Source organism: Rattus norvegicus, chromosome X (assembly GCF_021556685.1).
Source record: "Rattus norvegicus strain SHRSP/BbbUtx chromosome X, alternate assembly SHRSP_T2T, whole genome shotgun sequence".
Lineage (NCBI taxonomy): Eukaryota > Metazoa > Chordata > Mammalia > Rodentia > Muridae > Rattus > Rattus norvegicus.
This window is the reverse complement of record NC_141554.1, coordinates 120,072,396-120,360,753: the sequence shown is the minus strand read 5'-3', so window position 1 is coordinate 120,360,753 and position 288,358 is coordinate 120,072,396. Positions and strand designations below refer to the sequence as shown.

The window sequence follows — 288,358 nt, the reverse complement described above, 5'->3', positions numbered from 1 at the left end:
AAATTTGGTCTTACCTGTGGTCCCGAGGCTCAGGTTCGCTCGTGGGGTGCTGCCCACGGGCTCTCTGCAGCGGCAGCAACCAGGAAGACCTGTGCCGCCCCTTCCGGGAACTTCAGTGCACCAGGGTTCCAGATGGTCTTTGGCTTTTTCCTCTGGCGTCCGAGATGTGTGTGCAGGGAGCAGTCACTTCTGGTTTCCCAGGCTTGTCTGCCTCTCTGAAGGTTTAGCTCTCCCTCCCACGGGATTTGGGTGCAGAGAACTGTTTATCCGGTCTGTTTCCTTCAGGTTCCAGCAGTGTCTCAGGCGCAGCGGTCCTGCTGCTCCTGGGCCCTCCCCCACGGGAGCCCAGAGGCCTTATACAGTTTCCTCTTGGGCCAGGGATGTGGGCAGGGGTGAGCAGAGTTGGTGGTCTCTTCCGCTCTGCAGCCTCAGGAGTGCCCACCTGACCAGGCGGTTGGGTCTCTCTCTCACCGGGTCTGGGAGCAGAGAGCTGCTGCGGGCCGGGATCCGCGGGTGTGGGACTTCCGGTAAACACAGAACGTGCCCGGTCCTAGAGAAATTCTGCTTTCCTGTGTCCCAAGCTCACCAGGCAGCTTTCTTGCAGCAGAAAATTTGGTCTTACCTGTGGTCCCGAGGCTCAGGTTCGCTCGTGGGGTGCTCCCCACGGGCTCTCTGCAGCGGCAGCAACCAGGAAGCTACAATACTTTAATTGAAAGAATTTTGTCAACTTTTTCTTGTAACTTTTCTTTACTTGTATCATCTTGTTCTTCAATACTGTACCCTAAAATGAGAAATACATTTTTGACAGAGGCTTAATGTTTTAAAAAAAATCTTATTTTCAGAACTACAATACTTGACTCTTGTGGAAAACACAAGCTGTGTGTAAATCATTTATTATTTTAATCAGACGTTAGAGAATGGGATAGCAGAAGAGACGAGTCTTCCAAATACAAAGCCTCTTCCGCCTCCTGCCAGTGCATAGTTAGAAGCAGTGAATGAGCCAGAAATGGGTTCCAGAATGTTGGCAGCTTTAACGAGCAAAGAAAGCGCTACCACCGCGCCTGCTGATTGCAATTTTAGTTTCCAGTTAAAACTGCTTTTGATCTGGGCCTGCTTCTTAGATGCTCATATGATTAAACTGTTATGTTCATATCAAATTCAGAATGGAAAAGTTCACCATTAAACGTGGTTTTAGATTTTGGTGAATCGCGTTACGGGTAGGATGGATTCTGGTGAAACCAGCATGTACTCCCTCCTTTTTCCAACAGGTCAGGTCACTGTCACTACTTCAGGAATGTACTGCTATGTTTCAGTTCTGTCTTTTTAAACCGGAGACTGGAAATAAAATCAGCATGAAATGCTTTGAAAATAATTACACACTGTTTTGTGCCTTGTAAGGACTTTACCAGCTGGGAGGTTTTGTAAAATTAATTGTTAGCTGATGCCATTTTCTGGCTCTCTCTGACTTCTTAATGACATTGAAATTGTTCCCTTCCAGTCCTAAGAAAGGCCCCTTGTGATTGGCTGATACGAGCGCCAAAATGCCACAATGTAAACAGGATTGGCATCTATTGAGAAAATACAGGGAGGGAGCCAAGTAGAACTGATGAAAGGACGGTGACACAATGATACACAATATCTCCCCCCACCACCTCATTTTTATTTTTATGGCTTGGTTTCTCTGTGTAGCCCCTGGCTGTCCTGGGTCTCTCTCTGTAGATCAGGCTGGCCTCACAGGGATCCAAATGCCTCTGCCTCCCTAGTGTTGGCATTAAAGTTGTGCACCACCATTGCCTGGCTAGATGATACACAGTCTAAACACGAAAATTATGAAGGATAAATGTCCTCAGGAATTCCAAAGTTGTACAAAAATTCGCAAGCCATTGGTTCAAGTGAGAACCAAGGGTTCTGACTGATTATTGTCTTCTTTTATTTGGGTTCAGCTTCGTGTCTTTGACAGATGGCTATGGTCACTTAGAAAACCAAATTACAGATCAGATGGTTGCTGTGTGGGGACAGGATTAGAACAACAGGAGTGAGATTAAATGTTATCTGAGAGATATTTCCATCCCGTTTTAGTTTCATGATGAACTGGCAATTTGTCTTTTTGGGGTACTTGTTCTGTAATTTTTGGTCTTGGCTATTTAGTTCTGTTTTGAAAAAGCTCATCTAGGATTAGAGCATTCTTCCTCCAGTTAGTGTCCAAGAATTAGTCTGTACAGTATTTTAGAGCATTTGACTCTAGAGCTTGGGGTGGAGTAATGGAGTTTGTATTTAGCATGCATAAAGCCCTGGTTAAATTCTTACCAAAGCAAAGACCAGAAAGAATGTAAAGATATACCATATAATGCCAGGATCCTGATCCTGTCACACACACACACACACACACACACACACACACACACACACACACCACCCAACACACACACACACACACCACCCAACACAAACACACACACACACACACCACCCAACACACACACACACACACACACACACACCTACCCCTTCATATAATTGGTAAATTGGTCAGAGATAATTCATATTTTTGCAGGGTGTGGTGTCATGTGCCTATAATCTCAGCATTTGGGGAGGCAGAAGCGCAAGGATCTCTGTAGGTTACAAGGCCAGCCAGAACTATAAGAGTAAGACCCTGTCTCAAGCTCAAACTGCCAAATAAAAGTGCAGACACAACACAGTCAATATTTTAGAGGTTGTCCCAAAGTTAACTGCTGTAAGTCACACTTAGTTCACGTCATAAAAATATCCAACGTCTGTACTGTAACCCAGAAGAATGTGCAGGAGCCATGAAAAATGGCCTCTTTCCCCTTTGTTCACTGTGCTGAAGGATGCTAGACCTCTGCTGTTCCAGGAGCACAGGGCATGCACATCCGCATCACATATGGTGAGAGCTCTTTCCCCTACTTGAAATCGCTCAATCCTGGTGTCTGCCTTTGTCTCACACAAGTCTATATTCAAATGGAAGCTCTCGCACAATGGCTGTCCTTGACTATTCTGTCTGCATAATGGCCGTCCTTGACTTTTCTGTCTGAACAGTAGCCCCCACAATGTCATTATAACCCAGAGTTACTCAACCTCAGGGCCGCTTATATGTTGAGCTGCACCAGTCTGTGCTGCCTAGTGGCCAACAGTGTGTCATATGTGATGTGTTGCTGGAGATTTCGTGGGGTCCTTGCTCTCGACCCACTGGATGCCAGGAGCATCTTCTCCCCATTCAGATATGGCAATCAGAGACATCCTCAGCCAGAGCTGGTTGTTGGGTGCACGGCTGTCATCCCAACACATACAAGGCTGAGACAGAGATATCAGCACAAGTCACTGTGAGTTCTAGAGTAACCCGGGCAGCATAGTGCTACTCAGTCTCAGGAACACATGCAGAATCGTGCAGATGCTCCTCAGTTCCCTGCCTGGGTGCAGAGGAATGGCTGCTGCTCCAACCTTCTCCACTTCAGTTTTCATCGAAGGTTCATTTGCATTGTCATATGGTGTATTGTCATATGGTGCACTGTCATATGGTGCATTGTCCTATGGTGCATTGTCATATAGTACATTGTCCTATGGTGCATTGTCATATGGTGCACTGTCATATGGTGCATTATCCTATGGTGCACTGTCATGGTGCACTGTCCTATGGTGCACTGTCGTATGGTGCACTGTCGTATGGTGCATTGTCCTATGGTGCATTCTGCTATGGTGCATTGTCATATGGTGCATTGTCCTATGGTGCACTGTCCTATAGTGCACTGTCCTATGGTGCATTGTCCTATGGTGCATTGTCATATGGTGCATTGTCCTATGGTGCACTGTCCTATGGTGCACTGTCCTATGGTGCACTGTCCTATGGTGCACTGTCCTATGGTGCATTGTCATATGGTGCATTGTCATATGGTGCTGTGCCTCAAAGTCGCACGGGCTCAGTTTGCACTGAGGTTAGAATGTGGGATCCATAAGGCCAGACATTCTGGGGCACTTTGGGTTCTAAGAAGAGTTCTCGGTGAGGCTTTTGGTTAATCCTGTTCATTTTGAGACAGAGTCTCTCTATGTAGCCCTGGCTGTCTTAGGTTCCACTTTTTAGACCAAGCTGGCCTCGAACTCACAGAAACCCGCCTGCCTCTGCTTCCAGGGTGGGGGACTAAAGGTCTGCGCCACCTATCTGCCTTGGCAGAACTTTTAAGTAAATTCCCTGATCAAAACATTTCCAACATGGTCATCATGGGTCATTTGTTCATTTCTAGATTATTTCGTCCTTTACATTCTAATATACCTGCACTTCAAGATGCTAAACACAAAGAGATCATTTATAGAATCACTTTTTTTTTTATGAAGTAAAACATTTAATTGAGCCTGGCTTACAGTTTTAGGAGCTCAGTCCATATCATCATGGCAGGAAGCATGGCAGTGTCCAGGCAGACATGGTGCTGGAGGAGCTGAGAGTTCTATATCTTGTTCTGAAGGCAGCCAGGAAGAGCATTTCATTTGCACTAGGCAGAGCAATAAGACCTCAAAGCCCACTCTCACAGGGATGCACTTCTTCCAACAAGGCCACAGCTCCTAATAGTGCCACTTCCCATGGGCCAAGCACTCTCAAAACACCACAGTAGGAAATGAGCAGGAAAATTTGACCTTTGGTTGGAGTAAGCAGTCTTCAGTTGCAATCCTCCATCACTAAGTGCTTATAGAATCACTTTTTTTTGTTTTGTCTTTTTTTTGTTTTGTCTTTTTTTTTTTTGTTGTTTTTTTTTTTTTTTTTTTTTTTTTTTTTGGAGCTGAGGACTGAATCCAGGGCCTTGAGCTTGCTAGGCAAGCGCTCTACCATTGAGCTAAATCCCCAACCCTATAGAATCACTTTTCACGCCTGCTTTACACAGTGCTCCCTTATTCTGTTGAACTATCTATTTGTCTGAGATTAAAGTTTGTTCACATTAACTCAAAAAATTGACCCTCGAAGCTGTTACTCCTGCTCAGACATGCTTTAAGATAAAATCACTGCGAAACCATAAAACCCATTTTGCAAAAAGAAAAGAATACAGATCAAATCCTACATCCTGCATAGAGACAGTAGAAATTAGGTTACACCGTGACAGTTTGTTGTTGTATAAAACATTATTTCTAAGACTCTCCTTGTTTCTATGATTTAATAATACCTTAGAAACTATAGTTTCTTATAATCAGGGATGTTTTTAAATAAAGATTTGTACACATTTTAAAATGCAAGATACATGATATAAATAAAACATTACCCTTCAGTTAAAATATACATTCCTCTTCCACACATACTTAGATTTCAAAGGATAAAAAAGATTTTAATTAGGCAGGCCTGAAAGTGATGATATTCTTACAATTTGATTTGTAGTCTTTTTTCTCTTTTCTTTGGCTGTTTTTTCCTTCCTCTTTTGCTGAAGACCTCAACTGCAATGGATTCATTTGCCACTATGAACTTCATGAGCTTTTCAAGGAATCTAATATGCCATTGTCTGGATGATGACAGAAATAAATATGGGAAGATAGGCTTTAATGGATTTATGTAAGTATGTGAAAGATCTGATTATAAAAAGTCATTGTTGTTCCACTGTTGAAGTGGAAGATTAAGGGTTCTTTGGAAAGTAAGTTGTGCTGGATGGTGTTCTGATGAGGCAAGTACAAGAATGAAGGTTTCACTTTAGTAGACACAGGCAAAAGGCAAAATCAGATTCGTGAAGGAGAGTACTGCTGAGGCAAGACATGGTGAGACAAGTCCTGTGGAGGACACGCGACATTTGGAGGGAGTAGAAGTAGGACTCGGGGTACTATGAGAAGGGCTTGGCTTGCTTGCATAGTCAAATGCTTCTTGGTTTCCCATCTTCACTTCCATAAGAGAGGAACAGCTGAGAATGTCTCCCGATAATCCTGAAAGTTCAATGATGATTAGTGCCTTCAGCTGAGGCCTGGTTGTCTCTGCTAGGCCGTGCCACCGCTGCAATCCCGACTCTACTGAACTGGACTGCTGGTGTACCCATGAAGTGTTTGTGAGTGGATCAAGCTGCTGCTGCCCACTTGTGAAGTGAATTGCTCATTTCCTGACAAAGGCGAAAAGATGTGCTCCAAAGCACCATTTTCTAAACAGGAAAACTTACTCCGTATACTTTCTGTTCCAATACAGCTGGTGAGTGGTGGGCTAGAAGGGAAGTTAAAGCATTTAAGAACCGTCATAAAAAGTGGGCTTTCAAAAATAAAGTTGTACACTATCTAGTGGGAATCTTAAAACGTAAATATTACTGTATTGAAGGATTAAAAATATCATGGTAATACACTGGTCCTAATAACATTTTTATCATTTTGACCGTTAAAGGTAATTGCTTCAGCCATTAGAATATTTAAGAACACATCTAAAGAAAAAAGTACACTGACTAAAAAAGGCTATAGCATAATGTTCACAATGGGCAAAAGCAATCGCTTTAGGGACACCATTAGAGGACAACGATCAAGGTGCTACATAAATGTATTGAGCATTTTTCTCATCCAGATATAAAGGAACATGCTGCACAAGTTTAATAATAACATAAGACTGAGAAGGAAGCCTTTTGAGCCGAACTTTCTGATGAAAACAATGTAATCTAATCCCTGCACTAGTGATAAGGGACTAGTGAAATACCCTGTATTATACAAGGATATCATCTTGATAATTACAAGGTATAATGATATTATTGAATCAATTGGAAGACAAAATTACACTTTTGTTTTCTTTTCTAGTATCATCAAATGTTCCTCAAGGTTCGTGGCTGATTCGATGCAACATGTCCTCTGTAAGGATTTATAGTTCAGTGCTAGCAATACCTGTGACAGGCATGTGTTTCTTAAAAAGATCAAACTAACTTAGCTGACAGAAACCACGATCCAGAGTACACTGATGACCAGGAGCTGACACTGCCCACTGGGACCCTGATCGCCACCTGCTGAAGAGCCCAAAGAGAGAGCCTTTTCCAAAAGAAAGGAAGGGAAAATCAGAGATGACACTGGCCAGTGACAGGAAGGGGTTGAGGTGGGGTCATCTTGGGCCGACAGTGAGTTATTTGGATTAAAGACATGTGATCCCCAAAGGCTACCTGGCCCAGAGATTTGGAGACAGCCAGGAGAAGCTGTGTAGCCTGTCCTCTCGCCCTGTGTCTCTGGGTCTAACATGGGGTGCTGGGGGGCGTCAGGAGTTGACTTCCCGGAAGGCAGGTGCTGGGGAGACTCAAATGAAAACCAGGGGACCCTGGATCTATCTGGTGAACAGGGACGGGCAGGACAAGTTGCCCGCAAACACCCAGTTGCAGGCCTGGGTGCAGATTCCCGTGTACAGTGATCCAGGGCACCCTGTCGAGCCTAAGATGTCTGCCAGCCCTAGCTCAGGACCTGGGAGGCTGGGCTCGCAGAGTCCATCTAGCCAAAGCCTGTGTCGCCCGTGCTGTCCTCTGGACAGCTGCATCATGGAGGCTCACAGGCCTCTCCTCGGCCACCAAATCCTCGGAAAGCCCTGCTCCTTCCCGTTTAACCAGGAAACTTTCTAGACACTAGCAGGACTGCCGCCATGTTGAGAGAGGCGAAGTAGCCTGCAGGAGGAATACTCGAAACAATTCCGCTTGATGGCAGTAGTGCACTGCGAATGCTAACCATGGGTCGGCACTGGCGCTCTCCCTCCGCCCTTTCCGTGTCAAAAAACACCAAAATGCCACAGCCGCAAGCCACCAACATGGCCAACCAGCACCAGGACTTCTGCTACACTCAGATGGGTCTCTCTGCAGGACACTGGGGTTATCTAAGACATAGTTTTATAGGTTCTGCTCTGTGGCCTGTGTGTCCATGTGTATCCCCCGGTGCGTGCGGGCGGGAGTGGGTCTGTGTGTGTGTGTGTGTGTGTGTGTGTGTGTGTGTGTGTGTGTGCGCGCGTGTGTGTGTGTTTGTGCAAACCCCCACTCGAGTGTGCTGGGTGGAGCTTGTCTAGAAGATTCGGGACTTTTGAGGGTGTTTAAGTGCCACGGGAAAGTAGGAGCACAGGTCAGAGAAGACAGTAAGGGTTGCCAATCTCAGGCAATCCTCAGCTGTAGGGCATCTCCCAGCAACTGAAGCATCTGGCAGAGGAAGGAAATCACAAAGGGGCGTGACCATTTTCTCACAGTGGACCCTCAGAGAGCCCCACACAAGGTCAGTGACAATGGGGATCACAGGGGCTGATCCTCAGAAAGAGAGAAATGCCTCGACTTGATGACCAGGAGCTGACACTGCCCACTAAGTGCCCAGAAAGGCCACTGGTCTGAGGTGGGCGGGCCCAGGGAAGCAGCAGCTGCCTGCCTGACTCCGCCCACATGGGTGTCTAATACTGTAGGCAGCACCTTCTCTTCCCTCTTCAGGGTGCAAACTCCATGCTCCCAGGGCACACTCAACTTTCTAATCGAGGCAGCCAGCCAAGAAGGCCCTCACAGGATGGCCCGAGAGGAGACTAGGGCGGGTGGAGGGCCACCAAACTGCTCCATGGGGCACTAGGCACAGCACTGCCTTCCCACCAGGCAGGAGGAGGCTCTCCACCGGACCCTAGTCACAGCACTGCCTTCCCACCAGGCAGGAGGAGGCTCTCCAGTCGACCGGGTGCCATGGGTGGGCAGTTGCGTGTGCCTGACAGGCCTTCAGTTTCCCTGGCCTGGGCCCCTGCTCCGATGGGAGGTGACAAGAAGAGGCCAGGAAACCTCGTCCTACTTACTCGTGCACACAGCTTGTTATCTCTTGCATCCCTTCAATGGGACTTTTGGCTGATGCTGGGCCAAAGAGTCATCCAGCCGCCATCTGTCCACGACCGAGGCCTCAGAAGGTCCGGGAAGATCAAGTCCGCAATCTCAACTCCAGGCCGCCCGGCACCCTGAGCAGAAGACGAGGACATATCCAAAGAAAGAATGAATATACCACCCCAGGCCAGGCATGCGGGCTTAAGGCTTCCCCTCACAATCCAACCTGTCCTTCTCACACAACGCTGACCTCAGCCCAGAAAGGACTGCTACAACGTGGACTCTCACTGGACCTGCTTCACAACAAACACTCTCGGGCCTTGGATCCAGAACTGGGCTCACACAACCCATCGATTCATAGTCACAAAAGCACAAAGAGACAGAGACAGAGACACGGAAGGGGGGCGAGGGAGAAGGAAAGGGAGAGGGAGAGGGAGAGAGACCTAGAGGTACAAACAGACACAGAAACACTGGTTCCCAGACTTTTAAGAATCTAGACGGTGCATCTGCTCTTTCCAGAACCATCTCTCTCCTTCCACAAAATCCCTGGACAAGGCAGAAACGGCCAGGTGTCTTTTGATACTTCTTTCTGGCTCATCTGCCTGGATGTTAGGGAAGGTGAACCAAGAGTAATGCTTCCTGCTTGGGAGTGAGGCACCACAGCCACGAGGCTTTCCAAAGACCCTGTCCAGATGTCACCCTACCAGCCAGCCCTGAGTAGAACCCCCTTGGCAGCACAGCATCCTCTGGCTGTTTGTGTTCACATTTCCCCTGAGCCCCAATGCTGCCCCTGGCCTCTTAGTCCGCTTGGTACACACAGGGCGGTTGCTTGTTCTGGGCATCCAGGGCTTTTCCTGACAAGTCTGGGACAATTCCGGGACAGCATCATCTAGACAGCCAGATGGAGAACGACAATGAGAGAGGAGGCAGAACTTTACTCCACAGCTACCAAGAGCCCTAACAATGGCCAGTGCCAATCCGGGCCACAGGGGTGCAGTCTGTGAAAGAACCAAAGGCCTGGATTTGAGGACCAGGAGCTGACACTGCCCACTGGGACCCTGCTCGCCACCTGCTGAAGAGCCCAAAGAGAGAGCCTTTTCCAAAAGAAAGGAAGGGAAAATCAGAGATGACACTGGCCAGTGACAGGAAGGGGTTGAGGTGGGGTCATCTTGGGCCGACGGTGAGTTATTTGGATTAAAGACATGTGACCCCCAAAGGCTACCTGGCCCAGAGATTTGGAGACAGCCAGGAGAAGCTGTGTAGCCTGTCCTCTCGCCCTGTGTCTCTGGGTCTAACATGGGGTGCTGGGGGGCGTCAGGAGTTGACTTCCCGGAAGGCAGGTGCTGGGGAGACTCAAATGAAAACCAGGGGACCCTGGATCTATCTGGTGAACAGGGACGGGCAGGACAAGTTGCCCGCAAACACCCAGTTGCAGGCCTGGGTGCAGATTCCCGTGTACAGTGATCCAGGGCACCCTGTCGAGCCTAAGATGTCTGCCAGCCCTAGCTCAGGACCTGGGAGGCTGGGCTCGCAGAGTCCATCTAGCCAAAGCCTGTGTCGCCCGTGCTGTCCTCTGGACAGCTGCATCATGGAGGCTCACAGGCCTCTCCTCGGCCACCAAATCCTCGGAAAGCCCTGCTCCTTCCCGTTTAACCAGGAAACTTTCTAGACACTAGCAGGACTGCCGCCATGTTGAGAGAGGCGAAGTAGCCTGCAGGAGGAATACTCGAAACAATTCCGCTTGATGGCAGTAGTGCACTGCGAATGCTAACCATGGGTCGGCACTGGCGCTCTCCCTCCGCCCTTTCCGTGTCAAAAAACACCAAAATGCCACAGCCGCAAGCCACCAACATGGCCGACCAGCACTAGGACTTCTGCTACACTCAGATGGGTCTCTCTGCAGGACACTGGGGTTATCTAAGACATAGTTTTATAGGTTCTGCTCTGTGGCCTGTGTGTCCATGTGTATCCCCCGGTGCGTGCGGGCGGGAGTGGGTCTGTGTGTGTGTGTGTGTGTGTGTGTGTGTGTGTGTGTGTGTGTGCGCGCGTGTGTGTGTGTTTGTGCAAACCCCCACTCGAGTGTGCTGGGTGGAGCTTGTCTAGAAGATTCGGGACTTTTGAGGGTGTTTAAGTGCCACGGGAAAGTAGGAGCACAGGTCAGAGAAGACAGTAAGGGTTGCCAATCTCAGGCAATCCTCAGCTGTAGGGCATCTCCCAGCAACTGAAGCATCTGGCAGAGGAAGGAAATCACAAAGGGGCGTGACCATTTTCTCACAGTGGACCCTCAGAGAGCCCCACACAAGGTCAGTGACAATGGGGATCACAGGGGCTGATCCTCAGAAAGAGAGAAATGCCTCGACTTGATGACCAGGAGCTGACACTGCCCACTAAGTGCCCAGAAAGGCCACTGGTCTGAGGTGGGCGGGCCCAGGGAAGCAGCAGCTGCCTGCCTGACTCCGCCCACATGGGTGTCTAATACTGTAGGCAGCACCTTCTCTTCCCTCTTCAGGGTGCAAACTCCATGCTCCCAGGGCACACTCAACTTTCTAATCGAGGCAGCCAGCCAAGAAGGCCCTCACAGGATGGCCCGAGAGGAGACTAGGGCGGGTGGAGGGCCACCAAACTGCTCCATGGGGCACTAGGCACAGCACTGCCTTCCCACCAGGCAGGAGGAGGCTCTCCACCGGACCCTAGTCACAGCACTGCCTTCCCACCAGGCAGGAGGAGGCTCTCCAGTCGACCGGGTGCCATGGGTGGGCAGTTGCGTGTGCCTGACAGGCCTTCAGTTTCCCTGGCCTGGGCCCCTGCTCCGATGGGAGGTGACAAGAAGAGGCCAGGAAACCTCGTCCTACTTACTCGTGCACACAGCTTGTTATCTCTTGCATCCCTTCAATGGGACTTTTGGCTGATGCTGGGCCAAAGAGTCATCCAGCCGCCATCTGTCCACGACCGAGGCCTCAGAAGGTCCGGGAAGATCAAGTCCGCAATCTCAACTCCAGGCCGCCCGGCACCCTGAGCAGAAGACGAGGACATATCCAAAGAAAGAATGAATATACCACCCCAGGCCAGGCATGCGGGCTTAAGGCTTCCCCTCACAATCCAACCTGTCCTTCTCACACAACGCTGACCTCAGCCCAGAAAGGACTGCTACAACGTGGACTCTCACTGGACCTGCTTCACAACAAACACTCTCGGGCCTTGGATCCAGAACTGGGCTCACACAACCCATCGATTCATAGTCACAAAAGCACAAAGAGACAGAGACAGAGACACGGAAGGGGGGCGAGGGAGAAGGAAAGGGAGAGGGAGAGGGAGAGAGACCTAGAGGTACAAACAGACACAGAAACACTGGTTCCCAGACTTTTAAGAATCTAGACGGTGCATCTGCTCTTTCCAGAACCATCTCTCTCCTTCCACAAAATCCCTGGACAAGGCAGAAACGGCCAGGTGTCTTTTGATACTTCTTTCTGGCTCATCTGCCTGGATGTTAGGGAAGGTGAACCAAGAGTAATGCTTCCTGCTTGGGAGTGAGGCACCACAGCCACGAGGCTTTCCAAAGACCCTGTCCAGATGTCACCCTACCAGCCAGCCCTGAGTAGAACCCCCTTGGCAGCACAGCATCCTCTGGCTGTTTGTGTTCACATTTCCCCTGAGCCCCAATGCTGCCCCTGGCCTCTTAGTCCGCTTGGTACACACAGGGCGGTTGCTTGTTCTGGGCATCCAGGGCTTTTCCTGACAAGTCTGGGACAATTCCGGGACAGCATCATCTAGACAGCCAGATGGAGAACGACAATGAGAGAGGAGGCAGAACTTTACTCCACAGCTACCAAGAGCCCTAACAAAGGCCAGTGCCAATCCGGGCCACAGGGGTGCAGTCTGTGAAAGAACCAAAGGCCTGGATTTGAGGACCAGGAGCTGACACTGCCCACTGGGACCCTGCTCGCCACCTGCTGAAGAGCCCAAAGAGAGAGCCTTTTCCAAAAGAAAGGAAGGGAAAATCAGAGATGACACTGGCCAGTGACAGGAAGGGGTTGAGGTGGGGTCATCTTGGGCCGACAGTGAGTTATTTGGATTAAAGACATGTGACCCCCAAAGGCTACCTGGCCCAGAGATTTGGAGACAGCCAGGAGAAGCTGTGTAGCCTGTCCTCTCGCCCTGTGTCTCTGGGTCTAACATGGGGTGCTGGGGGGCGTCAGGAGTTGACTTCCCGGAAGGCAGGTGCTGGGGAGACTCAAATGAAAACCAGGGGACCCTGGATCTATCTGGTGAACAGGGACGGGCAGGACAAGTTGCCCGCAAACACCCAGTTGCAGGCCTGGGTGCAGATTCCCGTGTACAGTGATCCAGGGCACCCTGTCGAGCCTAAGATGTCTGCCAGCCCTAGCTCAGGACCTGGGAGGCTGGGCTCGCAGAGTCCATCTAGCCAAAGCCTGTGTCGCCCGTGCTGTCCTCTGGACAGCTGCATCATGGAGGCTCACAGGCCTCTCCTCGGCCACCAAATCCTCGGAAAGCCCTGCTCCTTCCCGTTTAACCAGGAAACTTTCTAGACACTAGCAGGACTGCCGCCATGTTGAGAGAGGCGAAGTAGCCTGCAGGAGGAATACTCGAAACAATTCCGCTTGATGGCAGTAGTGCACTGCGAATGCTAACCATGGGTCGGCACTGGCGCTCTCCCTCCGCCCTTTCCGTGTCAAAAAACACCAAAATGCCACAGCCGCAAGCCACCAACATGGCCGACCAGCACTAGGACTTCTGCTACACTCAGATGGGTCTCTCTGCAGGACACTGGGGTTATCTAAGACATAGTTTTATAGGTTCTGCTCTGTGGCCTGTGTGTCCATGTGTATCCCCCGGTGCGTGCGGGCGGGAGTGGGTCTGTGTGTGTGTGTGTGTGTGTGTGTGTGTGTGTGTGTGTGTGTGTGCGCGCGTGTGTGTGTGTTTGTGCAAACCCCCACTCGAGTGTGCTGGGTGGAGCTTGTCTAGAAGATTCGGGACTTTTGAGGGTGTTTAAGTGCCACGGGAAAGTAGGAGCACAGGTCAGAGAAGACAGTAAGGGTTGCCAATCTCAGGCAATCCTCAGCTGTAGGGCATCTCCCAGCAACTGAAGCATCTGGCAGAGGAAGGAAATCACAAAGGGGCGTGACCATTTTCTCACAGTGGACCCTCAGAGAGCCCCACACAAGGTCAGTGACAATGGGGATCACAGGGGCTGATCCTCAGAAAGAGAGAAATGCCTCGACTTGATGACCAGGAGCTGACACTGCCCACTAAGTGCCCAGAAAGGCCACTGGTCTGAGGTGGGCGGGCCCAGGGAAGCAGCAGCTGCCTGCCTGACTCCGCCCACATGGGTGTCTAATACTGTAGGCAGCACCTTCTCTTCCCTCTTCAGGGTGCAAACTCCATGCTCCCAGGGCACACTCAACTTTCTAATCGAGGCAGCCAGCCAAGAAGGCCCTCACAGGATGGCCCGAGAGGAGACTAGGGCGGGTGGAGGGCCACCAAACTGCTCCATGGGGCACTAGGCACAGCACTGCCTTCCCACCAGGCAGGAGGAGGCTCTCCACCGGACCCTAGTCACAGCACTGCCTTCCCACCAGGCAGGAGGAGGCTCTCCAGTCGACCGGGTGCCATGGGTGGGCAGTTGCGTGTGCCTGACAGGCCTTCAGTTTCCCTGGCCTGGGCCCCTGCTCCGATGGGAGGTGACAAGAAGAGGCCAGGAAACCTCGTCCTACTTACTCGTGCACACAGCTTGTTATCTCTTGCATCCCTTCAATGGGACTTTTGGCTGATGCTGGGCCAAAGAGTCATCCAGCCGCCATCTGTCCACGACCGAGGCCTCAGAAGGTCCGGGAAGATCAAGTCCGCAATCTCAACTCCAGGCCGCCCGGCACCCTGAGCAGAAGACGAGGACATATCCAAAGAAAGAATGAATATACCACCCCAGGCCAGGCATGCGGGCTTAAGGCTTCCCCTCACAATCCAACCTGTCCTTCTCACACAACGCTGACCTCAGCCCAGAAAGGACTGCTACAACGTGGACTCTCACTGGACCTGCTTCACAACAAACACTCTCGGGCCTTGGATCCAGAACTGGGCTCACACAACCCATCGATTCATAGTCACAAAAGCACAAAGAGACAGAGACAGAGACACGGAAGGGGGGCGAGGGAGAAGGAAAGGGAGAGGGAGAGGGAGAGAGACCTAGAGGTACAAACAGACACAGAAACACTGGTTCCCAGACTTTTAAGAATCTAGACGGTGCATCTGCTCTTTCCAGAACCATCTCTCTCCTTCCACAAAATCCCTGGACAAGGCAGAAACGGCCAGGTGTCTTTTGATACTTCTTTCTGGCTCATCTGCCTGGATGTTAGGGAAGGTGAACCAAGAGTAATGCTTCCTGCTTGGGAGTGAGGCACCACAGCCACGAGGCTTTCCAAAGACCCTGTCCAGATGTCACCCTACCAGCCAGCCCTGAGTAGAACCCCCTTGGCAGCACAGCATCCTCTGGCTGTTTGTGTTCACATTTCCCCTGAGCCCCAATGCTGCCCCTGGCCTCTTAGTCCGCTTGGTACACACAGGGCGGTTGCTTGTTCTGGGCATCCAGGGCTTTTCCTGACAAGTCTGGGACAATTCCGGGACAGCATCATCTAGACAGCCAGATGGAGAACGACAATGAGAGAGGAGGCAGAACTTTACTCCACAGCTACCAAGAGCCCTAACAAAGGCCAGTGCCAATCCGGGCCACAGGGGTGCAGTCTGTGAAAGAACCAAAGGCCTGGATTTGAGGACCAGGAGCTGACACTGCCCACTGGGACCCTGCTCGCCACCTGCTGAAGAGCCCAAAGAGAGAGCCTTTTCCAAAAGAAAGGAAGGGAAAATCAGAGATGACACTGGCCAGTGACAGGAAGGGGTTGAGGTGGGGTCATCTTGGGCCGACAGTGAGTTATTTGGATTAAAGACATGTGACCCCCAAAGGCTACCTGGCCCAGAGATTTGGAGACAGCCAGGAGAAGCTGTGTAGCCTGTCCTCTCGCCCTGTGTCTCTGGGTCTAACATGGGGTGCTGGGGGGCGTCAGGAGTTGACTTCCCGGAAGGCAGGTGCTGGGGAGACTCAAATGAAAACCAGGGGACCCTGGATCTATCTGGTGAACAGGGACGGGCAGGACAAGTTGCCCGCAAACACCCAGTTGCAGGCCTGGGTGCAGATTCCCGTGTACAGTGATCCAGGGCACCCTGTCGAGCCTAAGATGTCTGCCAGCCCTAGCTCAGGACCTGGGAGGCTGGGCTCGCAGAGTCCATCTAGCCAAAGCCTGTGTCGCCCGTGCTGTCCTCTGGACAGCTGCATCATGGAGGCTCACAGGCCTCTCCTCGGCCACCAAATCCTCGGAAAGCCCTGCTCCTTCCCGTTTAACCAGGAAACTTTCTAGACACTAGCAGGACTGCCGCCATGTTGAGAGAGGCGAAGTAGCCTGCAGGAGGAATACTCGAAACAATTCCGCTTGATGGCAGTAGTGCACTGCGAATGCTAACCATGGGTCGGCACTGGCGCTCTCCCTCCGCCCTTTCCGTGTCAAAAAACACCAAAATGCCACAGCCGCAAGCCACCAACATGGCCGACCAGCACTAGGACTTCTGCTACACTCAGATGGGTCTCTCTGCAGGACACTGGGGTTATCTAAGACATAGTTTTATAGGTTCTGCTCTGTGGCCTGTGTGTCCATGTGTATCCCCCGGTGCGTGCGGGCGGGAGTGGGTCTGTGTGTGTGTGTGTGTGTGTGTGTGTGTGTGTGTGTGTGTGTGCGCGCGTGTGTGTGTGTTTGTGCAAACCCCCACTCGAGTGTGCTGGGTGGAGCTTGTCTAGAAGATTCGGGACTTTTGAGGGTGTTTAAGTGCCACGGGAAAGTAGGAGCACAGGTCAGAGAAGACAGTAAGGGTTGCCAATCTCAGGCAATCCTCAGCTGTAGGGCATCTCCCAGCAACTGAAGCATCTGGCAGAGGAAGGAAATCACAAAGGGGCGTGACCATTTTCTCACAGTGGACCCTCAGAGAGCCCCACACAAGGTCAGTGACAATGGGGATCACAGGGGCTGATCCTCAGAAAGAGAGAAATGCCTCGACTTGATGACCAGGAGCTGACACTGCCCACTAAGTGCCCAGAAAGGCCACTGGTCTGAGGTGGGCGGGCCCAGGGAAGCAGCAGCTGCCTGCCTGACTCCGCCCACATGGGTGTCTAATACTGTAGGCAGCACCTTCTCTTCCCTCTTCAGGGTGCAAACTCCATGCTCCCAGGGCACACTCAACTTTCTAATCGAGGCAGCCAGCCAAGAAGGCCCTCACAGGATGGCCCGAGAGGAGACTAGGGCGGGTGGAGGGCCACCAAACTGCTCCATGGGGCACTAGGCACAGCACTGCCTTCCCACCAGGCAGGAGGAGGCTCTCCACCGGACCCTAGTCACAGCACTGCCTTCCCACCAGGCAGGAGGAGGCTCTCCAGTCGACCGGGTGCCATGGGTGGGCAGTTGCGTGTGCCTGACAGGCCTTCAGTTTCCCTGGCCTGGGCCCCTGCTCCGATGGGAGGTGACAAGAAGAGGCCAGGAAACCTCGTCCTACTTACTCGTGCACACAGCTTGTTATCTCTTGCATCCCTTCAATGGGACTTTTGGCTGATGCTGGGCCAAAGAGTCATCCAGCCGCCATCTGTCCACGACCGAGGCCTCAGAAGGTCCGGGAAGATCAAGTCCGCAATCTCAACTCCAGGCCGCCCGGCACCCTGAGCAGAAGACGAGGACATATCCAAAGAAAGAATGAATATACCACCCCAGGCCAGGCATGCGGGCTTAAGGCTTCCCCTCACAATCCAACCTGTCCTTCTCACACAACGCTGACCTCAGCCCAGAAAGGACTGCTACAACGTGGACTCTCACTGGACCTGCTTCACAACAAACACTCTCGGGCCTTGGATCCAGAACTGGGCTCACACAACCCATCGATTCATAGTCACAAAAGCACAAAGAGACAGAGACAGAGACACGGAAGGGGGGCGAGGGAGAAGGAAAGGGAGAGGGAGAGGGAGAGAGACCTAGAGGTACAAACAGACACAGAAACACTGGTTCCCAGACTTTTAAGAATCTAGACGGTGCATCTGCTCTTTCCAGAACCATCTCTCTCCTTCCACAAAATCCCTGGACAAGGCAGAAACGGCCAGGTGTCTTTTGATACTTCTTTCTGGCTCATCTGCCTGGATGTTAGGGAAGGTGAACCAAGAGTAATGCTTCCTGCTTGGGAGTGAGGCACCACAGCCACGAGGCTTTCCAAAGACCCTGTCCAGATGTCACCCTACCAGCCAGCCCTGAGTAGAACCCCCTTGGCAGCACAGCATCCTCTGGCTGTTTGTGTTCACATTTCCCCTGAGCCCCAATGCTGCCCCTGGCCTCTTAGTCCGCTTGGTACACACAGGGCGGTTGCTTGTTCTGGGCATCCAGGGCTTTTCCTGACAAGTCTGGGACAATTCCGGGACAGCATCATCTAGACAGCCAGATGGAGAACGACAATGAGAGAGGAGGCAGAACTTTACTCCACAGCTACCAAGAGCCCTAACAAAGGCCAGTGCCAATCCGGGCCACAGGGGTGCAGTCTGTGAAAGAACCAAAGGCCTGGATTTGAGGACCAGGAGCTGACACTGCCCACTGGGACCCTGCTCGCCACCTGCTGAAGAGCCCAAAGAGAGAGCCTTTTCCAAAAGAAAGGAAGGGAAAATCAGAGATGACACTGGCCAGTGACAGGAAGGGGTTGAGGTGGGGTCATCTTGGGCCGACAGTGAGTTATTTGGATTAAAGACATGTGACCCCCAAAGGCTACCTGGCCCAGAGATTTGGAGACAGCCAGGAGAAGCTGTGTAGCCTGTCCTCTCGCCCTGTGTCTCTGGGTCTAACATGGGGTGCTGGGGGGCGTCAGGAGTTGACTTCCCGGAAGGCAGGTGCTGGGGAGACTCAAATGAAAACCAGGGGACCCTGGATCTATCTGGTGAACAGGGACGGGCAGGACAAGTTGCCCGCAAACACCCAGTTGCAGGCCTGGGTGCAGATTCCCGTGTACAGTGATCCAGGGCACCCTGTCGAGCCTAAGATGTCTGCCAGCCCTAGCTCAGGACCTGGGAGGCTGGGCTCGCAGAGTCCATCTAGCCAAAGCCTGTGTCGCCCGTGCTGTCCTCTGGACAGCTGCATCATGGAGGCTCACAGGCCTCTCCTCGGCCACCAAATCCTCGGAAAGCCCTGCTCCTTCCCGTTTAACCAGGAAACTTTCTAGACACTAGCAGGACTGCCGCCATGTTGAGAGAGGCGAAGTAGCCTGCAGGAGGAATACTCGAAACAATTCCGCTTGATGGCAGTAGTGCACTGCGAATGCTAACCATGGGTCGGCACTGGCGCTCTCCCTCCGCCCTTTCCGTGTCAAAAAACACCAAAATGCCACAGCCGCAAGCCACCAACATGGCCGACCAGCACTAGGACTTCTGCTACACTCAGATGGGTCTCTCTGCAGGACACTGGGGTTATCTAAGACATAGTTTTATAGGTTCTGCTCTGTGGCCTGTGTGTCCATGTGTATCCCCCGGTGCGTGCGGGCGGGAGTGGGTCTGTGTGTGTGTGTGTGTGTGTGTGTGTGTGTGTGTGTGTGTGTGCGCGCGTGTGTGTGTGTTTGTGCAAACCCCCACTCGAGTGTGCTGGGTGGAGCTTGTCTAGAAGATTCGGGACTTTTGAGGGTGTTTAAGTGCCACGGGAAAGTAGGAGCACAGGTCAGAGAAGACAGTAAGGGTTGCCAATCTCAGGCAATCCTCAGCTGTAGGGCATCTCCCAGCAACTGAAGCATCTGGCAGAGGAAGGAAATCACAAAGGGGCGTGACCATTTTCTCACAGTGGACCCTCAGAGAGCCCCACACAAGGTCAGTGACAATGGGGATCACAGGGGCTGATCCTCAGAAAGAGAGAAATGCCTCGACTTGATGACCAGGAGCTGACACTGCCCACTAAGTGCCCAGAAAGGCCACTGGTCTGAGGTGGGCGGGCCCAGGGAAGCAGCAGCTGCCTGCCTGACTCCGCCCACATGGGTGTCTAATACTGTAGGCAGCACCTTCTCTTCCCTCTTCAGGGTGCAAACTCCATGCTCCCAGGGCACACTCAACTTTCTAATCGAGGCAGCCAGCCAAGAAGGCCCTCACAGGATGGCCCGAGAGGAGACTAGGGCGGGTGGAGGGCCACCAAACTGCTCCATGGGGCACTAGGCACAGCACTGCCTTCCCACCAGGCAGGAGGAGGCTCTCCACCGGACCCTAGTCACAGCACTGCCTTCCCACCAGGCAGGAGGAGGCTCTCCAGTCGACCGGGTGCCATGGGTGGGCAGTTGCGTGTGCCTGACAGGCCTTCAGTTTCCCTGGCCTGGGCCCCTGCTCCGATGGGAGGTGACAAGAAGAGGCCAGGAAACCTCGTCCTACTTACTCGTGCACACAGCTTGTTATCTCTTGCATCCCTTCAATGGGACTTTTGGCTGATGCTGGGCCAAAGAGTCATCCAGCCGCCATCTGTCCACGACCGAGGCCTCAGAAGGTCCGGGAAGATCAAGTCCGCAATCTCAACTCCAGGCCGCCCGGCACCCTGAGCAGAAGACGAGGACATATCCAAAGAAAGAATGAATATACCACCCCAGGCCAGGCATGCGGGCTTAAGGCTTCCCCTCACAATCCAACCTGTCCTTCTCACACAACGCTGACCTCAGCCCAGAAAGGACTGCTACAACGTGGACTCTCACTGGACCTGCTTCACAACAAACACTCTCGGGCCTTGGATCCAGAACTGGGCTCACACAACCCATCGATTCATAGTCACAAAAGCACAAAGAGACAGAGACAGAGACACGGAAGGGGGGCGAGGGAGAAGGAAAGGGAGAGGGAGAGGGAGAGAGACCTAGAGGTACAAACAGACACAGAAACACTGGTTCCCAGACTTTTAAGAATCTAGACGGTGCATCTGCTCTTTCCAGAACCATCTCTCTCCTTCCACAAAATCCCTGGACAAGGCAGAAACGGCCAGGTGTCTTTTGATACTTCTTTCTGGCTCATCTGCCTGGATGTTAGGGAAGGTGAACCAAGAGTAATGCTTCCTGCTTGGGAGTGAGGCACCACAGCCACGAGGCTTTCCAAAGACCCTGTCCAGATGTCACCCTACCAGCCAGCCCTGAGTAGAACCCCCTTGGCAGCACAGCATCCTCTGGCTGTTTGTGTTCACATTTCCCCTGAGCCCCAATGCTGCCCCTGGCCTCTTAGTCCGCTTGGTACACACAGGGCGGTTGCTTGTTCTGGGCATCCAGGGCTTTTCCTGACAAGTCTGGGACAATTCCGGGACAGCATCATCTAGACAGCCAGATGGAGAACGACAATGAGAGAGGAGGCAGAACTTTACTCCACAGCTACCAAGAGCCCTAACAATGGCCAGTGCCAATCCGGGCCACAGGGGTGCAGTCTGTGAAAGAACCAAAGGCCTGGATTTGAGGACCAGGAGCTGACACTGCCCACTGGGACCCTGCTCGCCACCTGCTGAAGAGCCCAAAGAGAGAGCCTTTTCCAAAAGAAAGGAAGGGAAAATCAGAGATGACACTGGCCAGTGACAGGAAGGGGTTGAGGTGGGGTCATCTTGGGCCGACAGTGAGTTATTTGGATTAAAGACATGTGACCCCCAAAGGCTACCTGGCCCAGAGATTTGGAGACAGCCAGGAGAAGCTGTGTAGCCTGTCCTCTCGCCCTGTGTCTCTGGGTCTAACATGGGGTGCTGGGGGGCGTCAGGAGTTGACTTCCCGGAAGGCAGGTGCTGGGGAGACTCAAATGAAAACCAGGGGACCCTGGATCTATCTGGTGAACAGGGACGGGCAGGACAAGTTGCCCGCAAACACCCAGTTGCAGGCCTGGGTGCAGATTCCCGTGTACAGTGATCCAGGGCACCCTGTCGAGCCTAAGATGTCTGCCAGCCCTAGCTCAGGACCTGGGAGGCTGGGCTCGCAGAGTCCATCTAGCCAAAGCCTGTGTCGCCCGTGCTGTCCTCTGGACAGCTGCATCATGGAGGCTCACAGGCCTCTCCTCGGCCACCAAATCCTCGGAAAGCCCTGCTCCTTCCCGTTTAACCAGGAAACTTTCTAGACACTAGCAGGACTGCCGCCATGTTGAGAGAGGCGAAGTAGCCTGCAGGAGGAATACTCGAAACAATTCCGCTTGATGGCAGTAGTGCACTGCGAATGCTAACCATGGGTCGGCACTGGCGCTCTCCCTCCGCCCTTTCCGTGTCAAAAAACACCAAAATGCCACAGCCGCAAGCCACCAACATGGCCGACCAGCACTAGGACTTCTGCTACACTCAGATGGGTCTCTCTGCAGGACACTGGGGTTATCTAAGACATAGTTTTATAGGTTCTGCTCTGTGGCCTGTGTGTCCATGTGTATCCCCCGGTGCGTGCGGGCGGGAGTGGGTCTGTGTGTGTGTGTGTGTGTGTGTGTGTGTGTGTGTGTGTGTGTGTGCGCGCGTGTGTGTGTGTGTTTGTGCAAACCCCCACTCGAGTGTGCTGGGTGGAGCTTGTCTAGAAGATTCGGGACTTTTGAGGGTGTTTAAGTGCCACGGGAAAGTAGGAGCACAGGTCAGAGAAGACAGTAAGGGTTGCCAATCTCAGGCAATCCTCAGCTGTAGGGCATCTCCCAGCAACTGAAGCATCTGGCAGAGGAAGGAAATCACAAAGGGGCGTGACCATTTTCTCACAGTGGACCCTCAGAGAGCCCCACACAAGGTCAGTGACAATGGGGATCACAGGGGCTGATCCTCAGAAAGAGAGAAATGCCTCGACTTGATGACCAGGAGCTGACACTGCCCACTAAGTGCCCAGAAAGGCCACTGGTCTGAGGTGGGCGGGCCCAGGGAAGCAGCAGCTGCCTGCCTGACTCCGCCCACATGGGTGTCTAATACTGTAGGCAGCACCTTCTCTTCCCTCTTCAGGGTGCAAACTCCATGCTCCCAGGGCACACTCAACTTTCTAATCGAGGCAGCCAGCCAAGAAGGCCCTCACAGGATGGCCCGAGAGGAGACTAGGGCGGGTGGAGGGCCACCAAACTGCTCCATGGGGCACTAGGCACAGCACTGCCTTCCCACCAGGCAGGAGGAGGCTCTCCACCGGACCCTAGTCACAGCACTGCCTTCCCACCAGGCAGGAGGAGGCTCTCCAGTCGACCGGGTGCCATGGGTGGGCAGTTGCGTGTGCCTGACAGGCCTTCAGTTTCCCTGGCCTGGGCCCCTGCTCCGATGGGAGGTGACAAGAAGAGGCCAGGAAACCTCGTCCTACTTACTCGTGCACACAGCTTGTTATCTCTTGCATCCCTTCAATGGGACTTTTGGCTGATGCTGGGCCAAAGAGTCATCCAGCCGCCATCTGTCCACGACCGAGGCCTCAGAAGGTCCGGGAAGATCAAGTCCGCAATCTCAACTCCAGGCCGCCCGGCACCCTGAGCAGAAGACGAGGACATATCCAAAGAAAGAATGAATATACCACCCCAGGCCAGGCATGCGGGCTTAAGGCTTCCCCTCACAATCCAACCTGTCCTTCTCACACAACGCTGACCTCAGCCCAGAAAGGACTGCTACAACGTGGACTCTCACTGGACCTGCTTCACAACAAACACTCTCGGGCCTTGGATCCAGAACTGGGCTCACACAACCCATCGATTCATAGTCACAAAAGCACAAAGAGACAGAGACAGAGACACGGAAGGGGGGCGAGGGAGAAGGAAAGGGAGAGGGAGAGGGAGAGAGACCTAGAGGTACAAACAGACACAGAAACACTGGTTCCCAGACTTTTAAGAATCTAGACGGTGCATCTGCTCTTTCCAGAACCATCTCTCTCCTTCCACAAAATCCCTGGACAAGGCAGAAACGGCCAGGTGTCTTTTGATACTTCTTTCTGGCTCATCTGCCTGGATGTTAGGGAAGGTGAACCAAGAGTAATGCTTCCTGCTTGGGAGTGAGGCACCACAGCCACGAGGCTTTCCAAAGACCCTGTCCAGATGTCACCCTACCAGCCAGCCCTGAGTAGAACCCCCTTGGCAGCACAGCATCCTCTGGCTGTTTGTGTTCACATTTCCCCTGAGCCCCAATGCTGCCCCTGGCCTCTTAGTCCGCTTGGTACACACAGGGCGGTTGCTTGTTCTGGGCATCCAGGGCTTTTCCTGACAAGTCTGGGACAATTCCGGGACAGCATCATCTAGACAGCCAGATGGAGAACGACAATGAGAGAGGAGGCAGAACTTTACTCCACAGCTACCAAGAGCCCTAACAATGGCCAGTGCCAATCCGGGCCACAGGGGTGCAGTCTGTGAAAGAACCAAAGGCCTGGATTTGAGGACCAGGAGCTGACACTGCCCACTGGGACCCTGCTCGCCACCTGCTGAAGAGCCCAAAGAGAGAGCCTTTTCCAAAAGAAAGGAAGGGAAAATCAGAGATGACACTGGCCAGTGACAGGAAGGGGTTGAGGTGGGGTCATCTTGGGCCGACGGTGAGTTATTTGGATTAAAGACATGTGACCCCCAAAGGCTACCTGGCCCAGAGATTTGGAGACAGCCAGGAGAAGCTGTGTAGCCTGTCCTCTCGCCCTGTGTCTCTGGGTCTAACATGGGGTGCTGGGGGGCGTCAGGAGTTGACTTCCCGGAAGGCAGGTGCTGGGGAGACTCAAATGAAAACCAGGGGACCCTGGATCTATCTGGTGAACAGGGACGGGCAGGACAAGTTGCCCGCAAACACCCAGTTGCAGGCCTGGGTGCAGATTCCCGTGTACAGTGATCCAGGGCACCCTGTCGAGCCTAAGATGTCTGCCAGCCCTAGCTCAGGACCTGGGAGGCTGGGCTCGCAGAGTCCATCTAGCCAAAGCCTGTGTCGCCCGTGCTGTCCTCTGGACAGCTGCATCATGGAGGCTCACAGGCCTCTCCTCGGCCACCAAATCCTCGGAAAGCCCTGCTCCTTCCCGTTTAACCAGGAAACTTTCTAGACACTAGCAGGACTGCCGCCATGTTGAGAGAGGCGAAGTAGCCTGCAGGAGGAATACTCGAAACAATTCCGCTTGATGGCAGTAGTGCACTGCGAATGCTAACCATGGGTCGGCACTGGCGCTCTCCCTCCGCCCTTTCCGTGTCAAAAAACACCAAAATGCCACAGCCGCAAGCCACCAACATGGCCGACCAGCACTAGGACTTCTGCTACACTCAGATGGGTCTCTCTGCAGGACACTGGGGTTATCTAAGACATAGTTTTATAGGTTCTGCTCTGTGGCCTGTGTGTCCATGTGTATCCCCCGGTGCGTGCGGGCGGGAGTGGGTCTGTGTGTGTGTGTGTGTGTGTGTGTGTGTGTGTGTGTGTGTGCGCGCGTGTGTGTGTGTTTGTGCAAACCCCCACTCGAGTGTGCTGGGTGGAGCTTGTCTAGAAGATTCGGGACTTTTGAGGGTGTTTAAGTGCCACGGGAAAGTAGGAGCACAGGTCAGAGAAGACAGTAAGGGTTGCCAATCTCAGGCAATCCTCAGCTGTAGGGCATCTCCCAGCAACTGAAGCATCTGGCAGAGGAAGGAAATCACAAAGGGGCGTGACCATTTTCTCACAGTGGACCCTCAGAGAGCCCCACACAAGGTCAGTGACAATGGGGATCACAGGGGCTGATCCTCAGAAAGAGAGAAATGCCTCGACTTGATGACCAGGAGCTGACACTGCCCACTAAGTGCCCAGAAAGGCCACTGGTCTGAGGTGGGCGGGCCCAGGGAAGCAGCAGCTGCCTGCCTGACTCCGCCCACATGGGTGTCTAATACTGTAGGCAGCACCTTCTCTTCCCTCTTCAGGGTGCAAACTCCATGCTCCCAGGGCACACTCAACTTTCTAATCGAGGCAGCCAGCCAAGAAGGCCCTCACAGGATGGCCCGAGAGGAGACTAGGGCGGGTGGAGGGCCACCAAACTGCTCCATGGGGCACTAGGCACAGCACTGCCTTCCCACCAGGCAGGAGGAGGCTCTCCACCGGACCCTAGTCACAGCACTGCCTTCCCACCAGGCAGGAGGAGGCTCTCCAGTCGACCGGGTGCCATGGGTGGGCAGTTGCGTGTGCCTGACAGGCCTTCAGTTTCCCTGGCCTGGGCCCCTGCTCCGATGGGAGGTGACAAGAAGAGGCCAGGAAACCTCGTCCTACTTACTCGTGCACACAGCTTGTTATCTCTTGCATCCCTTCAATGGGACTTTTGGCTGATGCTGGGCCAAAGAGTCATCCAGCCGCCATCTGTCCACGACCGAGGCCTCAGAAGGTCCGGGAAGATCAAGTCCGCAATCTCAACTCCAGGCCGCCCGGCACCCTGAGCAGAAGACGAGGACATATCCAAAGAAAGAATGAATATACCACCCCAGGCCAGGCATGCGGGCTTAAGGCTTCCCCTCACAATCCAACCTGTCCTTCTCACACAACGCTGACCTCAGCCCAGAAAGGACTGCTACAACGTGGACTCTCACTGGACCTGCTTCACAACAAACACTCTCGGGCCTTGGATCCAGAACTGGGCTCACACAACCCATCGATTCATAGTCACAAAAGCACAAAGAGACAGAGACAGAGACACGGAAGGGGGGCGAGGGAGAAGGAAAGGGAGAGGGAGAGGGAGAGAGACCTAGAGGTACAAACAGACACAGAAACACTGGTTCCCAGACTTTTAAGAATCTAGACGGTGCATCTGCTCTTTCCAGAACCATCTCTCTCCTTCCACAAAATCCCTGGACAAGGCAGAAACGGCCAGGTGTCTTTTGATACTTCTTTCTGGCTCATCTGCCTGGATGTTAGGGAAGGTGAACCAAGAGTAATGCTTCCTGCTTGGGAGTGAGGCACCACAGCCACGAGGCTTTCCAAAGACCCTGTCCAGATGTCACCCTACCAGCCAGCCCTGAGTAGAACCCCCTTGGCAGCACAGCATCCTCTGGCTGTTTGTGTTCACATTTCCCCTGAGCCCCAATGCTGCCCCTGGCCTCTTAGTCCGCTTGGTACACACAGGGCGGTTGCTTGTTCTGGGCATCCAGGGCTTTTCCTGACAAGTCTGGGACAATTCCGGGACAGCATCATCTAGACAGCCAGATGGAGAACGACAATGAGAGAGGAGGCAGAACTTTACTCCACAGCTACCAAGAGCCCTAACAAAGGCCAGTGCCAATCCGGGCCACAGGGGTGCAGTCTGTGAAAGAACCAAAGGCCTGGATTTGAGGACCAGGAGCTGACACTGCCCACTGGGACCCTGCTCGCCACCTGCTGAAGAGCCCAAAGAGAGAGCCTTTTCCAAAAGAAAGGAAGGGAAAATCAGAGATGATACTGGCCAGTGACAGGAAGGGGTTGAGGTGGGGTCATCTTGGGCCGACAGTGAGTTATTTGGATTAAAGACATGTGACCCCAAAGGCTACCTGGGCTTGAGATATTGAGACAATGCAGAGAAGCTGGGAGTCTCTTACCCCACCTTGTTCTTCATTGTGGAAAAGTATAATGTTCTACCCCTGGATGCAGATTCTTTTTTTGAGATTTCCTGTCTTTCTGCAGATCAAGAATCAAATACACACAGGTACTTTTTCTCTGCATTTACCCTGTACCCAATTCCATATTTCTAGTTCTCTCTAGCTTTAATTTTATGTTCTCTTCTTTTGTCCAGAATAAGGTGCCTATTTTATAGCTTGTTGGATTCCATTTTGCTAGTATCTCAATATCCTTGTGTCATCAACAGGTGCAAGGGAAATTTAACAATATAAAAACTTTTGTGTGTATATGTAAATACATATATATACACATACATATATATACATACATATACATACATATACATATATATGGAGACAGAGAGAAATAGAGAGGGAGAGAGGGAGAGAGAGAGCGCACATCAATTAGTTTTTAGTGATTGAAGTCAAATTACTTTGATAGGACTTTTGCACCCTTCAGAATTTAATCATTCATAAGGAATATAATCACACACTGATATCCATTTAGACGAGATAAGAGACAGCATGTGCTTGGTTTAAGAGTTTTCATTACATGTAAAAACGTGTATCATATGGACTGGAGATTTGGCTCAGCGGTGAGAGCGCTCATTGCTCATTCAGAGGTCCTGGGTTCAATTCCCCAGCCACCACTTGGTGCCTACAACCATTTGTATTGGGATCCAATTATCTCTTCCAATGTGTTTGAGGACACCTAGAGTGTACTCATATACATACAATTATATATCTAGGATTCTGGAGGTGTCTCAGCAGATAAGTGTTTTTAGCTTTGTGAGCCTGACAACTTTAGCTCAGCTCCCTCGAAAGCATAAACATAGCCAGGACCAATAGTGTACATGCCATCCCTACCTTTGTATAGGCAGAGAGAAATCAAAGAGAGCACAATAAACTCAGAGTGTAGGCCATTTAGCCTTGTGCTGGCAGTACAGTGTCTACTCAGACAAGGTTACAATGTCCTCTGATGAACATGTACACTTTGCGTTTCATACTGCACTCTCAAATGCTTCCTAAACACACACACACACACACACACACACACACACACACACACTCATCTACATATATATACACACAAGGTTAAATCATAAAATACAGCTCTCCAGTGCTGGATGTGTTAGCGTAGGCCTGTAATCTCAGCATTCTGGAGCTGAATGGTGGAGAGCACTGGGTATAAGGTACTGACTTTGGGAGACCCGACAACAACAAACAAACAAACAAACAAAAGAGATAGCATGGTCCTAATGTCTTGTGGGGATCAAATCAGCTCCATGTACCCATAGGAATGGCTACGCACACAGAGTTCATGGATCCATGCCTGGTTCACTGAATAATAAACCTTTATAAACTGTGTTGCTATGAAAAAAGCCAAGGAAGAGGGAACCTGATTTTTGCTGTTTTTTTGTTTGGGGTACTAGGTCATTCCTTTAGCATTCTAGGCTCTCTAGGAAGCTTATGTTTTCCTACATAAGATTTTATACTTAGCAAAAGAGTACTGTATTTGAACATAATATTCACTGTGGCAAATAGGAACTTTAATATCCTACACTCCTGAATTTCTCCTTCAGTATGAATAACAAGGAATACAAGGACACAGAAATACACAAATGCAGACATTTCCGGAAGTAAATAACATCTGACCTACTTTAAGATAGTACTTGCTCGACTTAAACACATTTTGAATTATTATTGACCTTGGTAACTCATATCATTTCTTTTTATAAATTTAAAAGTTTGATTATTCCTTTACTATTCCAGGGAGCATGCGATCCTGTGGGAAAGTGACTTTACTTGAATGTGCCAGGCTTTGGTATCCACAATCAGTGCTGTAATAATAATAATAACAATAATTTCATATCTCCCAGGTTCACAAGTCTGGAGTCTTGAGCTATGAAAATGGACGTGGGCACCAGGCAACGATGGCCCACACCTTTAGTTCCAGTACTCGGGAGGCAGAGTGTAATGGAATCTCAGTGAGTTTGAGGCCAGCTTGGCCTACAGAATGTTCCAGGGCAGCCAGGTCTACAGGTCTACACACATAGACCATGGCTCAAAAAAAAAAAAAAAAGTAAAAGAAAAAGAAAACCAGAACAAAAACGGAAAAAGAAAACAGAGAGAGAGAAAGAGAGAGAGAGGGAGAGAGAAAGAGAGAGATCCTGAATTTTTGTGAGAACTTGCCAATGCACGCTCAAAAATGCAGCTGTTTTGCTATTGTTTGTATGTCTGTCTGTCTGAAACATCTATAATACTAAAAGTTCTTACTGGTTAAGTTTGAGGCTCCGAGTTAGCCATTCACAGGGCAAACCACCACAGCACCTGCACCTCCCTAGCCGAGGGTAGGTGAGCCCTGCTTAGGGTGAAAGTCCCTGAAACTTCTCTGCCTTTGCTGCGTCCTGTCCCAGAGAAGTGCTTCTGAATGCCCCATGGGATTCTTCCACCAAGGCTCTCCAGATGCTGGCCAGAGCAGAAAAGTCAGTGCCCCTAAACTCAAGAAAAAGGCCAAGCCACGTGGTGTTCCCTCCTCAGTCCAGAGGGTTCCCGGTGCGCTCCAAAGCCCAAGGCTCCCAGCTGAGATTTTCACACTCAGAGGGGAGAGGAGAAGATGCACAAAGACCGCACTAGACACCAATTCCTCCCGCACCTCAGAAGGAGTCAGAGGGTGGGGAGGTAGGGATAAACTTACTTGGTCCAGGCCAGGCTGTCCTGCGGGCGAATTTCAGACCTGTGGAGGGCTGCAATGGCCAGCAGCAATCGCTCTGCGCCATCTCTAGGACTCCGGATTCTTGGGAGCCAAGAAGAAAAGGAAGGGGAGCAATCCTTTCCCACCTAGTGCTGGCTCCGCCCTGCGGATGTGAGACAACTTAGATCCGCCCCCGTGTCTCAAAGCGGCTGAGAGCGATTGGCCTGGGAAAACCACACGGTTTTGGAAGAGCTCGTTTTGCTAGTCGCTGAGAGGCTATTTGGCCCCATTAAGTTACCGAAGGAACACTATTAACAGGAAAGTAGCCATCCAAAATTCTCAAAAGTATTTACAGGAAAAAAACACCTTAAATAAGGTTTAATAAGGATTAGCGTTCTGGCCACCACACCATTAGGATTGATTTGCCTACATGTCTGTGTACAGCATGCATTCCTAGTGCCCACAATGTCCGAAATAGGGCCAGAGAGGGCCCTTGAACAGGAGTTATAGAAACAGACGGGGATGAACTACTATGCAAGTGCTGGGAATTGTATCTGGGTCCTCTGGAAGAGCAGTGGGACCTCTTAACTGCTGAATCATTTCTCGAGCCCTGTACTAGGGTCATATCCTCAAGTTCTGGCAAAAAAAACAAAAAAAAAAACAAAAAAAAAAAACAAAAAAAAAAAACCGCACCAGAATTGTTTGGGGGAATCTCTTGGACCAGGAAAGCACAGACCTCCAAGAGAGATTTCTACACTTGGCACCAGGTTTTTTGTTCTAAAGCCTTTGAGGGAAGAACATTATTCCCCAAGGTGGAGTAATTGTGATTCAACTATGTTTGTTTGTTTGTGTTTGTTTGTTTGTTTGTTTGTTTGTTTTGGGACGTTTCGCTGGGCCACTTTGGCTATCCTCAAACTTCCTCTGTACACCAGGATGGCCTCGAGCTCACAGAGATCCCATGTGCCTTTGCCTCCCGAGTCCCAAGATTAAAGGAGTGTGTCACCATCAGTGGATATAGATAGGTAGGTAGATAGGAAGATGGATGGATGGATGGATGGATGGATGGATGGATGGATGGATGGATGGATGGACGGGTAGACAGGTAGGTAGGCAGACAGACACACAAACACACACAGACAGATAATAGATTTAAGAAATCTTACAAATAATAGGTGTGCTTATGGATTTTCCAAACATCCATCGTATTTTTTATCCCTTTTGGTTTTCCTGCCCTACACCTTAACCTCCCATAAACTTCCCCCGTTAAGTCTATCCCCCCCCATTGTCCCTCCCATCATCATAGCATCTGTATTCTACTTTGCCACCAAGAAAATCAAAACAGATATCCTTGTGTGTGAGTGTGTGTGTGTGTGTGTGTGTGTGTGTGTGTGTGCTGTTCTTGTTAATTTTTTAAAGAGAACAGACAGTAACGGCCTCCATGACAATATTTTCACAGATATGCGCCATTTTACTTTTTCACCCCGTCCTCTTCTCTACTCTCAAACCTCTGACTGCCACTTTCAATTTTGTTGGTCTCCTACCTCCACACAAATAGTCCCTCTCCTACGTGGTTGAAAGCAGCCCATTCTACTAAAAACTCCTTCCACAAACGTTCTTGAAATCATTCTTCACACAAACTGAACTGTGAAACAGCCTCAATGTCCTTTGCCTGATGAGTGTTTATACAAAATGCTTAGCCTATACCATGTCTCCATTTTGTTGTTTGGGATACAAATCCTCACAATGTAGCCTAAGCTGACTGAACTTAAAAATCCTTCTCCCTCAAGCCTGGCCTTGTAAGCATCTGCCATCCTGCCCAGACTTATGGGAAATATTTGTAGGAAATTTTACAATGCGCTTGCCAAAGAACAACTATTGCAAAGCACAGATCAATTTGGGAAGCCTAGGAAGGACAGTGGACTGATGATGCACTGGGAGTAAAACCCTCAGCTGCAAAGTGTTCACATCGAAACAATGCAGCCTGATATTTCAAATGATCTTTTAAGGCATCAGGGTCTCATTGCATTAACTCAGGAAACTCACAAGAGCCTGTTTCCCAAGTGCTCAGACATTGAGCCTTGAAGGCATATGCCACCACACCATACCCAGCTCTCCATTTCTATGAATTATTTTCTCCCCATGAATGAGATGGCATTATTTATATTTGATTAGGGGCACTTTTTTCATACCTCTACCACATTCATCGCTACCACATTAACCCACCCCAAACACATGCTTTCTGGCTACATAGTTCAAGAAGGAAAGAGTGATTTATTAGTTCCATATATAGTATTATTTAAGGATTTACTGAAACTATATAAATGTATACTTTTTAGTATAAATATCATGGCATTCAGTGCTGGAAAATGAAATAATCAAAGCCCACTCCTAAGCTCAAGGCCAGATGTGGAAAACCAAAAGGAACAAAAGTGCACAGAACTTGGAGCCAACCTCAGATACTGCTACAAGACACAACTGGTATCTATCTGGTCACACTGAACCCCTTGTCAGTCAGTAGAGGGGGAAAATATAGACCCACCAGGCATCCTTTTCTACAAACTCGCATTTTAGCTTAAATAAAAATGTTTGTCTCATCTGCCAATGCACCCAATTATTTTCCTTTGTGGAAATGAGCCAGGAGTTAGTTTCTCAAATTGTGTGTTTTGAGCACACAAGCAAAATTGCTTGGAAGGGACCATTTTTATGATTGTGATAATAATTAAATCAATAATTTCTTTCCAAGCAGAAGTTATCCTATGTGTTGATCCCTTGGGTTTGGTGCCTAACATAACTAGGAAATAATTATAACGACTAATCAATAATCTGTACATTTACGTAAATCTCATAAATCTCAACTAATATTTGTTCTGAGCAATGGTGGTCAATGCCTTTAATCCAAGTACTAAAGAGACAGAGACAGCCTGGTCTAAAAAACCTATTCCAGGACAGGCAGAGTCACCCAGAGAAACCTTGTCCCTTGTTTTGAAAAATCATATATACATATATATATATATATATATTCTATTACATTCAGAAAACATATATTGGGCTGGAGAGATGGCTCAGTGGTTAAGAGAACTGACTGCTCTTCCAGAGGTCCTGAGTTCAAATCCCAGCAACCACATGGTGACTCAGTCATCTGTAATGAGATCTGATGCCCTCTTCTGGTGTGTCTGAAGACAGTTACAGTGTACTTACATATAAAAAATAAATAAATCTTAAAAAAAAGAAAAAGGAAAAAATATATTGTTTTATATTTCCTTGTTCTCAGGGGCTGAAAGAGGAGATTTATGTTAATTAGCCTTGCCTAAAATATGCAGGGCCCTGTTTTTAATCCTCCCGCATGTAAAGAAACAAGACAACTAAATATTTTAAAGGAGCTGGGAAGATGGATCGGTGGTTGAGAACAAGTATTACACTTTCAGAGGACCTGAGTTGAGTTCTCAAAACCCACGTGGTGCCTTACAACCATCTGTAGTTCTACTTTCAGGGGATCCAGTGAGATTTTCTGACCTCCAAGGGCACCAGAAACATGGTCGGCCCATATTCCTAACTGCAGGCACTCATTGCACATAAGACAAACAAACTAACAAACAAACCAAGTAAAATGTAGTTCCTGGGACTAGAGAGATGGCTGAGCAGTTAAAAGTGCTTGCGCCTTGTAAATGGTCCCTCCTAGTTTGGGTACCAACAGCTTCAGTGGGCGCTCAGAACCATCTATAACTGCAGCTCCACAGACTCTAGTTACTCTGTTGGTAATCTCTGTGGGAATCCCATTTGCCCACCCATCCCCCAATCCTTCCCTCAACTCCTCCATAAGACTCCCCAAGCTCCATCCACTGTCTGGCTGTGGGTATCTGTATCTGTCTGAGTCAGCTGCTGGATGGAGCCTCCAACATATTCCTGTCTGCAAGCATAATAGAGCATTAGTAGTAGTGTTAGAGATTGGTGGTTGCCCATGGGATGGGTCTCAAGTTGGGCCAGTTATTGGTTGGCCATTCCCTCAGTCCTTGAATTTCTTTTAGACCTGACCAATTTTGTGTAGAAAGTTTTGTGGGTGGATTGGTGTCCTTATTCCTCTACTGGGGGGGAGGTCTTGATTGGCTACAGGAGGTGGCCTCTTCAGGTTCCATATCCCCAATGTAGTTAGTCACAGCTTAGGTCACCCCCATTGATTTGTGGGTATCTTCCTTATCCCAGGTCTCTGTCCAGTCCTAGAGATGCTACCTCCCCCATCTCCTCACCCCAGTCAGTTCCAGATTTCCATTCCTTCTCATGACCATCTGTCCATATCTCCTGTTCTTTGCACACCTGATCCTCAACCCCCCATTCCCCTCCACATCCCCTCTCCCTCCCACTTCCCTTCCTTCATCTGAGTCCTATGACTGTTTTATTCCCACTTCTGAGTGAGATTCAAGCATCTTTGCTTGTGCCTCCAGTGGAGTGTAGCTTGGTACTGTATGGTTAATATGCAGTTATAAGCAAGTACAGACCATGCATGTCCTTTTGGGACTGGGTTACCTCACTTAGAATGATATTCTCAAGTTCTATCCATGTGCATGTAAAACTCATAATATCTTTGTTTTTAATTGTTCAATAGCATTTCATTGTGTAGATTACTAAATTTTCTTTATCCTATTCTTCCATTTAGGTACATCCATATTGTTTCCAGTTTCTGGCTGTTATGAGTAAAGTTGCTGTGAACATAGCTGAGAAACTGTCTCTGTGATATAGTAGGGCATCTTTTGGGGTGTATGCCCATGTTGGTCTTGAGGTAGACTTATTCCCAGTTTTCTAAGAAGCTGCCAAATTGATTTCCAAAGTAGTTGTACAGGTTTGCACTCCCACCAGCTGTGGAGGAGTGTTCCCCTTGCTCCACATCCTCCCCAGCATGTGCTATTATTTGAGTTTTTGATCTTACCCATTCTGATGGGTATAAGGTGGAATCTCAGAGTAATTTTTGATTTGCCTGTCCTTTTGAGACAGGGTTTCATGGTGTAGACCTGGCCATCCCAGACCTTGCTCTTTATACTGGGATGGCCTGGAATTCAGAGGTTTATCTGCCTGTGCCTTCCTCCCAAATACTGATCTTAAAGGCCCATATGTTTTCTCTCTGTGTCTGCCCCTCTCTCTGTCCCCTCCCTCTCTCTGTCTCCTTTTCCCTGTCCTGCTCCTTCTCCCTCTCCCCTCTTTCCCCTGACTTCTGGTAAAATTTATTGCAGGCTCAGTTGTCATTTAATGACCTTCTTGGCCTTTGCCTTGGTGGAGGTTAAGTTAGGTCTGTCTAATAGGATTTCACATGTGACTACAAGGATGTTAGTTCCCACTGAGAGGTGGGTAATTGGTGGTTTTTCATGGGGTAAAGAAAGCCCAAGACAATTTATCTCAGGGCCTACAATATTCCTGTTCACCACAACCACCAGAGAAGTCAGAGAAATTAATCAGCTAATTAGCTTCATGGAATTTTTAATATAGGAGAGCGTGCATGCGTATGCACATGTGCGCAGGCGCGCGCGCGCGCGCGCGCGCGCACACACACACACACACACACACACACACGCACACACTACACAGTGTTTGGAATTTCAGCTCATGTTAAACTTTGTAGTAATAAGACAGGAGTTCAATAGTCCCTCTGCATGGAGGACAGGCATCTTGATTTAACACAAGGATTTCTGGTATATAGCCAACCAATTTGTACAGCTTTGTTTATAAATGAACTAATTAGCTTCCAGAAAGTGTGATATAGGACCCTCACTCATGCAAATATGACAGCAGTAATTGTATTCCCAACTTGTCTCTATATGAAAATATTTGGTGCATGATGAGAGCTCCTTACTCACCTGTATCCAGGAGACTGCTGTTGGTCTGTGCCCTGTGCTCCTGCCTTGGATTTTGTGTTGTTTGAAGGGGACCTTAGTTCAGTTACTCCATTGGTATTTGGTTTGAATGTCCTCACATTCCTACTTTATTTGTCAGATAAGTAACTGACTAGGTGTTTGAACTCAATTATGTCCTTATAGAAAATCTGATATGTTTTCTTATGTGGTGGCATGATGATGGGGGAGGGTGGTCTTAGCAGGCCTATGCCGAGGCAGCCTTCCCTCCACCCTTCCCCACTCTGCCCCCGGGTACCGGAATAAATGAAGTTTATTTGAGGTATGGGAAGGGAGTGAGAAGGGAATGCAGGCAGAGAAAGAAAGGACAGAAAGAAAGAGAAGATAGAAAGAAGGGAAGAGTCTGTTTGGGAACATGTGGAGAGAGGTGCAAGAACAGAGAGGGAGGAATAGAAGTCAGAGAGAGAGAGAGAGAGAGAGAGAGAGAGAGAGAGAGAGAGAGAGAGAGAGAGACTGGACTTTTTCAGGTAACTTTTTTGGTAACTGTTGGGCAGAGCCTAGAAGAAATGCTAACACCATCTGCGACCCTGCTTTCAGAAGGCAGAGGCAGCCAAAGCCTACCAATGCTATAAATCCAGATGTCATCTCAAAACAAAAGGAAACAAACAAAAATTTCTCCAGGGACACAAGGGGTAAGATGTGTAGCTAGAGTACTTGCTTAGCATGCAGGAGGCTCTGGGTTCAATCCCAACACTGCCAATCAAAACTAAACAAATGATACCAGGATTTCTCTCCTAGCACTGCATGCATGATTTTAAGGAATGATCATGAGGTGAGAAACATTCAAACTTCCTGCTGGACAATCTGACAGAAGTATGAGGTCTTTACTTTTGTCCTGCTTTTGCCTCATGATTTTTTGAATTAAATATAACCAGGAAAGGTAGAAAGAATTCTTAGCATGTGCAAAGCCTTGGGTTCTAGTACTAGCCCATTGACCCTAGACAAAGACGTTTTTGTTTGTTTGTTTGTGGTTTGCTCCCTGAGAAAGGGTCTCCTGTATTTCACAATGGTCTAGAACGCACTGTCACGCCTAGATTGACTTTAAAACCTTCATCTTCCTGCCTCCACCTTTAAACTGCTGGAATTAGAGGTAGTCTGTTCTCTTGGTGGTATAGTAGGACCAATAGGTCAGGGAATGGCAACTTTTGAGAATAAAGTTTGTGTTTCACAGGTCCTAAGAAAGAAGCTGCCACACTAGGAAGAGCTGGGGTAGGGGGCTGGGTATGAAAAAGGAGTAGGATAGGGGGTTGTAGAAAAAAATTTTTGTGTGATCTCCATAGGTAGTGGAGGGGCAAGGCCTTGTAAGCAGGTTGAATATTAGTTAATTTGAATGATTTCTAGGAGTGAGGCATGATTCATCTAGTAACTGGCCCAGGAGAGATTAAGGCTGGAAAGCACTGGCGAAAGGGTGAGGGAGGGTCAGGTGAGTTGGATACTAGTCAGTTTTCAGGTGAAAGATAATAGCCCAAGCAGCTGTTTACTATCTCTAGGTCTTAGACAGGGCATTCTCTCTGGGATCAGAGAAACCACATGAGGTCAAAGTATCAGAATTACAACAGAGAAAAAGCCCTGATTAATATAAGGTTCTGTAAAAGTGTTTCCTGAATTCATTTTCCTTTCTGATTTCTGATTCAGGAGTATCTTGAAACCAGATGCACCCTAGAAAATAAAAGGATAATGGAATTTAAATCCCAAGGCAGGAATGGTTTAAAAATGGCTTTTTTTTTTACCCAGAGCTGAGGAGGGAACCCAGGGTCTCAGACTTGCCTAACACGAAGTGCTTTATTTATCCTGGCCAAGCAGGAGTCTTTGCATTTCAGGACCTCTCATAAAATCTCCATTACATTCTCCCAGTGAAGAACCCTTGCAGGAGAGGAAAAGGCTAGGACATCAGTTTCACCTCTTTGTAAGTGTAAGGAGGACTCCCAGGTGATCATGGAGTCCCATGGAGACCTCTGGACTGGGATTGCAGATCTCCCCAACTCCTTAGAAGCAGTTTCCTGATTCTGGTTTCTTTTCCTTCTCTTTCACTGTGGGGTGTAATGGGCATTCAAAATCAAAAGCCTAGTTTCTTTTGGGGGGTTGGGGTGGGAAAGTTTGTTGAAAGAAGCCCTCAATGTTTCTCATTCTCAACTATGAGCCTGCAGTGGTCAATACCTCTAGACAAGATGCCATCTTAGAGAATCATTAAAAATTGTGATAAAGATGCTGAAGTGTGTAGCTCTTCAGAGTTGATGGCTTCTGGTGGGGCTGGGCATAGGAGCTGTTGAAAATCCTGGTTGTCTTTAAGGGGCTGGTCACTGGGAGTTTGACCATGAGCAGTGAGTATATGGGCAACACAAATTAGATTTGGTTTATTTAAAAAAAGATTTTTGGAGAGGGAGAGCACAAGTGTGGAAGCTGGACTTTAGGGGAACAGGAAGTGAGCATGATTGGGGTGCTTTGTGTGAAATTCCCAATTAATGGGGATTATGTTGGAAAAAAACCCCTTTACTCTGCAGGTTTCCTGGACTGACATAAACTAAATGATTTTGCCAAAGCGAGGCTCTTGTAGCCCAAATCCTGTGCTCTCTCCTTTGTTGGGAGCATTTATCTATAACACTGACATCTAGTGGTCGCTTGTATTACTACCACCTTTAGCTTTCTTCTGACATCTTTACTAGGTCATAGTTGATAAGCATGTTAATAAGATGTCTTTACTCCACCAATCCCCCGAGGACAAGTCCTTAGCCATGCTGTCTGTTTTGTACTTAAGGCAAGTGCCTTTGTTCCCCGGGGTCCCCGTATCATCAACTAGGTGTTCCTACAATAAAGGCTGATTGAGAAGGATCCAACGGTGTTGCGTCTTCCTTGCCGGTCGAGGTGGGCGCGGCAACTGGTGGCCCGTACGGGGACCCGAGAAAATTATCTTTTCTCGTCTGGATCCAGAACTTTTTCAGCCTCAGGACGGTCGGCGCCGGTAAGTTCCCAGTAGGGGCAATTAGTTGCCGGAATTGGGACAATAGAGTTCCTAGAAGTGGAACGGTAAAGTTCCTAGAATTGGGACTGTAAAGCTCCGGGATAAGGGATTGTAAAACTTCCCTGGTAGGACAATAAAGTTCTCTGGAAAAGCAGGGACAATGATAGCCTTGGTTTAGAGGCAAAAAGGGGTTTGTGGAGCATGGTAATGTTGTCTTTTCCATTTGATCCTTTGTGGGTTGGACTAGCACTTTTGCCTTATACTCTTTTTGTGTTGTGGTGTTGCTTCTGTCTGAATTGCCACCGTCCAGGGCATGAATGCATTTGTTGGGAAGAGTCCACTGATGAGCCACAAGATCGTGTGTAAATAAACACGCCAGCTCGCCAGCTCGCCTTGCTCGTAAATCGATCGTAAATAAGGTCGTAAAAGCATGGGAAGCTCACACTCCACCCCGCTCCTGTCAGCTCTTCAGGAGCTTCTTGGTCAGCGTAAGCTTAAAATTGAAAAGAAAATCCTGCTGAGTTTTCTTGATGAGTGTAACCGTTGTGCCCCGTGGTTTATAGTGTCAGGGTCACTCACTTTGAGAGCATGGGAGAAGCTGGGAAAAGATCTGGATAAGGAGACTACAGTGGGCAAGCTTAAACCAGGGACAAAGCCGCTTTGGCGTATAATCCGTGCCTGCTTGGAAGATAAAAGATGTGAAGAAGCTGTTAGGACAGGTCAGAGAATCCTTACAGAACAACAGGAGAGTATGTCAGAAGGAGAAAAAGTTTTGAAGGAAGGAAAGAAAAGAAAAGGAGGAAAAGAGGTAAAAGAAAAGACAGAAAAGATCAAGGAGAGGATAGACAAAGGCGAGAATAGTAATCAAGATCAAGGAATAAAGAAAATTTATCCCTCATTAAAGGCATTGACCTTGGAGATGTCTAGTGATTCAGAATTTAGTGATAGTGACCTAGCTGACCTTGAGGAGGAGGTAGCTCATTATGAGAAAGAGATTTATCATTCTGACTGGCCAAACACTTATGCTGTGCAGAAACAAGCCAAGGACTTAGATAAGAAGGCAATTATGCCAACAGCACCTCCTGCACCATCGTATAACTTTCAAAGGAAAACAATGGTGAAGTCTGCAAGAGGTACTTCTTTTTGCCCAGAAGTGTGGAAAGAGTTAGGACTGAGTTTTCCAGTTTTTCTGGATACAAACGGGCAGCGACATCATGAACCTGTTGACTTTAAGACAATAAAACAATTAGCAGAGTCAGTCAAAACCTATGGAGTCAGCGCAGCCTTTGTTATGGCTCAAATTGAGACTCTTGACAGATACTGTCTCACCCCTGGAGACTGGGGGACTTTAGCCAGAGCTTGTCTCTCTCCGGGTCAATACCTGGACTGGAAATCTTTTCTTTATGAAAATGCTAACGCTCAGGCTACAATCAACTTGGCTTCAGGAGCCGACCCTCAGAGACATTGGGACGCTGACATGCTATTGGGAATAGGCAGATTTGCTTTGGACCAGACTGGTTATCCAGATCAGGTCTATACTCAAATTAATGACATAGCAATTAAAGCCTGGAAAGCATTGCCTAATAGAGGCGCAGTCTCTGGGAACCTTACCAAGGTTCTACAAGGACCCACTGAGCCATTTTCAGACTTTGTAGCCCGCATGGTGGAGTCCGCCACTAAGATTTTCGGAGACCCTGATACAGCTATGCCTCTTATCAAACAACTAGTGTATGAACAGTGTACTAAGGAGTGTAGGTCTGCTATAACGCCGTACAAACATAAAGGTTTAGAAGTTTGGATGAAGGTCTGCAGGGAGATAGGCGGGCCATTAACTAATGTTGGACTAGCAGCGACAATGATACAATTAAAAGGAAAGGGTTCTACAGATACCTGCTACAAATGTGGCCACAAAGGGCATTACAGAAGGCAATGCCCTAAAAATAATAAGGAACAGAGTATTAAAAAACATCAAAGACCTAACTTGTGCCCTCGCTGTAAAAAGGGGAACCATTGGGCAAGTGAATGTCGATCTGTAAAGGACTTAAATGGCCGACCTCTGGTGACAGGACATGATAGTGCATGGCCAAAAAACGGACGACGGGGCCCACGTCCCCAGGGCCCTCAAATATATGGGGCTCTACAGAACGACAGGCAGGGACAGAGCAGACGGAGGTCCTGGCCTTCTCTTCACCACCCGAAGGACCTAAGAGAGCCACTAAGGGCTCCGCAGGACTGGACCTCCACTCCACCACCAGACTCGTATTAACCCCCCAAATGGGAGTACAGCCTATAGACACAGATTTTAAGGGACCTCTCCCTAAAGATACAGTTGGGCTGTTGTTGGGGCGCTCCTCTTCTGCCCTGAAAGGCTTACACATTGTACCTGGAATAATTGATCCTGATTATTTGGGCACAGTAAAAGTCCTGGTAGCCTCTCCCCAGGGAATTTCTGCTATTTCCCCTGGAGACAGAATTGCCCAGCTGCTGCTTCTGCCCAGCCTGCATAAACATTTTCCTGCTGATAATAGAATTAGAGGAGATAGGGGCTTGGGATCTACAGGCTCCCGATTTGCTTTCATCTCATTAGAGCTTGGCAATCGTCCAATGTTAACCTTGACTGTGGAAGGACGCTCTTTTCTTGGCTTATTAGACACTGGAACAGATAGTAGCATTATCTCTGTGCATGACTGGCCATCCAGGTGGCCTGCACAAAAATCTTCTCGGGCCCTACGCGGCCTTGGGTACGAAATGGCTCCTCTAATTAGCTCAAAGGAATTGACATGGGAGGATTCAGAAGGAAGGTCAGGAAGGTTTACTCCCTATATCATAGACATTCCAGTGACACTGTGGGGCAGAGATGTCTTAATAAATCTGGACTTGAGGCTGACTAATGAGTACTCTCCACAGGCCAAGGACATGATGATTAAAATGGGCTACATGCCCAAAAAAGGTTTGGGAAAAAATTTACAAGGACGAGTTGACCCAGTGCTACTGGAATCAAAAAGAGACAGAACAGGTCTGGGTTTTTCCTAGGGGCCATTGAGGGAAGCATACCCATTACATGGATTTCAGAGGAACATGTGTGGATTCCTCAATGGCCTTTATCCTCTGAGAAATTAACTGCTGCTACTGAATTAGTGTCTGAACAGCTAAAATTGGGACATATACAGCCATCCACGTCGCCCTGGAATACACCTATATTTGTCATTAAGAAAAAATCAGAAAAGTGGCGATTGTTGCATGATTTAAGAGCTATCAATTCTCAGATGCAAATAATGGGCCCCATACAGAGGGGTTTACCTTTGCTCTCCAGTATTCCTGATAATTGGCCTATTATTATTATTGACATAAAGGATTGCTTTTTTTCCATCCCTCTTGCCCCGCAAGATAGCGTGCGATTTGCATTTACCTTACCCTCTATGAACAATGAAGAGCCCGATAAGCGCTATCAGTGGGTAGTCTTACCTCAAGGTATGGCTAATAGCCCTACTATGTGTCAGCTGTATGTGGGAAAAGCCTTACAGCCTATACGTGATCAATTCCCAAAATTGAGAATAATACATTTTATGGATGATATATTGCTTTCTGCTAAAGACTGTAGTACCCTAGAAACGGCCTATGCTGAAGTGATAAAGACGCTTGAAAGTAATCAATTGTTTATAGCACTAGAGAAGGTTCAAATGGACAAAAAGGGAGAATATTTAGGAGCAAAGATTACTCCTCATAATGTTTCCCCTCAGAAAATTGAATTACGAAAGGATCATTTAAAAACATTAAATGATTTTCAAAAGTTGCTGGGAAGTATTAATTGGATTCGACCCTATATAAACAGGCCTAATGCAGATTTACAACCACTCTATGAGATCCTTAAAGGGGATTCTCAGGTTACTTCACCCCGTGCTTTAACTGAGGAAGCACGAATGTCTCTAAAGAAAGTGGAGAGAGGACTAGAAAAGGCAATGCTGAGAAGATACAAGGAAAATGAGGATCTTTTTTTGTGTATACTGAGAACTTTTCGTCAGCCTACAGGGGTGCTATGGCAACAGGGACCACTTCTGTGGATTTATCCTCATATTTCTCCTAATAAGACTCTTGAATACTATCCTTCTGCTGTTGCGCAGCTTGCTATGTTAGGTGTTAAATCTTGCATTCAACATTTTGACATCTTACCAAAGAGGATTATTGTACCATATACTGCAACTCAGGTAGAAACATTGTGTGCCTTGATAGATGATTGGGCTATATTACGCTGTAGTTTTGACGGAGAGTTTGATAATCATTATCCTAAGGATCCTTTGTTACAATTTTTTACTGAGCATCCAGTAATTTTTCCAAAGGTCACTGCCTCAGAGCCTTTGTCTGGAGCATTAGATATTTATACAGATGGCTCCAAAACAGGTGTAGGTGCCTATATGGTTAATTCTCAAGAACCAGTCTTAATTCAATTCAATCCAGGCACCCCCCAAATTACAGAATGCAAAATTGTATTGGAGGTTTTCAAAAGATTTCATGATCCTTTTAATTTAATTTCTGATTCTGCTTATGTAGTTAACGCTGTGCGCTCTCTTGAAATAGCAGGGCCAATTAGGTCGACCAGTACAGTATGTCAAATTCTTTTAGAATTACAAAGATTAATTTGGGCCAGAAAAAATAAGTTTTTCATACAACATATTCGAGCTCATACTAATTTGCCTGGTCCCATGGCCAGTAATAATGCTTTGGTGGATGCTAGTACTCGCAGAGAATTTATTTTTCATACAGCTCCAGTTGATCTTGCTAGAGAATTTCATCAAAAGTTTCATGTTCCTGCTTTCACTCTTCAACAAAAATTTAAAATCTCTAGAGCTACAGCTCGTGATGTAGTATTACGTTGCCAGAATTGTGTTCAATTTCACCACCCTCCTCAGGTGGGAATTAACCCTCGTGGCCTGATTCCATTAAAGCTCTGGCAGATGGATGTTACACATATATCTCAGTTTGGAAACTTAAAATATGCACATGTTTCTGTTGATACCTGCTCTGGCATTATACATGCCACTCTAATGACTGGTGAGAAGGCTCGTAATGTCATTAGTCATTGCTTAGAGGCGTGGGCAGCCTGGGGAAAGCCTGACAGCCTCAAGACAGACAACGGACCTGCCTACACCGCAAAGTCTTTTCAGACATTTTGCCAAACAATGCAGGTCAAACATACTACAGGATTGCCATACAATCCCCAAGGTCAAGTAATTGTGGAAAGAGCACATCGTACTTTAAAAGAGCTCTTACAAAAACAAAAAGGGGGAATTGCCTATGGCAGGACACCAAAAGAACAGTTGTCTTTAGCTCTCTTTACTCTAAATTTTTTAATTTTGGATGCGCATGGCCGCTCTGCTGCAGATCGCCATGCAGCCACGAAACCCATGACTTATGCAGATGTAAAGTGGAAGGATGTCTTAACTGGTGAATGGTGTGGCCCAGATCCCGTAATTTCGAGATCTAGGGGAGCTGTTTGTGTTTTTCCACAGAATCAAGACAATCCAATCTGGGTGCCTAAACGTTTGACTCGCAAACTGCCTCCTGCTATTCGTGAAGATGAGACTACGAATACTACTACTACTACTGGAAATGATGATCCAGGTTGATTCACTCACACTGTGGGCTATCGCCAGATCCTGGCCAGTACTTATGCCAGTTCATAGCAATTCTACTGTTTTGCCAACCTTTTTCTCCACATCCTGTTTGCGTGATGTTCCTTGTATAGTGCCTAGTGGAGAATTGCCTCAACGATATACTGCCACTAATCTTTCACTGTTACATACTTTATGTTTCACTCTTAGAAATTCCTCCCAGCCTTGTATATGGCTGCAAAGGACCACTTTGGCAAACTGGTTAGATCCTGTGAGCAACCGTGCTATGGGCACTGGAGCCATCCAGGCTGCTCTGAGTAAAATTACACAAGGGGCCTCTTCAGGCAATGGAGATACATCAATTGATAACTCTGCTAATTCGTACATTACAACTTTGATTATGATGCATAATGGTAGCTTTCCATCACTCCCGGGGCAAGGCATTCGCAAACTGGTTAACTCTACCTGTCGTAGAGTCCTACCTACTTGCCCCCCATATAAAGCCTTTCCACCTAAATTTACCCCATGTCAGAGTCCGTTCCATAGACCTAAACAATTCCTACCGGGATTTGAATTTTCCCCTCCTCTTAGCAATGCCCAATATGATAGGAAGAGAAATAAGACTGGCAAACGTAATTTTTGGCCCTGGTATCAATGGGTATTATCTAATGAGCAGGGAGCATACACATCTCTAACTCCTTTTGCTCGATTATTAGGTGAAAAATTTACATTATATAACATTTCAGCCATTAGAACCAATAACAATACAAGTTTAGTAGGTGTTAAGATTAATAGCCTAATAGCTAATGATGCTGCTGTTGGCGCTCCAGTATGTGTTAGACCACCTTTCTTTTTTCTGATAAGCGCTAATGCAAGTGATTATGCTTTAAATTGCAATAGCTCTGACGTAGTTTGTTATTTAGCTGAATGCTGGGATGGCACCAATGATACCGCAGTGATTGTAAAGATTCCCTCCTTTGTGCCTATCCCTGTAGTAGCAAATCCAGATGATTTTCCCATACTTCATTTATTAAGAACTAAAAGGGATTTTGGTATTACGGCAGCTATAATTTCAGCCATTGTATTATCAGCCGCTACAGCTACAACAGCCGCGATTGCTATGACTAATCAAATACAGACGGCTGAGTCTATCAATAAGATTGTAGAAAGAACCACAGTAACATTGGAGATACAAGAAGAATTCAATACCCACTTGGCATCTGGCTTTCTATTAGCTAACCAACGAATAGATCTGCTTCAAGAACAAATTGAGGCATTATATCATATGACGCAGCTGTCCTGCGTTTCCTCCTTTAGAGGCTTATGTGTTACTCCATTGAAAGCTAACTTTTCTCAGTATTCTCAACAGAGCAAAGAAATCTCTAATTATTTGAAAGGAAACTGGTCCATGGAAGCGGAACAATTATCAAGACAATTGCTGATGCAGATTGCTGTCCTTAACAACACCAGAATGGAACCCATCTCGATTGGGGATTTCACCTCGTGGATCACCAATGCTTTCTCGTTTTTCAAAGAATGGGCTGGCATGTTTGCCTGGGGGGCCATTGTCCTCTTGGGATGTGGAGTATGCCTATGGCTTTTTTGCCGTTTAAAACGAGAACATGCTAGACACAAAGCGATTGTTTACCAGGCTATGGCGGCCATTGAGAGTGGTGCTTCTCCCAGTGTGTGGCTGGCCTCTCTAAAAGATTGAGAGTTCGCCCTAGATCGTATTTTGTCACTGTCATGTGAGGTCATTGTGTCCAGAGACGGGCAACTTTCCTCAAGCTCGGACCAACCTAAGCCAGGAGCCCGGTGGCGATAGGGTTAATTTCCAGTGACGGGTAAGGCCGAGTTTTGAGAGGAACGACCTAAGACAGGAACAATGACGTGTATTGACGTGACACCCAGATCTAGACCAGTCATAAACAGAGGTGGCCCTGCCCTGTTTGTACATTCGGGCTGGTCTCATGCCCCTCTGCTCTGTCTCTCCCCTATTATTAGCACACCAATAGCCCAGAACGGTGTGTTGTACATTTCAGTCATCTCTAGCCATTGGGGTGCAGTCCTAACTGCAGGAGTGGCTCGTCATGGCCGAGCTGGGCACTCTGTGAGGCATGTCTGATCTCTCTCAGACCACTACCTCCACCTAATGGACTCATCTTTTAATAAAACAAAAAAGAGGGAGATGTTGGGAGCATTTATCTATAACACTGACATCTAGTGGTCGCTTGTATTACTACCACCTTTAGCTTTCTTCTGACATCTTTACTAGGTCATAGTTGATAAGCATGTTAATAAGATGTCTTTACTCCACCAATCCCCCGAGGACAAGTCCTTAGCCATGCTGTCTGTTTTGTACTTAAGGCAAGTGCCTTTGTTCCCCGGGGTCCCCGTATCATCAACTAGGTGTTCCTACAATAAAGGCTGATTGAGAAAGATCCAACGGTGTTGCGTCTTCCTTGCCGGTCGAGGTGGGCGCGGCACTCCTTGCCATAAAAGAATGCATAGGAGGGCTAGAGAAATGGGTTAGCAATAAAGAACATTGACCGCTCTTCCAGAGGATCAGGGTTCAATTCCTAGCAACCACAAAGTGGCCCCACACCATCTGGTTTTCCTGGGCACCTGACACACTTTTTAGCCTTGACCGTGCCAGGCTATAGGTGTATATGAGGCTACAACACCAATATGCATTAAGGGTGTGTGTGGGGGGGTGCACTTTGAGAATGCTTAGGGATGGGAAGATTGTGGAATTGCTACAAAGCATGAGTACACAGCCTTGAATTTGGTTCCCAGACAGAGGCAGGGAAGAAGAGAAATTCAAATGATGCCCAGTGAGTTAGCCATCAGCCTGGGATATAAGAAACCTTGGGTAATAAATTGATTATAAATAATTATGGGGCCAGGGTCTGGAGAGATGGCTTAGTGGTTAAGAGCTCTGGCTGCTCATACAGAGGACTGAGGTTTTGTATCCAACACCCACAATGTGACTCACAGCTCTCTGTAACTCCAGTCCTAGGAGATCTGACCTTTGTCTTCTGGATGATGCAGATGCCAGGCACATACACCACCTGCAGATATAAATGCAAGAAAAACACACAAGCACATAAAAAGAGTGTGTGTGTGTGTGTGTGTGTGTGTGTGTGTGTGTAATTTTTAAAAGTTTTTTCATGTTTTAAATTGATTTATTTTATGAGTTTGAATATTTTGACTGCATGTATGTAAGGACACCACAAGCATGCAGTTACCACAGAGGCCAGAAGAAGGCATCATATCCACCAGGCCTGGAGGTTTAGGCCCTTAGAGCTGCCATTTGTGTGCTAGTAAAGGAACTTTGGTTCTCTGTAAAAGAGGCAAAGGCTTTTAACTGCTGAGCCCTCTATCCAGCGGATAAAGCAGCTTGTCTCTACCTTAAGCTTGAACCCTTCATTAAAGGGGAAGCAGCCTTTGTACACGAAACAAAAAGCTTTCATTAATTAATTGCTTGCTCTAATTAATTTGGCCATGATAATTTGAGTCTGTGGCCTTTTCCCTCAAATCTTTTGGATTGACTCGGCCCCTCAGTTTTCAGAATGTTTGAAAAAATTCCACTGTGTTATTAGTGTGACCCTATCTCAACAAAACTAGAAAACAAACAGTCAAAACAAAACTAAACTAAAACGTTTAGTTTTTCTCTACAAATGCATCCAACCAGGTGGAAGAATTCCCACTGAAGGCTGCCAAATTCTTTTTAACTACAAGTTTCAAATTTGAAAAAAGCAAAAAACTGAAGCAGCTGCCTGACGACAGTGGGAGGCAAATGCACAGAGGATTTCATAATACTGAAACTATTCTGTCCTACACAGTAATATTGGTTATGTGTCACTGTGTCATTATGGGTTTGTCTAAACCCATAGACTGTACTTTTATGAGTGAGGCCTGAGGGCGGAACTCAGTGGTGAAGATTTGACCAGCATGCCTTGTAGTCTGGTTTCCATCTCAGGAATAGCAAAAAGGAAAAAGCAAACAAGCCATCTCTAATGTAAATGATGCCATCTTGTGACAATGGTTTTGTTACAAGCTATTTGATTATTGTACACAGGAAACCTAATTGTTAGCAAAATATATAAGCTTAAATAGATGTTGTGATTGTCAGGTGCAGTTATGTGTGTCCTGTAGAGATGCACGCTGTGTGTGCCTCTTGAAAACTCCTTAGATAAGAATGATAAAGAATGGAAAGATCCTGCCTATTTTAAGGGAAAGTGCTTGGGAGAGGTCTTGTGGTCCTTGCTTTATGTCCCAAGGGAAAGTCAGATTGGCAGCCTTGACTTACCCTACCATAGAACGAAAGAGATCAGCCTCTACTGACTTAACCTGGAGCACACTAACCATGTGGCATCATACCACCAGGTCTGGAGGTTTAGGCCATTATGAGCTGCCATTTGTGTGCTAGTAAAGGAATTAAGGTTATAGGAGTGGAGCTAGATTGTGGGAGCTGTATTGGATTTGGGCCTGGTTGCTTTGTCACTGTGTGGCACAAGAAGTTAACATTCACAGAATGTTGTCAGCCTGAACAAGACCCTTCTGGGTCTCCAGCAAGGTTTGACCCCTGCTGAGCCCTGCCCTTGCATGTGGAAGCCTTTTGTCCCCAACTGGGAACAGTCTGGCCAGGTACTTCTCACCTGAGTCAGAATTAGGCTGGCCTTCCTGGTTATTTCCCTAATTTATTCAGGCCACATAGTCGGTCCTTTGTTACCGAAGTCTCAGCCAGGGTTCCCCACTGTGCTTGACAGATACCTGCTAAGTGGTGTTCTTTGGATATATAGTTTGGTCAATAAAGAAAACAGAAGCTTTTTCCTCTTCTGGCTTGACACGAATAACCTGTGTGTGTGTGCTTCTTTCATCCCGCAGGCTTTCGCCCGATTCTCGGTACCGTGTCGGTGCTGGCGCCGACACTAGATGCTTCTTTTTATAAGCAATTTGATTTTTGTTACTCTGTTCCTTTTGGCTTGGAAGAGCCTTTATGGAAGGAGCTCTGGGTTTTTTCTTTGGGCTTGCAGGAATAACAGAGAAGTAGCTGGCAGGAAGTAGATATTCTAGGAAAAAGAGCAAAGGAGCCTTCTTGGGTGTGGAGGAGCTCAAGAGAAAGGTAGAATAGATCAGTAAGATAACACAGATAGAGATTCCTAAAGATCTAGCAGTTTAGTTGTAGGATGAGGCTTGGAAATAGATATTTTGTATATACTTATGAAAATACAGTTACCTTTCTGAGCTATCAGGTTTTTATCTCATTTTCTGCCTTCCCTGTCTTTATTAGTATAAGTTATTTAAATGGCTTCATATTACACATTTTAGCATGTGTTTATTGACCATAAGAAGCATACTCTTCTAGTGTTGTAAGGGTCTGAAAATCACTGAAGAAAAACCCCAGACTCAAATAGTGTGCAAAGCCAATGAGCCCTCATTCTGCAGAAACAACCAGCATTGGGGGGTGTTCAACCACTCATTAATATGTCTAACCCAGAGGAGCTTGCAGACCCCTTATTATGCAGGAATATGGGGATTTCCCAAAAAGGATTGGGTAATATCTAATGTAATTGGTAGGGGTCAAAGCAATGACATTAATACAATTTTCATAGGCTACTATGCTAATTTTCTTATATTTGCTAGTTTTCCTATATTTGGTGGGTGCTGGGGACGCCCCATGCATCGGGTTCTGATTGGCTTGTGCTAGGTGGTCAGTGGTCTGCATTCCTATGTTTTGAACATTTAACCACAGGATGAGATAACCAAACAATATAAGATTGGTCATCACAAATGGTCATCCTGAGATAAGATATTTTCCTGTCCCTATGGTTATCTCCAGGCTGATGGGGAATTTTATGGTCTAATTTCCTGGGACTACTGGCTTAGAGGGACAGGATATGACCGGCTAGTTCCTGGAATGGATGACTTTTCTTTTGATGTCAGGCCTGGTCCTGAAATAGAATTTATTGTAGTCTTCCCTGTATCCTGTAGCTTTTGCTACCCTGCTTTAAGCTCCGGACAGACTGCACTACCAGTCCCCTGCCCAGAGAATATTGGGTCCTCAGATGAAAGACACACACACACACACACACACACACACACACACACACACACACACACACACACTTATTTTATATTGCTTTATCTCAATGGAATGGCTGGGCTCTTCTAAGTCTTCCCAGCTAGCGTTCCCTTCTTTTTGCTCCCAGCTCAGTACCCTAAATCTGCCCTCAACTTTCGTTGCTCGGTTACTTTTAGCCCTAGAAAAGCACCTTAAATCTGTCCACAGCTTAGTTATGTTTCTAACCTCCCACTTGAAGAGGTGACCTACAGCCACTCCACCTGAGATATCATTTAGCTGGTCACCTTTTCTTCTTCAAACATGGAGAAATCTCCATGCTACTTTGCATCTGCTTGCCTGCCTACGGGAAAACTGGAAGTCCTACCTATTCTTCCCCGGTCATTAGCAGCTAGCATCTTTATTGATGGATCAAGAACCAATTGGGGAACATGACCTTCAAGGGTTCATAAGCAGATTCCCGATCAAAATATCAGAAATACCCCACTCTCAGTGTGCAATATTGATAAGAGGAAGGTTGTATGTCTGGGGTAAGGAATATATGGAAAATTTTGTCCTAGCTATATTTCCTTTGCTGTGATAAACATCATGACCAAAACATCTTGGAGAGAAAGGGGTTTATTTCAGCTTATAATTCTATGATTAGACTTTATCACTGAAGGAAGTCAGGTTAGGAAATCAAGGCTTGAACCCAGATGCAAAAGCTGATGCCCAGGCCATGGAGGAGTGCTGCTTACTATCTTAGTCCTCCTGGCTTATTTCTTACTGCACCCAGGACCACCTGCCCAAGGGTGATCCACCCCCCAAAGTGGGTGATCCAATCCAGTCAATCACCAGTCATGAAAATATACTACAGGATTACCCACAGGCCCATCTGATTGGGTTATTTTCTTAAATGATGTGCTCTTTCCAAATGACTTTAAGTTGTGTCACATGGCCTAAAATTATCTAACAGAATTCTGTTTATGTTTTTTTTCCCCTTGAGTCAGATTCTCATTTCAGGCAAGCTGGCATAGTGAACATTGACCTTAAACTCTTGGTCTTCTGTTTTTATCTCCTCAGCCTAAGAATAGTTAGATGCCATCATACCTGGCTGTTATTATTATTTAATGAATTTTGTTTCCATTTACTTGTTTTTCAAATGATTTTTTTGCAATTTGGCATATACATATATAATATATTTCTGGTTCCACTCATCATCCCACCTTTGCTAAAGTTTCCGCTATTTCTTTTCTGAGATAGGGTTTAGGGTCTTATGTATCCCAGGTCCCTAATTTGCTATATAGCAGACAGCAATCTTCCAGTTTTCTTTTTTGTTTTCTATTTGTTTGTTTGTATGATTTTTGAGACAGGGTTCATCTGTGTATCCCTGGGTGTCTCAAACTCACTTTGTATATCAAGCTGGCCTTGAACTCCAAGATCTGCCTACTTCTACGTGCAGAGTGCTGGGATTAAAGGCGTGCACAACCATATCTGGCTTGAGCATTTTAACCTTCTTTGATTCATGTGTGTGTATTGTATATGCAAGTGTTTCTGTAGGATGTGCACTCATTTGTGTGAGTGTTCAGAGGCCAAAGTTCCACACAAGGTGATTTCTTCAGTTACTCCCCACCTTAGTTTTTGAGGCAGGATCTCCCATTGAGCCATCTCCTTGGTCCTACCTTAAACTTCTGGCCCTCTTGTCTCTGTCTCTACTTGATGAAATTACAAACTTAGGCCACATGCTGTTAGTTTTTGAGATGGAATCTCACCACATAGCCCAGTCTGGCCTTCAATGTGATATGTAGCTCAGGATCATTTCAAATTTGCAGCCTTCCTCCTTCCTGAGCCTATAGGAACTAACCACTATATACATTTATTTTAAAAGCAGGGGGTCTTATGCAGTCCTCTGGCCTCAAAGCTATATAGATGACTATGGCTCAACTTCTGACCACCCTGTCTCCATCTCCCCAGTGCTAGAATTGCAGGTCTATACCCCCATGCCCAGTTTATGAGGTTGTAGGGATAGAATCCAGGTTTGCTTGCACACTATGCAAACAATATCAGCTGTGTTGCTTCTGCACTTGGGTATCTTGTGTTACTAAGCTTTGCCCTTTTGTCATCTTTAGTTTTATATCTTTTGTCTGTATATGTATAAGGATGCATGTGTGTGCATGTACACATGGGTGCTGACACCTCACCTTCTTTCTCATTGGCAGGGAACTCACAGACTAAGCTAAAATGACTGCCCCACCATGCCCAGGGACCCAACAATCTCTACATCCTCAGCACTTGGAATTGTAAGGGTCTAATTTGCAGAGGAATGATACCCATGACCCAGATAGTATGTAAAAGCAAAGAGCATTTAACCTGCAGAAATCCAGCATACAGGCATCCACCATTCACCAGAATGGAGACAGAAATGTTCGCTTCACAGGCTCAATTTAAAGATGATTAAGGCAATTCCAGGGAAGAATAGGTAAACTATCCTGATTGGTTGGCTCTATCTCCAGGGTATGGGTGTCTCTGGGATTGGCTAGGGCTCTAGGAACTTACCCTAGAGCCTAAAAACTGCTGCTGACTCATCCTGACTGTTTTTGCCTCAGGCCATATGATGAGGCGGCTCCTGATTGGCTACCTTGATAGATAAATCTCATCAGACTCCTTGTTAACAACCTTGAAAGATGGGTGGTAGTGGCACACATCTTTAATTCCAGCATTCCGTACACAGAGGCAGGTGGACCTCTAGGTTCGAGACCAGCCTGGACTATAGAGCCCTTAAAGAGATGTATTTGTTCCATTGTTTCTAATGCCTTTAGTGATTGTGTTGTATTTTAGAAAGTCCCCTTTCAAACTTTCAGACAGTATTATAAACTTTCATTTTCCTTCCTTTCTTTCCTTCTTTCTTTCTTTCTTTCTTTCTTCTTTCTGTCTCAGTGATGATTTCAATATTTTGCTGAGGCAGTCTTAGAAATAATCATCTTCTGGTTTAGCCTCCCAAGTGTTCTAACAACAGGTGTGTGTAACCATGACTATTTAAACTATTTTAAGATATTGTCATGTAACAATACTCTAAAATGACTAGACTTCATGTTATTGATCATACAAAACTTTTTTTTCCTCTTTTTTATTAACTTGAGTGTTTCTTATTTACATTTCGAGTGTTATTCCCTTTCCCGGTTTCTGGGCAAACATCCCCCTAATCCCTCCCCCTCCCCTTCTTTATGGGTGTTCCCCTCCCCATCCTCCCCCCATTGCCGCCCTCCCCCCAACAATCACGTTCACTGGGGGTTCAGTCTTAGCAGGACCAAGGGCTTCCCCTTCCACTGGTGCTCTTACTAGAATATTCATTGCTACCTATGAGGTTGGAGCCCAGGGTCAGTCCATGTATAGTCTTTAGGTAGTGGCTTAGTCCCTGGAAGCTCTGGTTGCTTGGCATTGTTGTTCATAAGGAGTCTCGAGCTCCTTCAAGCTCTTCGAGTTCTTTGTCTGATTCCTTCAACGGGGGTCCCGTTCTCAGTTCAGTGGTTTGCTGCTGGCATTCGCCTCTGTATTTGCTGTATTCTGGCCATACAAAACTTTTAAAGGGTACTGTAACCCACTGCACTTGTCCACTAGGGTTCATTTTGTATTCTATGGGACAAGAGGCCGTGGCTGGAGATACTTTGCATGAATACCATTAGAGACATGGCCTGGGCATCCAGTAGACAGAGGCTACATGGTGCTTCTGTACCCCCTAAAGTACTCAGAGAGAATTATCTAGTCCTAATGACAATTGTAAGGCTATGTTCTCTCTTACTGAGCTACCCTCACTTAAGGAGATCTGGTGAATTAGAGGAAATAATTACACCTAACATTTATTTGTACTTGAGTTTGTCTCATACCTCCAATTCAGCCCTCAAAGCTCAAATCTAATACAAATGATTTTATAGAACATAACAGAAACTGGAGGAAATGCAGGTCACCATTGGCAAATCACTATTGAGGAGAAGCACTGAGAGGAGAGACTTGGGGAAGGCATGGGGAAGCTGAAGTGGAAAGATTTAAGTTCAAGACCATCCTGAGTTACAGAGGGAGACTTGTCTCAAAAACAAAACAATGTGCTGGAGAAATGGCTCAACCATTAAGAGTGTTTGCTGCTCTTTTCAAGTTTGATGCCCAGCATCCTCATCAAGCAGATTCCAACCTTCTGTAACTCCAGACCCAGGGGAACCAATGCTTTCTGTTGGCCATAGGCATCCCCTTCAATGACACAACCCCACCCCACACCTCCCCTACATATACACACTAAGAAAAACAAATCATTAAAACAAAACCAAAAAGATTTGAGAACGATTATTATGCAAATGCCTTTATTTGGACTACTATGTTGCTACCAGATTACATCACTTTTCAGAGTTAGAGTAACATAATGATCTTGAAAACTATAGCAAATAGCTTGACAGAGCAAGAGGACATCAAGTCCGACATACTTTCTCATTTTTGTGACCACATCTCCTTGTTACAGGTGTGAAACTTAAACATCTATTGTACACTTTAGCATTCTTTGCTTATCAAATTCCCATCTAAATTCTGAGCCCACTCTCCCCTCAAAGTGTCATATTCAACAGCATTGTAGACCAAAAAGAGTTTTGTGATAAAGATTTCCAAACAAAGAAGTATGTATCAGACTGACTTATTGAAGACAAAATATTTCATTCCATTTGAGCCTGGGTATGAGGGGGAAATGCAACCTTCGGGTCCACTTTCCTCCACCTATAATTTATGCCTTTGTATGTTTTACTTACATGAAGACCCCTTTTAAAAAAGTAGCAAATCAGCAGACGTGTTGGATGTAATCAAAATATTCTTAAATGTACAAAAAAATAATCATGTAGAAAGAATACTGTAAAAAGATACTGATTTTAAGAATAAAAGAATGAGAAAAGCTTCTAGTACATTCTGCACAGCCAGTTACTTCAGCAGATTTTCAGCACTACAAGGTAAGCAAAGAACACTCATCTCCATATAGCCTCAGAGCACAGTTCTTCAGAAAGAATCGCTAGCACTTGGAAAGCAAAATGACGAGCTAATAATATTCCTATCTACACATCTATGCAAGTCTCAAGAGATGGATATCCCAGGAGGGAAAAGATACATAGATAATACAAAGCAAGCCGGAATGTCAAGGGCAGCATTCTAGGAGGAGAGAGCAAAAAGGTTGGCTGTGAGCTTGTTCAGGTGTGCTGAACAGATCCAGGTCTACAGGAAAGAGGAACTGCTTGTTTATTAAAATGCTTTCTCTGAAGGCCGTCATGATTAACTAGTCTTGCTAATCAAAACTAAAAGTCCTTTAAATGACCAAGACTTCTGAAGCCATGTGCACTTCACCTGAGACTAGCTGACTTGCTAATCATGCACCTGCGAGTAAGGTTGGTAATGTTCTAATTAGCTATTTCACACTCTCTTCATCCCTCTGCCCATCAAACAGGCAAACACGGTCATGACCATCTTCGGTTTTACTTCCACAAGGTCTTCAGGGAGAGCATACACTCTGGCTCCTATTCTTCTAGCCATCGACACTGCATACCTAGTTTTTGAGGAAACAAAAATCAAGATGAGTTTTTTTTCCATCAAGAAGTTCTTTGCACTCTTTTAATAAAAGATTAATTTTATTTTATGTGCTTTGGTGTTGTGCATTCATGTATGTCTGTGTGAGGGTGTTGGATCCCCTAAAATTGAAGTTATGGCAGTTGTGAGCTGCCCTGTGGGTACTAGAACTTAAGCCCAGGTCCTCAAGAAGAGCAGCCAATGCTCTTAACCAAACACTGAGCCATCTCTCCAGCCCAAGGACACCCTTTTTTTTTTTCCGGAGCTGGGGATCGAACCCATGGCCTTGCGCTTGCTAGGCAAGCGCTCTCCCACTGAACTAAATCCCCAACCCCTCCAAGGACACCTTTTTAAGAAAGGTACTTCCTCTTATAGAATTTGATGGCTGGGATGCAACATTTCTGAGATGAATGTATAACTCAGAGATCGGGGCCTGGTGACACATACTCATAGTCCTATAATCATAGTGCTCTTGGGGCAGAAGGTGAAGCCAAAGAGTCCCTGTAAGTTTGAAAGCAGTCGGAAGTACACAGTGACACTTTACCTCAGAAAACACAAAGTGCAAATTAATAATTTCAGACTTGTTTTCTGCTTAATTTTTGTTTTGAATTGATTTTTAACTTATACTATCAAAGCATGAGATTTATTTTATGGATTTAAGTGTTTTGCCTACATGCATGTGTGAACTACATGTGTTCCTGATGACTGAAGAGGTCAGAAGTGGATTTTAGTTTTCCTGAAAGTGGAGGTACCACCATTCGGTGCTGGGACCAAACCCAGCTTGTCTGTAAGTGCAACAAGTGCTTCTAACAGTTGAGTCCCCATCTCTCCAGGTCCAAGTTAGACTACATTTTTACAATTTATTATTTTGGATTGTATTTACTCATTTCTTCCAAATATGAAAAGAAAAGGAAACCTTGATGCACTGAGTTCATATAAAAATGAAATTGTTGGCCAGGCATGGTGGCACATGCCTTTAATTCCAGCACTCTCGAGGCAGAGGCAAGAACATTTCTGAGTCTGAGGCCAGACTGGTCTACAGAGAGATCCAAAACAGCCAGCGATAAACAGAGAAACTCTATTTTGAAAAATCAAACAGATAAACAGCCTACCCCCACAACAAAAAGAAATATTTGTGGGGTGTGTGTGTGTGTGTGTGTGTGTGTGTGTGTGTGTGTGTGTGTGTCTGTGTGTGTGTAATTAGCCGGACTGACTGCATAATCAATTATGAAATCCTCTGTGCAGTGTAATGAGATAACAGATTCTTAAAATATTTGTAAACATTTGAACCTTTTAAGGTAAAAATTAGATTTATTTTTGTATGATAAATTTGTGGTTTAAAGATATTTGCCTTATATGGGTTGCTGGTTGCTCTTCCAGAGGACTCAGGTTCAATTCCACGTACCTACATGGTAGCTTACAACAGTCTAGAACTACAGTTTCAGAGGATATGACACACTTTTCTGGCCTATTCACGCACACACTAGGCACACATACAAGTTTTACACCAACATACCTGCAGACAAAACACCCCTACACATACAATAACAATATAGGTTTATAATGATATTTCTTGTGAACACCTTTAATTCTAGCACTTGTGAGGAAGACACAGGCAGATCTCTTGAGTTTGAGTCAGAGGTCTGCCTGATCTACTGAGGGAGTTCCAGGACAGCCATACGTACACAGAGAAACCTTGTATCAAAACAAACAAACAAACAAATGCAACTAAACCAAAACAAACAAAGGATGCTTCCCCTCACAGATCTAATATCAAACCATACTGCTATTTCTGTGTCTGAAATTTAACATCATCTTCATATTCACCCTTGTTGTTACAACTGAGAACATTGCATTCTTACTAGAGGTCCCATTGTGTTTCATTGTCCCATATGGGCTCTCTCCAAAGCTATTCTCACAAAAGGACAGAGATGCGAGCTGTAATGTCAAGGTTTACGGGGGAGATGTTGGTGAAGTGGCTATATAATTGATATTAAAGAGCAGAGAGACAAAATAGAGTTAAGGGTAGGCAGTTATAAACTAGAACATAGGTTTGCTGGGTACTCAGGAAGGTTCTGTTTTATCTGATAACAGTGTTCTAAAATCGATTGTGTTGATGGTCATATATCAGTGTGAGCAAGGTCAAAAACATTAGATTGTATATACATAAATGAGTGAATTGTTTATCTGTGAGTTGGATCTCAGTAAAGCCATTAAAATCGTGGTTTGAATACACTTGGCCCATAAGGAGTGGTAACTATTAGGAGGTGTACATTGTTAGAAGTGTGTCACTGTAGGGGTGGGCTTTGGCGATCTCCTCCTACACTCAGGCTTCACCCATTGCAGGAGAGACTTTCCTCCTAGCTGCCAGAGGATGCCAGTTTTCTCCTGGATGCGTTTGGATCAAGATGTATACTCTTACTCCTCCAGTGTCATGCCTGCCTGGATGCTGCCATGCTCCTGCCTTGATGATAATGGACTGAACCTCTGAACATGTAAGGCAGTGCCAATTAAATGTTATCCTTTATAAGAGTTGCTTTGGTCTGGATGGAGAGATGGCTCAGTGGTTAAGAGTACTGACTGTTCTTCCAGAGGTCCTGAGGTCAATTCCCAGCAACCACATGGTGCCTCACAACCATTTCAATGCCCTCTTCTGGTGTATTTGAAGACAACTGCAGTGTACTCATATAAATAAGAATAAATAAATCTTTCATTGAGGTTGGAGTAGGTGGGTAGGAATGGGAGCATCCTCATAGAAGCAGGGAGAGGGGGAAAAGGGGAATATTTGAAATGTAAATACATAAAATATACAAGAAAAATAAAATTAAAAAAAGAGTTGCTTTGGTCATGGTGTTTCTTCTTAGCAATGGAAACCCTAACTAAGACAAAAAGTAAAGTTAAACCCTTAAAAGAGAAGACATCTTTCCCCTAACGTCCTCACTAACAAGTGGGAGAGCTTGACTTAGAGTAGAACTGCCTGGCTGGAACACCAGTGTTCTTGAGTGACCCTGAGAGACCACACATGGTCGCCCTTACTTGGCGTTATTGTGCTTGTCTTCTTCTGTTAGATTTCCAGTCTTCACAAGGTCATAGTTAATGCAGCCTGGCTGGATGGCATCAATTAAATCCACAACTGCCAAACTGGAGCTGATCGTCTTGTCCTATTATGAAAAAGGGAACAAGCCTAAGAATTCCAATATTTACAAATGATCACGTGCTTCTTTTTGTTAGCCTGACCTTGGAAAGGAAAATGCTGCCCCGAGCTCAACAATGATAACTCTTACAAAGAAACTCAAGGTTGTCCGTAAAATAGCCGATATTATCTAGCAAACATAATGTATAATAATCAGTATTCTGACCTTAAAACTCTGAATAGAAGTTGACTTTCCAGCTTCACTCAATGTTCCATTGACCCAGTTTACAATGATGTCATCAGTTGCTTTCTGACCCTCTCCAAGATCTTCCATAACATTAAGGGTATATCTAAGAGAAGCAGCAGAACAAAGTCACCATGCATTCTATCAAGAAAAATGCAAACATTAGAAATATACCTTATGTACATATGTATCACATAGATTTTATAGGGGTCAGCAAGATGGCTCAGTGGGTAAAACAGCCTAATACATTGTGTGAAAATTGAATCTGATTCCTACATAGTAGATAGTGAAAAATTATTACCCAAACTTATACTCTGACGTCTATCTGAGGCAGTAGTATGAGCCTTACTATACTTAGTCATTCTCACACCTACAGTTTATACACATGCATAGAAATTATATACTTAAACCAAATTAGTATACACACACAGAATAAAAGTAACTTCATGCAAAGAGCCATGTTTGTGTGTGTGTGTGTGTGTGTGTGTGTGTGTGTGTGTGTGAGTGTGTGTGTATGTGTATCAAGGAGGAGTTGGGAAATAGCTCAATCGGTAAAGTGCTTGAGTTACAAACACAAACATGAAGACCTGGATTCAAACACGAGCACCTATATAAAGAAATGCCAGGCATGCAGGAATGTATTTGTAATTGTAGTGCTGGGCAGGTGGAGACAGTAGATTCCCGGGTTCACTGGCCAACCAACCTAGCCAAAGAGCTACGCCCAAGTCCCTTTGAAAGGCTCTACCTTTATCTTAGATAGTAGGCAGATCTCAAGGCAGGTGAATGGTATTTCTGAACATGACACCTGAGGTCAAATCTAATCAAAGAGCTATGCCCAATTCCCTATGAAAGGCTCTAACTTTATCTCGGGATAGTAGGCAGATCTCAAAGCAGGTGGATCGTGTTCCTGAACATGACACCTGAGGTCATCCTCTATTCTCTACTCTCTTTCTCTCTCTTTCTGTGCTGGCTAGTCTTGTGTCAACTTGACACACAAAATACAGTTATCTGAAAGGAAGAAGCCTTAATTGAGAAACTGTCTCCATACGACCTGGTGTAGTCACTTTCTTAGTCAGTTATTGATGGGGGAAGGTCCGTCCCTTGTGGGTGGTTCTAGAGCTGGTAATGCTACGTTATATAAGAATGCAGGCTGAACAAGCAGTGATGAGAAAGCCAGGAAGCAGCATGCCCCACCCCCTGCGACCCATGGCCTCTGCACCAGCTTCTGCTTCCAGATTCAGGACAGGTCTGTTTGCCCACATCAATTCACAATGGCTGCCACTGCCTGAATAAGACCCACTCAAGATCAAGACACAGCATTACAGCATGGATAGAGAAAGGACCCATGATGCCTCACTCTTAGTGTTGACAGTGGATACGACTGGGTGACAGAGTAAGTTTTTTATCATGGAATGTGGCTTTTAATTGGTCCCTATGCTTCACATGTAACATTCCACACTGTACATATGGGAGACATTAATGGGATTCAGTAGGTTATAACAAAAGTAGGAAAGAAAAGTGGGGGAATCCAGCGCGGTTGGAGGGGCTGGAAGTGGGATTGGGTATTATTAGAGCTCATTGTATGAAATTCTCAAAGAATTATTAAAAACGGATCAAGATAAAGGAATCTTCAATTTTTTAAAGAATTATAACAACTATAATTATTTATATGTATTTGAACACATGTATGTTATGGTACCCCTATGGAAATCAAGGAACAACTTATGGGACTTGGTTTTGTTCCTTTACCACATGGGTTCCTGGAACAGAACTCAGGCCATCAAGCTGGGCACAGGATCCTTAACACTGAGCTATCCTGCTGGCCCTGTTCGTCATTTCAAAATGGATACATACAGATGTTCATATTTCTTCTGATACTGTTTTTGGTTTGTTGTTTTGAGGCAAGGTTCCACGTTATACTTCAAGATACCCCAGAATTCACTATGTAGCCCAAACTGGCCTCAAACTAGCCATTTCTCCCCCCTCAGACTCCTAGGTGCTGACATTTCAAGTATGAGCCACCATTTTGGGTTTCTGTCAATTCCTTATATTCATCTGGGGGCTCTGAGGTTAGCCTCCATGCATGCTAAGTATATCGTAGACTACTAAGCTAGAGCTGCACACCCTCTGACAATTTTAGTCAGTGAACTACATTAGATTGTCTGTTAATGTTATTCAGTGACATTGCATCAGGCTTAAATCTACACATGTAGACTTCTGTGACAGACTGGCAATAGCTACGATTCTACCTAACTCACAAGGAGTTATCTCCCAGTGAAGATCCAACATACACTCATTTCAGAGTCTAAGTACAATGAGCTCTGAATTGTATTCATTGAACTAAATGATTAATTTAATCAGTGAAAATATACTAAGGGTGAATTCATATAGGCATATAACTGTGAAGCTTTAATAGTCAACACTGTGTACAATACCTTCTCATCAGCTGCCAGACTACAGCCAAGGTCAAGGTTGGGTTCCCATCATTCAAGTCTTGTCCTCCAATGCCAACCAAGGAGAATTTAGCTTGATTCTTCCCTAATTCAACTGCATAGTTGCAGTTTTCTAACTGCAAATCGACAAAAGCAAAGTAATGGTTAAATATTGTCATTTGTTCAATCTGCATAATCCCACCATGCATGCGTGTGTGTGTGTGTGTGTGTGTGTGTGTGTGTGCGCACGCTCACGCATGTATTGTATAATAGTAAGTATCTGCTCAAAGCCAAGATCTAGTTCTTGTCCTTGTCCTCCAGAAGCAACTTAGGCTCAAGAGGTTTTTTATGTATATATGAATATATGTATGTATGTATGTATGTATGTATGTATGTATGTTGTATGTATCTATCTATATATCATTTTTATTTTTATTTGATTTGCATTTGTGTATGTCTGTGTGGTTTCAGAGGCCTGAAACTGGAGTTACAGACAATTGTGAGCTGCCATGGAGTTGCCGGGTATTGAACCTTGGTCCTCTGGAAGAGCAGCCAGTGCTATTAACCACTGAGCTGTCTCTCCAGCCCGGGTCTAGAGGTTTTAAAGGAAAAGAAAGTAATCAAGAAGATTCAAGGTTCTCTACCTTTTTCATGTTGGCACCCAGCTTTGGGTATGGAGGCTTGTTAACTTTACTCCAGTCCACAGGAACTTTAATTCTCTCATACAGCTGTAAGATCACCAGGGCATCCTGCAGGTCACTAACAATTTGAAACATAACTTCATCAGTGTTTGTAAGCAGTGATACAAATCACACAGGATCTATAAAGTCACAGTTCCTATAACTCATATACCTGTGCTGAAAATAGAGCCAAGACCATTCAGTTTACTTAATAGTGTGTGAGAACAGCTGGGCAAGGTGGCACACACCTTTGGTCCCAGTCTTGGGAGGGAGTGGCAGGGTGATCTTTGTGAGTGAGTTAAAACTGGTCTGTATAGCCAGTTCCAGGACAGCCAGGGCCACAAAGTTGCTGTCCTGTCTTAAAAATAAGGGCCAGGCAGTAGTGGCACATGTCTTTAATTACAGCACTTGGGAAGCAGAGCCAAGCAGATCTCTTTGAGTCTGAGGCCAGCTTGGTCAACAGAGAGTGTTCCAGGACAGCCAGGACTACACAGAGAAAGCCTGTCTTGAAAAACCAAAATGATGACGATGATGTAAGGATGTGCACTTATTGCAAGCAAAAAATATTATAAAGGTGGAGAACACAAGATGAAAACCCAAGGCCCTACTCGAGAGTCAAAAAGATGTGTAGATAAGCAAATAGTATGATTTTGACATATATGTAAATGCAATGAGTAGACTTCATAGGTAGTGAATGGCAGATGGTAGGAAAATAATGAAGCTAGGGAATATTGTTAGGATATAAACCACTGTATGTCAGCAAAGAACAGTCCGACCAGGAAGCCAAAGACTGTAGGGAATCATGGGTAGTCTGTTATGAATATTCCTGGACTATTTAAGAAACTTAAAGTACCTTTTCCCTGAAGTACCATCAAGACACTTATATTCTATCACATACAGCCAATAGGTAGGCAAAGAAAGAATTTGGGTTCGTGTGTATTTGGAAAACGATAATAGAAATCAGTAACGCTTCATAATAGGAATAGTTGCTATAAACGAACATGTAGAAAAATTTTATAGTTGTCATTATTTATGCTACATATATTCATGATATTCATAACTTCCTAAGAGCAGTAAGGCAGCTTACACATAGAGATGGTTGACATGGGGATTCACACCAAGAGAGTTCATCCAGTTACGAAAGGTTCTTTCTTCACGAGTTTCTCCTATTAAAACATTCACAAAATATATTCATTAATTCATTGTCTCGTACATACAACACCACTGCATCTATCCATTTATTTGATATGCTTTATTCTGAGCTAATAATCATTGCATGCTAGGATGTCTCTATGGATAAATGAAATATGTTTACAAAAGCTTATACGTTAAATTCTGTATGTATTTATACCTTTCTGTGGTCTAGTCAGGCATGGTGGCTCATATCTTTAATCTCAGCCCTCATTTGGCTGAAGAAAGAAGATCACCAAGAGCTTGAGGCCAGTCTTGGGCTACATAGTTTGTTTCAGGCCAGCTTACCGCTACAGGGTGAGACCCTGTCTCACAACTATCTCAGAGGCTCTGGGGAATGAAGCTCAGTTTATAGAGTCCTTGCCTAGAGTGCATGAAGTTCCAGGTTTACTCCCTAACACCCTCAAAACCACAAATGATGCCTGTAATCCCAGCACTTGGAGACAGGAGCATCAAAATCTTACGTTCATTCCTTACTGTGTAGTAAGTTTGAGGTCAACTGGAGACACATTAAATGCTTGTCCCAAAATAGATGACTAGGTTAAAAAGATCTCAAAGAAGCAATACATGAGACTCTTCGCTCAAAATCAATAAGGAGGTTTAAAACAAACAAAAAAGAGAGAAAGATATGGCACTAAACATTGGAGCCAAACATTTGTTTACTAAGTGTTCTCATATCAGGTGACTCTGGATGTTCTAGTTTCTTTTTTTTTTTTTTTAAGATTCATTCATTTATTATATATAAGTACACTGTAGCTGTCTTCAGACGCACCAGAAGAGGGCATCAGATCTCTTTACAGATGGTTGTGAACCACCATGTGGTTGCTGGGAATTGAACTCAGGACCTCTGGAACACCAGTCGGGTGCTCTTAACCACTTAGCCATCTCTCCAGCCCTCTAGTTTCTTTTGTAGCAGTGGCCGTGCTAGGTAAGAGCTCTGGCACCGAGCCACATTCCCCCACTCCATTATTTTATTTGCATACTTTGCTTCCATCACTCCCTCCATCCAGCCATTTCCAGTTCTCACTCAGCACGGCATCTGCTTCTAACAGATTCTTTCAAAAGCCAAATGGATAAAGCAACTCACTGGGTTGGAATGACATCATTGCGGCCTCTGGGGTTTTATGCTACAGACTGCACATGCGAATTCGAGGACCTTTGAGTTACCTTCTAGAAGAGTCCAATCAATATCCTGGTTCTCAGGTTTAGTTAGTGCTGGATATTTATTAAAGAGGTTGGCTACAAAGGCCAAGTTCAGTTTGGGGTTTCCGCTCACAACATCAGCCGGGGTAACGAACTGTCTGCAGCCTAATTTATCTGCTTGCTGAAGCATACTTTCGGCTCTCTTTAAATCATCTGTTTCCTGTTGAAGAAAATGAAGACATATTTTAAAGGCCATCATCTATGTATGTATGTACTTATGTATGTATGTATGTATGTATATATACACACACATTTCATCTATAATCTAATCATAGGTTGGGTAAAGCATAGCTCTTTCAGCTAACACACGGTACTTATAAAATTGGTTTTGAATGTTAAAACGAGGCATGCAATATGTAGTACTTTTAAATTCCCCAAGATGGCGCCAGAATACATCTAAGGACTGAATAAAGCATTCCATTGAGATTAAGGCTCATGGCAACGTGCAGAGGGAATGAAGCCATTACCCAACCTTTGAAGACTTGTCTTCAAATATGGATAGTTTCAGAAAAACATTTTATTTTCAAAACAGCTTTTTTTAAATCTCTCTCATTCCCAAATGCCTGAATAGAAGATGAAGGCATTTGGATCTCCTAGATCTGGAGTTAAAGGTTGGAAGCCTAAAAAGAGCACTCTGCTAGAGCAGCAAGTACTTGGCTGAGCCATCTCTCCAGACCCTTAATTTTTTACTTAAAGAACATATCTGAAAAAACTTGCAAGCATGGGCTTGGACTTAAAAGGGATGTTTGGGCTGGGTGGTTGTGGCACACGCTTTTAATCCTAGCACACAAGAGGTAGAGGCAGGTAGAGGCAGGCAGATCTCTGAGTTTAAGGCCAGCTTGGTCTACATATTGAGTTTCAGGACAACCAGGGCTATGCAAAGAAACCCTGTCTTAAAAAACTGAAAGGGGAGGAATGTTTGGTAAAGTCTAAGACAGCTATATGCAGGTGAAAAGAGGTTTTTGGGGCAGACTGAAAGTGATGAGTAATATTTTGTAGGAATTTAAATGCTAAGCAGAGAGACCAAATTCTAGAGCCAGTAGGGGAAGCCTGGATGGATTTTGGGGGATGAATCAAACATCATTCAGGGAGGATTTGCTGTTGGGATGGATCATCTTAGCTGTCAACTCACCTTGATTTCAAATGAACTTGGAGACGCACCTCTGAGCATGACTGTAATTTTATTTCAAGAGGACAAGCTACCACAGATAGTTCCCTTAATGCATAGACTAGCCCTTTACCCCTACCGTGGGGAATAAGCTTCTTCCCCCATACTCTCTTTGAATGTTTATGTCATTCATAAAATCTACTACCATCAAAATTATGGACCTCACAAGTTATCAAAATAAATCAGGATACTTTCTCTTCTAAGAGTCACATGTATCAAATCCTCTTTAAAAAAACCTTAAAAGTGTCAACACCACACACCACTACATGAAGTTACATAAACATTTTGATAGAATTTATGCAAAATTATTTGGGTATGGGAGCACAAAGCTTTAGACCCAATACATAGAAAACAGAGGCAGGTGGACTCTCTATGAGTCTAATACAAGCAGGTTACAGCATTACGTAGCAAGAGTTTGCCTCATCGAAACCAAAGGGAAAAAAAAGAAACAATGGGAAAAGACTAGAATTTGAAAAGGCACCTATACTTACGTTGAAACCTGACATGTTAATATCTATCCGTGGTTCCCCTTCCTTCTGTCCTTTCGGTGCAATTTGATTGAGTAGATGGAAATAGGCTTTGGAATCCTACAAAAGAATCAAACATACCAGTGTGAGCACATTTACAAAGAGTAACTGCATCGTATTGTCCCTTGTTGACGAGGACGTTTGGATCAGCTTTGGCGATAATATATGGCATTCTTCTCTGTCTTCTTATTTGAGATATTTCTCCCAGGAAAAGTCCATCTGTCTGGCTTTCCACCTCTCTTTGAGCTTGATTTTGTTCTGACTTTACAGTTTATTGATGCCATCAACCCAATAAAGCTATTAAGCATTTCTGTACCTTCACTGAATTACTGAAGTCAAGGAGCTTGACAAATAAACAACCATGAAATAGAAGAGCAGAAATCCAGGAAGCATAGGGAAAGAGAAAATGGACACATTACAAAGCAAGATGGGTATCGACCTAAGGAAACAACACTTGTTATGTTAATTATATATTTAATTATATAAAAAGTTGAAATTTAGAAAAGCTTAAATGAGAAACACATATAGTTGGCAAGATAAAATTTAACCTTTTAAGGTCAGAACTCACTTAACAAAACATGCTCGTCTCTCCCCCGTCTCCCACAGTGATGGGGATTGAGGTTAAGGCTTCACATGGTCAATAAATGCAAGCATTCTTTGATTTTCAAAAGTATTCAAAGCAGAATTCCTAATAAAGATTTCCACTGACTAGGCATTTCAGCATATGCCTGTATATAGTTTTTAGCCAGAGGCAGGAAGATTGCAGTTTTGAAGCCAGCCTGGTTGACACAAGCCGACCTGGGCTACAGAGTCAAATCACATTTGAAAAAACCATAATGGCCACAGTTAGTAGTGTGCTTGCCTTGAATGGAGGAAACCCTGGATTTAATCCTGAACATCCCACAAAATGTGACTACAGCATCTCACATCATCTTTAACTACATGGCAGACTTGAGGCCATCTTGGAACATAGGAGACATTCTTTAGTAAACAAAAACAAAAGCAAACGACAACATCAGTGTATGGAAAGATAATCATCCAGCTATGGTGGTATCTCTCTGTATACCAGTGTTCAAGAGGCAGAAGAAGAATCACAGTAAGTTTGAGGCTAGCATTGTCTACAAAAGTCATGTCTAGTATAGCCTGAGCTACATAGCAAGACCTTATCTCAAAACATGAGAGACTTTTGTCTCTCATGGGCCTGGTGATAGCCTATAATTTTTGTCTCTGTTAAAATGGGATAAAAAAAATCTCTGAAGCCATCACATCTCCCTGAATGCTCTGGCCCTTTGCATAGTTACCTTGATGTCAGCACTGAAGTTGTTGATCTTTTGCCAGCCTGAGTTTTCCAGATGGAAGTTGGCCCATCTCAGCAGAAGCTCTTCTGGAGACAATTTCATAAGCTCCTCCAGAGTCTCACCATCTCGAAGCAAAGCCGCCAGTGCTTGTAGACAGAAATGCCTCAGTCAGTATATTGTGTGCTAGTGGTCATGCCAAGTACTTGAGCACGCTCTTTCTCCCTTTCTCCTACCATTTTACTTTGAAACATTCCCATGCTTCCCCTAATCTCATGATCTCCCTGCCTCAACCTCCCAAATGCTGGGATCACAGGCATGAGGCATCATACGTCATTTCAGTCTTTTGATACTTTGGTAATAGAGACCTAACTTCCAGGTCCTCAAACTCTGGGCTAAAGACATGGCTCAGTCAGTAAAGGGCTTGCTGTGAAACCATGAGGACCCAGGTTCAACTGCTAGCACCCATGTGAAAAGCCAGACGTGGTAGCACAAGTCTCTACCCTTTAGAGCTGCAGAGGTGAAAGCAGGGTTGGGGTGGGGTGGAGCGTGTGCCAGTATCTGGGGTTTGCTGTCTGGCAATCTAGCCAAATTTGCAAGCTCCAGATTTAGTGCTAGATCTTGTCTCAAGAGTAGGCCTGGGGCTGGAGAGAAGAGCTTGGTAAATTGCTTGCAGTTTAAGTATGAAGACCAGGGGCTGGAGAGATGGCTCAGCAATTAAGAGCACTGACTGCTCTTGCAGAGGTCCTGAGTTCAATTCCCAGCAACCACATGGTGGCTCACAGCCATCTGAAACGGGATCTGATGCCCTCTTCTGGTGTGTCTGAAGACAGCTACAGTGTACTTATATAAATATAATAAGTAAATTAAAAAAATACATGCACACACACAATTCTAAAGTGGAGAGAGACTAAGGAAGGCACTTAATATCAACTTCTCTGTGTATTTTTGTCTTTAGAGAAAAATCCAATGTGAACTGTCATATTAGCTACAAATAAAGAACAGAGGTGTATGTACAGGTTGTTTTTCTGAATAGCTCTGGATTTATTCTAGTTTCCATCTGCTCAACTCAATTAAGTGCAAGCATGACAGTTTTCATGAAGAGAAAGTAAAAATCAACAATATACATCTTTCAAAAAACAACTGTGTTCCATTACCTTCATTCCTGCTTAATTCAATGTCAGCAAATAAGCCAATCTTAATAATCTGCCAGAGCAGTCCCAAGACCAGATGAGGTTTCCCGGCACGCAGATCTTCGGCACCAATGTTCACAACGTGACATCCAATGGCAGAAGCAGAATTCAGGGCCAAGTTCAAGTTTTCCTGGAAGACAGACCAAATTATGCACTTCTTGACCTTTTTTTTTTCCACACCCAGTCCACCTCAGCCTTCACTGAAAATACCGCTCAGTTGAGAAATTAGCAAGAGGTATTAATTTCATCCACCCACATTTACAGAAAACAAATGGCAGAGTTGGGCAATAAGCAGCAAAGCGACAACAATCCTCAGCCTCACTCGTAATCTTTGTGCAGAATTCTACAGGGAATGGACTTTTTCTTTTGACCTGGTTGCTTTGGAATTATGCCAATTCTAAAGTAAAAACGTCAAGTCACCAAAGTCAATATATCCATGGTGTTATTTTTTCCAAAACTGCCTAAATTTGGAGTCCAACAGTATATGGCATAAATCCAGGTTCTAGAAATGACCAATCTATCTATCTCAAGGTCACTCCTGCCTGATGGCACTTCGCTGTACTAATCTACTACTTATTCAGTGGAAAACCAAAAACGCTCCACCCTTTAAGCACACCAGCTAAGAAAGAGCTTGATCATTTTGTTCATTTTGGTGATATCTTAACTCAATAGGTAATGAAAGGAACACAGGGCTTTGAGTTCAAAAGTGCCAGTGTTAATTTCCAGCAAGCCCCGCAATCCTTTCTGAGTTCCAGCTCACTGAAACATCAATGATCATTCCACACGCGGAGCTGCTCTAAAGATTAAAGGCCAGCAAACAGAATACACAGTGTATGGTCTCTGTTTCAAATCACAGTTCATGGAAGAGAGAATAGAGAACTCCTCACACCTGAATGATGAAGGGTGTAAGCTTCTTCTTATTGATTGCTCTCTCATCAATTGTATCGGGAACAGAAAGGTTGATCATTTTGCTGAAACAAACAAAAGTTGGTTTACTTTGAAAGAGTCCACAAAGTTCGGTGTTAATATCTCACTTTGTAGAGTGCTTACCTAGCATGTATGAGGTCATGGGTTCAGTGACCAGCACCACATAACTAGGACATGGAGAAATATATATTCCTAGCACAAGAGCATGGAGGCAAAAGAATCAGGAGTTCGAGGCCATCCTGGACTACATATCAAGTTGAGGCTAGCTTGAGACATACGAAATCCTGTCTCTAACAACAACACTTTGATAAATCTTCATGAATGTTAAAGCTTATTATAAACTATCTTTCATGCAATATAAAAAATGCACTCGATCTGGGGCTGAAGAGATAGCCCAGGAGTTAAGAACATTACTGCTCTTGTAGAGGACCCAGGTTTGGCTCCTAGCACCTATACTGAACAGCTCACAACTGCCTGTTAACTCCAGTTTCAGGGGATTCTAGGCATTCTTTTGGCCTTCACAGGTACGTGCACAAGGTGGTATACATAAACCCATGAAGCTACACATAAAATAAAAACAAAATGTCACAGATGATGTTTATCACGTTGACCACAAAATATATATGTCCAAACTGCAGATTAGATAAAATATGATGACATTTTGGGGTGCCCAGGTCTGAAAAAATTATTCATATTCCATATACATATATATACACATATATACATATGTACATGTATGTATGTATACACACAAACACATGCATACATACATAACCCAAATCTAAGTTTTACTTTTTGGGTTTTTTTTGTGATGCTAAGGTTGTGAGGGTTTTTAATTTTGTTTTGTTTTGCTTTGTTGTTTTTTTTTCTTCCTTTTTTTTTTTTTTTTTTCGGAGCTGGGGACTGAGCCCAGGGCCTTGCGCTTGCTAGGCAAGCGCTCTACCACTGAGCTAAATCCCCAACCCCTGTTGTTTTGTTTTAAGATAGGGTTTCTATGTGTAGTCCTGGCTATCCACTTTGTGGACAAGGCTGGCCTTGAACTTATAGAGATCTGCCTGCCTCTGCCATCCAAGTGCTGGAATTAAAGGTGTGTGTCATCACTGCCTGGCAGGTTAGCTCTGTTGTTGCTTTTTCTTCTATCTTTTGTTTTTCTGTTCTTTCCTTCCTTCCTTCTTTTTTATTTTGGGACAGGATCTCCCTGTCTCCTTGGCTGTCCTTGAACTCACAGATATTTGTCTGACCCCATTCCATGAGTGCTGGGATTACAGGCATTTGCTCTCATGTGCTGAGTTTGGAAACCAAGGCCATGAACATGTAAAAGGTTCTGACTATCTGGACCCCATCCACACAGCTACTGTGTGGGAAGCCTTACATAGGAACCCAGACTTCAATAATGAGCTTATTTTAGAACAGTGTGGCAAAACCATCTCTGAGAACAAGAGCAGCAACAGACAAGTGATAATCTTACATCACTCCTGCCAAGATACTGCTGGTTCAGATGTAGCTAAAGTGAGGAAAGCAGTTTTCAGAATCAGATCACTGGAGAGTTAGAACTGAAGGCTAGCCTCTTATTCTCCCTTGAGAAGTCAAGGTATTTCAGAATAGATAGTGACATACTTACATTTTTTTTTAAAAAATGTAATGTTCTGCTTTCTCAGTAATGAGAAATTGGAAGCCAAAAATTCTACCCTATAAAAGAGGTCCCCACTCTGTGACTGACTTTTACTTTTACACATAGATTTAGATATTAAATGAAAAAGACAAACCTGAGCAATTGATGCCCCCCTTCTAGATATCAAACAGCCAAATAACCACATAACCAAGTACAGTTATTCTGTGGAGATTATCTTTGGAGATTGGGATACAAAACAAAACTAGTCTCTTACCAGAGCACAATTCCATCACCAACTGCTTTGAATAGGTCATCAGTATTTGGGTTCATGGGTATGACATGTCTGCAATCGGGATCATTTTCCAAAGCTTTATTTATCCAATTAACGAAAGCATATTTTTCTTCCTCTAAAATTATATTAAGTAAGCAAGAAATCAGTTCATACTCTCTGTTAATTATTTGGCCCCAACCCTACACTTGTTGTGTAGTGCTGTTAAGAGATAATGCTTCACAATTATGTGGCCATCTTCTTTGAATACTCAGAGACGTGAAGGCAATCCAGTGGCCATTAGGGATTAATTAATATGCTAGTAGAAACAAAAGAACTGATCTTTAGGGAAGTTATAAAATATATAAAAATTGTATTTATATTATTGCACACCTCCACTGTAATGAAGATTATCATCACAGAACTTTCTGACAAATATGTGACCCAAGACCCAACTAGGTCACTAAGACTCCTTAGTACATTTACTTAGAGAAACGTGCTTTTTAGGGCTTCAGTCTGTATCTGCCCAGTGCACTGTACTGACCCAAGTACACCCATGCCATGATTACCTGAGTAGGAATGCTGGGTTCCTTCACTGGACAACTCTGAAGTTCCTCCCAGAGCACAAATCCCTTCTTTCCTGTTGATGGCTTTGCGGAAGGTTTTAGCAATGTCACTGCTCTTTACCTCTTGGAAAATCTATCAATGAAAACAAGGCTGCAGATTCACACTTTTCAAGAGGACACAAGAACAAGCACATTGAACTCCGTTTTACCTGTCTGTCACCTACAGTGTTTTCCACAGGCAGTGAATGTTAAGGGGAAAACTGGCTTGGGTTTCTGCAATGCTACAGTACTGTTACTAAAGATGAAGCGTCAAGTTCACACACTCGCCAAAAGCATTCAGGGCTGCATGCATTGAATGCACTTTTAAGTGAAAAAACTTGCAGTTCCAAGGCACAGGTAAAACTGTTCATTCCTCATAGTGAAGCATAGCTTTGTTCTTTTCTTAGAGAGAAGAGGCTGATGGACAGCCCCTTCTTGAACCACGATTCTTAGCACACAGACAAAAATTTATGACTCGACCAAAAAACTATTTTGTGGTATGATGTGGTAGCTAAAAGTTTACTCAATCAAAGCAACAGAGTAACAAAGGAAAAATGTGTTATCCTGGTGGCAGAGATGATTCCCAAGGAGAGTAAGTATGATGTAGGCAATATTATTAATACTGTATAGTCTACTGCTCGATGCAGCGTACTCAACAAACTAGTCGAAAAAGGAAGAAAGAATGTAGACAACAAAGGCAAAGCATGGTGGGCACATTTGTATAGAGGCAAGAGGATCTATACAAGTTTGAGCCCCGCTACAAAAGGGGTTCCTGGTTGCTAGGGCTGCATAGAAAATTTTTACCTCAAGAAAGAGCCGGCAGGAAACAGAACGATTGCATGTTCGTGGCCACCTTGAACAAGACAGTGAGAACTTGTCTAAAAATAAAAATTAAAACTGGGAAATTTCACTAGGCGGTGAGCATGCACACCTTTAGTCCCAGCACTCTGGAGGCAGAGACAGACTGATCTCCAAAGTCTAGGCCAGCCTGGTCTACCATGTGAGGTCTAAGACATCTGGGACTATTACACAGAGAAACCCTGTCTTAAACAAACAAAACAAAAAAAGTGAAACTAGCGCTGTGTCCACGCAAGTGCCAGGGTTTTGTCCTCAGTTATGTGAAGGAGATAGAAGAGGAAGCAAACTCAGAAAGGGCTTTTTAATGATTGTCCTATTTGGGCTTCACCGCCCTTCGCAGAACCTGGATAATATGTTAATGTTTTCAAAAATAATATTTCCCCTTTTAGAAAAGATTTATTTTTATTTCTTATGCGTTGATGTTCTGTGTCCATATATGTCTGCGAAGGTGCCAGATCTCCTGGAACTGGAGCTACAGACAGTTGTAAGCTGCCATGTGGATGCCATGTGGAATCGAACCTGGGTCTTCTGGAAGAACAGACAGTGCTATTAACCACTGAGCCATCTCTCCAGCCCAAATGTAAGCTTTCTATACTGGTTTAATAATGTGAATGAATGAGCGTCCTTAAAATCTGTCTCTATACTTCTGTTATTCTCAAATTTGTCTCCTTCCAAAATCTCCCCTGCTTACAATGTTCATGCTTCAATTTTTCACTGGCAACTAGGAATAAGTCTGGCAACCTGCTAAATATTCTTTAAAACAAATTGAATCACTGTTGTTACGGCAGGGGCACACAAATGGAGGTTAGAGAACAATTTCGAGGAGTTGGTTCTCTCCATCCATGTTTACATGCACTCTGGAGATCAAATTCAACTCAGCAGGCTTGCTACGCAATGCTTTACCTACTGAGCCATCGTTCAGGGTCCTGAAACTTTTGCTAAATGCCTTTTGAACCTCCCTTTAAATAGAAGCATAAACCAAAGAATGGCTAAAGAGAACATAGCCCATGTCAAAGTCTTTTAGTGCTGCTGACTCATAGACACTGTCACTCTCCTCCCTGGAAGAGGTCACCTTTAGTTGAAGTTCACAATGTACAGCCGTGCAGACTGGAAGAGTCTAGCCTATGCAGGCTTCGGGCAAAGCCCTTTTGTAATCAATCCACTAAGAGAAAGGATCGTTTTTGTTGTTGATTTGTTAGATCTACCGGCCTCTGCCTTCTCAAGGGCTGGGATTACATATGTGCCACCAAGCACAGCAAAACAGGGACTTTCTGTAATGGATAATTGTTATTCATTATCATAGTCATATCAACCCATCACCAACTTTGGTTCTCTAAACATACTATTGTTTAGGAAAATGCTGTGCAATTAACTTTTAAAAATCAAGTTCCCTCTAGTTTTTTGCAGGTGTGTGTGTGTGTGTGTGTGTGTGTGTGTGTGTGTGTGTGTGTGTGTGTTTGTGTGTGTGTATGTGGGTGTAGTTTGAGACCAGGTTTCTCTGTGTAGCCCTGGCTATTCTGAAGTTATTTTGTAGACCAGGCTGGCCTTGAACTCAGAGATGTCCTGTCTCTGCCTCGTAAGTGTTGGGCTTCAATGTATGCGCCACCATGCACAGCACTTCCTCTAGTTTTAATGCTGTGCCCTCAAAAGTTGAAATTTCATGCTATACCCATAATGAGCCCCTGTCTCAAAAACAAAAGAAAAATAGTCCGGCCTGGTGACTCACTCAGGAGATTAAAGCAAGAGGATTGCCAGGAGTTCAAAGCCTGCTTGGTTTACAGATTGTGACCCTTGCTTAGACAAAACAAAATGAAGAAAAAAAAAGAGTATCTGCTCAGACAAAAGTTAGTCTTCCTAATTGTGAACCACTCCGATTTGTAAAAAAAACAAAACAAAAAATGTGGAATTAGGTGTGCATTTCCTCATACCAAGCATACCAGTCACCACTGCCAGACCCGAACCTGTTTCAGCTTCAGAGGAAGACAGGAAGAGCTGTTTTTCTTGTTCTGTGTGCGTCTGCTTCGCACACCATGGTCTTCTAACAAATTAAGTTGTTTCAATGATCATGATTCTTGCTGAATGATAAATCCACTATATATATATATATATATATGAAGAGTGGAATACTGCAGTAAGAATATCGTGGGGGTAAAATATCCTACCTCTTTCATAATTATAAGAAACAGTGCTTGTGAATGATGCAGAAAGTCTAATTAAATTTTTATGCCTTTTTATGTGGTGCTGATGACTGAATCTATATTTACCACTGAGCTATGTTACAAATTCTCCATACCAAATATCTCTAAACACATTTCAGCCAACCTCAAATTTTGTTCCATAACATTTTGCTCTGTCTCTTAGTTTAAATCCTTTTTCTTTCCTTTTGTGAAACAAGATCGATTTATTATGCAGTGTTTTGCCTGCATGTATGCCTGCAAGCCAGAAGAGGGCACCAGATCTCATCATAACTATTCTCTCTCTCTCTCTCTCTCTCTTTTTTTTAAGATTTATTTATTATATACAAGTACACTGTAGCTGCCTTCAGGCACACCAGAAGAGGGCATCAGATCTCATTACAGATGGTTGTGAGCCACCATGTGGTTGCTGGGATTTGAACTCAGGACCTCTGGAAGAGCAGTCAGTGCTCTTAACCACTGAGCCATCATCTCTCCAGCCCAACTATTCTCTTTTATTGTATATTTTATTTATTTACATTTCAGATGTTATCCACTTTTCCGGTTTCCCCTCTGGAAACCCCCTATCTCATCCTCCCTCTCCCTGCTTCTATGAGGGTGCTGCTCCACCCATCCACTCCTACCTCTCAGCCCTGGCATTCCCCTATACTGGGGGTATCCAGCCTTCCCAGGACCAAGGGCCTCTTTTCCTATTGATAAGGTTACATATGCGGAGTCACGTGTTCCCCCCATCCCATGTATACTCTTTAGTTGGTGTTTTAGTCCCTGGGAGGTCGGGGGGGGTGTTAGTTGATAGAACTCTTTTCTTACGAAAATTAAGAGCATTGAAAATTTATACATCAGAGTCAACTAAAGTGGACCCTCAGATGCTCCCAGAGACTGAGTCACCAACCAAAGAGCAAGCATGCTTTATACCTACACACCCTGCACATATGTAGTAGATGAGCCACTTGGTTTTCATGGAGTTCCCCTAAGGACTGAAACAAAGGCTGTCCAAGAGCTTGTTGCATGCCTGTCTATCTTTGGATTCTCCGCCCCTAAAGTATATATAGCCTTGTCTGGCCTCAGTGGTAGAGGATGCCCCAAGTCCTGCAGCAACTTGATATATGGGGGAGAGGGTGGAGAGTGGGTAGGTAGGTAGGTGGTGGGGAGAGCGTGTGTGGGTGGTATTTGATACAGAGTCGGGGGCTTCGAGAAGTTCAGATGGGGGAGGACTTGCTTGAGGGGTTCTGGGAGGAGAGGAAGGATTGATATTGGTTCGTAAAGTGAATAAATAAATTTAATGATATTAAAAAAAGAAAATTCCTATATCAGATTGGTTCACTACATGAATGTCTGCATTTTTCTTTCTACTCAGGGAAGACATTCCTGGATTGGATGACAAAACCGTTGGGGTATATATATATATATATATATATATATATATATATATATATATATAGTCAGTCTTTGGCTTAACAGGCAACTCAGAAATCAGAGCCAGCACAAGACTGCGCTCGGCTGCCCAGTGAATTTTTTCAAGGTTCACTTGTGATCCTAATGAGCTCTCTGTGCTACGCTGTTTTCCCTCCTCGAGGACAAAGTTGTTTTATCACCTGGAGACAAATTCCTTGCGTACACTACTCAGAAGGCAATAGCCACTCTCATCCTATGCATCATTTTTAGTTTCTTTGGTGGCATCCTTTCCAAAGCCACACCAACTTTCTCTCAAAATCTTCAGCAGACACTTAAGATCTTTTTCACCCCAAAGTGAGTCCTGCAAAGGCCAAGCAGCCAGCCCAGAGCAATGCAGAGGCATATGACTTAAGAAGGAAAGATTTCAGAAAGAATTTGCAGAAAATATCGATTGCTTCTAGTATGGGGCTTGTTTCCAACATAGCTGGTTTGAATTTTTCCTTCTTGTGGAAATTGTTGCCGGCCTAACGTTGGAAAAGAGCATGACGACATTTATTTTAAATAGGAGAAAATCAGAGAGGGGGGGAAGGGAGAGGGGGAGGGGGAGAGAGAGGGAAGGGGAGAGAGAGAGGGAAGGGGAGAGAGAGGGGGAGGGAGAGAGGGGAGGGGAGAGGGAGAAGTACTAGTAAGGGGTTGGGAGTCCCACATTTGCCACAGAGGCTGAGAGCAAGAAAATCCATTGAATTATTAAGTTTGTCCAGTTGAGGTAACTTGGTGAGACGCTGGCTCAAAGGAATCAATCAATAAAAATAGAAATAATTATTTAAACTACCAAGAGCTGTGGAGCATTTACTCTGTGCCGGACATCATTCTAAGTACTTTGCTATTTTTAAATGATTAATCCTGTGGACCGATCTTATTAGCAAAAGGTTAAAGACTTATCACCACGATGTGAAAGCAAGTCTATCATTGTGAAAACAAGAAATCAACATGTAATCATCTCTGTTTAAAAATACATTGCCCCATTAGGCTTTCACAATCAAAGAAAGCAACTGTGTTAGTTTATAAGTATAAAACCCAGTGTTCTGTGTATATGGTTCAGTAGTAGAGCATGTGCAAATACAGCATGTTACCTAGCATGTGCACAGCCACCGTGTTTAAGTCATTGAACACAATAAGTCAAAATAGGAAAAAAAATCAACATTTAAAAAGCCCAATAGCACAGCATGACAGCAGATGCCTTTAATCCTAGCACATAGGAGGCAGAGGCAGGCAGATCTCTGTGAGTGTGAGGCCAGCCTGGTCTACAGAGAGAGAGAGTTCCAGTAGGGTCTGAGTTCTTACACAGAGGAAATCTGCTTCAATAAACTAAAAAATATGTAAGTAAACAAGACTAGTAACTTCAATTCGTGATACTCAAAACAAAAACAATTATTAATTACAGTCCTAGCTTTGAAGTTTGTTTACAATATCTGGAGCCTCTTTTGTCCTTTATCTGTCCTTGAAAATTAATAGTGACTGGTATTCTTTGTAGCTTAGTTTACACTGAATACTGTTTTAAACTCTAATTTACATAAAAATACTAAACCTAGCATGTAAGAACATGTGTCCTTTCTCTTCCCTCATACCAACAGCCAACAAGAGTTGCAGTCTCTGGTTCTTGTATACTTAAGCTTTGGTTCAATTTTCTTTGACACCTTGCAAAGTGTTAAATGAGCAGCAAAGCACATAAAGAGTGGACAGCCATTTCAATGTCCCCCCTTTTTCTAACAGTCATGTCCATAGTAATATGATGGTATATATGGGTCACTTTAACATCATTGGGATGTCCTTGGAGACCAGAAGAGGGCAATGGGTTTCCTGGTTGTTTGGGAGCTGGGAATGAAGTCTGGGATTTCTGGAGGAGTAGTTAGTGCTGCTGAGCCATTTCTCCAGGTCCCAGTCCAAGTGTCTTGATGAGCAGAGGACCGACTAGAAAAGACTTCTCACCCTCTAGACAATGCTGGCCAACTCACTTTCTCTTTCATACATGCTTGTTTCATGTTGAAGCAAGGCATCGAGGTCACCTTTTTAATTGCAGCAGGCGAGGCAGAGGTAGGTCCACTTCTGTTAGTTTGAGGACAGCCTGGTCAACATAGTTCCAGGACAGACAGGGCTACAGAGACGGATTCTCCTCAAACAAGAGAGAGTGGAAATCCTTCTAAATATTACTTTGATCTTAGATGTCCTCCTCAATTTTTAAAAAGTAGATTCTTCTCTTGTGGTTTTTATTTATTGATGTATATGAGTGCTGTATTCCTGTATGCCTTGCACAACAGAAGAGGGTATCAGATCCCATCAGATGGTTCTGGGCCACCATATGTGTACTGGGACCACTGTGCCCACTCTTCAGCCCCTCCTTCCTCTTTTACTCTAGAAAATCCCTGCTTTCCCCTAAATTATTATGCCTCTACTTTTAAAGTACATACTAAGTCAATGTTACTTTGTGACTTGAAAGCCACTAAATGATGTGTGGAAACTGCAGTGTTTAAAATATACAAAATTGAATGTTTTATCATGATTGTTCGTCGTAGACATGTTTATATATAATTTTGACCTCAACAGTACTAGTTAGACTACAGATTCTAATGACTTTGGCTGCCTCTTTCTGGTGGTTAAAGACTCCCGGCTGTAAGTTATAGGAAAAGCAACTGGCCATGGTTCCCAACCGCTCCGGCCTGCTTTAAATTCACAGTGACACATGCAAAGTACACACAGAGACATGCAAGTGCTGATATCACGAGTCACTTGTAACTTACTATCGAACACAGAATTCAAAGCAAACGCTTTAGCCATAACTGGAGACAGAAATGATGAGAGGAAATCAGTTTATCACCCAAAATAGCAAGAACTGTGTAAGTATAATAGTACACATCTGTAGTTTTTAGTACTGACCACCCCCCCCATATCTGACAAGTCTATTTGGTTTTAAGAAATCATATATATATATATATATATATATATATATATATATGTGTGTGTGTGTGTGTGTGTGTGTGTGTGTGTGTGTGTGTGTATTTGGTGTTTCACCTGCATGTATGTCTGCATGAGGGTTGTATCCTGGAGTTACAGACAGTTGCGAGCTGCCATGTGGGTGGTGGTACTTGAACTTGGGTCCTCTGGAAGAGCAATCTATGCTCTCCACCACTGTGCCATCTCTCCAGCCCTATGTAGTCTATTTGTTTCCTAACCATATGGTGTGTACTTCACGTTAGCTCTGCTCAGAGGGAACATATCTGAATTTCAGTTGTCATATTGAGTCATGGTAACTGATGAGAGCATTCACTATAACAGCAGATATGTTGGTGCCAAGATGAAGTATGAAAAAGGAAGACAGGCATGCTGGGAAGTTGGTGACAAATATGAAACACTGATTCCTAGTTTGCAGTATACTGAAAGCAAGGCCTAACAAGATCTACTGAAATTCAGGCTTAAAATAATCACGAATAGTCAGGCAGTGTAGTATGCTCCTGCAATCCTAGCACTCGGGATGCTGAGGCAGAAAGACATCATAAACAGGAGGCCAGTCGGAGCTACACGGCCAAAGATAGTCTTAAAAACCAAGGCAATCAATAAATAGTAACACCCACAAGATCTTAAAGTAGGCTAAGTAAGGCAGTACACGCCTTTCTCCCTCGGCTCTCAGGAGGTCAAAGCAAGATGATCATGATTTTAAAGTTAGACTGTCTCAAAAAACAAACTAAACTAAACAAACCCTAACACAAGCAAAAACAAAACCCCAAACATGTATGTATCTTATCCGAGGCAGGGTCTCTCTTTGCAGCAGTGGGTGGCCTGGAACTTGCTCTGTAGACCAATCTGGCCTTGAACTCAATCACAAGAGTTCAGTGAATGCCTCTGACTTGATGAAAGGTATGTACCACCATGTCTGCCTTTAGGGTGCTTTTTCCAATTATTCTTTCTCCCCTGTGAGACAGGGCTACCGTGTCTGGCTTTTGCTGTTGTACAATTAGCTCTGTAGAACAGGCTGGCCTTGAACTCACAGAGCTCTGCTTACCTCTTTCTCCTAAATCCTGGGATTCAAATCATAAGCCACCAGTGTTCTGGTTTACAGGATGTGTCCTACTTATGTGCAGTGCCTAGGGATTCCAGAAGTGGGTGCCATATCCTGTGCCACTGGAATCACAGTTCTAAACCTCCATTTCAATTGAACCAAGGTACTCTGGAAGAGCAGCTAGTACTCTTAAATGTTAAGCTCTCTTTGCAACCCCTTAAGGGTGTTCTTAACTGAAAGAAATAGTAACAGCTATTTAAAACGTCATCATGCAATAATTTAACAAATCTAGACTGAACATCTATAATTCACAAAAACCTTGGCTATAATTCTGGCAGCTAAAATAGTTATATCTTGATAAAGAACCACATGTCTGTCAGCCATGCTATAGGAACCGAACTAAACGCTTATAGGGGAGAAGTATTATGAAATCAGCCATGAACCTTGAGGAATAATTGATGACACTAGACAAGAAACAAAGTTGTAAATGCCTCTCCAGACAAACTGAAAAAATATCCTTCTACCTTTTAATCATCAATACGTTCGCCCTGGGGGAAAAGGGACAGTTAAATAACAGTATAGTGTATGGGGGTGAGAAAACATTCAAAAGTTCAGCTCAGGAAACTTCTAAAACTGAGTCATATGGTATCAGTAAACTCATGTAGCCCAATCTTATACAGAAAAAAAGAAAGAGTGCCTCAAAGCTGTTATTGAGTATCGTGAGAAGTACCCTCTAAAGATGCCCCAAAGGAGATTGTTTCTGCATACTGTGAACATTGTGCTATACCTTGTTTTTTCAATGTACCTTTTTTGACATCTTTAAGTATTCTAATAGCTGAAGCATTTAAATTTTATAGTCAGAATGACAAAAATGTTACAAGGTACCAGAGCATTAACATATTGTTAACCATTCAATGCAACAGTATTTTAAGATTGCCAGTATATAGTGGAACAACAATGACTTTAAACAATCAGACTTTTCGCATACTTACATAAACAAATTCATTAAAGCTTATCTTCCCATCTTTATTTCTGTCGCCATCCAGCATGAGTTTTTGAATAATTTCTCTCACTTTATATCCGGGCAATGGCATATTCGCTTCCTTGAAAAGCTCATGAAGTTCATAGTCGCAAATGAATCCATTGCTGTTGAGATCTTCATAAAATTATGAACAGAAAACCACCAAAAAACAAACAAAAATATAAAACAGAAAAGATTAGAAATCCACTTGTAAGAATATCATCACTTTACAGGCCTGCCTAATTACAGTATTATTTTTTACTCTTTGAAATCTAAGGATGTGTGGAAGAGGAATGTATATTTTTCCTGAAAGGGTAAGGTTTTATTTATATCATGTATCTGATACTTTTAAAAATGTCTACAAATCTTTATTTAAAAACAACATCCCTAAATATAAGAAACTATAATTTCTAAGTTATTATTAAATCATAGAAACAAGGAGAGTCTTAGAAACAATACTTTATACAACAACAAACTGTCACGGTGTAACCTAATTTCTACTGTCTCTATGCAGGATGTAGGATTTGATCTGTATTCTTTTCTTTTTGCAAAATGGGTTTTATGGTTTCGCAGTGATTTTATCTCAAAGCATGTCTGAGCAGGAGTAACAGCTTCGAGGGTCAATTTTTTGAGTTAAGGTGAACAAACTTTAATCTCAGACAAATAGATAGTTCAACAGAATAAGGGAGCACTGTGTAAAGCAGGCACGAAAAGTGATTCTATAGGGTTGGGGATTTAGCTCAGTGGTAGAGCACTTGCCTAGCAAGCTCAAGGTCCTGGGTTCAGTCTTCAGCTCCGGAAAAAAAAAAGACAAAACAAAAAAAAAGTGATTCTATAAATGATCTCTTTATGTTTAGTGTATTGAAGTACAGGTATGTTAAAATGTAAAGGACAAAATAATCTAGAAATGAACAAATGACCCATGATGACCATGTTGGAAATGTTTTGATCAGGGAATTTACTTAAAAGTTCTGCCAAAGCAGATAGGTGGTGCAGACCTTTAGTCCCCCACCCTGGAGGCAGAGGCAGGCGGGTTTCTGTGAGTTCAAGGCCAGCTTGGTCTAAAAAGTGGTCCCTAAGACAGCCAGGGCTACATAGAGAGACTCTGTCTCAAAATGAACAGGATTAACCAAAAGCCTCACCGGGAACTCTTCTTAGAACCCAAAGTACCCGAAAATGTCTGGCCTTACGGATCCCACATTCTAACCTCAGTGCAAACTGAGCCCGTGCGACTTTGAGGCACAGCACCATATGACAATGCACCATATGACAATGCACCATAGGACAGTGCACCATAGGACAGTGCACCATAGGAGAGTGCACCATAGGATAATGCACCATATGACAGTGCACCATAGGACAATGCACCATAGGACAATGCACCATAGGACAGTGCACCATAGGATAATGCACCATATGACAGTGCACCATAGGATAATGCACCATATGACAGTGCACCATATGACAATGCACCATAGGACAATGCACTATATGACAATGCACCATAGGACAGTGCACCATAGGACAATGCACCATATGACAGTGCACCATATGACAATGCACCATATGACAATGCAAATGGACCTTCGATGAAAACTGAAGTGGAGAAGAAGGTTGGAGCAGCAGCCATTCCTCTGCACCCAGGCAGGGAATTGAGGAGCATCTGCATGATTCTGCATGTGTTCCTGAGACTGAGTAGCACTATGCTGCCTGGGTTACTCTAGAACTCGCAGTGACTTGTGCTGATATCTGTCTCAGCCTTGTATGTGTTGGGATGACAGCCGTGCACCCAACAACCAGCTCTAGCTGAGGATGTCTCTGATTGCCATATCTGAATGGGGAGAAGATGCTCCTTGGCATCCAGTGGGTCGAGAGCAAGGACCCCACGAAATCTCCAGCAACACATCACATATGACACACTGTTGGCCACTAGGCAGCACAGACTGGTGCAGCTCAACATATAAGCGGCCCTGAGGTTGAGTAACTCTGGGTTATAATGACATTGTGGGGGCTACTGTTCAAACAGAATAGTCAAGGACCGCCATTATGCAGACAGAATAGTCAAGGACGGCCATTGTGCGAGAGCTTCCATTTGAATATAGACTTGTGTGAGACAAAGGCAGACACCAGGATTGAGCGATTTCAAGTAGGGGAAAGAGCTCTCACCATATGTGATGCGGATGTGCATGCCCTGTGCTCCTGGAACAGCAGAGGTCTAGCATCCTTCAGCACAGTGAACAAAGGGGAAAGAGGCCATTTTTCATGGCTCCTGCACATTCTTCTGGGTTGCAGTACAGACTTTGGATGTTTTTATGACATGAACTAAGTGTGACTTACAGCAGTTAACTTTGGGACAACCTCTAAAATATTGACTGTGTTGTGTCTGCACTTTTATTTGGCAGTTTGAGCTTGAGACAGGGTCTTACTCTTATAGTTCTGGCTGGCCTTGTAACCTACAGAGATCCTTGTGCTTCTGCCTCCCCAAATGCTGAGATTATAGGCACATGGCACCACGCCCTGCAAAATTATGAATTATCTCTGACCAATTTACCAGTTATATGAAGGTGTGTGTGTGTGTGTGTGTGTGTGTGTGTGTGTGTGTGTGTGTGTGTGTGTGTGTGACAGGATCAGGATCCTGGCATTACATGGTATATCTTTACATTCTTTTTTTTTTTTTTTTTTTTGGTTCTTTTTTTCAGAGCTGGGGACCGAACCCAGGGCCTTGCGCTTCCTAGGTAAGCGCTCTACCACTGAGCTAAATCCCCAGCCCCATATCTTTACATTCTTTCTGGTCTTTGCTTTGGTAAGAATTTAACCAGGGCTTTATGCATGCTAAATACAAGCTCCATTACTCCACCCCAAGCTCTAGAGTCAAATGCTCTAAAATACTGTACAGACTAATTCTTGGACACTAACTGGAGGAAGAATGCTCTAATCCTAGATGAGCTTTTTCAAAACAGAACTAAATAGCCAAGACCAAAAATTACAGAACAAGTACCCCAAAAAGACTAATTGCCAGTTCATCATGAAACTAAAACGGGATGGAAATATCTCTCAGATAACATTTAATCTCACTCCTGTTGTTCTAATCCTGTCCCCACACAGCAACCATCTGATCTGTAATTTGGTTTTCTAAATGACCATAGCCATCTGTCAAAGACACTAAGCTGAACCCAAATAAGACAATAATCAGTCAGAACCCTTGGTTCTCACTTGAACCAATGGCTTGCGAATTTTTGTACAACTTTGGAATTCCTGAGGACATTTATCCTTCATAATTTTCATGTTTAGACTGTATATCATCTATCCAGGGAATGGTGGTGCACAACTTTAATGCCAACATTAGGGAGGCAGAGGCATTTGGATCCCCGTGAGGCCAGCCTGATCTACAGAGAGAGACGCAGGACAGCCAGGGGCTACACAGAGAAACCAAGCCATAAAAATAAAAATGAGGTGGTGGGGGGAGATATTGTGTATCATTGTGTCACCGTCCTTTCATCAGTTCTACTTGGCTCCCTCCCTGTATTTTCTCAATAGATGCCAATCCTGTTTACATTGTGGCATTTTGGTGCTCGTATCAGCCAATCACAACGGGCCTTTCTTAGGACTGGACTGGAAGGGAACAATTTCAATGTCATTAAGAAGTCAGAGAGAGCCAGAAAATGGCATCAGCTAACAATTAATTTTACAAAACCTCCCAGCTGGTAAAGTCCTTACAAAGCACAAAACAGTGTGTAATTATTTTCAAAGCATTTCATGCTGATTTTATTTCCAGTCTCCGGTTTAAAAAGACAGAACTGAAACACAGCACTACATTCCTGAAGTAGTGACAGTGACCTGACCTGTTGGAAAAAGGAGGGAGTACATGCTGGTTTCACCAGAATCCATCCTACCCGTAACGCGATTCACCAAAATCTAAAACCACGTTTAATGGTGAACTTTTCCATTCTGAATTTGATATGAACGTAACAGTTTAATCATATGAGCATCTAAGAAGCAGGCCCAGATCAAAAGCAGTTTTAACTGGAAACTAAAAGTGCAATCAGCAGGCGCGGTGGTAGCGCTTTCTTTGCTCGTTAAAGCTGCCAACATTCTGGAACCCATTTCTGGCTCATTCACTGCTTCTAACTATGCACTGGCAGGAGGGGGAAGAGGCTTTGTATTTGGAAGACTCGTCTCTTCTGCTATCCCATTCTCTAACGTCTGATTAAAATAATAAATGATTTACACACAGCTTGTGTTTTCCACAACAGTCAAGCATTGTAGTTCTGAAAATAAGATTATTATGAGTAGAGTAACATGCCATAGGCGGAAAAAAAAGGAATGCTATCTGGCTGCCAAACCATGTGCTTGCATGAAGTAATGAGCTAACATTTAACAAATACACCAAATTTATTTAAAAAAAAAAACAAACACTGAAAAATATTATACTTGAAAAGAATCACTAGGAGGCACTCAAGATTGTACTAGACAGAATCATCTTTCAGTCCAGTTGCTGAATTCATCAGAAACGAACCAACTGTTGGTTACAAAGAATTCACTCTCCATCTGTCTCTCTGTGCTTCAGATGACACATGTAGAGTCCCATCTGCACTTTGTTTTAAAGGAAATCTTATTATTCTCTTTTTTTTAACCAAGTATTAGTTTAAATGCCAGTTACCTCCTTCCACACCCTCCCCCAAGTAACCTCAAAGTAAATAAACTTATGTTCCTGCAGAAGTTTGAATCACACCAAGAATGCATATCCTTAAAAGGAAATGTTTTCCCTCCCCTTGCATCCTGTTATTTAAGCTATTTTAAGTCCTTGTCTGGAGAAGGCTGAGCCAGAATTTCAAGTGGTTTTTATGTTGGCCGCTGTTTTACACTGCCCTTGCCTAGGTGGTATGCATTGTAACCCATGCCTTCCAAAGCATCTTTTAAGGTGTTACTTTGTGTTCTAAATCTAACAGTAAGAAAAAAGGAGGATTTCCTTTGACGGTCAGGGAGTGTGTGTGTGTGTGTGTGTGTGTGTGTGTGTGTGTGTGTGTGTGTGTGTGTGTCTTTTACTCTTCTTGAGACTGTCTAAATATGGTGTTTTTCTAGAAAAGAAGTTGCAACTGTGTGCCTTCATATAAGGCATCTACATTAACCCATTGTGGACAGTGCTCATTACAATTTAAAGAAGACAATGAATCCACAAGAGATATACAGTTTTTTTTAAAAAGGCTGGAATTGAAAAAGTCTAGGTTACCTTAACTAATATATTCTCAAAACTTTTTATTTTTATTTTTTTTTTCGGTTCTTTTTTTTCGGAGTTGGGGACCGAACCCAGGGCCTTGCGCTTCCTAGGCAAGCGCTCTACCACTGAGCTAAATCCCCAACCCCTCTCAAAACTTTTTAAATAAAAGAAATTGATAGAGAAGTTAAGTGCATAACAATGGTCTTATAGAAACATGCACGATGTTGAGTACATATAAAATCATTGATTTAAAGGCTTGCCCACAGGCTGGAGAGATGGTTCAGTATCTAAGAGTACTGGATGCTCTTGCAGAGAACTCAGTTTTACCTCCCAGCACCCCACTGGGAGGTCGAAATCATTCAGGACTTTTGTTCCAAGGAATCTGACACCCCTTTCTGACCTCTGAAGGTACCAGACACACATGTGGCACACAGACACACATGCAGGGAAAACACAGAAAATAAAATTAACAAATCTAACAATAATTTTTCTAACACCACTGGTCAAAAGACTTTTACAGGAGCCTACATACATGTATTTTATTTATTACCCCCTAAGATCTAAGTAGTAAAGCCGAGCTTTCATTAGCTATTAAAGTGTGAAAACTTAGCTGGACATTGCTTGTGGGCACTTTCAATCCTAGCACTTAGGAGGCAGAGGCAGGCCAATCTCTGAGTTCTGGGCTGTTCTGATCTACAGAGCAAGTTCCAGGATGGTCATGACTACGCAGAGAATCCCCATCTTGAAAAAAAAAAAACAAGGAATGGCTGCTACTAATTATCTTCAGATGTGTATCTAACCCTGTGGCTCAGTATCTACTTCCTGAGGTAACCTAGTTCAACGAACATGAGGTGGATATTTAATGAGTTCCATTTAAGGATATTCTAGAACTTGCTAATTAGTACTCTATATTGGACATTCAGGAGTGGACCCCCAAAAGTGGTGTAGAAGGTCAGGACTGGCTATTCAGAAATGTTTATAATCAATCTCTCTCTCTCTCTCTCTCTCTCTCTCTCTCTCTCTCTCTCTCTCTGTCTCTCTCTCTCTGTCTCTCTCTCTCTGTGTGTGTGTGTGTGTGTGTGTGTGTGTGTGTGTGTTTGGTGAATGCCCAGTTGCTTCTATATACTAACCAACCCCTCCACAACTTCCTGACAAAACTAGCCTGCTAGTTTTTATATTTTTCTATTTTTAGGTAGAATTAAACAAATCTGCAATGGTGCAGTTTCTTTCAACACTGAAAGGAAACTGGACAAAACTGCCATTTTTTTGTGGCATTGTGATGTGCTTTCTATACTACAGAATATCAAGTAATTGGAAACAGTTCCATGTTCTGGACTAAGAGAAATCTGGTACAGTTAAAATCACCATAACCAAAGTGTTTTGGCTTCTTTTGGTGGGAACCTCAAAGAATGCACCCATACTATTCCTGGTCATTTAAGTAACCCCAGTATTCTTGTGTTTTAAAAATCCTGACTTTCATGTTTACAAAAGTTTACTAGAATATGCTTCATGGAAGAAGAAAAAGTCATATTTTATGACTATTCTTTATAGATATGCCCTGGTTATAATTATGTGTGTACCTGTTGTGGGGGAATGCATACATGTGATTGCAGCTGTCCACAGAGTTCAGAAGAGCGTGTTTGATCTGGACTTGGAGTTGTAGAGGTTTTAAGCCCCCTATGTGAGTTCTTAGAATTGAACCAAGTTCTATTGCAAGAGTAGCCATAAACACTGAGACAGCTTTCCTGCTCTCCGAAGTCCTATTTTTAAGGAAGTGGTTGCAGGACCAATGTCAAACTGAGAGTATTTTAAGTCACCCAAAATTCATTAATGGAGGGAAGTAACAATACAAAATTAAAGTCTTAGAATAAAAAAGACATCTTGCGGGGTTGGGGATTTAGCTCAGTGGTAGAGCGCTTGCCTAGGGGGGGGGGGAAAGACATCTTGTATCTGGTAAACATTCTCTTTGTAAATGAATAAATAAAATGAAAACAAAATTACATACACCCATATTGGGCTTTCAAGACTGGGTTTCTCTGTGTGTACCTCTGGCTGTTCTGAGACTCCTTAGGTATACAAGGATAGCCTCAAACAGAGATTTACCTGCTTCTGACTTTCCAGTACTAGGCTTAAACCATGTACTGCCACCACCCAAAAAAGGAAAACTATATCGCCTCCGAACCCACCCGCTCTCTCCTAGTTTTTTGGTATTTTTTTTTATTTTTTTTTTAACTCAGGGTTGGCCTTGAACTGTCAAAGATGTGCCCAAGTAGTGGGATTAGAAGTACGTGTCACCATTTCTGTCTTAAAAAAATATAGAGTCAGGGTTTCCCTATGCAGCCTTGGCTAGCCCTGTTCTGTTGAGATCTTCTTCATTCAGCAACCCTAGTGCAAGGATTATAGACTTCAAGAATCCTTGGCAGGCCCCAACATACTAAGCTGCATTCTCTTTAGAAGAGAATCATGCAGGATGTCAGTATTTAAATTAAAACAGAAACATTTTGTGTTGGGGGAAGGGTGGCACTAAGATTTCCACTAACCCTGAGACAATTGTTGGTATAATTAAAATAATTGCATATGATTAGAGCTGAACCATAAGCAGGTGCAAGGAGCTAGTGAAAGAACTTTAAATCCTAATACTCAATTTATTGCTGGTAAAGAGAGTTTCAAAGCACTATTAATTGACTGAACAAACCCTGTGATTAGTCGTGATTACAGAGATTTTCTCTGCCCACTGTGATTTTGCTGAATTTCTAAGTAGATAATCAAGGCTATTACTGTTAATAGATGAGGAAAATGATTTCCATATTTTGTCACAAATGAAGTGAGACCAAGTAGCTCTCTCTGCTCTCCCTTACCACACAGAGTAGGGAAGAATCATCATCGCCAGGGAAATAACGTTCTAGAGCTTTGTTTAATAAATAAGGGACACTTAAATTAAAAAAAATAGTTCCATAACACCTTGGACACCTGCCTGAGGGCTTCGTATCCAATGCCATGTAAAAACTACGAAGGTTTGTAGGAAAATCCAAGGAGTCGGGTGAGCTTTTCAGTGAGTTTCTGAGTGGTAGAGTCTGCACATGCATTTCCCACACATAGTATCCCACCCCCACAGACACATACACATTCACCCACACAGACACCCCACCCCTGCTTTTATGTGCTTCAGTGGAATGGCCAAAAAACTTTAATAATAAATTCTTTGTAGCAAAGACCCTTTGAGTGTACAATTGAAAATGGTAAAATCTCAGTACATCAAAGACTGTGTTTCCTTGATATTCAAGTAATTAAATATTCATCGAGAACCTAACACGTGGGCCATCTGCACTAGGTATTTAGAGGAGAAATACAAATGAAAGAGTATTAATAAGAACCGGCAGAAATACCAGCCTCCCTATTTTTGAGGGACAGGTTGTTTATTTAGGGGTTGTATAGTGAAACCTGTGTCTGGGAAGGGTTTCAGTAGCTCTTACGGTCCTATCTCCTGCCTATGCAATGCAAAGACTCACACAGTGATGCGGTTTTGTTTTTGTTGATGTTCTGAATTTTTTCAGTAAAAACTGTAACCTAATGGTTCTCAACCTGTGGGTGGTGACCTCTTTGGGGTATCTGACCCTTTCACAGGGGGTGCATATCAGATATCCTGCATATCATCTATTTATATTACAACTCATAAGGGTAGCAAAATTCTATTTATGAAGTAGCAATGAAATGATTTTATGGTTGAGGTTGTCACTAGGCCATGAGGAAATGTATTACAGAGTCAAGCATTGGGAAGAATAAGAACCACTGTTCTAATTGATCCTTCCCTTGTTAAGTATAATTTAACCCTGTTCTCGCTACGGCAATAATTGGTCAATTCTGTATCCTTATGTCTTAGCAAAGCAGTTATGCTGTTAAGTCATAAAAAGTACTCCAAGTTCCATTTAGTAAGTCACATATCATTCAACGTTAATTTAAAAGAAACAGTGAACATAAATATGTCCAAGAGGCAATACATGAAGTCAAGGCCTTCCTTCAGGAGGCCCTGCATCGTGAAGAAGCAATGCAGCATTAGTAAGTCATGGTCCCTGCACAGAAACTAACTCCACTGTTCCTACCACTGACAGATGAATGGAAACAAAAGACAAGGGTGAGAGAAAACACGCTTCTAAAACAATTATGGAAAGAACAGTTCTAAAGGGACAAAAGGGAAAAAATAACACCACCGCTTATGACCAAAGACTCATTTTCTCTTTTTCATCAATTGACTATTTCACCTATGTACTTCCCTTCTCCCAGTGAGTCATATGTGCAGCAAGTTATTATACTGCTTTGCAAAATATACACACATAAAATGATGATTCAGAACAATTTAACCTTTTCTATCTAGACATGATGGGATATGAATAGCCACTCTAGCTGGGGCATTATTATTCTCTTCAGGGTATGAGGTTTCTATTAATATAAATGCTGTTATAGAAATTAGGTTCATACGTAGGTATGTAGCTCAGTTGGCGAAGCATTTGCCTAGCACGCACGAAGGCTTGGTCCTTGAATAAGAATGCCCCCCCTAGACTCATGTGTAGTATTTTTGACCATAGGCAGTGACACTAAGGGTATATGGCCCTGTTGAAGTAGGTGTGGCCTTGTTGGAGGGCAGGCTTCAAGGTATTAGATGCTCAGGGTATGCTCAGTATGATACACAGTCTCCTTCTGGTGCCTGTAGATCAGGATGTAGAACTCACAACTGCATCTCCAGCACAATGTCTGTCTGCATGCCATCCACCCTGTCATAACAGTAATGGACTAAACCTTTGGACTATAAGCCGCCGCCAACTCAATGTCTGTTTGTTTTTTTAGTAAGAGTTGTTGAGGTCATGGTGTTTCTTCATAGGAATAAAACCCTAAGACAGGTGCTAATGTCTTTAATCTTAGCCCTACGGAGGTGGACAAAGGGGAAGAAGAGTTCAAAGTCATCTTGGGCTATTTGGAGTCAATCTGAAGACCAACCTGGTGTAAAAGAGACTGTCCCAAAAATGACAGAGTGACTGACTGACTGACTGAATGACTGAATGAATGAATCAAAAGAGAACATAGATAGGTATCTTTTTAAATTTTATATTAATAGGAATTTTAACATCAGTTTCAGAGTAGTTCTGATTTAATAATAAACCATTATACTCTAACTTTACTCCCTGTAGTTTGGGTTTACCTTAAGCCAGGGGTTTTCAACCTTTCTAATAGAGAAATGCTTTTAATGCAGTTCCTCATATTGGGTGACCACCAACTATCAAATTGTTTTCGTTGCTATTTCATTATTGTAACTTTGCTACTGTAATGAATTGTAATGTAGATATTTTTGGAGATAGGGGTCTGTGTTTATAAGCACAGGTTGAGAGCCAAAGCTTAAGCACATGCTCTGTCTTATGAGTATTCATATCAGCAGTTAGTTCTTACTCCATTTCACTTTATCCTTTACAGACTTGATCTTTGCATAGAATGAAAACAATATGCATTGCTTCCATAGCTACGAATTGGAAGGCGTGTGATATGATGTTAAAAGTTTCAAAACAAAACAAAACTGGGCCCGGTGGTCCAGGCTTGCATTGCCAGCTACTGGGGGAAGGCCAGGAAATAGGACAGATAGTAGATTCAAGACCTCGATGGGCTATAGAGTCATTTCAAGGTCAGTCTGGGCAATCTGGGCAGACCTTGTCTCAAAATAAAAAGTGAAAGGAAAAGATGGTAATGTTACTTATTGGTAGATAGTTGGTCTAGCATGTATGTATACAAACAAATATACAACAAAGAAAACAAGCCATGTATGTTGGCATGTGTCTATAATTCCAATTCCTGTGTTAGGTGACAAGATCACAAGTTGGTATCAGCCAGAACAGCTCAGGGAGACTGTCTCAAAACATAAATGGCTGAGGGTGCCGCTCAACTGTAGAGGACTTGCTTGTCATGAGATTTTGGGTTCAATACTCTGTTCTAGGGGAAAATCATGACATTCTGATATGCCTTTCCCTTTTTGATGCTTGTTAGCAGGATGAACAGTACACATAGTGAAGTCAAGACTAGACTGGATATAGAATGAGACTCTTTTCTCAACAAATAAATACCACAGGAACAGGGAACTCTAACTAATGCTTCAGCATTCACCTAAACACTAACCTCAGAAAAACATGATATGAAAAATATTCTAATTATACAACATATATCACCAAATTTTCATGTGCCACATCACCCTAGATTTAATGACTAGGACTTTAGGATAAAAATGATTGACCACATTAAATACTAGATACTATTAAAATATCTTTCAAATTTAAAAATTCACACACACATATATACAGGTATATACAAATATACATATATATACATACACACATATACATATATATATACATATACACATGCATATATACATATATAATACTTATATATTATTATACACATATATACTATATATACATATATACATACACACATACATATACATACACATATATACATATATAGTACTTATATATTATACCCATATATATACATATATACATCTATAATATTATATATATATGTATATATATATGAAGATAAGTTCGTGAATTAGAGAGGGAGTATTGGGGACATGGACATTGAAGGAAAAAGAGGGGAGACTGCAAATGATATAAATACAGTACTTGTAAAGAAATCGTAATAAAATTTATGACTTTTATGTCTTCATTTGTGTGTTTGTGTGTGTGTGTGTAGTTTCCTCCTTCCACCAAGTGGATCCCCAGGATTGAATTCAAGTAAGCAATGTCTGCCCAAATTAATACAGTTTTCCCTATAATATCTAAAACTTTACACATCTAGTTCTGGTTTGATATTTAGAGTCAGTCTCACTGTATTGCTCAGGCAAAGTCTGATCTATGGTAATTTCTAGCAATCTCACTTTAAGACCCAATAAATGCGCCTTTCCTCTGGCTGTGGCAGAATGCACTCACCAACTTTTGCAAAGGCCTCTTTGAGTTCATCAAGCTCATCTTTGGAAATCTGAGTGGTTGCCATCTCGTCCATGTGAAGATCTAAAGGGAAGGAAGCAAAAGGCTCTTTCTTCAAAACAGTTCATGAAGAATATGTAACAGCAGCGTTTGCTAAATTACAAACACAGTAAGTAAGTCTGCAAACTACGAAAACACTGAATAGGTAACCATGTATCTACACCCAAAATAAAGAAAACCAACCAACGACAAGCGCTCTCTCTCTCTCTCTCTCTCTCTCTCTCTCTCTCTCTCTCTCTCTCTCTCTCTTTCTCTCTCTCTCGTGTGTGTGTGTGTGTGTGTGTGTGTGGTGCACATCTGTCACAGCATGCATTTAGAAGTCAGAGGGCAACTGTTGGCATAGATTCTCTCTTCAGTATGTGGATTCCTGAAGTTGAACTCAGAAGGTCTCACTTGGTGGCAACTTCCCAATGATAAAATCTTAAGCTACACTAAACGGATTTGAAAGCACCAAGGTATAGCACAAAAGCACTGCATGACAGGATCTTGTTTGTGTGTGTGTTCCAGCTGCGCCATAGTGAAAGTCCAAATCACTTGGCTAATAATTCCTGTAAAAGAAGATACTGATTTCAAATGTCAATCATACTGAGACCTATCAAACACTCTTATTAAAAGGGAGAGAAAGAAACCAGTCAAAACAAATATATTTGGTTTTGATATAGATTCCACAACTATATGTTAACAAACACATACTATGTTAAATTGTTATTATATACTAGATATGATTTAAAATTTATAATTTAAATATATACGTATATACACAACAATAATAAAGAAGAGGAGAAAAAAGAAGAGGTTGTGAATTTGAGAGTGTGGGGAACATGGGAAGGATTGGAGGGAGGAAAGGGAAGGGAGAAATGTAATTAAATTACGATATCAAATATTAAAAATGTTTTTAAAAGAAACAAGTATCTCCAGTTAGACATACATTTTATCATTGTACATTTTCACCAGTTTTTGAGGGTCTTAAGTAGCCCAGGCTGGCCTCGAACTTGTTATCACCAAGTCACGGTCATCCATTCTTCTCCTTTTTTAAATGCTGGGATTATAGCCATGCATTGCCTGATATATTCAGTACTAGGAATAGAACCTATGGTTCCAGGAATACTAAGTAAGCATAGCATTAACTGAGGTCTACCCAGAGCCCAGAGGTAGCTATTTTAAATAAGAACCAAACAAAAAAAAGAAGTCATGAGGGAGGGGGAATGGGATGGGGGTTTGAGGAGGAGAAACCTGGAAAGAGGATGACATTTGAATTGGAAATAAAATATCCAATAAAAAGAGACGCCATGATTTGAGAGAGAGGCCTACATGCGTGAAGTTGTAAGGAGGAAAGGGGAAAATTATGTCATTATATTTTAATTTCCCAAACTAAAATACATTGTGAAAAAATGCGGAGTCAGGAGTGGTGGCCCATGCCTTCAATCTCAGCACCTGGGAGGCAAAGGCAGGCTGATCTCTGAGTTCAGGGCCATTTGGTTTCACATAGCAAGTCCTAGGCCAATAAGGGTATTTGGTGACACCCTATCTGCAACAAATAACCACACAAACAGGCAAAGAAACAATCTTGACTCAAAATCAAGTAGCCACTTGGTTTAAAAATAATAAAATGATTTTTAAAAAAAATTAAGATGTAGCTGAAGCTGTTAAGTTTTATTTGCTTTGAAGTAATTATTGTGTCTGTAGCCTACTCCCTCAGTCTTCTAACCTAGGCCTAGTCCTAGAAGCATCTCACCTACGTCCAATGTATAATTTTATCTAGGCCTAGAATGTTTTTAGCCTCTGAGACATTGCTAAATAAGCTCACCCTTTCTCTCCCTTTCTGAACTCTCGTCAGCTAATTCAATTTAGCTGTTCTGGTTCAAACCCCTCTCCACACTAACGGATTCAATCTGGCTTCTCTTCCCTTCTCCCAAATCGCTCTGCTTGCCCCATACTCACGTTGACAGTATGTTCTAATCTTCTGGCTCCTTCGGTCTTCTGTAAAACTCTCCCAGCAAAAATGCCTGCCTCCTTCTCTCTGCATTGCCCCTTAGGTAGTAGCTTCCCTTTCCTCTCTCTTCTCCTGAAAGTTGGAGCATATCCTATTCTGTCAAATCTTATTAGTCATCTGCCACTCAATTAGACATGACTTACAAACACGGGTGCTTCTTTCTACACATTAACTTTACCTTTACTGTTTTTAATTAAAGGCATGTGCCTCCCAAGTGCTGCGATTAAAGATGCGTGCTAAGGCTGAGTTACACCACAACTAGAAACAGGCTATTTTAGTAAATACCAGAATCTCTGGGTTCATAATATGGTCAAACATCCTACAACATTAAGCTTTAACCCTGTGGTGATAATTCCAAGTTTGTTTTACGTATCGTACGATGTTTAACAGTGCCAATCACAAAAATACTAAATAGGATTAATTATACTTCTGTTTACATACATTTTAAGTGATCATTTTGGTTTGCTTTAAATTGGGGTGTGATTTTGTAGTCCTGGCTGGACAGGCACTCCCTATGTAGCTCCAGCCTGACCTCAAACTACTGGCAACCTCCCACCTCTACCATTCATCAAGCTGCAATGAAAGAGTTATGCCACCATGCCCAGTCATCATGTTTTTAATGAAAAATTAGCCATTTCCACGAATTATATATAGTGAACAGCGGCACAAAAGCCATTGGAGTGAGAAAATCTAAAACATTTGGTTTGACCTCTATTTCTAAAGGCCCTTTCTAGTTTGGTTAGTTTGAATCCATAATAACTTAGGGTAGGTCAAGCAAAAATAAAACTATACAACTTACTTCATTCACATACTACATATCACTTCTGTTTTTTTTTAATCAGTAAGAAAATGAAAAGATTTAAGCCACAATGTAAACCACCCCTGCTTGTCACCCTTATTGCAGGTGACAGGAATGTGCACCCTTCCGTTAAACTTCCTCCCTTTCAAATCCCTCCTCAACGGGCCTTTTGGCTCCCCCTTTATCCTCACCCCTAACTTTAAAAATATTTTATTATTCTTTTTGAGTGTGTGTGTGTGTGTGTGTGTGTGTGTGTGTGTGTGCACGCGATGTGCACACGTGCATGTGTGTTGGGTGTACATGTTTTGAGTGCAGTGCCTGTAGAGGCCAGAAGAGAACATCAGTCCACTGCATCTTTAGGTATAAACGGTTGTGACCTGCACCCCTTGCCCCTGCCCACCCTACTCTATGGGTGCTGGGAATAGAACTATGTGGTCTTTCTATAGCATTAGGAAATGCTTAGATCTTACCAAAATTATCTCAATTTCTGTTCTTTTCTTTTTTCTTTATTTTCATACATGTTCTCCCAAAGTATCCTAGACGGGCTCTCATGTGAAACAGACAATTTGTTATCATCGCTGCCTCTGGATACTTCCTGAATGCTTGCCATGCCTGGCAATTGCTTTTCTCCCACGGACATAGTGGATTCCTCTTGGGCATGCAATGAGAGGCCATCATCAATCAGTACCCTGGTCTAGCTACTTCCTAACTGTCAGTCCGTGAGGATGTTTATTTCATCTCTCTGAGCCTCGGCTTCTCATTTGCAAATAGCACTAATAATGCCTGTTTCCCTCAGTCCTCGTAAAGATTAAAGATGACGTATGTGAAGGCAAATTATAAGCTACAAACCATTATATAGCAACTTCAAATCCTCGGAGAAAGAAAACGGGGAATAAATAACTCCATAAGTAATTGTGAGAGACAATAAATATCAGGCATAAGTTCTACTGAGAGTCTTTTAAATGGGATACCTGAAGAGCTGTCTCATCTCCCCTATAATTATTGACTACAGAGTATAACAAGCCTCCCTCATATATAAAAATTACAAGCCTTCAGTCAACGCAGTTGAAGAAAGCATTAGAAAAAAAAACCTGTCAGTCACTTTTTACATATGACTCAATTTGGCTCTTTCACAAGGCCAAAGATCTTGAGGTGTAGGCAAGTGATTAATTTGAAAAAATAAAAGTAATTTTAGTATCAATACTTCGAAGTCATCAGCTTGTTGATATTGTCACATTCCTCTCCATCTGAACATTTTCTCATGAGCAATAATGCTGAATAAAAGATAAAGAAGTAAGGTTACGATTCACGTTTAAAGCCAATTTAATAATGAATGACAGACAAGGGAAAGGCCCTTTGAAATGTTTTTTTTACCCCTCCCCCTGCAGCCTGTCCTACCACAAAACTGAACTTTGTTTATGTAAGAGTACTAATACGCAGTGAGCAGAACTATTTATGTTTCCCTCCATTTCATTTAGGCAAATGAAATAGTGGCCAAGGAATAATGCTCCCAGGCTCTCCAGTCTGCAAAACTTTTCACTCTGCCTTTGTTCTCATTTGTCTGCCTGACAGTTCTGAACACAGAAAGCAGCAGGAGTTGGGGGAGCTCTCTTTCTGAAACATCTGAGAGATAGGAAAACAGATTTTCAACTCTGGGTATAAAACAAACCTTGTTTGTTTGTTTTTCTCATAAAAGGATACGGTGTACAACAGGGTACAGATTCAGGGCGTCACCCATAGAACAATCTTATGCTTATGAAGTCATCCCTAATTCCAGTGTTTGACTAACAATACAGCAGTTATGAAACCACTCCACTCATGTAACTATACAGAAACCTTGGACACACATCCTTTTTGAGAATGGTTTACTTAAAACCACCTGAAACTATTACTCAAAAATTGAAGGCTGTTCGAGGTTTGGGGGGGGGAGTGGAGGGAGTCCTCATCCGGTTTCTTCAGGTACTCACATTTGGAATATAGTTTATTGAACAGTGGATTTACTAGTGCGTGTCATTCTGTACCATGGCAGCATCAGGAGGAAGGGTGGCACATTCAGGAACTCCTTCATGGGTAATCAGTTTGGATTAGGAATTCTGTACTTTTTTCCCCCCTCCTGGAACTGAACTGGGCAAATAAAGAATAGAACAGGGACCCAGCTGTGCTTGTAGCTCGGCGTTAACGAGCCTGTCTAGTGCCAAGAGTTTCATTTCCAGCCCAGCAGAAAGCAAGGAAGCTGATCAACTACCCTAGTAACCTACAGGATATTCACCATAGACTTCATTGACAGCCGCTAGTAAATGTGGTAAAAACGGAATTGGAAAAATGTTGATTAAAGATTGCCGGGTCTATGACTTAAAATTCCCTAAGCAGAAAGCAATCAAGAGGAGATGAAAACATGGAAGAATGTATTATTTTGTTAGAAAAGAGGAGGAAATCACAAAGATGTAGCCACCATTGTGGGCAAGCAATTCTAGAGCAGGCAAAAACAACAACAACAACAACAACAACAAAGGAGATATTATTTGTCACCTTTTTCCATTCAAAGCATGCAGCGCCTTGGAACACCCACACTTCACATTCCTACCTGTACCAACAGAAACTGCCACCCTGCCTCCTCCTCAAATTAGGTAAGTCAACAGTGCCAGTCTCTAGGCTGGATGGGTGTGTGCCACTCTGGGCTAAGGCTCACCATCTCTTCCTGTGATTACTCAAACTTCAGTGCCATTATTTCCTAATGCCTTTGGCAGATTTCAACCTGAGTGTCTAACACATTCACTCATGACTCATCGACACTCACCAAGCCTTCACTGAAGGCTTAATACATATTAGGCAGTGAGTCCAGTGCCACGAATATAAACCATTAGGACCCCAAAGCCTCTTTTCTCTAGAAGAGTTTATTGTCCAGTGGGGGGAAACAGCACATCATACCAGGGCTATCATGGTCATACATGTTGAATGGTAGGTGTCGGCGACCATTTCCATGGATGTGGTAAGACCTTTGTCTTAAAGACTGGAGACCTATATATATATGCTAGGCTTAGGAGTCAGAAAGAGAAGGTGCTATCTGGAGCTGCAGTAATACAGGAAGGCTTGGGCTTTTATTTTGCCTAGGGTTACTGACAGGCATGATTACAGAAGGTCAGAGTCTAGCTGAGACCTGAAAAAAGGAGGTGAAGTTCAACAAGAGTTATTCAAGTCAACCTCACTGCCATCTCCTCCCCTCCTTTTCTCAGTACTATAACTCAAAGCCCGGACCTGGAGCATGCTAGGCAGATGCTCTCTTCAGTGAGTCCCATTCCTGGCCTCGTCCCTTTCCCTCACCAACTCTAGTTCCTTATATACCAGGCTTCATATCCAACGTCTCCATTTTTCATAGTCTCCAGGCAAATACGTTTGAGACACTTGTTGCCCACAAAATTTGTTCCCTTTGGGTGAGTCCGTCATTAAACTCCTTGGATTCTTTCTTACAAACTTTGAGATTTTCTTTCATCATGTCCCTTTATGGTCTCACATTTGATCAATTCTAGAAGTTTCAGTAGTCTCTCCATAGGATCTTGCTATATAACCCAGGCTAGCTTTGAATTTGCTATCTTCCTATCTCTGTCTCCAAGGTGCTTTAATTACCAACATGCACCACCATGCCCAATTAACATTTATTTATAGAAAATATAGTTATCCCAAAATAGCATTTAATACTCCTATCTCATTGATCAGTATCACGTCTCATTGGCATCCACCTAACCTGTATCACAGCGCCTGAAGTATAGGTAATAACAACTTCTGTGAAGTATCAGCACGTCTTTCTGTGTTTCTATTTTAGCCTCTCGTAATCGCAGAGGACATATTCACTGCGGGGTAAGCTACTTGCTCCACAGGTAAAATGGAAGCTACTTCTTAGAAAACTAGAGTCTTAGAAATATTATTATTGAAATTAAAAATTATTTCATGTGTGTGTGTGTGAGTGTGATATTAACACTTAACAGAGCAACTGGCTTTAGAGAAATCACTTCAAACTCACATAGCTAGAAATAGATGAACCAAGTCTCAAACCACAGACCTATCTGAAACAGTCAATATTCCCAACCACTCTGTGATGAAAGTTCAACAACTTACTGAATATTCACTACTGTGTGCCTTGGACACAGTCCATTCAGATTTTCTTTCAAATGAAAAATGAGCCATAACTAGCATACACAACCAGTCGATTATGTCCCATCCCCAAATTCAGCAAGCTATAACTGCTTGTACCTACATTGTGCACCACCTGCTTGCTATTTCAGGAGTCCCACTACTTACACCAACTTCCTGCATCAACTTTGACTTCTGTATTTTTGAGACAAGGTGTACAGCCCTCTCCGGTCTGGAAGTGGTAATCTTCCCTCCTTAACTTCCCTCTTGCTGAGATTGCAGGTATCTGTCACCCTGGCCCAGCTTTGAAAGAGCCTTTTGATTTGAGCTTTTCTTCCGACCGTACCCTGTTAACTTCCACAGCACCACACTGGATTAAGACTTCTCTCCACATCTCCTGTTCTCAGTCTCTCTTTCTGCTTTCCCTTTCCTCCCTTCCTACTACATCACTGTCAACCTCCAAGATTCTACTGAAGTCTCTCTCTTTTTAAATTTAATTTAATGTTTTATTTATTCACTTTACATCCTGCTCACTGCCCCCATCCCAGCCCCCATCCCCAACCCTCCTCCCCTTCTTCTCTGAGCAGGTGGGGGGCCCCTAGATACTCCCCCATCCTGGCACTTCAAGTCTCGGTGAGGCTAGGTGCCTCCTCTCCCATTGAGAGGTTTCTTCTTGAGAAGCCTGATGCCCAGTGCTGTGCTTCCTTCTGACCTTTTTCTTCAGCTGAGCACAGATTTTAGAAGACTGCCACAAAGCTTAGCAAGAACTTTGTGTTAATGTAAACATAGCCAAACACTCATCATACAGTCAATTTTCTTTCTCTTTCAGAACTTTTCTCCTTGAAGCAAATTTTCGTGTAATCTTGGTAAAGCAGTTGTTTTAATAGCTTAAGAATCTATACATCATTTCTTTCTTTGTTCTCTCTCTATATTTTTTTAGGGGGGGCTGTTTGTCTGTTTGGTTTTTGGTTTGTCTGTTGTCGTTTTGTTTTGTTTTTGAGACAGATTTTTTTTTTCTGTTTAACTCTAGCTGTCCTGGAACTAACTCTGTAGACCAGGCTGGCCTTGAACTCAGAGATCTGCCTGGCTCTGCCTGGTGAGGACTCCTCCATGTCTGGCCCTACATTACATTTTCATTCAATGCTTTGTACAAGTCAAAAGAGGTCTGGAGAGATGGCTCAGCAGTTAAGAGCACTGACTGCTCTTCCAGAGGTCTTGAGTTCGATTCCCAGCAACCACATGGTGGCTCACAACCATCTGTAGTGGGATCCAATGCACTCTTCTGGTGTCTCTGAAGACAGCTACAGTGTACTCATATAAATAAAAATAAATTAATCTTAAAAAAGAAAGTCAAAAGAAAGTAGTCAAATCACAAATGGCCTCACACTTCTTTTAGGCTCCTAGTTCTGAAATGCATTAAGGCATGATGACTTTTTTAATTTTTTTGACAATTCCCTAACCATAGCACATCAGTATTTGTGATACTTGCATATTTCCGGATGAGAAGCCGGCTCAGTGGGTATAGGCATAGAGCTTGCGCGTAAGCCCAAGGCCAAGAGAACCTACGTAAAGCTGGGCACAATAGCATACGTCTAAAATACCAGTGTTCCTACAGCATGAGGCTGGACACAGAAGAATCCCCAGAAGCTCTGAGGCCAGCTTGTCTGCTGTATTTAGTGGCAAACAATGAAGTAACCCTGCCTTCCAGGAAGTAGACAGTAAGAACTGACAGCAGCAGTTGTCCTGAAATCATGACCCAGTGCGTCTGTGCACTTACGCCTATAAACACAAAAAGATCGTTTTGGTCTTCTGGGTCTTTTTTTCCTTTTGTTTTCTATTGATTTATACTAGGTTTCATTCTGACATTTTAGCATTTTTTAAATCATGTTTGATTATTGTTTTTAGGCAGGGTCTCATGTAGTCCAAGCTGGCTTGGACTTTACCATGTAATCAAGTATCAATTTAAACTTCTGGCTCACCTGTCTCTAGATCCTGAATGCTGGGATTACAGGTTTGTACCTAGATACTTGTTTTATGTGGTGCTGAGAATGCTACCAACTGAGCTACCTCTCTATTTCATGGCCCTTGCCCATTACTTCTTTGTTTTTTTTTTTTTGTTTGCTTGTTTTTTTTTTGTTTTTTTTTTTTTTTTGTTTTTTTTTTACCATAAGCTAAGATGTCACTATCTAGACCAGGCTGGTCTGGAAGTCACAAATATTCACCTGCCTCAGCTTCTAAGTGTTGGGATTAAAGGTCTTTACCACCATACCTGGTCTTGCCAATTGTTTTTTATAGTAAATATCCAGGTTTTTTCATACTCAATGTGAACAACAACAGCAACAACAACAACAACAACAACAAACTATGAAAGGAATGTTCAATTATACAACAGACTTTGCTTAGCACAGTTATTTTTCAGGCTTACAACTTCTGGGAATTATGTTTGACATTTCAGCGACACACTGTAAAACAAAAGCAGAGAACGTCTTTAGATGTTCTTCACAAAACCAACAGCATTTGAGCTTTAGGCATAGCTACATCGGTTATTTCGGTTGTACAGAATTACAACGTGGGGAATGAAACCACTGCTTGAAAGACTCTGGATCTATGTAGCAAGTACTCTTGGTTCGTTCTTTTTGAAAATATTCATCTATTCGTGTACATGCACACGCATGGAAGGCAGAGGACATGGGCTCCCCTTGCAGGTGGAGTTACAGGTGCTTGGGAGCTGCCTAATGTGGGCGCTGGAAATAGAACTCATCATGTCCTCTGCAAGAGCGGTATGAACTCTTAACTACAGAAGCATCTTTCCAGCTCCGCTTCTTGGTTCACTCTGGTTAAGGAGCATAGGTTTGGCCTGGTGGAACAGCATTATAATCCTACATACTGGGCAAGCTGAAGCTAAGGGATTCCAAATTCAACAGCAATCAGCACAACTTAGCCAGATTACGCTTCCAAATTATACATGAAGAGGAGGCTGGGGATGCAGTCCAGTGGTAGAGTGTTGCCTAGCATTCACGAGACGCTCGATTCAATCAGTTGTATTACCAAACAACACGTGAATGACAATATTAAAAAAAAGTCAGATAACGAGTTCAAAGATACTTGTAATTTGAAAAGTCTTATTACTTGGTACTGGAGATATGACTCAGCAGTTTAAAAAAAGCTGGCTGCTTTGGTAAAGGATTTCAGCTCAGTCCCCAGCACCCTGTGGTAGATGAAATATGTCTGTAACTCCAGTTCCAGGGAATCTGAAATCCTCTTCTGGCTTCCAAGGGCACTACATGTGTGGTGCACACCCATCAAGTAGCAAGCAAAACATGCACACACACATTATAAATAAATATATATTTCTAAAATGATTTACTTTTTATTTTGAGTGTTTTTTTACCATGCATGTATGTCTGTGTGCTCACAGAGGCCAACGTGGACATCAGTTTGGATGGTTAGAGTAGTCACATGACTGCTGGCAATTGAACCAAGGTCCTCAGAAGAGCAGCAAGCACTCTTAACCATGGAGTCATCTCTGTCTCTCCAGCTTTAAATAATTAAATCTTAACAAGGGCCAGCATATACTTCCTTGACAAAATATGCTTTCAATTCCCAATAAGTTGCTATATTCTGGACAACTGTTGCTGAAGGCTTCCTTTACCCTTTGCTCTGTCCCATGAACTTCCTTCCTTTAAGTCTAATTTTAACTTGGATGTATTCAAAACCTTTAAGGGGACTTAAACGCCTCTCTCCGTGGAAATGTAAAGATATTGCTTTCCTTTGCATGCCTTGTCTCATGATCCCTACAGAGCCTTTAAAGATTCCTGAGAAGAATAAAGGGGCAGAGACTTGTTTGTTTGAAAACTCGTATATCGATTTAACCTATGCTATTTTTGCCCACTTTCTACTTCTTTAATACTGGCAACTAACTATACCATCCTAAAATTTTGTGGATTTGCTTGTTTTTGTTTTGAGATAATAAGGATTCATGTACCTTAGGCTGGCCTTAAACTCCTGATTCTCTTGTCCCTGCTTCCCAAATTCTGTGATTACAGCCATAGACTACCATGCCCAAACCTCAAATTTTCTGTTTGGATAACTTTAAAGGAGATGCAACACATGATCATAGGTGTGAGTCAGTAAACATTTCCTAAATTCCACAGTGAGCTGATTGCCTTCTGCCTTTTCTGTCTCTTACACTTATTTCTTCCTGGCTTCTTGAAAAGAGAGAAGATTATGCCATGGTTTTGTATCTTGGCTCACAACAAGTACACACCAAAAATTGTCTAAAGGAATAAGCATTGATGGGAGCGAGCAAACCTACCTTTCAGGAAGTTAGTCTATCTAGTCATCTCAAGTGGGTTTGCAAAATGCATATTCGTGAGCTGAGCATGGAGATACCTATAATTACAGAACTTGGGAGTGTGAGGCAGGAGGATTGTGAATCCCTGGGCTACACAAAAGTTCGAAGACAGGATAGGCTACATAAGGAAACCCTGTCTAAAAAAGTAAACAAATGCAGCCTAAACAAACAATGCTAAACTAAGGAGATTCAGAGTACAGGTTAGTGGCAGAGTATTTCTCTAGCATTAACAATATGTGAGGCTCAGACCTCACAGTCCTTAGTGCCAACAGATGAATGAATGAATGAATGAATGAATGAATGAATAAAGTTGCAAGCATTATTAACAAAACACTTTGGAAAAAAACTGAGAACACAACAAAGTCACATTCTTTACATGCAATTAGCCTGTGATCATGTTTTACTTATTTACTCAGGTTTCACACTTGAAGATACCACAGAACTCTTCAAGAGCTTTGCAGGCTACGATGTGAATGTGACTGAAAGTCAAACAGCAAGAAGTTTAGAAACAGTCCTTGCTGCCTTTTGGCACACATGCAGCACATTTCGCCTTTACAATCCGACATGGGCATGGATCATGTTTTGACAGGCTTGCCGTTCCCAGGTAAAACTGGATGTTTACAAACAGACATAGCTAGTTATACAATTAGCTAATTATATGTCAAGTTTTGTGCTATTAGCATTTTCAATGTATAAAACTGTGAGAAAATAATATACAATCACCATCCGCACAACCAGCAGGTACTCCATTTCTCCTAGTTTCCCCACAGACACTTCCCCTGTTTCTGCACTCCTTCCTGTTCCTCTTTGCCCTACCTCTCTAACTGGAATTGTTTTCAATCTAACACCAGACATCCCATGATTTCACTACTACATATCAAGAAACAAATTCATCTTCTGAAAATATTTGCGATCTCTTCTAGACTAGTATAAGCTAGATTCTAATTGATCCTTTTCAGTACCAGTATGTATGAGTCACTCAAATCCCAAAGGGTGCCCGACTCTGTGTCACTTCCTGAAGGAACATGAAATACTTCCATTTTAAGTCAAAGTTTCCTTTCCCTTCCCCTTGGCTCTTAATAAACACAGATACGATCTAAAAGCTATTTAAAAATAAGTCACTAACTCTGCCAATAATAGCAATGTTTGACTTAACTTACATTGAAGACATTCTTTAAATGCTTGATGCCCAAAAGTTGTATAGATTTTTAATGCAAGTCATAATAGTGATTTAAATATGTCAAACTCAAAAAAAAAGACTCAACCAAGATGGAGGAAAGGGACAGGGGAATGATGTTATATTATAATCTCAAAAATTAAAAAAAATTACCAGAAGACTTACCTCGTATTACCCTTTTCGTTCCTCAATTTGTTTGCCAAGCTAATGGGCACTGATTTTTTGGAATGAAATACCTCTTTTGAAAGCTTTCATCTCTGTTTGTTTTCCCAAACTCGTAGAGCATACATCGCTTACCCATAGTCTGTATCTCTTTGTCACCAAAGTGACTTCTTCAGTATCATATAGTTTGCCAATTCAAATATTCTCCCTGTACTGAAAACACTAGACCTAATGTTCCAGACCACATAGATGAGACTTACTTAGCTCGGATTTAAGATCATTCTATAACTAGCTATGCTTCCTTTTGTCAGGAACTCAGGAAGTTAAGACTTTTAAGTTCCTCAGCTGTGTATGATTGAAAACCCTGCTGGCAAGATGAACACTTCTTTGGGACAGGAACACCATCTAAATCATGTGTGTTGTGAACTAGAAATGCTGGGACAACTGTTTGACATAGGCCACTTTGTAAGAGCAGAGATCCTCATCTAATCGTGACATGTTCTAGCATGACAAACTTTGTTACAGAATTTAAAAAAAAAATCCTTTAGCAAGAAGCAAAGGCATTTGAAATCCTGTCTCTTCTCCCTTCCATTCAAAATGCCACAGATACAATTTCTATCAATTAAGCTGTGAGGTATCCAACTTGACATGTTAAGATTACATAAGTTGGACTTCAAACACATTTTTTAAAAAAGAGAACAAAACCCCTAGAACATTCCCAACATTGAAGAAGAGAAAAACAGCAGAATATAGAACAAAGTAGAGGTTAAATTCTTATTCTCAAAAATGTTTTACAACAAATCTGACTTATCCTTAATCAAGATTTTAAAAGTGATTACAAAGGTTTACCTAAACAGAAAATAAAAACGTCATGTTTTAAACAGTCAAGCTCGGCTTAAATATTCAGTAACCTAAAAAGTTAGCACCGACAAAAACAATATTAAAATAGTTACCCTTCTGACTGGAGCGAACCTGCTTCTTTTCTTGAAGTACTAAGAGGACTGTCTCCCACGCCCAGAACTTGAAATCTGGAAACCCAACATTCTTCTTACAATTGCATCTTTAAAGAACAAGTCACAACACTTCCTGCTAGCAAATGAACACCCTGACAAAGAAATGATACAATACTTACGAATCTCCTTCCTGGCTGCCTTTGCAGTCCTTTGCCAGAGGTGGAATAAATTCGAACTGAAGCACAACCTTGAGAGCAAACTTGATGCTTTTATGCTTTCGTTTTGGTTCCACTTTTAAAACCAGACAGGGAACCAAGGGAACTTCAAGTTGCTTCAGGTCAAATAGCTACAACCCATATACCTATTTAGAGTTTGAGCTGTAGCCAAGTAACCGGCTTATTTTAGAACACAAAGAACAGCTTCTCCCCAGTGTCCAAGCCACTCATCCACAGTCAAGTACATTACTTGGAGAGGCAAATTAACTATCCCAGGACGCTTATGTTTTCTATTATTCATTCCAGTCCACATACAACATTTATACTCCAGATTCTAACTGGAGCAGCACACTTATTTCACTTTGGTTTCTGTTGGAAGAGCAACCTCTGACAGCAGCACAGTACGCCAGACTGTTCTGTCAGAAAAAGGAGTGGCACCTTAGAAAGTGCTCCAGAGTCAGACTGGGTGTCCATCCCTCACAGCCCCACAATTTAATAGGTTTATGTGTTCCTGTGCCAGTTGTTTAATCTCTTCAGCCTGGCTTTCCCAGCCAGGATGACAACAACCATAAGCATTTTGGGCTGAAACTGGGGCTGGGGCTCAGACAGTGCTGGCCCAGTATGCGAAAGGCCCTAAGGTTCCATGTCTTACCCTGCAAATGATTGTAATGATATGCAATACTTACTGGGCATAATGGTACATGCCCTTAATCCCAGCAATGGGGTTACAGATGCATGAGGAGCTCTGTGAATTCGAGGTCAGCTTGGTCTACAGAAAGAGCTCCAGGACAGCCAGGGCTACAGAGTGAAAACCTGTCTTAACACCAATAATAATAATAATAATAATAATAATAATAATAATAATAATAATAATATTTTATACAAAAGAATAATTAGTAGTCGTAGCAGTATAAAGAATAAAAATATGAACTACTCCATATCAGAGTAACTAATTTCCTTATGCAGTGTAGAACATTTTTAATGATTTTGTATACGCCATAAATGTAGATGATGGCAATCATTAGTTATGGACAGATGTTCTTATTAATACCCTTCTTCTTCCCTACTCTAGTAACTGAATTACTGAATGGATAGATAAAAAGAAGCAAAAACAAAACAAAAACAAAAAACATAACAAAACCAACCCACAAACAAACAAACAAAACCCCTCAAACAAAAATCAAACCAACCAACCAAACCAAAAAACACAGCTGTACTGGCTAGGCTCAGAAGATTTCTCTAGATTCAGTGCAAATGAATAACCTGGGAGGAATGGAATGGCAGCATGGGAGCCTTAGAAGTCACAGTCTGTAAGTCTGTGTGACCCTTATCAAATCACTTAGCCTCTCTGGGGCCTACATCCCTATCTGAAAAAAATGGAGCGAATTCCACATATCTTTTAGAGGTTAAAAGAAGGCTGGGAAAGGTATGGGAGAAGGCTGGGAAAGGTATGGGAGAAGGCTGGGAAAGGTATGGGAGAGGGTCAGTGTTCAGCAAGTGGTGGATAGTGTTGTAACCTTCCCGGATAACACCTGCTTACTAACATCTCCTCTGTCTACCATATGAGGAAATAAAATGAGAAAGCATACTCTGGGTTTTTATGAAGAAGATAAAACGAGGCGATGAGTCTTATATAACCCATTAAGTTCTCAGCACACAGATGTGACTCACAGAGCGTTCACTTGTGAAGAGGAACCACCACTGGGTAGTCTTCATTAAGAGGCAGACAATGTTCTGTTCTCCTCCCTACCTCATGCCTACCAATACTGGATTACGCTTCATTGCTTAATGGACATGCTTCAGTGCATTACAGCAATCATCAAAGTCCATATGAAATACTCCCCCCCAAAAGCAACACAATGTAAAATGGACAGGAAGTACCAGGAGAAGCCAGGGGATGTATTTTTTTTTAATCCATTTCAATTGCTGACTCAGTATATGAATTTCTTAGCTTTTTCAAAGTCTCCATTTGCAAAGCAAACCTAGCACCATCTCCCCGGGGCCTGTTAGGATAGATAATACTTCTGGAGGACCTGCGAAGCCCCTGGTATTAACTGGAAGGTAGAAACCAGGCAGACGAATCCTGTATTTTGCAGTCAATGAATACTGGAACAGAACCAACCACCTGAGGTAAGGAGACAGCAGTGCTGGGCCAGAAATGCTGGAGTTTCCCAACAGGAGCTGTACTACAGTGACACCGTTTGCCTCAACCCCTTAGATAGGTCTGTCCCAAGTGCTATATCACCACTCTTTTCAGATGTACAACCCCATTACTGGATGATGTTTTAAACAGTGTGCTGCTTGAGAATACACTTTTCTTTCCTGTTTACAGATACTTCTAACAGGCTACTTAGAAACTCGATCGATGCTAGGCAATGGTGGCACACATCTTTAATCCCAGAACTCAGGAGGCAGAGGCTAGTGGATGTCTGAGATCAAGTCAGCCTAGTCTACATAGCAAGTTCCAGGTCAGCTACACAGTGAAACCCTGTCTTAGCAAAATAAACAATCAACCAAAATGTATCCCTGACTTCTTCCGTCATAGGTAAATGCATATATTTCTTTAATGTTTTCAAACTCAAATGCTACTGATCTGTTTGTTTCCTACCAAGCATTCAAGAGCTCCTCAGTTTTATTCTCCAGCACTAGAAAAACAAAAATCCAAACAAAAACCCTATAACACGAAGTTTTCTACACGAAACTTCTTCACTATCAATAGTACACTCAAGATTTTTAATTTTTCTTTTTTATTTTGTGGTCCATGGTTCATTTCGTAAACTTCTTTTTCACTCAGCACCTGAAACGGGTGGTATAGGATGGGCTAAACGGTGACGCTGTGTCTGTATATGTGCCCATGCCTGTGACTAGAACCTGTTTTTACTCTGGGTAATGAAAATTGCCTTGGGAGTAGAAGATAGTGGCTAAGGGTGAATCATGAGCCTTACTTTTTTTTTTTTTTTTTTACAAGCGGGCAACAGAACGAAAACGGGTTTCATATTCCCGTCACAATACATCAGGTTGAATGCAAAGCCAACGGAAAACACGTGCAAATTGCCTTTAGATCTTACAATCAAAACAATAAGGTTCACACACACCCCTGAGGGTGGAAAGAAAAAGAAAATCAGAGGCACACCCATTAACGTCACAGGAGAGTTTCACATACGTAGCAATGCGATGTGTAGCTAGAAACAAAATCTAGAGCATATTTTTAAGACCTCTTCCAACTTTCGCTCAAGCATCATACTCCCCACCACACCCAGTGCTCTGTCCATTCTTTCCGTGTCTCACGGGTACCTTGGAGACCTCTCCCACTCTGCTTAATGACACACCTCAATAGAATGATCTAATTTCCTTTCAAGAAACAAGGCATTACCCTTTTTTATTTTTTAAAAAAAAATAGCACACAGTGAATGAAACATTCATGAACAGAGGTCTAACATATAATACTGGAGCCAATATAATGCACAGTAGTATAGCAATGCTACTGTAATTTTTGAAGCAAATTGGAACATTTCAAGGAGGCATCCTAGAAGCAGCAGCAGCAGCTATGCAAACTTCCGGTTGCACAGACAATTGTTGTTTTAACATTCACATGGATCTATTTTCAGGGTTACTTTTGCTTTTCCTCCCTCTCACCCCAAATGCACACCACACAAGTGATTTACACAGAGCTATATAAGGTTCTGCAATTGTTCTTTCATATTTGGAGAAAAAGTTCAGCATCCTGAGATCCCAAGCAGTAACTGCCCACTTCATAAGCACAAGATGCCCCAATAAGTAATCATTCCATATTGTGATGCACTTTATCTTCTAGAGACATGACTAGAGGATTGGAACTTGGAATGTAAACACTTTACATTGCTTCCATATCTGGTTAGCTGTACGGCATATGATATGATGTCAAAAGGTAAATAAAGCGAACGTGGTGGGGAGGCTGAGGCAGAAATATGGCAAATTCAAGGCTGAATAGGATATGGACTGAGTGCAAGGGTAGCTTGGGTAGCTTATTGAAGACCCTGTCTCATAGTAAACACCTCTCTTAGTAATAGAGAAGATGTCTAGTATATAAATAGATCTTAAGTTCAATGCCCAGTGTTACAACAGGTCTAAACACAAGAAAAACTAACAAACCAAAACCAAACCAAACCAAAAAGACAAAGATGAAACAATTCGTATGTGGTGGCACATACCTAAATTCCTAGTTACTGAGGATGAAGTTAGATATGTAGGCATCGAGGGGTAATGAGGCATGAGGATCACAAGGTTGTGCCAGCCTGGATAATATCATAGTGTCTCAAAATAAAGTGTTTGAGGGGGCTGGTGAGATGGTTCAGTAACTAAGAGCACTTCCTGCTCTTCCTGGGGACTGCGTTGGTCCTTAACACCCATGTAGAGCTCTAATTCTAACTCTGGAGGATCCAGTTCCTTCTTGGGGGCACTCACCTGTGCACATACACAAAATACACACACAGGCACACAAAGAAATTTTGTTGTTATTGAAGATAATTTGATTGGTGCATCTACAACACTGGTCATTTGAAAAATAATTTTTCTTTTCATTCATATCTCCAATAGAATATAACAGACGGCGGCATAAACGATGCAAAGACTTCAAGCATTCTGATGATTACATATCTTTCTCTCTTCATGCTCAATGCTTACTTAATCTAATTCATTTTTCTATCCAGGGCACAGGAAATAGTGACCTGGTCAATTATATTTAAAAATTGAAAGTATTAGGTTGTACATATTATACCACTGTGCTCAATTCCTATCTAGCCTAACCCAAAAAAACCTTTCCCCAACTAATATAAAAACCAGTTTACTGCATGACACCTTCAGATTCCTACTTAGTTATGTTAACACACAAACGTTTTTAAAATGCAACTATGGAATTCTGAAAGTGGGAGCATGTTCTATCTCAGGGAAGAGAGCACCCATTGGTTATCTTATACCCAGTGGTCAGCCCTGAAATCAGATACATACAAGCAACATTATCCAGAGCAATCAGGTATATTTATATATTAAGAAATATATACAAAACAACACCGACAATTGAAAAAACAATGGCCATGAATTTGATAGTAAGACAGGTACATTGGAAGGCTTGATGTGAGTAAAGGGAATGTGAGGAATGATAACTATACTTTAATTTCAAAAATAAAAGTATTTAAAAATAAAATGGTTGTGGTTGTAGCCCAGTGGTAGACCACTTGCCTAACATGTCTAAGATTCTAGGTCCAATCCAAATGAAGGGACAAATACCACAAAAAAAGGAAAGCAAAAGCAAAAGCAAAACAAAACAAAACAACAACCACCACCAACAACAACAAAAAACCCAGTCAAATGCCGTAACAACACGACCTTGCATTTTAGATTGATACTATAATTTATTTAATGGGAGGAGGTGGAACAATCCACATCATTCAAAGGCCAGGAAGATCAAAGAAAAAAACTTTAATATGAAGGTAATTAGGGAGGGGTAGACAGAGGAGGTGCTATAAGCCTGTAAGGCCAGTACTTGGGAGGAACTTAGGACCTTATGAATGCTGGGAAATGCTTTCACACTGACCTACAGCTATAGTCCCTGGAATGTTTTTTCATATTTAAGGAGAAAAATGGTACAGAACAATATCTTAATTTCAGAAGACAAACAGTTGTGGATGTACAGTGGTGGGGCTGTATCTGGCAGGAGATAAAGATACAGTTAGGGATGAATATGGTCATAATACACTGTATGATGTATGATTCTCAACGAATTACTAAAGATGGGGGTGGAGAGATGACTCAGCAGTTAAGAGCACAGACTATTCTTCCAGAGGTCCTGAATTCAATTCCCAGCAACCACATGGTGTCTCACAACCATCTATAATGAGATCTGATGCCCTCTTGTGGTGTGTCCGAAGACAGCTACAGTGTACTCACATACATGAAATAAGTCTTAAAAAGAATTAATAAAGGTATACAAACCTCTTAATCAAAGCTCAGAATACCCAAGATACAATTCACAAACCACAAGAGGCTCAAGAAGACGGACGACCAAAGTGCAGATGCTCCAGTCCTTTGCAGAAGGGGGAACAAAAATATTCATAGGAGGAAATACAGAGACAAAGTGTGGAGCAGAGACTGAAGTTCAGGCCATGCAGAGACTGCCCCACCTGGAGATCCAGCCCATCTACAGTCACCAAACCCAGAAAATATTGCAGATGCCAAGAAGTGCACACTGACTGGAGCCTGATATGGATATCCCTTGAGAGGCTTTGCCAGAGCCTGACAAATACAGAGGTGGATGCTCGCAGCTAACAATGGAACTGAAATGGGATCCCTAATGGAGGAGTTAGAGAACGGACTAAAGTAGCAACTGAAGGGGTTTGCAACTTCATAGAAAGAACAACAATATCAACCAACAAGACACCCCAGAGCTCTCAGGGACTAAACCACCAACCAAAGTGTACACATGGTGGGGAGGGGTGCATGGCTTCAGCTGCATATGTAGCAGAGGATGGCCTTGTCAGGCATCAATGGGAGGAGAGGCCCTTGGTCCTTTGAAGGTTTGATGCCCCAGTGTACGGGAATGCCAGGGCAGGGAGGCAGTAGGGAGTGGGTGGGTGAGTGAGAGAGCACCCTCATAGAAGGAGGGACGAGGGGAATGGGACAGCAGGTTTCTGGGAGAGAGGGGACTGGGAATGGGGATAACATTTAAAGTGTAAATAAAAAAAATATACCAAAGACCCCTTAATCTCAGCAGTCCAAGGATGACTCCATATTGTCAGGTATTTATCAGCTCTGTTTCAATAATAACATAATGTGCTTTAAACTAACCCAGGATTCTATGTGAATTTTAAGTTATGGACAGTCTTGCCTTAGAGGTGTGCCTTAAATGCATGATCCTCCTGTTTCAGCCTCCTGAGCCCTGGGATTACAGGTGTGGCTCACCATTTCTGGCTTTTCTCTATTTGAAGACTAAGTTCTCAGAAAGTGGCTAGAAGAGCTGAGCTCCATGTAGAACAGAGTCTGATTTGAATCTGTGTTCTCTTCACAGCTAATGAGAACATCTACAGAAATAAGTCATGCTTTCTTTCAACCTTCATGATTTTGCTTGAAAGACCAGGAGGAAGAGGGGGGAGGAGGAGGAGAAAGAAGAAGAGGGGGAGGAGGAAGAAGAGGAAGAAGGAACAGGAAGGGGGTTAAGTAGTGAGGGATAGAAAAGAGAAGGAAAAATCAGCAAATTCCAGTCAACTTAATGGTTCCCCCCAACTTTTTGGCCTTGGACCTGAAAAAAAGAACTTTCTGATATGTGAATTAAAATAATGCAACCATCACGTTACAATTGCTGTTGGGAAAAATGTTAAGACTTGAAAAGCATAATATAGCCTATCATATGGAAATGTGTATAGCATATTTAAAAAAAACAATTATTTCAAAAAGCAAGTTGAAAATTGTGTTGGCCACTACCTTTTCAATTAAATCCCTTTGGTTTCAGTTGCATTTTGAGTGGAACTTTCTTTTAGCCAATAGTTGGTTTCATTAAATTATGCATTAATGACTGGAAAAATGACCATTTTACCAAGTTAAGCCGAACTTTTAAATGCTGACATTTGTATAATACCTAAAAACATATTAATTAAAAAATCATCACTGTCATCAGAAAACCATATGTATTGAGCCAGGTAGGGTAGTTTATATCTGTCTGTAATCCTAGCATTTAGAAGGCTAAATCAGGAAGACTGTCCAAGTGTTAAGCCAGTATGGCTATATAGTGAATTCCACATTAGCCTGGACTACAGTGCAAGTTTCTGTCTAAAAAGTAAACAGAATGCTGGAGGTGGAGGCAGGAGAGTCAGAAGTACAAATTTAATCTTACTTTGCCTATACAATGAATTCAAGACCAGTCTGTCTCCCAACAAACAAACCAAAAAACATATTTATTAACCTTGAATTCCAAAGAATGGGTATCATTCCTCTTCTATGCTAAGGTACTATTCGTGTTATTACAATTTAAACTAACCAAATTGCAAATTATTAAAATGGAATTTTATAAGGAAATAAAAAAAATGGCAGGAGAAAGTATTGGGGGGGGAGAGAGAGACAGAGAGAGACAGAGAGAGAGACTGACTGACTGACTCTCCTTGATTTTTCTCTATAAAAGGAAAAGAACACCGGATGTGAGCAAACTTGGGCATGAGCGCACGGATTTTCCAGCTCAGCCTGTCATCTTATTCAACTTCAGCACAGGAACCGTCATGGCATCCTCTTTGAGTCAGCCCTTGTACTCCTCACCCGGGCGAAAATAACTCCGCGATATATTCATTTTCCGTGGTGACTGTTCAGTCCAGTTTGAGGATTCCATAAATCTTCACACGACAGAGACACATTTCTAAATGAATTTACAAATTACATTGAGCCTCCTGTATCCTTTCCCTCCCCCACAGAATTGGAATTAAGCCCCGAATAAAGACTGAATCCACAAGTTAAGCCTAAAGCATTCCTAGGTCAGTCAGCAGTGCAGGTGTGACTCTGGCATAGGAAACACAGCAGTGACGACCAAAAAGAAAATATTTATTTTTGGTGACTAAAAAGAAAATATTTATTTTCGGTATGAGCGTTTGGATTCTTGCCATGAATTCCAAACAAATCATCAGTTCTCCCTATTCAAATCAGATAAAATATTCAAGATTTCAAGACTCTTTTGGGGGAGACTTTTAAAAGCTGAGAAATGATATTAAATAACTGGAAATTGTTCTAGAGCCTCAACCATGATCAAAGAATATAACGGCAATGATTTTTCTTGTCTCCTTCTCTTAGTAATCTATTTTGGCATCTAACACAGTGCCTGGCACACAAGGAGGACTGAACAAACCAAACTCGCCCTACAAGAAAGAAAAATCTCATTTAGCTCTCAAGACATCACTGCTCTGGGTTTCCAAACTCACAACTGCTTTTTGACCTCACAGGGAATAATGAAAGAAATCTTCAAAAGAAAGAGCTGTTTTAGCATTTCCTGCCTGCATGCCCTGGACGAAGATTAAGCTTGTCAGTTTTTAGCAAGGCATATAAAATACTCTTTAAACTTCTAATTCAGATGAAGTGGTAACATGAAGCCAGAGCTTCTAGGACGTCAATTGCCACTTGTTGCCATGGTTTCAGGTTGTTGAATGCATCCATGAAGTTTCACATATTTTGCATGGGGAATATAGTCTGTCTTCTGCTACCCTTGCAGAGACAAGTTCACAGAGAAAACTTGTGGCTTCATTGTCTAATAAAACATTCAGAACATTGCCGACATTCACTTTAAGAACTGCACAGTATCAGCTCAATGCTAGCTCGTAATTCTTGTAAACATATACACACTGTCAAAGCACAAACCAAATAAATTCCATGTCATTATGATTTGGCAGTGCACAGACTGCATTGTTATCTCTTCTGAATATATTTTTCTCATGCCTTCTCCAAAATAATAGCTGAAAGACCCAAATTTCGTGTGCCTGTGTGTGTGTGTGTGTGTGTGTGTGTGTGTGTGTGCGTGCATGCAGTTTTGGAATTATCTTTTTAAATAAGTAAGTGATTCTCAGCGTTCTATACACTTCAGCGATCTTTTGCCACGTCTAATTCAACAGTACTTCTATATTGTTTCTAATCACTCTTTACTGGTTGATTTCTTTTATGTGTTACCGTTAAGGTTTTAATTTGCTTCGTTCAATTTTTTTTTAATCTCCAGTGAGTTTAGCACAGCAACAATGGTTTCTATTTTCTACACATAATGGTCATTGTTAAATCTGCCTCTACACAGAACTGTGAAAACAATGTAGATTTATCTGCAAGATTGCCCCCAAAAAATTCCACAGTCTCTAAAAGTGGTTATACGTGCTCTTAACCTTCATATATACATATAAAAGATGACGAAATTTTATTTAGTTTATTTTTGCTGAGAAGCTTGATTGTGTATCTTTGAGAATGTAGCAGAATTCATCAAGACAATAACAGGCTGGTTCAGCTTGCTAAAGAGATGGACTGTAATCAGGAAGATTTGCTGGGCCGATACGTCACTTGGTGATTTGTTAACTTTGTATGGCTAAACACATCTCATTTCAATGAATTTTGCCACAAGTCAAAGGCCCTATCGTCTTCAATTGCTAAACATTCCATTTTTAGGATTAATCTTCGTCTGCCTGCTCCCAGCTCATTACTTCAGAAATTGGCTAAGCTCTTCGGAGCTCTTCCACTGTGGTCGATTATTGTATGTCGACTGGTTTTTAGAATTCATGAATTTCCAGGGTGAATGTTTAGAAGACAAAATTAAAGGCTAGTGGTACTCAGTGGTAAGTGTGCTTGACTAACATGTGCCCTGGAGTAAAACACACACACACACACACACACACACACACTCACTCACTCACACACACACACACACACACACACACACACACACACACACCCCAAATCAATTACATGTGAAAAAAGAAACTTGAATATCTGTTTTGATGCATATCATATCATTGCTTCTTTAAAAAGACAACCAAGCTTTGTAGCTGTTACTCACCAGGCAAGTACTCAACCACTGAACTATACCACATGCAATCCTTTTTCTCCTTTGTTTTCTTATTTTGATTTTTTTTTTTGAGACAGAGTCTCAAGTATGAAGCCAACCAGGCCAGCCTTGAACTTTCCATAGACACCCAAACAGGCCTCATCTTGTGATCCTCCTGTCTCACTCACTCTCCCCACACTAGAGGTGCGAACTGCTACGCTTCCCTTTCTTTCCCAGATTATACTTTCTTTTGCTAAGGACAGGTTTCGCTGAAGCTGTAGCCATTCCCTAAGCAGTTATATACATCACTGATACCAGTGACTAGAGTCAGCACTGTGACAAGTAGCCCTAGGATCCATGTGCTATGTACGTTAAAGCAGCTGTCAGTATAGAGCAGTAATTCTGCTATGTACTCAGAGCAGGTGTGTTTGAACCGTGACTTGCCTGATTCTGCTCCCGAACTCTAACCCCATAATCCCACCTTCCAATGTTACAGGCCGAGTGGTAAGTTTTCCTCAATGAAAATAAAAGGCAATTGAGACTAAAACCAGGATGGAAAAATGAGTCATGTGGCTTTGTTCTGTGCCGCCCACTCTGGATCATTAAATATAAAGAGAGGTACCTTTATCTCAACACTTATATAGCACATACATCTGTCAAATCACATGGTACATTATAAAAATGCAGTTTTATCTTTCTGTGTATTAGTTAAAGGGGTAAACTGAATTTATTTTGAGATATAGTCTCTGTATATAAACATCTCTGAACTAGGGCTAGCCTAAAACTCACGGAGATCTACCTGCCTGAGTCCTGGGGATAAGGGAATGTACCATCATCCCTGGCTTAATTATTTTTAACTATAAAAATAGATGTTTCTGGTATGTAGCTCGGCTGGCAGAATGCTTGTTGTGGCTGAATGAGTACCTGGGGTCAGTCCGCATTACTGACAGACTGAGCAGAGTTAGAAGACTACATCTGTAATTTCAGCACTCTAGTGGTAGAGGCAGGAAGATCAAACGTTCACATCATCCTCAGCTACATAGAGAATTCAAGGATAGCCTGGGCTATATGACATTTTAATCTCTTTTAAAAAGGCATAGGGTTAGAAAATAAGATTTAGCATCAGACTGAATACTCAATTAAATTTTTCATCAAGTTAATCCAAAGCTCCTGAGTTCAAATCCCAGCAACCACATGGTGGCTCACAACCATCTGTAATGGGATCTGATGCCCTCTTCTGGTGTGTCTGGAGACAGCTTCAGTGTACTCACATAAATAAAATAAACAAATCTTTTCTAAAAAGTAGAAAACAGTCTAGTACTCTACCCATGTACTTTGGCAATTCCTTATAAAACTAACATGCAACTTCCATACAACTCAGTACCTGCACACTTTAGATAGTGACAAAATAGCTGATATATACAACTTAAGTGAATAAAGTTTTATTTTGGTTCGGGATTTCAGGTTCCCAGTCCATTGTCTTGTTTCCATTGATTTTTAGCTTCTGGTGAGGCAACACTGTATGGCAGAGCACATGACACACGGTAGAGACATAGAAGCACAGGGTAAAGATACAGTTCCCAACAACACATCCTCAGTGACCTATGTCTTCCAGCTGGGCTCTACCTCTTCAAATTTCCAAGTAGAACCACCTAGTATTCAACGTATGATCCAGCACAAGGCATTTCATATTCAAACTGTAATGGTTTTCCAAAAATAAACCTTACGCTTGGACAAGTGATTGCACACAAATGTTTATAGTGCCTCCTTTATCTGTGGCAGCAGCAGCAGCAGCAGCAGCAGCAGCAGCAGCAGCAGCAGCAGCAGCAGCAACAACAACAAAACTGGAAATGAGAGGAGAGTATAGCTCACTGGTAGGGCATAGGCTTAGCATGCTTGGAGTCAAAAGTTGAAGCCCCAGCATCATGACGTCAGTTTAAATCCCTGGAGCCATATGGTGCAAGGAGAGAACCAAGTCTTGCAAATTGTTATCTGACCTCCATTTGGGTGCTTTAGCATATGCATGCCACCCTCCAATAAATAAAGTAATACTTGCAACTTCCAGGCATGGGCGATTGTGCAAAACAAGTCATGTATCAGAAACTCAGGGTGTGGGGATGTTGAAACTTTATTTTTAAAGCAATAGCAAGATACAGCTGGAAATGGTCCAGATGTGCTCTAATGGGGCCATTGTTAAACAGTCATACGTACATTCTCACCACAGACTGAAATTTAGTAATGAAAGGAACAAAGAATGGATATGCACAATATTCTGGAAGACTCATCAGAATAATACACGGAATGAATAAAGACACTTCCCAGTCAGGCTTGGTAGCCCATGCCTGACCAAGAGCTGAGGCTGGATGATCACAAGTTCAAGCAAGCTCAGCTTGGGTTATAGTGTGGGAGTGTTTCAAAATAAAAGTGAGAAAAGTAGGGGGTTTGAAGGAAGATAGGGGAATTATCTAACATACTACATGTTAGGTTTGGATATGAAAAGTCCCACAAGAGGCTGGGGAGCTGTCACAGTTGCAAAATTGATGGTCATTCAAGTATGAGAACCCGACCTTGGATCCTCAACACACATATAAAGGCATGGTGGTGCTTTACACTAGCTTGTAACTCTAGTGTTGTTGGGGAAGGGGTGGAGATTGAACGATTCCTAAGCTTTGTGGACTAGCCAGCCAGGAGAATCAATGAGCTTCAGGCTTAGTGAGAGACTCTGTCTTAAAACAGAAAACAAGTGAAAGAAACCAAGGAAGACACCATACATACATGCTTATTCACATGCACGCACGCACACACGCATGTGCATGCACACACACCATAACCACAATAAATTCTACAAAAGGCTCAATTGTTGAAGATTTGTTTCCCAATAGTGCAGCTAATCACTGAGAACTGATTGGCCCATAAGGTCCTAGATTTGATCACTGGATACAACCATTGATGAATTAATAATCTCATGGCATTACTGGGAAGGAACAGGTCAATGGGGACATGTCCTTTAGGGTACTACACAATTTCTGGTCTCTTTCTCCCCTTCCTGATTGTCATGTAGTGAGTAAACCCATTCACAAGGATCTACTCCCATGATATTCTGCCCTATCTCAAGTCCAGAGCAATGCAGCCAGCTTACCTTGGACTGAAACCATGGGCCAAAACTAGTTTCTCTAAATAAATTTAAATCATTTTTCTATTTGTCACAAGAGCAATACTTTACCAATGTTACCTTCTATGCCACCTCTAGTAGTATGTTAAGTTTCATAAAAGTGGTGCCCTTTGGAACTTCATTCACAACAATGATCCCTAATGACAAAATATTACCTGACTTATGTAAGTTATGGAGTAATTATTTGAATAAGCGAATGATTTGTTGAATGAAACTTCTTCTTGGTCAAGTGTAACACAGGGGCTGTGTGTAATGGCAAAGCCCTGTAATCCCAGCACTTGGGAAGCTGAAGCAGATGATCAGGAATCGATAGTGACGGTCTGGGAATTTGTCTCAGTTGGTAGAGTATTTGCCCAGTATTTATATGAAGCCTCGGACTCAATCTCCAATACCTTAAGCACTGGATATGTCTGTGCCTGTAATCTCAGCATATAGAACATACAGGCACATGAGGTCAAGATCACACATGGCCGCATAGGATACCTGAGAGCCTCTCTCAAAAAAGGACGGGGTAGAGGAGGGGGGAGGAGAAGTGAGGGGGAGGAGGAGGGAAGAGGGGGAGAGGGAGGAGAAAAAGGTGCATAATAATTTTCTTTTGTGACAGGATTTCTCTGTGTAGCCCTGGCGGCACTGGAACTAGTTCTGTAGTCCAGGCTGAAATCAAGAAATCTGCCTGCTTCTGTCTCCTGGGTGCTGGAATGAAAGGCATACATATGCCACTACCACCTGGCAATAAATTCTAATTTAGTAGAAATCATGAGTGATTAAAAAGTCTATGATATACATGCAATATATTGAATTAGAGTTTTACAACCCTTTGGAATGCATTAACCATGTAGGATTATGAATATGTGCTTTTTAGCAAACTGAGAACTATCAATCAAAAATAGAACACAGGAAAAGAGTTCCCTGCTCGGTGTCTAACTAGTAAGGCATTTCTATTAACTATGGATCAATTGTCTGACCCAAGTTGCTTTCATGCTAAGTGGAGGGATTCTAGGGAGCATATAGAACATACAGGCACATGAGGTTCCACGTCAGTTTACAAACATGGCATAGCACTTGTCAATCTGTTAGTATCTAATAGAAAACGGCAGTTAGTATTAACTGACTCCCGATGGAAGAGGCAGGGCTATCAGACAGTGTAGACCATGGATGTGGTGTTGAAATGGACAGAGAACAGTAATGGAGTAGGTCTACTGCTAAAATCCAGATCTCCCATGATAAACTGGGCTCCTCCACCAATGACCTTAACAACTGTATGCTGAGGCTAACCACCGTCAGACCTCCATTGCCTCACTTGTAATAGCAGTGCCGCGACTGGACTCCGGGCTTAAATGGTGGCATATTGTTTGATTAATCTTAGTGTTGCAGGCACACTGTAGACAATTAACAAAGACGGGTTACAAGAATTAAGTAATTATATGTGGCATTCAAAATGGGTCTCCAGGAAATGGTACTGACTTCCAGCCTTCTTTGTACAGTGAAACCTCTCCTTTCCTCAAGGGCCTGCATAGTTCTCCGTGTCTAGAGGAGTAAACAGCTGGGATCCAGGACATTTTTTTCTCCAACATATTTTTAGTAAGTATTTGGGAATTTCATACAATACACCCCAGTCACATTCACGCCCCATTCCTCCCAGGTATCATTTCACCCCTGACCCATTCCCCAGCCCCACCCCACCCCACCCACCCCCAAAATACACCAAGTCCAATTTGTGTTGCTCATCCATACTGAAGCATGGACAAACTCCCAATGGCCAGCCCCTAAACGATAACTGCGTTCTTCCCCACCATAGCTCCTGCCAGAAGCTGTCACCTGTGAGCAGCCCTTCAGCATCTTTATCACAAGGACTCTTTTAAAAAACTTCTCAGGAAATTTTCTTACAGTTGAATCCAGAATAAAGGAACAAAATAGGATTTTAGGGACCAGCAGTTCTCTTCTTAATTCCTTTAAGGGTTCTTGAGATAGGACCTCCTAATCTCCCACTTTGTCCTCAAACTTGTCACAATCCTCCTGCTTTAGCTTCAAAGTGCTGGGTTTCCAGGGTGGCCCATCCCACTTTGTTATCACCTGGTTTTACCTGATGCTTTGTGGGTGACCCTGAGACATTCTAACTTGAAAGTGCTTATAGACATCCCGTTTTCATATTCACTCCTAAAACGTCAGCAGAGCCCTTTTACCATTGTGCTTCCTAACCACAAAGCACAAATGTTTTTTGAACATGTTGTGTTGGAAGCTTTTTATTATATACTACAGCCCTTTGTAGCATTTGAAATTTGTTCTATGTGAGCACAGTTGAAAAATAAATGTATTCAGTAACTGCTTAGGTTAACCATAACCATTGTTTTCGAGAGTGTTTACTATTTACTTCTGCATTCCTTAACATTGCTTATCTTTGCTCTTAGGTAGTCAAGAATGTACTGAAACAAATTTGTGGCTGGGTGTGTTGGTGTTACCGGGGAAGGTGAAGCAGAAAGGCCTTGAGTTTGAGGCCAGCCGTATCTGCATCTAGGGGCCATCTTCCAAACCAAACAACAAGAACAGATATGTAACTGAACATTCTAAACATCTATAATACAGCTTGTTTTAAAGGACTGAGAGCACAGGTTTGGAATCCCCACTACTTAAGGGGCAGAGTCAAGAGGATAAATGTTCATGGCCGGGCTAACCCCACCCAAACCAAACTAAAATCTTGTATGTACTTTGCATTACTCAAGGAAAAGGAAAAATGTACTGGGAGTAACTCTTAGATAAACCAGTGGGTAGCACCAAGAAAGCAACAGCCAAAGTCAGTCCAAGCTAGGATTCTCATTAACAGCTTACTAAATGAGACAATCTTATCAGTACAACCTTTAACTCATTATCTTGCCTGATGTTAAACTTTTAACACTGATGTGTTCCACCGTTTATAACAGCCATAATGTAGAGACAATTCAAATGACCGCCAATGAGGGAATGAATGGTGGACAGGTCTATGTAACCTAAATGTTGATAGGGCATAAAAAAAGCAATGAAGTGCTGATGCTAGAATGTCGGTGACCTTTTAAAGCACCATGTCAAGTAGAAGTCAGATGCGAAAAAGACCATATGTAATAGCGTTGAATCCACATAAAAATCCAGAAGAGGCAAATTTATGGAGATGCAAAGTCAATTAGTAGTCAATTAGTAGTCACGGGTTAGCAGGGTGGTAAGATTATGGGTAGGTAGTGCAGTATTTCTGTCTGAGCTAATACAAATGTATGAAAGTGGACTGTAGGCGGATGGAGAATTGGCTTAGCAGTTAAGAGCACTTGTTTTTACAGAGGACATAGGTTTGATTCCCAGCACTAATATGCAGCTCACAACTGTACCTAATTCTGGTTCCAGGGGACCCAACAGCCTCCTCTGACCTCTTTGGAGACCTGGCATGCATATGTTACCCAGACATACATGAGAGCAAAGGACTCATATGCATAAAACAAAATAAATAAATCTTAAAAGAAGAACACGGACTATAATCGTATACATAATAAGAGATGGACTAAAATGTGTTGAAGTGTATACTTGTAAAAGCTATTATGGACATATACATGCAGTTTGCCACTAAAGCTACTACGATGTGAAAATAGTAACATATCACAGCTTCCTAGTTGATTCTACAGTTCAGCAGTTCTTAGCATGAAAATGCCATGCATACTGGAGTATGGAGAGATGGCTCAGAAGTTAAGAGCACTTTTTTCTTGCAGAGGACTTCGTTTTGGTTCCCAGCGCCCACTTTGGGCAACTCCAGTCCCAAGGAATCTGATGCCCCCTTCTAATTTCCATAGGCACCAGGCACACACGGTGTACATACGTACACACAGATAAAGCATTCATCCAGTAAATAAATACATCTTTAAAAAGGAAAGGAGATGCTATTCATAGCTGGAGGTGATGGACCGTGCTTACACCCTCAAGCATGCAGGAGGCTAAGGCAGGTAAACTGTAAAGTAGAAGACAGGCAGGGCAGTATAGCAAATTCCAGGCCAGCATGTGGTTACAGAGTGAGAGACTTTATCTCCAAAAGAAGGAACAAAACAAAGCACATAACATTCACTCGTAATCAATCCTCTGAGATAGCCAAAGCCAGGTAAGGTGATAAAATGCCTGTAATTCCAGCACTCAGAAGCCTGAGGCAGGAAGGAAGACTTTGAGACTAGCCTGAATGCACGGCACTTGGTAGAATGCTTTCGTGGTAGGAATGAAGCTGTGGTTTCATTCGGCAGCACAGTCTACACCCACTGTGGGAGTGCAAGCCAGTAATCGCAGCACACAAGAGGTAGAGGTGATGTAACCACAAGTTCAACCTTATGCTCAGCTAGAGTGAGCTTGAGACTATCCTGTGCTACGTGAGTCCTAAGTCAAAGAACAGGAAAAAAGGTTTTCTCTATGTTGGCATCTTGAAGTGTTTTCCTCTAGCAATTTCAGTGTTTCATGTTTTAAAACGAGAGGGTTTTTTTCCTTTCTTTCTTTCTTTCTTTTTAACTAAATTTGAATTTATTTTTGGTTAAGGGGAAAGGTGTGGCTCTAATGTTACGGTTCTGTAGAGGGATATCCAGTTTTGATAGCACAATTTGTTGAATAGGATTTATTTCTAGTGTATACCTTTTCTTTTATCACCTCTGCACAGTATTATGTGATCCTAGCTGTCTGTGTTCTTTCATAGGTCCCCATTCTATCTTTGGTCTACATGTCTGTTTTTCTCTGGACCACGTTATTTTTTTTGCCAGTACAGCTCTGTAGTACAATTTGAGGTCAAGTAATTTTGATAGCTTCCAGCAGGGTTCTTTCTGCTTAGCATTGCTTTGGAAACACATGGTGTGTTGCATTTTCCTATGAATTTTAGGACTTTTTTTCCCCCTAGTTCTGTGAACAATGTCCACGATGATGTTTTTTCCAGCCACAAAGATGAATAAAATTGTGTCATTTACAGGAAAAATGATGAAACTGTGGATCATATTAAAAGAAATAAGCCACATTTGGAAGGACAGATATTATGAGTTCTCTTTCATATGCAGCATCATTATACATGCAAACACCTGCATATGCCACACATGTAGGATGTGAATCTCAGAGGAGTATTTGGAAGGACTAAATAGACCTGTGGGAACGCTGGGGCTGAGGAAAAGAGAGGGTAATGGAGCAAATATGGTCAAAGTACATTATGTATTTGCATGAACTTTTCATGAAGAATTCTTCCATTTTGTGCAGTGAACTTATGCTAATGAAAGTTCTAGTAAGTAAAGAAAATAGCTAAAAAGTATATGAAAGCAAGAACACCATATGACTCTCTTCACATGAAGTCCATGTGTCATAAAACAATGGCCCGCTAATTTGGGTTTCTTCAATTCGATTGTCTTCCACCCCGCCTTTACATTTTTTCTTTCCTTCCTTCTTTCCTTCCTGCCATCCTTTCCTCCTCCTTCCTTGGCTCCCCTTTCTTTCTGCTGGGGATCAAATACAAGACCTTACTTATGCCCAGTACAGACTACTGAGCCCTATCTACAGCCCTCAGCTTCATGAATCATCTTATCAGCAAGACAATTCAAGGTCATTTCTTTTTTCCCAACTCAATGGGCCCTCTCTATCTCTGTGCTCCACTGGGGTTCAAGCAGCACCAGCTGGAAAACATTCAGAAAGACCCGTGACTGGATTGGACTTGATCGATCTTTTCTTGTCCCCATTCTCTAAGCAATACAGGCCAAGCTTTCATATTCTACGAGGTGTTGAGTAACCTAGGGATGATTTAATCATCTATGTGGGAGAGTGCTGTGAATGTGGAGCTCAATAAGTTTAGAATGTGAGAGGCTTTTGGTCCAGCATTCACCTCCACTCACAAAAAAGCATAAAGAATGAGCATAGGCTATATGCAAAGACCACCTTATTTTCTATAAGAGGCTTCTGCATCCTGACAGAGTTCCTGAAACCCATTTGTCTTTGTTAGGTTTTAACTGCTGTGAAGAGACACCATGACCAAGGCAACTCTTATAAGGACAACATGTAATTGGGGCTGGCTTACAGGTTCAGAGGTTCAGTCCATTATCATCAAGGTGGGAACATGGCAGCCCCCAGGCAGACATGCTGCAGGAGGTGAGCGTTCTATGTCTTCATCTGAAGGCTGCTAGCAAAATACTGGCTTCCAGGCAGCTAGGACTAGGATATTAAAGCCCACACCCACAGTGACACACTTACTCTAACAAGGCCACACCTTCTAATACTGGCACTCCCTGGGTCAAACATATACAAACCATCCCACCATTCCTTGTGAAAATAGAGGGAATGCTGTGTGTCAGGCTACTATGAAGGAACCAGAACAGGGATTTTCCCCTCAAGTTTATTTGTTCAATCCCTGCTTGTGGTGGTTCATAATTGGCAGGAATTACTCACTGCCTTTCAAGAAAGCCATATGCATTATGTATTACTTTGATTCCCTGCTTCCAGAGGGAGCAACTGTCCGACCTGAAATCCCAGCTTCTCCTACTCAATTTAAGGCCTGTTAAAATCATGAAGTACAAGTTAGGAAATGAAAGCCATCAGCTATGAGTTACTTTATACACGGCTATGATAACACCTATGTGAAGAGGAGTTACAGAAGGCCTGAGTACCGCTTGTGGAAGTCAGCTTTTCTAGGGGTTTCTGTACACACGGATACTTGAATATTTCCACAGTCGCAAAGTCAACTACTACTGTCGTTGTCCACTGCATCTCCAATTTAGTGAAGCTGGAAAGAATTTTATTTTTGTAAAAACAAAATTGGGTGTAGCCCATTTTCTAGCCAAAGGGCTATTTTATTCCAAGACACTGGTGTCTGCTGACCCTCATTTATAGGCTGAGCAATGTTCTATTTAAGTAAAATTAACTCATAGTGGGCTCCTTTTTTAGGACGTAATAATTATTGCAAAGAAATAACAATGTTTAAATGTGATTTGTTCTTACTTTAGATTTGATTATACTGGGATATAAGTGAATGTCTTTGTTCATACAGAGTTTAAATTTAGAAATTATTTTATGTTAAAAAAAAGACGGAATTTAAATTCTTTTCTCCATGATATATATATTGCGGAGGAGGAGATGAGAGCTATGAAAGCATTGACCCAAATTCAATCCTGGAACCAAGGTAAGAAAAGTCTCATGTGGGCATCTAAATCCCATCACTCCTCCACGGAAATGGGAAGTGGAGAGGAGAATTGCTTTAGCATCTTCCAGATGGGCTGGCAGAAGCTATGCAGTAGCAAGAAGCTGTCTCAATAAGGTGGAGGCAAAAACCAGTTTTCACAAGTTTTCCTGATGTTACATGCCGGTGCGCTTGGGCACATGCACACACACACACACACAAATTAATAACTAATTCTAACAAATATCTTTAGATTCCATAATAAAAAACAGTATTACTTTTGTGTCTTTTTCTTCTCCTAAATTGCAGGAGCTATCTACTATCCTCTTTGTAACCCTAGTACATAGTCTTCATTAAATACTTGTATTAAATGATGAGGCTGGAGAGATGGTTCAGCACTGACTCCTCTTGCAAATGACCCAACATCCGTGTGGCAGCTTAAAACTAGCAGTAACTCCAGTTCCAGAGAGACCAGAGCCCTCTTTTGACCTCTGTGGGCTCTAGGCATCTACACCAGACACTTGCACAGGTTTCTATCTATTCATTAGTAGCCGATGGGCCGCTACGAAGAAGTTTGAAGGCTAGCTTCAAACTTAATCTTGAACTTCTGGTCCTCCTCATTCGGCCTCCTGAGCACTGAGATTTACATGCTTGTGCCACTATGCTTGGGCCTTGTTGTGCTTGGGGCCAAACTTTGGACCTATTGTATGCTAGACAAGCTCACTACCAACTGAAATATACCTTACTTCCCCCTCTCCAGTACATATACACTTCAAGGTATGAGATATACCAAACTTCCTTCATCTTTATACAGAGCTCTAGTTTGGGAAGGTTTCACTTGCCTTTAGCCTGCTTTTCATCTGAGAGCTACCAGAAGCTGGAGTACTTAAGAGTTTAGACTTAAGGGGGCTGGAGAGATGGCTCAGTGGTTAAGAGCACCAACTGCTCTTCCTGAGGTCCTGAGTTCAAATCCCAGCAACCACATGGTGGCTCACAACCATCTGTAATGAGATCTGATGCCCTCTTCTGGTGTGTCTGAAGGCAGCTACAGTGTACTCATACAATAAAATAAAATCTTAAAAAATAAATTTATAAAAAAAAAGAGTTTAGACTTAAAAAAAATGCGTGAATTGACTTGTACTTTTGAACTCGTAACCCATTGAAAGAACTTTTAAAACTTTATTACTAAGTTGCTAAGTTGGTTGTATTTTAAAATCACCGTAGGATAAATAGTAAAATGTAATTACTTAGCCAAGTCTTCTGGTAACTTATGCTTGTAATCCTGGCTACTCCAGAGACTGAAGCAGTAGGATCAAAATTTACAGTCCAGCCCAAGTAACATAGCGAAGTCTTCTCTCAAAATGTGAGGGAATAGACAAGAAATAAGGCATGGACTTGTGGCTCAATCCTAGGCAGTTTGTTTAGCGAACACAAATCACCAGAAACATACATACTCAGAAAAAGGAGTATCCCCTAGAATCACTAACAAAAAGGGTTCAGCCATAGCTCCACAAATCCCTTAAAACCTTTCTGTTTATTTGGTTGGTTTTGTTTCTTGCTTTTTGTTATGTTTTTATTTATTTAATTTTTTTTGTGAGACAGGGTATCTCCCCATAAACCTGGCTGTCCTGGAACTTACTATGGAGACCAGGCTAACCTTGAACTCACAGAGATCTGCCTAGCTCTGTCTCCCAAGTGCTGGGATTAAAAGCATGCGCCACTATGCTCAGCTTGTTTAGAATATTTTCGAATCTTTCAATACCTTTCATTTGCTGGGTTTTACGTTTGAAATCTTCTACCAGAGGGAAAAAAATTATCAAATGTAAGTTGAATGTAAGTTTATCAGTTTGTAAGGGCTATATGTCGCGTTGGAAATGATCCTGATTTAGGATCCATACCAAGACTTGGTGAACTATGTGCTTATGGCAGCCATGATGACCTGAACCCGGAATCTACAGTGGAAGGAAGGAAACCAACTCCTGAGAGGTTTCCTCTACCCTCTGCCCACGAACAATCACAAACACACACTAATAAATATGTTTTAAAGGAGAGATGCTGATTTAACCTATAACCCTCTGCATTTGTCAACATTTCACCTTTCACTAATTTATTTTGTTTATGCTATTTTACTCCAAAGTAAATTTCTTACCATTGATATTTCATTTTTCTCTTTTTAAGATTTATTTATTTTATGTACATGAGCACATTATAGCTGTCTTCAGACACACCAGAAGAGGGCATCAGATCCCATTACAGATGGTTGTGAGACACCATGTGGTTGCGGGGAATTGAACTCAGGACCTCTGGAAGAGCAGTCAGTGCTCTTAAAAGCTAAGCCCTCTCTCCAGCCCTGATATTTCTATTATTGTGAAAACCACCCAAATCTTGAAGCCTCCTGTCCTATATAACAAACCAGGCATGAACACTGACCATTACCTTTCACTCTGGTAAGCTTCATGTGTCATATGTAACCACATATGATCAGTAGCCACATTTCCAATTTTCCTTTGAAGGGAAGTTCTTACACTGTTGGATAGCAAATCCTCATAAAAGGATGAATTCAATGATAAACAGGATTCTGAGCTAAGCAAAGCAGTCCCTTTAACCTAAACCTTTGCTTAAATCATCCATCATCACAATGAAAAAATCAATATTAAACAGTATTTTCATAATAGCATTAAACAAAACAAACAAGGGCTAGTGAGACGGCTCAGTGGTTAAGAATGCTTGCTGCCAATCCTGAGGACCTGAGTTCAATTCGGGGGACATCTACACAGTGGAAGGAGAACATGATTCCAGCAAGTTGTCCTCCCTACCTACACACACTTTTAATTAGGTGTGCATGTGTGTTTGTGTGAGAGTATGTGCCTATGAGTGTAATTGCCCACAAAACCATAACAAGGTGTTATATTCTTGGAATCGGGAATTACAGGTGGTTGTGAGCCACCCTATGTGGGTGCTAGGAGGGAAGGTAAGTCCTAGGTAAGAGCAGCAAGCATCACTCCTTTACTGATGAGCCATCTCTTCAGCCTTGCCCACACCCTCTTTCTTTTCTTTTCTTCCTTCCTTCCTTTCTTTCTTTCTCTTTCTTTCTTTCTTTCTTTCTTTCTTTCTTTCTTTCTTTCTTTCTTTCAGGGAGGGAGGGGGTCAAGACAGGGTTTCTCTGTGTAGCCCTGGCAGAACATGAACTCACTCAGCTATAAACAGAGACAATGGCTGAGAATCCATTGCATTTTCTACAATGTAAGGACTTTCTAGGTTTACATAAAATCATAATGTGTTTATATATTCATTTTCAATGTATGTATCATAACTTAAGATAATCAATCTTCTATTGTCAATGCACAAGTTACAGGATTACGCAAAATGCCTTTCCTAGTGAATATTTTAAAGCACAATGTCCGAAATAAGAGGACACAACTTAAAAATGATTTCTCATAGTAAAAGTCGCCCACTCTTATCAAACTAGCCGTGATTCTCAGTTATTCTCAAGCCATTTAACTGGCCTGGCAAAATGGCTCAGCAGGTAAAAGCATTTGCCCTCAAGCCTGATGACTGAATTCAATTCCTAAGACCCCCAAGATAGACGAAGTCCTTCTGCAGGTTGTTCTCTGATCTCTATGTGCAGCATGACACATGCGCATACAGAATAAATAAATATAAAAATTATATTAAGTCAGAACTACCGTATGATTCAGATACCATTTCTGGCATATACCATAAGGACTCTGTACACTGCCACAGAGATACTTACATATCTATTTTTATTGCTGCTCTCTATTCATAACAGCAAGGAAAATGAATCAGCCTATAGATATCCATCAACAGATGAATGGATAAAAAATACGTAATACAAAAACAGTGGATAATTTTATTCAGCCATGTAGAAAAATGAAATTTGCAGGAAAATGGCTGGATCTGGAAAGCATTATTTTAAGTGAGGTGGTTGAGATTCAGACAAGAATCACATTCTCTCATGTGTGCAACCTAGCATATTATGTTTATATGTATGTAAGTAGGCAGAAGTGTGGGCCTGGGCTATGGAACCTATGAAACTAGGAATGAGACCATTAGTGTGGCAAGAGGTTTTGAGGAAGAGGAAGCAATCTGGTACATGTGTGCTGGAAGCAGGCAGGAGGGTAGGGAAAAGTACAAGGGGGAAATGGGAGAAGGGAGGTATATGAAAATAAACCATAACAAACTGTTTGAAAATAACACAGTGAAACCTAAATATGTGTATGCTAATGACCAATTTAAAAGGAAGATGACAACGGACTCTGTATTGACAACCAATAAGGAAAAATAAACGTATTATTTAGTAACAAGGAAAAAAAATCAATTGATGACATCAACATGCTATTCTCCATAACATCTGAATTAAGAAACATAATACTGCCAGTGTATGTGTACCTGTGCTTGTGCATATGCATGCACGAGCGCACGTGCGTGTGTGTGTGCGCGCGCGCATGTGTGATGCTGAGGATTGAACCCATAGCCTCATGCGAGCAAAACAAATGTACTGCTATTGAACTATAACCCAGTCTTCTAAAAAAGCCTGTTAAAGGCCTAGCAGAGTTATGAAATACAGCTACAGTATGCTGGATTTATATAGCACCTGTCTGCCGAAGAGCCAAGCGTTCATAGTTCACTTATCCTTTCAGCATGCCTGTGAAATGCATAGATTAAAAACAGATGCCTTAAAAATCAAGCAAACTCCAGCCATGAGCACAACAGTGATTTACAGAAAAGGGCCAATCCGTCCAGACAGCAGAGAAATGAAAGCAGAGATTCCACGCCCAATATCGTTTAGACTCAGCGACACTACATTTATCATCAATCACATTTCTAAGTTTTTCATAGTATAAAATCGGTCTGTAGCCAGGCCTGGTGGGTGCAAGCCTATAATTTAGGGTCCTTGAGAGGTTGAGGCAGGAGGATTACAAGTTCAAAGGTCGGCATGGTCTCCAAAGTGTGTTTAAGGCTAGTTTGGGTGTCATAAGCAAGACTCTGACTCAAAATCAAAAGTAACATGTGGGCCGGGCATACTGATCAGTAGTAGAATGCTTGCCTGGCATGAGACTCTGATATCCGTTCTCCAGCCCTGCAACTATAAAAGGAAGTTAAATGAGAACAGGGCCTGGAGGGATGGCTCAAGTGGGTAAGAGTGCTAGAGGCTTCTAGAGAGAGGACTTGGGTTTGATTCCCAGCACCCAATTTGTAGCTCGTGACCGTCTTTAACTCCACATTTCAGGGATTTGTTATCATTTTCTGGCTGCCATGGGCACTAGTTACTACAAGTGATAGACAGACATACATGCAGGCAAAACACCCATACACATTTACCAAAAAAACAATAAGAAATTTAAGTGAGAATAGCCAGATTACAGCTATATTCAAAAAGTAATTCCAGCCAACTAAAAGCATTGAGCTACTCCACTTTACAAAACTGAGAAAATACTCAGTGTCTAGTACATATATGGACTAAATGTTATTTACCAATATAACAATTTTATGTGAGTATCTCAAGATGAAATTCTGGCTCAGTAGCAGTTCCTTTGACGCTATATCTGACATAATTGCCTCTCCATATTTTGTTGTTTTCCTTTTGAGACAAGAGTCCATGCTACTAAGAACTCATTCTATGCACTGACATCTGATATGTTGGTATTACAGAACCTTGATGCCACACCCCTCTTCTCTCTCAGCATTTTCTTTTAAATAACATTTCTTCATCCCTAGAATACTCCAGACTCTCATTTTTCTTTCATGTGGTAAGAATATGGCGACGTTCAATATTACTGAATTTAGCTGTGAATCTTTTGAAACCGCCTCCCCTCTATAACTAAAATAAACTGACCCATGTATTTTGAGATTGGCTCTTAAGAATGGCATTGAAGTTCTGGGGAGATGGTTCCGCAGTGAGGTGCTTGCCATGCAGGCATGAAGGCCTGTGTTCAGATTTCTCAGCGTATATGCACAAAAGACAGAAGAGGTAGCATATACCTGACCTGACAGACAGCACTGAGGAGGTGCAGACAGGAGGATCCCTAGGGCTCTCTGGCCAGTCAGTCTACCCAAATGGACAAGGTCCAGTTTCAATTAGAGTTTCTGTCTTCAACAATAAGGAAGTAGGTCATTGAGGAAGACACTTTATGTCCATCTCTTTAAGGTACATACAGACACAGACACACATGGGATGGGGATTGTCCGGAAGCATTAGACAGTTGCCACAACTTTAAACAAAGGACTCCAAACTGAAAACAGTCAGAAGAATGCATCCAAAGAGTTTTGGAATCCTCCATCGCATTCAGCTTACATTATAAGACACATCACTCCCTAGATTAAATACACAGATGCGAAATATGACACAACTTCTAATCTTAGGCTCTCTTTTTACATCAAAAAACCTATCATACCAACAAGTACAAAATAATGCTAAAAGGCACATATTCAAGCTGCCGATATTGACAGATGTTCATTTTCAAGTCTGATTTCATACCCGTTACTTTTAGAATCAGTTACAACAACAAATGTCTTCGTCTGTCTAGTTTCCACCCAGAGCATACTGGGCTGAATATACATACGAATCTCTGCCATTGTAATATTTGCTAAGAATATGATATCGAAAATTGTGAAAAGCCATGTTGGAGCAACACCTTAAACAGAACATGGAGTTAAAAGTGGACTTTCTGGGTTGGGGATTTAGCTCAGTGGTAGAGCGCTTGCCTAGCAAGTGCAAGGCCCTGGGTTCGGTCCTCAGCTCCGAAAAAAAAAAAAAAGTGGACTTTCTTCCCTTGTCCAAAAGCATCACTTGAGTGTTCAAGCACCATGACCAAGCTGTCCCCTCCCCCTTTTCCCAGCAGCAGTCATACTACTTGCCTAGGAGGAAAAGGTCCCTGGGTTTCTGATAGTATACCAAACAGGAACATTGGGCCCTAATAATAGGTGTCAAGCTTAATACAGGCATAAACTTTTTCTGTTTGTAGAAAAGACTTACCTCTGTGAAAATACTACGAATACTACTCCAAATGCCACAAACCTAGGCACATTATAGCAATTAGACTCTAAAGCTCATCAAAGGGACTAGACGTTTTAGGCTTCAATGTCATTTAAAGTATTACAACAGAGGTATAACATAATTTAGCTTGCACCCCAAGCAGCTACGTCTATGGGTAGAAATTAAGAACTAAGAGTTACAAGCTGGGCTTGGTAGCAAATATCTTTAATCTCAGCACTCTGGATTCAGAAGCAGGTGGATCTCTTTGAGTTTGAGGCCAGCCTAGCCAACAAATAGAGTTTAGGGCCAAAAGGGCTTTTTACACAGAGAAACCCTGTCTGAGAAAAAAAAATCCATAATACTCGAACTTCAATAAAAATCCGGGTAAATTAGATAATATCGCTGAATTACAGGACAGCAATGAGAGCTGTTTTAAGAGTCTGGACATTCCAAGAAGTGCTGTGTATCAGAAAGTAGTAATGATTCTGTGTAGTGGGCAGGACATCTTACCATGTCATGTATGGAAGTCAAATGATAACTGTCAGGTCTTAACTTCTTTTTTTCCTTTTATTGAATTTTTTTTAATTTATATTTTAAATGTTATCCCCTCTCCCAGTTTTCCCTCCAGAAACCCATTATAATCTTCCCCCGCCCCTCCTTCTATGAAGGTGCTCCCTCAGCTACCCACTGACTTCTTCCCACCTAACCGCCCTTACATTCCCCTATACTGTTGCATTGACCAGGGCTAGAGGCTTCTCCTCCCATTGATGCCTGAAAAGGCCATCCTCTGCTACATATGTGGATGGAGCCATGGGTCTGTCCATGTGTACTCTTGGGATGGTAGTTTAGTCCCTGAGAGCTCGGTAAAGCTCCTGTAAGGCAAAGGACACTGTCAGTAGGACAAAACAGCAACCAACAGATTGGGAAAAGATCTTTATCAATCCTACAGCCCATAGAGGGCTACTATCCAATATATACAAAAAACTCAAGAAGTTAGACTCCAGAGAATCAAATAACCCTATGAAAAAATGGAGTACAGAGCTAAACAGAATTCTCAGCTGAGGAACATCGAATGACCTAGAAGCACCTAAAGAAATGTTCAACATTCTAAGTCATCAGGGAAATGCAAATCAAAACAACCCTGAGATTTTACCTCACTCCAGTCAGAATGGCTAAGTTCAAAAACTCAGGCGACAGCAGATGCTGGCAAGGGTGTGGAGAAAGAGGAACACTCCTCCATTGGTGGTGGGATTGCAGACTGGTACAACCTCTCTGGAAATCAGTCTGGAGGTTCCTCAGAAAATTGGACATTGTACTACCTGAGGGCCCAGCTATACCTCTCTTGGGCATATACCCAAAAGGTGCCCCAACATATAACAAAGACACACGCTCCGCTATGTTCATAGCAGCCTTATTTATAATAGCCAGAAGCTGGAAAGAGCCCAGATGCCTTTCAACAGAGGAATGGATACAGAAAATGTGGTACATTTACACAATGGTGTACTACTCAGCTATCAAAAACAATGACTTTATGAAATTCACAGGCAAGTGGAATGAACTAGAAAATACCATCCTGAGTGAGGTAACCCAATCACAGAAAAACACACATGGTATGCACTCACTGATCAGTGGATATTAGCCCAAAATCTTGGAATACCCAAGAAACAATTCCCAGACCACATGAAGCCCAAGAACTTCTTGAAGTTGACCAAAGTGCAGATGCTTCAGTCCTTCTTAGGAGAGAGAACAAAAATACTCACAGGAGAAAATATGGAGACAATGTATGGAGCAGAGACTGAAGGAAAGTCCATCCAGAGACTGCCCTACCTGGGGAATCCAACCCATATACAGACTGCAAATCCAGACAACATTGCTAATGCCAAGAAGTGCATGCTGACAGGAGCCTGATATAGGTGTCTCCTGAGAGGCTCTGCCAGAGCATGACAGATACAGAGGGAGATGCTCACAACAACCACTAAACTGAGGAGGAGGTTCCCTTTGGAGGAGTTAAAGGACTGAAGTAGCTGAAGGGGATTGCATCCCCATAAGAAAGTCTCAACTTCTATTATGTGATACAGGGATCTAATTCAGGCTCTCAGGCTTGGTTTAGTGCCTTTACTCACTGAACATCTTCCAGGCTCATGATTCTGTTTTGACATGACTTATACCCCCTGCAGCCCTGCTCTTCAGGAGGGTTCCACCTCTTAGAAATGATTTCACACTGGGATGTTTTGCTTGAATTGTTTTTTGTTTCTTTGATTTTCATTTTGTTTTGGGAAAGAGAGGAATCATATAGTTAGATGAGCAGCATCTGGGAGGGCTGGGGGGGAAATATTATCCAACTATACTGTATGAAAAAAATTAAACAATGATTAAAAAAGAAAACCATATCTAAATATCTAAAAAAAATAAGCAATTTAAAACCTTTTTCTTCTTGCCTTATTTAGATGGGCTCTCACTGAAGCAAGGCTAGCTGAGGATATCCTAAAGTCCCTGGTTCCTCTGCATCTGCCACTTAAATGCTGGCTTTAAAACATTTTTAATCTGAAATAATTCGGCTTGACAGAAAAACAACAATCATATAGTTTTTTTTTAAAATCTTCACCTAGCTAGTATCATTATATCTATCTATCTAAACATCTTTTAAAACTAGGAAATTAACAATGGTTATTAGTGTCTACTTGTAACCAGAGCTGAGTTGTAGAAACACTTTGGCTATTTTTTTAAAGGTAAATCTTTATTAGAAATTCACTCTAAAATTATATTGTCACCTTACTTCCACTAGGGGGGCTCATCTCTAGGAGTTCAGGTACAGTTTATATCCATTGCTAGATAATCTGTGCAACAGGCTGGCCTGCACATCAGGACCGTGTGCTTTTAACATAGGTGTCCTTTTCAGGCTCAGAATCCTATGTACACTGAAAATGGAGTGCACAAGGTATTCAGAGGTTACTGAAATAAAAAGTCTGGGAAGAAAGAGGCAAAGCAAAAGTCATTTAAATGTTCCCAGTTACTTTAAAAAATACTGTGTGTGTGTGTGTGTGTGTGTGTGATATGAATATATGCACACATAGAGTATGCTAAGAAGTGCTGTGTAAAGGTTAGAGGGACCTGTTACAAGTTACAGGAGTTAGTTCTCTGCTATCCAATAGGTCCAGAGGGTTGGACTTAAGTAGTCAGGACTGATAGAAGTATTTTTATCATGTAAACCATCTCTGGAGGGTCTTCGACCCCTAACCCTTATTTCCCTTTTGAGGGGTCTTTGATTTTAAGTACTTGATTTTAAGAACTAATATGTGTGAACTGAGCCTGTTTTTGCAAGTACGTGCGACTTTTAAATTCCTGACCTTGGTGACTCCTCTACGTGTTTCCCTTTCCTTTTCTTTTCTTCCACTTCTCTGTTTCCTTAACTCATACACTGATTGCTTGACACAGGTTATCACGAAGTCCTTCTTGACTTTAGACAGCTGATGCCCCTGCCTCAGCCTCCCAAGTGCTGCAACTACAATCACTTGCCACCAGCACATGTGGCTGTTCTACACTGTTTCTTACTTGACAATATATAAACTCAATAGTGAAACCTCCACTTTTTCCCCAGACGCAATTCCAATATAGGATAGAATATGGGAAAGTCCTTTCATAGTCTTCTTTCTCATCAAACCACTACTTAGCACAAAACCCAAGCAATTTTGGAAATTTCTTATCAAGTAGGTTTGGGTGTGGTTTCGGAGCCAATTATTTCCAAACAACAGATAACTGAGAGTTAATTTTACACGAGGAATTGTTCGCCACCTTTAAATAGACGCCCGAAGTTGAGGATAGTATAGGCCAGATTAAAGGGTAGAGATGGTCTATTTTTTAACACTATCAGTGGGATACTGCTTCAAAACTAGTCATTTAGGGATGAAATAGGACATGAGTTAAACGTTAGCTTTCTTAGAAGATGATTTTAAAACGATGTTTAAAATTTAGAAAAGGAATGTGGAATTTCTGGGAAACAGTGACGTATGTCACAACATTCAGTACATTTGAAGCCTTTGTCTCAAAAGCAGCTCTTTTAATTTTTTAATATTCTGCTTCATTTTCTTTTTCTTAAAACCACAGTAACAGATCACTTTCTGCTCCCTCAGGCAAATCCAAGAAAACCCTTCAGTGGAAGCTGACACACATCGCCCCCGCCCCCCCTCCACTTTTAGCTTCGTAGTTTGGGGAATATGGGCCTCAGCCATTGCATTCCAGTTTTAAAGTCAAAAGAGGTCATGTGATCATTACCCTAGGGGCATCAGAGACTTAAGACACGTGATGCCAATTGGCATGTGTGGGACCTCGGCCATTAAGTTGCAATTCACAGTAAACTGCATCTCCGGGTTCAATTTTAGCCTCCCAAACCCATTTTGATTTTGAAATGGAGTAAAGGCTGACTGCTCAGTAGGTCTTTTTTAACTTCATCTACATCTTCCACCTACCATAACCACCCAAGCCCCTCACCCTGTCTACATTATCCCTAAGAGGAAGGGCGACGGAAGAAACATCCCTCAGGTCTGGTTCTAATGTGACTAGGCGCCCCAGTTTAAATCCAAGCTAGACCTGCACCTCTGGTGTAGTTATATGGCTCAAGTGAACAGTGAGTCTTCAGGATGTAAACTGTCAGCAAAGCAAGCAAGGGCCTGAAGCCAGGCGGAGGTTCGGGACCGTCAGCACTTGACCTAGTGGAGCAGCAGCAACTTTGGGACTGGCGACCGCAGGGTTAGTTGGCGTCCCCAGGCCTCTCATTAGGTCGCTAAAGTAAGCTGGCGGAGAAAAGTAAACACAGGCAAGTGCAGCTGAGTCTGGGAACAGGGCTACAGCCACCATCTCTGCTCAGCCTCCCAAGGATCCCAGAGCGGTCCCGGTGCGGTGCTGCCGCCCTGCTCCTAGCTCTGAGTTCCACAACCAGAGTCATCCGGACGCAAGCTGACCGCCAGGGCGCTGCTTGGGGAAAGAACCGAAAGGTACCTCTGGGCTAGCCTGGAGAGCTTCTGCCACCGAAAGGAAAAAAAAAAAAACTGCTTACTCATAGGGAGTCGCAGCGCGGTCCCGAAGCTCCGTGTTAGGGCTGGGGAGGGGAGCGGGCGGAAGGTGGGCGGCAGAGGCCAGGTTCCTCCTAGGGGCCACCGCACCCGCTCCGCGTCCCGCCCCTTTGGGAGCCTCGGGGTCCTCAGGAACCAGCCAGGTCACCTAGAGCGGGCAAATGGGAACTAGCGGGAGATGACCTAGGCTGCTGGCTCCGGCATTTCCCAGTGGCTGAGAAGGAGGGAGGGAGGGATGGGTTGAGGAAAGGCAGTAGCCAGAAAAGGAAGGCTGAGGGAAGTTAGGCATAGGGTTTCCACTTCAGGGGTGGTCGCCGCCTTAGGGAATCTGGGTAAGGGTTGGCTTTTAAGCCCTTCCGCCTGTGGTGGGCAACAAGTTAGGAGGAACTAGAGAGTAGTCACAACGAAGAGCAGAAAAAGTGATGGCAGAGGGTGGTAATCGGGAACCCTTTGGAGCTCCCACCTATCCCGGTGGCGAAGGTCGCTCGGGAGTAGAGCCTCGGACTCCAGAAGAAATTTTCTTCGATCTCCCCCTTTGCCCAACCCCCGCCCCCTAGTATAAGGCGCGTTCCTGCTGAGGTTCCGGGAGATGCTCTCACCAGGACCCACTCTTCCCCACGCCCAGGAAACCGGCTCCCCTCGAGCCCTCGGAGCTGCAAAGCACTTACGTAAAAGTCGCAGAGTCGCTGATCTGGCCCTACTGCTTCCGACCAAGCTCTCAGACAACTTCTGCCCCTAGGAATCTCTGCAGCTGTGCTTCTAAAGCCAGCGCTCCCTCCCCTCTCGCCAGCCCCCTCCGCCCTGCGGCCTCAGCCATTGGCTCTGGTGGTGTTCACCAGTGGCCTGGGAACCAGGAAGGGGATTGGGCCAGGAGCCTGTCACATCAACTGGGTGGGGAGCCCAGAGACCGGGCAAGGGCAGGGATGGGCACTGAGGAGGGATGGGGACTGGAACTCTGTGTTTGCGAGCCTGTTTTTCCATTCCCTACCTTGTGGAAGAACTTAGAAGTAAGTCCAAGGTGCTTGGCTTGGAATTCATGTTTCGAAAAACATTACTGAAATGACTGTAAAGTTGGGAATTTCGGAGCATGTCGCCCATTTAAGTCAGGTATGGGGGCGGGGTGTGACAGTGTCGTTTTTTCTCTTTATTAAGAAGGTATAGTACTTCATTTTGATCTCTTCAGACCTGGCACCAAAGGACTCCGAGGGGGGAACCTCCCAGCTACTGTCTCTTTGTTTTTACTTGGTTTGTTTTGAGAGAGGATCACACTATGTAGCCTCAAATTGGCGTTCTCTCCGCTCAACAATCTAGTACTGGAATAACGACCTAGCGCCAACACACCCATTTCATCAGAGTCAGGGAAAGGCCCTTGTGTATCTGGCACCAGCCAAATGAATTGTTGGCTTAAATCACTTGTCTGGTAGCTTTGTCCTTGAGAGGAGGAGAGGAGTAAGAAGTGGGTGAGAGAAGGAAGAAGTGGTAGAAATCACTGGGTTGCACTGGAGCAGTCGCTAGTGCTTGGGGTCTCCTCCCTGTCCTTTTCCCTGAGACAATTTGGGGGACATGAGGTTTCCTTTCACCTTCCTAGAAACCCACAGTTCTGCCCCTTTGCCACTGTCACACGGTTCCCCTCTGTATCTGTTTTTCAATCCTTTGGCTCATCCTAGCTCCAAAATCAGCCTGGAGGGCCAAAGTTAAAGTGTCCCCCTGAACCCTGACTAGATTGTTTTATAAGAGAACTGTAGAAAAGTCCTGAGTACTTCCTGCTTGGCAGCATTCCAGCCCTAAACAGGTTGTTGTTGTTGTTGTTGTTGTTGTTGTTGTTGTTCTTGTTGTTCTTGCTGCTGCTGTTGTCCAGGAAGAGTCTGCTTGGGAAGTTTGGTAAAAATTTACAGTTAGTTCAGGTGAGTTCCATGGTACATATGCCAGAGAAGGATCCCAAAATAAGAGGAGCTTAAAAATTGAATGCAAGGGCCAGCAAAGCAGCTTAGTGTGAAAAGGCACTTGCCACAGCTGCCCACACGAACTCCATCCCTGGACCCAAGGGGTGGAAAGGGAGAGCTGTCCTCTGACTTCTAGTCAGGTGCCTTAGAATATGGGCAGCACCCACACACCCCCACACCCCCCACACAAACACACACACATAAATAAAAATGCAATTCATATTTGACTACTAAAAGTTGTGTGATCTATGAACTATTTTAAGGATTTTATTATAAAAAGTATAAAGTTAGAATTAATTTAAATAATATATGTTTTGTCACAATATATCTAGAACCTATAATTACACGTTTTCATAGAGGAGCTCTGGACATGCTCTGGACATGGTAGTTTTATATCTGTAACCCCAGTATTCAGGAAGCTGAGGCAGGAGGATTGCTGAAATGATAGGGAAGCATAGGGCTTGTAGTGAATTCTAGGCCTTCTTAAATATGGGAGGGGTGCACAAGTGCCTAGAGGCTAGACCAGCAGGGAAATACTTGGCACTGGGGAAAAGCCTTGTTAAATATTAGTCAATGATTAGCCAACTAGGAGACCTTACAAAAGGCACAGAAAGGTGAGCAAGAAATGAATAAGCACTCATGCTTTTCAGAGACAGTACATAGCTGTTATGTTGATGTAGTCTGGGGAAAGCATGCACAGTATTGCCATGCACAATTCTAGGAGGCTCCCGAAGGAGAGTCCTAGTTTTCAGTAATTGGCCCAAAGGCTTGGTGTGGTCACTGGCACACTTTACTCACAATTTTTGGACACACTAAATAGGGAAGGTTACGTCTGCGACTTTTCCTGTGCCAGTCCCTAGTGAATAGTCCCCGCCTCCTTTTAAGGTAGAATCTCTAATTTATCAGGGGAGTAACAACAGTCTTCCAGTACAGGTGAGTTTTTCAAGTGTAGCATGTATTCCATTTTCCCGTGGTTTTCTAGTTCTAGAATTTAAAATAAGGCAGAGAGGGCCAATAAGAAGGCCCCATAAGTAAAGGCCTGACTATCTGTATTCAGTTCCAGAAACGTGAGGTGGAAAGAGAGGACCAAGTCTGGAAGGTGTCCTCTAATACATATTCTCACCTCATGAGTGGATTGCACTTACAGGTACAGAAACACCTTTTACAGAACTTTTATTCTTCTCTCATCCCAAATGCAGTTTCCCCTCCCTCCACCCCTCTCAGTCCCTCCCCACCCCTTCCCCCTCCCAGCAGGCCTCTGGGGGATACCCACTGAACATGGCAAAACAAGACGCAGTCAGACTAGGCACAAATCCTCATATCAAGGCTGGATGAGGCAACCCAGTAGGAGGAAAAGGATTCCCGAGAGCAGGCAAAAGAGTCAGAGACAGCCCACATCCCACTGTTAGGAGTCCCACAAGAACACCAAGCTATACAACCATAAAATGTTTGCAGAGGAACTAGCTTCGACCCATACAGGGTCTGTGATTTTTACTTCAGTCTCTGTGAGCCCCTATGAGTCCTGCATAAGCACATGTTTAATTAATTGACTGATTAAATGTAAAGTAAAACAAGGCATAATGTAATAATTCTGCACTGTAGAATGCCTGCACTTATCTATAATCCCAGCATTCAGGAGGCAGATGCCGGCTTGGGCTACAGAAGGAAAAACCGTTCTCAAAATGTAAAACAAACAAAAAGCTTACTTAGCCGAAGACAGTATAGTTGGTAAAGTGTTTGCCTAGCATGGGGTAAGCCCTGGGTTGGGCCTCTGCTGGAAATGTCAACACTTAGGAGACAGAGGCAGGGGGCTGGGGGTCGTCCTTGGCTACATAGTAAGCAAGGCCTGCCTGGGATAGTTGAGACCCTGCAAAACAAAACAAAATAACACACAGCAAACACCATTTTGTTCCTGTTCATTTTTTTGTATGTCTATGTGTGAACGTGTATGTATGTACTCATACGAATGTGTGTGTGTGACCTCCAGACACACATGCCAGTGAGTCTGGAGGTCAGAGGATCACCCCAGGTAGCATTCTTTAAGAGATGGCACTACCCTAGATTGGGGAGGGATATGTGAGGGGTGTGTGTGGAAGGAGTGGGCCGTGACCAGGATGTAAAGTGTATAAATAAATAAATTAATGGGAAAAAAAGAGGTAAGTATAATTATATATTTAAAAAAAGAGATGGTGCCACACACCTTGTGTCCCTCTTCTGAGTATATGTGTGCAGTGTGTGTGTAAGTATGAGTGTTCACCTGTGGTGGTTCGGTTCACTTGCAAGGATGTAGATATAGAAGCCTAAAATGTACCTCAGGGGTCTTCCTGCATTACCCTAACCTTATTTATTGAGGCAGGTTTCTGGCTGAACCAGAATACTCTAATATCCCTGGGCAGCTTTTCCCAGGGATCCTGCCTCTGTGTTCTGAGTACTAGGATTATAGGCGGCCACCAGCACTTTCAGGTATTTGCTGATTCCACCAGCAAGAGCTTTATCCAATGCGCCATCTTCAGAGCTATGCTCTCTCTCTCTCTCTCTCTCTCTCTCTCTCTCTCTCTCTCTCTCTCTTTCTCTCTCTTCCCTCCTCCCTCCCTTTCTCTCCCTCTCTCTCCCTCTGCCCCTCAAGTTTGCCAGGCAGTGAGCTACCTTCCCAGACCAAAACAAAAAAATATTTCTACTAATAAATAGTTTCCATTACCACTAAAGATCTCAAAGTTCAGCCAGTTGGGCTGGGGATGCGGCTTAGTTGTAGAATGCTTGCCCACATGGACTAGTGCACTGGGTTTAATCCCCAGCACCAAAACAACCTTCCTCCTCCGGTCAAAAAAAAAAAAAAAAACCCCTCAGCCAAACATCACCCTTTAATGGCAGCTTAGCAGTGCATACTTTAAAACCGTGCTACCTCATTATGTCAGTAACTTTCCAAGAGATAATGCGTGCCTTTTGCCCAGAAGCACACTTTTGGATTGTAGTTGAGATTCCTGTTTGACTAGCCCAACAGTCTAACCCCGGCAGAACTCCTTTGTAATGGGCAGAGTGAAGATAGCCAAAGATATAGCAAAGCTTCCTTTTATTTCAAAGTTCAGCATTTGGATCTAAGGAGCTGCACGGAGATGTATTTAGACTGCTTTCCTTTATGCCACTTTACTGTAAATTTAACACAGGAAGGATGGTTCACAGAGGTAACCTAAAGTTGATGGTTTTCTTATCTATGTAAATCAGCCCGCCCAGATGATCTTTGGTGTCCCCTCCCCTGCTTACAGACAGGTTATTGGCTCTAATTCATCCTAACAGCACCTTACAAAGTACTCAGGTACAGAGAAGTTCACCGAATCTTTATTGAGGTAATGGGAATTTTATGGGTCTATTCTTGTAAAACAATAGTAAGGGACCGGCTACATATAGGTCTCTTAGGACCTTGCAAATCAATAACTGAAATGTTTTTACCTCTGTCCTTCTGATTCCAATTTTCTATCCATCTCAGCATTATGATAAATAACTTAAAATCAATATCACAAAGATTTGAAAGCATTTCCTTCTGTCTTCCCTGAAGTTCACTAAAGGATCCAATATCTTCCCACACCCACGGATCCCGGACCGCAGCAGCTCTCTGCTCCCAAACCCCGTGGGAGAGAGACCTCACCGCCTGATCAGGTGGGCACTCCTGAGGCTGCAGAGCGGAGGAGACCACCAACACTGCCCACCCCTGCCCACATCCCTGGCCCAAGAGGCAACTGTATAAGGCCTCTGGGTTCCCGTAGGGGAGGGCCCAGGGGCGGCAGGACCCCTGCGCCTGAGACACCGCCGGAACCTGAAGGAAACAGACCGGATAAACAGTTCTCTGCACCCAAATCCCGTGGGAGGGAGAGCTAAACCTTCAGAGAGGCGGACACGCCTGGGAAACCAGAAGAGACTGCACTCTATGCACATCCAGACGCCAGAGGAAAACACCAAACGCCATCTGGAACCCTGGTGCACGGAGGCTCCCGGAAAGAGCGGTGCAGATCTTCCCAGTTGCTGCCGCTGCGGAGAGGACTTAGGCAGTACCCCACGAGCAAACTTGAGCCTTGGAACCACAGGTAGGACCAACTTTTCCCCTGCAAGAAACCTGCCTGGTGAACTCAGGACACACAGAGGCAAAATTCCTCTAGGACCGGGCACTTCCTGTGTTTACCGGAAGTCCCACACCCGCGGATCCCGGCCCGCAGCAGCTCTCTGCTCCCAAACCCAGTGGGAGAGAGACCTCACCGCCTGATCAGGTGGGCACTCCTGAGGCTGCAGAGCGGAGGAGACCACCAACACTGCCCACCCCTGCCCACATCCCTGGCCCAAGAGGCAACTGTATAAGGCATCTGGGCTCCCGTGGGGAGTGCCCAGGGGCGGCAGGACCCCTGCGCCTGAGACACCGCCGAAACCTGAAGGAAACAGACCGGATAAACAGTTCTCTGCACCCAAATCCCGTGGGAGGGAGAGCTAAACCTTCAGAGAGGCGGACACGCCTGGGAAACCAGAAGAGACTGCACTCTATGCACATCCAGACGCCAGAGGAAAACACCAAACGCCATCTGGAACCCTGGTGCACGGAGGCTCCCGGAAAGAGCGGCGCAGATCTTCCCGGTTGCTGCCACCGCGGAGAGGACTTAGGCAGTACCCCACGAGCAAACTTGAGCCCTGGAACCACAGGTAGGACCAACTTTTCCCCTGCAAGAAACCTGCCTGGTGAACTCAAGACACAGGCCCACAGGAACAGCTGAAGACCTGTAGAGAGGAAAAACTACACGCCCGAAAGCAGAACACTCTGTCCCCATAACTGGCTGAAAGAAAACAGGAAAACAGGTCTACAGCACTCCTGACACACAGGCTTATAGGACAGTCTAGCCACGGTCAGAAATAGCAGAACAAAGTAACACTAGAGATAATCTGATGGCGAGAGGCAAGCGCAGGAACCCAAGCAACAGAAACCAAGACTACATGGCATCATCGGAGCCCAATTCTCCCACCAAAGCAAACACGGAATATCCAAACACACCAGAAAAGCAAGATCTAGTTTCAAAATCATATTTGATCATGATGCTGGAGGACTTCAAGAAAGACATAAAGAACTCCCTTAGAGAACAAGTAGAAGCCTACAGAGAGGAATCGCAAAAATCCCTGAAAGAATTCCAGGAAAACACAACCAAACAGTTGAAGGAATTAAAAATGGAAATAGAAGCAATCAAGAAAGAACACATGGAAACAACCCTGGACATAGAAAATCAAAAGAAAAGACAAGGAGCTGTAGATACAAGCTTCACCAACAGAATACAAGAGATGGAAGAGAGGATCTCAGGAGCAGAAGATTCCATAGAAATCATTGACTCAACTGTCAAAGATAATGTAAAGCGGAAAAAGCTACTGGTCCAAAACATACAGGAAATCCAGGACTCAATGAGAAGATCAAACCTAAGGATAATAGGTATAGAAGAGAGTGAAGACTCCCAGCTCAAAGGACCAGTAAATATCTTCAACAAAATCATAGAAGAAAACTTCCCTAACCTAAAAAAAGAGATACCCATAGGCATACAAGAAGCCTACAGAACTCCAAATAGATTGGACCAGAAAAGAAACACCTCCCGTCACATAATTGTCAAAACACCAAACGCACAAAATAAAGAAAGAATATTAAAAGCAGTAAGGGAAAAAGGTCAAGTAACATATAAAGGCAGACCTATCAGAATCACACCAGACTTTTCGCCAGAAACTATGAAGGCCAGAAGATCCTGGACAGATGTCATACAGACCCTAAGAGAACACAAATGCCAGCCCACGTTACTGTATCCTGCAAAACTCTCAATTAACATACGTGGAGAAACCAAGATATTCCATGACAAAACCAAATTTACACAATATCTTTCTACAAATCCAGCACTACAAAGGATAATAAAGGGTAAAGCCCAACATAAGGAGGCAAGCTATACCCTAGAAGAAGCAAGAAACTAATCGTCTTGGCAACAAAACAAAGAGAATGAAAGCACACAAACATAACCTCACATCCAAATATGAATATAACAGGAAGCAATAATCACTATTCCTTAATATCTCTCAACATCAATGGCCTCAACTCCCCAATAAAAAGACATAGATTAACAAACTGGATACGCAACGAGGACCCTGCATTCTGCTGCCTACAGGAAACACACCTCAGAGACAAAGACAGACACTACCTCAGAGTGAAAGGCTGGAAAACAACTTTCCAAGCAAATGGTCAGAAGAAGCAAGCTGGAGTAGCCATTCTAATATCAAATAAAATCAATTTTCAATTAAAAGTCATCAAAAAAGATAAGGAAGGACACTTCATATTCATCAAAGGAAAAATCCACCAAGATGAACTCTCAATCCTCATCTTTGATTGGTTTATATACAAGTGTGCAATTTCTAGGCTTGAAAGTAAAATGATGCTATCTGGTGCTGGATAGAGGAGCCTTATTTTTTATTATGGCAGCTTGCTATTTTTGTAACATGGTGATTTGGTTGAACACAATAAAGTACAGTAGTAACTGATCTCCCCCTCTTCCTGGATGAGTGAGGAGATGATTAAATGTTGATGTCAGCATCCATGAGCATATTCAGATGAGCTTCTGCTTCTGTTGAAAAGGATGCTGTGTTTGATTGTGGTCCGAAGCTTTGAAGCACTACTTGGCATCTCCTTCCTTGGAGGTCTCACTGTTTTAACATAACAGATTTGATAGCTTGTTGGTAAGGTGAGGTCCAGCTTGTCTCCACTAGGTCATCTTCATGTGAATCCGGTGGTTATACGGTTTTGTTCTAGGGATATTTCATTTTTTTAATAACGGTTTTAGCTGACATTCATGGAGAGAATGAACCCTTAGAAGTGTGCCACTAGTGAAAGGAAATCCTGTCTAGAGTATGTTTCTTTACAAAGCTGTGTCACACCATCCTTTGGGCCCTCTGCTGGAAAAGTAGAATCAAGTCTCAAATAATGCCTTTTAAATTGTATCCTCTAGTATTATAGATGTAGGACAGTACTGTATCATACCTCTGTGGATGTAAAATAGCTTGTACCTGCTTTATGATACGTAGTAGTGACCGTGCTTTATCAGAGCTGTTTTTAATGATGTTGCTCAGAATGTTTTCTTTCCAGATGATGATTGAGAAGCTAATTTTAAAAAAAAATGGTGCCAGGTACCACAAGAGTAACAGAACTGTGCTGTTTTCTCGGTTTTTTTTTTTTTTTTACTTTTTTTTTTTAATGGAATGTGCTGGATGTCTCTACAGTTTTGTTCAGATGACTGCAGAACCTGGAAAAGCTGTTGCTGCTGTTGATGCATAACACACTGCTATTATTGGTCTTTTTATATAAATATAAATATATATATACAGATATATAATTTGAATTTTTTGAAACTTTACCTGTGCTGTCAACTTTCGAAAAAAGTATCCCCGTTTACTGTGTTGAGTTGGCACTGTACAGAAATTAACAGCCATATTGGTCTAGAAATGTTGAACTTAAGTTTTTTCCATTTGTACAGGGGTAACACACTGTATTAAATATGTAAGGTCTTATATACGTGGGTTTGATTACAAAAACTAATAAAGTATTCTCTAAATTAAAAAAAAAAGGATCCAATATCTTTTTAGGTGTTCACTCTGTCCACTCGACCTTTCTTTTGACCTTTCTACTTTTATATTTCCATTCTCCCAACCTTTTCAATCCAGTCCACAGGTTAGGGGTCAAAGTTTTTCTCAGACACTCTCCCAGGGTTCTTGTCTGTTTGTTTATTTTGTTCTGTTCTGATGTATTTGTTAGTTTTTATTTTGTATTACTATATTTTATTTTATTATGAAATATACATTAATTAGCCAGGTGTCATGGTGCTTGTCTTTAGTCCCAGAGAAACCATATCTTGAAAAACCAAAACAAAATAAAATATAAAGAATAATTAATTAAAAAATGTCTGGCAAGATCATGGCCCAAGATCATGGCAAAGGTGATTGCTACCAAGTTCAGCAACGTGACTTGGCTCCCTGAGACCCACATGGTGGAAGGAGAGATATTCCCTGACTTCTATGGGCATATTATAGCACAAACCACTGAGCTCATGACATACACAATAATCTTTTTTCTTTTTATATTGTGGGAGGCAGAGGGTGGTGGTGGTGAGATATGGTTTCTCTGTATAGTCCTGGCTGTCCCGGAACTCACTCTATAGACCTAGCTGTCCTTGAACTCACAGAGATCCACTTTCCAATGCCTCCCGAGTGCTGAGATTAAAGGTATGTGCCACCCCCTGTTGCTGCAATAAATTAATAAATATTAAAAAGTTTAAAACTCATAAATAAAATAAGAAAATGGTACTGTTCTTTTTATATGTTATCACAATGTGATTTGATTCCACAAACTTTATATGACAAAATCTTAAAAGAATCTTGATCAGCTCAATATCAAACTGGTTTTAAAGTTATATGGTGTGTGTGTGTGTGTGTGTGTTTATAAGTATGTGTGTACATGTGTGAGTGTGTGTATGTATGACTATGAGTATGCTTGTGTGTTTGAATGTGTGTATGTATGTATGTTGGTATGTGTTAGCATTCTGTCTAAGCTCCACCCCCACAGTTACCTGGCAACAGCCAGGTATGCCTGACTCACTATAAAAGGGGCTCCTTGCCTTCTCCTCACCTTCTGGCTCTTGCTCTTGTTCTCTCTTACTCTTTCCCTCTTCCTGCTTTGTCCCTTCTCTCCCCATTCCCCTACCCCCTTCCCTCTAGGTGCTCATGGCAGGCCTCTACTCCTCTCCTCTTTTACTCCTCCTCTTCCTCCTCCTCCTCCTCCTCCTCCTCTTCCTCCTCCTCCTCCTCCTCCTCCTCTTCTTCTTCTTCTTCTTCCTCTCTCTCTCTCTCTCTCTCTCTCTCTCTCTCTCTCTCTCTCTCTCTCTCTCTCTCTCTCTCTCCCCTTTCCCTTGTCTTGTCCTTTCATTAAACCTTTCTTCATGGAACCATGTTGGCCTGGTGTGGTTTGTCCAGACACAAGCTGAGATTTCTACCCCAACAGTGTGTGTGTGTGTGTGTGTGTGTGTGTGTGTGTGTATTGTGTGTGTAGTGTGAGTATGCATGTGTATGTGTGAGTATGTGTGTAAGTATGTGTGAGTATGTGTGTAAGTATGTGTGTGCATGTGTGTGTATGAGTATGTGTGTGCATGTGTGTGTATGAGTATGTGTGAGTATGTGTGTGTAAGTATGTGTGTGTAAGTATGTGTGTGTATGTGTGAGTACGCATGTGTATGTGTGTATATGTGTATGTATGTGTGTGTATGTGTATGTATGTCAGTATATATGTCTGTTTGTGAGTATGTGTGTGAGTGTGTGTGATCCATGTTTACTAGGCATTGAATTTGAGGCTTTGAGTTCTAACCCTAATCCCAGTACGAGCCTTAATTGTCAACTTATTGTATCTACCTCATAATTTATTTTCAAGCCAGAATTCATTATTTTTAAAAATTATGTTTTACATAATAATTGTATTCTCTGTATGATGAATTTGTTCCTTGGACTGACCTTTGATTCTACATTTCTATTTAACATGTTGCTTCTCATGTAATTAAAATATTGGTCAAGGAGAAAATCTTGGTAGCCCTGAGATGTTCTTTTAAATTTTTGTTCTTTTTTTTCTTTCTTTTTTTTTTCCCGGAGCTGGGGACCGCCGAACCCAGGGCCTTGCGCTTCCTAGGCAAGCGCTCTACCACTGAGCTAAATCCCCAACCCCCTCTTTTAAATTTTTGAACCAGGGAGTAAAAATTTCTATAAGCATTCCCATTGCTTAGTGAGGATTGTTTTTTATGTTTCCAACTCAAAATAAACACATATGTGAATATGGATGCTAATTTTTTGAATAGGCACTTAGGGAATAGTTTTCTAGCTGTAAAGGTTGCTCTGAGTCCGAATGTCCGCTGAGAAGAGCAGTCGTATCACAAAGACTTTGTCAAAAAGAAGTCAGTGAGACCTATCTACAGCTGTTTCAGAATTCCACTGAAAGCAAAAGTCATCGAAATGTATTTGAAAGGATTTGAGCATTGTAAACCAACATTAGCTCTATACTCTATAGCTTCACAGGAAGTCACTGTCCATCATTGGGTATGTTAAAATTTCAAGTGTGGCACCCATGGAGTGTCTTCCCGTCTTAGAGGAAAAGAGGAGGTGGGAATGGAGAGGGGGATATGAGGGTGGGGTTGGGAGGAGAGGAGGGGGACTGCTATTGGGATGTAAAGTGAGTAAATAAATTGAGGGAAAAGAGATCAAATGTCCTTGTGCCCTTTGTTTTCCTTGTATGTTAAAATATTCACTTGCTGCTCGGCATGTCAACACACACCTGTGAGTTCAGTTATTTGAGCCCTAAGGTAGGAGAGATCAGAGTTTGAGTCCAGCTTGGGCAAAGCATTCCTCTCCATAAACTACCTGAATGGATGAATGAATGAATGAGTGCGTGAATACCATCTATCACTATTAAAGTGTCTGTTAGGGAGAAAGAACTGGAAGAGCTTGAAGGGGCTCGAGACCCCATATGTACAACAATGCCAAGCAACCAGAGCTTCCAGGGACTAAGCCACTACCTAAAGACTATACATGGACTGACCCTGGACTCTGACCTCATAGGTAGCAATGAATATCCTAGTAAGAGCACCAGTGGAAGGGGAAGCCCTGGGTCCTGCTAAGACTGAACCCCCAGTGAACTAGACTGTTGGGGGGAGGGCGGCAATGGGGGGAGGGTGGGGAGGGGAACACCCATAAGGAAGGGGAGGGGATGTTTGCCTGGAAACCGGGAAAGGGAATAACACTCGAAATGTATATAAGAAATACTCAAGTTAATAAAAAAAAATAATAATCTTAACTAATCTTGAGATAGAATAAACTATTCTCTCAGTGGGCAAAAAAAATGTAATTCGTAATGATATAATAAAGTAATCTAAGGTAATGAAAAAAAAATAAAGTGCCTGTTAGGTACTGTCCTAAAATTATCCTAAGCAGCATAGGAAAAGAATATTTGCAGAGCACAAGGAGTTAGTTATCTACTACTAAACCAATGGCAAGATTAACACAAGTGAAATAATAAGAAAACAGTTCAAGATAAAAACATATTAAAGGCGTGTTGTGGGGATCAGAAAAACAATGCATAAAAATAATAGGGTTGAAACCCCCACGAGAGTGGGTCCTTTGTGAGGAGAGGCTCAAGGAGGTTTGCAAAATGGGTAAAGCATTAAAGGCTAAAAAGAAGCAAAAGTAAAAAGGTCTTCTTAGGAAGAAAACAAAAGGGGGTTTGAGTTGTGTTTTGGGGATTGGGCTTTCCTTCAGGGCTCCTAGGTCGCTATCTGCAAAACAAAAGCTAAGGATTTGCCCAAAATAAAGGACCCCTGATAACATCAATGGGTAAAAAGATTGATCTATTTAATCTATTGAAAAGATAAATTACCCTGGGTAGCAGGCCTCCTCCTGATTCAGTCAACTGTGGCCAAAAAAATATTTTTTTATTTTATCTTTTACTGACCACATAGAGACTTTTTTTCTTTGTCAATGTTGTTTTCTAAATAATACAACTACCATTTCCCAGGTATTTACATAGTATTAGGTATTTTAAGTCATGTGCCAATGACTTAAAGAACAGTGTTGGATTCACATAGGTTAGGTGCAAATGCATTTTCTATAAGGAACCTTAGCATCCACTGGAATTCAGGAAACTTCTACAGATTTCCAGTGTTGGGTGGGGACTATATTGGCTATCCTTACTATAGAAACAAAACATTCTTGTCTTACAGTCATTTAATACCAAGTTACAGAATATTTTCCTTTTATTTAGATAAATGTTGTGGTGCTTTTGATATAGCCTTATTAATTATTTCATGATGTCTATCTAATTAATTGTCACATACTACATTTTACTTTCATCTTTATATCTTTAGGTTTTAAACTTTAAAACAAACAAACCATGGTCTCACTATGTAGCCCTGCCTGGCCTAGAACTCAAAGAGATCCTCCTCTCTTTGCCTCTTGAGTGCTGGGATTAAAGACATATGTCACTATGTTTAGAATGGTTTTATTTTATAATAATAATAGTAATAATAGTGGTTGTTGTTATTATTATTATTGCATTGCTAACTCTGTCCAGATTTCGGGTTGCATTAAGCAGCCCAAATGCATCAGAATGAAAATTGCGTTCTCTTTATCAACTCACCACTGTGGTCAACAAAACAACCCATCCAAAATCTACTAGGAATATGTGTGATTAATTATTTCTGTATGTTTACTCAGGAGAGCAAGTGTGCGTTCTAGTTCATACACACAATGACTACCTATGGAATTTAGTTTACTACTTCCAGGACTCGGTTCTCCTCCTCTCAACATGATTTCAGATATGGAATTCAGGTCATCATTAGGCTAGGCAGCTGAGGTATCTTACTGGCCTTGTTTGTTTGTTTTTTGAAATCCAGTCTTGCACTGAAGCCTAGGTTATCCTGGAACTCAAGATGTTACTTCTTGTTGAATCTTCTAGGTGGTAGGATTAAAATAATATTTTGGCTTTAGAATAAGCATGAACAGGATTGTAACTTGCAAGGAGGTTGAGGTAGGTGAACATGTTAGTCCTTATTCATCATCTTGTAACATCTAGGTTATAAAGTATTCTTTTTTGGTGAAATATTCATCATGAAAACTTCATTGGAGCTTTACTTTCAAATATTTGAGGTTTTCAGTAAAGAAAGGTCTGCTAGAGATACTGTGAATAGTCTTCAGAATAAATTGTAAAGTACATTTTAAAACCCATAACGATGATTCTCAGGGTCCACATCACTAAGCAGGCTCTTAAAGAAACAGGAACCATTCATCAGTTATATTTCATTGTTTAACACTTGAGCACAGTTAGATCACGTTTTGGTGAATTTCTTGTTTTAGGGTGTGTGTGTGTGTGTGTGTGTGTGTGTGTGTGAGAGAGAGAGAGAGAGAGAGAGAGAGAGAGAGAGAGAGAGAGAGATAAAAATATACCACCATCTAAAAATGCTATCACAATTTACTCTTCCTCCAAAAATGCTCGTTTCAATATTTGGGTCTGTATTTACTAAATATGCAAATGACATAAAAAAGCAGAGACATTGCCAACATTGGATGAATAGAAAACCTTGCAACACTAAGCTAACACAAAGAAGCCAGTTACATAGACTATGTATTATATGACTCTTGTTACATGAGATATACAAAAAGGGGGAGGGGGAACTAATGATTGCTAAAGAGGAGAAAAGTTGGAGCAAAATAGGGAATTATAGCTTATGGGGTAGGGGTTCCTTCTAGAGTTAATGAAAAAAAGATCCTAAAATAGATTATGTTGTTTGCATATGTTTATCAATTGACTAAAAATTTATTGAATTATAGAATTAAGAAGTGAACTATATGGTGTATGAATTGTATCTCAATAAATCTGTAAAAAGGGAGAGAAAAAGGGAGACAGGGAGGGAAGAAGGGGGAGGGGAGCAATTAGACAGCTCAGGCTCAAGGAAAACCAAAATGCAGCTACAAACCATGATGCAGAAAACCAGTAGAGGGTCTGCGACCACAAGAGACTAAACTCATAGAAATCAAAAGGGCTTTTGAAGCTACATAGTCCATTTTTTTCATTAGTGTGATCCCTTCTTTGGCATTTATTGAAAGAAAAACAAGTCAATTCAGTTTACCAAGAGTAAGATTTAATATAAATGTTACAACATTATTTTAAATTAAGCTGGAAGCAGAGTTCTGATAGCAAAAAGATGACAGGTTTCTTCTTTGATATTTTTAGAACAGTCTTAATTACCACATGACAACTAGTTCAAGGATTTAAAATATAACTTGTGTTTATAAAGTTAATTGGATATTTGGTCTAAGTACCCGAGAGGAAATGTCTTTGGAAAATGTCAAAGAAGGCTTTCTATAAGAACTCCCCCACCCCCCCACCCCCCACCCCCCCCACCCCCACCCCCCACCCCCCCACCCCCACCCCCCCACCCCCCACCCCCCCACCCCCACCCCTACCCCCCCACCCCCACCCCCCACCCCCTGGCAGGCAACAATTCTTGGTAGCACTTGTGTGTGCTTTTGCCAACTGCTGGACAAAAGAATGAAAGACAGGTGCAAAAATAAATCCTCCTTTGCAACCCGGAACCCATTGTTCAGTAAGAGTTTTGATACATATAAAAGGAACATGATACTTTAACAAAAGGAAAGAGACATGCCTTGGTTAAATCGACACCCAGAGTGTGCTGGCTGGGTTGTTTACCACTGATATGGCCTCAACTTGGTACAAGGATGCAAGCAGAAGGAAAAGCTGTCTACCTACTACAGCCTCCCCTGGACACACTGAGCAGTATTACGGTTAGATCACTCCTAGTTAGTGGTTGAACTGCCACATGCTTTTAACTAAGGCCGGCAAAGTAGTAAAAAACCTATGTGTGGATGTGCACACATGAGTGCATGTTTCTGTGTGGGTGTACATCGGTGTGTAGGTCAGTGTTCATCCTCTGTGTCATTTTCATCTTACTTTTCCTGATAGATATGAGCTCTCATGGGTTTAGACTAGCTGGATAGACAGTGAGGAGTAAGTAGGGTTCTCTCTCTCTCTCTCTCTCTCTCTCTCTCTCTCTCTCTCTCTCTCTCTCTCTCTCTCTCTTTCTCTCTCCAAGCTTACCAGTAGGTGCCAGTGTACACAGATTTTTTTCATTTAAATGCTTGAAAGCTGTTTTTAAATTTAATTTTTTACTTATTTGTTTTATATCCCATTCACTGCCTCCCTCCCAGTCCTCCCTCCCACACTCCTTCCCTCTCTCCTTCCCCTTCTCCTCTCAGTGGGTAGGCCCCCTTGGTTATCTCCCAACCATGACATTTCAAATCTGTGTAATATTAGGCAAGGCACTTCCTTTCCCACTGAGGCCAGACAAGGCAGTCCAGATAGAAGGACATAGCCCACAAACAGGCAACAGCTTTTGGGATAGCCTCTGCTCCAGTTCAGGCCCCACATGAAGATCAAGCTGCACATCTTCTACATATGTGTGGGGAGGCCTACGTCCAGCCCGTGTATGTTCTTTGATTGGTGGTTCAGACTCTGAGAACCCCAAGGGTTCAGGTTAGTTGACTCTGTTGGTCTTCCTGTGGAGTTCTTATCCCCTGCAGTCCTTCCTCCTGTAATTCCATAAGAGTTCCCAAGCTCATCCACTGTTTGGCTGTGGTTGTCTGGGTCTGTCTGAGTCAGCTGCTGGGTGGAGCCTCTCAGAGGGCAACCTGCTCCTGTTTGCAGGCATAACAATGTATCATTGATAGTGTTAAAACTTGATACTTGCCCATAGGATGAGTCTCAAGTTGGGCCAGTTATTGGTTGGTCATTCACTCAGTCTGCTCTATCCCCCTGTGCCTGAATGTCTTTAAGACAGGATAAATTTTGGATTGAAAGTTTTGTGTGTGGTTTGGTGTCTCTATCACTCCACTGGTGTTACTATCTGACTACAGCAGGTGGCTTCTTCAGGATCCATATCCCCAATGTAGTGAGTCACAGCTGGGGTCACCCGCATTGATTCTTGGGTACCTCCCTTATCCCAGATCTCTGTCGTGCACATATCTTTTAAAGGACATATTTTTGTTTTTAGGTTTTCAAGACAGGGTTTCTCTGTGTATCCCTGGTTCTCCTGGAATTTGCTCTATAGACCAGGCTAGCTTAGAACTCAGACATTTGCCTGCCTCTGCCTCCTGAGTGCTGGACTTAAAGATGTGTGCCACCACCACAATCCAAAAATTACTTTTTAGTATTTTGAGATTATAATATTGTGCTCTTTACTTGATAAAAACTAAAGTCATTTGAGAGGAAGGAATCTCACTTAAGGAAATGCTTTCATAAGATCTTGTTGTAGGCAAGCCTGTAGGGTATTTTCTTAGTGATTGATGGATGAGCACCCCGCCCATTGTGGGTGGAGCTATCCCTGAGCTGGTGGTCCTGGGTTCTATAAGAATGCAGGCACAAGCTATGAGAAGCAAGTTAGTAAACAGCACATTTCTGTGGCCTCTGCATCAGCCTGCTCCTGGTTCCTTCCCCAGCTTCCCTCAATGACGAACACTGATATGGAAGGCTAAGCTAAATACCCCTTTCATCTCCAATTTATGTTTTGGCCATGATCAGAACTCTAATTAAGGCAAATTTTAAACATAATTTTATTCCTCAAACCTCTCTCATGTTTCTGTACCTCTTCCTTCCTCTCAAATTTATGACCTCATTTTCTTTAATTGTTGTTGTTGGTAGTGATGGTGGTGATGGTGGTGGTGTATGTGTGTGTTAGAGGTTTCTTGTTTGTTTGCCACCCACCTCCTTGCCCTGACGTTCCCCTACACTGGGGCATCAAGCCTTGACAGGATCAAGGGCCTCTCCTTCCATTGATGCCTGTTTGTTTGTTTGTTTGTTTGTTTGATTGGTTGGTTGGTTGGTTTGAGAGAGGTTTTACAGTGTAGCCCTGCTGGACTGTTGTTTGCCATGTCCACCAGGCTTCTCTTGAACTCACAGAGATCCTCCTGCCTCTGCCTCCTGACATCCCACATATATACCTAAATATATATATTCAATCTGTTCAGTTTGGATAACGTTACTCATATGCATGCTTTAAAGGCTGACCCTTTAGTAAGTAGTTGCTAACCACCATGATGGTGGAGGGGGGGGGGCTTGGCATTTAGGAAGAGGCAAGAGGGGAATATGACACATAAGACATTAAAGCAGAAAGGAAGCTGGGAAGGAGGGAGGGAGGGAGGGAACCAGCTTTTCAATGCGAATGGTTAGGACTCTGAAACCAGGTCCTTATGCTTGTATGGCAAACATGTTACCGAGTGAGCTATCACCCACCCCCATATAAAATTAAAATAAAAAATAAACATGGGCAAGAAAGATGGCTTAGTGATTAAGAGCATATCATTGCTCTTGTAGAAAAGTTGAGTTCAATTCTCAGCACCCACTCTGGGTGATTCACAATCTACCTGTGATTCCATCTCCAAGTGTGGGGACTATGTCTTTCTCTATAGGCTGGAACACACACACACACACACACACACACACACACACACACACACACACACACGTAACTAAAAACAATAAAAATAACTTGAAAGTAAAAGGACCATCAAACCCAGGTTGAAATCCTCAAGAAAGAATAGCATATGAAATAAGATCGGATGACTATGAAATATTTATGTCAGGAGTCGTCAGTGTTTGTCTAAAAAGGAATGGAATTTTTGTGTGTGTTCCCAGATGATGGTTGTGCTGGTAGGAGGGACTACTCCAGGTTCTGGGGAATGGTTGCCAAATGTTCTCCCCTTGAGCTATGCCCCAGCCCATACATTCCGAGTATTCCTTGCATACAGGTCATATAAACTCTGTTTTAAGGATTCACGTGTTGTAACACAGAAGCATCCTTATAAAGTAGGCAAGCGTGCGTTTGTGTCATAGTCCAAGTTCTGATAAGAATAAGCAGTAACAGGTGACGGTACCTCTAGGGTTGGCCACTCTATCTTATCACTCTGCTTAGCTCAGTATGATCTGAGCTAAGACCATCCAGATAGAATGCTCTTCATTCCTTGCTCTTTTTTTGATGCTGGGGATCTAACTAAGGGCTGGGCATAGAGACGACTTCTATCACCTAGTGAGATATCCAGATTAGAGTTGTTTTATTTTTCTAGTTCTTTTTTTTTACGTTTGTTTTTCTGTTGTGATTTAGAGACATGGTCTCCATGGTGTAGCCCAGGATGATCTCTTGCTGACTAGATAGCTCAGGCTTGCCTGTATGTACAGAGGCACTCCTTTTTCAGCTTTCTGAGTATCGGATTGCAGTCACTGCTCCTGGCTCCAGAATTATATGTTCCTAGATGTTCTTTGAAAAACGAGTATACAAAGTATTCGGTTTCATGATGCCATTTTGAAACAAAGTTTGAGTTTATTTTCCACTGTACATAATCTCCCTGATTCCCCTTCCTCCCTTTGTGTCCTCCCCACACCTTCCTTTCTGCTTTCTTTTCTTATGTGTCACATTCCTCTCCTTCCCTTCCTAAACGCCCCTCCTCCCCCTTCAAGGGTGCCCTTTCCACCTTCATAGCATATGGTCACATTCATACCCATTTATGAGCTTGCATATATTCATTAAGAGGTATGATCTGCTTTCGAAATAAAATGTAACTTTTGTCTTTCAGAGTCTAGATCACCCCACTTAATATTTTTCAGATTCATCTATCTTGAAAATTTCCCAATTTTATTTTTCATTACAATCAGACAAATTAGTATTCCTAAGGGGTGTTTATGTAAGAACTGGATCGTGATAGGAAACAAATTAAAATTAGAGCTCATGCTTCTACTGTCAACCCTTTATGGTCTCAGACCAGAAGGTTTACCATGATTCTGAGTACAGTCTTTTCTACATATTGACATCCAGGCCAGCTTGGGCTGTTTAATGAGCCCCTATTTCAAACAAGCCAACAATAAAACAAAACAAACAAATGAAAACAATGTAGCCTGGAATAGTAGAGACAGCTGCAATCTCAGCAGCACTCAAGAGGCACATAGGGGTCTATTAGAAGTTGAAAGCCATCCTTAGCTACATAGCAAGTTCTTGGCCAGCCTGGCCTACGTAAGAGTCTGCTTCAACAAAGCAAACTATAATTAGTTAATGAAATCCAAATGAGCACCTTTGCTTTTATTTAAAATCTTCAACACCAAATTGGCAGATGGCCATCTGCTTCCTTTTCTTTTTCACTTTTAAATAACAATGTAAATGTACTGGTAAAATTTTGCCAGAGAGGAAATGCAAATCACAACTGTCATCACTATTTATTATTACTATGTGCCTAGATGACAAGCTCTGTCTACAATTCTGTAAACATTGCAATGTTTAATGGTAATCATTCTTCCCCTATTAGAAACATTATTCCTATTCTCAGGTGAGAAAAATAGGGTATACAGAAATTTCTATCCTGCATGGTGGTGCACCCCTATCATCACAGAATTTGTGAAGCTGAGGCAGGACAATCATGAGTTCTGGGCCGTCTTAGGCTATATAGTAAGTTTGCCTGAAAGTGCAGTGATAGGGCTTGGGATATAGTTCAGTTGATAGAGTGCTTGCCTAGCATGCACAACAAAATGCTAGTTTTGATCACTGTCAATGCATAATCTGGGCACTTAGCATCCCAGAACATAGAGGCAGGGGAGACTCAAATGCCCTACCTGGCTACATAGAAATTCTAGGGTGTAGTGCGTATAGATATTTGTTTCCTAGCTTAACTAACAGTGTTGGATCCTAGAAACCCACATAGTGAAAGAGAATTGACTTCTACAAGGTCTCCTCCACCATTCTGTGTTCATATCTATGTATCTACATACACACACACGCACACACACACACACACACACACACACACACACACACACACAAACTAAATGCATGTAACATCAATGATAGACATTCTGAGGCTAGCCTGGCCTATATGAGATCTTATCTCAGAAACAAATGGGCAGGGCCTGTACGATGGCTTAGTGACTTTAAGCACTTGATACCAAGCTTGGTGACATGATTTTGATGTGTGGAACTCCAATGGCAGAAAGAACAGACTCCTGTAAATTTCCTTTGACCTGTAGATTCATGCTGTAGCATGCATGGACTGTACTATGCAAGCACTTCTAGCCCACAAAATGGTGTAGTACCTTAAATAAAGCACAAATTATAACAGTACTTAGGATTTTACCTCTCTTCTCAGTTCCACGCTTGGGTCTGAATGGACTGTTAGTATCAATCGTCCACCTGCATTAAATGCTGATTACCAAGGTGTTGGCATTAAAATATAGGGTATTTCAGAGGTAAAAAAGAACAAATAATTAATGTAAGATTTATTTTTTAATTAATAAGAACAAGTAGACCAAAAAAAAAAAAAAAGCATTAAGCTCTCTGGAGGCAAAGGCTGGGGGATTGATAAAAGGTCATCCTGATTTGAATAGGAAGTTTCATGCCAACTAGGCTTATATAAGGATATCCCATCTCAAAGAAAAAAATCACTCCAAATCAACAAAATAACATGAACTAATAGACTAAGTATCTCTTGCTCAAGATCAATTTGTATAGTGAAACAAATCCTGGGTTGTATAGAAGCTTTGACTCTGTCTTGTGTCTGACTACATAGCCCATGATTGCAGCCAGAGGACTTTACAGGAAGCATTGGTGGACTCCAATCTTATGAAATAAAGCATGAATAAGAAACTGCTTACGATCTCATCTTCTTACTTCCATGGAAAAGTAGCTTGCACATAGGCAGTAATGTTCTTAGCAAAGCATATTTATTTCATGCTCTAATCTGAATATTAGTAACTTCTCCACTGTCCATTCAAGTGCTGAAAGTTAGTTAACGAGATGATAGTATTGAAAACTCAGGTACTTGCGAGGTGATTTGTTCAAAAAGAGGAAGCCCCTGTGAATGGTATTGCGAATGGTGACTGTCTTGTCTCTGCCATGAGGACACTTACCTACATCATATATAATGGCTAGTCTTCACATGATTGTATAGTCTGTCTTCTGCTGCTTCATCTTCCTGAGATGTCCTACTTCCTAGAACTGTGACCAGCAAATTGCTATTGTTCAGAAATCATAGGTGTTACCCTAAGACAGTAGTTCTCAGCCTTCATTAACACAGTTCTTCATGTTGCGGTGACCCTCAAACATAAAAGTATTTTCATTGCTACTTCATAACTCTAATTCTACTACTGTTATGAATCACGATGCAAATATCTGATATGCACGATATTTGGTATGTGATCCCAAAGGGTGTGTGACCCACAGGTTGAGAACCACTGCCTAAGATGATTTATTAGAGCAACATAAACAGGTTAAAACACCACGCGCATAGCTAGTCTGCTGTCAGTTCTGTATAATAACATGTACTTCTTTTGTGGTCATTCTACTCCTGGAGTTTTCTCTTCATCAAATAAAACTCTCAGGTTTCAGAGCAAGTAAAACGATTAGTAAGTAGCAAAATAAAAATGTGTTCTACCTGGTCAGGAATACTGATATTCTTGCTTCTGTACTACTAAGACTAGAAGCAGTCAAGTATGGCAGCGCATATCTGTATTCCTAGAATTTGGGGGTTGAGGTAGGAGCATCACTGGGAGTTTAAAGTTATCAAGGGCTACAAAGCGAGCCAATACCACCACTGCCACCACGAAAACTAGAAAGAAACGAGTGGAGAGTTTTAATTTGCAGGTCATATTTTATACAAGAGTGAGATATGTAAGAATTTCAATGAAAAGTTTTTGTCATATCGGTTACTTGTTACAAAAACAAAATGATAGATTCTCATCTGTCCACTAGATGGAATTTAGACAAGCACAATTTTAGTAAAATTTCCAGAAAATAGAATGTTAACATCCAATTTTCCCTATGCTACATTACAGATCACATCAAATATTACGAAGAAGTGGCTTTAAGCAAATTAAATATATCCAAGAACCAACATCTTAGAGCACAGTACCCCAAACTGTTGTTTCCTTTCATTTTATTTAATACAGAGGCTCTTGCAACATCGGTTTTGGTTTGTGATGGAAACAATATTGTTTCAGTGAAAGAACCATTACCAACCATCTCCTGAGGACTGCAGGAATCCAATGACTTCCTTTATATTTTAGCTCTTATGACGCCTGTTTGGAAAGTTACTTTAAGTAATGCCATTTTGCTGCCTAGTGGCAGCATAAGCCCAGTACTGAGGAGGTAGAGACAGGAGGATTGTGTTAAATTCAAGGCCTCCTAAGGCTTCAATTTAAGATCCTGTCTCAACGTCTCTTCTTCTAAAATGTGGTATATTGGAGCATTTTAGATTTCTTTCTGGAATAGCTTTCTTTACTGGAATTTTGAGGATGGCCTTTTAAATATCCTAGGTAATTTTATATCCCTATGATATTGACATGGTGCACGCCAGGTACATACATGCCCTCACATGCAATATTTCCACACATAAATAAATGAATAAATAGTGAGAAAAATAAGAGAGAAACAGCAGGGATGGAGAGAGACACAGAGAGACAGGGTCAGAAATAGAGACTACCAGATCAAATAAAGAAAAGTAAAGTAGCTAGGCTGTAAAAAGGATGAAATCACTCTAAGAACATTTCGGCAACACTTGACAAGACATAGATGTAGGAAAGGACTTTCTGGCTAGGATTCCACTCACTTAGTTCCTAAGGGCAACAGCTGAAAAACAAGGACTCCTGAGACTTAAAAGCTTCTGTATAGCAAAGGAAACAATCAACTGAATGAAGAGGAAGCTCACAGAGTGGGCGAAAAACTTTGGTAGTTTCATGTTCAATAGACAACTGTGAAGAATATACAAAGAATTGAAAAGCAAAGGAGAGAGCTGGAGAGATGCCTCAACAGTTCAGCGCACTGGCTACTCTTCCAGAGAACTCAAGTTTGGGTCCCAGTACTTGGATCAAATAACTCACAAACATTTGTAACTCCAGACTCAGGACATGGGAGGCCTCTTTCCTCAGAGGGCACTTGCATTCAAGTGCATATACTCTCTGTTGACAACATAATGGCTATGTACAATCAAAAATAATAAAATTAAATCTTAAACTATCCCAAAGAATCAAGAAACCAAACGACCCAATTAAAAAAAGTTAGGGAGTGCTATAACATGAGATACCATGTTTGGTGGATATCGCTTTTTTGAAGGGAATCAGAGGAGGGGAAATGGTGGGAGGAAAAGGGTTGGGAGGGACTGGGAGGAGAGGAGAGAGAAGAAGAAATATAAAGAATGATGAAGGAAAAAAAGGACTATGGATATGAACAGAACTTTTGTTTTATTTTGTTTTGTTTTTGAGACAGAGTTTCTCTGTGTATCCCTGGCTGTCCTGGAACTCTGTGCTAGGATTAGAGGCATGTGCTACCACCTCCAAGATATGAACAGAGTTCTTAAAAGAATACATAAAAACTGCTGAGGGATATCTTGAAAAGCATCTAGCATCCTTTGTCATTAGGAGAATTCAAATTAAAAGTACTTTGGGATCTCATCAGTCATGATGACAAAGAACAAGGAAACATACCCAACAAATGTTGGATATTTGGAGAATAGGGAACCCTCATTCACTGATGATGGATTTGTAAACTGGTCTAGGCACTCTGGAAATCAGTTTGTCCAACTCTGAAAAAGCTAAAAGTAAACCAGTCACACGATTTAGCTAAATCACTCCTGAGCATATGCCCAAAGAAGTCGATAGCTTTCAACAGATGTACTTGTTTAGGCATACTTACGGCTGTTTCTATTCACAATAACCAGGAAATGAAAACAAGCCGATTGTCCTTCAACTGATGAATGGCTAAGGGAATTGTCATGCATGTACCCTATTCAGCTAAACAGAAAAATGAACTTGTGAAACTTGCATTTGAATGGAACTGAAAAATTTTGTACTGAGCAAGTTAACCCATGGTAACACAGATCAAGACATACAAATGCTGTGTGTTCTCTCTCACCTGTGGATCCTCCCTCTGAAGGAATCGCATAATTAGGAAAGCAGAGACCATGGGATGGGGGCAGAGCTCTACATGGGGTTTGGGTGGGTAGTAGCACACAGGTGGTATGAAGGACAAAAGAAGACTAACTGGGAGGGAATACTTTAGGGAGGAGGGAAGGAAGGTATCATGGGTAGAAAGAAGAAGAATGAGATAAAATTAAGATGTTTGGAAAAGCCCATAGTGAAATATAATATTTTACAAGCTTATATAAATATACATATTTACTCCAGACTACTGAGAAATTATATATACATATAACTATAAGTTAAATTGAATGTAATTAAGCCACATGAGATGATAATGTTCCACCTCAGGAACCCTACACTATTTAAAATATCCCCAGTGCCAGGCATGGAAAACCTCCCTCTGAGATAGTTGTTGGTCAGACCTCTCCAAGAGACTACATGCATGTGTCTATATACTATGTGTATGCCTTGTGGCTGCAAAGGTCAGAAAAGGGCTCCAGATCCCCTACAACTGGAGTTAAAGAGGGATGTATGCTACCATATGGATATTCGGAATTGAAACTGGATCTTCTGGAAGAGCAGTCTTAACCACTGAGCCATCTCTCCAGCCCCTATGTATGGTGTTCTTTAAATAAAAAAAATAAAATTCAAAAAGGCAGAAAATCAGGAGAAGTACGTCCAGTTAAGTTTCCATTGTAATAAAACACCATGAGCAAAAGCAACTTGGGAAGGAAAGGATTTATTTCAACTTACACATCCTAATCATAGTCTGTCACAGAGGGAACTCAAGGCAGGAACCTGGAGACAAGAACTGGAGGCCAGACCACCAAAGAATGCTGCTTACTGGCTTGTTCCCCATGGCTGGCTCAGCCTGCTTTCTTATATCGCTCAGGACAATCTGCCCAGTTGGCTAGGCCTTCCCACATCAATCATTAATCAAGAAAATGTCCTCACAGACTTGCCTACAATCCAATCTGATGGGAGCACTTTCTCAACTGAAGTTCCTTCTTTCCCAACGACCCTGGTTTCTGCCAAGTTGAAGGGGGAAAAAAAAACTAACCAACTGCCAAAGGAAATGCAAAATGTATGCTTTTAAGGACCTAACCCAAGATCAGTGGAAGCAAGGTAGATCCAAGAAAAGCTGAAGAAGCCCTCAGGGGGAAGAGGGAGAGTTGATGATTTGTTAGGGTTGAGGAAGCTTCCCCGCAGATATATCACACCCTGCAAAGAACTTTTTAGCACCATTTTTTGAGTCTGCTCTCTCCTGATGATTCTGCAATGGACTATGTGAGTTTCCTAAGGAGGCTGGAGTAAATTATTCACTTTGTTTAAAGGAATTCAGGGTCTGTAAAGAGATAGCTAGTCAGGTAATTGTTCCACACAATGGGAAGGCTTAACTCGCTTTCTTACTTTATTTCTCCTGTCTTGCTCACCTTATCTTTGAATACATAAAACCCTCTCTTGTTTGTTAAGTGTGAAGCCAGGCCTTTTCTCTCAGTCAATTCTGAGCAAGGTGTCAGTCATGGGTGGCACTTTCCTTTAATCCTAATCCAGTCCAGGGGAGCATAGCCAAGCAACACAAGGACACAATGTTTCCAAAACTAAACCAAACAAGCAGCCTGGGAGACAAGACAATGTTGTATCTCAGGGTGTCTCTAAACTCTATTCAACCACACTATTACATTTTTTGCTGGTTCAGGGGTCGGGGGAACAACAAAGGTGCCTTGTTTGCTAGGCAAGCATTTTACCAAGTAAAGTACATCACCTGCCCCTCTCTTTTTAAAACCTTGAGTGAAGCACATGCTGCTCTTTAAATTGACAGTAACGCTGGGTTACTGTAAACCTCAAAAATCCTTGAGGAGAGAAGCTAGGTAAGGGATTGCTGAGGATTGGCAGTACTTTGTTATTTACAAACACAGGAGCAACAGTATTCTGGATCACAGGGCCCCTAGCATTCCAGACACAGGGCCCCTAGCATTCTAGACACCCACTCCATCCTGAACTGTATCCCTGGTATTCAGGGTTTCTTTAAATTCTTAATAGGATGGATGTCCAGCCTTTCCTAGCTCCCAGCGACATGATCATGTATTAGAGTTTCCTAAGGTGTGTAAATCTAGAATAGCTCAATTGTTATCTAGAATTCTTGTTTTTAAATTTGGCTCACATGTTTAAAATAGTAATATTAACAGTTAAAAGCATACCAGAAATGACTTAGAATTCTAAAGGTTTTTTTCCATGGCTCATTTTTCACTTTGAATTACCTAAGTATTTTTCAGAAACAAATCAGTAACTTCCTTAATATGATATTAATGTATTTTTGGAGGCAGGGTTTCCCATTTGGAGGCTGGCTTCATGCTTGTTCTGTAGCCAAGGATGACATTGAATTTCTGATCTTTCTGCTGCTGCCTTTGGAGGCACGAATATTGCAGGTGTGTATTAACACAGACAGTTTTATGTGGTAGTGGATTTTGAACTCAGTGCTCTACCGGTTGACCTCCACTTTTACCTCTAAGCCTTATGCTTGTCAAGTATAGAGATCCTCTGTATGTTTGGAAGTTCTCAGCATCTCGAAAATTGGGCTCATTGAATATTTATTCAGAGTACTGTAATTTTTCCAAATGCCTTCAAGGATTTTATTCATAATTAGAAACGCAAGTTTTGTGTTTGAAGAGAAAATTGATACATAATTTATAACATTCAAGAAAGCACAAAGTCTTATATAAATTCAAAATATGCACACTTTTTATTAGTAGGGTTTCCAACTTAAAAATTATACTAAATGATATTGTCCTATTTGTAATTTCTGTTTTCAGTTATTTCTAAGTAACTCTTAAAGTAATCTCAGTGGTTGGATTCTCCATGGCAACTAAATGTTTGCTTAGCTGTCAACAAATCAAAAATCAACATTTTAAAATCTCCACACAAGCACATTTTCCTCCGTGATCTTTAAGACACATCATTTCACTTACAGTCCTGAGGCTGAACACACAATCCATGAAAAGGACTATGGGGCTGTCCTGCTTAACAACTGGATCTTTTCTGAGGAAAAAAAAAAAAAGTTCGCTTTTTCTTTGTAACCTCAGCACCCTGCCAGATCAGTCAGTGAGATTCCATTATGTAAGTAACAACTTTTCACATTCTATGCAGATTCTGGCACCTTGTCTAAGACTTCGAGAACATGACTTACCCATAAAGAATACAGCTATGATACACGGTGGAGCCTGTTTCCTGAACTTGGCACTCATGTCCTGTTTGCTTCTGAAAGCTGTCCTCTTATCGTTGCTTGGGTTTCGGTATCTGATCCATGTTTTAAATTAATTTTAGTAAACAAAATTGGCTGAACTGAAAAATCAATTGGAATTCCTGGGTTATTTGTTTTTCTATCATCAATTATTAAGGGTCATAAGTTTGTTTAAACTTTAAAAGGTTGTTGGACTTCCTTCTGGATCTTCTTGGAAAGGCTCATACACAAAAGGAATTAGTTCTCCTTTTCTTAAACAAAACCCAATTGGTCAGACATGTAAAATATCATACATATATCCATAGATTTTTCTGATGCCACTTCTCATCCAACCCAGCCCCCATATTCGCTTATATATTATCCCAGCTTAACCATAGTCATTTCCCAAATATAATTGTGTACCTACCTCAATCTTTGTCAGGTGAGAAGGGTGTATTCATGAGAGTCAGAAGATTTTTGCAGTGCTAAGTCTAAAACCCAGGATCTACTACATGCTAGTTCCCCAGATTGAGAGTCAGAACTTAACACTTGTTTTGGTCACTTAATACATTTACTATCTTTGTGACTTTGAGAAAGTCACCTTATGACTATAGAAATGAATAAGACTGAGTTGACTTGTCTACGAGAATTGTACTAGGCTGCAGAATTTCAAGCTACGGTATGATGGTTCATGAATGGTACAGGCTTGTAATTACAGCATTTAGGGGAGCTCAAAGACGGCTGGGTCTACACGCTGTTTTTTCAGACCAGCCATGGCTGCTTAGTGAGATTCTGTCTTAGAAAAGAAAACAAAATGTAGTATTTTGATTAAGCTTTTTAAAATAGCAAACAGTAACTCATCTGTTCTCACTAAACTAGGAAATCTTTTTATTCTTTTTGAGATAGAGTGTCATGCACACAGGGGTATTCTTGAATTTTTTATGTAGTCAAGAATGACCTTGAGCTCCTGATCCTCCTGCCTGAGTGCTGGGACTATAGGCGTGTGCCATCGCCTGGTTTATGGGTTTCTGGGGGTTTAAGGGATTTGTGAGTACGAGGCAAGCACTCTCTCAACTGAGCTGTATCTCCAGCCCTAAACCATGAAATATTTAAGACCTTCCTTCGGTGTATTTGCAGCATGGGTAATAAAAGTCAGTTGTATTTAAGTAGACCAATAACTGTCTTTAGGGCTCATGTCCCTGTTCTTTAAGTAACCTTGCTATCTCCACTTCCAAGCCTCTTCACATTCTCTGTCTTATCCTGCACACTCTCAGTGTGTTTATGTGCATTTCTCTAAAACCCAGAGTCTGCAACATTTTAGTGAAGCACTCTATCCATCCTCCATGTCCTTTGCTTATACTTTTAGATGTGGGTAATTGAAGCTGGAGAGATGGCTCAGAGGTTAAGGGCACTTGTTGCTAGATTACCCAAGTCCACTTCCCAGCAGCCACACTGCCTTGTTCATAGCCCCCTGTAACCACAGCTACAAAATAACCCCAACCCTTCGCCTTCTAAGGCTTCTAAGGGTATGAAAAGACACATGGCATACACTTACACAGAGATCCCCCCAACACATACACAAATCAGAACCTCTTTAAAAATATGGAGACTTGGGGTTGGGGATTTAGCTCAGTGGTAGAGCGCTTGCCTAGGAAGCGCAAGGCCCTGGGTTCGGTCCCCAGCTCCGAAAAAAGGAACCAAAAAAAAAAAAAATATGGAGACTTAAACTCATTTAGTCAAATCTGTCCCTTTGAGTATGGGAATGGTCAAAATAGGACTGGGAGAAAATCTCGGTTTCATCTTTCTCCCTCCTTTCTCCCCGCCTTTTTCTCCTCCCCTTCCCCCTCCTTCTTATGGAGCAGAGGGGAGCAATGTCTCATGGTATCCCAGGCTGGCACTGAAGCTTTTTGTAATAACCTGTTTAAGATTTGTTTGCTTAGGGGATACTTACCACGTTTATTTTAATATGAAGCAGTTTGGGTTCTAGTTGAGCATTCAGCGAGTGTTATGGTTTGCATATTCTTGGCTCAGGGAGTGGCACAATTAGAAGGTGTAGCCCTGTTGAAGTAGGCGTGGCCTTGTTGGAGTAGGTGTGTTGATGGGTGTGGGCTTTAAGACCCTCATTTCAGCTGCCTGGAAGTCAGTATTCTGGTAAGAGCCTTCAGGTGAAGATATAGAACTCTCAGCTCCTCCTGCACTATGCCTGCCTTGATGCTGCCGTACTCACACCTTGATGATAATGGACTGAACCTCTGAACCTGTAAGCCAGCCCCAATTAAATGTTGTCCTTTATAAGAGTTTCCTTGATCATGGTGTCTGTGCACAGCAGTAAAAACCCAAGACAGCAAGCAAAAGGATTATTAGAATTTTTCTTTTTTTAATTTGGTTATCTATGAACCATTATCTATGTAAAACCTTACATCCATATGACTAGAACTTTCTGGTATTTTCTATTGCAAAGATGGTCTTTGATGGAGTGGTGCAAGAAACTTAATATAGACCATCTTCCTTTTCAGTGTTTTATATTTTGGTTGTGAGCCTAATTTTAAGGCTGATCCATCTTTCCTGCCCATTTTCAGTTTTTTGATCATCAAAATTAGCTCTTCACCCACCAGAGCTGGAGGCACTGGTCTGTAATCCTGTTTTTGGGAGGTGGAAGCAAGGTTTCCAGTTACAGGCGAGACTAGGCTACATAGAGAGACCCTTTTCTGAAACCAAATTAAGGAAGCAAGCAAGAAAAGTGATTAAAAAATATATTTTAAAAACTAATCCTTTTGTAACCATCAGACTACAAGGAGGAAAGCCGGAATTTCTGATGTGATTATAGCCTAAAATGTCTGTTAGTCAAATTTAACAGAAAAAAAAAACTTTCCTGCAGAAATATTAAGTACTCATTTAGCATTCCTGAGGGCTAGAATTTCATCTTCAGCCTCCACCCCTCTAAAAATATGAGAGGTCATAAATACTAACAGTGTTGCTTGTGTGGATCAGTCTTTGGAACAGTCTTTACAGGGAGAGATGTTTTGATCTTGAGTCCTAAACTAAACTGCAAGTAGACTAAGTATCATTGGTAAATTTCTTTATTTCCCTTTCCCTTATAATTGTTTTCTTTCACGTCAGACATTTCTTCCTAGAGACTGTTGACTTTCCTCCTTTTTCTTCTTTTTAAGTTAGGGAGACAGAGAAGCATTTGTCTTGCAAGTGTAAAGTCACTGGCATTCCAAAAGTCTCTCCTACAGAGACAAATTCTGAGTGCTCTTTGTCACTTGCAAACTATAAATTAAATAAGTTAACTACTTTTCACTTTGCATGATACATTTTGAGAAGGACTTTTGAACTATTTTATTGCCCTTTCTGATTATGAAAGCAACGTATGGTCCTTGTGTAGAGTTGGTAGCATGATAGCACCAAAAAGGAAGATAAAAATCTCAACACATAGAGGTGACAACGGTTAGTACTGTGACACCTTATTTATACCTTTTATAATGTTATACAATTGTTTTTAAATATAATTGGGGTCATATAATAGATAGATAGATAGATAGATAGATAGACAGACAGACAGACAGACAGACAGATCAGACAGACAGATATTTTAGAGTATAGTGTGGTGGTGCACATCTCTAGTTCTAGTACTTGGGAGATGGAGGCAGGAGAATCAGGAGTTCAAGGCCAGCTTCAGCTATGTAAACAGTTGACATGACCCTGGGATACATGAGACCCTGTGTCAAAATTTCCTTACATTTGAAACACTGTGTCATGTATTACATGCTAGACTCAAACTCACTATGGAGCCAAGGATATCCTCCAACTCCTTATCCTCCTCATTACTCCTCCCAAGTAAATATATTATTAGAAATATTAGCTATACTGCTAGCACACCTTCTTGTGAAACCCAGGGCTTCCCTCATGCTTTGTAAGGCCCCTACCAACTAAATTACATGCCTGCTCTTAAACATTTTTAAGTGCTACTATATGCTTTAAAATATAAATTCAAGCCTTGGCGTGATTCTGTCGTGCGTGTCTGTTCTGCGGAACAGTAGGCAGTTGTTTTCCGTCCGGCTTCTCGCACACTGAAGTGCGCGCCTCCACCTCATGGAAGACTCGATGGACATGGACATGAGCCCTCTTAGGCCTCAGAACTACCTTTTCAGTTGTGAACTAAAGGCAGACAAAGATTGTCACTTTAAAGTTGATAATGATGAAAATGAGCACCAGTTATCATTAAGAACGGTCAGTTTAGGAGCAAGGGCAAAAGATGAGTTGCACATCATAGAGGCAGAAGCAATGAACTATGAAGGCAGCCCAATTAAAGTAACACTGGCAACTTTGAAAATGTCTGTACAACCAACAGTTTCCCTTGGGGGCTTCGAAATTACACCACCTGTGGTCTTGAGGTTGAAGTGTGGTTCTGGGCCTGTGCACATAAGTGGACAGCACCTAGTAGCTGTAGAGGAAGATGCAGAGTCAGAAGATGAAGATGAGGAAGATGTAAAACTGTTAGGCATATCTGGAAAGAGATCTGCTCCCGGAGGTCGTAACAAAGTCCCACAGAAAAGAGTAAAACTTGATGAAGATGTGCTCATGGATTGGCAGGATTAACATAGTAAAAATGGCCATTTTACCAAAAGCGATCTACAGATTCAATGCAATCCCCCTCAAAATACCAATCCAATTCTTCAAAGAGTTAGACAGAACAATTTGCAAATTCATCTGGAATAACAAAAAACCTAGGATAGCTAAAACTATCCTCAACAATAAAAGGACTTCAGGGGGAATCACTATCCCTGAACTCAAGCAGTATTACAGAGCAATAGTGATAAAAACTGCATGGTATTGGTACAGAGACAGACAGATAGACCAGTGGAATAGAATTGAAGACCCAGAAATGAACCCACACACCTATGGGCACTTGATTTTTGACAAAGGAGCCAAAACCATACAATGGAAAAAAGATAGCATTTTCAGCAAATGGTGTGGTTCAACTGGAGGTCAACATGTAGAAGAATGCAGATCGATCCATGCTTATCACCCTGTACAAAGCTTAAGTCCAAGTGGATCAAGGATCTCCACATCAAACCAGATACACTCAGACTAATAGAAGAAACACTAGGGAAGCATCTGGAACACATGGGCACTGGAAAAAATTTCCTGAACAAAACACCAATGGCTTATGCCATTGATCAAGAATCGACAAATGGGATCTCATAAAACTGCAAAGCTTCTGTAAGGCAAAGGACACTGTGGCTAGGACAAAACGGCAACCAACAGATTGGGAAAAGATCTTTACCAATCCTACAACAGATAGAGGCCTTATATCCAAAATATACAAAGTACTCAAGAAGTTATACCACAGGGAGTCAAATAACCCTATTAAAAAATGGGGTTCAGAGCTAAACAAAGAATTCACAGCTGAGGAATGCCGAATGGCTGAGAAACACCTAAAGAAATGTTCAACATCTGAGAACAGGACCCCCGTTGAAGGAATCAGAGAAAGAACTGGAAGAGCTTGAAGGGGCTCGAGACCCCATATGAACAACAATGCCAAGCAACCAGAGCTTCCAGGGACTAAGCCACTACCTAAAGACTATACATGGACTGACCCTGGACTCTGACCTCATAGGTAGCATTGAATATCCTAGTAAGATCATCAGTGTAAGGGGAAGCCCTGGGTCCTGCTAAGACTGAACGTGATTGTTGGGGGGAGGGCGGCAATTGGGGGAGGGAAGGGGAGGGGGAGGGATTAGGGGGATGTTTGCCCCGAAACCGGGAAAGGGAATAACACTCGAAATGTAAATAAGAAATACTCAAGTTAATAAAAAAAAAAACAAACTTAGGGGTTGGGGATTTAGCTCAGTGGCAGAGCGCTTGCCTAGGAAGCGCAAGGCCCTGGGTTCGGTCCCCAGCTCCGAAAAAAAAAAGAACCAAAAAAAAAAAAAAACTTGATGAAGATGATGATGAGGATGATGAAGATGCTGAGGATGATGAAGATGAAGATTATGATGATTTTGATGAAGAGGAAACTGAAGAAAAGGTTCCAGTGAAGAAATCTGTACGAGATACCCCAGCCAAAAATGCACAAAAGTCAAACCAAAATGGGAAAGATTTAAAACCGTCAACACCAAGGTCAAAGTGTCAAGAGTCCTTCAAAAAACAGGAAAAAACTCCCAAAACACCCAAAGGACCTAGCTCTGTAGAAGACATTAAGGCAAAAATGCAAGCAAGTATAGAAAAAGGTGGTTCTCTTCCCAAAGTGGAAGCCAAGTTCATTAATTATGTGAAGAATTGTTTCCGGATGACTGACCAGGAGGCTATTGAAGATCTCTGGCAGTGGAGGAAGTCTCTTTAAGAAAATGGTTTAAACAGTTTGAAATAATTCTGTCTTACTTCATTTCTGTAATAGTTGCTATCTGGCTGTCCTTTTTATAATGCAACGTGAGAACTTTCCCTACTGTGTTTGATAAATGTTGTCCAGGTTCAATTGCCAAGAATGTGTTGTCTAAAATGCCTGTTTAGTTTTCAAGGATGGAACTCCACCCTTAACTTGGTTTTAAGTATGTATGGAATGTTATGATAGGACATAGTAGTAGTGGTGGTCAGATGTGGAAATGGTAGGGAGACAAATATACATGTGAAATAAACTCAGTATTTTAATAAAGTAAAAAAAATATAAATTCAAATTTCTATACGTCATTTTCATGTGTGGATATACCATGGAGCAAATATTTCCTAAACATTGTTTGATTCCATATCACCCCTTAATATTTCTGTACTAAGTCCATTGTCTGAATTGTTCATTATTTTTATTACATTATAATCCTAGAGAGAAACTTACTAGGTCCAAATGTGTGATTAAAATTATAAGAATTTAATATTTCTTAAATCTATAAATAATTAAATCTATCTATCTATCTATCTATCTATCTATCTATCTATTTATCTATCTAATTATCTATGTTTCTTCTGGGAGATGTGGTATCATTTTGTACCTCTGGATTGCCTGGAACTCATTGTATAGCTCAGGATAGTCTCAAATTTAGGTTGATCTTCCTGCCATGGCTTCCTCAGTTCAGAGATTACAGGTGTCTGTCAATGTGCCTAGGCTTAGAAAATTTTAAACAATTAAAATTTTGTTTGTATCAATTTGGTCATTTACTAGCAATCCATCTACTTGTCTCTCAAACAATTATTTACATTTTATGACAAAATGGTACATATCGCTGGGGTTTAAAAATATTTAACCTTTGTTTTGTTCCTTTGTTCCTTTGTTCCTTCATTCCTTCCTTTCTTCCTTTTGGAATAATTTTTCTCTGGTAGCAGCCCTGGCTTCTCTGAACTCACTCAGTAGATCAGGCTCTCCTCAAACTCACAAAAATCCACTTGCCTCTGCCTCCTGAGTACTGGGCTAAAAGGTGTGCACCACCCCCACCAGCTATTGTACCATCATTGCCTAGCTTTGACAGTTTGTCTTTTTTTCATATTTTTTTATCCACATTACATCCCAATCTCAGACCCTCCCCTCCTCTTTTTCTCCCTGTCCTGGTCTTACAAATCCCATTACTCTCTCTGGAAGAGGAAGATCCCCTTGGGTACCTCCCTACCCTGGAACATCTAGTCCCAGCAGGACTAGGAACATCCTCTCCTGCTGAGGTCCAACCAGGCAGTCTAGGTAGGGAAAGAGGGATCCAATGGGAGGCAACAGAGTCACAGACAGTCCCCTGCTTCAGTGTTTGGCACTCACCTGAAGACCAAGCTGCACAACTGCTACAAATTTATAGGGAGCCTAGGTCCAGCCTCCGCATGCTCTTTGGTTCATGGTTCAGTTTCTGTGAGCCTGATGGACCAAGGTTATTTGATCCTGTAGAGTCCTCCTATGGTGTTCTTGACCCCTGCAACTTTCTCAGTTCTATTCTGGACTCTTCCATAAGACTCTTGAGCTCTGCCTGATGTTTGGCTATGGGTCTCTGCATCTTTTTCCACTGTCTGCTGGATGAAGCCTCTCAGAGGACAGTTAGGCCAAGTTCCTGCCTAGCATAGGAGAGTATCATTAATATTGTCAAGGGTTCTGGCTTTTTCGACTGTTGTTCTTCTTACCTCATTCCTTATTTAATATTATTATTATTGCTGTTGTTATTGTTGTTGTTGTTGTTTTTCTTCAGCCTTTCACTTTGAAGCTGTGTCTGACTCACAAGTTGCCCACAAGTCATTATGTATGCCAGGGAGCCCTCCTGCCTCAACCTCCACTAACTACTAGAATTAAAGAGTCACCTCCCCCACAAAACTTCTTGTTTAATTTACTTTTAAAAAATGAATCAAGTAATTAATTTTTATATGAGTGTTTTGCCTTCATGTTTTTATGTACATTATGTGTATTCTTCATGTCCATGGGGGTCAGAAGTGAGTTTAGGGTTCCTTGGAACTGGACTAAAAGCTGGTTATAAGCTCTCAGGCTGCTTCTGTGGAAGGGCTGGAAGTTCCCTTAACCAGTGAACCTTGTCTCCAGCCCACCAAACTGTCTTCCTTTAAATGTATGCATTAAAGTTGAAAAAAAAACCATTTAAACATTTAAAAATTTGACTTAACTCAAGCACGTTTGCCTTGGCTCTTTCCTTCGCTCTGTTCCTTTCTGACTTCTAAATGTATTTTAGTCCTTTAAACTGTCTTTCAGCTTGCTTGCTTGCTGCAATTATTTTCCCAGATTATGTGGCCAGTCTCTTAGACGTCCTTGCTTAGTATTGGTTTTTGAAATTTATTTTTTCTATTTTGTGTAATCCAAGGCTATTGAATTTGTTCCACGTGTAATTTATATACTTAACAATTCTGTTCCAATGCAGGGCAGACTTTTTTTTTGCTTGCTTTAGTACCCTTATAATTGTGAGTGCAATTCACAATTCACCATTTACCTTTTAATTGTGAATGCAATTCACAACTGCAGGTATAGCTACAACTGCACTTTGTTCATTTTGAACATTCTTCAAACACACTTGGCAGTGTAGGGTATTAAAGTAGGAGCAGGTATAAACAGGGCAGTGTGGAGAGAGAGAGAGCGATTCTGAAGTCTTTTTGCAGAGGTGGGGCAGGACAGTTGAAAGGTTGCCATTTTATTGCAACGAATAGTATTCATTTCTCAGTGTGTACTGTCACTCAAGGCAACACAGAGGGGCCACTGAAGAATCCCACAGCCTTTTGTTTTCAAGGGTGACCTGATTTTAGCTTTACTTTGAATAGTTAAACCAGACACCATTTCTAAAGAGTCCTGGTTTTGCTTATCACTTTTGATTACTTATTCAAAATGGGATTCCTGAGAGTTTCCTTTTGCAAGCATACTAAGTCATATCTACTGGGATAAAGATCCCAAATCCATGCCGTGTTATGGAACCTAGATAATTCTGGTTTACTTTAAACTCTGGGAATCTGTATTCCAGGGGGCAAAATCATCGGATTGGAATGACAGAGGGAAAAGACAAAAGACATGCATGTTAGGGCTTGAATCCTGTATGTCAGAGAACAGCACAAGGCACAGTTAGGATGCAAATGTGTAGTTTAAAGACCATCCATCTATCTATAAAGGGAGTGATTTTAGCTTAATATATTACATCCTAAACCAAGTGACAAATTTTCAGCTGACAAAGCATATGTATTAGGGGTCCAATATGTGGCACAGTTGCAGGGATCTTGCCTAGTATATGCCTGGTCCTGGGTTCCATTGGCAGTACCGAGTGAGAGAGATAAAAATAGTTAAGCACATATACCAGAAGATTCTTTTCTAAAAATTTTAAACATTTTTTTTGCTTAGTGTGTGTATGTGTGGAGGTCAGAGGTCACCTTTCAGGACCAATTCCACCACATGGGTTCCAGGGATCCAACTTATGACACAAATAGGCTTTGTGGAAATGTCATCCAGCTCTTTTCCTGGAATTAGAAGATTAAAGGATATACAGTCTTAGAAGCAGTGGAAGGTATATAAAATATTCTGCTGTCACAAACTCAGGAAACAGGAAATATGTCTTCTTAAGGTTTTTAGATATTTAATTAGTATTATGTGTTCATTTCTCTGTGTATGTGCGGCTACATATATGTGCCTGTTAAGGCTGAAAGGTGTCATGTTCCCTGAGACTGTAATAACAAGTGGTTTTAGGCAGCCCAATGTGGTTGCTCAGAACTGAACTTGGGTCCTCTGGACAAGCAGCAAACTCTCTTAACTATGAAGCCTTCTCTTTGCATTGCCAGCTGAACATTTTGATTTCCTCTTCTACAGGATTTCAGTCTTATTCATTGTATAATTAATATATCCCAGTATCAACAAGTATCAGGGGATAGTGAAGAGATTCTTCAGCACACAGGCACAGACACAGACACAGACACAGACACAGACACAGACACAGACACACACACACACACACACACACACACACACACACATTTAAATCAGACATCATTTTTCAAAGAGTACTTTTCTTGGTTGTCACTTGAATTACCTTTCCAAATTGGGATACCTGGGTCTCCCAGTGTCAACAAGTGTGTGTGTGTGTGTGTGTGTGTGTGTGTGTGTCCATATGTATATTTATGTGTATATATACATACACACAAATATAGATATAGATATCTGAGTCAGTTTGATGCCAACTGTTTTCATTAAATCTTGAACATGATGTAATGAAGTATCCGTTTTAAAGCCTGAAGAATAATAGGCTTTGATTTGTTTGTTGCTAGAGATCTAAGGAAGGCTTGTGTAGGCTGGGCACATGCCTTAGTGCTGAACCTGGAGAATAAACGTATTTAATTTAATTGTTATTTGAGGAGTACATAAAAGAAAAAAAGAAAAAACCCAGTCCTTTGACTTCTAGCACCTATTAAGTGTACCCTGTTTTGTAGTAACCAATTGTGATATTTCAATAATTTTTATCAGAGTGTCTATTATCCTGACTGAACGTGTTGCTTTATCCTCAATTATCTGGTGTCCTTCATCCTCTGGGATCCTAACCTCTCTTTTCTCCTTGATCCATTTTATTTCTTTTTCACTTTCATGTTCGTTTGCTTCCTCTCATTTTTGTTTAAAAGGAAGGAATCCTTTGATCTGAAATGTAGGACCACGTCCTTCTAAAGCAAAAATTCCATTATTGTCTCCAATATTGAATGTAGCCTCAGTCCTTTTCTCAGAGGAACAGCTCTATACTAGCCCTCCATTTTTACTCTGATCTTTCCTCTTATATTACTATGGTATTATATATTAAAATCTTTACTCATCTTGCTATTAGGTACAAAATTTCCCCAGATCCCTTTCTCTTCAGCCATGAATCATTTTTTTGTGTGTGTGTGTCAATCTTCCTTTTCTGTTCACATTTGAGTTGTCTGGCAAGTTTGTAAAAGTCATATTGGCCTAGAATCCAGCTACTGATGGAGGAGGATGTCTCAACAAAGTGGACATTTTTGTATCTTGGCTTGAGAAAACTGTAAAAGCCCTTGTTCTTTCTTCCTCTTCTACTTTCTTTTTCTTTTCCTCCATCCCTCCTTCTCCCATTCTCTCTTCCTCTGGCCCCTATCTTTTTCTTTGCCTCTCCCCCATTAACATGTTGGTCTCAGATTCACTATGTTGCACAGAATAACTTTGAATTTTTGATTCTCCAACCTCCACCTCTCGAGTGCGCAGATTGCAGTCCTCTATAAACATGCCCAGCTCACGTGGTGGTGGACACTGAACCCAGGCAATGGAGCCACATCTCCAGGCCTAATTTAAATTTCCTTGTTTTTCCTTAGCTTTCCATTTATTTTTGGTTGTTGAGTATTACTTGTTTCTTCAGATTCTGTCAGTACAGAAAATGCCAAACCTTTCTCCTTTTCTCTTCACTCAAGTAGCTCCAGATAATAGCACTCCACGGTCTTTTGTTTCCAGATAACAAAAGAGAAGATATTTGCTTGCCGATATCTGAGTATGCCATTGTTCATGCTACATTTAGTACAAGGTAAGTCAGCTCACTTCTCCAGTTACTTATTTAACAAGTATTTATCAGTAACTTGTGATAGTCCAGACATAGCGGTATTAACCACAACCCTAGCACTCTACAGACACATATGATGATTGCTCTTAGTTAAAGACCAGCCTGTTCTACATAGCAAGTTCAAGGCCATCTAGGACTCCATTGCAGTGCCATGGATCAAACAAGTAAACAATGTCCAGTGTAATACATGAAGCAAATTGCTTTATGTGTAGATTAAGACAAGAGTGTAAGCTATAACTCACTAGAAGAAGGCCTACCTATCACGTACAATGTCCTTGGTAATACACACCACAAAATGATTAATGAGTGTTAGAAACGAAGTGTAATGGATCTTCATAGAAGTTGGGGATTCCTCTGGGCTGAAAGTCCCATGTAATCAGCTTCCTTCAGTCGCTGACCAAAATGACATACCAGTTTCAGGATACTAGCCTCAGCAACAAGATTTTAAAGCATTCTAACTCCAAAGAGAAAAGAAATGGGATCAGCTGTCTCGAGGGTGAACACAGCATCATTGGGCTACAGAAACCTGTGGATAACTGCAGAGCTCCAGCCAGAGAACCTCCTTTCTTGTCCCCAGGTTGTGGAAAGAAACTAAAATAGACCTCAAAAAGAGTAACATGGAGAATTCTTAAATTTGTCCTCCAATCAATGGTTCCTTGGCACTGAACAGAATGAAGAAAAAAAAAAAAAAGGATAGTTCCTTTGCCGCCAAAGAATAATGACCCTGTGCCCTTTCTCCTCACTCTGTACCCTGTACTTTAGATGGTAAACAACAATTTGTGTGGCAGTATTAAAAAAAAAAACGGTTAACCCTCTGTTGTCCAGCAAGTGTGAAATTATAACGCCGGCACTGTGCTCATTGCCATGATATGATCATTCTCCTGCTCAGTAAAGATGAATATTTGGAAATAAAATTGTGGCTCCATCCAACAGCAGAATAACTGCTTAAAACCTTTTAAACTTACAAACTGTCTTTGCACTGAGCTTGCCTTGCATCAGAACTTAAATTCTGTCGGTAAGGCGCTACTATCCTACATTATAAAGTAATGGAATGGTTAAATTTCGTATACATCTATGTGTGTGTACACATACATATATTTACTACCAAGAAAGGAAACGTTGTTTTTTCCCTGTAGCATATTACTTTGGTTTTTTTTTTCATCTTTATTAAATTGCCGCCCTGCCCCCAAGAATCCTGTTCACTGGGGGTCCAACCTTGGCAGGACCGAGAGTTTCCCCTTCCACTGGTGCCCTTACTAGGCTATTGTTTTTAAGAGAATGTTATATCATCTGTTTGGTGGTAGTGCATGCCTTTAATCCCAGCATTCGGGAGGCAGAGGCAGATGAATCTCTAAGTGTGAGGCCAGCTTGGACCACATAGTGATTTCCAGTTCTCTACTTCCAGTTTTATGTGAGATCCAGGATCAAACTCAAGTCCTCAGGCTTATACATGGAGTTCTTTAGCCATCGTGCCATTTGGCTTGCTCTAGTCTGATATGGTGTTAAACCTGTCTTAGCCAGTGTTTCTATTGCTGTGACAAAACATCATGACCTAAAAGCAAGTTGTGGAGGAAAGGATTTATTTGGCTTACACTTCCACCTCCATATTAATCACAAAAGGAAATCAGAGCAGCATCTCAGGCAGGGGAGGAACCTGAAGGCAGTAGCTGATGCAGAGGCCATAGAGGATTGCTGCTTACTGGCTTGCTCTGTATTGCTTATCAGACTGCTTTCTTATAGAACCCAGGACCTCGAGCATAGGGGTAGCTCCACCCACTGTGGGCTGGGCCTTCACCCATTAATCACTAATTGAGAAAATGATTTCATAAAGCTATTTTCTGTACTGGGGCTCTTTCCTCTCTAATGAGTAACTTGTGTCAGTTTGACACACAAAACCAGCCAGTACCAAACCTTATTAAGTTTAGTACATTTACCCCACATAATACTGGCTGGGCAAATAGCTCACCGAGTAAAGTGATTGCCACCAGAGCATGTGAATCTAAATTCAAATTCTCAGCCCCCAGGAGTGATGAGAATGATGAGAATGAAGAGAGTGATTGTGTGGGTCTGTAACCCCAGCACTGGAAGGCTGGACCCTAGAATTCACTATTCAGTACCGTAGCTAATTGATGATCTCAATGTTCATTGAGAGATTCTGCATCAAAATAGTAAGCTGAGAATAACTCATTCACAACTGCTGGCCTCCACACATATATACATGTTCACACACACACACACACACACACACACACACACACACACACAGAATTACTGATGAACACTTAAACTTGAATTTGAGATAAATATTTTTATTATGATTTTGCAACCACAATTTGAGAGAACATAGCATTATTATATAACACTCCAGTGGACTGACCAAGTTTTACAAGACAGGTTTGGTTTGAGTGCACAGCACCACAGAATAGTTTTAATGGTCTCTGATTTAGACATATACAACTGTGATAGGGCAGACTCCCAACTGATATTTATAATGCCTTTTATGAGAGTATTTCAAACTGCTTGTAGTTTTATTTTTATGTTAAACATCTGAGCTGTGCTTTCAGGATTCACACAGCCTTACTTTAATTCTTTACCTTTGAGACAGTTTCTCGTTAATTAGGTACTGGCTGTGCTGGAACTTGCTATGTATTCTAAGTTGACCTTGTACTCACAGACTATACCTCTTCTTCCTCCACACCCGCTTCTGCCTCCACAGTTTGCAGATTTTGTAGCTGTGTTTCACAGTTTACTATCTTACCAACAGTATGATGGTTACTTATTTATACTTGGTTTAAGACTATTAATTTAATTTAATTTTTATGTCTATTTGACCTATATGGAATTAGGTTTACCATATGTGTGAACTGCATGCAAAGGAGAGAAGGTGGATAAGATCCCCCGGGATGTGTAGTTCTAGGTGCTTATGAGCTGTCATATGGGTGCTAGGAACTGAACGCAGGTTCTTTGCAGGAGCAAAGATCACTGAGACACCTCTCTAGCTCCGCCTGTATCTTTAAAATTTGTTTCATTTATTTATTATTTGCTTATTTATGTGTGTGCCACTACATGCGTTTGTCATACTAGACATGTGGAGGTCACAGAACACCTTGTAGGAGTCACGTTTTCTTTTCAGACAATGAAGGATCCTCAGCAGCTTGGGCCTTTATTTGCTGAGCCACCTCTCATAACCTTAAGTTGTTAGAGTATAAAATCACCAATCGTTACCTTTTTCAGGTACTTTTATATTTTGTCAAAAGAGTAAAAACTATGTAGCATGTACTGTTTCATAGGAAGCATGAGCCTTAGACTGGAGAATGTCCTGCGTGTTTGTACTTCTTTTTCTCTGTGCTCCATTTGATGCTACCAGTTAATCTACTCTTCCACTGATGCCTCGAAACAAAATCTTGTTTGTGCTTAGCTTGTGATAACTGCTAAAGGGCTTAGTATCACATCCAAATTGGGACAAAGTCCTTCTAGGTACCTTCTGACACTTCAAACTTTCTCTACCATCGCTAAGCTGTGTCCCCAGCCTAGTTCATATAATGAGACCAGCTAGTGTTACACAGGAAACTATATCTTCATGTGTCCTCAAAGAAGGGACCATATGCTTAATATAAAAATGAAAATGTAAATAAATTTGATGATCTTGAATGTGTCAGATTTTTGAATGGGTTGCAAACTTATCACACATACACCACATACACCACCCATTCTTTTTTCAATTTCTGCAGTCATGAATTTAATATCTCCCTAATAGTGCTTCTACATCCAATTTGCTAATGAGCATTAACTTTGTATCATCTCATTGCATTAAAAGACAGAAAGAGAGAGACTTTCGTTTATTAGCAAAGCAAATGCCTGCTAAGTTCATCCAGTTGAGGGTGAAAGAACACCTCCCGTCATAATATGAAACCATAGAGAGGAAGGGCAGAATAGAATTACAGAAGCCTCCTGTGGAGCTCCTTTGTATAGGTGATGGTCTGAAATAAAGTCTCTCTGAGACTCTGTACTTTCTCTAAACAATAAGCTTGTAGAGCTGTAGTCCTCATTAAGTGTGTACAATATGGGATATAGCAATGAGAACCCTTCATTCTTTCTCAGGCTTCGAGGCTGGGCATTCTATTATGCCTATTCCATTGTTTTTTGTTTTGTTTTGTTTTTTTTTTACCTTCAATCTCACAAAAGATTTCATATATTTACCATAAAATATTTTTGATTTTTTTTAAAAACAGAGAATCTCTCCTAATACACATCTGTTTTGAGATATCAAAGTGGTGCAGGGAATTCTACCAAATACTAAAACAGTCTATTATAAAGCAAAGATCTAATGTTATTATCTGACACCAGTCTTTTTGTCCAATTCCTGTGTATTACTGGAAATGTCTACTCATCTCTCTAATCAGAGTTATTATTTTCTAGTGGTAAGTGCAATTATATATGAATACTCTTTGAATCATGTCTATTTGGCAAATATGAGGCATTTTATTCCAAAGAGCTACCAAAATGAGGGTTTTTTTTTCTGTTTCTGAAGCATGAGCCAGGAACAAATGTTGTGTGACTACACATAAGTATTAAATGGTTAGATGTCTGGCTCTTCATTTGGTTGTAATATTCAAATTCTGTGTTCTCTCTTCTAAAGCAAGAAACAATATTAAATATTTTTACATGAAGTGCTTACAAATAAGATATGCATGTATATATGTATATATTTGTATGTACATATGTGTGCCCTGATGCCCTCCTGAATAGCACTTGCAATAGCGTAAAGTACACAGAGATTCGGAGCTTATAAATGGATGTGTTTCAAACTAAAAAATAAAGTCTTTGAAGCTGGGGGATGGTACACACCTGTCATTCCAGCATCCAAGAGTCTGAGTTCAAAGCCAATTTGGATCTATACTGTGATACAGAAGGTTTCAAAGAGGATTTTTTTTAAACAGACTATATCTGTATCTCTATATATCTATATCTCTCTATATAACATATATATGAATATAGGTAATGTTTATGCAGTTACTATGTGTAATGTCTGTTGCTAAGCAGTTTCTACATCCTATATAACTCAGCCCATGCAATAGACCTATAATTTGAAAATTACCTTTATTGCCATAGAGAGAAATATTGAGGCTAAATGAATGCCCCTTCTAGAAATCATGTATATAACTCATAACCTTGAAAACCTATTGTCTACCAAGCTTTTGTTCCTATTGGAGCACCATTCAGAAGAAATGCAACATAAATATTCCAGAAAATGCTTTGAAAACAGAGAATTCCAGCCAGGCCCCTACACATCTTAGTTCCTTCTAAGCACTTACATTTAAGACTAGCTAGAGACCAAATTGCTTGGTTTTCATAACAGGACGTCCTGTCCTGCTGAGTAGTGCTTGTATACACAGAGTAGGAGCTTCGAAACAGAGGCATTTCAAACTAAAAATAAAAAAAAATCGTCTTTGAAGCTGTTTGTGGTAGCACACACCTGTCATCCTAGCATTTGGGAGGCTGAGTTCAAAGTCAGTTTGGGTCTACAGTGAGAGGCCTAATGTTTCAAAGAGGTTTTGTATTTACAGTCAATATAGCACTATAGGGAATGGAATATCAAAGTTGGAGCTGAGCAGGTGATGATGGGGAGTTACCTGGGTAGCACACACTGCCACTTTGCAGTTAGGTGTAACTTATCAATTCTCCAATGTCTTCCTCTCACTTTCTGTTTAGTTTGCAATGACAATATTCTTGTGAGGAAACAGATTTCATGTTATATCCTTTGAAGGACATTTTACTGTTTCAATGTTATAGGACTTCTATTTACTTATTTATATGGTGTCCTGGATTGAACCCAGGACCTTGTACATGCTAACTAAGAATGTGCTATATCACTGGATTTCCCCTCAAGGCCTATGATAGTTTAATTGTTAATGTCACAGCCCTCCAAAGATCACCTCTAGGGTTGTTGTAAATGACTATTTTAATACAGAACCTATAAATGTTTTTACAAAGATTTGTTTTATTTTAGATATGTGAGTGCTTTTTCTGCACATATGTCTGACTACCATGTGTGTATCTGGTGCTCATAGAATCCAGAAGAGGACATTAGAGCCTTTGTAGCTAAAAATGGAGGAGGTTCTGAGCCATCTTCTGGGTGTTAAGAACTGAACCTGTATCCTTTGCAAGAGCAAGTGCCCTAAACTTCTGGACTATCTCTCCAGCTTCATTATCTAGTTTTGCTTGTACTGTGATGATGGGTCAACCCAATGTCTCATGCATACTAGGCAAGCAGTGTACCATTTAGCTACATCCCAGCTTTCATAAAATATCATTGAGAGGGACATACACAGAGAAGTTATCTAGTGCATCATCATTTCTTGACGATTAGTAACACTGAGTCATTAAGACCAAGTCAGCCAGAGCTCACATTTGGAAACCTATCTTCCACCACGAAATTACTCAGATTATATTTCAGTTAGGGAGAATTACTTTCCAACCAGTTACTTTTTAGCTCTTTATCCTTCATATTCTTCAGTGCTGAAGATCAAATGTAAAGCTTCACACACCCCCTGAATACACCTACACAATTATGGCTTGGCCAAAATAGCCAGGAACATGTTGAATGTTATCAAGAAAAATAGGAGGAAAATCAGTAATCTGTCGTCTTAATTTGTGGACAACCCTTGAGATGTCTCTACCTTGGTTCTTTTTTTGAAGTTCTGTTCTGTGTATAAGACAGGAAAAATAGACTTGGAGACAGTCCTATGGCAACTCATCGCAGTGATGATAGGAACAGAAGGCAAGGCCAAGGGTAGGCTATACATAAAATAGTTTTTCCAGAGAAACCGGCTCACAGTAAGGCCCCTCAGACAGCACTGTGGCTGCCAGACTGTCACTGGTATGCTGCCAGAGCATGCGTGCATGATGAACAGTTTCTCTTGTTAAAGTCTTAGCCTCTGGCTGAAATGTGGCTCTTCCCTTTTCTCGACATTCTCCCATTTGAAGTGTTCTTGGTCCCTCGCATCCTCATTTATTGGACAGCTTTTTATACCTGTGTAAGGAAGGTCAGGATGCCCCCGTATTGTTTTCTTCCTTGATTTTATTGCTTTTTTTTCTTTATTTTCTCGATCTTTATTAAAATGGGTATTTCTTAGTTACGTTTCTTTTTTTATTTTTTTTCATTTCTATGGTATTTAATGCAGGGATTTATCAGGTCATTTACTTTATTTCTTATATTGTTAGCTTAGGAAATCACACTGTTAAAACACTGGGAAAATTTAAATTGGCACAATTTAAATATCAAGAAAAAAGTATAGGTAGTAAATTTAGATATACTATTTCTTTTCCCCATCTTTATTAAATTTGGCATTTCATATTTACATTTAAAATGTTATTCCTTTCCCGGTTTCCAGTCCAACATCCCCCTAACCCCTCGCCCTCCCCTTCTATGTCGGTGTTCCCCTCCCAATCCTCCACCCATTACTGCCCTCCCTGCAACAATCACATTCACTGGGGGTTCAGTCTTGGCAGGACCAAGGGCTTGGCCTTCCACTAGTGCTCTTACTAGGACATTCATTGCTACCTATGAGGTCAGAGTCCAGGGTCAGTCCATGTATAGTCTTTGGGTAGTGGCTTAGTCCATGGAAGCTCTGGTTGCTTGGCATTGTTGTTCATAAGGGGTCTCGAGCCCCTTCAAGCTCTTCCAGTTCTTTCTCTGATTCCTTCAACGGAGGTCCTATTCTCAGTTCAGTGGTTTGCTGCTGGCATACGCCTCTGTATTTGCTGTATTCTGGCTGTGTCTCTCAGGAGCGATCTACATCCGGCTCCTGTCGGCCTGCACTTCTTTGCTTCTGTATATGTATGGGCTACATGTGGGGCACGCTCTGAATGGGCGTTTCTTCAGCCTCTGTTCTAAAATTTGCCATCCTATCCCCTCCTAAGGGTATTTTTGCTCCCCTTTTAAAGAATGAGTTAAACATTTGAGTTTTGGTCATCCTTCTTGAGTTTCATGTGTTCTGTGCATCTAGGGTAATTCGAGCATTTGGGCTAATATCCACTGATCAATGAGTGCATACCATGTGTGTTTTTCTGTGATTGGGTTACCTCACTCAGGATGATATTTTCCAGTTCCATCCATTTGCCTATGAATTTCATAAAGTCATTGTTTTTGATAGCTGAATAGTATTCCATTGCGTAGATGTACCACATTTTCTGTATCCATTCCTCTGTTGAGGGGCATCTGGGATCTTTCCAGCTTCTGGCTATTATAAATAAGGCTGCGATGAACATAGTGGAGCACGTGTCTTTTTTATATGTTGGGGCATCTTTTGGGTATATGCCCAAGAGAGGTATAGCTGGATCCTCAGGCAGTTCAATATCCAATTTTCTGAGGAACCTCCAGACTGATTTCCAGAATGGTTTTACCAGTCTGCAATCCCACCAACAATGGAGGAGTGTTCCTCTTTCTCCACAACCTCGCCAGCATCTGCTGTCACCTGAGTTTTTGATCTTAGCCATTCTCACTGGTGTGAGGTGAAATCTCAGGGTTGTTTTGATTTGCATTTCCCTTATGACTAAAGATGTTGAACATTTCTTTAGGTGTTTCTCAGCCATTCGGCATTCCTCAGCTGTGAATTGTTGGTTTAGCTCTGAACCCCATTTTTTAATAGGGTTATTTGTTTCTCTGCGGTCTAACTTCTTGAGTTCTTTGTATATTTTGGATATAAGGCCTCTATCTGTTGTAGGATTGGTAAAGATCTTTTCCCAATCTGTTGGTTGCCGTTTTGTCCTAACCACAGTGTCCTTTGCCTTACAGAAGCTTTGTAGTTTTATGAGATCCCATTTGTTGATTCTTGATCTTAGAGCATAAGCCATTGGTGTTTTGTTCAGGAAATTTTTTCCAGTGCCCATGTGTTCCAGATGCTTCCCTAGTTTTTCTTCTATTAGTTTGAGTGTGTCTGGTTTGATGTAGAGGTTCTTGATCCACTTGGATTTAAGCTTTGTACAGGGTGATAAGCTTTTTACATGCTGACCTCCAGTTGAACCAGCACCATGCTATCTTTTTCCATTGGGTGGTTTTGGCTCCTTTGTCAAAAATCAAGTGACCATAGGTGTGTGGGTTCATTTCTGCGTCTTCAATTCTATTCCATTGGTCTATCTGTCTGTCTCTGTACAGATTTTATCACTATTGCTCTGTAATACTGCTTGAGTTCAGGGATAGTGATTCCCCCTGAAGTCCTTCTTTTGTTGAGGATAGTTTTAGCCATCCTCGATTTTTTGTTATTCCAAATGAATTTGCAAATTGTTCTGTCTAACTCTCTGAAGAATTGGATTGGAATTTTGATGGTGCTTGCATTAAATCTATAGATTGCTTTTGGTAAAATGGCCTTTTACTATATTAATTCTGCCAATTCATGAGCATGGGAGATCTTTCCATCTTCTGAGATCTTCTTCAATTTCTTTTTCCAGAGTCTTAAAGTTCTTATCATACAGATCTTTTATTTGCTTGGCTAAAGTCACACCGAGATATTTTATATTATTTGGGACTATTATGAAGGGTGTCGTTTCCCTAATTTCTTTCTCAGCTTGTTTCTTTTTAGTGTAGAGGAAGGCTACTGGTTTGTTTGAGGTAATTTTATACCCAGCCACTTTGCTGAAGGTCTTTATCAGGTTTAGTAGTTCTCTGGTGGAACTTTTGATACTATCATATCATCTGCAAATAGTGATATTTTGACTTCTTCTTTTCCAATCTGTATCCCTTTGACCTTCATTTGCTCTCTGATTGCACTGACTAGGACTTTGAGAACTATATTGAATAAGTAGGGAGAGAGATATACCACATACATGCTTGGTACTCAAGGAGGTTAGAATAGGGCATTAAATCCTCTGAGACTGGAGTTACAGACAGTTGTAAATCACCATGTGGGTGCTGGGAACTAAACCTAGGTCCTTTGCAAAAGTGGCTCAATTTTTACCTACCTCTCTCTTCTACTAATGTTTCTTTTTTTTGCTCTTCTGTTTCTCTTCTCCTGTTCTCCCTCCCCCCCTACCTCTCCCCTCTCCCTCTCCCCCTCCCTCTCCCTCTCTCTCTCTCCCTCTCCATCTCTCCCTGGCTCTGACAATGTTTTCCTGTATATCCCTGGTTGTCCTAGAACTCCCTCTTTTGACCAGGCTGACCTCTATCTCAGAGTTCTGCCTTCTTCTGCCTCCTGAGAGCTGGGATTAAAGTCGTTGTGCCACCACCTGGCTTCTACTAAAATTCTTAATACCACCTACCTGATCAGATTCCTTTGAAGCTAATTTGACATTTTAATGGTTCCCACCTCGTTACAAGATTTCAATTTACTATGCTCTCCAGATTTGTTTCATAGTTAAGTCCTCAAATAATCCTTTTAACTTGTCGATCAGATTACTGTCCAGGGTTGATTTTGTTTTTTGTTGCCATGGAATGTACCCTAGGACCTTGTACATGCTAGGAGACCTCTTTATCACTAGGCCACAATTCTGGTGCTAGAATGCCCCTATATATACAGGAGGTAGCAGGCGAGCAATCTCATTTAATGAGCCTGAAAGTTCGTTCATAATAGGTCTAGTTTGATTCTCTCTTTAATCTCTATGAGTTTTAATGTAGTTGTTCACATCAGAATCGCCTGGGGAACTGTGCAGCTATGAATCTTTTAGCACTTAGTTTTTTTCTTGTCTAAAACCAGAATGTCACCTGTGTGTGTGTGTGTGTGTGTGTGTGTGTTTGTGTGTTTATATAGAATAGAACTAGAACTAAATAAACAATGATACTGCATCAGTAAGTAGCCACATGTTTTGGGCTTAATGTGATATATCAATTCTGGTGACAGAAAGATATGCAAAGCTGAAAATGTTTGGACCACAAGGTTGTATTTCGCTGCCATTAGGCATGCACAAATAACCAGTTTAGTAAGTGTCTCCATTTGGCGAGGCCAAACCCCGTATTTACAGCCCCTCTTCGGTAGCTCTCTGCTTGTAACATCTTGCTTGCTCAATGCATTTTCACATCAACCTTGTTATCATATACATCACTGCCTATTTCAAACAAGGAGGGCTGGGGAGATGACTAAGTTGGTTCAGTGTCTTCTGTACAAGCATAGGAACCTTATTTTGGAGCCTTGGTATTCATATAAAGCCAGGTGTGATGTTCTATAACTGACTCTAGCCACCTAAGGAAGTAAGAACAATTTCAGGAGTTTAGTTAACTGGCTAAAATCACAGAGTCATTTTTTTGCATGAGGTAGGGCATACATCTTCATGTTTCTGAAAGTAACAACACAAGTGATTCCTATCTTTAAAAAAAAAAGTAAAAAAAAAAAGTATAGCTTTTTCCTCTGAAATAGTAACCTTGTGCTGTGCATCCTAGGGCATAAACTGCTGTATACTGAAGTTATACTTCAGAAGGAACATAGTCTTTCCTAGTATTTTCTATCCCAAAACCAGGGCTAGTTTTTCTCAAGAAGTTTGTTTTTTCCTTATAAAGATGCTGATGAAAGATACTGGTTGCTTATAAAGCCATGCCTGAAAGCAATGTACAATTTTAATGGGTTAGCAGGGATGGCCAACCTTTTTCTTAAAGCATTCAAGAATCATATATAGACTTGTAGGGATATAGTTTCTGTGCATTTAACGGTGCACAGAACCATTTGTACAAGAGAAACGATGACAATATGTGAGCAAGTTCGTAAGCATGGCTGTGTGTCCCTACAGCCTCACTTATCCAGCTAGGGTACTCGGCTGGGGAAATGGCTCAGTGGTAAGACACTTGCTAGCCATGCATGAGGGTCTTGGGTTCAATCCTATGTACTATGAAACAAAGAAAAACAAATAAAACACCCATTATCTCTACAAATTCTAATCCAACAAAGATCAAGTAATAGTTTTCTGGCCTCTCAATGACAGTGGCAAAATACTGTTGCAATGATATAATGTTGTAAAACCTAACCTATTTATATTCGTGTCTGACTATGTAGTAGTGTCCTCATGTATTGTGTGTGAGCTGTCTGTGTCTGTGTTAGTGCGTATTTGCACTTAAGTGTGTAGTTGTGTGCGAAGAATCCAATGTCAGGTGGCTTTCCTCATTCCTTTTGTATTAGGCATTTCATTATTTTTATTTTTACTTTTTATTTGTGTGTGTGTGTGTGTGTGTGTGTGTGTGTGTGTGTGTGTGTGTGCTCATATGCCATGGAAGGTATGTGGAAGTCGGTTCTCCGTTTCTACCATGTGGGTCTTAAGTATGGAACTCTGGTTGTCAGGTTTAGTGGCAGGTACCTTCACCTGCTGAGCTGCTTTGATGGGCTCCACTTTCCTTTTTGAGAGGAAATCTCTCTAAGAGATGAGAGAGGTGGTCAATTTGTCTAGCCTGGGTAGTCAGCATCCCCTAGAGACAGTTCTTTTTCTACCTCATTGAATGTCATTACATCCCTGCACTGTCATTCTTCGTTTTTTATGCTTACTGGGATTTGGATTTAGGTCTTCATGCTGGTCCAACCAGCATTTTCATCTGTTGAGCTATTTCCCCAGTCCTCATTGGTGACCTCTTGCTAATACAGTTTTTTATTATTTTTTCAAACATTTATTTGTTTTATATGTATACCTGTTTTGCTTACATGTATATATGTGCACCATGTGCATTCCTGGTATCCACTGAGTTCTGAAGAGGACACCAGATTCCCTGGCACTGGAGGTAATGAGTGGGTATGAACCTCTATATGGGTGCTGGAAACTGAACCTAGGTCTTATGCAAGAGCACCAAATGCTTTTAACTGCTGAACCATCCCTCCTGCCCTATATTTGTATTTTATATGAATATATTACCATATCCCCCTAGGTCAAAACTGTAACTACTCCTTATGAGAAAATATAAAATGTTACTCTAGGTAGAGAATATTGAAGTAGAAAGAACTGGTTTTAGTTTTTTGTTCACTATTATTATCGCCACCACCACCACCGTTATTATTATTATTATTATTATTATTATTATTATTATTATATCATCATCATCATCAGGATCTTCCTCCCTGGGTGGTCTGGTACTCACTACAGAGCATAGACTATTCTTGACCGTACTGCAGTTTTCCTGCCTTAGACTGCCTGGTGTTTGAATTCCATATGTGTGTCCTTATGCTAAGCTGATTTCTAAGTTTAATCTTTCAATAATTCTGCCATTTACTGTCTGGTCTTGATCTTTTTACATTATTCAATTGGGCATTAGTTTCTTTGGCACCATTAAATGCACATGATAATATCATTTCTGTAAGCATGTTATTATGGTCTATCTTCAATGCCCAGTCCCTAGACAAAGGCACAATTGGGAGGTGGTAGCAAGTATCTGAAGTGTGGCCTTGTTGGAGGAAGTAAATGACTGTCCCAGTGATGGACATTCCCTTTAAGAGTATAATGGAACCCTATTCCTGTTTTCTCCCCTTGTGCTTCCCAGCTGCAGTGGTGTGGTGATCTTTGTAGCTTTAATAGAACGTTTGGTCTTGTCGCCAGCCCAAACGATGACTTCAAGCAAGAATGAAATGACGCTTCTGAAACTTTGAGTTAAAATATTTGTTTCCTGCTTCGAAGTTGTTTCTCTCAGGCATTTTGTCACTGCCATGGGAAATTGATTAACACAGATTTATTTGAAACACACAATGGCTCTTCATTCAATTCCAAGGCTACTGAATTGCTCATTCGCTGACCTTTCTTCTGACACTTGCATCATAATGGAAAGCCCCATAGTGCCCTTACGTAGTATTTACTCTGAAAATATCAGCTGTGCACATCAGGGTATTTAATAAGGCATGTGCATGAAGAAACATTCTTGGAGGGCTGGGTTGTAATTGAGTTCAAAGCCTGTTTGCCTAGCATGCTCTAAGCCCTGAATTCCATCCCCAGCATCTCATAAAATGGGTATGGTGGTGCATTCCAGTAATTCCAGTACTCCAGAGTTAACAGGTAGGAGGATCCAATGATCAAGGTCACTTTGGCTACTGAGTAGGTTTGAGACCAGCTTGGGTTACATGACATTCTGCATAGACCATTGGTACATAAATAGGTAGGTAAGTAAATAGGTAGGTAGGCAGATAGATAGATAGATAGATAGATAGATAGATAGATAGATAGATAGATATGCACTTATATAGGTAGGTAGATTAAAATAAAGGATTCTCAGAAGATATAAATTTTGCCTTGAACCTCGATAGGAGGGCTTGCTTAGATTTTTTAACCAACTAGATTCTTCCATCATTATCTTTTAACCCTTGAGCCCTTCAAGGCATACCTGTATGTTATAGTAAGATATCTGTAATAACAAAGAAGTACAACATTCCCTTTATTCTAACATGGCAGCAACCTCAGAAATCCCGCCCTCTGGAAGGCTAGAAAGTCCCAGAATATGAAGGCAAAAGTCAGTGAGATCCTTCCTACAGTATTCTCACACAGCAAAGGGGATTGCATGCAAGACAGATTGGTGCCTGTGAGGGCAAGAAGAGTGTACCGTATTCCCTAGAAATAGAGTTACAGATGGTTATGAACCACCATTTGGATTCTGGGATTTTAACCTGGATCCTCTGCAAGGGCAACAAGTGCTCTTAAACTGTGGAGACATCTTTCTAGCCTGCTCTCTCTCTCTCTTTTTTTTTCACATTCAGAGCATCTGTTTTATTATGTCAAGTAGAATACAGTGATATCTGCAGAGCTTCAGAACCACAAGGTCACGAGTAGATTAACAAACATTAGAGGATTGAAAAGGTGATAGACTAAACTAGGTACGAATAAAGTAAGCTATAATAGGATTACAAAGAAGATTAACATGTAAGTTAGGATCTTGGTCACAAGATTGGAAAAAATCTTCAAACTGCCTGCTCTCTTTTTTAAATGTAAAAATCTCACTATAGAGAACTGGTTAGCCTTGGACTGATAGCAATCCTCCTGCAGCAAGGTCCAAATTCTGGGGTTACTAGTGTACAGCATTGTGTTCAGCTGAAGGTTTCTTATCTTGATTACTAAATATGTTTCCCGTTGTACATAATTTGGAGGGCAGAAAACATGCCTATATGACAAGTTTATAGTACTAAATAAGACATCTAGAGTACAAACAGAAGCACTCCCCAAACAATCTGATGATGTAATTGTTTGGTTGGGTCATTTGGCTGAGCAGGGTTGAAACCAGGTTGGGCTATATGAAATCCTAGATAGATGATCAGCAGATAGATAGAGATGCACTTATGTAGGTAGGTAATAGGTAGGTAAGTAGGTACATAAGTAACTATGTATTCCTTCTTTCATGGTGGATGCAGTCTCTGAATCCCCCCTGGTTTGCTAATAGGCATTTTCTTGCTTGCATTCCTTTCTCCTTTCTTTTCTCTTTTTTCTTTTTCTTTCCTTTCTCTACTCTTTTCTTCCCTGGGGTTCAGTTAAAAGTGCCAATTGATTTCAAATGGCTTGTTGTTGACTATTAGCAACAAGCAATACAGCAGAAATGTGTATTTATTTCAGTGTGTACGTTTGGTAACTTTAGGACACGATTTGTTCTTAGAATAGGATATTTATTTCAATCATTCTCTTCCAATTCCCTTCATAAAACTTGAGATCTTCACAGGTTTAAAGAACAGAGTGTTAGAGATGTTGACTAGGAAGTTGCCTGAGACGTGTTCATTTTCCTTTAACACATTCTCCTGGCCCAAAATGTCGGGATTATTTATGTAACAAAATATTGCCCATGTTTCCTATTTTTTTCATCACTGTTCTTTATACGTTGAAGTTTTGTCTTTGAAATTTACCTTACTTTCTACTATGAGGGATCCAAGGATAGCCACACTGAAAAATCTGAGTTCAAAACCATGCCTAGGTTAACAAATGTAACTTCCCAGGGCCACTAGGAGCCTAACCTTCAGAGGTTTGTCTTTTACCTTTTTCAAAAAGTGCTGGGATGGTAGCCAGGGTCTTATGTGAACATCTTCTATGACTTAGCCATGCCCTTAGCTCTGTCTTCTTCCTTCAGCCTCCTGTAGCCACAATCCAGTTGGGACAGCTGTTAGAATGCTGCTAAATAGGAAATAGGCATTTGTAATTGAGCTCCAGGTACTAGCCTAGAACTCTAGAGCAATTAATTACAATGTGCAAATTTCTCTGCTATCCTATCTTGATTGCCTTGCCCCAAATTCCTGGAAACTGCTTTTTATATGGACACTTGTCCTACTCTGGAATCTGGAGAACAGTATCCACCCTTCTTTTTTCATTCTTCTCGTCATTTCACTTTTTTTTTCTCTCCACATCTTATTATGATTTACACTGGACTTAGAATTATCTCTTCATTGTGTTATCTGTTCATTGTATTTTATCTCCCATGAGCCAGTGTTCTTTAAAGTTATGTATACATGTGTGTGCCTGCATGGGTTTACCGGTATTCGGTGTAAGCAGGTACCTGCAGAATGCCGCAGAGTTCATCAGATCACCTGGAACTGGTATTTCAGGCATGCGTGAGCTGTGTGATATAGGTGCTGGGAAATGAAAGGACTGTGTTGGTTTGAATAGGTATGACCCCCGTAGACTCATGTGTTTGAATTCTTGGCCCCTGAAGAACGACACTATTAGGAGGTGTGGCCTTGATGGAGTGGATGTGGCCTTGTAAGTGGACATGTATCACTTCGGGGGCGAGCTTTGAATTCTCCTATGCTCAAGCTCCACCCACTGTAGAATAGAGTCTGTCCTAGCCTTCAGACCAAGATAAACAGAGAACTGTTGGATCTTCCAGCAAGTACCATGTCTGCCTAGACACTGCCATGCTTCTTGCCATGGTGATAAGTGACTGAACCTCTGAACCTGTAGCCCCGATTAAATGTTGCACTTTATAAGTGTTTCTTTGATCATGGAATCTCTTTACAGCAATAAAACCCTACGACAAGTATATAATGTTTATAATTTTATATATTTTTATTTTCTTGTGTGTGTGTTTTTATACATGTGTAGGTGTCAGATGCTTTGGCCCTGGAGATACAGGTGGTTATGAACTGCACAACATGTGTGCTAGGAAGCAAACCCGAGTCTTCTTAATTCCTGGTACTTCCAGCTAGACTCAAAATTTTTATTCCTTCCATTTTTCAACTTAACAAAAAATTGCATTCCTTAGAACAATGGGCTGGGGTCCTAGTTCATTTGGTAGGTGCTTCACTAGCATCCCCAAAGTCCTGGGTTTGATATCTAGAACTGTATAAAATTTATGCAATAGTACATACCTGTAATCCGAGTGCTTGGGTAGAAGTGGGAAGAACTTCAAGGTCATCTTCTGGTATGTAGTTAGAGAACAGCACCAGTGAGGAGACCCTCCACAAAAATAAGAAAAAAAAAAACAACAACAAAAGACATTTCTTAAAATCAAATGAAGCTATACTGACAATGAAGACTGTTTTTGGGAGACATGAGTCATTGTATTGTCCATGTATATTGTAACTGGTGCGTAATCCCAAAGAAGCAAACTTCAAGTGTTTGAGATCATTATGTCAGCTTTAAAACCCTAAACAGAGAAAAGTCACTATTAGTGTGACTATCATCTTTCAAAATTTTAAGTACACTTATTTACATATTTATTTATTGGGAGGGCCCATGTCTTTCATGGTGTGCAGAGGGAGGTCAGAGGACAACTTATAAGGGTCCTTCAAACCATGTCCTCCTACAGCAGATGGGAATAAATAAAAAGACCCATAGCCAGACATTATACACTGGAATACTCCATCTTAAATAAAAGGTCTCTATCACATCCCTTACTTCTTCCCTCAGGAAACCCCTTAGAAGAGGAGGCAGAAGATGAGGGTGAGAGAGAAGGCCTGGAGGACATGAGAACAAGGCCATCTAAAACAATGGGTCAAAGCTCTTATGAACTCACAGAGGTGGAATCAGTAATCAAAGGGCCTGCATGGGTCTGTACCACATCCTCTGTATATATAGTACAGCTTTTAGCTTTAGTAGTTTATGAGACTTCTGAGTGTGAGAACAAATGCCTTCTCTTGGGATTCTTTTCCTCCTTTTGGGTTGCCATGTCCAACTTCAATATGGTGATGTTTGTTTTTATAACATTTTATATTGCTAAAAAAACTGAAAAACTTTAAAATTTATTTATCTGATTGTTTGTGTATTTATAGGGATGGCATGTGTATTCCATAGTGTGTGGTGGAGGTCAGTGGACAACTTGCAACCATTAGTTTTTTCTTTCAATATGTTGGTCCAGTAGATTAAAATCAGTTTGTCAGGCTTGGTATGTGCAAGCATCTTTAGACCCTGTGCTGTTTCATTGGCTGAAATTCCTTGCATTTCTTTTGTTTGTTCGTTCATTTGTTCACTGTTCTGTGAGACATGGTGTCACTGTGTGTGTACCTCATTGTCCTGGAATTCCCTTTGTACTCCAGATCCGCATTGAACTCACTGAGATCCACCTGCCTCCGCCTCCGCCTCCGCCTCCGCCTCCGCCTCCGCCTCCGCCTCCGCCTCCGCCTCCGCCTCCGCCTCCGCCTCCGCCTCCGCCTCCGCCTCCGCCTCCGCCTCCGCCTCCGCCTCCGCCTCCGCCTCCGCCTCCGCCTCCGCCTCCGCCTATGAAAGGCATGAGCTATCATATCCTGCTCGAATGCCTGTTTTTTCCCCACATAGTCTTCAAAAGGATATTAAAAATAATAAACTGTCAAGCTGTGAACCAAAATTTTTATTTTATCTTGTTTGACAGCTTTTAAGATACAGACTTACTTCTATAGCCATGGGTGGATTTGAAGTTATAATCTCTTGATGCCTTGGCCTCTAGTGTGCTGGTATTGAAAGTGTAAGACACCATAGTCTGTGAAAATTTTATTACTCACTGAAAGTAATTAAATACAGTTTACTGATAAATTACCAGTTTTCATTTCTTTCGGAGAATTTAAGTTGCCAAAAATATGAGTAAACCTCAGAGAAGGGAAACACAAAGTCTCCCAAGGTATAAGGTAAATACGGATGACAATCTTGACACTTCTAATATTCTCCAAGATACTGCCTCCTGAGAATACTGTTCTGTCACAATTGCTTGCTCCACAGAAGCGTCTTTGCTAAATTAAAAGGCCTAGTTATCTTGCATCAGATGCTACAGAAGTAGAGTCAGAGACAGGTATTTGGTTGCATTTGGAGGTGAGAGATACAGAAAAAGAACCAGGAAAATGTGCCATCCAGGAATGTCATTGAGGGATAGTTGTAGAGAATAAAGCACAAGATAGAATTCTCCCCGTTGAGGTAAGAAATCAGTTCTGTCTCTGCTCTTCCTGCTCCCCATTCGTCTCTTAGTTACTGTTGTATTGCTGTGAAGAGACAAAAATCCAGTGCATCTTAGTACGCATTCAACTGGGCTAGCTTACAGTTTTAGAGGGTTAGTCCATGGCCATCAATCTGGGGAGTGGTGGCAGGTAGGCAGGCAGAGAGGGAGGGGGAGCAGTAGCTCAGAGCTTACATCTTGGCAACAGACAGCATGGAGTGTGGGGGCTGGGTCTGCTGTAGGTTTTTGAAATCTCAAAGTCCACAGCCAGTAGCACACCTCCTCCTCTAAGGCCACACTTCTGCTTCTTCCTAAACAGGCCACCAACTGGGGAGGAAACAATCAAGTATATATACCTCTATGGGGGCCATTTTCATTCAAATCATCACATTCTCCTTCTAAAGGTGGGGTCAGTGTCTCACTCTGTAGCTCGGAGTCACCTAGAACTTGTGATATTGTTATTACCCAGGCAATTGGAAGGCTGTTGTGTGAAGAGTTCAAGGTTGTTTTCATCTATGTAGTCAGCCTATAGTATATGGGACACTATGTCAATTAACAACAACAGCAACAACAACAACAAACAAAACAAAACCTGATAGAGAGGGACAGGGGAAGAGGGAGAGGGGAAGAGGGGGAGGGAGAGGGGGAGGGAGAGGAGGAGGGAGGGAGAAGTAGGGGGAGGGAGTGAGAGGGGGGAGAGGGGGAGGGAGAGGGGGAGGGAGAGGAGGAGGGAGGGAGAAGTAGGGGGAGGGAGTGAGAGGGGGGAGAGGGGGAGGGAGAGGGGGAGGGAAAGGGAGTGAGGGAGGACAGAGGGGGAGGGGAGGGGGAGGAGGAGAGAGGAGATTTGAGTGCTTGTTATGGGCTACTTCATGTTGGAAGAGAACTTCCTGGGAGCTGTGGTTCTGACAGCTGAGGACAACTCTTCAGCTAAAAGGGAGACAGCTGGGATGCTGTAGAAGCCAACTGCCTAGCAGCTGTAAGATGGACACACCGCTGTGATGTGGGCGGAATACTAACGGAGTTGTCTTTATCAGGCCTTTTCAGACAGTAAGAGTTCCACCCAGAGAGTCTGCTAAACATGTTTGAGAGTCCAGAGGAGAGAGGGAAGGATGAAGGGAGGGAGGGAGGGAGAGAGAGAGAGGAGAGAGTGTGTGTGTTGTTTAGGATTCCTTTGGCTGCTGTGAAGCATGAGAATCTATATAGCCCACAAGTTTCAGGTTCTGCTGCTGCTGCTGCTTGCCCTGGTACCCCCGTTTAAGAAGCACTGCTTTGCACAGGCTGTCCCCTCATAATGGGTATCCAACAAATCCCCTAGAACTTAATTGGATACCAGGTAGGATTGTCTGATTAAAATATAAGTGCTCATTAAATTTGAAGTTCATGTAAATAGCGAATAATTTTATTGTAAATATCTCCTATATTATTGTGTGAGATAATTTTATTGATGTGAAATCTACGTCTAAATCTAAATGTATTTGCTATAGCTGATGGCTCTGATTACTTTTCATGCATCTATTATGAATGTAATGAAAATATTGCAAGTGTCACAGTGAGAAAAATAGGTATATGGTAACATCTGCCTTTAATGGCAACAACACTCAGGTGGCAGAGGAAAGGGGACATCTGAGTTCAAGGTCACATAGAAAATTCCCGGTCAGCTGTAGATATATAGGGAGACCCTGTCTAAAAAAACTAAAAATGAACTAGAAAAATTGAAAGTGGCAAGAAATGATAAGTCTATGACCCCATAATCAGGGAGAGGAGATGTGATTTACTTGAGAAATGGATCCCTTTTGAATGTGAGATTGGGAGTCGTGCTTCAGTGTTATGGGCCTGTTAGTATAAAACTAACTTAGGGGGGAGCATGCTTGCTCAATCATCCAGAACCTAATCTTGGTATAAATGCTCTGAATGAGACTCTGGTGTCCAGAAAGTGACTTGGAAGTTACCATTTTATCTTAACAACTGCAAAGCTGATTAAAATGAAATTCCCGCTATTATCTTTAGATCCCAAGCAGAAGGAAGCTCTAGGGAAGCAGAGATAGACTGCATAGAGAATCTCAACTTGCCACAGCAGAAACCAATAACTAAGAACCTCTGTGGGACAAATATGCTGTGTTAGAAAAACCTGTCCACTCTCATCGATGTGTTGAGGAAGGGAGTCAGGGTGTTAGACTCTGACAGGTGAATGCTCTCAGATGATTTGGGCGTTGTTCCAAGCTGGGCATCCTAGAACTTGGAGAGGCCAAATTAGGTGTAACCCCTGAGCCCAGGAATTGGATACCTAGCTAAGGAACATAGCATAATCCTGTTTTCTCAAAACAAATTCTCCTGGTGGGGACCTAGCTTTGAGGAGGGCACAGTTCTGTGAATTTTGCCTATAGCAGCTTCATCTCTTTCTGAAGTGATTACGGGGGTGGGAATGGAAGGAAGTCCCCTTGAACTTGTAAGGGAGGAATAAAAAAGAAACAGTATGGCGGGTCTTTTAACTCCACAACCAGCCTAATCTTCTGGAGATGTATCAGAGCCTGGCTGACATGAGGGAAGAAAGTACACAACTCCAGGTCCCTTTCGCCATCCTGAGCACCCACTTTCAGTTGAGGAGGGTTAGCCAGAGCTAAAGCCGCACAAGGAGCATCGCTTCCTCAAGTATCTTGCCACTGCTTCAGAAAAGGTCTCCTCTCAGAAGGTTTTGTTTTGTTTTTTGTTGTTGTTTTGTTTTCAATCCAATAAGCGATGTTCGTCTCCAAGAAAACAATTACAAGGCACAAAAAAGCAGTTTATAGATAGACACATTCTTTCATTCAGTAAATGATGTGTACCTCCAAGAAAAACATTGCAAGCCACGCAAAAGCAGCATATAGAGACAGTGCAGTATCTGTCATAGTTCTGATAGAAGTGAGCAGTTAAGGGCTGGGGTTGTCATTTAGTGGTAGAACATTTTGCTTAGCATGTTTCATGTCCTGGATTTAATCTCCCATACCATACAAAAGCAAAACAACTGAACAATAGCCAGACAAACGAAAGCCTCCTAACATCAATCAGTCTGCAAGGAGAAAATTTAAGTGAGCATCATATGCTCATGATGAATTAAGCCGATCTGAGAAAGCTTCATAACATGATTCCAGTCATGCAGTGTTCTGGAAAAGGTAAAACTGTGGATCAACAATGATCAGTGGTTGTCAATATTCAGGAAGAGTGAGGTATAGAGTTCAGAGGGATTTTAGAACAGTATAATTATTACTCTAGATGAATTTATAATGGTGGTTATATCTCATAAAAAAGCCACAGAAGGTAGAATGAGGAGCACCCCTATTTTTGACTCAAAGTTTTGAGTGACAATGGTGTGTCAGTGTGGACTGAACTGTTTCAATTCTCCTCTGGTCCCACATGCTGAGAGTAGAGAAGACTGCATATGGGACATTGGGCTCTGTGGGAAATGTTGGCAGCTGAGAACTTAAAACTGTTGTCAAAACAAAATGTTCTATGCTGTCTTCGGGGATGGACCTGCTCAGGGCATCGAGGGGATGAAGAAAAGAAAAACACAGACAGATAGACAGAGAGCTACAATTGAGCAGTCTGCCTCTCCCCTGGAGAAACTACAGTACCCTGGAAGCTCAACATGTTTATTATATAGATTTGAACAAGGAGGTAGAGTTACTATATACAGATAAATAAGGAGACAGGGGTTACTGTGCATAGTAGGGTTAAGGACATAGGTTTAGCTAATCTAGGTAGAGCCATCTCTATAGAGAAGCTACATAAGGAACTATGATGGACATATTCTGCATACGTTATCAACATCCATTCCCAGCCACTTTATGCGTTCCAGTTAAACCTTCTGCTACTCAGCTACGTCTCCAGCCCAATGTGAGTCCAAGCTTTATTATTTTATTTTTTATTATTTTACTTTAACCTGGACATTTATGTTAATATGTTCTGTGCTCCCATCCTCCCACCCTACTCTAGCTTTCCTTTTCACTCTCTTGCTTTTTTATAGTATTTGACAAGCTAATTAGTTATAATACATAATATACTATTTATAGATTTAATTAATTTGTCCCCCTCCCCCTTGCTGGAACATATATTCTGTGGACCCATGATCTTTATTTTGTTGACTGATGTACAAAGAGGTCAGTATAGTTAAAGACACATACAAATCATTTGGTAAATATGGATGAATGCATGGATGGATGGATGGATGGATGGATGGGTATTTGAATGCATGACAGTGGCTTGTCTTTGGGTTAATTACTGCCTAAGTCTACACACAAAATGGAGAGGTCTGGGGGTGAGGGACTGACAGAGGAGCCATATTTGTCTGAGACCCTAGCCCCTATCAGAGAACAGAAGGGCTGAATTTGAAGAGAGGTTCATCTACCTTCACAGGATTTCAATGCATTCTAATCTGATCTGTATAGGAGAAAGATGTCTCATTGGACCTATGCAGGAGGGGAATAGCCTGCTGGACTTTTGAGCTGACAACAATAGTCCCCTACAAACATCTCTGGTAGATGGTGCTGGAGTAAGATGGTAATGGTGTTCCCACTTGCATAGACGTGTTAACATAAATGGTCAGGTTAAAGCTTGTCTTAATACTTCTCCAGCAGGTGCCTCCTTCAGATGGAGGTCTCACTTCCTTTGGTGGGCAGTCCCAAGGATCCCAGGGCAATGCCTAGGAGCTTACACTCATAAAAGGGACTTGGAAATATTTCTGAAGACTGCAAACAATTCTCTTTTGGCTTCTAAACGTTTTTGAAGAATAACATTTTTTTTTTTGGATTTGTTCTATCTTTAATCTGCAGAATTTTTTGTTTGAAGGCAAAGAAAGAAGTCCTGTTGGAAGTTTAAGTTGGAGAGCTGAGGCATAGAGAGTCCATAGAGGGTAAAACATTGGTGAAAGAGTCAACAGGAGAGGGTTACAAGGAGGGACAGTGTAAAGTCTCATGGGAAAAGTTTTGTGTCTTGTGATTGGAATAAATGAGTGACACAGTGGCTTCAGCTAGTTTTGTCCTTGGCAACTGTTTAGAATAAGAAGCTCCAATTGAAGGTAGGTTATAATTGTCCCTAGTGAAGCCTCCACTGGGCTTCCTATCAACACCTATCAGCAGTGGTGGTGCCATCCAGCAGAAACAGCCAGGCCTCAGCTGAATCAGCTCCAGTCAGCAGGTGCAACTAGGACCAGCAGGGGCACAGTGCCTTTCAACAGGTTTCACTTATGTAACCTCTTAATTTGGAAACAAATCTGCTTCATAAAATATATTAAGTTGATATATAAAAATGTTTTAAGGAACAAATTCTGAAGTAAATAAATACATGATATTATGAATCTTTAAAAATTATCTTTCTTGCCTGCCTGCCTGCCTTCCTTCCTTCTTCCTCCCTCCCTCCCTCCCTCCCTCCCTTCCTTCCTTCCTTCCTTCCTTCCTTCCTTCCTTCCTTCCTTCCTTCCTTCCTTGTTGGTTTAAGATATTTTAATCCTACTTTTAACAAGGGTTTTGCAATGTTTTAATCTCTCTTTTAGCCCATCACCCACCCCCCCAGAGGTAGTTGAAAAGAAAAGTTATTGTATAGGGGGAAGTGGACCTGTTTAGAAATAGTTCCTTGGAGTACATCTAATCTTCGTTGTCAGGATCTATATTCTGAGGCTAATTTAGTAGCGTCAGGATACAAGCATGTATCGGCAGTGGTGGTGCCACCCAGCAGAAGCAGCCAGGCCCCAGCACCAGTCAGCAGGGGCACCAGGAGAAATTCTCTGCAGTGACTCTCTTAATGAAGTGAAAATCAGCGAAGACGAAGACAGGAGACTAATGAAATATTGCACAGCTAGCTATTTAAGTTCAGTCACTGTTCATTGAGCCCTATCTATACTCCCTCCAAACATCATGTATTCTTTCATGGATCTTGTCTCACCATGTGAGTCTGTATTAGCTGACATTACTTTGTCAATCAGCCTGAGTCCACTGAAGCAGAAAGAAGTCACCAGAAGTTTTTTTTGGTGTATTTTTTTCCTCTATGAAGTCACAACAAAAGATGATCATTAAGGAATGGCAAGGTATACCAATAACATCCAGTGTCATCTACTGTCTGTTGGGACATTCTTAACATGTGTTCTTTTCTGCTTTAGCAAAACATCCTGTGTCTGCTTCAGTGAAACATTCCTCCATGTGTCTGCTTTAGAAAAATATTTTTACCTGTGTCTGTTTCAGTGAAATGTTCCTTCACGTGTCTGCTTGAGCAAAACATCCTCTCATATAACTGTGTCTGTTTTAGGAAAAAAATCATTTAACATAACTGACTTTCAAAAGAAACCAGGAGTTTCTATCCTTCCTTCCTCCCTCCCTCCCTCCCTCCCTCCCTCCCTCCCTCCCTCCCTCCCTCCCTCCCTCGCTCCCTCCCTGCCATCCTTTCTTTTTGAGACAAGATCTCACAATGTACTAGCTGCCATGGTACTCTCTATGTAGATCCAGCAGATCCAAGTTCACAGACACCTCTCTCCCTCAGAGTGCTGGGATTAAAGCAAGTGACGCCACACTTGGCTGGCAAATGTTGATATTTTATTAAACTTTTACATTTATGTGTATGATTGTTTTGCCTGTGTGTACTTGGTTATGCCAGGGTCCAGAAGATGGTGTACTGCAGCTTGGAACTGGAGTTAGAGATGGTTGTGACCTGCCCTGGGGATGCTGGAAATTGAATCTAGGTCCTCTCTGAAAGAGCAGCAAATGCTCTTAATTGCAGAACCATCTCTCCAGCCAGCCCCCTCAATATTATATTAAAAAAATTTGTGGGACAAATTTTCAAAGGGCAGGCACTCTATACTAATCATCTCCATTTCTTCAGATACATATTTGAATATATATATATATATATATATATCATAGTAGTTGTTCAACATAGGATGCATTTTTGGTTTTATGTGCTGAGGATGGAAACTGGGATTTTGAGCATGCCAGGCAAATATTTTTCAACTGTGCCCCATCTGCAGTCCAGTAAATAGCTTTTAGTAAAATGTTTATTTTTTTTCATTGAATTTTTTGCATCTTTATTGGATATTTTATGTATTTACATTCAAATGTTATCCCCTTTCCTCACTTTTCCATACCCCTCCCACCTCCCCCTGCCTTTATGAGGATGCTACCCCTTCCCACTCACCCACTTCCACCTCACTGCCCTGGCATTCTCCTGTACTGGGGAAACAAGACTTCACAGGACCAGAGGCTTCTTCTCCTTTGATGCCAGACAATGACATCCATTGCTATACATGCAGTTGGAGCCATGGGTTCCTTCATGTATACTCCTTTTTTTTCTATATTAACTTGAGTATTTCTTATATACATTTCAAGTGTTATTCCCTTTCCCGGTTTCCAGGCAAACATCCCCCTCCCCCCTCCCCTTCTTTATGGGTGTTCCCCTCCCAACCCTCCCCCCATTGCCGCCCTCCCCCCAACAGTCTAGTTCACTGGGGGTTCAGTCTTAGCAGGACCCAGGGCTTCCCCTTCCACTGGTGCTCTTACTAGGATATTCATTGCTACCTATGAGGTCAGAGTCCAGGGTCAGTCCATGTATAGTCTTTAGGTAGTGGCTTAGTCCCTGGAAGCTCTGGTTGCTTGGCATTGTTGTACATATGGGGTCTCGAGCCCCTTCAAGCTCTTCCAGTTCTTTCTCCGATTCCTTCAACGGGGGTCCTATTCTCAGTTCAGTGGTTTGCTGCTGGCATTCGCCTCTGTATTTGCTGTATTCTGGCTGTGTCTCTCAGGAGCAATCTACATCCAGCTCCTGTCGGTCTGCACTTCTTTGCTTCATCCATCTTGTCTAATTGGGTGGCTGTATATGTATGGGCCACATGTGGGGCAGGCTCTGAATGGGAGTTCCTTCAGTCTCTGTTTTAATCTTTGCCTCTCTCTTCCCTCCCAAGGGTATTCTTCTTCCCCTTTTAAAAAAGGAGTGAAGCATTCACATTTTGATCATCCGTCTTGAGTTTCATTTGTTCTAGGCATCTAGGGTAATTTAAGCATTTGGGCTAATAGCCACTTATCAATGAGTGCATACCATGTATGGCTTTCTGTGATTGGGTTAGCTCACTCAGGATGATATTTTCCAGTTCCAACCATTTGCCCACGAATTTCATAAAGTCATTGTTTTTGATAGCTGAGTAATATTCCATTGTGTAGATGTACCACATTTTCTGTATCCATTCCTATGTTGAAGGGCATCTGGGTTCTTTCCAGCTTCTGGCTATTATAATTTGGCTGCGATGAACATAGTGGAGCACGTGTCTTTTTTTATATGTTGGGGCATCTTTTGGGTATATGCCCAAGAGAGGTATAGCTGGATCCTCAGGCAGTTCAATGTCCAATTTTCTGAGGAACCTCCAGACTGATTTCCAGAATGGTTGTACCAGTCTGCAACCCCACCAACAATGGAGGAGTATTCCTCTTTCTCCACATCCTCGCCAGCATTTGCTGTCACCTGAGTTTTTGATCTTAGCCGTTCTCACTGGTGTGAGGTGAAATCTCAGGGTTGTTTTGATTTGCATTTCCCTTATGACTAAAGATGTTGAACATTTCTTTAGGTGTTTCTCAGCCATTCGGCATTCCTCAGCTGTGAATTCTTTGTTTAGCTCTGAACCCCATTTTTTAATAGGGTTATTTGCCTCCCTGCGGTCTAACTACTTGAGTTCTTTGTATATTTTGGATATAAGGCCTCTATCTGTTGTAGGATTGGTAAAGATCTTTTCCCAATCTGTTGGTTGCCGTTTTGTCCTAACCACAGTGTCCTTTGCCTTACAGAAGCTTTGCAGTTTTATGAGATCCCATTTGTCGATTCTTGATCTTAGAGCATAAGCCATTGGTGTTTTGTTCAGGAAATTTTTTCCAGTGCCCATGTGTTCCAGATGCTTCCCTAGTTTTTCTTCTATTAGTTTGAGTGTGTCTGGTTTGATGTGAAGGTCCTTGATCCACTTGGACTTAAGCTTTGTACAGGGTGATAAGCATGGATCGATCTGCATTCTTCTACATGTTGACCTCCAGTTGAACCAGCACCATTTGCTGAAAATGCTATCTTTTTTCCATTGTATGGTTTTGGCTCCTTTGTCAAAAATCAAGTGACCATAGGTGTGTGGGTTCATTTCTGGGTCTTCAATTCTATTCCATTGGTCTATCTGTCTGTCTCTGTACCAATACCATGCAGTTTTTATCACTATTGCTCTGTAATACTGCTTGAGTTCAGGGATAGTGATTCCCCCTGAAGTCCTTTTACTGTTGAGGATAGTTTTAGCTATCCTGGGTTTTTTGTTATTCCAGATGAATTTGCAAATTGTTCTGTCTAACTCTTTGAAGAATTGGATTGGTATTTTGATGGGGATTGCATTGAATCTGTAGATTGCTTTTGGTAAAATGGCCATTTTTACTATATTAATCCTGCCAATCCATGAGCATGGGAGATCTTTCCATCTTCTGAGGTCTTCTTCAATTTCTTTCCTCAGTGTCTTGAAGTTCTTATTGTACAGATCTTTTACTTGCTTGGTTAAAGTCACACCGAGGTACTTTATATTATTTGGGTCTATTATGAAGGGTGTCGTTTCCCTAATTTCTTTCTCGGCTTGTTTCTCTTTTGTATAGAGGAAGGCAACTGATTTATTTGAGTTAATTTTATACCCAGCCACTTTGCTGAAGTTGTTTGTCAGCTTTAGTAGTTCTCTGGTGGAACTTTTGGGATCACTTAAATATACTATCATGTCATCTGCCAATAGTGATATTTTGACCTCTTCTTTTCCGATCTGTATCCCTTTGATCTCCTTTTGTTGTCTGATTGCTCTGGCTAGAACTTCAAGAACTATATTGAATAAGTAGGGAGAGAGTGGGCAGCCTTGTCTATCCCTGATTTTAGTGGGATTGCTTCAAGTTTCTCTCCATTTAGTTTAATGTTAGCAACTGGTTTGCTGTATATGGCTTTTACTATGTTTAGGTATGGGCCTTGAATTCCTATTCTTTCCAGGACTTTTATCATGAAGGGGTGTTGAATTTTGTCAAATGCTTTCTCAGCATCTAATGAAATGATCATGTGGTTCTGTTCTTTCAGTTTGTTTATATAATGGATCACGTTGATGGTTTTCCTTATATTAAACCATCCCTGCATGCCTGGGGTGAAGCCTACTTGGTCATGGTGGATGATTGTTTTGATGTGCTCTTGAATTCGGTTTGCCAGAATTTTATTGAGTATTTTTGCGTCGATATTCATAAGGGAAATTGGTCTGAAGTTCTCTTTCTTTGTTGTGTCTTTGTGTGGTTTAGGTATAAGAGTAATTGTGGCTTCATAGAAGGAATTCGGTAGGGCTCCATCTGTTTCAATTTTGTGGAATAGTTTGGATAATAATGGTATGAGGTCTTCTATGAAGGTTTGATAGAATTCTGCACTAAACCCGTCTGGACCTGGGCTCTTTTTGGTTGGGAGACCTTTAATGACTGCTTCTATTTCCTTAGGAGTTATGGGGTTGTTTAACTGGTTTATCTGTTCCTGATTTAACTTCGGTACCTGGTATCTGTCTAGGAAATTGTCCATTTCCTGAAGATTTTCAAATTTTGTTGAATATAGGTTTTTATAGTAAGATCTGATGATTTTTTGAATTTCCTCTGAATCTGTAGTTATGTCTCCCTTTTCATTTCTGATTTTGTTAATTTGGACGCACTCTCTGTGTCCTCTCGTTAGTCTGGCTAAGGGTTTATCTATCTTGTTGATTTTCTCAAAGAACCAACTTTTGGTTCTGTTGATTCTTTCTATGGTCCTTTTTGTTTCTACTTGGTTGATTTCAGCTCTGAGTTTGATTATTTCCTGCCTTCTACTCCTCCTGGGTGTATTTGCTTCTTTTTGTTCTAGAGCTTTTAGGTGTGCTGTCAAGCTGCTGACATATGCTCTTTCCTGTTTCTTTCTGCAGGCACTCAGCGCTATGAGTTTTCCTCTTAGCAGAGCTTTCATTGTGTCCCATAAGTTTGAGTATGTTGTATCTTCATTTTCATTAAATTCTAAAAAGTTTTTAATTTCTTTCTTTATTTCTTCCTTGACCAGGTTATCATTGAGTAGAGCATTGTTCAATTTCCACGTATGGGCATTCTTCCCTTATTGTTATTGAAGACCAGTTTTAGGCCGTGGTGGTCCGATAGCACGCATGGGATTATTTCTATCTTTCTGTACCTGTTGAGGCCTGTTTTTTGACCAATTATATGGTCAATTTTGGAGAAAGTACCATGAGGAGCTGAGAAGAAGGTATATCCTTTTGCTTTAGGATAGAATGTTCTATAAATATCCGTTAAGTCCATTTGGCTCATGACTTCTCTTAGTCTGTCGACATCACTGTTTAATTTCTGTTTCCATGATCTGTCCATTGATGCGACTGGGGTGTTGAAATCTCCCACTATTATTGTGTGAGGTGCAATGTGTGTTTTGAGCTTTAGTAAGGTTTCTTTTACGTATGTAGGTGCCCTTGTATTTGGGGCATAGATATTTAGGATTGAGAGTTCATCTTGGTGGATTTTTCCTTTGATGAATATGAAGTGTCCTTCCTTATCTTTTTTGATGACTTTTAGTTGGAAATTGATTTTATTTGATATTAGAATGGCTACTCCAGCTTGCTTCTTCTGACCATTTGCTTGGAAAGTTGTTTTCCAGCCTTTCACTCTGAGGTAGTGTCTGTCTTTGTCTCTGAGGTGTGTTTCCTGTAGGCAGCAGAATGCAGGGTCCTCGTTGCGTATCCAGTTTGTTAATCTATGTCTTTTTATTGGGGAGTTAAGGCCATTGATGTTGAGAGATATTAAGGAATAGTGATTATTGCTTCCCGTTATATTCATATTTGGATGTGAGGTTATGTTTGTGTGCTTTCATTCTCTTTGTTTTGTTGCCAAGACGATTAGTTTCTTGCTTCTTCTAGGGTATAGCTTGCCTCCTTATGTTGGGCTTTACCATTTATTATCCTTTGTAGTGCTGGATTTGTAGAAAGATATTGTGTAAATTTGGTTTTCTCATGGAATATCTTGGTTTCTCCATCAATGTTAATTGAGAGTTTTGCTGGATACAGTAACCTGGGCTGGCATTTGTGTTCTCTTAGGGTCTGTATGACATCAGTCCAGGATCTTCTGGCCTTCATAGTTTCTGGCGAGAAGTCTGGTGTGATTCTGATAGGTCTCCCTTTATATGTTACTTGACCTTTTTCCCTTACTGCTTTTAATATTCTTTCTTTATTTTGTGTGTTTGGTGTTTTGACAATTATGTGACAGGAGGTGTTTCTTTTCTGGTCCAATCTATTTGGAGTTCTGTAGGCTTCTTGTATGTCTATGGGTATCTCTTTTTTTAGGTTAGGGAAGTTTTCTTCTATGATTTTGTTGAAGATATTTACTGTTCCTTTGAGCTGGGAGTCTTCACTCTCTTCTATACCTATTATCCTTAGGTTTGATCTTCTCATTGCGTCCTGGATTTCCTGTATGTTTTGGACCAGTAGCTTTTTCCGCTTTACATTATCTTTGACAGTTGAGTCAATGATTTCTATGGAATCTTCTGCTCCTGAGATTCTCTCTTCCATCTCTTGTATTCTGTTGGTGAAGCTTGTATCTACAGCTCCTTGTCTCTTCTTTTGGTTTTCTATATCCAGGGTTGTTTCCATGTGTTCTTTCTTGATTGCTTCTATTTCCATTTTTAATTCCTTCAACTCTTTGATTGTGTTTTCCTGGAATTGTTTCAGGGATTTTTGTGACTCCTCTCTATGGGCTTCTACTTGTTTATTTATGATTTCCTGGAATTGTTTCAGGGATTTTTGTGACTCCTCTCTATGGGCTTCTACTTGTTTATTTATGATTTCCTGGAATTCTTTCAGGGATTTTTGCGACTCCTCTCTGTAGGCTTCTTCTTGTTCTCTAAGGGAGTTCTTCATGTCTTTCTTGAAGTCCTCCAGCATCATGATCAAATATGATTTTGAAACTAGATCTTGCTTTTCTGGTGTGTTTGGATATTCCATGTTTGTTTTGATGGGAGAATTGGGCTCCGATGGTGCCATGTAGTCTGGGTTTCTGTTGCTTGGGTTCCTGCGCTTGCCTCTCGCCATCAGATTATCTCTAGTGTTACTTTGTTCTGCTATTTCTGACCGTGGCTAGACTGTCCTATAAGCCTGTGTGTCAGGAGTACTGTAGACCTGTCTTCCTGTTTTCTTTCAGCCAGTCATGGGGACAGAGTGTTCTGCTTTCGGGCGTGTAGTTTTTCCTCTCTACAGGTCTTCAGCTGTTCCTGTGGGCCTGTGTCTTGAGTTCATCAGGCAGGTCACTTGCAGCAGAAAAGTTGGTTTTCCCTGTGGTCCCGAGGCTCAAGTTTGCTCGAGGGGTGCTGCCCTCGAGCTCTCTGCGGCCGCAGCAACCAGGAAGATCTTCGCCGCTGTTTCCGGGAGCTTCAGTGCACCAGGGTTCCAGATGGCGTTTGGTGTTTTCCTCTGGCGTCCGAGATGTGTGCAGAGTGCAGTCTCTTCTGGTTTCCCAGGCATGTTTGCCTCTCTGAATATTTAGCTCTCCCTCCCACGGGATTTGGGTGCAGAGAACTGTTTATCCAGTCCGTTCCTTCAGGTTCTGCTGGTGTCTCAGGCGCAGGGGTCCTGCCACTCCTGGGCCCTCCCCCACGGGAGCCCAGAGGCCTTATATAGTTTCCTCTTGGGCCAGGGATGTGGGCAGGGGTGGGCAGTGTTGGTGGTCTCTTCCGCTCTGCAGCCTCAGGAGTGCCCACCTGACCAGGCGGTGGGGTCTCTCTCCCACAGGGTCTGGGTGCAGAGAGCTGCTGCGGGCTGGGATCTGCGGGTGTGGGACTCCCGCTAAACCGTAAATAGCTTTTAAATGAATAAAGGCTGAATGTTTAGAAAGAGAATGCATGTCAAGCTTAGAGAAACCTTAAGCAGCCCCTTTCCTTTGAGGTCATGGTTTATCCATTCCTAATCATTAGGCAACAAGGCTTTTAAAATATAAGGAGTCTGGAGACTTATAAAAGCAGCACATATACTGTGGTATATATGGAACTAGACTCAATAGAACTTCTCAGTCTACTAGCCACTGCAGTATACCCTGCAATGCAGTCAATAGCAGCGATATGAAGACATTAGGAAAATGAGATTGCTTCAAGCCTAACAGAGAAAAGAATCTGGGTGCTATAGAGACCAAATAGTGGTCACAGCTGTTGACTCTAGGGGACAACCGAACAAGAGGAGGATAAAATGAGCAATAAAAGGCCATTGAAGGCACACCTGTTCTAGTGGGAGACAGGCCTTGGACAGGATCTGGTTACATGCCTAGAACAATTTCCCTCTTATTTATTTTAAACTGTGAGTAATTTAGGGATAAAATTGGCCTTGGATGAGGTACTGTATTAATGCTCCCTACAGACAACATTCTTTTTTTTTTTTGTATTGTTAGGCAAAAGAAATATATAGAGTCAAAGACAGGGCACAGGCAATTTGTCTTTTGAAACACAATGACCATTTAAGTAATGTTATAAAAAGAAAAATAATTTTGACAGTAGACATTCAACTCAGTTTATTCTCTCTCTGTGTCTCTCTGTCTCTGTCTGTCTGTCTCTGTCTCTGTCTCTATCTCTCACTCCCTCTCTCCATTTTCCTCTCCAGTTCCCTTTGGATTTTTCGGATAAGTTCTCAAGTGTACCAAGCTGGTTTCCACCTCCCTATGTAGTCCAGGGTGCCTTTGGCTGCATACTTCCGCCTCACAAATGTTAAAAGCACAGGTGTTGACCACTATGTCCAGTTTACATGGTAATCTCCACTGGCAATCCTTTTCTTTCTTTTTAAAAGCTTTTGTTTTACATGTATGGATATTTTATCGGATATATGTTTGTGCACTATGTATGGCCCTGTTGTCCACAGACAGCAGGGAATTGGATCCCCTGGAACTGGAGTTACGATGGTTATGAACCATGTGGACACCGGTAATTAAACCTGGATCCTCTACATGAGCAACACCTTCTCTTAACCCATGAGCCACCTTTCCAGCCCTGGATTCTTTTATTGTTACATTATCTGCATAGAAGATATATTGTTCCTGGTACCTAGGAGATATACATGGCGGACAAATGTGTTAGGTTCAAAATAAACTTGTGTGAATATGTCATTGCCACTGGATTGAGAACACATTTTAAAACCTATTTTTTAACATTTTTATTGATAATGTATATCTAATAGGAGGAAGACCCCTTGTATAGGAATTTAAAACATATTTCTCTATTTTTGAGATTATAATAAGGTTACGTCAGCTCTTCCATCCCTTTCCTCCCTCTAGGCCCTCCCCTATACCCTTCTGTGCTCTCCTTCAAATCCATGGCCTCTCTTTTCCATTTATTGTTGTTACACACATTTATGTATGTGCATATATTCCTTAATACATGTTTGGTTTCTTTTTCATACATTTGCTATTATATGAGCCAAAGAATAGTTGGTCCCTTTTATAGTTTATGTTAGTATCTATTATAGAGTCCCTTCCTACCACATGTGCACTGGGGATGGAACCTAGGACCTTACCCATTCTAGACTCTTGGCAAGTATTTTTCATCTGATCTCTGTCTCCTGTGTTTTAGAGATATATATTATTTCATTTGAGTATTAAACTGTTAGTGGAGGCAGTATTGAAGGATGTTCGGTACCTTGCTCAGAGAACCTGAGATGGTAAGGAGTCCCTCTTGATAAAGGAGGAGAAAGGAGATAGAATTGTAGAAGTCCTAAGGGTACAGACAACAGTTTTGGCTTGCAGTGAGTCACTCTCCTCATTTTTGTGATAAAGAAGCCAATAAAAATAACTCAGAAAAGGAAGAATTTATTTTTTTTCATGATGTCAGCGGATAGAGCAGTGGTTCTCAACCTCTGGGTCGATACCCCTTTGGGGGTGTGTCTAAGGACTCTTTCATGGGGGTCACCTAAGATCATCTGAAAACACAGATATTTACATTATAATTCAGAACAATAGGAAATTACTCAAGGAGTTGCTGCATTAGAATGGTTCAGAACTGGGACAGATGATTTTATGTCATTGGCAATATGATGTGGCTGGTCACATTGCATCTATAAGTGGATAGTGATGAAGGCTGGAACCCAAATCACTTTCTCCTTTTTATTCAGCAGAAGGCCCCAGCCTATGAAATCCTGCCTCTCACACTTGATGTGGCTATTCTTAGTCAGTTAAATATTTCTGGAACTTTCCTCACATATATGCCCAAAGGTGTGTCTCCTGGATGATTTTAGATCCTCTGAAGTTTACAGTTTCAACCAACACAGGCTTTTTTCCTACAAAGCAAGAAGAAACCACTGCATAGCTTTCATGTGCTAAAATTACACATGTCCTTCAGTTCCAACTGGATTGTGGGACTGAGCAAGGCTCATGCTAGAGACAGTGCTGCTTCTTGCCATGCTCCAAAGTCCTAGCAATAGATGAGGAGAGAAATAAATACCGTGACTTGATAGAAGTGTCGCAGATGAACTAGACAGATTTACTGGTAAACTGATGTCAGTGAAAGAGCTTCAACAATAAGGAGAGCTTCTGTTTTCCTTGTTTGTTCCACTGACCAGATAATGGCACCTTTGCCTGAATGGACATCACCTAAGGAGAACGGGGAATTTAGGGATGCTGCTACACATTTTGAACCCACTCTCTGTTCTGGATCATTGGTATCAGGAGATGGACACGGCAGGCAACTGTTGGGTTTAGAATAAAGATGTATGGAAGTGTCATTGTCACTTGACTGAGATTGAGAATGGATGAAATAAACTAAGGTGTATATGCTATACCATGAGGAACTCCAACACTGCAAGTTTTCTCAAAGATGGAGAAACAGAAACATGGTGTAATGGTCAGCAACCCTCATCACAGCCCTTGTGAGGTGGATGTAGCATTATCAGTCATTCAAGGCCACCCTTGGACACAGAGCTGACCGAGGCTAGCCTGCACTACATGAGACTCTGTCTCAAATAAAATAAAAAAGAAAAGCATAAAAATGGAGAAACAAGTCAGAGGAATTCAGGGAGGGAACTTTCTCAGAATCAATATTTAGCTTTTCTTAGCTTTCCAAAGGGGGAAAGTGAAAAGAACCACCATTATAGAAAGCAAGGGTACACTGTTTTAGCAAAGGGGTAGTGACCTTGTAAGGTCAACTCCTCATCCCACGGTACTTCCTACTTCCCTTCTGAGTAATATGCAATGAACATAAGAGCAAGGTGGTTCATTTTAATATACATAACTGGGGCTCATGGAAAATGTGATTCTCCTTTTTAATATAATGTAGCTTATTGAGAAACATGTTGGGTGTTTTTCCACAGGCATATGAACAAGCTATCATATTTTCTTTGTCTTGAGAATCAGGCTTCCTATTTCTGATTTATTATTTACACAAATGGGCCAAACACATTAGAACTCACCCAATAAGGAATCTGATTCCTTTAAGGGAGGGGGGATTCTACAATTAATTTAAGGGGAAAATGTCCACAGGGATACCAATCTTATGTTTGTGTTTGTCAAGCACACACAGGAGGATGATCAAAGGGCACATTGTAAAAATGTACCCAGTGCTGAAACTGCTTGAAGTCTGTGAGTTTCTGGAAACACAAAGCCCTTTGAACAAAAGAGCAGAAACTGTACACAACCTTTGAGTTCACTTAGGGTCAGATATCAAAGATGATCTTACTTACTTTAAATAATAGAACTGGACACTGGCTGGAAAAGCTTAAGCTAAAAACAGCCTAGAACTACTGTGACTAACAGGAAGTTTCCAGAAGGAACGAAAGGAAAATGTAAAGGAGGGTGAACAGTTACGATTTGCTACTTACTCTGCCTAAATTTTATCCCAACAATGAATTCAAACAGTGAAGGTCTTAACCAGAAAAACCAAGTTTCTTTTAAGAAAAATTACATATTGTATAAATTTCTAAGCTCATGATATTAATAAATCTTGGAAGACAGAGAAAGGGAGGGAGAGTGGTGGGGAGGTAGGGGGGAAGAATGAGTATAAGAGAGTCTAAGAAATGGACTCTGTGTCTGCCTGACAGCCACTGGATGAAATCACAAAGAAAACACTGGCAAGAGATCAGGCCTCCTGGAATCCATTAAATACAAAGAAGGAGGAAACGAGGTAAATGTTGGTTACAGCTCCGCATATGCTATATCCAGTGTTGAGCAGAGCTGTTTAAGGCTGAGCAGATCCAGCAATAAAATTTCATAACAAGCATTCATAAAATAACAAGAACAGAATTATGCTAGGTTACAGAGCAACTACTGCTGCTACCCCAGAGCCTAGCTCATACCAGGCAAACACTCTACCCCCATCCCCCATGCAAACTGCAGCCACAGCCTTCATATGCCAGGCTTAACCAGAAACAAAGATGTTGCTGGGACCTCTGAGTCAGCTCTCATTTGTAACTTTAATCTTTTTCAAACCTTATTTTTAATGATGGTTCTTATATGCTTTAATCTTTCTTGTAGCCCACCACCCACCACAGGTGGGTGGAAAAGAAAGGATACATGGGAATTGGGCCTGTTTAGAAAGGTTTTCCAGAGCAACTCCCATCTGTGGTGTCTGGTAATCAGCAATTCAGTTCACAGGTTAGCAAGCCGCTACAGCTCAATCCACTGGCAAACACCTCACAGGTACACCAGCAGTCTAGTTGGCTAGAGTTGGTTTAGCAACAGCGGTGACATGATTTAGCAGAGACAGCCAGGCCTCAGCCTCAGCACAAGTCAGTGGTAGGGACCCAGGTGGACACTAGAAGTTCTTGGCTGTCCTCTCTCTCAGAGAAGCAAAGATCAGCGAAGACAGTAGACCCACAAGCATTGCACAGCTAGCCGTATCAGCAAGCCAAGCTCTGTCTCTGTCACTCCGTGGAGTCTTACCACATGCATTGCCTCAGCTTGGGTCTTCCCTCAGCACATGCATTCAATCAGACCATGTCCATGGAAGTGTCCAGAAACTGCAATACAGTGCCAGAAGTTTTTTGGTGCTTTTCTTTTTATGGAGTCCCAACGAATGCAGCTAGTATCACCTTAATTTTACTATTTGATTAAGTCCAATATTTATTGCTCACATATTACTAGGTGAGGGGCCAGCCAGTTGAGTGTGGTTGACCTAGCAGTGATTACATATTTAGAGAAAAATAACTCTTCCTTCCCAGAAGCCATCAACTTTCCCTGACTGCTTAGTAAGGGGTGAGATCCATGTTGTAACGCTGACTGGCTTATCTTAAAATGTTCCAGGGAAGAGTCAGGTTTTGATTTATTTCATAAAAATATATACTTGTTGGTGTTTATTTATTAACATGTGCTTTATCCATTTCCTCTTCAAGATACACAGCTGGAAGAACGAAAGAGATAAATATTTACTCATGGGAATGGAAGCATCGCATTCCAGTTCTCAACAGATTATTAAGCAATGCATATAATTTGTGGGGTTCGCTTTAAAAAATGCATTCCCATCTATGCATTGCTTCACAAACTGCTAAATGAAACATCTAGAACTTCCAGGAGCGCTCCCTAGTAATGCATTTTCATATCATTTGACCTATAATCTCCATGCAATCAAATTCATCTCTTTGTTCTGCGTTGTTTTATTTTGTTTTCAGATAGGGTCTCATGTAGCCCACACTGGCCTCAAACTTCCTATAAAGCCAAGGTGGCCCTTTATTTCTTCTGCCTCTGGCTATACTCTCCCAAGTGTATGCAGGCCTGTGACACTATGCCCACTTTCAAATTTGCTTTTTGCTCGATGGTCTTTTGTATATGTAAAATTGTTATGTGGCCATTGGCACTGTTTCATTTTATGGTGATTTTCTTCACCTGGCCCAAGCAAAGGCACTTTGGTTCCACTGCCAGTCACTCTGCCTCTTGTCTTTCCCTTCAATGCTTCCCAAGGAGTATGAGCCTTCTGGCAATGTGGATATATCTGTTAAATACAACTGAACTTGGGGCTCAACCGGCCTTTTTTAATTGGTACCTTTCATTTAGCATGTTTCAAAGATCAGTCTGTGTTACAGCATGCACTGCTACCCCATTCCTTTTCATAACTAAACCTCATACTGCATTTTGTTTATCAATTCCTCAGTGGAGAGTAGACATTTGACCATCATGAATAATGCTGTGATAAGCACTTATGTACAGATTTCTGAGTTCCCATGCTTTTAATCCACTTGCTCCTATACTCAGTGCTTAACATGTGTGATAGGATTGAACTCAGGTCCTTATACCTGCATAAGTGCTACTCACTGAAATATCTCCCTCCCAAACTGGGTTTCAAAGCAGCTGAACCCTTATCATTTCTATCAGCAAAGTTTGAAGGATTCAGTTGAAGTTGAAACTTCTAGGTCTTTGAAAAGTTAGTTATGGACACATAGGTGAAAGGATGTCTTGCTAAAGCAGGCTCATAAAAGACTGTTTTCCTGAATCAGATACAGGTGAAAGGATGTTTGGATACAGCAGCCTTGTGAAAGGACGCTTAATGAAGGATTATAATGTGACCGCACAGACAGTGGGGTATGACCACTGAACATTGGCCTGGTTTGTTCCGCCTCATTATGCTTCACTAAAGACAAACCTGCCTTGGTTTGCCTTACACATCATTGTTCAGTTGAACTTGTGGTAACACCACCATTGAGAGAAAATCACCCAAGAACTGCTCCTCAGATTCTCTTGGCAGCTTGCTGCTTCTGCTGCCTTGCCTCAGGCTGGTTGGAGAGCCTGTTGGTTTCTTCAGGATTGAACTGAATTTGCTGTTTCATGCTTGGTGTCTGCCTGCTTAGTAGACTGACCGGTCTTCAGCTGCTGAGTCATTTTTGGTGTTTGCTACTGAACTGGTGTTTGAGACTGAACTGCTGCCATAGAAGATGCAGCTCCTCCCCAAAGAACTATTGCTGACCAAATCCACTTCCCCCATATCCTAATAACTCTTCTCTTCCACTGCCTCTGCTGGCTGATGAGCTAGAGAAGATGTTGTACCTGTACTAAAAGTAGGTTGCAAAAATGTATGCTTACATTCAGTTTGTTCACTTCCTCATTAACACCCGTTATTCTTTTTATCAATTATAGCTACTTTTGTGCATGTGAAACAGAAATGTCAGGTAGTGGTTTTCTTATACACATTCCACACAATGCAGAATTTCTCTTACACTAAGAATATGTCTTAATATTATCTGTTATGGTTAAGGAGCCAATATTGTCATATCATTATTGATCCGAGTTCATCGTTCACAAAAAGGGTCACTTTGGGCACTATATATTTTCTGAGACATTGCATTTAGCTTTATTTTGTCATTGTTACTTTTGGAGGTGGGATCACATGATGCTGCCCAGGCTTATCTTGAATTCTCAACATTTTTTGCTTCAGTCTCTAAGCCCTGGGATTGAAAGTATATACCACTGTATCTATGTTTTTTTTTTTAATTGGGTTAGTTTTATTTTTTAAAATTGATCTGTGAAGTTTTTTAACAACTTATAAGTAGAATTTTATTTTGGACTTTTTGATACAAGAGTTTCTCTGTGTAGCCCTGGCTGGACTGGAACTTGCTCTGTGGAACAGGCTGGCCTCCAACTCATAGAGCTCTGCCTCTCTCTACCTCACAATTGCTGTGATAAGGACATACAAAACCGTGTCTTTCTCACAGATATCTTTTTAGATATACATTTTGCAGTATTTTCTCCTATAGTATAGATTAGTGTTGTACATTTCTTTTGAAGTATTGGGGCTATGACCCCATGCTAGGCAAGCATAGTGCCACTGAGCTATACACCTGCCTTGTTCATCCTTGCATTTTTGTGGCATCTTTCTTTGGAGTAATGAATGACTTTGATAGGTGAGGTTCAAGAATAACATTTGGGCATGTTGGTGTATGACTATAAATCTGCTACTCAGGAAGTGAGATAGAAGGATTATGATTTTGGGGGCAATGTGCAAAGTTGAGGGGCTGGTGTTGTAGCCTGTGGTACAGCACTTGCTCAAAGACTTGGATTCTATCTCTAGCATTGCTGTAAATATAGTCATAACTGTTTTTAATTAATTAGTTAATCAATGAATTAATTAGTAATTAATTAAAGTCTCATTATACAGTCCTGGTTTTCTTGAAAGCACTGTTTAAGTCAAACTAGCCTTTCTCTGTTGGCAATCCTCATACCTTGTCCTCTGGAATTCTGGGATCACAGGCATGTGATATCATGTTCAGCAAAAACTCATCTAGTTAAACAAGTTAAAGCCATTTACATATAAACATGGTGTTGTCTATACCCAGTTTACTGTCTGGGAAGATATTGATTCTAAATACAATACTGATGTTTACATTCATTACCAGGAACTAAGAGTCCAGGAGCACTTCTCTCGAGTATCACGGTGTCAGATTATAGTGTGTTTCAGAATCACCAGGACCTCTCACTCCTTAAGCTCTCAATTTGCACCCTACATTCATCAGACTTTCACATTTAGTAGATGCAAAGTAGAGACTAATGATTGGCCTAAACTTTCTAAGAATCCTCAAAGAAATAACTGGTGTTGATTGTACTGAGCCACATGGTGAGGACCAGGCACAAATCTGCCTTTTCCAGGGTGTCTGTGGTTAGCAAAAGCTGTTGAATGGTGGAAGAATTTCACCAATTTAGACTTTGCCAAGTACCTCCTCTGAGCTTTTATTCCATGAATGTGAATTTCTATGTCCTAAGGTGGGACAGGCTGTGTTGTCACCAAATTTTTAAATGTGGGATGATCATCAAAACCCTTTTATTAAAATATTACTGTCATGGTTGCATTGTATGCCTGAAGATATATTTGAGTCTTATTTTGTCACAATATAAAATTGTCCACCATGTAAAATTAGCACCAGGAAATGCAGTATGCCCGAAACTATGATAATACTGTTCTTTATTTAAAACTGTCCTACAAACCAAACCTTTTCTCCACTCTCAGTTATTTCCATGGTAAGACTATTAATTATGTTGACCCCAAACTAGAGCTGAATGGAAGCAAGTTGAAAAATTATGTAATAGTTTTGAAACACTAACCTATAGGCATGACAGTATTTTTATTGTCTTGAAATCAGAGCAACTGTGATTTCCCAAAACAAGAAGCTTCAGAAATCTTGACACTTACATTATGGTTTCTTGTTAAATATTTACAAATATTAGCTTTGAAACTACTTGCCCAGGTCCGTCCGTCCTTCCTTCCTTCCTTCCTTCCCTCCTTCCTTCCTTCCTTCCTTCCTTCCTTCCTTTCCTCCCTCCCTCCTTCCTTCCTTCCTCCCTTCCTTCCTTCATTGTTGCCAAAGAGCAAACCCTTTTGCATACTAGGTCAATCACTGAGCCTCTCCAGTAAGGAAGGGGAGGGGGGAGGGGGATGTTTGCCCGGAAACTGGGAAAGGGAATAACACTCGAAATGTATATAAGAAATACTCAAGTTAATAAAAAAAATGAAAAAAAAAGTTAAATCTGGTGTCTCAAAGACACAGCAGGAATCATACGCATTAGATGTAGCACAGGTGTCTCTAATATAGAGCAGGCAGCATGCACAGGCCCTGCATTGCTTCAAGCCAGACAGGGTCCCAGCACTGAATCCAGTAAATGGACAGAGGCTTCCAGTCTTAACCGAGAAGCTATCTGTAATTGCTATCCACATCAAAGGAAAAATCAGTTTTCTAACAGAGACTCAATAAATACAGGTCAGGGCATGCCTCAAACACAGAAGTAGATTGCTAACACAAAATGAAAAAAAATAAAGTGAAATCTATTGTTATAAAAGAATGTTTCGGGATGGAGCATGGAGATTAGCCTAGTAATCATGCAGCCCTGGTTTGACCCTAAACACTGCATAAACTAGCTGCGCATAGAATCCTGGTAAGTGGAAGTCATCCGATTCTATTGAGACTGTCTAAAGGAAAAGTAAACGAAGTTATTTTCACTATTGCAGTATGTGGGGGACACTGATGAATGCCTACGCTGTAATCAGCACCCCTTCTTTCTTATCGAATGAAGCCCATTTTGGCTCCATTACTTTCACTTTTGTAATAGTAACGATGTTACCTACTAAGGCAGTACGTCCTTACTCATCTAAGGCAATCCCCATCCTTGTGATTGTTACCAGTATGGTCATGGCCTTCAACGTTCAGTTACTATGAAAATGCCAAAGGTTTTTTTCTAAAACCGCTTGTCTGATCTTTGAATGCCATTCACAGGATGCTATGGTCTTTTCTTCACTGGCTGTGGCTACATATAGATGTTATGGCTGGGGCTTCAGTGATTACCTTGTGATCATGAGAGGAAAAGGCCTGAGGACAAAACTGATAACCCAAGGCAAAACAGACAGAAAGGAAAGACCTTGCACTTGCTTTATTCTTTGAGATACTGCAACCTATCAAAACAAAAAACTCCCTGGAGCCCCCTGACCTTGGTACTTCTCGGTAGTAAATGAAACTTTTTTTTTTTTTTTGGTAATTCACACTGTTTGGGGCAGCACTTTATTTTGTTCTCCATAGATGGTTCAAAGGCACACACTGTGTCCCGTTCAGTTTCATCACAGCACACATCCCCACCTACACAGCTCGGCTAGCTTTGCTTGTAGCCATATGTGTTGCAGAATGCAGTTCTGTTCTCTTGATCTTTTATGTGCCATGTACTGCTGTGTAACCGTTCTTCTCTGATTCCCAGACTTGATTATTCTCCTTAATATTTCATTTCGTCCCCTCTTTGCCTTTTTCAATGTAGCCTGTTCACATTCATGGCCAATTTCTAACAACACTCCCTGAATTCAGTAGCACGCACGGTCTCTTTCTAAGAGGAGCACGATCCTAGTCTAGTGTCTCTTGGTATGTTCTCTGATAACTATCGCATCTTCCTTTAGTTCGGGGTACATTCTCTCATGCAGATACCTATGTCATAATCCTGTAAGTTATCAACCCAGCGGTGGTTCTTCTTCTCATCCTAACCTTATTCATGGGGCAGAGTAAGAGATGGTTCACTGCAAATGTACACACCAGAATTTGGATCTCTTGCACCTAGATAAGAAAGGTATGTTGGCCAGGTTGTAATCCCAGCCAGTTAGATTTGGAGCTAGGGGACCTCCAAGGACAAGGTGCCTTGCTGGATCAGCTGAATCTGTGAGCTCTGGGTTCAGTGAGAGACCCTCCCTAAATGATGGGAATAAATGGAAAACAATTAAGGAAGACACTTGATCTCAACCTTTGGCTTTTACCCGCACCTGTACCACACCCCCAATACCGCAGGCATGCATGTACACATAACAGCATGCCTAGACACAATATGTATACCACAATACAAAATTATGTAAAGAAAATGTTTGCTGGATAAAACATATTGAGAAGCGTGGCTAAAAGGGTCGTGGGCATAGGACTATAACTTCAGGGTAGTCAGAGAAAGTCTCAGTGGAAGACTTAAAAAAAAAGTGAAACATAGAGATATGGATGTCTTATTGGGGGAAGCAGTAGAAATAGACTAACAGAAGTGGGAGAGGCTCTAAGGTGGGAACGTGAGAGTTTTCAGATATAAGGTCCCAGGGAATGGACATATGGTTCAGCACATAATAGTCACTACTTCAAAAATGAGGACTATAATTTGGATCTTCAATATCTATAGAAAAAAGCAGGGCATGGGGCATTGCATGATGGTACAGTGCTTAAGGGCCACGTAGTCTCATGGAAGTTCTGCTGTTGGTCCTCAGCATTTATATGGTGACTTCCGTCATCTCTAGTGCTTGTTCCCAGGATCCAACAACCTTGAATAGCTTCTCCAGGCACAGGGCATGATGCACACACTCACATGTAGGCAAAAACCTCATACACATAACACAAAATGAATGACATAAAATTTCTAAGCTTAGAAGTGTGTACCTAAAACCCCTTTAGGAGGATGGGTAGAAGGACCTCTGGGATTTCTTGGACAGCCATTTTAGCCAAGTTTGTAGGTTATAGGTTTAGTGATACACCCTGTGTCAAAAACTAAGATAAAGAGTGATAGAAGAATATATAGGTTGTACATTTTTTGTCTCCATTGAACATTGGCCTTTCTATGCATGTGCTTGAGTGCATGTACGCGCGCACACACACACACACACACACACACACACACACACACACACACACGAGTATAGACGATTGCTGCTAAGCTTGATGACCTGAGTTCAATCCACATTTTCTTTGATATTCACAAGCACTACAGCATGGGCTCTTCTCCTCCTAAATACATTTAATAAAAATATATTTTCTTTAACATGCAAGCTATGAATGTGGCTGCTCAGAAGGGAGCAAAGAAGTAACTGCCTGGACATGAATTCCATGTAGAAATAGAATCTGATCTACTTGGACCCGATGGGTTGTAATGGTTTGGCATTTAGTTGTAAGATAAATGGTGTAGCTTAAATTTTTCTCAAGCCTAATTTATTGGTGATTCTTTTGAAAAAGGATTATTATATATAAATACACTGTAGCTGTCTTTAGACACAGCAGAAGAGGGTATCAGATCTCATTACAGATATTTGTGAGCCACCATGTGGTTGGTGGGATTTGAACTCAGAACCTTTGGAAGAACAGTCAGTGCTCTTAACTACTAAGCCATCTCTTCAGCTCCCATTAATGATGATTCTCAAATGCTTTAACCTCCCTTCTAGGCCACCACCCACCAGAGGTTCACCAGAAAGCATATTAGGATACAGGGGAAGTGGACCTGTTTAGAAGTTGTTCTTTGGAGCAAATCCCATCTGTGTTTTCAGGAAATCAGCAGTTCAGTTCACAGGATTCAGCAATGGCAGCTTGACCCACTCGCAAATACTTCACTAATATACCAGCAGTCTAGTCAGTAGTGTTGGGATAGCATCAGTTGCACCAAGACCTAGTAGAAACAGCCAAGCCTCAGCCAAATAGTTATGGATCAGCTGGAGCCATTCAGACCAGTTGGGAAATCAGGAGAAGTTCTCTGCCATGCCTTTCTCAACTAAGTGAAGATCAGCAAAGACTTGAGACCCAGCTAAGCCAAACCCAGTCACTGTTCGATGAGTCAGTCCTATTTATACTCCTTCCAAACATCACATGTCCTCCATGAGATTTACCAGCATGTGATTCTGTCTTAGTAAAATTCCACATGAGTCTATCTCAGCTGGCATCACTCTGCCAATCATCCTGTGTCCGAGGTATCTGCAAGAAGCCACAAGCCCACCCCCAAAAATTTTTAGGTGCATTTCTTTTACGGAGTAATGACAAATGGAGCTCAACTATGCATAAAAGTTGAACCAATGCATGTGTGTCGGTAGCATTGAATCCTTCATCATGAATCCTTTCACGTGGTTGCTTTAGCAGAACATCTTTACTTTACATGTTTGTCCCAGCAAAACACCATCCAACACAAGTGACTCACCCAGGAACCCTTAAATTTCCATTTTAACATAGTTTTGGAACAAAGGTGTTGTATGCTCTGTGTTTCAGACTGTGTTTCAACTGCATCACTCTGGCTGTCGTGTTGAGAGCAGAATTTATGGGAGACAAGCAGAACAGAGAACAGTTCGGAGAATTCCCTACTACATCCTTTGGATCTAAGTCAGCATCTCTCAGTTTCTATTAACATAACGGTGGTGAGAACTAGCTACCTCATGGATAGGTTTTAGAAGTATTTGCTTCTGCACTTTCAGATTGTCGTGGTGAATAATCATGGTTGAATTTTATATTTTTAGCCCAGATAACATGAAAAGATGGAATTTCCTTTTAGAAGATAAGGAAAAGGATGGAAGCAAACAGTTCAGGGAGCCAACAAACATCCTGGAAATTCTCTTGGATCTGATAAGGCTGTAAAACTTACCAGGCAACCAAGCAGCTAAAGATATGAGCTGGAAACACTGACAGAAGCCAGATTCTATGTATCTGGAAGTTATCAGTATACAGGTAATATTTTTAGAAAGGATGAGATTACCATGGATCCTAGGACTCAACAAATGAACTAAAGAAAGATAACTTAATTAGGGAATTCTTTTGTATTATTTATTTATAATAATTTTTGCCCTTTTTATTGGATAATTTTTATTTATATTTCAAATGTTATTTCCTTTCCCAGTTTGCTGTTCATAAGTCCCCTATCCTATCCCCCTCTCCTTTCTCTATGAGGGGGTTCCCCTCCCCATCCACCACTCCTTCCCACCCTGACATTCCCTACACTGGGGCATCAAGCCTTGGCAGGACCATGTCTTCTCCTCCCATTGGTGTCCAACAAGGCCATCCTCTGCTACATATGCAGCTGGAGCAATGAGTCTGTCCCTGTGTACTCTTTGGATGGTGGTTTAGTCCCTGGGAGCTCTGGTTGGTTGGTATTGTTGTTCTTATGGGGTTGCAAACCCCTTCAGCTCCTTCAAACCTATTTGAATTAAGTAGAAGGAAAGAGACTGATTATCACAGGAAAGTAAGATAGAAGCCTAGAGAGTCCCAGACACCAAGTAGAGAGGGATGAATCAACTTGAACATTACTATGAATAATGTAAGTAGGCTTCAGTGGTGGCCACACCAATGAATGTGAAAGGCCTTTTATAATGAGAAGGAGAAGTTTTAGTGGTAACAGTGGGAATGAAACCCAGAATACTGGAAGTTAGCTGGGAGAGGGTCATGGACAGGTTTTATTTATGTATGAATTTTGAGGAGTTTTTCTATAAAAACTAAAGTGCTGATAGCAAGGTGAGTGAGCAGTTGAAAACAGGGAGTTGAAATCCATAATTATGAAATCCATAATCCATAATGCTAGGCATCTTGTGTATACCTGTAACCCCAGCTACATGTGGAGCAAAGGCAGAAGGATTCCTGGGGCTTGCTGGTTTCCAGCCTAGCTGTGAAAAATGCAAACCCCCAGGTTTAAGGAGAGACCCACCTCAAAGGAATAAGTGGAAAGTAATAGAGGAAGACTCTTAACTCTCTCCCTCTCCCTCTCCCTCTCCCTCTCCCTCTCCCTCTCCCTCTCCCTCTCCCTCTCCCTCTCCCTCTCCCTCTCCCTCTCCCTCTCTCCCTCTCCGTCTCATACACACACAAACATTTTTAACACAATAAAAACATATGTGTCATGAAAATAACTACGATAAAGAAATTACAATGCATTCAAATTGGCACATATTTTGTTCATTATTTCATCTATCTTATCCTTGGTCTTCCCCTCTGCCTCTGGGTCCCTCAGTCCCTCACCCTGCCTCGTGGCTCTTCTACCTGCCTCTCAACCACTCTTTACCTCCACCTCTGAGCACAGCTCTAGGCACCTCTCTGCCTCACCCCCTGCTCCTGTCCCTTGACCTACTTCTCAGCACCTAGGCCTGCATCTCTGCCTCTTGGAACCTTGGCCAGCGTTTCAGCCCCTCAGCATACCTCTCTGCCCCACAGCTTGTCTCCAGGCCATTGGCCTGCTTTTCTTTCCCTAGGCCTGCCCCACATCCTGTCCATCAGCCTCTGTCTTGGTTGGCTCCTTGGCCAGGCTTTCTACCCCTCTGCTTGCCTCTAGGTCATGGGCCCCCTTGGCCTGCCTCAGCCCCTTGGATTGCCTTTTGCCTATGGATGCTTTAAGGCCCCTTGGTCAGCCTCACAACCCTTCAGCCTAGCTCTCTGCCCCTCTGTTTACCTCTAGGCCCTTCTGGCTCCCCCTCTTCCTGCCCCTCAGCCTGTGTCTTGACTCCTTGGCCTGCCTGTTACCCACACAGCCCCTCAGCCTACCCCTCTACCTGTCTTTCTGCCTCTTGGCCAACCTCTGGATATATGCAACATGTGGGGCAGGCTCTGAATGGCCATTCCTTCAGTCTCTGATCTAAACTTTGCCGCTGTATCCCCTCCTATGGATATTCCCCCCCCCCTTTTAAGAAGGACTGAAGCATCCACACTTTGATCATCCTGCTTCTTGAGCTTTATGTGGTCTGTGGATTGTACCTTGGTTATTTCGAGCATTTCGGCTAATATCTCCTTATCAGTGAGTGTATAACCATGTGTGTTTTTCTGTGATTGGGTTATCTCACTCAGGATGATATTTTCTAGTTCATTCCATTGCCTATGAATTTCATGAAGTCATTGTTTTTGATAGCTGAGTAGTACTCCACTGTATAGATATACCACATTTTCTGTCTCCATTCCTCTGTTGAAGGGCATCTGGGTCTTTCCAGCTTCTGGCTATTATAAATAAGGCTGCTAAGAACATAGGGGAGCACGTGTCTTTGTTATATGTTGGAGAACCTTTTGGGTATATGCCCAGGAGATGTATAGCTGGGTTCTCAGGTAGTGCAATGTCCAATTTTCTGAGGAACCTCCAGACTGATTTCCAGAATGGTTGTACCAGTCTGCAATCCCACCAACAATGGAGGAGTGTTCCTCTTTCTCCACATCCTTGCCAGTATCTGTTGTCACCTGAGTTTTTTTATCTTAGCCATTCTAACTGGTGTGAAGTGGAATCTCAGGGTTGTTTTGATTTGCATTTCCCTGATGACTAAAATGTTGAGCATTTCTTTAGGTGCTCCTCAGCCATTCAATATTCCTCAGCTGAGAATTCTGTTTAGTTCTGAGTCCCATTTTTAATAGGGTTATTTGGCTCTCTGGAGTCTAACTTCTTGAGTTCTTTGTATATTTTGGATATTAGCTCTATATCGGATGTAAGATTGGTAAAGATCTTTTCCCAATCTGTTGGTTGCCGTTTTGTCCTAACCACAGTGTCCTTTGCCTTACAGAAGCTTTGCAGTTTTATGAGATCCCATTTGTCGATTCTTGATCTTAGAGCATAAGCCATTGGTGTTTTGTTCAGGAAATTTTTTCCAGTGCCCATGTGTTCCAGATGCTTCCCCACTTTTTCTCCTATTAGTTTGAGTGTATCTGGTTTGATGTGGAGGTCCTTGATCCACTTGGACTTGGCCTTTGTACAGGGTGATAAGAATGGATCAATTTGTTTTCTTCTACATGCTGACCTCCAGTTGAAGCATCACCATTTGTGGAAATTCTATTTTTTTTTCCACTGGATGATTGTAGCTCCTTTGTCAAAGATCAAGTGACCATAGGGCTGTAGGTTCATTTCTTGGTCTTCAATTCTATTCCACTTATCCATCAGCCTTGGCGCAAGTCTAAGCTCCCCTGCCTGTCCTTAGTTCTGCCTCTTAGCCCCTTGGCTTGCTTCTCAGCAGCTAGGCTTTTCAGCCTAACTCTAGGCCCCTTGACTTCTAGGCCTACCCCTTTCTTGGCCCATAGGCCCTTCAGCATGCTTCTCGGCCCCTAGGGCATAGGCTGGCTTCTTGGCCTCTTTGCCCATCCCTGAGCCTGCCCCTCTGCACCTAGGCCCCTTGGCCCACCCTAGGCCACTTGGCCCACCCCTAGGTCCCTTGGCCTGCCCATCAGCCTTTTGGCCTGCCCCTAGGCCTGCCTCCTAGCCCTTTTGTCTGCATCTGTGTTCCTGGGTCCCTCAGTCAACTCCTTAGTCTGCGCTTTGGGCCCTTGACCTTCCTTTCTGGTCCTTGGCCTGTAGGCCTGCCCCTCTGTTAGACCATAGGCCCCCTCAGCCTGCCCTTGGCTCCTAGGACCCTAGTCCAACCTCTTGGCCCCTCGGCCTGCCCTTAGAACCTTAGGTCTGCTCCTCTGCCCCTGGGCCCCTCACTCAGCCCCCTAATCTGCATTTCTGCCTGTCAGCCTGCCCCCTTGTTCCCTTTCTCTGCCCCTAGTCCAGCCTCTCTGCTCCTCTGCCTGCCTCTCAGTCCCCTGGCCTGCCCCTACTCCTACTCCTTTGCTCTTCCTGCCTCTTGGCCTCCCTCTTGACCCCTCCATCTGCTTCAAGGCCCTTTAGTTGGCCCTTATGCTCTCTGCCCCAACCCCTGCTTGTTTCCCATTCACTCTGTTATCTCTCTGCCGCCTGGCTCCTTGGCCTCAATTTTGGTCCCTTCGTCCTGCCATTTTGCTTGCCCCTAGGCCCCTTGGCCTGGTTCTTTGCCCCATTGCCTACCTCTTTGCCCCTAGGCCACTCCATCTGTCCCTCTGCCTGCTCCTTCTCCTACCTCTAGGCTTACCTCTCGGCCCATTGGCCTGCCTCTCAATCCCTCGGACTGCCTCTTTGCCTCTAGGCCCCTTCGCCAACCCTAGGGCCCCCATCTTTGTTCTCTGCCCCTCTGCCCTTCTGCACCTCTGCCTGCCTCTAGGCCCAGGCACCCTTGGACTGCCTCAGCCAGCCTCTCTGCCTGCCTCTCTACTTCTTGGCCCCTCAGACTGCCATTAGACCTGACTCTTGGTACCTTTGTCTGCCTCTCTGCCCCTAGTTCCTTCAGCACCTAGCCTCCTCGGACTGCCTCTATGCCCCTAGGCCCCTTGAGAACTGGCCCTCTTACCTGCCTCTTGGCCCCTAGCCCTGATTCTTGGCCCCTCACCCTGGAAATTACTGTGTATATCAGACTGGCCTTGAAATAAATTCTCTGAAGTAGAAGCTTAAAGGTGCTTTGGAAAGTTAGTTGGATGGTGTTAAAAGAGCCAGAGTTGGGGTCCATTTAAGGCCAGTGGGAGAATTCCACCACAACCCTCCTAGCACTAAGACCCCTCCCTTCCAGGAGCAGAGCCAGTTTAGTTCCTGGAATAACTACAAGCCAAATTGTCAAACAAAGCTACCTTGACTCCCAACTGAACCTCTTGGAAAGTCACAGATGGTCCATTAACAATGAGTCAGTTTGAAGGTCACTTCGCTCTACCAATAGTACCTTGCCTAATTACTATTATCTGAATTCTGCCCTTATCAAGGGTATATAACTCCATGTTAGAGTCTGCTCAGGGTCTTCTCCCTTTCAAAGCAGGTCGACCCGATTGTACTGGAACAATAAAATCTCCCCTTGCTTTTCATCTATCACTGCCTCTGTGAGTCTCATTCAGGGTGTCTAGATAGAGGTCTGACTTGAACCTCACAGTGTTTTGCTGGGATAAACATGTGAAGGAACATTTAGCTGAAGTGGACACAGGTCAAAGACTAAGGCAGACTTGTGAAAGTATGTTTTTCTGAAGCAGACACATGTGAAAGAATGTTTCCCTAGACACGTGAAGGAATGTTTCACTGAAGCAGCACAGGAGAAAGGATATTCTCCTAAAGCCAGCACATGAGAGGACACGTGATGAACGATTCTTTGCTAACAACACCAATATATTGGTCTATATTACATGCATAGGTGAACTCTGTTTGTTGTGACTACATAGAGAAAAATGCACCAAATACCTTCTGGTGGTGTGCTGCAGTTTTTTGCAACTTCATCGGACTCAAGCTGACTGGCAGAGTGATGTTAGCTGAGGCAAGAACCATGAAGGACACATGATGTTTGGAGGGAGTATAAAAAGGGCTCAGCAGAGAGTGATGGAAGCTGAGCTAGGCTTGCTTATAGAGGTAGCTGTGCAATGCCTGTTGGTCTCATGCCTTTTCTGATCTTTGATTGGCTGAGAGAGGCACAGCTGAGAACTTTTCCTGGTGTCCCTCCTGGTCCCTTCCCCTGACTCATGCTGAGGCTGAGGCCTGGTTGTCTCTGCTAGGCAGCGCCACTGTTGCTGATTTGTGTTTGCTATCCTGACTTTAGGGAACTGGACTGCTGGCATATCCATGAAGTGTCTACAAGTGGATCAAGCTGCAGCTACTATCCTGTTAACTGAACTACTGGTTTCCAGACAACACAGACATGAGTTACTCCAAAGAGCCTTTCTAAACAGGTCCACCTCCTCCTTATCCTTTCTTTTCCACTACCTCTGCTGGATGGTGGGTTAAAAGGGAGGTTAAAGCTTTTAAGAACCATCATAAAAAATAGGATTTGAATAAATTAAAGTTACAGTTTTTCCTGTCTTTTCATTCTTAAGTTGTTATCTTTATGCAATAGGTTAGTGAATCTTTCAGTTCTTATCTGAGAAGTTTCATTTTGTAATAGATGGTGACTGTCATAGATTCTGTTTTCAACTTCACACAATTCGGAAGTGGGAACCTCAATTCAGGAATTGTGTCTTTGAATTGTCCTGTGGACATATTTGGGAAATATTTTCTTTTCTTTTTTTTAGGAATGCACACACACACACACATACACTGTCTCTGTCTTCAGACACACCAGAAGGGGTCATCGGATCCTATTACAGATGGTTGTGAGCTACTATGTGGTTGCTAGGAATTGAACTGAAAACCTTTGGAATAGCAGCCAGTGCTCCTGAGCCATCTCTCCACCCCAGTGAAATAGTTTCTTAATGGACAATTGATATAACAGTTCCCAACTAACCCTGGCAGCCCTACCCCTAGGCAATTGGGCCAACACTCAGGAGGCAAGGCACATTGATCTCTGAGTTTAAGACCTTCCAGGTCTACAAAGCAAGTTCTAGGACAACTAGAGCTGCAAAGAGATATCCTGACTTGAAAAACCAAAGAGGGAAAGGTAGCTGTCATTGAGTCCCATCATTGTGAGTTCAAGATCAGCCTGGTTAAACTTGATTTAATCAAAGATATTTGCATATGTTTTATTTGTTCATATATACTTATACAGTGCATATTCAACATGATTAATTTTGTACATTCTGATAGTTAAAATTTGTATTGGAAGAAAATATACCTTTGAATATTTCCAAAGTCATGAATTGAGCCTTTTGAGGTGGAATCTTCTGGTTTCTGTGGAAAGTAGGTTATGTCAAATGATGTTCTGCTGGACTACAGAGGGGAAAGGATGTTTTGCTGAAGCAGACAGGTGAAAGGTTTTTCTTTTTCTTTCTTTCTTTTTTTTTTTGCTAAAGTAAACACATAAAGAACATGTGATGTTAAAAAGTAATATAAATTAAAAAATTTAAAAATTTAAAAAAATAAATAAAATAAAAGTAATATAAATATAACCCAACAAATGGTGGATGATGCTGGATGATATTGGTTTGCCTTGCCTTTCTTTAATGGTCATTGTCAGTCGTGATTTCATTGAAAGAAACACACCAAAAAAAATCTGGTGGTATTCTGGTGGTTTCTTGCCCCTTCCTCTGACTCAGGCCAACTGGCATAGTGAAGTGGAAGTTTCTGGATATGTCAGCTGATACAAAATCACTTGGAATTTTGCTAAGACAAACTCATGTGGTGTTTTGCTGAGGGAAGATCCATGGAAGGACACATGATGTTTGGAGGGAGTATAAATAAGACTCAATGGACAGTGAAGGTGGATTTCCATAGATAGCCTTGCAAAGCTTCTTTGGTCTCTCATTTTCTCTGATCATCACTTCATTAAGAGAGGCATGGCAGAGACCTTCTCCTGGTCTCCCTGCTGGTCCTGGACACTCCTGTTGACTCCTGGCCTGGCTTTTTCTGCTGGGTCATGACACTGCTGCTATTTCATGTTTGCTATCCTGACCCTACTGAACTGGACTACTGGTATCCTGACAATTGGAGATTGAAATTACTTCTATACAGCATACAGTAGAGCCTCACACCTTCTTCTGGATGGTCTGCCATTGCTAATTTGTGAATGGTGTTTGCAAGTACATCGAGCTACCACTGCTGACCCGTGAACTCAACTGCTGATATCCTGACAATGCAGATGGGATTTTCCTCCAAAGAAAGATTTCTAAACAGGCTCACTTCCCCCATATCCTAATAGCCTTTTTTTCCTACTACTTTCGGTGGGAAGTTTAAAGCATTTAAGAACCCTTATTAAAAGTAGGTTTGAAAAATATAAGCCTATAGCCTTTTGTTACATCTTTACTGTATTTGATATGTCAAAACACATGGCTTTTCAATATTTTGTTCAAATTATATTTGATTTGATTATAATTAAAATATTTCTGAGATTGTGTGGCTTGCTTGCAAGTATAGCCCTCTTATGCCTGATGTTTGCAGAGGCCAGAATAGTGCATCAGATCCCCTAGAACTGGAGTTACAGACAGTTGTGAGCCACCATAGGATGCTAGGAATCAAATCCAGATCCTTTGGAAGTGCAGTCAGTGCCCTTAACTGCTGAGCCTTCTCTTTAGCTTTTAAATATACATTTTAATCCTAGCTTATGAGAAAAACTTTCTCATGTTTACTACACACCCCATACTTTTGTTATTTGCCTACCAATAAAGTAGGGTAAAATTTAAAAAGAACCTTTTACTATTGGAGTAAGTACATGGGTCTGGGATCTACTGAGCCAGTAGAAGGGTTAATATATGGGCACAAAGAGAAATTTGGCACTTTCATACATGGGTTCAGAAGTTGGTAGTGTGGTATATGTAGCTGAGTCGGAGTGAAAATTCTTCCTTAGAATCTCTGAAAAGTAATAGTGGCAATTGGGAAGAACTGATTTTGGAACTGTGAATATGGGGACTGTGTGAGGTAGCGAGGAGTAGGAGAATGAGTGAATATGAGAGATGTAACATGTTCCTTGATCAATTTAAAGTTGCTGCATTGTTTTTCTTCTCTTTATCTGCCTCCATCAGCAGAGAAACAGGTATAGAACAGGCCGAAAGTTGGATTACAGTTGGTGGAGTTTCCCCAGTTGTTCTAAATGAAGCAAGATGAAGCTAGGGAGGCTATGATTACAGGGGCTGAGCTCTGAAAGGGATCATTTAGAAAATGAGGCCACGAGACAGTTAAGAGTGGATCTTGCAAGGCTGCCCCTGAATTGAGGTATGTAGCAAACTTGCATAAGCATAAAACATATACTGCTTGGCATCTATGTTCTTAGTACATGTTATATCATTGCAGACAAATGGAGAAACTCCCACCGTGACTGCTTTGTGTCACTCATTAAAAAACAAAAACAAACTTAAATTCTACTACATTTGCTTAAAGACTCTAGTGACTTCAGTACCCCTTCTTACAAAAAAAAAAAAAAAACCAACAAAAAAAACCCCTTAAGTTCTGGTATGTGTGCTTAAAAACTAGTGAGTTCAGTACCTCATCTCGCTTCATTTATATATTACTTCTATGACAGTCCTTAGTGGCTGAAAAACAGTCTGTCAGACCCACACATGCCTCAGAGTCTCTGACACCTTGAACTTTGAGGAAAAGCAGATGAATGCCTACAGACAGTACGAAAGGGGCAGAAGGAAAAGGTGGGAGAAATAGGAAGCAGCAGGCTTTAGTGATAAAAATGCCGAGGGAGGGAAACCGTCTCTAGAAAGCATTATTTTATGTTATTTTTCAATTAAGTATTTATTTACTTTATGTCTATTTCACCGCTTTCTACCCCTCCTCTTTTCCTAGTACCTCCTTCCCACTTCCCGTGCCCTCCCTCAAAGAAGGGGAGACCTCCCATGGATATCAAGAAGGAGTGTTTTAAATAGCACCAAGAAAATAACAAAGAGGAACAAACAGGTTAGTTAGTGCACGGTGAAGCAGGAAAAAAAAATATATATGTATATGTATAATGTAATTAAAGCATGTTAAAACACTGTCTTCTGGGATGTTTCTGAAGGGGCAAGCCTGAATTTCCTTGTAATTTGAAGAGAATATTGATTTATTGCTTACAGAGGCAAAAGCATTTTGTCTCACAGTTCTCTTAATGGTTCAAATGGCAGTTGGTGACAATCTCCATTTTACAGAAGAATAGACACATTAAGTCACTTCCTTGGGCCTTTCCCTCCAGGAGTCCAAAGCCATTGCCCCTTCCATTTTCTCAAACCACCTCCCAGTTGAAACAAATGCTGCCTCAGAAGGTATCCTTTTAGGAAGCTATAATTTGAACACCTTTCATTTTTTTATTTTTATAACTCACAGTTCCAAAACAGAACCATGTCTGCAATTGTGTCCATGATGAAAGCATGCTAACTAACCACACAATAAAAAGTTTATGAGAAATTCAAGGGCATGTAGAAAAGTTCCTTTGAATCAATGTGTTTTTTTGAACACCAGCAGCTACGAAGATTATGGCATTCTGCTTATTTTTCTTCTACCCCCACCCTTTTTCTTTTTCTTTCTTTTTTCTTTTATTTTATTAACTTGAGTATTTCTTATTTACATTTCGCGTGTTATTCCCGTTCCCGGTTTCCGGGCAAACATCCCCCTAATCCCTCCCCCTCCCCTTCTCTCTGGGTGCTCCCCTCCCCATCCTCCCCCCATTGCCGCCCTCCCCCCAACAATCTAGTTCACTGGGGGTTCAGTCTTAGCAGGACCACCCTTTTTCAAATAGAATCTAGCTCTATATTCCTGGCTGACCCAGGACTCACTGTCTATCAGACTGGCCTTGTAGTTGTGACAATCTTTCTCATGTCAGCCTCTTAAGTACTTGTGAGTACAGACTATCCTCTAAAAACTTGGCTCTATTGGCATGCTCGCCTCTATCTACATTCATTTCATTAATTAGTTATCAATTAATTGCATGCTGAGTTTGAGTCAGGGCTTCACACTTGCTCGACAATCTCTGTACAGCTGAGCTTCATTCCCAACTCCCGTATTCATTTATTTTAATTGGATTCATTAATTTAATTTTGCAAGTGGTTTTCTCCATAGTTATTAACACAGCATTTGCTGCTGCTTTGGACTGAGTGTCTTTTACGTGTTTGCATACCTCTGCTGCTATGTTATCCTATGGAAATTATATAAATATAAATGAATGTTAGCTGAAACATTACTTAAAACTAGTTTTCTTGAAGGTACCTTAGAAGAAAACTAATGTTAAAAATATCCGCAGGAACAATATTGTTTTAAATAAAGCAGGACTACATTTTACAGATTTTGGCTAAAATGCTGTTCTTTTCTTTATGGAAGAATAACTGGGCTGTAAAGGGTAGGAGTCAGTACAAATGGAGCACTTCATGCATCATGCATGTGCCTGAAGTCCTAGTGTCTAGAAAGCTTGGAAGGTTCCTAGGCCATTCTCAGGGACTTTGAGCTTTGGGATACATGAAGATCTGTGTCCACCTCTCCCCCACGAACCAATAAAAAGTTAAAGAGAGGAAAAACGATTCATTATTTTGAAAATATGTAATAATGTGTTATGTATTTGTAATTTTGAAAATCTAACCCAGGAGCTCACCCATGGTAGGCAAGCACTCTGTAAAACCGAGTTATAGCCAACCCACATTGATGGTTTTGTTTCATTTATTCTCTCTCTCATTCTCTCTCTCTTTCTCTGTTAACATATTTCAAATTATACAGATGGATTGGAATTATTATTTGCCTATTTAAAATTTTTTCATCTTGGAACACACCTTCACCATAGGAATCATGGCCTAAAACACTTTCTCTCAAGCAAGCACAGGAATAGGAGAAAAGCTGAAAAGGAGAAATCCTGATTTATAATTTCAGCTGTCTGTGGAATGTTCCTCCATAATAACCTCAGACAATCATCTGTGGATATCCTTCCCTGGCGTTTGTTGATTGAATTTCATCACAGAATGTGGGCTGGACTTGCTGCCTAATAGTTTTCCCTGTCCCAGAGGCTGCATGGAAAAATACTAGGTCATTTTGGCATTTAAGCCAAGTAAAGAAAGTCAGTAATATATTAGAATATATTAGAGAGATCTGAGCAAGCTTCTTCAAGATAAAATAAGAACTTCAGTAGATCCGACTGATTGGAAAACTAAAAATAGAAAATCTTTGTTCTGCTTCTCCATGCTGTTTTTTTTTCAACTCTACACAAAACTAGACATATCTGGGAAAGGGAAATCTTTACTGATAAAATGTCTCCATACAATCAGCCTGCAGGCAGACCTACATGATATTGTTTTGACTGAAGTTCGATGTGGGATGGTCCAGCGTTCTGTGGTTGATGCTACCCACCCCTGGGCAGGTGATCCTGGATAGTACAAAGAAGCAGGCTGAGTAAGCCACAAGGAGCAAGTCAGTAAGCTGTGTCCCTCCATTCCAGGTTCCTACTTGACTACCTTTCCTGGTGGATTGAGATAAGCAAGTGTTAGTGAAACAAACCCTTTCCTCCCCAGGTTTTCTCTCAGGGTATTTTATCGAAGCAATAGAAACCTTAACTAAGAGACCCGATTCTTCGATGAATCTGTTTCTTCACATTTCACCTAAGTATATTCATGCAACAGGTAACCTTTTGAGTCTGGATTCCCTTCCTTCTTCCCTGTCTTTTTCTCCTCCCTTCACCTGACCTCCTTCCTTTCTTCTTTTTCTTTGAGGGAAGGGCTCATGTATCTTGAACTTCTGGATTGCTGAAGATGACTTTGAACTTCCTATCTTCCTGCTTCTCTCTTCCACGAACTCTGATTTCAGGCACACATTACCACATTCGGTGGGATTGATTTTCAGTCAGCTTCATTTTTCTCCAGGTTTATCTATAGTATTTCTGGCATATTCCAGTACGTATTCCCTTTTGGGAAATGTTTGCATTACCATATATCTATTGTACATAATAATTAGTTTCATTATAGCATATTCATGTATGTATATATATATACATATATATATACACATATGAGTCATATTCACCATGAATTATCTCTTCTTGTCCACTTCCATTTCCACTAATTTGCTTCTTCTTTCCAAACCTTGCCACTCTTCTACTTAGAAATTTTTTTTCTCGTGACCCAGTTAGTTCAACTAGACCTGCTTATAGAAAGGTGTGTAAGAGTTTGTTCATATGAGCTTGGGCATCTTACCAGTGGGTAGACCATTGGAGAAAATGGACCCCATCAATAGTTAACTGTATAAAAATCTTCAGGAGGGGGAGGATTCCATGAGTCCCTCCACATTCCATGGCATAGTTAATGGGCTCGCTGCTCTCATGCCCAGAAGTCCGTGTTTACTTCATTTCCCCTGCTTTCTCCAACCTTTAGTATTTTTTCCACCCTTCTTCTGAGATGTTCCTTAAGCCATGGAGGAGGAGGATGGAGATGCTCCATTATGGCTGACCATTCAGCAGTCTCTGCACTTTGACAAGTTATGAGTTTCTAGAGTTAATACTGATTGCTACCAAAGATAATTCCTTTTCAATCATTGCATCATATTCGATTTGTTTTCATATACCACAATTTGTTTTCTTTTGTTGTCTCTTAATGGATATTTGGACTATTGATACCTTTTGATTATTGAGTTATAATTTTTTTTTTTAGTTTATTGTATGCACGAGTACACTGTAGCTGTCTTCAGACACACCAGAAGAGGGCATCAGATCCCATTACAGATGGTTGTGAGCCACCATGTGGTGGCTGGCATTTGAACTCAGGACCTCTGGAAGAGCAGTTAATGCTCTTAACTTCTGAGCCATTTCTCCAGCCGCGAGTTATACTTTTAAGTATCCAATCAATAGTCAAAACTCTTGTATCTTCAACTCCACCCCACATTATGAACTACAGTGAAGACTCTATTGCTTCTTGTAGCTTGTGTCATTTGTCTATGTTGCTCATGAAGTGCTCTTTGGTTTCCTTTAAAGGTTTACCGAAGAATGAATCTGTCTTACAGATTGAGCCTTTAGAACAGAAAGATTCATCAGGCTTAGCAATATGAATTACTTCGTTGCTTCTCTTTTCCCCCTATTACCCAGTTATTTGCTAAACCGAGTGTCTCTTAATCTCTGTTTTAGCTTTCTTCCTTTTTATGTGTATGAATGTTTTGTTTGCATATGTGCCTGTGCACATATTATTTAACTGTTACCTATGGAAGACAGAAGAGGGTACAGGATTCCCTGGAACTGGAGTTGTGAGCAGCCCCGTGGGTGCTGGGAATTGATTTGCAAGAGCAGCCTGTATTCTTAACTGTTGCGATATTTCTCCAGACCCTTACTTTCTTCTTTTTTCCACCTAGTATTTTCCATTTTTGTACTTGGTCTTCTGTGAGTGATCTGATACACACCAAAGTTTTTTCCTAGCATACAATATCCTTTAAAAATACTTTAGTATTATGAAACTCAGCTAGCATAAGCAAAAATAGGAAAAAAATTACCCAAATTTTTGAGTTCTGGTTGTAGCTACATTTTTGGAATGTTTGCCTCTAATGCACAAAGATGTGAGTTGGTTCTCCAGAGATGTATAAAACTAGCCCTAGTTGGTCATGCCTGTAATTCTAGTACTTGGGGTGTAGAGGAAAAAGGATTGGGAAATCAGGATCATCCTTTGGGCTATATGAGACCCTGTCTCTAACAAACAAACAAATCAACTACCTAACTAACTAATTAACTAACGACACACACAACCACAAAAACAACAACAGCAGCAACAATAACCCAAACTTTTTCCTGCATTGAAAATTGTACCCTATCCCTCATAGGGTTCAACATCTCTTTAACCCACCACCCAGCAGAGGTAGTGAAGAGAAGAGTTATTAGAATATGGGGTAAGTGGATTTGGTCAGCAATAGTTCTTTGGGGGAGAGCTGGATCGTCTTTGGCAGCAGTTCAGTCCTGTAGCAAACGCCAAATATAGCTCAGCAGCTGAACACCAGTCAGTCTTCTAGGCAGGCAGACACCAGACATGAACCGGCAGCTACAGTTCAGTCCTTTCTTCAAGGAGACACCAACCATGAACCAGCAACTGGAGTTCAATCCTGAAGAAACCTCCAGGCTCCAGGCTCCCCAACCTGCCTAAGGCAAGGCAGCAGAAGCAGCAAGCTGCAGAGGGAACATCAGAAGCAGTTCTTGGGTGACTTTCTCTCAATGGTCGTGTTACTATAAGTTCGGCTGAACAATGTTGTGTAAGGCAAACCAATACATGCTTGTCTACATTGAAGCATAGCAAGGTGGAACAAAGCAAAGTTCAGTGCTTTTCTCTCACTGTCTGCATGGTCACATTTATATTCCTTCATCAAGGGTCCTTTCATATGTCTGCTATATGCAAACATTCTTTCTCCTGTGTCTGCTCCAGGAAAACAGTATTTCATGTGTTTGCTTTAGCAGGACATCCTTTGACCTAAGTGTTGCCTACGTGCTGGGTTTCAATGCACTTCCATCCAGGTGTCCATGGTGCTAAGCTGTGGGAATTTATTATTCTATGTTCAGGGTTTGTCTTGGTAGCAAAGCAATATGCTTTAGACTGAGAAGATGGGTCAGTGCCTAAAGTGCATGTCGTACAAATGTGCAGCTGACATCCAGTCCACAGAACCTACATGGTGACCGGGATCTGTAACCACATCTTTCCTATGGCAGAATGGAAAATAGAGTCAGGAGAATACCTGGATGCTTGTGGGCCAGCTAGCCTTGTGTTTGTAATAGACATCAACAAAGAGGCCATGTCTTAAGGTGGAAAGGAAAGACCAATATCTGACATTGCCTTTTCACCTCCACATGTGTGTCACTGAATATGTATACTGTTCCATACACCAGCATTCACACAGACATATCGCATAGGCATACACAAATGTTTTATAAAAGAATATTTTACTCAGTAAGCCAATTCTTTATGGTGATGTTATTCTTCTGACAGAATAAGAATGCCTCGATCTAATTAAGTTGTTCATTTCTCCTTTAAGAGACATGCAAATTGTCTGCAAGGGTAGATCAGGTAGGTCATGCCAGTGGGATCAGGTCCCCACTAAGGTGCAACTCTGGTCATACTCCTGAGAATTAGAAGGCCTTCAACTGGTGATGCCACTCAAAGCAAAGTGCTTTTGGGCCATCCCTGAGTCCTGAATTGCTTGAAAGAAATATTCTTTCCAGTTGTGCTGCTACGAAAACAATGTGGCTATTTCCTTCTGCAGTACTTATTTACCCCATGATTGCTAACTTGGAGCAAACCTTTTCAGTGTATGAGATGATTTTGCATTTGTTATTTTATGCAAGTGACTCAGACAGTCATTATGAGAAAAGGCAAACCAATTGTTTGAAGTCTAAGTACTTTGTTTCTAGTATGTCAGTTTATCTTTAGAACTATCATCCTGTAATTTTTTTTTTAACTATCAGAGGTAAAACAACAGATTGCAGTGAATATATACTTTTAATTTAAAACTGGGCCCAAAACAGAGGAACTGTATTCCTTTCATGGTTTACTCTAAGAGTTTCATCTAGCTTTGTTCCTCGGGCATTGAGAGGTCCAAGACACATAGAAATTGAGCTGTACACAGTGTTTAATGATGCACCATCTTTCTATTTCACATGTCATATGCTAACTTTTGGGAGGCAGCGTGTTCTACAATAAACTGAAAGCCAGCTAATTTCTGAGACTACGTGTCCTGTGGGGCAGGAGAGAAGGCCCTATCATGAACAATTCTTATTCTTGAAGAGGACCCAGAGTTTATTTCCCTGCACCCACATGGTAGCTTAAAACACTGGAAATTTTAGTTTCACGGGATCTAGTGCACTGTTTTCACCCAGATGGGCATCTGGTACACACATAGTGCACATACATACATACATGCAAAACATTCATATATATAAATAAAAGTAAAATGCAATAAACATTAAGAAAGAGAGCACTAGACAAAGGCACCATGGACCTTGGGTCTCCACATACACATACATACATGTACATACACATGTGCACACACAGGAGCATAGTATGCCTGCATACCGCATTCACATCACACACACATGCATGAACCTCTACAAACACACACACACACACACACACACACACACCCCACACCCACAAACCTGTGTGTTGCCATGCCATTTGTGACATAAGCCTTAGGATAGATTTTCAAAAGTTGTTTGACTCCAGTAAAAAGATTGCACAGGAGAGGAATATGACCTGGCTGGTAATAATTTTGAAATGACCCTGTGTACTCTCGCCAAATTGTATAGGTTGAAATAATCCTGACTCCTAATCGTGAGTTGACAGAAACTTTTATGAACATCTCTAATTTTTTCTATTGGAGTCCAATGAAAGTTATAGTCTGGGAACTTCACAGTTGCAGCTTTTTTCGGTTCAGGATTTCAGTTTTCATTTCCCACTGTTGCGGATATGGTCCAAGGCTTGTCACTAGTGCTAGCCTTGATGTAATCTATATAATCTATTCAGGGTTCTTTGCAGACACAAATTTTTTCCAACCAACTTTAATAGTTGCTCAACCAGAGAGAGTGGAAGAAAAGAGTTATTAGGACACAGGGGAAGTGGACCTGTTTAGAAGTAGGTTTTTGGGTATGAGTCCAATCTTCATTGTTGTCAGGATATTAGCAGTTACGTCTAGTAACAAACCCTGAATACAAATCAGCAGCTGCACTCCAGTCCTCTCCACAGACACACAGCACACACAAATCAGCAAGAGCCGTTCAATTCATAAGAAACCACAAGGTTTGCCAACTGGTCCAAGGCTATGGAAGCAGCAAGAAGCAGCTGGAACCTCGCAAGAAGTTCTTTGGAGTATTTCTCTCTATGACATCTCCACAAGTTGAGCTCAGCAATGCATTGTAAGGTGAACCAGTACATGTATGTTGTTAGGACGAACAGCAGGGTGGAACAAATCAAACTGATGCTTGAGGTTCCACTGTGGGGTCGTATTTATATTTCTTCTGAACGTTATGCATCTTTTCACACATCTGCTATAGCAAAGCATCCTTTCACCTGTGTCTGCTTTAGTAAGACATCCTTTCACTTGTGTGTCCTAGAAAAACATCTTTTGACATAAAACTGACTTTCCAAAGAAACCAGAAGTTTCTACCTGTTTTTCTTTCTTTCTCCACCCCCCCTCTCTCCTTCCATTTTTTTCCTTTAGACATGAGTCTCAGTGTGTAGCACTGGTTGTCCTGGAATTCACTCTCTAGACCATGTTGGCCTCAAACACATAGAGAGCCACCTGATTCTGCCTCCCTAATGCTAGAGTAAAAGGTATGTTACACTCAGTTTTTCTTCACCCCCCTCTCTCCTTATTCAATTATAAGAACACATACACATTGTATTCCTCTATTTATCCCCCACCAAGCTTACTCTAACTTGGTAGTATTTCTCTCCTTGGTGGTATTTCTTGTCCTGGCCAGATAGCACATCCCATGATGTCTATAGACTTACTCTGACATCAGACTCAGAGCATATCTGTAAATACTTCCAGGATTTATGGCACAAAACCCCCTTTCCTCTAAAATATATGTGATTACTTGTGATTGATGGTCACAACATAATTCTAGGAATAGCTTTTTTCTGTTTATTGTCTTTTAGCAGAGAGAGAAAGAGAGAAAGAGAGAGAGAGAGAGAGAGGGAGGGAGAGAGAGGGAGAGGGAGAGGGAGAGAGAGAGAGAGAGAGAGAGAGAGAGAGAGAGAGAGAGAGAGAGAAAGGTCTTCAGCAACCAAATGGCAGAAGCAGACTTAAAACTGAGTAAGAGGGGTTGGGGATTTAGCTCAGTGGTAGAGTGCTTGCCTAGGAAGCGCAAGGCCCTGGGTTTGGTCCCCAGCTCCGGGGGGGGGGGGAAGAACCAAAAACTGAGTAAGAGCTCTTTCAGAAATGCAGGAAATTATGTCATTGTGTGTTGCTTTGTTGCTAAACTTCTCTTAATTTAGCATTTAGAATTTGATTTCCCTAACTGCCCAGGCTGTAATGTTTATCAGTTCTCATTTAGATTCCATTTTTCTGGGGGTGGGTTGCCCGCTCTGACTTTTTTGTACATTTTAAACCTTTCGACTTATTGGGAACAATAGAGAGAATGTTTTATTTTTGTTGTCATAGGCATAATAAAATTGAATAACCAAGACTAACATTAGTTTGAACTTTACCTTGGAACATATCCATGAAGAACAAAGGAAGCCAGATTAATTATTTTCCTTTTCTTCCCTTGCAGCTTATATCAAAGACACTTAGACATCAGGGAGTTATAGCTAGGGAATGGCTTGTCAGAGCCGGAATCCATCTTGATGCCCTTGCATTATTTAGAATGGAGATGCCCCTCCCTTTGCGCCACTCAATCTCCTTTTCCCGTTATTTCAGCTCTTCATTTACTTGGTTGAGTTTTTTTTTTTTTTATCTTTCAAACCACATTATTTGGGAGGATAAACTGCAGGCTGAATCAGACTGATTGTCAGTTCTGATTTGGGAGGAAAGTTCTTGAAATCAAACAGTGCTGAGCTTGATTGCTCTGTGTCCCAAGAGAGTCCATTGGTACATTTCTAAAAGTTTTCAAAACTACTCAAAGAATGTGGGTCAGTTAATGTGCTCAGCCATATTATTTTAGAGTAAACTTCCCATGAGATTGGTAGACCTCCCCTAAAGCTGGATATGGCTATATTTTCATTTGTTTAAGTAAGATAAAGGAGCAAAAGCATCTAACTACAGATAAACTTCCACATACCTTTGTTATAGCACAAGTTTTATAGTCATGATTTTGGCAAACTTTTCCAATGTAGGATGCCACGTAGCTGAATTCTGTTATTTTGGAAAAGGAATAAACACCACCAAAGTACCCAACAAAGATTGTCTCTTGCTCTGTGCTCAAATATTTCACCCAAGCAATGTATAGATGATATTAATATGATCTTTAAAAATGAAAATATTCCACAGAAAGGAAACAAACTCTGTCTCTGATCCTAAGTACAAGTGGATTGTTGGCCTTTTAAAGCAAGAATTTGCTATCCTTTTCTTTCCTTTTTTTTTTTTTTTTTTTGGAATTTTTTTTTCCGGACCTGAGTACCGAACCCAGGACCTTGCACTTGCTAGGCAAGTGCTCCTCCACTGAGCTAAACCCCAGCCCCCTTGCTATCCTTTTCAATAGCCTCACACTATCTTTGCCATGTCTTTTCTATTCTGCTACTATGGTATAAAAACATCAATAGTAGTATATAACTGAACAGGAATGAAAGTGTTCCAGTTAAATTTTCTTTACTAAACCACCACCAACCTGATGGTTTGATGTGTTATTTCTGATTTTTCTATTATAACATTTACAGTAGGCTTTGAATCCCCCATCCTATTATGTCCAAGTGCATATGTGTATGTATGGAGGATGAGGTATACTTCAGTGTCTTCCTCTATTGCTTCCTACCTTACTTTTTGTGATAGGGTTTCTCACTAAACGTGAGAATGCTCAGAAGCCAGGTCAATAAGTGCCAGAGATCGGTGTCCCCAGCTACTGTACCTGATACCCTGGAGGTAGACACATATACTATCACACTCAGTTCCTATATGACCAAATATAATTCCTCATGCTTGTGTAACAGACACCTTACTGACTAAGGCATCTTCCCGGCCCCCAGAGACACTTCTTTTTAAAACTGATTTATTTTAACTATATGCATGCATATGGCTCTGCGAGTAGGTATGTGCTTGCAAATGACAGTTCCCGTGGAGATCAGAAGCATCACACACATTGATCTGGGGTAAGCTCCTTGACATGGATACTGGGAAGCCATCTGCGATCCTTTCTAAGAGCAGTATGTACCCTTAACCACCGAATCAGCTCTCCAACCCAAAGAAGATTTTTCTTTCTAAAAAAATTTATTTGCATTTTATCTGTGTGAGTGATTACCTCCCTGTGGATATGTGTCCTTGATGCATGCCTGGTGCCTGCAGAAGTCAGAAGAGAGCACTGGATCTCCTGGAGATGATTGTGAGCTATTATACGGATGCTGATGAAGACTGAACCTGCATTTTTTTGGAAAAGTGTCACATACTCTTAGCCACGCAGCCATCTCTCCAGCCCAAGGGAATGTTTCTTAATATAATACTTTTGACATAGCCAAAAAACATCATGAAATTCCCAGATAATTGAGAGGATCACATGAGATACAGTGGCTTCGTGATAATTTTGCCATCCATTCCTAGTGTCTTCATTGTACTAAGAGACCCTTCATCACCCGTCTTTTGATTTGAGCCGTTTGTTTTTCCTTGTTTGGACAGAAGTGTGTCAAAGAGTTCAGATATTCATGAATGCCATTTCTAAAGTTTCCCTTTACATACAAGGATTTGGGGTTTTATTTAATTAACATTTCTTAATGTGTTGTGCACAGCAAATTTCATAAAACAAGAGTGATGCTGAATAGATCTTTATGGGAACAGACTGAGGAAGAATAAGTAGCATTTCTTGGAATACTGTTCTCTTTACTTTCTAATTTGCACTTGATCAAGTATTGCTTTATGTCGTTTTGCTTTGTGGAAGGAATTTTAGAGCTCATCAAATTATTTTATATCCTAAGAAGACATGTGCCTGTTTATTGCTGGTTACCAGTGTAACCATGTATCACTAGTCTGTTTTCCTGCTGAGGTGGAGCAGGGAAATGTCCTTCAAGAAATATTTTCACATATGTTTGTTTCATTTGATAGAATTCAATTATTTTTACAGATGAACCAGAGAAAAGATCAAGTTACTTGCCCAAGGTCACCTAACCAGTGGAATGCAGATGGATTCAGCAACAGGTCTGCTGGCTCTCAAAGGCTGTACTTTTCCCTACTACAGCACAAAGTCTACAGGAAGCTGCTTGCAGTTCTTGGCAGGCTTCTTTTTTTTTTTTTTTTTTTGTTGTTGTTTTCTGTTTTTAAATCCAAGTTCTTTTAAAGTAAATCACAAGAGAACTGAATAACTGAGTCTTTGATTCTCTCCTATTTTGGAAATACATGTTTTCAAAAGAAGATATGGTTCTTTTGTTTAAACAACCATAGTTCTAGAACCAGGGTATTTCCAAATAAGGGTAACGTCCAGAAACAATTTGCTTCCTTGGCAGTCTCCACACATTCTTTGTGAATGCAACTACATTTCCCATATTCCTTCTTCAGCAAGGACTCTGATGGTAATAAAAAGTTTTTTTGAAAGGTGTGGCTTAGTGATATTCTTTGCAGATTTGAAGTAACCAGACTTCCTGGCAGCGTAATGTCACATTGTGATGGAGCTGGCTGATAAGTGCAAATTTCTAAAGTTACCCTGTATTAGAGTGTAGTCCAGACCATGGGTATGAATTAAGGTTAGACACTAATGTTAAAATAATATGATACACAGGATAGGTGAGGGGCAGAGGGGCAGAGGGGCAGAGGGGCAGAGGGCAGAGGAGAATCTGTTAAAATAGACTTGTTTAAAAATGCTGCAGTTATTTCTAACACCTTGTGTTCTGGTTCTTTTTTAAAATCATGAGATTAAAAAACATTAAAATACAGCTCTTCAAGTATGTGTTTTTACATAAACATGGGATCCTTATTATTTTGCCTCATTCTTTTTCAACGTAAAGAACTGACAATATCACAGGAAATAGTGGCAGGACAAAATGGGAGGATAAGTGAGCTTTCTCTTTTTAGCATTGTAACATCTTTGGTGTACAGACTTTAAACACTGCTGTACAAAACACTGGAGCTTTTCCCTATAAAAATCTATATTTAGGATTTTGTGTCTGAATACTGAGATTCTTTCAGATAGGATTGGGGAAAATACCCTTGCCTTTGACCTAGCGTCTCCTACTTAAGTTTGGTAACATTATATCTTTTGGGTCTTGGTAGCTGAGATGTTGGAGGATAGTGGGTGAGGAACAGTAATTAAGGTGACAGACCTGGAGTCTAAATCTATTCACTGACTATTGATTTCTTCTCACAATTAGCACAGAGCCAGCTACCCACAAGGAGAGGTGGTGGATAGTAGATAGAGCATACTGAGAAAAAATAGCTACCACCTCAAATCTTAGCTATTCACCTTGACTACTACGATCAGCATATTGCTTTTCTGTGAAAAATTCTCAGTGCTTAATTTTTTTTCTGAAGTATGAAAATAGCATGATAAAATGACATTCCGATACATTAGTATAATCTAATGAAAACAAAGTCCATACAAATCTCCAAGTTGAGATATGTGGTCCCATAACTGAAGAAACGGCTGCCATCCTGAGAGTTTCAACATCTTTCTTGTTCTAGATGGCTTCCAACTCCCCGCTCTTCATCAACCCCTCTGGTGGCTCATCTCATACTGGTGTTTCCATTGCTTGCTTCAGTCAAGACTGCAGTTTAAGGTAGCCATGACCTCTCCTGAGTTAGATGTGTGGTTGACATCTGAAGTTCAGCTAAAGACCGTGTTCTTAAGAAGATACAGGGGGCTAAAAATGTATCTTAGAGATAGAGAATGTTGCATTGCTGGGGATTATAATGTTTTTGAAAACCCTTATGGTTTCTTTTTTTTTTTTTCAGATGCCACATGCATGGCAAAATTGACGTATGTTGATTAAAGCCTGTAATAATGTATGGATGTAGTAATGAACACGTCTTAAACATTCTTGTGTTTAGTTTTGTTGAGACAAGGCTTCATGTTGACCAGGCTGGCTCCAAATTTGCTATGTAGATATGTGTGAACTTGAACTTCTGATCCTCCTCACACAGCTTCCTGAGTGCTGGGATAATGTAGTGTTGAGAACTGAACCTGGATCCTCGTCCATTTGAGGCAAAGTCTCTTCCAACTGAGCCTCATTCCCCAGACCATGGACTTCATTTTGAATAGGTGATTACATTTCTTTGCAAATGTTCCTGCCTTTGAGATGAACTCTTGATATACTGCCCAGGCAGACCTTGAACCTCTGGGCTCACAAAATTCTGGCTCCACAGGAACTGGGACTATAAGCATGTCCCATGTGCCTGAGTGTGACAATGCTTATCATTTTTCTAATGTGTTTAGAATATAATAATTCAATTGAAGAGGCACACAATACTCACCATCTTTAGTAATTGAAAGTTAAAAGTTAAGGTAGCAATGAAACCTTACTCACTTACTGTCAATGAATACAGTTCATTGGGCTGTGTTGGTATCCAACAATGTAATTATTTCATTGCTCCTTTATAACTGTAACTTTGCTACTTTATGAATCATAATGTAAATATATATATGGTGTTGAGACCCCTTTGTGAATAACTAGAAAAATATTCTAAGTGGTGGGGACAACTTTTTAAAATTTCAGTCAAATTCATGGTTGCATTGTGGAAGAAGTAATCTAGGAAAAATGTCTTAAGAAAGGAATATTACGGTCTTCCTTGTTGCTGCTGCCGCAGAGAGCCCTTGGGCAGCACCCCGCGAGCAAACTTGAGCCTTGGGACCACAGGTAAGACCAACTTGTCTGCTGCAAGAGAGCTGCCTGGTGAGATCGGGACACACAGAGGCAGAGTTCATCTAGGACCGGGCACTTCCTGTGTTTGCCGGAGGTCCCACGCCTGCAGATCCTGGCCCGCAGCAGCTCTCTGCTCCCAGACCCCGTGGGAAAGAGACCTCACCGCCTGGTCAGGTGGGCACTCCTGAGGCTGCAGAGCGGAAGAGACCACCAACACTGCTCACCCCTGCCCACATCCCTGGCCCAAGAGGAAACTGTATAAGGCCTCTGGGCTCCCGTGTGGGAGGGCCCAGGAGCGGCAGGACCCCTGCCTGAGACACCACCGGAACCTGAGGGAAACAGACCAGATAAACAGTTCTCTGCACCCAAATCCCGTGGGAGGGAGAGCTGAACCTTCAGAGAGGCAGAAAAGCCTGGGAAACCAGAAGAGACTGCTCTCTGTACATACATCTCGGGCGCCAGAGGAAAACACCAAAGGCCATCTGGAACCCTGGTGCACTGAAGCTCCCGGAAGGAGCGGCACAGGTCTTCCTGGTTGCTGCCCCCGCAGAGAGCCCTTGGGCAGCACCCCGCCTGGTGAACTCAAGACACAGGCCCACAGGAACAGCTGAAGACCCGTAGAGAGGAAAAACTACACACCCGAAAGCAGAACACTCTGTCCCCATAACTGACTGAAAGAGAGGAAAACAGGACTACAGCACTCCTGACACACAGGCTTATAGGACAGTCTAGCCACTGTCAGAAATAGCAGAACAAAGTAACACTAGAGATAATCTGATGGCGAGAGGCAAGCGCAGGAACCCAAGCAACAGAAACCAAGACTACATGGCATCATCGGAGCCCAATTCTCCCACCAAAACAAACATGGAATGTCCAAACACACCAGAAAAGCAAGATCTAGTTTCAAAATCCTATTTGATCATGATGCTGGAGGACTTCAAGAAAGACGTGAAGAATTCCCTTAGAGAACAAGTAGAAGCCTACAGAGAGGAATCGCAAAAATCCCTGAAAGAATTCCAGGAAAACACAATCAAACAGTTGAAGGAATTAAAAATGGAAATAGAAGCAATCAAGAAAGAACACATGGAAACAACCCTGGATATAGAAAACCAAAGGAAGAGACAAGGAGCCGTAGATACAAGCTTCACCAATAGATTACAAGAGATGGAAGAGAGAATCTCAGGAGCAGAAGATTCCATAGAAATCATTGACTCAACTGTCAAAGATAATGTAAAGCGGAAAAAGCTACTGGTCCAAAACATACAGGAAATCCAGGACTCAATGAGAAAATCAAACCTAAGGATAATAGGTATAGAAGAGAGTGAAGACTCCCAGCTCAAAGGACCAGTAAATATTTTCAACAAAATCATAGAAGAAAACTTCCCTAACCTAAAAAAAGAGATACCCATAGGCATACAAGAAGCCTACAGAACTACAAATAGATTGGACCAGAAAAGAAACACCTCCCGTCACATAATAGTCAAAACACCAAACGCACAAAATAAAGAAAGAATATTAAAAGCAGTAAGAGAAAAAGGTCAAGTAACATATAAAGGCAGACCTATCAGAATCACACCAGACTTCTCGCCAGAAACTATGAAGGCCAGAAGATCCTGGACTGATGTCATACAGACCCTAAGAGAACACAAATGCCAGCCCAGGTTCCTGTATCCTGCAAAACTCTCAATTAACATAGATGGAGAAACCAAGATATTCCATGACAAAACCAAATTTACACAATATCTTTCTACAAATCCAGAACTACAAAGGATAATAAATGGTAAAGCCCACCATAAGGAGGCAAGCTATACCCTAGAAGAAGCAAGAAACTAATCGTCTTGGCAACAAAACAAAGAGAATGAAAGCACACAAACATAACCTCACATCCAAATATGAATATAACGGGAAGCAATAATCACTATTCCTTAATATCTCTCAACATCAATGGCCTTAACTCCCCAATAAAAAGACATAGATTAACAAACTGGATACGCAACGAGGACCCTGCATTCTGCTGCCTACAGGAAACACACCTCAGAGACAAAGACAGACATTACCTCAGAGTGAAAGGCTGGAAAACAATTTTCCAAGCAAATGGTCAGAAGAAGCAAGCTGGAGTAGCCATTCTAATATCAAATAAAATCAATTTTCAACTAAAAGTCATCAAAAAAGATAAGGAAGGACACTTCATATTCATCAAAGGAAAAATCCACCAAGATGAACTCTCAATCCTAAATATCTATGCCCCAAATACAAGGGCACCTACATATGTAAAAGAAACCTTACTAAAGCTCAAAACACACATTGCACCTCACACAATAATAGTGGGAGATTTCAACACCCCACTCTCATTAATGGACAGATCATGGAAACAGAAATTAAACAGAGATGTAGACAGACTAAGAGAAGTCATGAGCCAAATGGACTTAACGGATATTTATAGAACATTCTATCCTAAAGCAAAAGGATATACCTTCTTCTCAGCTCCTCATGGTACTTTCTCCAAAATTGACCATAAAATTGGTCAAAAAACGGGCCTCAACAGGTACAGAAAGATAGAAATAATCCCATGCGTGCTATCGGACCACCACGGCCTAAAACTGGTCTTCAATAACAATCAAGGAAGAATGCCCACATATACTTGGAAATTGAACAATGCTCTACTCAATGATAACCTGGTCAAGGAAGAAATAAAGAAAGAAATTAAAAACTTTTTAGAATTTAATGAAAATGAAGGTACAACATACCCAAACTTATGGGACACAATGAAAGCTGTGCTAAGAGGAAAACTCATAGCGCTGAGTGCCTGCAGAAAGAAACAGGAAAGAGCATATGTCAGCAGCTTGACAGCACACCTAAAAGCTCTAGAACAAAAAGAAGCAAATACACCCAGGAGGAGTAGAAGGCAGGAAATAATCAAACTCAGAGCTGAAATCAACCAAGTAGAAACAAAAAGGACCATAGAAAGTATCAACAGAACCAAAAGTTGGTACTTTGAGAAAATCAACAAGATAGATAAACCCTTACCCAGACTAACGAGAGGACACAGAGAGTGTGTCCAAATTAACAAAATCAGAAATGAAAAGGGAGACATAACTACAGATTCAGAGGAAATTCAAAAAATCATCAGATCTTATTATAAAAACCTATATTCAACAAAACTTGAAAATCTTCAGGAAATGGACAATTTCCTAGACAGATACCAGGTACCGAAGTTAAATCAGGAACAGATAAACCAGTTAAAAACCCCATAACTCCTAAGGAAATAGAAGCAGTCATTAAAGGTCTCCCAACCAAAAAGAGCCCAGGTCCAGACGGGTTTAGTGCAGAATTCTATCAAACCTTCATAGAAGACCTCATACCATTATTATCCAAACTATTCCACAAAATTGAAACAGATGGAGCCCTACCGAATACCTTCTATGAAGCCACAATTACTCTTATACCTAAACCACACAAAGACACAACAAAGAAAGAGAACTTCAGACCAATTTCCCTTATGAATATCGACGCAAAAATACTCAACAAAATTCTGGCAAACCGAATCCAAGAGCACATCAAAACAATCATCCACCATGACCTAGTAGGCTTCATCCCAGGCATACAGGGATGGTTTAATATACGGAAAAGCATCAACGTGATCCATTATATAAACAAACTGAAAGAACAAAACCATGTGATCATTTCATTAGACGCTGAGAAAGCATTTGACAAAATTCAACACCCCTTCATGATAAAAGTCCTGGAAAGAATAGGAATTCAAGGCCCATACCTAAACATAGTAAAAGCCATATACAGCAAACCAGTTGCTAACATTAAACTAAATGGAGAGAAACTTGAAGCAATCCCACTAAAATCAGGGACTAGACAAGGCTGCCCACTCTCTCCCTACTTATTCAATATAGTTCTTGAAGTTCTAGCCAGAGCAATCAGACAACAAAAGGAGGTCAATGGGATACAGATCGGAAAAGAAGAAGTCAAAATATCACTATTTGCAGATGATATGATAGTATATTTAAGTGATCCCAAACGTTTCACCAGAGAACAACTAAAGCTGATAGACAACTTCAGCAAAGTGGCTGGGTATAAAATTAACTCAAATAAATCAGTTGCCTTCCTCTATACAAAAGAGAAACAAGCCGAGAAAGAAATTAGGGAAACGACACCCTTCATAATAGACCCAAATAATATAAAGTACCTCGGTGTGACTTTAACCAAGCAAGTAAAAGATCTGTACAATAAGAACTTCAAGACACTGAAGAAGGAAATTGAAGAAGACCTCAGAAGATGGAAAGATCTCCCATGCTCATGGATTGGCAGGATTAATATAGTAAAAATGGCCATTTTACCAAAAGCAATCTACAGATTCAATGCAATCCCCATCAAAATACCAATCCAATTCTTCAAAGAGTTAGTCAGAACAATTTGCAAATTCATCTGGAATAACAAAAAACCCAGGATAGCTAAAGCTATCCTCAACAATAAAAGGACTTCAGGGGGGTCGACACCTCTGTCTCCTGCGTAGGACACGTGTCGGCCCGGAGATCTCCGTAATAGATCTCCGTAATAAACCTCGCCTTTGCTCATTAAAAAAAAAAAAAAAAAAAAAAAAAAAAAGGACTTCAGGGGGAATCACTATCCCTGAACTCAAGCAGTATTACAGAGCAATAGTGATAAAAACTGCATGGTATTGGTACAGAGACAGACAGATAGACCAATGGAATAGAATTGAAGACCCAGAAATGAACCCACACACCTATGGTCACTTGATTTTTGACAAAGGAGCCAAAACCATCCAATGGAAAAAAGATAGCATTTTCAGCAAATGGTGCTGGTTCAACTGGAGGTCAACATGTAGAAGAATGCAGATCGATCCATGCTTATCACCCTGTACAAAGCTTAAGTCCAAGAGGATCAAGGACCTCCACATCAAACCAGACACAGTCAAACTAATAGAAGAAAAACTAGGGAAGCATCTGGAACACATGGGCACTGGAAAAAATTTCCTGAACAAAACACCAATGGCTTATGCTCTAAGATCAAGAATTGACAAATGGGATCTCATAAAACTGCAAAGCTTCTGTAAGGCAAAGGACACTGTGGTTAGGACAAAACGGCAACCAACAGATTGGGAAAAGATCTCTACCAATCCTACAACAGATAGAGGCCTTATATCCAAAATATACAAAGAACTCAAGAAGTTAGACCGCAGAGAAACAAATAACCCTATTAAAAAATGGGGTTCAGAGCTAAACAAAGAATTCACAGCTGAGGAATGCCAAATGGCTGAGAAACACCTAAAGAAATGTTCAACATCTTTAGTCATAAGGGAAATGCAAATCAAAACAACCCTGAGATTTCACCTCACACCAGTGAGAATGGCTATGATCAAAATCTCAGGGGACAACAGATGCTGGCGAGGATGTGGAGAAAGAGGAACACTCCTCCATTGTTGGTGGGATTGCAAACTGGTACAACCATTCTGGAAATCAGTCTGGAGGTTCCTCAGAAAATTGGACATTGAACTGCCTGAGGATCCAGCTATACCTCTCTTGGGCATATACCCAAAAGATGCCCCAACATATAAAAAAGACACGTGCTCCACTATGTTCATTGCAGCCTTATTTATAATAGCCAGAAGCTGGAAAGAACCCAGATGCCCTTCAAAAGAGGAATGGATACAGAAAATGTGGTACATCTACACAATGGAATATTACTCAGCTATCAAAAACAATGACTTTATGAAATTCGTAGGCAAATGGTTGGAACTGGAAAATATCATCCTGAGTGAGCTAACCCAATCACAGAAAGACATACATGGTATGCACTCATTGATAAGTGGCTATTAGCCCAAATGCTTGAATTACCCTAGATACCTAGAACAAATGAAACTCAAGACAGATGATCAAAATGTGAATGCTTCACTCCTTTTTTAAAAGGGGAACAAGAATACCCTTAGCAGGGAAGAGAGAGGCAAAGATTATAACAGAGACTGAAGGAACACCCATTCAGAGCCTGCCCCACATGTGGCCCATACATATACAGCCACCCAATTAGACAAGATGGATGAAGCAAAGAAGTGCAGACCAACAGGAGCCGGATGTAGATCGCTCCTGAGAGACACAGCCAGAATACAGCAAATACAGAGGCGAATGCCAGCAGCAAACCACTGAACTGAGAATAGGACCCCCGTTGAAGGAATCAGAGAAAGAACTGGAAGAGCTTGAAGGGGCTCGAGACCCCATATGTACAACAATGCTAAGCAACCTGAGCTTCCAGGGACTAAGCCACTACCTAAAGTCTATACATGGACTGACCCTGGACTCTGACCTCATAGGTAGCAATGAATATCCTAGTAAGAGCACCAGTGGAAGGGGAAGCCCTGGGTCCTGCTAAGACTGAACCCCCAGTGAACTAGACTGTTGGGGGGAGGGCGGCAATGGGGGGAGGATGGGGAGGGGAACACCCATATAAAAAGGGAGGAGGTTAGGGGATGTTTGCCCAGAAACCGGGAAAGGGAATAACACTCGAAATGTATATAAGAAATACTCAAGTTAATAAAAAAAAAAGAAAAAAAAGATGTTTGATAATTTTTTTTATTTTTAAAAGTACCATGAGAACTGTTTTAAAAATAAATTTTAATAGATATGCAAAAAAGAAAGGAATATTACTTAAAATAATAAAAACAGTTTATCTTTTGGACATCAAAACTCTTATCATAGAAATATGTTGTAAGTCTACAAATTCAAAAATATACCTTTATGCATATATCTTCTATTATATATTTAAATGAAAAATTTAAAGCAACCTAAAAAGTCAACAATGCAATACTCAAGTAAATGTTAATTTATACATACATAGTATTATTATATAGCCACTGAAAATACTACTTTAGGAGCTGGAGAGATGGCTCAGAGGTTAAGAGCACTGGCTGCTCTTTCAGAGGTCCTGAGTTCAATTCCCAGCAACCACATGGTGGCTCATAACCATCTGTAATGGGATCTGATGCCCTCTTCTGGTGTGCAAGTATATATGCAGGCAGAACTCTATATATAATAAATGAATCTTTTTAAAAAAGAAAATACTACTTTTACAAAAATATTTAATGGCTTGGTGCTCACCACAAAATATCAGATTAAATAGGATTAAAATTCATATAACCGAATATCAGGACCTATATTTTATATGAAATAATCACAAATTCAATACATCATTTAAATAAGATCACATTTTTTAATATTAGTAAAGATAGAAATGGAATATCCACAACTTATACAATGTCTCTACAGTAAAGTGGTTCTCAACTTGTTGGTCTTGGCCACATTCCTGTCACATTCCAGATACCTTGCATATCAGATATTTACATTATGAGTCATAACAATAGCAAAATTACAGTTTTGTAGTAGCAATAAAGTAATTTTATAAGTGGAGGCCACCACAATCCGTTGATCTGTATTAAAGGGCTGCAGCATTAGGACGGTTGAGGACTATTGCTACAGTGTCATCTCTAGTGGAGATCCTTTGTACCATTCCACTCAGCCATCTTCAGCCCCTGTCATTTTTCCCTATGCTCCTCACCTCATGATCCCAAGATGGCTGCTTTACATACACCTTCACCAGCACACTCCAGAATAGAAAAGAAAAAGGAAATCAAATGGAAGACCTCGTTCTGCCCATGTAGAAAAAGCAGTGGGAATGCTACTCTCTAGTTACGTTTCCTATAGACCTCATTTATTTATAATTTTGTCCCATGCTTAATCCAAGTTTTAAGACCACCAAGAGGCATAAACCTTTAGTTGGGGAGCATCGTGATATTGGACAGAATTTAATTTATTAAAGAAGAAAGGAAAATGAACATCAAACTGCTAATAGTATTTCTTACTCCATTTGGGGTTCAGAGCAAAACACCAGCAGCTGAAAGACTGGGTGACATAATTACTAGAATTCTGCCAATGTTTCTATTTCAGTAAGAGGATTTCATATATTTATATTTTCTTATTCACAATTCTCTGCATTCTCAACATTTTCTCTTGTGAAATGTGCTATTGTAATAATCAGAGAAGTTGCAGTTTTCATACGGAAATATGTAGACACTTCAGCACTTCTCTGGGCATAATAGAAAACTGAAAAAAAAAATCCAAAAACCAAAATAAACCAACCTATGCATTTGTCAATAGAGGTCTCGTTAAACATTATCACACTCATATCATGGAAAGTGTGTAACAGCATAAAGAAATATGCCAAATATATCAACATATGAGAAATGGAAAGTTTTAAAACACTTATCTAGTTATTTTCTTTACACATGGAGATTTCAAAAAGCATAGATATCTGTATAAGCATTGAAAGTGGGCTGCAAGACCAGGTCCTATGTTATTTTTCATTTTCTTTGGGGAACTGCGTTCAGAGAAGAGAATATATTTCAGAAACAATTTGGACTTGTTATTTAAATACAAAATATGTTTGACACATTTGTTATTTCAATCTTTTTGTAAGAATACATTGCTTTATAGTGTGGGTATGTGTTGTTGGCACACATGGCAATGCCCACAATCATGTGCATAAATATGGTGGTCAGAGGTTGAATTCATATATCTTGATTTATCGCTCTCAGTATTTCCTCAAGACTAACATCTCCTTACTGAAACTGTCTCTATGCTGGTGTCCAGCCAGGCCCAGATATTTCTTTGTCTCTAGACCTACATTTGTGCAGTTTCTGGCTGTCATGGAGTATTAGCACATCTGGATTTTTATGTAGCTGCTCTTAATTTAAATCTAAGTCTTCATGTTGGTGAAGTAGACATTTTAACTGATTGCTTTATGCCCGAAACCTATTGCTAAGTATAGAGATGTAAAAATAATGAACCAAGAGGCCTACAATTCAATGCTTGGTAAGACATAGTATAAGGGCCATGTCCTTTCATGATCCAAACTTCTAGTTTGAAACATTGATGTTTTGCTTATTTTGAGGAGAATGAAGTGTTTCAAACTACAGAAAATTATGAGATGCCCTACCCATCTTCACACATGTGCTATTAACTGTTTGCTATACAACAGATATTAAAAAAAAAAAGATAATACCGCAGGGCCAACAATAGCAGTCTGTATTTGGAGACACAACTACAACTAGAATATTTCAAGAAAAGCTTTAGGGATCTTTGTATATGGTGCTCCCATATACAAATGGATATTTCTCTTCCTGATTTGCAAAAAGAGCATATTGTGCTTCTAGAAGCTTGCCTTAGTTAGGGTTTTACTGCTTTGAACAGACACCATGACCAAGGCAAGTCTTATAAGGACAACATTTAATTGGGGCTGGCTTACAGGTTCAGAGGGTCAGTCCATTATCATTAAGGCGGGAGCATGGCAGCGTCCAGGCAGGTATGTTGCATGAGGAGCTGAGAGTTCAACATCTTCATCCAGAGGAAGTCAGGAGCAGACTGGCTCCCATGTGGCTATTAGGTGGGTCTCAATGCTGACCCCCACAGTGACACATTTCCTCCAACAAAGCCACACCTCCTAATAGTGCCATACCCTGGGCCAAGCATATGCAAACCATCACAAAGCTATTTATTGCTTTTGACACACTTTCATTCTTTTTACACACAGAGTGACAAATGACACTTTGGAACACAATGTTTCTTGTCTCTTTCTACAGTGAGTCAGTATTTTAGAAATAGCTGCAGTCCTAATATACATGCCATGCAATAATATGTATTACAAAAATACATTTTTTCCAATCTTGTTTAAATATTTGAAGGTAAGAGAACATTTTAGTCATATAATCTATCATTAGGGCTGGCTCTGTCAGGAGAAAAAAAAAGACTTTTCAACTATAAACATTGACCTTTTAACATTTCACTCAAATCAGCCACTTTTTATTGATTTATATTACTTTTGTCCCTTGGAAGACCACAAAGTAGAACACACAGCCAGCAATCCACACTCTTTTATATTTGTACATCTGAATTATATGGTTTGTTTAATGGTTTAAAGAATTCTCCTCTTCCAATCCTTTCTCACCCCACAGCCTATTGTTTAAGACACATGAATTTTCCTGCCTGCCTCCAACCTCCCTCTCTTTTATGCTAATCCACTGTGTGAGACTGAGCATTCAATTCTCTCTTTCAACGTCTGTTTTGTCTGGCTACTCCAAAGTTATGTATTAAATTTAATGGTTATATTTGTATTTTTCTTAGGGAGTCATTAAATTCTTTAGAATTAAATACCAATTCTTAGCACATTACGCAACCCATTGAAATATTTGGAGTCAGAAATGTCTTGGATTAGAGAGTGAATATTTGTGAAAGCATAATAAAGTATATCAGCATCCAAATCTCAACAAAAGCTCATTAAAATTTTATACGTACCTGATAGAACTATGCCACAGCTACTTTCTACAGTATTTTTAGTGCATCTTCAATTTTTACTGCAACCTTTCATACCAAGTCAGGTGTGGAACATTTTACTTGTAACATCTGGCAGGCAGCCATCAAATTTTAGATTTTGGAGCATTTGATACTTTGGATTTAGGCATGTTCAACCAATAGTTGTGCATATCTCCTTTGAGATTGTTTAGAAGGTCCTGGGGTTCCAAATGCTCCTGAAATAGCTTCATTCAGATTAATAACATAAAAGAAAAAATAATCCTGGAGAATAGCTGTCAGGGAAGTCTTTTGTCCTGTAGTGCTATCAGAAGACTTGTTCCATGAATCTCTCAGAGAATCAGGAGAGTTAGTGAATGCCTGATCTTCTATGGTTACCACTGGCATGTGGTCAAGCCCACTATCCTGGCGGCTACCATCTGGATCAGTACACATCCACTTTGTGGTCATGGCCCATTGCTCGTGCCTCTTGAGCCTGAATGCTGGAAAACAAGGCCACAGTAATTGCTACTAACTCATGGAACTTAAATCATTTTGCTACGTCAGTAAGGACTTCAATATTGTGGCCACGGGGACTGTTGGGAAAGGTCAAGGTGTTGTATCCTGTACTCTGTAGCCCAATGGGCCACCATGTTATCTGTGTAAAGCTAGAGCTCTTGAAAGCTGGTAACAGGAGGTACACTGAGCACAACCTACCAACCCTGAATGTGCTAGAGGGTGGGGCCTTCCTTCCTGTCGCCTGAGAAACCACTCCAGCTGCTATCAGGAACGGTCAGTCCAGATTCTTCTCTGCCGTGTACCCATAGGGAACAGTTTGGACCTTCGGGTGTGATACATCCCTCCACAAAGCTGGCCTCTAAAAACTGTCCTTACATATACTAAGCAATCATTCTGCCTCTAGCCTATGGATCAGCCCTTTTTAATTTAATTTTATTTTTTAAGTTTTTGAGACAGGATCTTGCCTTGTAGCATACTTGAACCTTAAACTCTTTCTTGATCCGAACTTGGCCTCTTTACCAGCTGGGATCACAGACACAAACGACAGGGCCTTTGACAATATTCATCTTTCGAGATGGATGCAGTGGCTTTCTAGACCTGAAAGGTAAACATGGAAGTGCTCTATGTGGATCACCAGAGATGAGTTTGTCACATCGATGTGTACCAGGGCTTGACGGGAGCTAGGTGCTGACTTTGTACAAAGGCTGCCTGGTCCTTTCACATTGTGATTTATGTCAAAGGGATTATGTTACACTTTTCTTCACATAAAATGGAAAACTGCATGCATATTTCGTGATGGGATTATGTTTTAAGTCTTGAATTTAATAAGAGTTAATTTAGAAAATAGACAACTGAAGAAATCCTAAGTGAATTTGGTCGGGTTAATGTTGCTTTTCAACCTTTTAAAATTTTTTCAGTGAAAATTGCGTGTGTGTGTGTGTGTGTGTGTGTGTGTGTGTGTGTGTGTGTGTATTTCTTCATGAATGATGAGTGTCAGGGCATCCAATCTGGGTTTACATTCACCTATGTGTGCTTCTGCTAGAGAATAGCTTTGCTATTGTTCCCCAGGAGCTATCTATACTTTGTTTTAAGACACCATCTCTCACCAGAACTTAGGGCTCACTAATTGTGCTAAGGTGAATGTCCAATTAAGCCAAGGGATCTCTTTTCTTGGCTTCCCCATTCTTGGATTCCAAGTGTGCTCCACTATGTGTGGCCTTTATATGTGGGTGTTCAGGTTCTAAGTTAAGTCCTCATACTGACTCAGCAAGCACTTTACCAACTGAGCTGTTTCTCCAGCCCCACTCCTCCACCTTTAAAAAAGTATGTTTGTGTCACCTTCTCCCCATTAAAACTGAACCATCAGGGGCTACAAAGATGACTCATTAGTTAAGAGCTCCCAGCACCCACATTATGTGACTCACAACTACCCATAATCCCAGGTCAGAGATGTCCTCGTCTTGCACCCTTAGGCACTCACAGACACATGTACGTACACAAATGTACACAGAGGTGATTAAAACCTACTTATTAAATGAGCCATCTCTGTTTTATATGTTTGGAATGAACAATTCCATGAATATTCTCTTGGTTCCTTAAGAAAATACAATACTTTGGAGACAGCTTGACAAGACTCGGGAAACAGCAAACATCATCAGGAGAAAAGTTCCCATGTCACATGGGGGCCTTGTGTGTACTAGACACCAAAGCACACTGCTCACAATTTTCTATCCGTATTTCCTTCTTGCTCCATGAAGATTTGGACTAGTTTTCAAATGTTTGGATCAAAGGGGAAACTCTTGCATCATTTTCACTTTCAAACCTTTCCACAGAACTGAATATATAGTCGCAAATAGGGAGCTCTTCTTTTCTCCCCAGGGACCCAGGTATTGACAGGAAAATTGGCTCAAGCTAACTGGTCATAACCTACCTGACAGTCAGTTCCTAATTCCGTATGATTAGCTTATCAGCTAGTGGTATGATGTCATACCAATGTGCTCGCAAATGTTTGCTCCATTCCACAAGCTGTTTTACTATTTTATTTCTTTCTCCGTTCAAGACAGTAGTTTTGTTTGTGATTAAAAATGCAAATCAAAACAACCATGTTACAAGTGATAGCTTTGCAATTCTACCCTGTTAATCATTATCTATTCAGTTTAAATTGTTCATAAAATCTACCCTTCACTGAATTCAAATTACTTTAAATAATTTTCTCCCTTATGACATCTTATTGCCAGACCTACAAGTATCTCTGGTCTGATTGCTAACGTCATTTGACCAGCTAGGCAGTGATCCAGCCCACTGTTCAGTCACTCAAGTCCACCCACAGATAATTTCATCAGTTACCTCAAACTTGACCAAAGCTTGATAATTTGAGCTTTTTTTTTTTTTTCCGCTTCAGACCAGTGTTCCAGAGTGTGTCCGGAAAATTTCGATGCTATGGAAAACAAAGAAAAATAGGGAAAGGGAGATAGATGATCTTTTGATGTGTTCACCACATTTCCCTCCTGTTCTGTTTTTAGCATTGACTACACAATCTCTTCAAGTGTGTGTAGCTAAATTATTGCTTCCCACAGGTCACCATTCTTTCCACTCATATCAAATCCATCCATCACTGCTGACATTATGTTTTGATTTATGCTGTGCTCCATGAAGGATACACTCAGGACTGGAAGTAAACTGTATGCCTGAGATGAGGACTAGACAATTAAGTATTTGCCTGTTTGAGAGATGCTCTGATTGTATACTTTCATGTTTCTCTTATGCATAATTTTCTCCACTTTGCCTAAAACATATTCACCAAAATATTGAATTATTTAATGCCCCTTTACATTCAGACATCCAGATATAGTGTCATCCCTTCCAGAATAATTTATCTTTTATTTTCAGCTTTCTCCCAGAAGTATTAAACGATTCAGTAACAAATCCCATTTCACAATACTTCCTGTGCACAGTTTTGAAGTCATTGTTCTTCCTGCCTTTCCCTAAAACCTTTCTCAGTTTTCACAGCTACACTATGAGGTAGATGTCCAAATTATCCAAAACGGAAACAGCAACTTATACAAAGGAAATAACTTTCTTAAGACTGTGCAGCTGGTATGTGGTACTGGCCAGATCAGAGGCTGTGTTCTGCAGTCTAGTTTCTCAAGTCCTGCTTCCCAAAGAGCAACCAGAAACCACTGCTCTGGAGCTCCGTGTTAGAAGGGCAAGGACTTGGGTTTGGTTCCCACCAATGAACAACAAATGACAAAGAAAACTTTTCTGTTGCTATGTAAGATGAAATTTTTGTGTGTGTGATTCATTTCAGAAATAAACCAAAACCAAGAAAACAGCAAAGTTCATTCCTTTTTCTGCTGTGTGGGTTCTGCAGCTCAAACTCCAGATATTGGGCTTGAGAGAATGCCTTTACCTGCTAAACTATTTTTCTTGTCATGTCTCTTTTTTATGTTATTTCTAAGTACATATTTAGCAATATACAATAGTATTATTTTTATTTGCTTTCATACTTTACATGGATGTCATATCACATGTTATTTTGCTACCTGTTTCATTCAGCCAAGATTTTATATTAATATTTATATATTTGATTCAGTTTGCCTTTGTTCATGCATACTAAATTTTGTCTACACTCAATTATATCAGTATGTTACAGATTTATTTATACATTCTCTCTTTCACTAATACCTTAAATACTTGGATTCCCTGGAACTGAAGTTACAAGTGGTTGTTTGCTCTCTGATATGGGTCGTGGGAACTGAACTTGGTTCTTCTGGAATTATAGTACAAACTTTTAACCTCTAAGACACCTACTTATTCATCCAGAGAGAATTATATTTCCTTGAATTTCTCAAACGATTACTACATTTTCACTATCTTTGTAAGTAGAAACTATCCATGTTTTTATTTATTTTTTATTGAAAATAGATTTGTTCTCATACAATATATCTTGATAATAATTTCTCCTCCCTGTATCCCTCCCAGTGCTGTCCAACTCCAATCTACTTCTAATGCACTCCTTTCTGTCATTAGAAAAGAATGTGTGTCTAAGAGACAACAACTGATCATAACAAAATAAAATATAAGATGAGGCAAAACTATGATACTGAAGTTGGACATGGCAAACCAGCAGGAGAAAAAGAGTCCCAAGAGCAGGCTTAAAATTCAGAGACCACATGAAGCTCAAGAAGAAGGATGATCAAAGTGCAGATGCTTCAGCCCTTCTTAAAAGGGGGAACAAAAATATTCATAGGAAGCGATATAGAGACAAAGTTTGGAGCAGAGACTGAAGGAATGGCCACTTAGAGCCTTCCCCACCTGGGATCCAGACTACATATACATATATATGTAGACTAGACAATATTAATGAAGACAAGAAGTGTATGATGACAGGAGCCTTCTATAGCTGTCTCCTGAGAGGCTCTGCCAAAGCATGACAAACACAGAGGCGATTACTAGCAGCAAACCATTGACCTGAGAATGGGGTCCCCAATGGAGGAATTAGAGAAAGGACTGAAAGAGCTGAATGGGTTTGCAACCCCATAAGAACAATAATACCAACCAACCAGAGCTCCCAGGGACTAAACCACTAGCCAAAGACTACACATGGACAGAACCATGGCTCCACTTCAAATGTAGCAGAGGATGGCCTTGATGGGTACCAATGGGAGGAGAAGCCCTTGGTCCTGCCAAGGCTGGGACCCCCAGTGTAGGGAAATTTCAGGGAGGAGTTGGAAGAGGGGGTGGTTGAGGAGGGGGAACACGCTTTCAGAAGAAGGAGAGGGGGAGGGGATGGGGGTTTATGGACAGGAAACCAGGAAAGGGAATAATATTTGAAATGTAAATAAAAAATATCCAATTAAAAAATTCAGAGATGCACTCCTTCTCAGTTAGGAAATCCATCCAAATACTAAGGTAAAAGCAGTATTATATCCACAGAGGACTGGTGGAGACAGCTGTAGGTGCTGTGTTGTTGCTTCAGTCTCTGCGAGCTCAGATGTGCCTTGCTTAGTTGATTCAGGGGCCCTTGTTCTCTTGATGTCCTCCAGCCCCTCTGACTCTTACAATCTTTCCACCTCTGCTTCCTATGATGATATCTGGACAAGGCACCAGTCTATGAGTATAGGAAAGTATCCTTAGGAATCTTCATTTTTTTTTTTACCGTAAATACCAGTAGTGTTTGATTTTATCCTAGATCTCTGGGCTATCTAACATTTGGTTCATAGTTATCCAAGCAGTGTTGGGTATTGATTTCATCTCCTGTCAAAGTCAAATCAGACGCTGGTTTGTTACTTCCATAAGTTCCATGTCAACCTTGTTCTTTCATATTTTGCAGTCAAGACAGATGGTAATGTCAAAGGTTTTCTGGCTAGTTTGGGATTCACATTTCTTTTTCAGTAGCCCGCCTCCCTGTTGTTATAAAAATATAAAAATAAAAAAGTATTGTTGTCTTTTACCCCGCTAGGTCCGCACCGCGGTGCCCCAAGATGTCTGCTGGGTATCTTGGCAGAAACACATCCCAGCTCCGTGGCGGCCCAGTGTCTCTTGCCGCCGCACACTTTCCTACACTCAAACCGTCACATGAAAGAACACACAATAATCTTAGACCCAATTAATAAGATATAATTGCCCACTTAAACACACAAAGCCCGGTACCATCCATCCCTTAGGAACATTAATAACAACCTGTAAATACACAGAGTAGAATCTTAACATCACCTGCCATGGCTTCTCACCCGCTCCTCTGTCTCTCCTTCGCCTCTAGTCTCCTCCTCTTCCTTCAAACTTCTCTCCCACCCATCCTTCCTTCTCCTCCAATGACAGGCCTCCTTCTATAGTGTACCTGCCCCTCACCTGTACTTTACAAATTCAATGGGGAGGTGGTTCTGGTGAAGTCACCTGAGTTCTGAGTAGTGACTAGGCAGCTGTCCTCAGGGCAGTGGAATTAGCATCAAAATGCTGATAACTCCAGGGCAAACCACAACACCTCCCAACACTTAAGAGACAAGAATATAAGACAGAATACTTCAACGGGCTGCTCTATCAGTTTGCAAAGAGCACTCCTTTGTCTTAGGAATAACCTCGTTTTTGTTGTTGTTGTTTTATTTTGTTTTTGTTTGTTTGGGAGGAGGGGGGATTTCCAAGGGACCTTCTTGGCTAACAACTCAATGTAGTGCAACCCTTCCCACCACTGGAAGTCACTGTGCATCCTCCCTAGACATCTCTATCTGGGTCTAAGGAGTGCAATTTGGTTATTATTTACTTAATGGCTGATCCACTTATAAGTACATAGATACCATAGTTTTCTTTCTGATTCTGGATTAGTTCACTCAGGATGACTTTTTCTAGCTCTATTCATTTGCATGCAAATTCCATAATGTCATTTTTTAAACAGCTCCATAATACCATGGTCAAAATGTACCACATTTATTTTTTATCCCCTCTTCGACTAATGAATAACTAGGTTGTTTCTGGTTTCTGGGTATTATGAATAAAGCTTCAATTAACGTAGTTGGGTATGTGTCCTAATGGTATGATGGGGCATGCTTTAGATGGATACCCAAGAGTGCTATAGCTTAGTCCCAGGTAGATCAATTTCCAATTTTTTTGAGGAACCACCATATTGATTTCCAAAGTGGCTGTACAAGTTTATTCTCCAAACAGCTAGGGACAAGTATTCCCCTTGCCTCACATCCTCATCAGCAGGACCTGACACTTCTGTTACCATTCTTAGACATTCTCACAGGTGTAAGATAGACTTTCTCAAAGGAGTTTTCATTTATAATTTCCTGATGGTTTAGCATGTTGTACATATCATTGGATCACTGGGTGTTTTTTAAAGCTATTTGAGATTCCTTTATTGAGAATTCTCAGTTTAGATCTGCACATGATTTTTAAATTGGGTTATTTGTTTTTTAATATATGAATTCTTGAGTTCTTTATGCATTTTAGATATTAGTCTTTTATCAAATGTGGAGTTGTTAAAAAAAAGATGTGGTTTCCCATTACAAAGACTGCTGCTTTGTCTTATTAACTTTGACCTTTACCATACAGAAGTTCTTTTTTTTTTTTTTTCTTTTTTCTTTCTGGAGCTGGGGCCCGAAACCAAGGCCTTGCACTTGCTAGGCAAGCGCTTTACCACTGCGCTAAATCCCCAACCCCTCATACAGAAGTTCTTGATTTTGACTTTAAAAAAAAAATCTATCCTGGGATTTTGTTTTTCCATATGAAGTTGAGATTTGTTCTTTCAATGTCTGTAAAGAATTGTGTTGGAATTTCGATAGGGATTCCACTGAATCTGTAGATTGATTTTGATAGGGTGGCCGTGTTTACTATCTTAACCCTTCTAATTCATGAGCATGGAAAATCTTTCCATTTTAAAATATGTTCATCATTTTCTTTATTCCATGTCTTTAAGTTTTTATCATGCAAGTTTTCACTTGGTTGATTAGAGTTACCTCAGGATATTTTATATTATTTGAGGCTCTTGTGAAAGGTGTTTGTTTCTCTGATTTCTTTCTTAGTCTGTTTATCATTTGTATCTAAGAGGGTTATTGACTTTTTAAAGTTAATTTTGTATCCAGCCTCTTAAAGTGTTTGTCAACTATAGGAGCTTGCTGGTGGAATTTTGAAGGTAACTTTTGTTTACTATAATATCTTCTACAGATAACAATACTTTATCTTCTTTCCTTCCCCTTGATTTCCCTCAGTTGTCCTATTGCACTAGATAAAACTTCAAGTACTATATTGAGTAGATAAGGGGAGATTGGACAAACGTGTATCATTCCTGATATTAATGGATTTGAATTTCTCTCTCTTCAGTTTGTTGTTGGCTATTGGCTTGCTGTGTATTGTCTTTATTGTCTTTAGGTATGTCCCTTGTATCCCCAGTCTCCAAAGGACTTTTATCACGAAGAGGTATTGGATTCTTATCAAAGGCCATTTTGCATCTAATGAGATGATCATACAGGCTTTTGCTTTCGTTTTTTATAGTGCATTTCACTGACTGGTTTTTGTATATTTAACTATCCCTGCATCTCTGAGATGAATCCTTCTTGATGAATCCTGGATGATCTTTTCAATCTGTTATCCAATTCAGTTTGCAAGTATTTTATTGACTATTTTTGCATCTTAGTTCATAAAGAAAATTGGTTGAAATTCTTTGTTGAAAGTCTTTATACGATTCAGGATAACAGTAGCATTATAAAATAAAAGTTGGCCTTGTTCCTTCTTCTCTTTCTATTTTATGAAATAATTAGAGAAGTTTGGAGTTAACTCTTCTTTGAAAGTCTGGTAGTATTCTGTGCCAAAACCATTTGGCCCTGAGTGCTTTTTTGGGGGGAGGGAGACTTTTATTGACTGAGCCTTTTCCACTAGGGGTTATGGGTGCTGTGGGTCTTTTTAAGTTGTTTATTTGATCTTGATAACTTTTGTAAGTGGTACATATCCAGATAATTATGGCTCTCTCTCTCTCTCTCTCTCTCTCTCTCTCTCTCTCTCTCTCTCTCTCTCTCTCTCTCTCTCTCCCCCCCCTCAGTTTCCCAATTTAGTGGAGAACAGTTTTAAAAGTATGATCCATTGATTTTTTTTTGGTCTGATTTTGTTAATTTGGATATTCTCTCTCTGCCATCTAGATAGGTTGGATAAAGTTTTTTCTATCTTGATTTTCTCAAAGAACCAACTCTTTATTTTCTTGATTCTTTGTGTTGTTCTCTTTGTTTTGAATTCATTTATTTCAGCCCTTAGTGTGATTATTTCTTACAATCTACTCCTCTTGGGTATAATTTTTTTTTTTGTTCTTGAGCTTTCAGGTGTTTTTTAGAATGCAAGGCAACAGTTTTATTGTGATCTTTAACTTTGTCAAGGTTTAATTTATGCATGAGTTTTGTCTACATGTATGTATGTATGTATGTATGTATGTATGTATGTATGTACATACTACGTATGTGCACTGTATGTGCCCCTGGTGTCAGGGGAGGTGATGCTGATTTCACATACCCTGATCCTGGAGTTATGAAGATATGATGTAGGTACTGAGAATTGACCTTGGCTCTCGGGCAGTTGTAATAAGTGCTCTTGAACATTGAGCCAATTCTGCGGCCTCTTCTATAAAATTTTCACATGTAGATATCTTATTGTTATTTGACCCCATTCATTGTCCCATGTTCTCTGTCACTTGTAACTTTTTCTCCTTGTAAGTAAGCTTCCTACCTTTTATGTCACATAGGTTTTATTACTCTTTTTTGTTCCTCTGATCTCTGGACTTCTTCCTCCTCTCTCATAGTACCTTCCTATTTTTTAATGTGTTTGATTTGATTTGATTCCCCTCCCAGTCCATTCCCTGAGGGTTCCACATTCAATACCTCCTCACTGACCCTGCCCCCCCCCATCTCCACAAGGATGTCCTCATCCCACCCACCCCACTAGACCTCTAAACTTTCTGGGCCCTCCAGTCTCTTGAGGGTTAGGTGCATCTTCTCTGAGCCCAGACCCGGGAGTCCTCTGCTGCATATGTGTTGGGGGTCTCATCTCAGCTGGTGTAGGCTGCCGAGTTGGTGACCCAGTGTCTGAGAGATCTCAGGGGTCCAAGTTAATTGAGACTGCTGGTCCTCCTACAGGGATTCCCTCCTCCTCAGCTTCCTCCAGCTTTCCCCTAATTTAACCAGAAGGGTCAGCAGCTTCTGTTCATTGGTTGGGTGCACATATCTGCATCTGACTCTTTCAGCACTTGCTGGGTCTTTTGGAGAGGACTCATGGTAGGTCCCTTTTTGTGAATGCCCCATAGTGTCAGTAATGATGTCAAGTCTTGTACCTTCCTATTTATAACTCCTGCCACTGTTATTTTTTGGTTTGCTTTTCCTGATTGTTGTAAGGTTGAAAATCTAATCAGGTCTCTTTTCTAAATTCCTTAGTTTTCGTTTACAAAATATCATCGACTTTAAATCTTATTTACAATAAAATTCAATTTTTGGTATAGTGCTTAGAGAGTTTTGATCAGTGTACACAATTATGCAACCATTATGACAAATAAGATATGCTTCATCATGACACTATTCCCTCTGCCTTTTTTGTGGTAGTGTCACATAATCTAAGTTTGCCTCTCACTTGTGATCAATCTTAGAAAGTCTTTAAACTCATAGTTCCTTTGCCTTATCATCCCAATTGCTGGGATCAAAGGCACAATCCATCCACCCTACTAAATTCTTTCTTTTCTAAGACTGTAATAGTACTCATTCCCATTACTTTGTTCTATTTTTAACTAAGGAATGCAAGTGGCTATTGGCTTGCTGGGAAGAAGAGTGGGAAGAAATAGTCTACTTCCGTGAAGAACAGGCCAATTGGTTATCTAATACCACCAGTCAGCTCTGAAAGCATGTATACAAGGAATATTACACAGACCAAACAGATTATATTTAGTAATATATATATATAGTTATTATATATGCATGTAATAACAACTAAGGAATAAAGGCCATGAATTTGAAAGAGTAAACATGGGTGAATAGGAGGGTTTGGAAAGAAGAAAGGGAAAGGGGAAATTATGCAAGCATAATCTAAAAGTAAAAATATACTTTAACATATTTTTATATTTTGTCTGCACCATGATGTCTGTATGTGTGAATGTCATGGACAAGCCCATGGGTCCTAGAGATAAGCTTAGGTTGTCAGCTTTGGCGTTTCTTGGTGTTTTTACCCATTGAGCTCTCTCACTGGCCCCCTCATTACTTTAGTATTGTCCCTATTTACCGTAAGTTTTCTGTGAACAATCAGAGTTGTCATTTTCCTTACTTTGAGAGAAAACGAGAACAAGTTTTCTTTTGATTTCCATAGGATTATGATAATGGTATAACAAATATAACTATGTGAAAGTTCATTCATTTGTGAAATGTTCAAGATAGGATATATATATATATATATATATATATATATATATATATCCTCATTCTTCAATGAGATTTCTGTGTTTATGAAGTAGTAGGAATCTGTGCTTTACAGAATTACTCTAGAAACCTGGAGGAAGTAAATTTTATGGTTTCTTTACATGTGTGTGTCAAAGTCTCTTTGAAGATATGTACTCCCAGCTGGAGAATCGAGCATGGAATATCACGCTACGAGAGACTTAGATGTGGCAAATAAACATCCCTTCCCACTCCACTGGCCTTTACCCAGTCATACAGCTCTAGCCAATTCTCTCTTGAGTTTGCAAATCCAGTGTAGGTATATGCCTCAAGGAAATGAAAAGAGATTTTGTTGGACATTTAGTTGTTTCTGTCATCAGACTTGCCGGTATTTCTGGACATCCCTACAATATTTCAAAAGATTTTAAGAGTAAAATTCAGATGTTAATTTCCATTGCAGATTTAGTTCCTTACAGTTTTTACAGCGTTGAATCTATATGAATCCATACATAATGCTGTGCAGTTTTCCTTTGTTAATACACTAATTTATAAAATTAGATTTCTCGATTCTTCTTGTGTCCTACATAGAATATTTTGCTTTGCTCCTCCTGTCTATACTTCTTATTACTCAAGCTGTTTGCCTGTGTTTTCAAGGCATGGAAAGTCTAAGGGCATCATGATCCTAGTACATTCCGATTTCTCCAACAGTTTATGTAAACAATAATTGCCACCTCTCAGTAGTCCCAGTAACACTTGTGCATAAATATTTAGTCTACTGTTGGCCCTTCGTTTTCCCTTTAGCTAAAAGAGGAGCCTGTTCATGTATTTCATTTAAATGAATAAATGATTATCAGTTTCTTCTGGCTTTCTGCTTCTTGTCGGTCATTTTGGGTGAGCACTTTGATTTCTCTTACCTTCCAAATCTATTTTATTGTTTTTGAGGTCACCCATTAATTTTGTTTGCACTCTTGACATATTACTTGTAGACATTTACTTGTTGATGTTTACGTATAAATTGACTAAGGTTTGATTAGTATTACATCACATAGACCAAATTTATGACACCTGGCATCTTTATAAGAATATGGACTGTTTCTCAAAAAAAAAAAAATCACGTTCCTCCTTTGTTTGTTTATCTTTTTTGTTTCTTAGTTTTTAGAGACAGGGTTTCTCATTATAACCACTCCTTTCTGTTCTACACTCAATTTGTAGGCCAGGCTTACCTTTAATTCATCGAGATCCACCTGCCTCTGCCTCCCAACTGCTGACAATAAAGGCATGTGCCACCATGCCCGGCAATGTTCGTTTTTTATCGAAGGTTTTACTCTCATAAAGGCTTTCAATCCTTTTATCTTTATATTATTTATAACCTTCTTTTCTTACTGGATGAGTCTTACAGTTGGTCTTGGAAATAAATTCTACTGTTTGGTATTTTGAGTGGAAACCATACTGAACTCTCATTTTATTTCTTGATATTTTTGCTTTCATTTTAGTTAGGCTATGATTTTGTTTTGCAAACAATTACATTTTATGTCTGTTTCTGAAACTGTAACTTCATAACATTTTTTATGGGTAGCAATAATAGATGAAAATTTGTGTTTTGTTTTTTTATGATGGAGAGAATATGTTTTAATTTTTTTCCATTACAATGTTTGTTAAAGTTTTGAAAAACATAACCTTCATTAAATAAGGGACTGTGTTGTTCTCCAGCAGTAAGGTACTTATCTACCTCGTGCAAGGATAGGCCAGGGTTCTATTCTTAGCACTTCAGATAATAGTAGTTGTTTCATATATTTAGTTGGCTTAGATGTATCCTTTTTTTATTTCTTGCTGTCTTTAATTAGGAGACAAAATGGTTAGTACCTATCATTTATATATATATATGTACCATGATCTGTTTTATGTATTTTCCATTCATTTACTTATCCCACCCACCACTAAAAATGCTACTATTACCCCTAATAACCCAATACAGAAACAAACTTTGATGTATCTTATTCTATGACCAATGGAAAATTGGTACTCAAACCTTCTTCAGTTTGACTTTAAAGGGAATTTCAGACAATTGCAAACATCAAAGCATTATTGAATATTTCTGTACAAAGCTTTAATATTTGCACTTTCTCTCTTGTTATTCCTGGCTTCTACTTCTTTTATGTATGAGTCAGCATCCTCTTCAGAATAGCCATGAATTCTGTTTTATTTGATCATCTTTGATTCACATGTGGACCAAAATTTCCTGTCAACCTCTACTGTTCTTGCCATGGAAGAATCCCTAACTGCTTCACATTGCTTTGAATATAGGAATTAAATCTCTTTCTTAGTTAAAATTTCTCACACTAGGCAGAATATAACTTAACATGGCTAAACCTAAAGAAAACTATGTCCATTTCTTTATTGGTCTAACCAGATCATGAAGCTCGGTACTTATAAAGAAAGGTTTTTTTGCTCACACTTTTGGATTTTTGTTGGCCTCATGTCTTTGGCCTCTGCTGACAGTTTCATGATGGACAAACTCATAATGATGAGAAAATAAGGGAGGATGAGGGGATTATGAAATTAGTGACTAGAAAATGCCTTGGAGATATTCAATAATAACATCCAAAAGAGAAGATGGGATGTAAGCTCATTTAACACAAACAAATAAACAATTTTCTCTCCTTCCCCTCCATTTCTCCGTTCTGTCTCAGTGTGGCCTGAAAATTTTTGACAACCATCCTGCCCTTACCCCTTTGAAAATATGATTTTAGGCTTGAGCATCCAGAATAGGATAACAATTCTTTCTCACGGGAACTAAGCAAGAGGCCATAACAACTTTGTTAAAGCTTCTGAGGGTAGAGTTCCCACCAACTAATACTTCCCAAAGGGCCTTGTCTCTTAGAAGTTTTGTCACCTCAACACTGCCACACTGAGGAGCAAACCTGCAATTCATTAACCTTTAAACCACATCCAGGCCCTAATGGAAGTCAACACGTTCAAGAGATCCAAAAGTTTCAGTATTTTTAAAGCATTTGATTTTGAAATAATTATACACGAACAGTAGGTTGAAAAAAATTTCAAGGAAGTCCTATGTATCCCAGCTAGTCCACGATGGGAAGATCTCAAATTATTATAGGTTCAAGCTAAGAAGCTAGCATCAGTATAATTAGCTATTCACAGGTCACTTTTTCAGGCATCTGTGTGCGGGCAAGTACATTTTCATCTTCCTATACAGTTTTTAATTACATGTCCATTTTGAGGATGACTGAAGCAGTACCTCAGATCTATTTGCATGGACCCTTCATGATATTTCTTTAAATCCATATTTACTCTTCTACTTCTATTATTAAACAGTGCCAATCTCTAATCTGTTGTCTAGTTCTAATTTTTTTATTTCAGTGTTGTCAAGATAGTATAATACAATGTGATTTCTTTGGGGATTTAAAAATATTTTTATTGATTTATTTTGTAAGCATATAAAGAAATAGGTTTCACTATGTCATTTTCATGCAAATATACCATCACAGCACATGGAAATTTTATAGACTTTTCCATTCATCCTAATTTCCTAGAGGGTAATATAGCTCATTCAGAGAACAGGTATAGGTCCTTTGTTTTTATTACTGTCTTTCTGTAATTTAGATATAGCACCCTTTTTAATACTTTTGGTGGTACTGGGTATTGAATCAAAGGACTCATACACACTAGACCAGGTCCCACCAAAAAACAAGTCTCGAAATAGTGGATTACATGCTGGGTTTCTGTGGAAGAGAGGATCATGAGAGAATGCAATGGGATCTAAAGAGAATAAAATTCATTATATAAGTGTATGATAGTAATAAGTAATTGTTGATTGAAAGAACCATGTCATTTAATCTGTTAGTGTAGAAAAGCATGTTGACACAGGTTTTTGTTTTTTAAAGGACTATTAAAATAAACACTATCCACACATAAGGAATTTCTGCTTTACAAAGCAACATGAAACCATTAAGCATTTACGAGAAAAGAACTATTTATATAGATTCATATGGCTAGAGAGGTAACATGGATTTAAGCAGGCAGAGATAAGGTATCAATGGTGAAGCTAGGTGAACTAAGTGGCAATTGCTTTGTAGTGAAATAATTCCAGACCAAAAGACTTAGGTGATCCCAGTTCTAATTCTATGCCTGTCACTAAGCTTGTTACACACACAACCTTTGCCCAGCCCTTCAACTCTTCTTGGCTTCAATGACCCCACTTATAAAATGAGTGCTCTGGCTTGAATCTAAAACACTGACTATCACTTTGAAAACAAACAATTTTGTGTTTCTACCCCATTAGAAAACATCTCCGACTTTTTTTCCCAGTAGGAAAAGAATTCACAAGAAGGATCTGGTAGAAATTTCACTTGTTTCTCCACGAATTCATTGTAGTTCAGAGGAATTGTTAGAGAAACCCTCAACATCTCAAACTCGATGGCAGGGAGGAGTCAATGGTATCATGAAAACAGAAAGAGTGCTCACTAAGAGAAGCTGATTTTGGGGGATGCTCTTGTTAATTTTGAACGCGTTTGTGTTTTTGGACAAGAAATCTGTGTTGTCAAATTTTGCAAGGCCCTATTTCTATGTAAATGCCAATCCCACACACCATGAATTGTGTACATTATCTGCACAGCAGCACACAAGTCTTCACTTAGACAACTCCATAGAAAGGTCTGAAGGCCAGCTGTATATGAACTTAGCATTTTGGGAAGTGTTGAGTTGGAGCTAATTTGACTTGGACCTAGAGGGGAACAACATGTACTGACTGCATCTTGAGAAAGAGGTACATACTGTGAAGAGAATCAAATACTTAGCTGGAATCAAATGTATGATTCTGTCGGGTATGGAGGAACATGTGTGCATTCTCTGCTCTTTGGTACAAGAATGCTTAAGCTTGGGGGTTAGAAACAGCCGGTGGAATATAGTAACATCTTGTCTCAAAACAGAAGTATGATTCTTTCAATATGTCTGTATTTTATTTAATAAATTCTTTTTTAAAAACATATTTTGAGAGTATAGTATAATTATGATATTCTCTTCCCCTTTTCTTATTCCACCCTCAACCCAATGTCATTTCACTTCTTTTCTCTCAAATCCATGACATTTTTCAAAAATTATATATGTGTATATAATATATATGTATATATAACATATATATGTATTACAAAGTGTATAAGTAGAACCTTTTTCCGCTTGCATAATGTTACTTGAATGTGTGTTTTCAGCGCTGGCCTTTCAGTATTGGATACCTAATTGGTTGTTTATTTCTCACACTGTCAGCATGCTTTAGTTGCCTGACATTCTTTGTATATGAATGAGGCCTCGTGTTCTTTCCCCTGTTCATATTAGCATGTCTATTGGAGTCTTCCTCATTCAGGTCATATTAGGCAGCCTCTTTGAGACTTTATTGATTATAGTTTCTGATATTTCTAGAAGAGATAGTCTTACAGCAGACCCCTTGGTCCTCTCACTCTTACAATATTTTAACCCCCCTTCCCCCAACAGTCAATGGTTATTAGTTCCTCAATGGTCCCTGAGGCTTAGGTGCAGAAGTGGTAGGATGGATCAGATGTGTCTTGGCTCCACAATTTTGCAATTTGATTGTGGTGGGTTTTTGTTTTGTTTTGTTTGTCTGTTTTTTTTTTTTGTTTTGGTAAATGTCTCTATATATTAAAAACAAGTTTTCTTAATGAGGGTTCAGTATTACATATATTTATATGTATGTCCTGGCTAGTTTTATGTCAAATTGAGACAAACTAGAGTCACTGGAAAAGAGGGAGTCTCAATTGAGAAAGATACCTCCAAAAGATTGGGCTGAAGGGCATTTTCTAGGTGATTGATATGGAATGGCCTGGTTGATTGTGGTTGGGGCCACCTCTGGGCAAGTGGTCCTGTTTCTACAAGAAAGCAGGTTGAACAATCTATCAGAAGCAAGCAAGTAAGCATCAGCCCTCTGTAACCTCTACATCAGCTCCGGCCTATTTGGGTTTTTGCTCTGATTTCCTTTGAAGATGAACAGAGATATGGAAGTGACAGTCAAATAAACACCTTTCTTTCCAACTCTTTGGTCACAGGCTTCCATTGAAGCAATAGAAACTCTAACAGGGACAATGTATAAGGGGAAATATTTAGAATTTAGTGAGACATGTTGCTGGTTCAGTAAAGTAGGAGTTGTATTCTCTTCCAATTAAAATGATTTAACCGCACAAAAATAAGTAGCTAGACTTCCAGTACCAGGCATATTATCCTTTTGGTTGAGTGACTTAAGTACAGAGAGTTGTTACTCCTGAGATATTGGAACTACTATTGCTGACTTAGGGTTATTGTGTCTTACTGGCATTTTTGTGGTTCACAGATATCAATTCTGATTAGAATTGTTGGTAGATTCTTCCTCATAGAAGCTTGTGTCCATCTTTGCTTTTATGTAACAGTCTATTGTATGTTTTATCCTTTACATATTGTTGCCTAAAATGTAGGTGTAGTGAGTCTTTAATATAGCTTCATTTTAGATTCTTCATGCCTCTAAAATTAGACTAATCTTTTAAAAAAATTTTATTGGTTATTTTATTTATTTACATTTCACATGTTATCCCCCTTCCTAGTTTTCCTTCACAAACCCCATACCACCACTTCCCCCTGCTTCTAGAGGATGCTCCCCTACCCACTCCCCTCTCTCCTCCCCACTCACTGCCCTCACATTCCCCTATGCTGGGGCATCTAGCCTTCACAGGACCAAGGGCTTCTCCTCCCATTGGTGCCCAACAATGCCATCCTCTGCTACATATGCAGCTGGAGCCATGGGTCTATCCATGTGTACTCTTTGGTAGGTAGTTTAGTCCCTGGGAGCTCTGGTGGGCTCTGTTAGTTGTTACTCTTTTTCTTCCTATGGGGTTGCCATCCTCTTCAGCTCCTTCAGTCCCTCCCCTAACTCTTCTATTGGAGTCCTCGCTCTCAGTCTGATGGCTGGCTAAGAGTATGTGCATCTGTCTTAGGCGCTGGCAGAGCCTTTCAGAGGACAGCCATACCAGGCTCCTGTCTGCAAGCACATCTTGGCATCAGCAATAGTGTTGGGGTTTGGTGTCTTCAGATGGCCTGAATCCCTAGGTGGAGCAGTCTCTGGATGACCTTTCCTTCAGTCTCTGCTCCATTTTTGCTCCTACATTTGCATTAGACAGGAACAATTCTGGATTAAAACTTTTGAGATGTGTAGGGGGCCCCATCTTTCAACTGGGGGCCATGTCTCTATTGGAGGTGCTCTCTTCAGGTTCTATCTCCCCAGTGTTGGCCATATTTTATCACATTTCAACCAAATGCTTGGCCTATTCATATACAACTTCTTGATATTACATTAGTCCTGTGGAGCCTTGATGCCACAGAGAAGGGGATGCTAAAGTGGCAAGGCAGGTGTGGGTGGGTGTATGTGGGAGCACCATCTTAGAGGTAAAGAGGAGGGGGATGGTATGGTTGGGTTCGTGGAGGAGAGAACAGGAAGGGGGACAACATTTGAAATGTAATATAAAATAATTCATTACAAAAGAAAAGTGATAAAATAAATTTATTGCCTAATGTATGCATTTGAAAGTTCATTTATAGAAGGGGATCTAGACTATAAAATGGGCAAATATTCATAGGTTCTTATCTTCTTGTGATAAAATGAGGAGCAACTCCTAAATTTTATTCATTCTTATGTATTCCCTCTGTACATTGCTCTCACAGATGTTTAAGTTGGTGGTTTGTACGTTTTTAATATTTTTTATCTCTTTGGAGGACTCCAGACTGAGACTGAGATTTGAGGTTTAAAAATGAAACTTTTTCTTGAAAAGACCACCTGGGTTCCTTCATCTTGACCTTCTCAACTCCCTGCCGGGTCAAAAAATAAAATAAAATTTCTGTCATTTGAAGTTACCCAGGTTTCAAATAAAAGTCCAGATGGTCTAAGATACCCATCTGCTCATTAACTTATGGAATCTTTAGATACTAAACTAGTATAGGAACCTTATAAGAAAATAAATGCCTTGCAGTATAAATATAATTTATTTTCCCCTAATCATGTTACCCAGTATAATCACATTTAAATCAAGAGAAGGACTTTTGACAGGTTCCAAAATATTAACCATGTCTTCAAGAATAACATGTTACCATCATGAAACAGACTTAAAAGTGTGATTTCTAGACTGTGAGGACATTTTTGAAGGGAAGTCATAGAAACTGCGAAATAATAATACTGTGATGACGTCAGGCAAGATGTTCCCTTTGAAAGGCTATTGTGTTCATAAATGAGTTCAGTCACATTATTGAACTCTATTCGTTTTGTGAGTTTTTAACTTCAATTTTTAAATTTATCCTTCTATGTACGTATGTAACATAGGGCACTAGATGATGCCACCTACGTCATAGACACTGTGAAATGGAGCAAATGGTAAGTGTGCATCATTTAGATACCCGATTGTTTGCAGGCAGCCTTTGGGGTGTCTTTCTGTCCCTGTATATTTCCCACCCATGCTAAGGACAGCTGTCTTCACCAACGATGAGAAGTAGCTTGTGCTAACTCATGACATGGGAATGTTTGTTTTTTGCGAATGATAAATACCGACAGCCCTCTATGTAATTAGGAACCAGTCAATCACTTGCAGTCAGTAAGGGAAGAAAATGAGTCAACTTTCTTCCCTACTGAAGTTCAAAGCATTTCAAAACAAAAACATTTCTATTCCTAGTGAAGCCAGATGCTGCCTAAGTCTTGTTTAGTAAGTTACTATGTAACGAGGTCCTTGCCTAGAACTCTGCTTACTCACCAGGTCCATCTGCCTGCTGTATAAGAATAGCCTATACAGTTTGTCTTCTCCAGGAATTTCCTCAATTACAGAGTATTAAGCAATTGGGCAGGAAGTACTTCATCGTCCATATGAATGCAATACTGATAATGTGGTTGTAATGGTTTGAATATGCTTGGCCAAGCAGGTGACACTATTAGGAGGTATGGCCTTGTTGAATGAAGTAGGTGTGGCCCTGTTGGAGGAAGTTTGTCATTGTGGGTGTGGGTTTTAAGACCCTCGTTCTAGCTGCCTGCAAGCCAGTCTTCTCCTGTTTGCCTTTAGAACAATCTGTAGAACTCTCAGTTTCTCCTGCACCATGCCTGCCTGGACACTGCCGTGCTCACACTTTGATGATAATGGACTGAACCTGTGAACCTGTAAGCCAGCCCCAATTAAATGTTGTCCTTATAAGACTTGGCATTGATCATGGTGGCTGTTCACAGCAGTAAAACCTAACTATGACAGTAGTAATCCCAAGTCTCCTTGTCTATGGCTTCTTTGCTGGAGCAGTCTTTTTCCTGCATGCCAGTTTAGGACTCAAGTCTTGTTCAGTCCTGCCAGACTGTACTTCAGTAATTACTCAGGGGCTGTGGACATGGCTCACTGGAATGCAAGCTCGATCTGCATGAGGTCTTGGGTTTGATACACAGTACTACCTAAGGTGGATTATGGTAGCACCTGAATGTAATCTTAGCACTCTAGGGACAGAGGCAGGAGGATCAGGGGTTCAATGCCAGCTTGTGCTCCAAAATACTTTAAAGCCAGCTAAGGCTATATAAGACTCTGTCTCCAAAAGAATGGGTAGGTGGGAAAGTGGGGGAGGATGAGGGTAGGTGGGAAGGGTGGAAGACTATAATCAAAATATAACGTTTTTAAAACCTATTTCCAATGAAAGAACACTAGAGAACATTAATTATTTTTGAAAAGGGCTAGTCAAGTCTTCTGAATATCTCCACTGAGCTCTTAGATCTCTATCATGTTGAATAGCATTTTCGACTGGGAAGTTGGACTGAAAGAATGAGCAAATTGGGAGAGCGTTGTTAACGGGGCGGGGGAGAGGAGAGGAGGAAGATTTGGGAGAAGCAGGAGGGAAAGGAAGAAGGACAGTGAGAAGATTATGAAAAGGTGAAAAAATTGGGAATTATGCACAAGAAGGAACTTACCTTACTGTCATTGCCAGAATACAAAGTGCGTATTTTGGAAGGTCAGTGATGCACCCTGAGAGTCTGTTGGAAGCCCACACTAGGATGCATATTAAGGCATTTCTGCTTTAGAGAGATTTACATCTCTACATAGTAAGTGAATTCAGGCACTCAGTATTTTCTTTGGATCTTAAATTTGTTTTATTTTAAGAGAATCAAGGTTTGGGCTTCATTAAAGAGCTATGGAATCCAGTCTCATACTTCCCTGGCGTCTAGTGTTGTTAGGGAGCTCATGGTCACATTCCCCAGTACTGAAAATATTAGTGGTTTACTCATTCTGCAGTATGCAATCTACCGTTCCTGGCTCTCTTACTTGTTTTAGGGCACATTGAAGGAGCAGCCAGGTGAAGGCCTTCTTCCCCTGTGCTCAACTTGGGACCATGTCAAGTTCTTCTATTATGGCATTTAACAGAGAAGGAAACTCATTCTCTTAACTAAAACCAATTTTTCCAATCTCTTCTGGGCTAATGCAATCCTTTCATGAGGATAATTTCCTGTGGTTTCAGAATTCTAACCCCTTAACCCCACATCCAATTTTCTTTCTTTCTTTTCTTTTATTGGATATTTTTAAATTTACACATCAAATGTTATTCCCTTTCCTGCTTTCCCCTCAGGAAACCCCCTATCCCATCCCTCCTCCCCTGCTTCTATGTTCTCCCACCCTAACACCCACTCCCTCCTGCCTCCCTGCCCTGACATTCCCTTACACTGGGGATGGGGGTGGGTCAAGCCATGGCAGGACCAAGGTCTTCTCCTCCCATTGATTCCCAACAAGGCCATCCTATACTACATATTCACTGGAGCCATGGGTCATTCCATGTGTATTCTTTGGTTGGTGGTTTAGTCCCCAGGATATCTGGGCAGTCTGGTTGGTTGATTGTTGTTCTTCCTATGGGTTGAAAACCCCTTCAGCTACTTCTGTCCTTTCTCTAACTCCTCTATTGGGGACCCCATTCTTAGTCCAATGGTTAGGTGTGTGTATCCACCTCTGTATTTGTCATGCTTTGGCACAGTCTCTTAGGAGGCAGCTCTTGTCAGCATGCACTCCTTGGCATGAGCAATAGTGTCTGTATTTGGTGACTGTATATGGGATGGATCCCCAGGTGGGGCAGTCTCTGGGTGGCCTCTCCTTTACTCTTTGCTCCACACTTGAGGGGCAGCCCATTGACAAGTGTATCTATTGTGTGAGACCTCCTTAACTTCTACAGTGATATCCCCCTGAAATATTTCCACATTCCCAATTATTATGCACCATGATGGCTTCCATTAAGAAGTCCATGGCTTGAAAAGTGGATTTATCCTCTCAGCCTAATCATACCCTAAGTTTGTTCCCTGTCTCCCCATCCCCACCAGACTTGAACAGCCTATCACACACTATCTGCCATTATTGTTCCCTCAATTTCAGCCATGTTCTCCAACCATCACTTGATTACATTGCCCACCCTTAGCCTTTGCACTGGTGGTATTTTCTCACGGTGGGACACTCACACAGAGCAGGCGATGTGACTCTTTACTTCCAGCTTCCTTCCATTGTCTCTACTGTGCACATGTGAAAGCATCTGGGGCTATCTACACCAGGTGGCAGCTAATGAAGAATTTGCATTATCAGTAGATGTATCTTGGATCAGGAATCATCCCTTGTTAGTGAAAGGAAGTTCAGAAAGATGGTACCCCAGAAGGCCAGATATCAAATTAGACATAATTCTATTCTGTCTTCATGTTTCTCACTAAACTTATTGCAAATCTCCCTGGCTTCTACCCATGTGACAGTGGGATGTGTTGGGGATGGCCACAGTAAAATGTAGAGCCTTTCTACCTTCTTCTTGGTCTCTTATACCCTTTTCTCTTTTCTATCCCTACAAATGTTTCATGACATATGGATAGTGTCATATCGTTAGTTCTTTCAATATACATAAACCTTGAGAAAATAATTTCATTAAGCTTCTCCTTTCTCCAATCCTTCTGTCTCTCCTGTCCTTCCTACCTTCCTTCATCATGGCTTAATGTATTTACTGTAAAATTCACTCATTGTCAATGACATTTAAATAACTTTCTATTGTTGTATAACGTCAGCCCACATGCAGGTTTAGAACATTGTCATTGGCTGCCCTCTATCACCAGGTACCCACTTTACATCACAATAGATTTGCTCATTCTGGGCATTTCATAACTCTAGAATCAAATGTACTTGTTTGTGCCTGACTGCTTTTTGTTAGCAAGATTTTAATATTCATTCATACTGTAGACACTATTAGCAGTTGATTTTTTAACACGGAATCATGTCCCAAAATACTGATGAGTCACATAGTAAAGCACATTTCGTCACCATTCCTTCATCTGCAGTGCTTATTTGTATCTTTTACCTCTCTGCTTTGGAAAATAGTGCTGTTTTGTACATTCATGTACAAATTCTTGCTTGAAACTATTAAACTTTTTTGTATATAGCTAGGAATGGAATTTCTGAGTCAGATGGTTAATATATGTTTAGCTTTTTAAGGAACCACAAAATTACTTTCCATAACGCCTACACAAGTTTATAATCCTACCACCAGAATATGATATTTTCCATTCCTGCAGATTTTTACCAATACGTGTTATCATATGTCTTTTTGATTATAGACATTCTGATGGGTGTGACATAAAAGAACTATAAAAGGAATTTGGAAACCTCTGATGTCAACACTGCTCTGAGATGACTTAAAAGTTGTAATTTTGTCTGTGTTCAGGGAGGAGTCCTATCAAATAAACCCCTTTCTAGTCTGGGGGTGTAGCTAAATTGAGAGAGTGCTGGCCTTGCACACACTAAGCTCTGAGTTCAATCCCCCACCACCACAGAAACAGCTTGTGTTGAGTTTTTATAATCCTTGCTCTTATTGGGTAGAAGCAGGAGGGTCAGGAGTTCAAGGTCATCATGTTCTACATGTCAACTTTGAAGCTATTCTAGGATACTTGAGAAATTCTTTTAAAAAATATTTGCTGTTCCAGTGAATGACAATGAAACTATAACCTATAGAAATGCCGAGGTTAGGTAAAGTATTAGGACCAGGTTGGAGGAGGGGGTAGATATCATAAGGAAAGGGAAATAGAATAAATGGTTATGGATGAATTGAGGGAAATGGAATGAGAATGTCAAGAGGAGAACGGGAGGCAAGAGGAGGACAATGTTGTCCTCATAAGAGTTGCCCTGGCCATTGTGTGTCTTTACAGAAATGGAAACCCTAACTAAGACAATGGCTAAACCAGGCACTGATCTATGAGTATAGCAATATGTCATTAGGAGTTATGTTATTGCTACTGTTCTTCTTAGAACAGTAGTATTTGTTTCCACAACAGGTCCAGGAGTTGTCTAGACTCTGGTCTTGGTTTCCACAAGCTTTGTGCATTGGTGCATTGCCCAAGCATATTTTGCAGGCAGGACACCATTGTGGATGAAAGTGTTTATGGCTGGTTTTGTGATTACGTTTCTCTTTAATCGCTTGCAGACTAGTTTCCTGCATGAACTATGGTAGTATCTAGAGCTGAAGGATTTATGTAGATACCAGTTCAACTTCTGCATGTTCAATGAGTTACATAGATGTTGTTTTCATCACAGGGCCTTGGGATCAGTTTTGGAGAGCAGCAGGAAAGGTAGAAGCGCCAGAGAGCACAGAGAACATGAGAACAGGTCCCTCTAAATTTACATGAGAAAAGTTCATATGGACTCACAGAGACTGA

General features: G+C 41.8%; 2 protein-coding genes, 2 long non-coding RNA genes and 1 other non-coding gene across 12 annotated transcripts; 4 read left to right on the top strand and 1 right to left on the bottom strand.

The window, feature by feature from the left end:
• Nucleotides 1–38,602: 38,602 nt before the first annotated feature.
• On the top strand, nucleotides 38,603–46,917 carry LOC134484073 (uncharacterized). The gene is made up of 2 exons (XR_015646688.1): nucleotides 38,603–38,869; nucleotides 44,377–46,917. It is a non-coding gene; the product is annotated as an uncharacterized LOC134484073 (long non-coding RNA).
• Nucleotides 46,918–54,877: 7,960 nt separating this feature from the next.
• Pls3 (plastin 3) lies at nucleotides 54,878–141,804 on the bottom strand. 8 transcript variants are annotated; one of them, XM_087600847.1, is made up of 17 exons: nucleotides 141,729–141,796; nucleotides 94,322–94,402; nucleotides 82,104–82,267; nucleotides 72,574–72,703; nucleotides 72,011–72,143; nucleotides 70,087–70,168; nucleotides 69,162–69,327; nucleotides 68,011–68,153; nucleotides 67,026–67,052; nucleotides 66,674–66,769; nucleotides 64,979–65,174; nucleotides 63,708–63,786; nucleotides 62,585–62,699; nucleotides 61,944–62,077; nucleotides 59,491–59,614; nucleotides 59,168–59,292; nucleotides 54,878–56,111 (listed from the first exon to the last, which is right to left on the bottom strand). In XM_087600847.1, exons 2-17 carry the CDS (start codon nucleotides 94,392–94,394, stop codon nucleotides 55,979–55,981), a joined length of 1,920 nt encoding a protein of 639 aa, XP_087456973.1. In that variant the 5' UTR covers nucleotides 94,395–94,402; nucleotides 141,729–141,796; the 3' UTR covers nucleotides 54,878–55,978.
• Nucleotides 140,801–235,825, top strand: LOC147998334 (uncharacterized). Its single transcript, XR_015646687.1, has 4 exons — nucleotides 140,801–140,982; nucleotides 228,510–228,620; nucleotides 228,755–228,962; nucleotides 234,614–235,825. It is a non-coding gene; the product is annotated as an uncharacterized LOC147998334 (long non-coding RNA).
• On the top strand, nucleotides 157,096–157,221 carry LOC120099514 (small nucleolar RNA SNORA40). Its single transcript, XR_015647242.1, has one exon. It is a non-coding gene; the product is annotated as a small nucleolar RNA SNORA40 (small nucleolar RNA).
• On the top strand, nucleotides 173,771–176,433 carry Npm1-ps9 (nucleophosmin 1, pseudogene 9). The gene is given in 2 exon segments (XM_087601013.1): nucleotides 173,771–174,339; nucleotides 175,709–176,433. Coding segments are annotated over 2 exon segments (936 nt in total). The 5' UTR covers nucleotides 173,771–173,866; the 3' UTR covers nucleotides 176,172–176,433.
• Nucleotides 235,826–288,358: the final 52,533 nt, after the last annotated feature.

What these genes read in the sequence shown, in the direction of transcription:
- Pls3 (XM_087600845.1), bottom strand. An exon ending in TTAACATGTCAGGTTTCAAC is followed by an intron (nt 65,175 to 66,673) that starts GTAAGTATAGGT and finishes TTTCTTCAACAG; the next exon opens with GAAACAGATGATTTAAAGAG. An exon ending in TGGGTGCCAACATGAAAAAG is followed by an intron (nt 62,078 to 62,584) that starts GTAGAGAACCTT and finishes GTCGATTTGCAG; the next exon opens with TTAGAAAACTGCAACTATGC.